The following is a 243,793-nucleotide window of genomic DNA, read 5'->3' as shown; positions in this document are numbered from 1 at the left end:
TAAGAATGCTTGATAAAAATTTTGTAGGTGTCTGTCTCTGTCTGAGGGATTGGAGCAAATGTGGTTGTATATTACGGCTTGGCTGTAGACAATGGAACATGTGATGTGTTCTGGATGGAAGCTGGAGGCATGTAGGTAAGTATAGCGGTCAGTAGGTGACACATGTCCTCATCAATTATTGGGAGTGGACCACCCTGACTGAAATGGCCTTGTCAACACTGGTTCTCCATTTGTAAGGTAACTCCCTTCTTTTCATGTGTCAGTATATTTATGCCTCTATCTGTAATTTTCACTCCATGCATCTGAAGAATTGGGGTTTTTTCCCCACGAAAGCTTATGCCCAAATAAATCTGTTAGTCTTTAAGTTGCCACCGGACTCCTCATTGTTTTTGTGGATACAGACTAACAGGCTACAGCTCTGATATGAGAAACATGTCTGCTACTGCTGTACCACTGAAATTCAGCCAATCCAATTTAAAAGAATTCATACTAAAGCCTAGCAGATTTTGTTAATTTTCTAGTAATAGGATGTTGGTTAAATATCTTATTTCTTTCCCTTACTGTCTCTTAAGTCTTTGTTTTACATAAGCCAACCAACCTTTAGTAATATCATCAAGTGATTTTCTCCACTGCAGAGAGACTAGACTTAAAGGGTTTGAAATTTCTGCTTGTAATAGAGATATGCAAGAAGTTTCATGTTTAGAGATTACTGTATCTAATGAGGATAAAATATGTACAGTCTAAAAAAGTAATTACTGGAATAAAAAGATTTATTCCAATGTTCATTATCATAAAAAGCATTCCAGGAGAACAATAAGCGGAGTACTTCAAGAGAAGCCAACTTCAAGGAATGAAGATACTTTAGTATAAAATTATGGCCAAAAATACTGTATTTTTAACCAGCAAGATCATTTGGGGGAAGTATTTATACAACATTAGTTTTTGTCAAAAACTAGTTCCCATCCCCAAACAACAGACAATACATGCATTTGAATGACATTTCAATAACAGCAAGTATGATTTTTTAAATACTGCAAGTTAAAAATGTATCTGACAAAGCCCCCTAAATATTCAGGTCAAATAAGGACTACCTCCAGGTTGGTATGTGAAGAATCCAGCAACAGCTTGTAGATTAGAGTATCCTTTGAAAAAAAAAATTCCTTACAATCAGATTTGTCTGGCTGATTTTATCTAATATTTTCCCCACCATCACGTTAATATTCAATTGAATAAACTTTTTTTAGAGATAAAGTTATGTGAGAGTTATAGTATTCCCTTTAACCAGCAAAGCAATGACTCAGTGGGATTTTACTTACACTTAAACTATATTTCTTTTTTGTTTGATGTAACTCAAAATCATATGCTTGAACAAATGCTGTGTGAAGAGTGAGGAGAAAACACATGCAGTTTTGGACATATGGTTTTGAGGACCTGGTAGGCAAGATCATTACTGAATTGACCATAGGACATGGATAAAGGACATAAATGATTAGTGCACACTAAACTGTAAAATGCATGGATTATGCCCAAAATGAGAATAGTATTTACAAAAAAAGCAGATGTCTAAATGTCCAAAATACAGCAGTTAACCTCATGCAATGAAGCCACTTTAATTTTCTAGTCGGATGGTGACAACATGATGAAATCCCAAAGACACATGTGGACTATATAGTTGGTCTTTAAACTAGAGGTAGGTCTTTGGAAGGCCATGTTAACATATTGTGCACACATCATTAGTTAAACAAATTAATGTAGTAGTTAGTATACAGTGTAACCCTTATATAGAGTTTCAAGAACAGCAGCACATATAATAAATTATTTGGGTACATTTTATTTTTTTCAAGTGGGTTAACATGTTTTTGTGTTTTCCTATTATTTCAATCTGTTGTGAGGAATGCAAAACAAGGGAAGGATCATGAGAGTGAGTAATTTGAAGGTCATTTGCATCTTACAACCAAAAGCAGGGAGTCTAACGGTATCTTAATATGCAGCCCTTTTTCCCCCCATTTAAAGTTTTTGCAAATCATGCAGTCAATTCTGACTGATATCCAGCATAAAAAGTCTCTTCTCAACTTTCAAACTTAAAAAAATTATGATTCACAATCATGTGGCAGTATGATTAAAAAATTACAGTTCATACACCTTGACAATCAACAGTATTAATTATAAAAAGTAAAACTGCCCTTATAGCTGTATTATCCTCTATCCCTCAGGATAGTGCCAGTTAATTTGTGAAAAAGGCAAGTTTAAGGTTTTTGTAAAATGCATATTACAGCTTTCTTGTGCTAGTGAACATCTAGTATACATAGGTTCCCAAGAGGTTTTCTTTCCCTCCTCCCCCATTTATGACGTTCAACAAAATCACATTGTTTTGGCAAAGTTGAAAGGGTTTTTGTTTTTTTGTTTTTTTTTTTGCCCTCAGCTTCATGTTAGAGGCACAAACTTCTGCTCTATAAGGCATAGTAGAAACCATCAATTGACAAAAAAAACCAAACCCAAAATCAGCAAAGGAATATATTGCAAGTGGGAACAGCTGTGTCATTTAAAAAGGAAAATATAATTTTGTAAACTGGCATACTGCAATGCTGTGATAGGCGATTCATGAAAAGCTTGCCTTGGCATTTTGAAGATTTTTTTTCCCTCCCCAGAACATGCTCAAATGATTTAAACATTTGCCACAGGTTCAACTTACCTAAAACATACCAGAAGTATCCCAGTGGCACACACTCTTGAAAAGTTTTGCAATCACAATATAATTACAAAGCATGAGTAATCTTTTGGTTTTTGTTTTTATATAAAACTTAAAACCAACTCTCCCCTCCCATTCCACCCCAAGCCCCTGCCAAAAAAAAAAAAATCCCATAAAACAAAAAAATTCCTTTAGGCTCCATTGGCCTCTATTTACCACAATTCCATTTATATCACCATATCTGGGATGATCAATCTATTCCCATCTTAAAAGAAGGGATATTATCATGTACCCCAGAGTCAAAAGTGGAAAATCAGGAGCAATTTTATAATGCCATATATAACAAGACTAACTGTTCTGATCGTCCATTTAGAACATCAGTGTCACTTTTTATCTTCTATATCTACCTGCTGTAGCTTTATTAAATAAAATAGCTTGACTCAATGGACGCTGATGACTTTTTTTTGTTTTGTTACATTTAAGGTTTTCATAACCTTTCAAACACTATTCCTTTGGACTTCTGTATTATATTCTGTCATATGGTATTTTTAGGAAAGTGGTGATGTATAACTGTTAGTACATTTGTACAACAGGCTACAATCGTTTCTAAATTCACTTTTCTAATCAAAGTCATCAGAGAGGTAAGACTAATCTGTTGTGCATTTTCCAAAAAAAATATATTAAAGAGCTCACATTCCAATCCTAGATCATATGGCAAAAGTTCTTCTAACAAAGCTGGTTTCTACATCTGTATAAAGCCCTGTCAAAAATCAAGCATTATTTTGAGAGTGAGTGACCTTTGAGTGTTGTTTTCAATTTACCTCTAATCAGGAATGTACAAATGATTTTATACAGCATGATGCTAGTACCGCTCTGTACTATAGTAAAGTATTTTGTTTTGTAAATAAAAAAAATCCCTAGTCAGAAAAAAACTGACAAAATTTACATTCTTCTCTCTTAAAAAAGTAAATAAAATAACATTATTTAAAATGTGAATTAGCTATAAGACATACAATACAATTACATAGATACATATCAATACAGCACATTCAATCTGCCAAAAAATTAATGATTACAAAGCCAATATGGATGCTGCCATCCATATATATGTGTGTGTGTGTGTGTGTGTGTGTGTGTGTACAATGATTATAGCATTCATAATTGCACTATACCTACAACCAGTTTTAAATTACATGGTGTCTCATGAGGGAGAAAAATTACAACTTCTGTTATTATTGTTGTTTTGCGTTGGAGGGGCGGGTTAAAGATGAACCACATCTCATTAGTATTTATTGTTAACTTTGGTACTCAACTAGTAAGCCATTCTTTTCCCCCCTCCCCTTTGCTGCTCTGTATGCAATTTCTACGTAAGTGCACTCTAGTGCTGCATGGTATTGCAGATAACCAGTCCAATTACATGTCAGACCTCTGAGTTCTCTGCAGCTTGCTAGTAGTCTTGTGACTTGTTAAAAAAAGTTTTTTCAACCCAACCTGCAGAAGAGAGCCTCATAAATGTGTGTGCTGTCTTTGTTGTGTAAAAAAATTGCACATTTGGAGTTCAAAAGTAAGATCTTTGCTGTTTCATTTACATTAATAAATCTTTCTATGGAACACTGAGAGAGGCTACTTTGTATTAAGCCTATTAGATATCTGTCAATCAATTAACAAGCAACTGTATCAAGACAGGGTCCTGAATATGATTACTCATCAGTAATTTCATGTTTCACAATTAAAGGTGCCTTGATATTTCTGCAGAAAATGTTCCCTGTACTCTCATACTATCTTTGACATAAGGACAGAGTAAAATTGTCTTTAAATTAGTGTAGACAATACGCATATGCATGATGCATCCAGCAGCATTTTCACTCATGCTGCTGTTTTTGGCATTGAAAATGGAACATTTTCTATAATAAAAAAAAAGGAACATATGAGCTAAAACTTTAATTCTTTATCATTTGGCAATTGTCTCAAATCAGGCCATTTCCCAATCAATCAATTTGGCATTTCAATTAATACCTTACGTTTCAAAGTTATTGGTTTTATAAAAAGCCACATTTGGCAACATGAATTTTTTTTATACAATAAAAATAATGTTTAAATTGTGGTCAAAAATATTTTAAAAGCGCTTACTAAAAAAAAAAAATCAAACCAAACCAAAAAATAAAACAAACAAAACCAACCTGAAAAAACACTGTTTCAGGCTGTAGCCGCTGGGGAAAATGTAGTGTCTATGGCATTTTTGTTTGGCATCTATGATTTGAAAGAAAGAAAGAAAGAAAGAAAGACACATGGCAGTTAAAAAGAAATTCTATCATATTCCATGTTACCACTTTGCCTTGGTCATTTCATTACTGTCTTCTATGCATCATTCTGATTTGCCACGTTATAGCTAAAGTTAAAATCCATTTTATTACAACTGCTGTTCTTGATCCCATTATCATAGCCCACAGAGTGAAGACAGTTTGCAAAATATCCATATCAAGAATTTTAAAATCACAGTATCAATACTTTTGATCTTTCAGAAAAAGTACATACTGTAAAATTAGAATGATTGATGGCTTAAATTATTATGATATTATTTTCCTGATCAGATCACTGTAGAGAAAACAGTTTACCAAGGAATGCAACTGGGAAAAAAGGCCATTTTATCTTTGAAAACAATAATAAAATATAGCCGAGGAAAGGGGATAGAGTGAGAAAGAAAGAATCAGGGAAAGGGGAAACCAGCTTGATTTTCCCTCAATAGCAAAAAAACCCCTATCCTTTGTGAGTGCATGACTGAGAATTTAAAACACATTGAGTCACAAGGTTTTGCCTAAAAAATGAGGAAACATGCTGTGAATGTATTTCAGCATCTTTTGTTTTTCCTCAATATAGTTTAAATAAAATCATAATATTTACTACAAACTCTGTGAACATTCACAGAGTCCAGGCCGGCAATAAATTAGTATTATGCAAGTCGTTTTCACAGATAATACAGTCCCTCTTGTATATCTTCAATTGCCCGAAGGGAATTTTGGGGGGCCTACTGGGCACAGTTAGACCAGGTTGTACTCCTTCAGGTTTAACTGTAGGATAGTGTCCTTGACAGCAGCAAAGACGAAGCGGATATTCTCTGTGTCTGTAGCGCATGTGAAGTGAGAGTAGATAATTTTGTCACTGTCTGGATTCAGGTCTACGAACATCTTCAAAATGAACTCTCGTGCCGCCTGTGCATCTCGCTGGGGTCCTGTTAGGTTGGAAAAGAAAGTTAGTTTTGCAAAAGCTAATCAAATGCATGAGCTTCTTCTTTGTCAGAGAGAATCCTACTATGTCTAGCAGTAGGTGGAAGAAAGTTGTAGTCTGTGATACCAGCGTAAGAGAAATAGGGAAAGATTATTTTATAAATCAACTCACACCATGCCCTTGCTCTTTTCTTCTCAATAGGACCTTTTAAAATAAAATTGAGGGAAATTTCAGAGATAAAATTATGCTCATGAGGGCATAAGCATTTTCCTGCCAATTATTCCACTTCCCCACCAAGATACCCTATTAAATGGGAGAATGAAATGGACAATCTGTAACCACAAAGGCTGAGCAAAACAAAAATCAATCCTTTTATAATTAATCTTTTAGTAATTTCAAAGGGTTAACCGGTATTTGGGGTATTGTAATTCAATGTTCATGTTTAAACAAAAAACTAATCTTGTACTGTAACGTTCACTACTTTTACAGCTATGTCTGAGGATTTTAATACGTAGTTTAAGTGAGTTACATTCTAAACTAAGATGACGCTGTCTCAGATAGAACTTCATTGATTTTAATGTTAGCTAATAATGAAATACAGTTGCTTTGTAATTGATGCACTTCTGTTACAAAGTTGTTGCATTACAAAAGTTAATGATCTAACTAATCAATTGCTATTTAAATTACACACAATACTTATTCCATTAAATCAGAATTAAGGCTGCAATTCTCAGAAGGGCATAGAGTCTAAGTAACCAGGCTGCACGTTCAGCTATATGCACATGAGGCAAATGGACCAAACACTCGCTCCCAACTTGGAGTAGCCAATGTGCGTCCATTGCACAGCCAGTACTTCAGGGAATCAGCAGGAGTAGTGACCACATGTTGCTTCTTTCCCAGACCAGCATTTGTGAGCATGCTCCAAAGTGTAGGGCCCCAGAGTGTCTCAAAAAAAAGGTCCCCAGATTTTTTTTTTACAATGGGCAAAGCAACATATTCTTCACTAAAATTTGTCTTTAGATATGGCGAACCATTTGGGCTGAAATTTTCCAGAAAAATTCAGCCTGGGGCAGACGCCTATCATGGAAAATTTCAACCCAAATAGTTAAAAGTTTGTCAAAGTTATAAACAACTAAAAACAGGATCTTATAACAGAAGTGTTGGGACATCTTAGTAAGTGGGGCAGACCTAGGCTTGAAAGAATACTAAAAATAATTACTCTTCAACAGTCAGCTTTCAAATAGATAGAGGATTATCAAACTAAAATTATGCTGAATTGTAAATAATAACTATGGTCTGATCCTTATCCTTGTTCTACGTGAGTGGACCCCTGCAACTACACAGAACAATTTGCAGGACCATGAGCTAGGTCTCTCAAATCATACACTAGTGTTTTCCTAATCTCAGTCTTGAAAATTAGAGATACTATCTTTTTGAAGCCTCATCCAATTTGTAGCCTAATCTGCTGTTCACATTCTGGTAGGGACAATGGAGCCTTTAGGTTAAGTATACAGCCCTTCAGTCCACTCACCAGATGAACCTGGGACTTTTCTTCCACTCCAAGCAAAGCCTCCACTCAGATACCTTAAATAACTTCACTTTCGCCTCAAGAAAATTCCAGAATGTACATCCTATGAATTTTCTTAGCAACTGGTATGTGACCTGCATAATGTTCTCTGGAACTGGCACATTAAACCTGATATTAGTAACATCAAATTAGAATGAAGGAAACTCCATTATAAAAATGGAGTATTGGAAAGGTGGGAGGAGTCAGACAGATCTCTTTGAAGCACTGAAAGGACTTATGACATGTTCCCTTCAGATATCCAGTTCTTTAAAAAAATGTTCTTTTGCACAGTAAAGCCAAGTTAAATGTAAATATGCAAAATTATGTATATATTTGGCAAAAAATTCATTGTGTTCAAAACCAGCAGCAAATTCCTAGAAACATTTTAATTCCATCTTAAATTCCTAGAAAAAAAGATCTGCTTTTAATTAGATCAGCAAGCACACAGTTATAGGCTAGGTTGAAATTAGGTCTACTGATAACATGAGACTATTTCCTCAAAAATCTAAGCATTCTGAAGACATAAAACCCTCATAAATCTAAAATCACAAAAGCAAATCTCAAATAATTTAGTATCACACAGATACTGTTGCACTCCCCACAAACAATGGAGGAATAGAGTAAAATCCTGGCCTCGGTGAAGTCAATGGCAAAATTCCTATTGATTTTAATGGGATCAGGATTTCACCCATAGATTTTATACATTATAGGGAAACCTTATTTAATATGATACATGGTTTGTGATTACTTCCAGCGAAGCTGGTGAAAATCTATCTGATGTTCCATCTGTTTTCCTATAGCCATTATAAAAAATGCGACAAGGCTGTGGACTATTTGAAATGATTAGAAGTTCTCGAAGTTGCTGTTTTCATTTGTATTTTTTCTTTTTCTCATGTTTTTAAATCTAGTACATTATAACCCCATCTTCCCAACCATCAGTTAAATCATCTGATGCCATAAGTACATATTCTATTAACTCTGCAAAAAACTTGATTATTATTGCATTACGAGCTTCTATGTACCATATAAACTAAATACATTTCTAAGCCATATGTACTGGAAAGATCTGTGTCTGTCTGCAATTTAGACAATGCTGTTTACCACATATCACCACTGTAGTGTAAATGCAATGAGTATCTCAACATCTGGAGCATGAATTCTGGTGTTGCAATATTACTTACCATCATACTCTGGGAAATAGTCAACTAGATGGGAGTACATAATTTTCTCCTCTAGAAGATCTTTTTTATTTAAGAACAGAATGACCGAAGAGTTCTGGAACCACGGATATGTGATAATTGTTCTAAACAGTGCTTTGCTTTCCTCCATTCGGTTCTGGAAGAAAATAAGAAAAAGAGAAAGGAAATGATGTGGTCACAAAATATATTAGCTGTGTTTATTTTGCAAACTGAACCATTCCATCATATGAGTTTACTGGTTGCTCCCTAGGGTTTTATAGCTTCAACTCACAATTTCTGTATAAACAGTTTGTTAAATCTGTAGGATGTTTCAGTTATGCAAGTTGAGGCTAATGTACAGTAAGTATGATTTTTTTTAAATGGACCATGAATGTTAAAGGTGTAATAGGAACTGACAAAGTCTGGCTATTTATGTGTACAGCTGTACACAAACCCACATTACTGGAAAGTGTGTGGAGAGAAAGCCAAATGTACAAAAACAAAGCCTAAGAGCTGAGTTAAGGAGAGAGCATTCTCCTTTGTTTTCAATTTCCTACTTTTTGTTGGTATAATGTTTCAACCTTAACTGCTTAACCACTACTGAAACATAATCTGGATTTCTATGATTGTTTTCATAGTCCTGAAATCTATAATTATGTCTGAAAGAACTTCTCTATATTGCAAAAGTTTATTGTGTTTTAATTCAATTGAGAAGAATTTTATCTGACAGATGCTGACTTTACTTAGTGGCAGTACAAACTGGGTTCAGCATTGTTTCAGCTAACTATGGTAAAACTCTTCTTCCTCCTCTCCTGTGAACAGTTCTATAGCATAACTCTTGTTGCCCATAGACTTGCACAGTAGTAGCAACAGCATGATGAAAGTGAAAGAGGATTGGTACAGTCTAGCTATTGCCTGCAGGGTTCTAAGAGCAGCAATGAAAAAATCAGGAGCCCTACTAATTTTACCACTGCTTGGCTATAAACCCCAGCATAGGCACTGAAGCCACATGTATGGACACAAAGATAATGCTTTATAGTTGGGTTTTATTTACTTGTGTGCTTTTGTAAATTTTACATTAAGTTCCTTGGAAGATTTTTGTTAAAAAAAAATAAATCAATACTGCAGAAATTGATAGGTTAGTCCTCCCATACCAGGGTAAATTTCCCATTGGTGAATAAACAACTGGAATTTTCAAAGCTCTGCAATAATTAATTAAATCTCATAACATATTTTTAAGACAGTAAATATGGGAAAACTAAAGCACAGAAGGTGGGATCCACACAGGTACTTAGATGCTTAAATCCCATTTTTAGGCACCATTATGTTCTACTAAACTCGCGCTTGGCCGCTCTCTAACCCTGTAGGCACCTAAACTCACTTAGCACCTATATTTTTGCAGTAAAAGCTCCCTAGGTGCCTATGTTCCTCCCTTTGGGCATGCACAATGCTGCCTCCCTCGAGGCACCTGGGCACCTATCTCCCACTTAAACCCCAGAGTGATCCACACACTTGGGGAAGATAGGTGTTCAGCTGCCCAAGTCACATGTGGGGCCTGAACTGGTAGGCATTATCAGAGGCTGCCTAACTCCACACAAAGCAGCTAGAGGGGTGCAGGAGGAGGTGGCCACTCCTATAACCTTTAGTTCACTGTGCAGGGCACTCAATTCCCATTGAATTCAGTGGAACCAGGATTTCACACAAAGTTCAAGTGACTCACTCAGGGTCACTATATCAAGACATTGGCATAGTTGGGCACAGAATCTAAATCATTAGATTGTCAAGTCTGTGCTTTAAACACTAGACTGTGCTTCTTCAACATTTTGCATAGACCAGAGGTTCTCAAACTGAGATCCATGGACCACCAGTGGTCCATGAGCAATGTTCCCTCTAATTTTTGACTGGCCGTGTGCACAAAAAATTTCTTCTGTGTAAATTTTTGAAGCAGAGTTCAAATTTGTGTGCCATGAGGCAAAAGCACCCAAGCGAGTAAAATGCTTATAAATTTAAAAAGTTTTAATTTGCAATTTGTGAAAATAATAGTTTTATACCATGTTATTTTACAAATGTCATTTTTAAATACTTAGAAAAAGGAAATTTAACCATTCTTCATGAAGCAGAAGTTAGTTTTAAGCATTATGCTTTATCATCTTTTTTTATAGACAATCACAAGCATATATCAAGCACATATTAATCATGATCATTATCAGTCCATAGGCTTCTGCCTGTTGGTTTCCATTTTCACTTTTCATTCTATACACATGCCTGAAAAGATATTGATAAATATATAATAAAGACAATTTAATGCGAATGCCATTATGTCAATTTATATGGATTTTCGGATAGAGACATCATAAGTAAAAAAAGAAAAACAAGAGTTTGTGTTTTAAATTTAAAATGTTCCTAAAAATATCAATAAATGATTATCAGCCAAGAATAATATATGTAATTATAAATGCATTTTAACTTCCTTATTGATCGAAATGTCAAAGACTGCTAAACTAACCTTACTGTTTTTCCCTGTGATCTTTTTCATTTGCCCATTCAATATAAACTCTGTCCAGATCTATCAGTCCTCCATCCAGCTAGTAACTCTTAATACACATCAGCATGTCCAAATGATCTACTTGTAAATGATTCTGTAGTTTGTTTTTTACAGTGTTCATTAAGCTAAAGCCATGCTCACAGCACTTGATGCTAGGAATGTTCCTCCAATATCCATCAACTTTGCAAGATCCTGAAACTGTTCTATCTGGTGAGAAAATGTCACCAAATCCGGGAAACTTAAAACCAATTGGCTTTTGATTCTTTTGGCCACTGCAAACTTGAAGTCATTGTACTGACTAACTATAACAATCTCTTCAGCAAGAAAGTCTTTGTATTTTGAACATAGGGATTTTACCTGATGAATTCCAAAATTGAAGTCACACTTAACTATTGCTGCACAATCAAAAGCAGACCACTCCTGGACTTCATCCTCTAGAAACCTGTCTGCCAAATGTGCACATAAGATGTTTATGAAAGTTATTATGGAACTGGTATCAGTTTAATTATTTTCTTGAGAGCTCATATCTAAGAGAACCTTAATTTTGTCACTCCATAAGACTGAATCTCCACAGTACTGTCTTCTTATCTTGTTCAGTTTACCTCGGGCAAGGTGAAATGCTTCAAGAGGTGTAAGGGCCTGTTTCTGTAGCAGCATGGATAGTAAAGCGAGCTCTGACAAAACATCATTCAAAACATCTAATGTTATTCGGTATTCCATGGTATTCAGCTTTTTGTGATAGTATTTAGAAACAAACAATATCACAACACAGTGTTACACAGACAAAACATGCCAGTTTGCAGTGGCAGATTAGCCACTGGGCCGATGAGGCCTGTACCCAGGAGCCGTGGCCAATTGGGGTGCTCCTGCATCCCAACCTGTTCTGCCCGCTCCATTGGTGCTCCTGCTGGGGAGTGAGTCAGGGTGCAGGGGTTGCCCTGCTCCACCTGCCCGGTGCTCCTGCTGGGGAGTGGGGGCTTCCCCTGCTCCTCAGCAGAAGTGCTGGGAGGGCAGAGTGGGGCAAGGCCTCGTGCCCTGACCCCACTTCCCAGAAGGAGCGCCGGGGGTGGGAGTGGGGACAGGGCAAGCCCCTGAGCCCCGATCCTATTTCCCCAGAAGGCGTGCCAGCGGGACTGCAGGCGGAAGGGTTGGAGAGGGGGGCCCCCATTTGCTCTGGCCCAGGGCCCCATAAAAACTTAATTTGCCTCTGCTAGATTGCATAATCTTCTGATTCTTGTTCCAAGAAAACTCCACAAATCTATGCCAGCAAAGATGGTTATTAGACAGTTAACATGTTTTAAATTTTCTTTTTCAAAAAGATGCTAAACAAGATGAAGTAGAAAAGGCACAAAGACTAAGTCAACATTCATACTTAAAATACATCTTTTTCCAAAATTCATCTAACTTATTAACTCTACGTATGCAAGTCTGCATTACTACAAATAGTGAATTTTCCTATAGGACACATACAATAAAGAAGCAACATCTCATTAATAAAAAGTATATACCATTCATTATAACATACAATTATAAATTCCTTGAGTGTGAAAGGTGCCATATATAGTCACATTCTTTGTTCTTATAGGCTTATCAGTTACTGAAAAATGTGCAGTTTTGTATTTTACAGTCACACACTATAAAGATATGAAATATTGATGCCATGCTTAGAACTCTGAGGGACACATTCTGTCTTCAATTACACCACTGGAGTCAATGAGCTTGCACAGGCGTAACTGAAGGGTAAATTTCACCCTAAGTTTGTAAAATGAGTTTTAGTTACTACATTGTAAAAAATTGCCTACAAAAAAATTCACTAATTTATCAGAAAAACAGTGAGATAGAAACAAGCAGATAATTCCATATACAAATAAAGAAGAAGAAAAAAAGAAAGATGATAGGTGTTTTAATTTACACCTGATTTTCCTGACTTACTGATGCATATCAGGAATAACGCCACTGAAATTAACTGAGTTACACTGGTATAAAAAGAAAAAGAGTACTTGTGGCACCTTAGAGACTAACAAATTTATCCAAGCATAAGCTTATCAGCTCAAATAAATTTGTTAGTCTCTAAGGTGCCACAAGTACTCCTTTTCTTTTTGCGAATACAGACTAACACGGCTGCTACTCTGACACTGGTATAAAAGAGGTGTGAGAGGAGATGTGTGTTTTTTGTTTTCTGGTATCTAGGACTTTTAAGAGAAATGGATGGTGATTTACCAAAAAAATCAAATATCATCAGTATTGGGCTTATATCCTGAATGTACCTAGTTAGAAGACAGCAGAATGCAAACTGACTGGCACTTGCATGGGCATAAGGCAGAGATCATCAATCAGGTCCTCACTCTGCCTGGTAGTGCTTAATTTGCTGAGTCCTGTTTCCCTTCTGAATATTTGGACAATGGAGAAAGACTTCCCTAGATTCAGTAGGGATGACTGAAGAGAGGGAGATCTCTTTGCTGAACAAAAAGCACTCTGATGACCTTTTGAAGTCACTTGCTATTGCCAGTGATGCACAGTCCACAAAGCCCTGGCCTGAGAGGGTTATTCAGAGAGTGCTCAACTAACTGCATGGGAAAATTCTAGAAAGCAAAGTTAGTAGCAATCACAACTAGCCCTGATTCATTCACTGCACAATAACTGTAAGATGCAGTAAAGAGCAACCATAGTTCCTATCCAGAATTTTTAATTATAATTATATATATATATATATATATATATATAAGCTAACATTGGACAGGCTAGCATGAGCACATCCTGTAGAACAGTTAGAAATAGAGAGAGAGTGTTTAAATTTCAGTATGCGGGTCACATTCACATGTGTCTCTATTTCACTGGATCTGGATGGTGCAGTTGACAGGTTTTCTCAGTGCTTTGAGCCTGGATGAAAACTAGCTAGCTGTTGCTCAGCTCAATTAAAACCAAGGCAATACTTATAGGTTAGAGGAAACCACTAAAGGAAATAGCAGAGGTAACATCTGCTCCTCATCTGATGGAATTTGTGCACATTTTGGTACTTCAAGTTTGCAATTTTGTGAGTTTTCACTGAATCCTAAGTTATTTCTGGAAGTCCCCACAGTAACAGTGAGTAAGACTGGCTTTTTTTTCTTCCCTATCTGCTCTTGGCAAAGTGGATATTCCATTTTCCTTTACATGTGATTTGTTTTATAGTTATAATTAGAGCCCTACCAAATTCACCATCCATTTTGATAAATTTCACGGTCAGAGGATTTAAAAAATTTGAAATTTCACAGATTCAGATATTTAAATCAGAAATTTCATGGTGTTATAACTGTGGGGGTCCCAACTCCAAAGGAGTTTGTGGGGAGGTCTGAAAGACTATTGTGGGAGTGGAGTATTGCCACCATTACTTCTGCACTGATGCTGGCCGCAGTACTGCCTTCGGAGCTGGGCAGCCATAGAGCAGCAGCTGCTGGCCAGGCACCCAGCTCTGAAGGTAGCACCACTGCCAGCAGCAGTGCACAAGTCAGGGTGGCAATATCATACCATGCCACTCTGACTTCTGCACTGCTACTGGAGGCGGTCCTGCCTTCAGAGCTGGGCTCTCAGCTAGTAGATGCGAAGCTTCCTGCAGCCAGGAGAGGTTCCTGGAGGTGGCTCTGACCTGGCCCCTGGAGCAGCCTGTCCTGGGGAAGAGGAAGTCACATCCCTCCCCTACCCAGCCAGGGCTAGCAGCTGGAGCCCTACGCATGGTAAGAGCCCCTGCCCGGGGCGCCTGCAGCCCTGCCCCATCCCGGCTCTGGGACCAGCACTCAGGGTTAAAGAAGCCGTGGGTTCGCTGTCTGTATGTGTCAAGGGGAGTTCGGAGGTGAATGGCGCCCCCACCAGCCATGGCTCCCTGAACTGTTGCCCACTTTGCCCACACATAAGGCCAGCCCTACCCCCCAGAAATTACAACCCCACCATACCATGCTACTGTAATTTTTGCCCTGCTGCTGGCAATGATGCTGCCTTCCGAGTTGGGTGCCGGCCCAGCAGCTGCTACTCTCCAGCCGTCCAGCTGAGGGCAATGCAGAAGTTTGGGTGGCAATATGCGACCCCCCTACAATAGCCAGATTCACGGGGAGACCAGATTTCATGGTTCATGATGAGTTTTTCAAGGCCATTTTCCATTGAATTTGGTGGGGCCCTAATTATAATAATCACTTCTAGACTGGACTATTGCAGTGACCTCTTCCGGGGATAAACCTCAAGTTCACTTGGAAACTTCAGATGATGATAAATGCAGCTGCCTGTTTGCTTACTAGTGCACACAGATGCCGGCTTTTTCCTTTGCCCAGGAGTGCTCAACCCCTACTCAGCCTCAGACCCCACTCCCACTCCACCCTCTCCCACAAGCCTGCACCCCCACTCTTGCTCTGCCCACACTCTATCCCTTCTCCCAAGGCCCCACCCTCGCCCTGCCTCTTCCTCCCCCCACTCCACCTCTTACTGTCCAGTTCCACCCCTCTCCTGAGCCTGCCCCATTCCTGCTCCTCCTCCATCCCTCCCAGTGCCTCCTGCACACTGCGGAACAGCTGATCGCAGTGGGTGGGAGGCACTGGTAGGGAGGAGGAGGAGCTGATTGGCAGGGCTGCCAATGGGCAGGAGGCACTGGGAGGGGTGGAGGAGAGGGGAAGCTGGCTGCCAGTGGATGCTAAGCACTTGATATTTTTTTCCCATGGTGCCCCAGCACTGGAGCACTCACAGAATCAGCGCCTATGGTAGTGCATCTCAAAGAGCATATTATATAAGTTACACTTGTTTTCAATTTGATCCTAGGTGAAATTCAAGGTCATGGTTTGGACTTAAGGAAGGTCTCAGAAACAGTTGCTCTCCATGGTTTCACCTAAAGAGTTGAGATCACCTGGGATGCTCAAGTTCAGGATGCTTCTAAAACAACTCACCCTTTGATCCAACAGAGTCTAAAGCTGTTGACTTTTAGGGCACACTGCGAAGTCTTTTTTCACATGACTTTTTTAAGGGGAGGGAGGAATGGGAGAATATGGGCTGAGTGGGAAAGATCTCAGGCCCCAATCCAGCAACTACCTAAGCATGTATTTGGCTTACCCATGGGTGTAATGTTAAGCATGCACCTATCTGGCTGCAAGGTCAAGTTGCAGGTGTGCTTGGGGGGTGGAAGAGTGTTAGTGTTTATAATGGGTTTACTAGTGATTATTGTATTATTTTATAAAATATCAATTATAAACACATCTAGAACACTGGATACATGTAGTTTTATTAATTGTAATAAATAAATGAATAATGAAAACCTACGATTGGGTAACCTATGCTCATCATCACAACCAACAGGCAAATACAATTTCAGATAATTTTTTCCACAGAGAGTTCTTCTAATACTGCTTGTACCCTAGTGTTCCTTTAAAAATAAACCTACTCTCTATTGTAAGAGCACAGATGGAAAACATTATTGCTCCATCCTGTAAACCTCATGTTAATTGCTGTATAATAATTTGTAACAAATAATTTGATTTTCAAACAAACACACAGAAAAGAAAAGGGGTGGGGGAACTACTCAAAGTATTACAGGAAACACTGACCATTTGTGACCATCATACATGTGGGAGTACTTTCTCTTTTTAATTAATTCATTTATTTGGTCATCTGTTAAGAATAAAGCTCTTTATTTGCCTTTGTATCCTGCACAGGATCACATAATTATGTGGCCTATCTGACATAAAAACTAAAATAATACAAAACACACTTTGTGCCAAGTTCCTATTTGGAGGTTAAAAATTAAAACAAAAATAAAAAAAGTTGACAAATTTGATAATGTGCGAGCTGTTTTCAGCAGGACTCTTATACTAAAAGACTATAGAAGTGAGGAGTTTTTGAACTCTGCTTGCACAATTAGCTCCAGATATGGCGACAATCTTCCCCTGAAAAGACTGCCAATTCATGATTTTAAGTATTACAGTCAAAGTTAAAAAGATGGGCTGGATTTTCACCAAACCAATCACACTTGTGCTGGCATTCCCCCCTCCAATCTTTCCTTCTGTTCCATGGCTGAAGATGGCTCTTCTCTGGCAGGAGTACATCTCTAGCTGTCCATCATGTATATCTTTGCAGGCCATTTTTGGACAGTGTAAGCAAAATGTGGCTACTTCCTGAGCATTGTCAACCACGCTCCTGAAACTTGGCCAACAGAGGCAGCGAGTGTAGCTGTGCCAAGGTTAGCCAGATCCAGAATGGACAATTTTGATTCCGCAAACCTTCCAGCCTCAGTTAACACTTGGAACAAAGGATTGTTTAAAATCAGATTTGGAATAACCTCTTGGCTATGGCCTAGCAACAGTAGGTTTAAATGTAACACATAATTTCTGCATATGCATGCATGTACAATATATATATATACTGTAAAACCATGAGACAGTGACTACTCAGGGGAGTAAGCACTACACCTAATAAGTGTTTGCAAGATCATTTTGTCTTCTTCATATGGGTACAATAGATTTTGCTTTCTTTGCTTTCTTCTTTTAATGCAACAAAGGTACCACAAGAGAACAAAGGTTTGGTTTTGAACACATCCCATACAAACAGTGGTTATTCCCCCAACCCCATTCTTCGTTTGCTCATTTAGAGCCAGAACCTCGTATGATGTAAATCAGCATACCTCTGCTGGAACTATGCCAATTTATACAGCTGAGGATCAGGTCCAACTTATGTGCTGTTATGGAAGCATAAAGTAAACAACAAATAGTGTATGAGTGTTTTTTAGAATACTTTCTCTCAGATTACATTCAAAGTAATGAGCATTGTGCCCAACTACCAACTTGCGTAATTATTAAAACTGTGCAAAACCTGCTGGTGTTTGGTGTGTGCTACTACTTGCAGCTTCTGTTTTGTAGGTCCTAGATTGATGATCCCAAGGAGCAAATCTGGTCACCTTTTCCATGGCTGCAGAAGGCCCCTTTGAACGAGAACCAGTGTGGTGCTGCTATTTGAGAGAGGAATCCCCAGTGCTTGCACCTCTTCCTGCACAGTGGTGTGTGGGGTGGAAGGCATGACATAAACATTGCTTGGCTACTGAGGGTGGGTTCTGGGGTCTAGTTTTGCCTGCAAATTAATGTCAATGTAAACCTAGTAAACACTGCCATGAAATCAGAGTGATTCACTATCCTGCTTCAATCCCTCATTTAGTTGTTTCACTATTGTAAGCCCTCAGTCTTCAAAAATCATGAATCAGACACACACACTCCTGAGATTTTTAAAAAACCTTGTGATTTTTAAGGCAAAGTAATACATTTGGGGTTGTTTTTATTTCTTGGTTTTGAGCCTTTAGGACTTCATGTTTTCAAAGCTTTTTTTCTACAAGTATGAGAGCTGGAAATGTTCTTGCTTTTTTAAATACGAGCTGAATGTCTTACATAATCCCATGATTCCATGAACTGACACTTTTGTGAGACTTGCCATCAAACCAGAAGAATCAGTAAAAATCGATGTTGTAAGAAATGGCCATGCTATTACCATTTCCTGCCTCTTCAAGCTTCTCAGTTCTCCCAGCTACCACGTGAATGCAGATGTTATTGACACAGTTATCAGTGGAACTGGAGGAGCATTTCCCAAATTCTTGGGCAAAGTTGCCCAAGTTACCAGATTGGGTGAGACACAGTTCACTCTTCTAAGGAGGCGTCTCATGAAAGACCTATTTATTTGCCCACACTGAAGGAACAGGCTAAACAGCACCTGTTCCTATTCCATCCCTCAAAATCAACCCCCAAAATGAGGAATCATACCAGTTGATTTTCCCAGAATACTATGGAGAGGATAATTTGCAGACCACCATCTGCCCTCAGAAGACACAGGTAACTGGAGGACTGTAAAAGAGAGGAAGGATCCGGAGACTGCCCAAACCCACTCCAAGGTTCACTTCAGTTTTCAAATTCAAAGGCAAGTTTCACATAGTTCTGGGGGTTTGATGCAAAAGTTTTTCACAGCCTTTGTAATAATCTGTATGCCTTGATTTTCCTTACAGTATCACCTAGAAATATTTGGCTGAATTAGCTGCTGGCCTAACGCCACTGAATTCTGACCCATTATTCTTCATTTCCTCTCCTCAAGTGTTATGTAGCGTTGGTATACATTAGTAAGTAGCTGCTGCATTTTATCCCTCAGTTAGTTGCATTTCACAGATGGGGAAAATTACTCCTTTAATTTGTAATGTACACTGGGATCCTTTAGAATAAAAGGCACAATGTAAGTATTTCGGCATCACTTATTACCGAGTTTTAATTGCATTGACATATTATGGAAGCATCATAAATTATGACCGTAAGGGTCAAGGAAACCCAAGATGTTAAGAGTCCTTTTGCTTGTTTTATAATAGCGTATAATACAAGTTTTGCTTGTTTTATAATAGCGTATAATACAAAGTTTCAATAATAAAATCCAGCTGAGAAAATTTGAGGAAGGGGGAGATAACCCACTGAATAAACCAACATTATAAAACTACTTAATTAATACTCACTTCTGTCTTTTACGCCTATTAACCACATTCGCAACTGGCAGAAGCAGGCTGTTGATTACTACACTCACAAGCCCATCACACCAAAGGCATGTTGTGGAATTGATATGCTGGGGCCAAAACAGAAAAGAGGAGACATTTTTCCTGTTTACTGTTTCCGAATTGTGGGGTGGGGGATGGGAACAGACAGGAAGCTCATTCCCCTGAAAACCTGTTTTTTTTTTTTTTTTTTAATAGAAGGCTTCTTGTAGAACAATTCTTGAAGCACCATCAGTGATGCTGGCCTAGCAGGTTTGTCTGCTAGTCAGTGGTCATTGTTTACTGAACTAGGGCGTAGAAATGTTAATTCCTCAGAATGAAAGGAAAAACATCCAGGGGATCCCATCTGGATCAGCTCTTTTTGAACCGATAGGTGGCAAAGGTACAATCATAACTAGAGAAAGACAGCAACAGTCATTAATGAAATTTGGCCTTGGGCATGTGACGGGAAGGTTATTTGGATGGGGAAAGGTTTCTCTAATACAACTTATTTTATTTTTATCATATAGCATAAATGGAAATTACTTTTGTTAGCCATATTAGTGTTGCGTATTGTCTGTATTTAATACTAATATTAACGAAACAAGAAAAAACTCTGTAAATTAAATCCAACTAGCCTTTTTCAATAACACATGAAGATATACTGGTAAATTCCAAGCCTTTATAAAGCCACACTATATATTTATATGGCATGGTTATAAAAAACAGACTTTTGGAAACTATCCTGATCCTTTTGAAAGCAAACAGCAATCTTGCTTGCTTGCCCAGAGCAGAGCTGATTTGGCAGACCTTTTCCTCTGATTCAGGAGAGTCAGAGCATTATCATGTATTCTCATTCACTGAGTAATAAAATCCCTTATAAGGCAACCCCTTGACTACTCTCTTCATAGGAATTGCTAATTAGTTACATGTTCTTGAGTTTATTTATTTAGAATACACTGTAATATGTATGGTCTGACTTTTTTGCATTTGTATTTAGTTAGCTGTTTTTCAGATATTTTACAATTTTCTTTGTTGGTTCTTATGTTGCTAATTCATTTTCTCAAAGTAACTGCAGTAATAAAATAATAATAAAATAAAAAATAAAATAAAATAATAATAATAATAATAATAATAATAATAATGATACAAATTTACAAAACCCAAACTTGTAAGTAGATGAGGTTCCCACCACCTCAGAAGAGAACGTCTGACACTCACTGTACATAGTTCATACTTTGGGCTTATCTAGTGCAAACCATAATAAAATCTGTGGCACAAAACCTGCAAACAGGCAACTATTAATAAACAAGAAAAAGGGTGGAAACCTACTTTTTCTCATTTCAGAACCCTTACTTTTGGCTGTGTGCTCCTTTCAGAATTGAGCTCAGCTTCAGAAGGCAAGTAAAAGTAAAGATGGCTGCTGTTGGTTCTGTGTGCTAGGGGAGGGACCATCAACAGTGCCCCTTCCTTGTCCTCATAAGAAAAGTACAGAGGACGGTGTTCCTTAATGCCCTTTTAAAACTCTCCATGGTTTACAAGAATCTTCAGAAGCCACCGTGGATAACCAGCAGCTGAAACCATCAATATCACACATCAGCAGTCTGTGGCTTCTATTAAAAATAAAAGACCTCAGATAAAACCGTTTAACTGCTATAATGTTTGCCAGAAGAGAGTAAGAAGTGAAAAGGGGAGCAGAGAGACCACTCAGAAATCATAGCATAAATTCCAACAGAAATGGAACTTTCCAGTAAAATGTTGCAATGCAAATTCTCAAGCATGATGTATATTATTAATGCTCTGTATTAATATGACTTTTTGTTAGTCTATCACTAAACAATTTAATATAATTACAATGAAAAACAAGAACTCTATGATTGATACAATAACTTCCTTCAGCTGCCACAAGTACTGGGGGAAGAGAAGAATCCACTTGATATCAGCAGTTACTCACACACAAAGAATTCTGATCTAACTTTAAGCACATGAGCATGTTAATGGCACTATTCCTCTCCTTAATGTTAGGCACATGCTTAAGTGCTCTGCTGAATTGGGATCTAAATCGCTCTGATAAACTGTCCTTTTCACAACAGAGGGAAAAAAATCTACAGCATGCATACTACTACCTCTGAGTGACCTCTCCCAATTTGTGGCCTGCATGGAGAAATGCCATACTGAGATTTACCCATTAAGAAAAAAGAAGTAAATATATTTTACATTTTTACTCTGAAGCCAGACCTTCTATTAATAATAATTATTCCCATCTCCCATGCTCCACAACCTTATACAGAGATTGGCTTCAGAATGATGATGACTTCTACTAATTAGCACATGGTAAAGGAACGGCTATTAAATGAGAACAGATACTGTATCAGGTGATAGATATACAGCACAAATGTGTTTGTACACTGCCTAGCAGAATGGGGCCAGGATCTGCGACTGGGGCCCCTAGGAGATATATTTACTGTATTTAAGGGGCTCTAACTGGGGATGTGGGCTCCGGGGTGGAGCCAGAAATAAAGGGTTCATGTTGTGGGAAGGAGCTCCGGGCTGGGGCAGGGGGTTGGGATGTGGGAGGGATTGAGGGCTCCGGACGGGGGTGCGGGCTCTGGAGTGGGGCTGGGGATGAGAGGTTTGGGGTGCAGGAAGAGGCTCTAAGATGGGGGTGGGGCAGAGCGGTTCAGGGGATGGGAGGGGCTCTCGGCTGGGGCAGGAGGTTGGAGTGTGGGCTCCATCTCAGGGTGTGAGCTCTTGGGTGGAGCTGGGGATGAAAGGTTCAGGGTGCGGGAGGGGGTTGCAAGTTGAGGAAGGGGTTGGGATGCAGAGGGTGAGGGCAGTGACCATGAGTTGGTTGAGTTCAGGATCCTGACGCAGGGAAGAAAGGTAAGCAGCAGGATACGGACCCTGGACTTCAGGAAAGCAGACTTTGACTCCCTCAGGGAACAGATGGCCAGGATCCCCTGGGGGACTAACATGAAAGGGAAGGGAGTCCAGGAGAGCTGGCTGTATTTCAAGGAATCCCTGTTGAGGTTACAGGGACAAACCATCCCGATGAGTCGAAAGAATAGTAAATATGGCAGGCGACCAGCTTGGCTTAATGGTGAAATCCTAGCGGATCTTAAACATAAAAAAGAAGCTTACAAGAAGTGGAAGGTTGGACATATGACCAGGGAAGAGTATAAAAATATTGCTCGGGCATGTAGGAAAGATATCAGGAGGGCCAAATCGCACCTGGAGCTGCAGCTAGCAAGAGATGTCAAGAGTAACAAGAAGGGTTTCTTCAGGTATGTTGGCAACAAGAAGAAAGCCAAGGAAAGTGTGGGCCCCTTACTGAATGAGGGAGGCAAGCTAGTGACAGAGGATGTGGAAAAAGCTAATGTACTCAATGCTTTTTTTGCCTCTGTTTTCACTAACAAGGTCAGCTCCCAGACTGCTGTGCTGGGCAACACAAAATGGGGAAGAGATGGCCAGCCCTCTGTAGAGATAGAGGTGGTTAGGGACTATTTAGAAAAGCTGGACGTGCACAAGTCCATGGGGCCGGACGAATTGCATCCGAGAGTGCTGAAGGAATTGGCGGCTGTGATTGCAGAGCCCTTGGCCATTATCTTTGAAAACTCGTGGCGAACGGGGGAAGTCCCGGATGACTGGAAAAAGGCTAATGTAGTGCCCATCTTTAAAAAAGGGAAGAAGGAGGATCCTGGGAACTACAGGCCGGTCAGCCTCACCTCAGTCCCTGGAAAAATCATGGAGCAGGTCCTCAAAGAATCAATCCTGAAGCACTTAGAGGAGAGGAAAGTGATCAGGAACAGTCAGCATGGATTCACCAAGGGAAGGTCATGCCTGACTAATCTAATCGCCTTTTATGATGAGATTACTGGTTCTGTGGATGAAGGGAAAGCAGTGGATGTATTGTTTCTTGACTTTAGCAAAGCTTTTGACACGGTCTCCCACAGCATTCTTGTCAGCAAGTTAAGGAAGTATGGGCTGGATGAATGCACTATAAGGTGGGTAGAAAGCTGGCTAGATTGTCGGGCTCAACGGGTAGTGATCAATGGCTCCATGTCTAGTTGGCAGCCGGTGTCAAGTGGAGTGCCCCAGGGGTCGGTCCTGGGGCCCGTTTTGTTCAATATCTTCATAAATGATCTGGAGGATGGTGTGGATTGCACTCTCAGCAAATTTGCGGATGATACTAAACTGGGAGGAGTGGTAGATACACTGGAGGGGAGGGATAGGATACAGAAGGACCTAGACAAATTGGAGGATTGGGCCAAAAGAAATCTAATGAGGTTCAATAAGGATAAGTGCAGGGTCCTGCACTTAGGATGGAAGAATCCAATGCACCGCTACAGACTAGGGACCGAATGGCTCGGCAGCAGTTCTGCGGAAAAGGACCTAGGGGTGACAGTGGATGAGAAGCTGGATATGAGTCAGCAGTGTGCCCTTGTTGCCAAGAAGGCCAATGGCATTTTGGGATGTATAAGTAGGGGCATAGCGAGCAGATCGAGGGACGTGATCGTTCCCCTCTATTCGACACTGGTGAGGCCTCATCTGGAGTACTGTGTCCAGTTTTGGGCCCCACACTACAGGAAGGATGTGGATAAATTGGAAAGAGTACAACGAAGGGCAACGAAAATGATTAGGGGTCTAGAGCACATGACTTATGAGGAGAGGCTGAGGGAGCTGGGATTGTTTAGTCTGCAGAAGAGAAGAATGAGGGGGGATTTGATAGCTGCTTTCAACTACCTGAAAGGGGGTTTCAAAGAGGATGGCTCTAGACTGTTCTCAATGGTAGCAGATGACAGAACGAGGAGTAATGGTCTCAAGTTGCAATGGGGGAGGTTTAGATTGGATATTAGGAAAAACTTTTTCACTAAGAGGGTGGTGAAACACTGGAATGCGTTACCTAGGGAGGTGGTAGAATCTCCTTCCTTAGAGGTTTTTAAGGTCAGGCTTGACAAAGCCCTGGCTGGGATGATTTAACTGGGACTTGGTCCTGCTTTGAGCAGGGGGTTGGACTAGATGACCTTCTGGGGTCCCTTCCAACCCTGATATTCTATGATTCTATGATTCCATCTGGGATGCGGGCCCTGGGGTGGGGGCGGGGATGAGTGGTTTGGGATGGAGGAGGGGGTTCCAGGCTGGGGGAGTGGGGTTGGGGTGCAGGCTTACCTTGGGCAGCTCCCAGTCAGCGGTGCAGAGGGCCTAAGGCAGGCTCCCTGCCTGTCTGGACTCCACGCTGCTCCCCAGAAGTGGGCAGCAGGTCTGGCTCCTAGGTGGGGATGGGGGTGGGCCAGGAGGCTCTGTGCACTGCTCTCACCCGCATGCACTAGCCGTGCAGCTCCCATTGGCCACAGTTCCCGGCCAATGGGAGTGAGGAGCTTGTGTTTGGGGCAAGAGCAGCGCACAGAGCCCCGTGGGCCCCCACCTAGGAGCCAGACCTGCTGCCTGCTTCTGGGGTGCAGCGCGGAGCCAGGACAGGTAGGGACTAGCCTGCCTTAGACCCACAGCACCACCAACCAGACTTTTAATGGCCCGGTCGGCGGTGTTGACCGAAGCCACAAGGGTCCCTTTCTGACTGGGTGTTCCAGTCGAAAACTGGACACCTGGGTCACCCTATTGTCAGGTTTCCAGTGAAGGGCCTTCAATTCTGAATATTTTGCTACTTCCCTGCCCATGCCCCTTCCAAGGCATTTATAAACCCATCTATTTATTTACACATTTCCCGTTGGAAGGGACTTTTATTGGTGATGGTGTAGTTTTATATTAATTGTCAGATCACTTAGAGATTTCTTAAGCAGTGAGTAATAAAAGCACTCTGGGTACTGATATGCAAATGGACAGACTTAGTATTCCACTTGTTTTCAGTAAAACCACAAACACGGAGCTTTTAACCTGGCTGAGGTTTCCACAGACCAGGTGTCGCACACTTTTTTTGCTGTTATTGAAGCAAATCAGCTTTCACAGAACAAAGATAAAACTGGTATTCCATTGGCTGCTATTACATATATCTACTAAAAACTTTCTCAAAAATTAATTACAAGAATATTTGTGAAGAAAAGGCCTATAACTTGCATCCTTAATTCAGTGTTCCGTTAGTATCTGCTGTTCATCTCCCTCTGCTTCATTAGCTCTGCTTTATGTAGGTGACAGAATATCAGATGCAGGGTTTATTTCAACTGCTTTCCTTGTTATTTATGTATTTCGAACTGGTATCTCCTTTGAAGGGACTGTCATTTTGAAAGAAATGGTAGAGTTTTGCATTTCCAAGTCAGAAGAGATAATTTTGAAAGTTTAAGAGTTTGACTGTAGAAAGTTTGTTGCAGCTGAACAAAAGATGCCAGAAGATATGGATTAGCGTGGCTGGCTGTCAATTAACAACATTCTGGACCATATGAAATGGTATTTTTTCTGAAATTGACCAACAATGTGGTTAAAATTGTCCAGTATAATCAAGAGATATATTCATGAAAACAAGCGAATAGAGCTAATAGAGTGGTCTTAACTGAACTAAAAACTTGATAAACTTTAGTCATTTCTTTTGGAGCGTGAACCATTCCCGATTTCTATTGATATATTAGGTATTGATAAATCCTGCCACAGGGTTGGTTGAAAACTATAAATTAATTGTGAAGAAAAATATTAAAAGATTTTTTTAAATTAAGCTCAACATTTTTCATGGATTTTTTTTCAGTGAAAGTTTCATTTTGTTTCAGTTTTTAATTTTCTAAAGGGAAGGGGTTGTGGGTTTTGTTTCACCCCTTTCGCTTTTTCCTCCCTCCCTCCTCTTTTCCACTGGAAAAGAGGGAAAGAAAGGAAAATTATTAAATTAATAATACTCCCCAAATGAAAAAAAAAATTAGAACTGAAAATAGTTTGAGAAAGATGAAACAAATGAAACTTTTATATAAAACAAGATGAAACAAATTTTTTAAGTTTTATTTCAATTTTTTTCAAGTTCCAAACAAATGAAATTTTCTCACTACTCATTTTAATTTGTCTGTAAAGGTTTTTTTTTCTTTTTCAAACCCAAACTTTGAGAAAAATTCTTGGACCAGCCCTAATTACCTAATAGTATTGATGAATAACTTTCAGACTATGGTGGTTCACAGAATGTCATTTGCTAACTTTATTTGCACTTTATGGTATTTGATTGGTCACATGTTACTTTCTCTTTCCTGACTGAAACTTTGTAAGAGAAATAGCCAGTGGTAAATGAAGAATGGTGAATTATTACTAGTGAAAAATGAATCCCAAATCACATACTTCTGGCATGAATGCATGATATTTTCACAACTACCACTGGTAGTCTGAATAATTGTGTGTAATGAATAGCATGAACTCAAGCACAGCAGTGAACTGAATCCAAACTATTTATTCATAAATAAGTTTAGAAACCTGCTATACAAGTATGCTCACTGTACATTTGGTATAAATGCATAATAGACCTTTTTGCTGTTTGGTTTAAGTATAAATCAGATACTGTATGAGAAACAAATATGTGTATGTGTGTGTGCACTCGCGCATAAGCATGTGTATATTTTGAGCCTAAATCTCCTTTACATCAGAGCCACTTTACACTGCTCGGACAGTGTGAAGGGGCTTTAAAGTAAGAGTAATTATATTTACTTCCACTTTAGGGCCCTCTTGCACTGCTAGAGCAGTGTAAAGTTGTTTTAAGTGTAAATGCAAATTATGCCAATAAAGTTCAGTTTATAACAGCAGGTTGCAAAAAGATCTGTAAAATATTTCAGATGCAGAAGCTTTAGGGATCACAGAAGGAACTCTGGAATTGTTTTTAGGAAAACTTATGTTATAAACTAGAATAAAATAAAATTCAAACCAGCTGTAGCTAGCATGTTGTGCCATACAATTCAAGCACATATCAATCACTTTGAATCTTTCCTAAACCAGCAATATTGAAATTTGCACTCATAGCCTCAAGATAAGTTTCCATCCAAACTGTCGCAAACACATTCTGAACTAAGCTTTAGCTCCTTAATTTCTTATATTAATAAACGGGATGAAAAAATACAGGAGGAAGATTAGGGAAGAAAAAGACTAGCTAAATCAGCTTTTAAATAGTTTCTCGGCTATTATAGAAGGGTTTCCTAGCTATGCTCCTGCTAAGCTGCGAGGCCGTGCAGCAGCCTATCAAGGGCCTCGCAGCCAATCAAGGGCTACACAGGTGCTCAGGACGAGGAGTGGCACCTCTCCCCCAGCCCCAGAGCTGCTGCAGCCAGGGAGAGGCGCCTCTCCTTCAGCCCTGGGCTGCTGTGGGGAAAGAGGGCTGGGGGGAGTCCTCTGTCTCCGCTGCAGCCCCAGGGCAGCCTGCACCCCAAGCCCCTCAGCACTGGCCCCACCCCAGAGCCCACACCCCCCCACACACCCAAACCCTCTGCCCCACTCCAGAGCCCACACCCTGAGCCGGAGCCCTCACGCACCTGCACCCCAACCCTCTGCCCCAGCCCTGAGCCCCCTCCCGCACCCTGAACTCCTCACCCCCAGCCCCCGCATCCCCAGTCTCAGCCTTCACCCTCTCCACACTCCAACCCACTTCCCCAGCCCTGAGCCCCCTTACGCACCCTGAACTCCTCATCCTCCAGCCCAAGCCCTCCTCCCCTGCACCCCAACCCTCTGCCTCATCCCTGAGCCCGTTCCCACACTCCGAACCCCTCGGCCCCACCCCCACCCCACATCACCTTCATATTGGTGCACATAACATTCATTCCACACATGCATGGGAAAAATTAGAGGGAAACATTGTTTCCTAGTGACTCATGTGTAGACATATGCACATGTATGGAAGCACATAAACATTAGCAGAGGTTTTTTCTTTGTTTCCCTCACTCTTCTCTTTACCAAATACACGTATCAATGTTTGCGCTGTACCATAGCATTCTTTTAATGTTGTCATTCGCTGTCACCTCATTTACCTTGAAACAGTATTAAATGATTCACCCAATTTGCAAACCTAATAATTGGCATTATGCACCAATACAAGGAGTGGATTGAACCAATATTTAGTCAGAAGTCAGCAGACCATGTATTCTAGGATAACATTATTATATTTCCTTATTAATCATCTGAGACACGTTTTTTGTACTTAATTCCTAAACACTGTGATTTAAGTAACAGAGCCTCTTTTTGTTATGTCATAAAATAGTTCCCTTAAATCAAATAAAAATGAGGCAACTTCACCTTGATTTTACCATTAGGTATCCCTTTTTTACTATATAGAAATGCTATGAACAAATTAGCTTGTTACACTGGGGAGGGAAGGGGAGAAAGGGAGAATAAGTAATTTTTTATATCTATAAACCCTAAATACACACACACACACACACACACACTTTTTGCCAAATCCAAACTTACAGTCTGAGTTAGCCTCAGCAATCCCCGTTTTACAGATTTATTTCTTCCATATATGTAAAAAGTCTATATTTTCAGTTTAAATGTGAAAAAGCCTAATTTCTCTTTCAGCATCGCAATAGAATTATATTTCTTTATAGTTGTCATGTCTTAGAAAAAATTATACATTACTTCTACAATTGCTGAAATAATAAATTATATTAATGGTGTCATTTTAATCCCCTAATTTTACACAAATAAGCATTATTTGGCAACAATGGGACAAATCCATGTGTATCTTACATGTCTGTGAAAGGGACAAAAAGCCGATTAAAAACTGAAGGAAGAAAACAGTGCTTATTTCCAATAGGAAAGACTTCATTTTTTAAATCAATATGATGAGCACAATATTTACATGTACCAATACAGAATTAGTAGTGGAATATGATTTATTTAACACTTACACTTCGTCTTTATGGTTGCCTAGAATGCCATCTAGTGGGCAAATAATAAGTTACACAGCAAACAAAATCAGCTATAGAAGTATCAAATACTTGTAAAAGTGGCAGAGTCCTGTGGCACCTTATAGACTAACAGACTTATTGGAACGACCCCCGAGCATACTCCAATACATCTGTTAGTCTATAAGGTGCCAGCGGACTCTTTGCCGCTTTTACAGATCCAGACTACCATGGCTACCCCTCTGATATCAAATACTTATTTTTCAACTGAAGTATTTTCAATTTAAATCGTTAATTTTAACAATTTTTGGAGGGTGACCAAGTTTTATAGAGAACCTGGATTGTGTGTGTGTTTGTGCTGGTAAATTGAGTCAGATCTCAAATGAACAGATGAGCAAATGAGCATTGATATTAGAAGAGCTTCCAGAGCAGAACTGTGGAGAAGGCAAAGCAGAGAGAACAAATACAATTAAGATGGAAAGGGACTATCCTGACCTTCTTTAGGTTAACTAACAGGAAAAAAAAAAAGCTTTACACAAATCTGTTAATGTGTCAGGTGTATCATGACATAGGTAAAGAAGAAACCAAGAAAACTGCCTGCTAACCTTACCCTACTTCAGGTCTTTAAGACAATTAAGTTACTTTGTACTATGGTGGTCTTGGGAGGGAACAAGGTTTTTAATGTTGGGCTGTTTACCTGGATTAAGAGGGTTTGGAAGAAGGACTGGACTTTTACTATGAAGAACGGTATTGTGGAGTGTCAGTGAGTTGTAGTGTTTTTAGCATGTTGAAGACACTCAGTTCTGTCACCATTTCATATGACATAGAGGATACTGTTGAGCCTCTTTTAGAGTGTTCAGAAGGATGGAAGGTCAACATTAATTCTGAGTGTCTTGCTTATCTTACTAGGAAACCCACCAATTACAAAAGAAGCTCCACTGAATGGCTACAGAAGACGTCTCATCTAGTGCTTCTTTGCTAGAAATACAAGTGGACTGTAATATGGGAAGTAAAATCAGGGAACAGGGGAGGGAGGGAACTGGGAACTAAGTATGGAGGCTCCCTAGAGCTCCCTTCCACTACAGTAACTCCTCACTTAATGTTGTAGTTATGTTCCTGAAAAATGCAACTTTAAGTGAAACTACCTTAAATGAATCCAATTTTCCCATAAGATTTAATGTAAATGGAGGGGATTAGGTTCTAAGGAAATTTTTTGGGTGCAGACAAAAGGCATTATATACTGTACAGTACTGTACTGTGGTTGGGAAGTGCCCCTGGCTTACCCCACACAGGCACAGCCCGCTGCAGACAAGGACGCTAGGAAGCTCCTTTGCAGCAGCAGTGGCAGCTTACCCGGAGAAGAACAGGTGCCGATTTTGCTGGGGGGGATGCTCCAGGCCCACTTCTTCCCACCCCCACTACCTCCTCTCCGGAGTACGCCGCATCTCTGCTCCTTCCCCGCCCCCAGAAAGTCCTAAGTGCCGCCAAACAACTGGCAGCGCTTAGGACTTTCTGGGAGGGAGGGAAAGGAGTGGAGACGTGGTGCTTCCTCGCTCCTGCCCCTCCCTCCCAGAAAGTCCTAAGCGCTGCCAAACAGCTGTTTGGTGGCAGGGAAGCGCCGTGTCTCCGCTCCTCCCCCTCCCTCCCAGCGCTTCGCGCTTAGGACTTTCTGGGAGGGAGGGGGAAGAGTGGAGATGCAGCATTCCCCGCTCCTCCCCCTCCCTCCCAGAAAGTCCTAAGCGCTGCCAAACAGCTGTTTGGTGGCAGGGAAGCGCCGTGTCTCCGCTCCTCCCCCTCCCTCCCAGCGCTTCACGCTTAGGACTTTCTGGGAGTGAGGGGGAAGAGTGGAGATGCAGCATTCCCCGCTCCTCCCCCTCCCTCCCAGAAAGTCCTAAGCGCTGCCAAACAGCTGTTTGGCGGCAGGGGAAGCACTGGGAGGGAGGGGGAGGAAGCAGAGAAGAGGAACTTGTGCAATGCTCCCGTGTAAAGTCGCTGCTCTTCCACAAAATCTTACATGCAGTGTACAGAGCACGCAGCCAAACGACATTATAAGGGAGCATTTCACAACTTTAATTGAGCATGTTCCCTAATGAAGCAGTGACGTAACTTTGAAACAACGTTACGTGGAAGGATGTTAAGTGAGGAGTTACTGTATTTCAAAATATTGAAACAATGCACAGCTCTTAAGATTTGTCCTCACTATGAAATATAAACACACACATGCATATATTTAACTAAGAAACAAAGTCAGAAGACAATACTGTTGTGACCGATGCTGTCATGAGTATTGTGATGAGCAGATCAAATCCAATAAGAGAATGCCTCAAGCACATACAGAGCTCAGGAAAGATCGCTTTATTCTCTTCACTTGTCTTAAATCTCGCTGCAGACCACCACTTCAAAGAGGAGCCAACGGGGGTGTGAAAATTTGCTCTGTTTAATTAAAAACTGTATTTTTAAATCAGATACAAAACAAAGTCAAATCTTCTCATGAATCTGAAATAGCTATAATTTAACTTGCAATATATTATAAAAGTAACCTGAAGCGGGGGGGAACCCACTCGGGCCCAGAGGGTTTAGAACAGCCCTGTGGGAGGGCTGTTGTAGAAGGAAGGCAGTGGGGCTGATTGGGGAAGCAGCCTCAGCTGGGGGCCACGCCCCAATCAGGGCGCAGTTGGCTCAAATAGGCTGTGAGCCAGAAGCCCAGGGAGGGAGGGGGGGGGGCCTGGTTGCAGGGATTTAATCAAGGACCTAGTTTGGAGCAGGGCTGGGGAAAGGCCAAGGGAGCCTGGGAGCTCCAGCCTAGGAAAGCCCCAGACTGAGGGCCTGGTAAGCTCTATTAGGTATCGGGGTTACAGGGGCAGTCACGGGTAGCAGAGGTAGCAGGTCCAAACCCAACCTTGCCTGTGATGAATGGCTCATACCGCAGTCTGCCCTAGGGAATAGGGGCTAGCTGGGGACTGGCAGGAGCCTACGACTGAGGTGAGGTAGGGGTAGTGGGTGGGGGGTTCCTCTGGGAGGGGGAGACCCAGAACTGAGGGGTAATGCCAGGGGGCAGCACCCAGCGAAAGGGGCACCGGGGTCCTCGGAGAGACATGGGAGCCAGCAGCAAGGTGAGACACTGGCCTGAAAAGTGCGCTCCGGTGGCTGGAATGCTAATTCCCTAAGATGACCAGCAGGAGGTGCTGCCAGTGAGTCTGCACCTGGTTACGTGTCTCTTCACCAGGTAAGAGGGGCTCAAATACAGTTGAAATTCATTAAACTTTAGTAGAAGGCTTCATAGTCTAAACAACTATCAAATCACATAACTACCAGAGCTGGTCAAAACACTTCTGTCAAAATGTTTCTTATATATCTATATAATAAATATGGCTCTCAAGTGATTAAAAAATGAATCATGATTAATTACTGTTTTAATTGCATGGTTAAACAATAATAGAATAACATTAATTTAAATATTTTTGGAGTTTTCTATAAGGTCAAATATAGGCTCTGGACTGGGGGGTTGGGGCTTCAGCCTGGCTCGGGGCTCCAGCTTCTCTCGGGGCATGTGGCTCCAGCCCTCCCGTTGCCTCCAGAGCTGCGGGCTTGGGTTTCAGCCCCCATGCCGCCAATAATGCCTTCCCTGCCCAGAGGTATGCAATTAACGTGTTTAAAAAATTAACATGTTTTCTTTTCAGTTAATCACAAGTGTTAACTGCAATTAATTGACAGCCCTAATAATAAAGTTTTTCAACTAAGTGAATTTTTGTTAACAAAACTTGAATTTTCATTGATAACCAAAGTTCTCAGTTTTTAACAAATATCTTTAATTTTTTTTTTCCAAAAATAACATTTGTCAGATTTTTTTTTTTCACAGGAAAAAATAAGATATTTTCTTGACCATCTCTAATAAGTACTACTGTGAAATGAACGTAGTAGTCTCTGAACTTCTTCCACAGGATAACTGTCTATATGCCAAAATTGCCACCAATAGTGGCATCAGTTGGAAATATTGTTGGAAGTCTCAGCAAAGGGGCCAGTGATCAATGGCTAAACTACCCTCCTCACTCCTTTACTGGAACAGCGTGAGGCTTCGACTCATGCTAACCTTGTTCTGTGGCTTTATTCTCAAGGGCTCTCACTCTAGCACGTTTCACAAGCATTTAACTCACAAAATGTTCGTATGTACAGAAATAGAAACAAATGTGTGTCTATTAAGATAGAGGAATATATCTATCTCTCTCTATATAGCACATGCTACTGGCACAAAAGATAAAATGATTTATGGGTATTTTGGGGGATACAGTGGCTTCCCAGCTGCTGTATGCTCTTCTTAGGTCAATCCTGTGAGCTGCTGAGCGCTGAAAGAAGCGTAGACAACCAAAAGACTAATGCAGATGCTTCTACAAACTTCAGAGAAAAGTGAAGCATGGTCAGCCATGAAGTAAATCTCCATGCCCACTCTGGAATTAGTAAAGGTGAGTATGGAGAAAGGGCTTGTGCTGGGGATTGAACATGGTATGGTCAAGTCTTGGTGATTAACAAGCACAATGCATTTGTGGGACCCATTTTCAGTATTCAAGATACCACTGCTCTTTACCAGAGATCCCAGAAGAAGTGAGGGCAGGAGAAAGTGAGAGCACAGATTGTCTGGGGGCCAACCACAGAGAGAAAATGCTTCTGACAGTTTTCTGTCTCTCTCTCAACCACTTGTGCAATGCTCTGGTTGTATTTTGGGATCAGTGCTCTTGCTAGCTAACAGCCTCTAGCACTTGCTCGTCTCGGTTTTCACTACTTTATTGGATTAGATTGCGAACAACAAATCACCATACTCTGGCACCCTACTGGTGGCTCAGCACCATTCTTTTTCAGGATTGTGCCCTGAATGAGGAACATGAAATTCTGGAAAAGAAGTGAAGACTGGATTGTGAGTGAGCCAGAGGATCCAGATAAATATAAATATTAGTGCTTCAGAGCATGGCATCTATAAAACACTAGAAGAATTTTGGACTCCAAAACCTTAAAGCGACCGAATGCCATATCAGGTTTTTGACCCACATCAAAATGATAATGTAACTATGATGATGTCATAATTTGTCACTAGTTAATACATCATAGCTTAACATCACATAACTATCATTATGTGAAAACATAATTAGGCAGGCCAAAAAAGAATTTGAAGAGCAACTAGCAAAAGATATAAAAACTAACAGCAATTTTTTTTTTTAAGTACATCAGAAGCAGGAAGCCTGCCACACAACCAGTGGGGCCACCGGACGCTCAAGGAACTAAAGTAGCACCCAAGAAAAACAAGGCCATTGTGGAGACGTTAACTGAATTCTATGCATCGGTCTTCACTTCAGAGGACATAAGGGAGATTCCCCGAGTCGGTCTTTTTAGGTGACAAATCTGAGGAACAATCCCAGACTGAGTGTCAATAGAGTAGGTTTTGGAACAAATAGATAAATTAAAAATAATAGGTCACCAGGACCAGATGGTATTCACCCAAGAGTTCTAAGGAACTCCAATATGAAATTGCAGAACTAGTAACTGTGCTATGTAACCTGTCACTTAAATCAGCCTCTGCACCAGATGAGCAACTGTGACAGATTTTTTTTAAAAAGGCTCCACAGGCAATTCTGGCAAGTACTGGGAGGTAACCCTAACTTCAGTACCACGAAGATTGGCTGAAAGAACAGAATTATCAGACACTTAGATGAACATATGTTGTGGGAAGAGTGAACACGGATTTTATAAAGGAAAGTCATGCCTCACCAATCTATTCAAAATTTTGGAGGGTGTCAACTAATTATGGACAAGGGTGATCCCGGGAATATAGTGTACTTGGACCTTCAGAAAGCCTTTGACAAGGTCATTCACCAAAAGATCTTAAGCAAAGTAAAGAGTCATGGGATAAGAGGGATGGATCAGTAACTGGTCAAAAGTTAGGAAACAAAGGGTAGGAATAAATGGAGTGGAGAGAAGTAAATAATATGGTCCCCCAAGGATCTCTGCTGGGACCAGTGCTGTTCAATGTATTCATAAATGATTTGGAAAAAGAGTAAAAAGGAAAGAGTGGCAACATTTTCAGATAATAAAAAGTACTCAGGATAGTTAAGTCCAAAACAGACTGCGAAGAGTTACAAAGGGATCTCAGACAACTGGGTGAGTGAGTAACAAAATGACACATGAAATGTAATGTTCATGGAGGATAGGTCCATCAATGGTTATTAGCCAAGATAGTCAGGAACGCAATCCCGTGCTCTGGGTGTCCCTAGACCTCTGACAGCCTGAAGCTGGGAATGGATGACAGGGGGTGGATCACTTGATCCATCAATTGTCCTGTTCTGTCCATTCCCTCTGAAGCATCTGGCACTAACTACTTTTAGAAGACATGATACTGGATTAGATGGACCATTGGTTTGACTCAGTATGGCCATTCTTATGTTCTTATCATCTAGACTATAACTGAAAAGAGCTCTACTATTGTAAAGATTTATTTCCTCTAGTTTCAAAATGCACACAAACTAAAAAAACTAACTTGGATTCTGGGCACATATATAATTATTAAAAATACATATTTGAAATCCAGATATATTAAGTAACCTATACAAGAAAAAGATCATCCACATTGTCCTTAAAAATGAAACTACAGGATAAGTTTCCCCACCAATTCCTCTCCCCATCTGCTCATGAAAAGCTGAATAAAACTGATGTTCCTACATTGTGCCCTTATTCAGTGTTTGTAGAACAATAAACTCTCAGAGAAAATACTTTTCCAAAGCTGCTCCTGCCCTCCAGAGCCTCAGTCAGTGGCACTGGCTGAAACTCAAGCAGAGAAGACTCAGCTGTAATCTTTTCAAGACCCTGACACAACGGAAGCAATTTTATCCTCAAAATATCAAGAAAATTCTTCACAGTGGGAAAAGCTGATTCAGTAGCTCAGTTGAGGTAATCACATTATCCAGGCTAACCCCCACCAAGAACAGTTCTGCCGTTCTTTGGGACTTCACAGATGCTCTGATGGAGGCAATTCCACATGGCTGCATAGCCACAGAAAATGATTTAAAAATTATGCTGTTAGATTCAGCATAAGACTTCTAACTATACTTCATTCACCTGTAACACAGTGATCTGTAAACTATGGTGACCTGTGAAAATGACAGAAGGGGAAATCCATGGAGGGATGCAGAGGAAAGTTAAGAGGTCAAAGTGAGAACCCAGTTAAAGTATCTTTATAACCAGCATTTTGCGTAAATGTAAGTGGGGCAATACAGCATTTTTCAAGGCCAGAGAAGAATTTGCTGTAGGCAAATTATGAGGGTCTGGATCAGAGTTTTAGATGTGTGGATACAGTGTAGAAAATAATGGCAAGATTTAGACACTGTCTGGATGCACAGGTCTAGAGTTTAAGTCAATCAAGTAATCAATTTTTCTGTGATTTAAAAACTCTCAAACCTAAAATCATTCCTGATTGCTTCATTTGCTATGTCACTTAAGGGCAGAACTGGAATCTAAACTTGAATCTGGGAGTTTATTATAAGCGAAAAAAGCAGGAGCTACTTTATAAATGCAAGTCAGTTGGCAGCTCTAAAGATGTAAAGAGAGGACAGGAATAATGAGATATTGGTCTCCTATTAGAAAGTATATTCAGCATATAAATATAATTTTTAAACACAGTTTTAGATACAGTGAAATGGAACAGTTTTGTTATTAAAGGTACATTATTAGCTTGGGCACACGGGATAGGGTTTGTTTAACAATAAGAATAGAGGGATACAGAACTTAATTTGAATAGAAACATTTTTATAAATTATATAAGCAATTCTTGAGATGAATTCTTAAAAATGCCCTCACTGTGTTGGAAAACCATATGAATTGGAACAGAAACTGACTAGTCTGGTTTGTTTCACTATTCATAATAAAAATAAATGCAAAAAAAAAAGTAAACATAATAAAAGATAAAAGCTTTTAAAAATTCTTTGTTTTAATTATATAAGTTATCTTTAATAACAAAAGCAAGGCCATATTAAATTTTAGCTTGACACTGTCTCTTTAGCAACAAAAAAGGGAACTCTGGATAGAGAAACATTTTTCCCCCCCAGGGTACATATAGACGTTTGTACACAGAGTTGAATTTCCACATTGCTCCATTTAGCATTAGTGAAATTCCTGACCTGCTTATCAGAAGCTGAGATGGCAAATAAGAACTGAATACCTACATTACAACAAGCAAAAGATTGGAAAAACTTAAGTGGTGTTTTCGCTAATCCTCAGTTACAAACATGCATTTAAAATTCACATCTAAGTGTGTGTTTATAAAGCAGATGAACTCTGACCATAATGAATTAAACATTTTTTTCCACTTATTTTGTGTAGTAGATGCTCAGATGAGGTCACTAGAATTATTTTCAAATGCTATCTTCTGTCATTATAGATATTGTTCTACCCAATTTCTCTGTAGCTTTTTCAGTCTATAATAATGGTATCAGCTTGGTAAATTCAATATCTGCTTTTGACATCTCAGCTAAGAGAATTTCATTCCATTTATCAAAACTCATGACCCCATTTATTTTCAGTGATATTATACCAAATTATTCTAGTTAGAATTAAGTGAGGTGTCCCAGAAGTATTAACCTATTTAGGGACATGGAAAGGATATTTGTTAACTATTAAAGCCCTCAGAAAATCAAACAGCAGTTAACTGAAACCATGCAACACTTACATTATCAATAATTAATATATTTAAATGTTTTGCTGCCTACAAACTCCATACATTAACACTGTTCACTACTTTGTGCATTCAGTCCTTCTCTTTATAAGATAGATAGGAACAATTATCCATCCTCATTCACTCCTGCATGCCCAAGTGTTTCTTGATTACAGACAATTACTAAAGTTAAATGTTAACATATTTCCTGAACCAAAGACATTATAAATTCCTACTCTATTTCCATATATTTGCTTTTGTGCAGTGTTTATTGCAGACCTATAATATGTTTAAGTTATATAATGGCAATATTTTACTTTTTAATGAATACCCATTTGCCAATTTATAGAGAGGAATCTGTTACTTTGTTTCACCTATTTCTTACATTGTGCAACATTATAATAAATATATTATGTACAATATATAATTTTACAATTTAAAAAGTGCCTGTCTAATGATAAACCTATATACATGCATTATACGTACATACACACAAATATACATGTTTGTATGTGATATAAAGGTTTTAATGTTATAAATTTGAAATGGCTGCTTTATTTGCAAATAACAAAGCCATGAGTTATGCCAATAAAAAAAAACTTTATACCTCAGAAATATATATTCTTTATGTGACACGTTGCAGGAAATCTATTTTGTAAATATTTTAAAGAGTTAAACATTTTATGGGGACTATTTTTCGTGTCCTTCCACCTGTATAGTCAGATGCCTTAATTAATAAAGAGTCGCATAGTATAGGGCTAAGAGGAGGCTATAAAAATAAAAATACATGAAAATATAGTCTCTCTCTATAAAATATCTTGTTATATAAAATATGATCTTTCAGGCTCTTTCAAGACTGTAAGTGATTGCCAGTTCTCATTGGGAATCTGGTAATTTCCCCTACCAAGTAGCATAAAACCTTATATTTCTAGCCCTACTGGGCTGTAAGATATCAAACCTTAAAGATCTGTAGGAATAAGTAAGTTGCAACTTGCCCAGGACTGAATCCAATCTATCCTGGGATCTGAGCAAGAATAATTTTTCCAGTAAAAATTCCAAAATTGAGAGAATAAAGAGAAAACATTTGTCTGGCAGGCCTTTTTGTTTTGTTTTTTAAACTGCAGCTGTTTGAAGCCACTCAGACTTGTGGAATGTTAGAAGAAGATCAGGGGAAAAATCGGTAGTGGGAGAGGGTAAGTAAAGTGGTCATATGTGTATGATAAATTACAGAATCATGTGATAAATTAATTTATCCCATAAATATCCACCTTCCAGCGTGTGTGTGTATATATTATATATACACATGAAAACACCACCCTCTTTATAGCACATAAAATTAATGGAATTTTATTTAATTTGTAATACTAATGCTGTGATTGGTATAGTATATCCTCTGGGTCAAATTTTGCCCTCATTCACACCAGTGAAACTGCAGATGTACTGAGCAGCAGAATTTGGAACTTTTAAATGTCTCCTTCCTTCCTCCTTTTTTTTTTTTCCTCTGGTATTTAAGAAAGCAATAGAAATTCAGTTCTGCTAAATGTTGCTAGATCTTATCCCATGTTTGAAAAGGAAAACAAGATATGCACAGTTTGCTCTTCTATATATTATGTATAATAGGATGCTTGACTGCACAAGCTGGATGCGATACATAACAGGGAGAGATGACAATAGGTCAGAGGTAAGTGAGGACTGCTAGTTGAGTCATAATTAAGGTGCAGTCTGGCATCTGTTAATACTTTTCTTTGGGTATAAAACATTCCTCATTAATAGGCTGCAATTTTATGAACCCTATCCAAAACAAAATAGCCTTACTGGCTTCCGTCACTTAAAGTACACCTACACTCCAATTAAAAACTCATGGCTGGCCAGTGCTAAGAGGCTGCTTAATTGCAATGTAGATATTTGGGCGTGGGCTGGAGCCGGGGTTCCAGAACCATGTGAAAGGGGCGGGTGCCAGAGTTCGGGCTGCAGCCTGATCCCAAATGTCTACACCACAGTTAAACGGCCCATTAGCCCAAGCCCCATGAGCCGAAGTCAGCTGGCATGGGCTAACCGTGAGTGTCTAATTGCAAGCTTCAAGTGTCAGTACTAGCTAAGGCTGTTCTAATTCCCTGCACAGCACTTTCCTTTCCAAAATGCCTCTGTGGCCCATGAGACTAAGTCCTGTTGTGATGAATGCAACTAAAAATTTACTCCAATTATAAGCTCGAATGTAAAAAGTATGTGCAAGTTCTTAAAATGTCTATAACTTTTTGCCTGCTTGGAAATTTGACCATGGAAAATAGGTCAAGTTGTTTTCAGTAATTAAATGTTATAAACAGGTGCAAGAAAACCAGACAGAGAAACTGGATTAGCCCAAATGAAAAAGCTAATATTATTCTGCTGATATTATTCAAAGACTGTGTTGAAATTATGCTTGTTAAAAAACAGAGGATATGGAACCAGAAGTTAAAGAAACAAAATTGGTATGTCAGATATTAGGCCTAACTGATGGACAAAATAATGAGGATGAACTATGATACTCAAGTTTCCCCTTTTTGGGTTTCTAAAAAACCTTTGGAAAAAAAAATGCACTGCTTGCCTGTTCCACCTTGCACCCCAGTTCAGCCTACTAGGGGTCAAGAACAACCTGGTAGACTTCTAAGCAGGAAGATGTTCAGCTCCCAATTCAGCTCATCTTGTCTCATCTCATCTTCCCTGATCCCAAAGTAGAAAGAGTAGACCAGACTCAATCATATAACATATTTTTTTCCCCCACTTGTGAGTCCTGAAAATCAACATATCATCATGACATGTAGTCCTCAGGGGATACCTAATTGCTGGCACTGCAAAGGAACATAAGATTCTGTTCTGTTCCCTTCCTTTTGTTCCCTCCCTCCCTCACTTCCTTCCTCCTACCCTCACTCTTATTCTCTCAGCTTCTCATCAAATCCTGAATCAACTTCACTGCATCAGCACAGCGAGACGAGAGGACCACAATCCTTTCCTGTCTAAGGAGAAAAGGCCCAACTAGATGATACCTCTGACTGGAATGTGAACCAGGGTCTAAGCAACTGGTGCTGTGGTCAGCCTGTCAGCCAAAGCATCCATTTGTGACTGACCAGCCATCCGTCTTCCAAAGACAACAGCAAAAGTTGTATTTTCTCCACCCTTTCTACCCACTCTCTCCTTCACCTTGTGACTGTTAGAAACAGGAGACAGGAATACCCTTTACACACAAGGACTGAAAGTAAAATTAACCCTTTCCTTTTTGATCAGAGAAAGATAGTTCTGAAAAGAAAACTGACATATTGCCTCCAAAAGAAGAGAAACTTTAAAGGTTTTGATTCGTTTGTTCTGCGTAATTTCTCAGTTTCAGTACAAATGCTTGTTTCAATTTCTTGTTTTTTCTTGTGTTTGATCATTGAACTTTAAAATGAATGTTCTGGGTGTTTGCCAAGAAATCAAGTATTCCAAGATCTATGTAGGAAAAAAACCCAGATCTCTTTATATCACTAGAATTATGTTGGACATTGAAAGAGTTTATAACAGATATATTAGCCCCAGGTTAAGTAGGTCCCTTTTCCTGGGTAAGGTAACAGGGAAGGTTCCAGAACAATCAGGAACTTTCTGGAAACAATTAAGAGAGACAGGCTGATTAGAACACCTGCAGCCAATCAAGAAGCTGCTAGAATCAATTAAGGCAGGCTAATCAGGGCACCTGGGTTTAAAAAGGAGCTCACTTCAGTTTGTGGCATGCATGCAAGGAGCTGGTAGCAAGAGAGGCGCAAGAAGCTGAGAGTGAGAAGTTGTACTACAGGAAGACTGAGAAGTACAAGCAATATCAGATGTTCAGAGGAAGGTCTTGTGGTGAGAATAAAGAAGGTGTTGGATGGAGGCCATGGGGAGGTAGCCCAGGGAGTTGTAGCTGTCACGCAGCTGTTACAGGAGCCAATATAGACAGCTGCAATCCACAGGGCCCTGGGCTAGAACCAGGAGTAGAGGGTGGGCCTGGGTTCCCTCTATCCCCCCAACTCCCTACTTGATACTGGAGGAGTTGAACTGGACTGTGGATTCCACCAGAGGGGAAAGTCTCTGGCCTGTTCCCCGATCCACTAGGTGGATCAGCAGAGACTGTGGGGATTGTTCTTCTTCCTTTTCCCCATGTTGGCCAGCGATGAGGCTAACTGAGTGAACGGAAGATTTGAGCCACGAAAGTGGCCAAACTGAGGGCTGCCGTGAACCTCTGAGATGAGCAAATCTGCCAATAAGCGCAGGACCCACCAAGGCAGAGGAGGAACTTTGTCACAACTACCTTAAACTCTTTTGACCCTTGTGATTAATTCAACAGCCCTGCACAGACTCTGCCCAACTCAGTCCCAGAGAAATGACACTAGGTAACACCGTAAACTAACTGTGTCCTCATCTGACAGCTAAACAATAAAACTGACAGATTTACATCGAAAATGTACATTATATCATGAACTGCACTGGAAAAAATACATAAGTATTAAAAGTCCTAAACCAGTTTCATAACGATACAGGGTTGGTATACTTAAATGTTGATACACTGAGTTATGTAACTCCTGTATACTGTTGTTCATACATGAAAAGATTATGGAAAGAAACTATGCATAACTGAGAAGCAAGCATTTCCTTCTTTGTAAAAGCACAAACAAAGTACAAAGTTTTCAGGAAATATCATTCAATGGATTAACTAGAGAAAAAAAAAGGCCATCTTACAAAAATCACACTAATCAGACCATGTAAACAGTGCAAAGTGGAGCAATAGAGAATTGGTAAAATGTTGGGTCAGATCTCTTAATTTGATTAAGAGGCAGAGAGACCAAAGGAGGATTATACTGTGATCCTAGGATCACATTAGAGATGTTCTGGTTAAGGCCTTTTGGACATTTGATTCCCCCTTTCTCTCAACATTTTTCCTTTTGGGTGAAATATGTCATGCCTGTTCTCAGCTCAAAGTGAGTTTATTTTTTGCTAGTGAGTGGAAAAAAACATTCAGTTGGTTATTGAGTTGTCCAAGCATGGGAGAAACAGGGTTCACATGTAAAAACAAAAGAAATCATTTTGTGCTTGAATAATTCACAAATAGCATTGTTTTAAAACTGAAACTTTACATGTATGTAGTCCTCAATAAGAAATACCTACATTGCTAATTTTTTTTTAAAGAAAACTTAATATGATTTAAAAGCATATTCTGTGCCTGCAAAATCCTTCACTGTCCCTTATCTATTAATCACTCAACAGTGCTGGTTTCCAGGTAGAAGCACACACATGCACCTATACATTTGAAGTAAACTCACATAGAAAAAAAACTGAGAAAATATAAAGAAAACACACAATTGACTGTAGACACACAAAGTAAAAATGTTAACTCCTTTGCTAATAAAATAAAGCCCAGTCAAATTTACGTTAATGCGTTGTTAAGTTTGAAAATTTAAATGCAAAAAAGACAGGATACACAGAAATTAAAAGAGTTTAATGCTGTTCTCTGGTGGAGTTTTTTTGTACTACACCAGGGAAAATGGCCCTCAAGCCAGCAATACTGGCTTTATGAGGATCACCATTGTGCAGGAAGATTCTCCAGTGGTTTAGAGCCAGCATGACCGTTTCTATGACAATCTTCTCCTGGCTACTGGTGTAAAGGACATGGCTGTGGATTGCTTAAGTCCCTGAAATCCCCAATGGCCCTCTTGGACTCCTGGCCCTCAACACAAGTTAGAGCAGCCCTGACGCTTCTCTAAAATACAATGGTAACTGGCCCAGCACAGACAACCCAGGATTGTGGGAATGCAAGGTGACTTAGAGCTCTTCCTTTGCAATGCATGCTTCTTATCCAAAGTCAAGGATCTGGGCTAAGTTTCCCCAGGACAATGTTAACTGGCCATATTATCATTATATTAAACAACCTTGGAAACAGCTTAAACAGCAATCCAAAATCCACCAATGCACAAGGTCATATTACTGAATTTCTTGACTTTTGTCAGTATAAATTTGCAAGCTTAATGATGAATTTGGGGCACTTCCATAAATTTGTTTTAATTAATATTTGTAGAAACATTTTGTCTGAGATAGATAACTGTCCTATGTATTTCCAAAGTGAAGTGTCCATCACCACAGTATCTTGGCATTAGAATTAAACATGGCAAAACTTCATATTGTAGGATACCACTATATACGGAAAACAGTCACACAGGTTCACACAGTGGAGAAGAAGCCATGCGTTGCTAATCACTCAACACAGATGACAAATTATCAGTGGCATCATCACTGGCCTGATTCCAGAAAAGCTCTTGAAAGACTATATAGCATTTTAGAAGAACAGTGGTTACACAGTCAAAGGTCTTCCCACATCCAAAATTACTCAAATTGCTTAAATGGAAGAGGAGGCTGCTTCCACAGGATAGCAGCTTGGCACAGTGTCTTGGCTGACCTGACAGCTAACAAGATAGACCTCAGAAAAATTCAAAAAGATTTGCTCTGATTTTCTAGAAATTTGTTAAATTCTTAGTCAATGGAAACCAAGATGTCGCTCTTCTTTGCCTTCCCTGCTCTCCTTCCCTCCCTTTCCATTCCTTTACTTTTTTGTTCTTTTTTTCTCTCCCCTTATTTTTGAGATGTGGGGGGGGCAAATCAATAACATATACATTAAAAACAACCCAAGGTTACTCTTAACATCTCAACAGTGTATTATTTAGATCTGTGCTAACACACCTGTCACAATCTCTAGTTTAAAATATACAGGATTTCCTTTGTTTAATGGCTTTGTGGCACACTTAAGTTACACAAATCTATTTTATCTTTTAACAGGTTTTATCTTTTAACAAATTCTTAATTCATGTCTTCTTAAAAACATAGAATCACAGAGATGTAGGGCTGAATGGGACTTTGAGAGGTCATCTAGTCAAGCCCCCTTCCCTGCACTTAGTTAGGACACAGTATATCTTGACCATCCCTGACTGGTGTTTGTCCAACTTGTTCTTAAAATCCAGGGGATGCTGTGAAGGCCAAAAGTATAACTGGGTTCAAAAAAGCATTAGATAAGTTCCTAGAGGATAGCTCCATCAATGGCTATTAGCCAAGATGGTCAGGGCTAAAACCCTATGCTCTGGGTGTCTCTAAGCCTCTGACTGCCAGATGCTGGAACTGGACCACAGGGAATGGATCACTAGATAACTCCCCTATTCTGTTCATTCCCTCTGAAGCATCTGACATTGGCCATTGTCAGAAGACAGGAAACTGGGCCAGGGGGACCACTGGTCTGACCCAGTATGGCCATTCTTATGTTATTATCTCCAGTGACAGAGATTCCACAACCTCCCTTGGGAGCGTATTCCAATATTTAACTATCCATATAGTTAGAACCTTTTCCCTGATATCTAACCTAAATCTCCCTTGCTGAAGATTAAGCATTAAGCTAATTACTTTTTGTCCGACCTTTGGTGGACATGGAGAACAACTGATTGCTGTCCTTTTTGTAACACTCCTTAACAAATCTGAAGACTGTTTATCAGGTCCCACCTGAGTCTTTTTTTCTAATGACCACATACCCAGTTTTTTCACCTTTCCTCATAGGTCAGGTTTTCTAAATCTTTTATCATGTTTGTTACTCTTCTCTGGACTCTCTCTACTTTGTCCACATATTTCTTAAAGCTTGGCACCCAAAACTCCAGCTGAGGGCTCACCAGTGCCCAGTGGAGTGGGACAATTACCTCCCAGGTCTTACATATGACACTCCTTCTTAATCCACGGCAGATTTATATTAGCCTTTTTCACAACTGCATCACATTGCTGGCTCACATTCCATTTGTGATCCACTATAAGCCCCACATCCTTTTCAGCAACATTGCTGACTAGCCAGTTATTCCCCATTATTTTTTGGCTTGGCTGTGTCCTGAACTTCTCCATGAGTGGGACAGAATCCATCCCAACAAGCCAGCCTGAGGATGAGGTAACTCCTGCATCTCCCATGCCACCCTCCTGGTGAAAATGGCTTTGTCATGCTCCTTCCTCAGCCCCACTGCCAACGGTCACCTGTGCACAGGGAACTTCACAGAACTGGGCTCAGCAGTAAGCAAAGAATGTGTGCCCATTGTGCTGGCTCTACCACTCAATCCTCCGTTCAAGATGTGTCTGGACATCTCTGCAGTGCAGAGGCATTGGCAGGACTATATTAAGAGGTCCTCATTGCAAAACATCTCCGTAGTCTTTACATTAAAATGAGGAACAAACATTATACACTTCTTAGTATTTTTGTATAATGTTAGGAGAGTGCCATGCGACAGGAAAGCTTATTGTCCCCACATCCACATTCAAGCAAACTACATTTTACTGATGTGAGATAAATATACTCTTCTCCTACACTCACCAAGACTGGAATGTTGGGGGAAGCTGGGGGTGGGGGTGAATGGAGCAGCACTTTGATATCTCACTAACATCTATCCATATAATAGTGTCAGCGTGGGTGAAAGTGCAGCTCACTGAAGGACAAAACTAAACTCACCCAAACTGGTGTTTAGTTCTAAGCCATACTGAATTAGTTGCAGATCTGCAAGAATACAGGCCGAAGGCTGTCAGAATACACATATATGCATAGAATACAGAAGTTGGACCCAGAAAGCCTGGTTTGAACTAAAGTTATGAAGATCAGATTTCAAAGTGAAAAACAAAAAGTTTCAGAAGTTTATTTTCATTGGTGTTAATGTGAATAGTAAATAATTTAGGTGGACAGAGGCAGACCAATCGTCAGGACACCTAGGAATTTTGCAACTTTTTACCTCCATAAAATGTTTTTAAAGAGAAACCTTGAAAAGTTAGAAGTTTTATAAATAAAGTATTATTACACAAAAATCAAGGCTTGAAATAAATTCAAGACTAGAAGTTATTATAACTGTGGGGATCAAGAGATGTTTTTGCTTATCGTGACTGGTCTCCAATCAGAATGAAAAAACATTTTCAGTTATATCACTCAGCTTTGCTGAAGTTGAAATCAAAGGTATTGTACTTAACAATAAGCCTTTGAGACATGAATGAAAATTGACAAGAAATATTTGAGACTGAAAAGTAAATATTCAATGTGGTACACATGTGCTGTCTGGCTAAAACCCTTCTGGTCTATGCTGAAAATTTACTGCTCAATGACAAGAACAGTATTTGCAAAAGCCAAACCTTCTTACAGCAACATACTGACATCAACAAACAAAGATTTTTTACTTCAAATCAAATGTTTGGCAAAACTGCTTCCCAAGAGCCTTTTGTTTCTTTTATGTACAATTAATTTCCATGACGTGGCAACATGAGTACAGACAATAGATGCACCCTCCTTGTCTGCTTCAAGTTTTCTAATGCCCACATTTCCTCCTGAATCTCCAGCAGCATTCCCCAGATAAGAATTTCCAAAGCAGAAATAGGTTAGTCTACACAAATTTCCCTATACTTAGTCCCTATAGGGAAGATTTAGGAGCTCAAGTCCCATTAATTGTTAATGGGAGTAGTGCTCCTAAATCATGTCAGCACTTCTGAAAATCCACCTCTCAGCTAAAACTCCACATTTTACAGATACTTTGGTGGGTTTCTCTCCTGGAATTGCCACCTCTAGGGAAAAAATTAGCAGTCAAGATAAATTTGTTTTTCTGAGATGTGGCTGGTGCCAGTACAGAATGGGTCTGCCTGGAAAAGGCAGGAGTGAAAGTAGCCAAAAAGGGATTAGGCAGAAGTGGAAGCAGACATGTGAGAAAGAAAAGAGGAGGTATGAGGATGCTTGGAAGGTGAATCAGACTATTCTCCTCTCAGCGTCTATCACATAAGGATTGCTTCTCCTCTCAGCTGACATGAATGGAGCACAACATTGTGGGGGTCTTCACAATTCCACTGCAGAAACTATCTCTCAGTCAGCTGGGGAAGTAATGACTGCTCTAACTGGGGAGGCATGCAGATTAAGAGAGCTGCTTGATCTAGCTCAGAGATGGGCAAACTACGGCCCATGGGACTGTCCTGGGAGGCTAGTCCCTGCCCCCCCCCCCCCCGCTGTTCCCCTCCCCGGCAGCCTCAGCTCACTGTGTCACCGGCGCAATGCTCTGGGTGGCGGGGCAGCGAGCTCCTGGAGCAGCGCAGCTGCAGAGCCCGACCTGATCCAGTGCTCTGTGCTGCGCATCGCGGCTGCCTGTCCTGGTGCAGTCGTGCCACCAGCGCTCCAGGCAGAGCAGTAAGGAGGCAGGGAGCGGGGTGGGGGGTTGGATAGAGGCAGGGGAATTTGGGGGTGGTGGTCAGGGAGCAGGAGTGTGGATAGGGGTCAGGGCAGTCAAAGGGCGGGAAACAAGGTGGTTGAATGGGGTAGGGGCACCGGGGGGCAGTCAGGAAGGAGAGGGGAGTTGGATGGGGTGACGGGAGGCAGTTAGGGGCAGGAGGTCAGGGGACAGAAAGCGGGGGTGGATGGGGCAGGGGTCCCCAGAGGGCCATCAGGAAACGGGGGGGGTTGGATGGGGCAGGAGTACTGGGGGGGCTGTCAGGGAGCGAGAAGCAGGGGAGGTCAGATAGGGGGTGGGGGCCAGGCCATGCCTGGCTGTTGGGGAGGCACCGCCTCCCCTAACCAGCCCTCCATACAATTTCAGAAACCCAATGCAGCCCTCAGGCCAAAAAGTTTGCCCACCCCTGATCTAGCTAATACAAGATCCATCAGGACAGGACATCTTTAGAGGATACTACTTCCTCCCAAAACCCCTCCAAGGAAGAATAGTGACCTAGATTTCCTAAACTCCTCTTTCTGGAAAAGGTACATTTTGATAGTCCTTTGGACATCTCAAGAATTCCACAGAACTTCATACCTAGTCAGAGGTTTAGGGCATGAGCTGAGGAAGGAGATCTCCACATAAGGCTTTGAGAGAAAATTAGGGTGAGAATAGCTAGAGAGAGATGCAGACTAAAGCAACAAGCCACCCCTATTCTATGGACTGAAGTGGTATCCATAACAAACTCTATCTTAGTTAATGCAGAGGATTATAGCGTAGTGAGTCAAAGGTAACCTTGACAGAAGGCTCTGTGGATTAGGCTGAAGGTTCCACAGGGGAAATGATGATTTAATTAGAGGCCTTGGGCATGAAATTGCCTTTTAAAACACAGGACAAAAGTTTCAAATTTAGATACCTAAAGTGAGGTACCTTCAGCTGGTGTAAATCAGCAGTGTGTCACTGAGGTCAATAGCGCTATGCTAATGTACACCTTCTGAGGCTCTGTACTCTAAATTCAAAATGGGAGTCCAGTTTGCTTGGAGACTACAGCAACCCAAAAAATGAAGGGAGTACATAGATTTCTGAAGCCTTTTCTCTGCCCACTGGAACAGGAAAGCGGTCTCTTTCTTGGTCTGTCCCTGGTACTACAGTGATGGTGTAATCCTGTCTGATGAGGATAGGATGCAGAGGAGAAATATTCAGGAACAACAGGTCTAGATAGAATGCCCTTGGTCCTCTGAACCTAAATTTTCATTCTCTATGGGAGTACTCCGCCTTGTGTACTTCCCCTGGGAGTACAACAACCTTGTGAATGAACTAGATCCCTCTTCAACTGAGGAAGACATCTAATTTTTCTGCAGTTATTCCTGGAAAGGAAGTCCTTTTCATGGAATACCAGCTTTAAGCTGGTTCTGCGTGTTAGTTTCCAGCTACGTAAGGTCAATCAGCATTTATTATCAGTTTGTGTTAAACAGCTTCAACTTTCCATTTGCATTTAAGGGAATAAACATATAGTGGTGAGGAACAAATCTCAAAAAGTTGGGAAATTCAGTTTGGACAGCCATTCAAAGTTTCAGATGTTTAATACGAAGAGTATTCTGGAAATCAGGTTGTATATCTGTCATAATTTGCTTTTCCCTATGTGATTTCCAGTGCTTTCTGGTTTCAACTGTGTCATGAAAATGCTTTGAGAATAGCTCCCTCTTGATACGTCAGTTTCTAGTCCAGGGGCGGGCACTTTTTGGCCTGAGGGCCACATCGGGTTTTGGAAATTGTATGGAGGGCCAGTTAGGGGAGGCTGTGCCAGGCTGTGCCCCAATCCCCTGTCCGCCCCTCCTTGCTTCTTGCCCCCTGATGGCCCCCCTCGGGACTCCTGCCCCATCCAAGCCCCCAGGACCCCTGCCCCATCTAACCCCCCATTCCCTGTCTCCTGACCGCCCCTGGAACCCCTGCCCCTGACTGCCTCCCACAGCCCCATTCAAACTCCCCCGTTCCCTGCCCTCTGGCTGCCCACCCCCATCCACACCCCCACTCCCTGACCAGCACCCCGAACTCCCCTGCCCTCTATCCAAACCCTCCCCCCCCGCTCCCTGCCCACTTACCGTGCAGCACAGAGCACCAGTGGCTGGCGGCACTACAGCCGCGCTGCCCAGAGCGTTGCACTGGTGTAGTGTAGTAAATTGCTCTCCGTAACTGCTACCACTAGTACATTCCTACCTGGGGCAGTTCAATACACTACACCGGCAGCATGGAGTGCTGAGGCTGCGGGGGAGGGGGAACAGCGGGGGAGGGGCTGGGGGCTAGCCTCCAGGGCCAGGAGCTCAGGGGCCGGGCAGGAGGATCCCGTGTGCTGGATGTGGCCCGCGGGCCATAGCTTGCCTACCTCTGTTCTAGCCCATGGCTGCAAGAGGACAATGCAGAGAAGAAATAGAAACCAAAAGATAAACAAACGTTTTCATAACTCAGAAACATTTTAGGCTTAGTTTGAGTAAAGGGCCAGGTTTTGGTTGACTCTTGTTTTATCTGAACCTGTTCAATATCTTTAGTTATCAGATCAAGCTGACATAAGGCAGGCCAAAATGAAAATGTGTCAACTCATTTTAAGATTTTTTTTCTTAGTAATTAACTGTGAATGCAATTTTATATATTACTGCATATAAACTAGATCAGAAATAGACTCTACATATGACCCTCACTACAATTAACATAACAGACTTTACATCCAGCCTCCCTCTACTGCCCAAACTAACTTCAGTCATGCTTTGTTCTCTGAAGACAAAGGCTTTCATGCATTATGAACTAGCCCTCACTGTGAAGGATGGTCCTTAGTTTAGAACCTAGGTACCATCATCCCACATTAAACCTGGTATTATCTGAATGTTAACACATTAAATTATTTCTATCACAAATGCAGGATCATGAAAGTGATGTTTTAAAAAAATGTCATTTATAATAAAGAGATTAACCCAACATATTTTGGGCTCAGAGCCCATATATGTAATAAGCACCATTTATGCCACATGTTAAGAGCTTATAATGGATTTGAGAAGTGTGTAGAGTGCTGTGTGTGTCCTCTGAAATGAGGTGATGATTACCTGTTCTGTTGATAGGTTTAAGCTTTCTGTTGTATTATTTTTATTGTGCCCTTAATTTTGGCTCTTTGTCCCACATTTGGGCTTTGGTGAAATGGTACAGCAGTCTAATTTAGAGCATTACACTGATAAAAAATAACTACTATAATGCACATTTTGTAAAATAAAATAACATACTGATGTGAAGTCCAGTTAAAGGAATACAAACTTTGATGATAAACAGAATGAAAAGATGCATCTCCTGTAGTACGTCAGTCTATTCCAGTCCTTCACTGATATGAACATTTTGTGAACATAAGAACGGACATACTGGGTCAGACCAAAGGTCCATCTAACCCAGTATCCTGTCTTCCAACAGTGGCCAATGCAAGGTGTTTCAGAGGGAATCAACAGAACAGGTAATCATCAAGTGATCCATCCCCTGTTGCCCATTCCAAGCTTCTGACAAACAGAGGCTAGGGACACCATCCTTGCCCATCCTGGCTAATAGCTATTGATGGACGTATCCTTCATGAACTTATCTAGTTCTTTTTTTGAACCCGGTTATAGTCTTGACCTTCACAACATCTTCTGGCAAAGAATTCTACAAGTTGATTGTGCGTTGTGTGAAGAAATACTTCCTTCCGTTTGTTTTAAACCTGCTGCCTATTAATTTCACATGATGACCCCTAGATCTTGTGTTATGAGAAGGAGTAAATAACATTTCCTTATTTACTTTCTCCACACCAGTCATGATTGTATAGATCTCTATCTTATCCCCCCATTGTTGTCTTTTTTCCAAGCTGAAAAGCCCGTCTTATTAATGTCTCCTCATATGGAAGCTGTTCCATACCCCTAATGATTTTTGTTGCCCTTTTCTGAACTTTTTCCAATTCCAATATATCTTTTTTGAGATTGGGCGACAACGCAGTATTCAATATGTGTGAATTAAATGTCTGAGTGCATACCAAAGCGATGCAATTGAAAGACCTCTGTTTTATTAGGGATGTACTTTTAGCTGGCTGATGTAACAGGAGCTTTTTCTAAAAAAACAAAAGGGCAAATCTACAAGCTCTTGCTCAACTCTTGAAACTGGACTTTATTAAGAACTAACACTGAAAAAGAGTCAAGTATAATCATAATGGGAGTCTGTGGGGATACCAGACTTATTTTGCTAAATCTATCATTTTCTGAAGTGATGTAACGTACATCTATGCAATTATGTAAATATTATGCTAATTCATTTAAAGTTACTAAATGAAAAAGACTGGCTAGGTCAGATTTGGCACACCCTATTAGGTTTTGAAGGGTTTTGAAACAGTTTCTGTTTTTTAAAAAAAGGAAATATTTCCAAATGTTAAATTATCTTATTACCCTGAAAAATTGTCACAAAGTTCAGCTAATATATGTGGTAACTGTTAAATTAACTATTGGCGTATTTTGACTGCTGATTCCATCCTTTATAATTAGGCTTGGAAGGATTTGATTTTTATGGGAAATGTTGGTAAACTTTGATTTCACCATAGAAACGCGAACCAACAAAAACATTTTTCTATTGATAATTGAAATTAACCGAAAGATAAAGAGAGAAAAATGCTGCTTAATTTAAGGATATTTAGTTTATATATTTTGTAGGGCTGGCAAGCGATTAAAAAAATTAATCATGATTAATCATGCTGTTAATAATAGAATATCATTCATTTAAAATATTTTTGGATTTTTTTTTACATTTTCAAATATATTTATTTCAATTACAACACAGAATACAAAGTGTACAGTGATCACTTCATATTTATTTTTGATTACAAGTTTTTGCACGGTAAAAAACCCAAAAGAAATAGTATTTTTCAATTCACCTAATATAAATACTGTTGTGAAATCTCTTTATCATGAAGGTTGAACTTACAAATGTAGAATTATGAAAAAAAACCAAACCAGCATTCAAAAATAAAACATTGTAAAATTTTAGAGCCTACAAGTCCTACTTCCTAATTTTAGAGCACTTAGTCCTACTTCTTTTTCAGCCAGTCGCTCAGACAAACACGTTTGTTTACATTTCCAAGAGATAATGCTGCCCGCTTCTTGTGTACAATGTCACCTGAAAGTGAGAACAGGTGTTCTCATGGCACTGTTGCAGCTGGCGTCGCAAGATATTTATGTGCCAGATGCGCTAAAGAGTCATATGTCCCTTGATGCTTCAACCACCATTCCAGAATATATGCGTCCATGCTGATGACAGGTTCTGCTCATCTTAACAATCTTAAGCAGAACGGACCAATGCATGTTATTTTCATTATCTGAGTCAGATGCCACCAAAGTTTTCTTTTTTGATGGTTCGGGTTCTGTAGTTTCCGCATCCAAGTGTTGCTCTTTTAAGACTTCTGAAAGCTCCATACCTCGTCCCTCTCAGATTTTGAAAAGCACTTCAGATTCTTAAATCTTGGGTCCAGTGCTGTAGCTATCTTTAGAAATATTACATTGGTACCTTCTTTGTGTTTTGTCAACTCTGCAGTGAAAGTGTTCTTAAAATGAACAACATGTGCTGGGTCATCATCCAAAACTGCTGTAACATGAAATATACGGCAGAATGCAGGTAAAACAGAGCAGGGGACATACACTTCTCCCCCAAGGAGTTCAGTCACAAATTTAATTAACGCATTATTTTTTTAACAATCGCCATCAGCATGGAAGAATGTCCTCTGGAATGGTGGACGAAGCATGAAGGGGCATATGAATGTTTAACATATCTGGCACGTAAATACCTTGCAATGCCAGCTACAAAAGTGCCATGCAAATGCCTGTTCTCACTTTCTGGTGACATTGTAAATAAGAAGAGGGCAGCATTATCTCCTGTAAATGTAAACAAACTTGTTTGTCATTGGCTGAACAAGAAGTAGGAGTGAGTGGACTTGTAGTCTCTAAAGTTTTACATTGTTTTGTTTTTGAGTGTAGTTATGTAACAAAAAAAAAATCTACATTTGTAATTTGCACTTTCACAGCAAAGAGATTGCACTACAATGCTTGTATGAGGTGAATTAAAAAATACTATTTCTTTTGTTTATCATTTTTACAGTGCAAATATTTGTAATAAAAAATATACACTTTGATTTCAATTACAACACAGAATACAATATACATGAATATATATATGAAAATGTAGAAAAACATCCAAAATACGTAATAAATTTCAATTTGATATTATATTGTTTAGCAGTATGACTAAAACTGCGATTAATTTTTTTAAATTGCGATTAATTTTTTTGAGTTAATAGCATGAGTTAAGTGCTATTAATCAACAGTCCTAATATTTTGACATGTGATGTTAAAAATTTGTGTTTTAATGGTTATAAAGTTTTAATTTTTTGAGTCTCAACATTTACTAGCATAAAATAATTTTCTCAGCCTCCCATAATTTCCTGCAACTCTGAAAATTAAAATAGATAATAATAGAACAAAGTGCTGAAAAATAAACATTGATATTATCTATCAAAAATAATAAAATTCGAATTCTGCCAACGCTATTTGTAATGCACCATTTTCTTCTTTTGCTATTTCTCAACAGCTGCAAGAGAAAATATAACCCAGTGTAAAGGCTCTGCTGAGAAATACTGAAATGAAGCTGTTAGCCTCTCCCAGTACTTTAGATCTGGATTTACAATTGCAAAAACAAATGCCATCATCAAGGCATCTCATTCTGCATTCCAGATAGTCTGAAATGTAAGATCCTTGTAACCACTCCGGCCTTACAGACCCTACCCGTAGGGCTCCATCGGAAACTCTACCTGCACAAATAACTGCCATAAATAATTTCTTTGTAATCAACTAGATTCTACTGCAGCAAAAAACTGCTTGGCTCCACAGATCATCCGTACAGGGGATCAGTTTGTATAACAGCATTTGAAGATCAGCCTTTTGATCTCTGCATTACTGTTGCTTTTGTAACCTGTAGTTGTAAGATACTGCTGGTAGCCACATGGAAAACATCTGGGACTGGACATACCAATCTGTTCATAGACCCTGACAGAACAGCTAGCTACTTTGAGATGAACTGGTAAGTACTAAGTATTATTTCTTTCGTTCTACTAATTTTCAGGCTCCCCTACATAATTCCCAAATACTCATGTGAAAAACACAGCTCTCCCTAGTTCACCAAACCATGAGCTCAGGTTTCAATCAATTCCAATGCTCAAGAGAGTGCTTTCAGTCAGTGCTTACCTCATTGTCCGACTCCACAAGTACTTGATCATATTCACTAAGGGCTACTAGAAACATGATAGATGTGACATTTTCAAAGCAATGTATCCATTTTCTTCTTTCTGATCGTTGGCCTCCTACATCCACCATTCTGCAAGGTTAACAAAATCCACATCAATTCCAGGGGGAAACAAAGCCTAATAAAAATCAATGTACATCCACTTACGGAGCATCAAATTCAGCAATTTAGGTAATGAACAATTTGGGTGGAAACCAAAATAAAAAAATCCCTTTTGTTAGCAGTCATTCCATTAATATTTAAAAATCAACAGTGTATGTGTTGTGGGGGAGGCAGGTTGCCATGTTTCCTTTATAAGCCTAACATGGCTTATAAATTTTAATAATTCTAAGCTTCATCCTCTCAAGTGCTCTGCATGCAGAAATCTCTTTGAAGTAATTCTGAGCAACACTCGGGGAGTGCTTGCAGGACTCAGCCTCATAGATTTAGCAGAAACAGGCATGCAGAACCTAGGGCAAAGCAGTTTGTAGCCAATGCTTGTAACTGAAATAGTTTCTGTATTTTTTCCATATAGTTACAAGATATATTTTGAGGAATTAGCAAATAATTTTCAAAAGATAACAAATAAATATATATTGGTCTAGTGATCTAGTGAGAAATAAATAAAATTAAACTGAAGTAAATTTAATCTTTTGGTTGGGATAGGTGATCATGTGACACATAAGTAAACTTAGAATCAACATAAAATTTGAAAAACCATGTTTTATTGAAAGTGCTTAAGATGCTTTGTGTATTTTTCAATTTCTGCCAAGAACAGAAGTTAGTCCTTCGTATGTGTTTGGATAGAGGTTCATCCATTCCTTTAGTATCAACTGCTTAAAAATGATAGTGTTACAGTTAAAAATAATTAGAAAAAAATTATACTACTCCTATTACACTTCAGTCACTTGAAGAATATGATGGAGTGAGCATATAACAGACTGAAATTTGGTATGATAGCATAAATGTCCTCTTTTTGCATTTTGAATTTGCAATTGTAACACCCCATTATTCTGTATTCATTTAAAAACTTTAGCACTTAGTGACACAGGTATGGAGGAGCAGTAGTGAAATGCATATAAGGTACTGAGTATTCCTACTGAAAAACAATGAACATGAGCTAAAAAAATTTGGGCACATAACATAAAATAAGCATTTTCAAGTTTAAGTTGATTCTCATCCTGAATTCAAAAAGAGCCTCAACTCAATCTCCCTTTTGCAGGCAGTTTTGCACCCACAATTAATTATCAGCCCAAAAGCTCTTACTTAGATTTTAATTTGCAGGTGCAATCAAGTATTTATATTTCTAAGTGACAGCATTTGCACTTGAAATTAACTGTGGGTAAAACTATTTGTAGAAGTAAAAGTAAGCTTTCAAATATGTGAACTATTCATTAAAAATCAAGCCTCTACGTTTAATCTTTGAGTTTCATCTAATAAATAGGAAAAGAAGATGCACAACTGACTTTGGTTTATATACGTTTATATACATATAATTTGTAACTAAACATTGCTATAAATATTTTTAAAAAAATCAATTTCAAATTATTCCACTATGACCATAAGAACTGAATTAAAACATACACAGGTTTATTTTCTCTCCCTCTCTTGATCTCTTTATTTATTCTATATAGTCAATTGGTAACAACTTGTGTACAATAACAAAGAAACAAAATGATCAAACAAATAACTAAAGCGCAGAATCAATTTATGTTTACATGCTTTTTTCTTTCCAGTATGTGACATTTTATATAACTAACATACAACAAAAAGAAATTTATTAAACGGTTTTTCTTGTTTTCTACCTGAAAATGACGCTTTGTAAGTCGAATGGATATTCAATGATCCCTGTTGTTGGGACTCGAACTCTAAGCACATCTTGTTGGGTGGGTAGATAGGCAGGTTCTGCTATACGGTCCAGGTCATTAAGATAGCTACAGACAGGGAGAAACAACAGGAACGCAAGACAGTGACACCATAATCCCACTGAGGGAAGGAGCAGGGCCAGGTGAGGAAGGGAAATGGGAGAGTGGGGTGGGAAAAAGTGGTGTAACAGAAATAGAGTATAGGTAAAAAAAAAAGGGGGGGGGGCGCGGGGGAAGAGAGGAGGGTGCAAGGAAGTTCACCATTCTTCCCACCTACAGAACCCTGTTCTTAAAGAAATGCCACAGACTGGATGTTGGCAAAGAAACCCTACCACAAGTGGCACCTTAGAGACTAACAAATTTATTTGAGCATAAGCTTTCGTGAACTACAGCTCACTTCATTGGATGCATTCTGTGGAAAAGTCAGTGAATGCATCCAATGAAGTGAGCTGTAGCTCACGAAAGCTTATGCTCAAATAAATTTGTTAGTCTCTAAGGTGCCACAAGTCCTCCTTTTCTTTTTGCGAATACAGAGTAATACGGCTGCTACTCTGAAACCTACCACAAGTGTCTCAGTATTATTATTTTCCTTTTCACCAGATTATGCTTGGCTTTCTGCTAAGGCAGCATTTCCGAAACTTGGGATGCCGCATGTTCAAGGAAAGCCCCGGTGGGCCGGGCCGGTTTGTTTACCTGCCATGTCTGTAAGTTCGGCCGATCGTGGTGCCTACTGGCCGTGGTTCGCCGCTCCAGGCCAATGGGGGCTGCGGGAAGCAGCATGGGCCGAGGGACGTGCTGGCCACCGATTCCCGCAGCCTCCATTGGCCTGGAGCAGTGAACCGCGGCCAGTGGGAGCCGCGATAGGCCGAACCTGTGGATGTGGCAGGTAAACAAGCTGGCCTGCCAGGGGCTTTCCCTGAACAAGCGGCATCCCACTTTTGGGAAACACTGTGCTAAGGAATTCCTGGATTCAACCCACATAAGTACTCAACACTTTTAAAAACAAGATAAAAAACATATCAGAGAGATAAAATGGTGTAATTCTATATACAAATGTAGATATTAATTACCTGATGTATAGAAAGAGGTGTTTAAACAGATTTGCATGTTTTTCTACTGTATCTGGGAGCACACACAAAGACAGGCACAACAGATAGCTAGATACACATACCCGAAAATCCTGAACTGCTCTAAAACAAAGGTGAATTGACTTAATGTACACCAATGCTTGGTTAGGAAACTTTCAGAAGACAAATGGATTCCCTAGGAAACATACAACTGGTCGGAGCCAGGACAAAAAGATGTACCCTCCAGCACAAAGAATTATTCATTGGTGCCAGTTGTGGGCAATTCACAGATTTTAAGGCCAGAAGAGCGGTGGATAAAAACCAATGATTTTTAAAAATAAATAAACATTGGATTTTTTTATTTAAATCTTTGAGGACAAAACCTATCTAAAGATAGTTTTAATTAAGATACGTTATAGCCCAAAGATATCTTATCATGGAATAGGGATTATAAATTCTAATTCTATCGTATGAGACAATATATTAATGTAATGTTTAAAAAAAGTTTTGTAAATGAGTTCCAATAGTTCATGGATTAGGGACCCAATGTTATGGGGTTCCACAGGCTTCTGTAGAGATTATTTAGGTTAATCTTTCCATCTACCCAATGGGACTCAGTGCTCAATCTAGAAGATACCATCACAGATGCTTAGTTTTGCTGTTCTCAAACTGTGGATTTGTGTCTCCAGAGGTAACGTGCTCGTTAACAGCAAAAATGTTTTAAATAAATAAATAATATAGAGAGATGAGAAATAACAGACCTCAACTCCATTGTCCCTCTGCAAATTTGTGTACACAGAGTCAATCCCGTACCTGTCTCTAAAAGTGAAAAGTTTTAAAAAGTTCAATGAATAGAAGATTGTTGGGGCGGAATAGATCTGGACAAGGAGAAGAAGTCTGGAGATAAATGTGAGAAGGGAGGGACAAGCCGTAAAAGAGACCCAGTTTGGGAATAAGAACCATTCAAGGAATATATGTTTGCTGAAGATGTTTTAAAGAAAGTCACACCAGTGAACTGATGGAAGTCACTTAAGCACTTGGACTCAGAGACTGTTGAAGTGATAATCTCAGTTTAAACAGCAGTAGCTTCTTCTGCTGGTGTAGAAAGAATATTTTCTTCCTTTGGACTAATTCATTCTAAATTGAGAAATTGTTTGGGACATGAAAAAGCAGGAAAGCTTGTTTTTCTTTTCCAGATTATGAACAAAGAGGAAAATGAAGGTGAAGATGACAGAGTTAGCTGAAGAAGCCAGTATTTTAAGTTTCTCATGTTGACCTGGCTGACAAAGTCAATTTCATTTTTGTTTTTAAAAAATATATATATTTCATTTAACTATTTTCGTTAAAACCAATTTTAACAAAAGCAAACCTGATTTTAAAAAACTTGAATGTTTAACTAAAATCAAAAATTCATATGCTTGATTTGTTAAAATATTATATGTTTGCTGAAGAAACATTATATGTTTGCTGTTGAAGAAAAAAATCCAGAATACTTAACATTGTTGTTTTAGTTAAATAAAACAATTTAAATGTCTGTCTGGGGATGTTCTCCTCCGAATACAGCATGGAAAGAAAATCCTCCAAATATTAATGATTAACCTGTTGAATTGGAAATAGTTCATCTCCCAAATGACATCATAAATATCTGCTTCAATTACTTTTGGTAAATGAAATAACCAACAATCATTTCTGATATAGCTGTAAAACTAATCTGAAAATTTTTCTAAATAATTCACTTTAAAAATGTATAGTGTGTATCTTCTAAAAATGAAACCTACATCTATCTCTGAGTTGTGAAGACTATGTATTAAGGTTATAACAACCAACAAGAATGCACTTTTATGTAGAAATCCATGATTAAATCAAATCTTTCTGACTAGTGATTTAAATAATGATTTAAATCAATTTGATTTAAATCAAATCCACGCTGGCCAGAAGAGACCATTATGATTAAGGCTGCGAGTCTGTCACGGAAATCATGGATTCCGTGACTTTCTGGGACCTCCATGACTTCTGCAGCAGCCAGTGCGACTGACCCCAGGGACGCCCTGAGCAGCTTTTGTAGCTCCCAAGCCAGCCGCACCTGCTGCTGCAGCTGGGGTAGTCTCGGGCCACTGCCTCCCCGCCCGCAGCAGCAGCAGCGTTCTCGGCCCCCTCCCCCGAGCACTAGCAGCGGTCCTGGGCTGTGCACTGCCATCCCCTGCCCCAGAGCACCTGTGGTGCCCCTGGCATCCCCACAGGAGCACCCAAGATTTAGTCAGGGGTATATAGTACAAGTCATGGACTGCCCATGACCTATCCATGACTTTTACTAAAAATATCCATGACTAAATCTTAGCCTTAATTATGATAATCTAGTGTGACTGTCCGCAGTATGTAGGCTGTAGAATTTCACCAAGAATTCCTGCATGAAGCCCATACCTTCTGGGTGAGCTAGAGCATATCTAAACTGAGCCTGCAGCACCTCCCAGTAGTTTGGCAAATAATCTGGTACCATAATAGGCTCCCTGTTGGTAAGGATTGCTCGTAATTGGCACATAAAACTCGCCTCTGCTGTGGTTTAAAGGGCACATATGGCCATAAAATAGAAATGAAATAAAAAAAAGCAGTATTGGTGCTGGTTTCATTAACTTGGAGGCATTGAATAGCTCTTGAGTAAGAGATGCACTTTCAAGCATAGGGCAATTCACCATTGTGGTATAGGCTCTTTGTGCTGTTTTGCTGGTGCAAGGAGGCTATAAACCAAGTGGATCTGACCACCCAGGAATGTGCCCAGTGTAGATGGCTAGGAGAATGGAGCATGGCTGGAATGTCCTTGTGCATGTGACTATTTATGGCTGCAAGAATGACCCCCTGGTCCACAGGCACCCAGGAATAAATTAAAGCAACCCGGAAGCTGCTCTGACCTATGCTGAGTCTATGACTGCATGGATTTTTCATCTCTTCTTTTTATACCCCATTATCTTTTAGGCATATCACTAAACACTGAAAATGCTGAATACATTTTCTCTAGGTGGTTACTTTTAAAGGTGCTTTTACCTTTTGAGACAAACCTAGTTAAGGAATAAAATAGAATAATTCTAGTTGCTTTGAATTAGGGCTGTCAATTAATCGCAGTTAACTCAAGCAATTAACTCAAAAAATTAATCGTGATTAATCACGGTTTTAATCGCACTGTTAAATAATGGAATATCAATTGAAATTTATTAAAATATTTTGGATGTTTTTCTCCATTTTCATATATATTGTATTCTGTGTTGTAACTGAAATCAAAGTGTATATTGTTTTTGATTACAAATATTTGCACTGTAAAAATGATAAACAAAAGAAATAGAATTTTTCAGTTCACCTCATACAAGTACTGTAGTGCAATCTTTTTGTCGTGAAAGTGCAATTTACAAATATAGATTTTTTCATTACATAACTGCACTCATAAACAATGTAAATCTTTAGAGCCTACAAGTCCACTCAGTCCTACTTCTTGTTCAGCCAATTGCTAAGACAAACAAGTTTGTTTACATTTACAGAAGATAATGCTGCCCTCTTCTTATTTACAATGTCACCAGAATGTGAGAACAGGCATTTGCATGGCTCTTTTGTAGCCAGCATTGCAAGATATTTACATGCTAGATTTACTAAATATTCATATGCCTCTTCATGCTTCAGCCACCAGTCCAGAGGACATGCTTCCATGCTGATGATTCTCATTAAAAAAATTAATGTGTTAATTAAATTTGTGACTGAACTCCTTGGGGGAGAATTGTATGTCCCCTGCTCTGTTTTTCCTGCATTCTGCCATCTATTTCATGTTATAGCAGTCTCGGATAATGACCCAGCACATGTTGTTCATTTTAAGAACCCTTTCACTGCAGATTTGACAAAACACAAAGAAGGTACTGTGACAAAGTTCCTCCTCCACCTTGGTGGGTCCTGCGCTTTTTGGCGGATTTGCTCACCTCAGAGGTTTGCGGCAGCTGTCAGTTTGGCTGCTTCTGCTAGAGGCTCAAACCGGACATTCTCTCAGCTAACCTCATCACTGGCCAGCATGGGGGAAACGGAGAACAATCCCCGCAGTCTCTGTGCCCCATCCAGTGGGTGAGGGATAGGCCAGATCCCTTTCCAAATTAATCCTTCCCTTCTGGTGTTTCTCACAGACCAGATCACCTTCTCCTGTGTCCGTCCAGGTGTTCCACCTGGAACACCGGGTTCCAGCCCAGGGCCCTGAGGACAGCAGCTGTCTACAATGTCCCCTGTATCAGCTGTGTGACGGCAACAATTCCTTGGGCTACTTCCCAAGGGCTCCTCCCAATACCTTCTTTATCCTAATGCAGGATCTTCCTCCTGAAGCCTGATCACGCTTGTACTCCTCAGTCCTCCAGCAGCATGCCTTCTCACTCCCTGCTCCTTGCACATCCCCCCACTAACTGATGGGAGGTCCTTTTTAAACCAGGTGTCCTGATTGGCCTGCCTGCCGTAATTGATTCTAGTAAGTTCTTAATTGGCTCCAGTTGTCTTAATTAGCTTGCCTGTCTTAATTGGTTCTAGCAGGTTCTTGATTGCTCTAGGGCAGCCCCTGCTCTGGTCACTCAAGGAACACAAAACTATTCATCCAGTGGCCAGTATATTTGCCTTCTACCAGACTCCTGTACCCCACTGGTCTGGGTCTGTCACAGTACCAATGTGAGATTTCTAAAAATAGCTACAGCACTCAACCCAAGATTTAAGAATCTGAAGTGCCTTCCAAAATCTGAGAGGGACGAGGTGTGGAGCATGCTTTCAGAAATCTTAAAAGAGCAACACTTCGATGCGGAAACTTCAGAACCCAAACCACCAAAAAGAAAATCATCCTTCTGTTGGTGGCATCTGACTCAGATAATGAAAACGAACATGTGTTGGTCCGCACTGCTTTGGACTGTTATTCTTATCCATCATCAGCATGGATGCATGTCCCCTGGAATGGTGGTTGAAGCATGAAGGGACATATTAATGTGGCCCGTAAATATCTTGAGATGCCGGCTGCAACAGTGCCATGCGAACGCGTGTTCTCACTTTCAGGTGACATTGTAAACAAGAAGCGGACAGCATTATCTTCTGCAAATGTAAATAAACTTGCTTGTCTGAGCAATTGGCTGAACAAGAAATAGAACTGAATGGACATGCAAGCTCTAAATTTTTACAATGATTTATTTTTGAATGCAGTTTTTTTAACATAATTCTAGATTTGTAAATTCAGCTTTCATGATAAAGAGATTGCACAACAGTACTTGTATTAGGTGAATTGAAAAATACTATTTTGTTTTTTTATAATGCAAATACTTGTAATAAAAATACATATAAGGTGAGCACTGTACACTTTGTATTTTGTGTTGTAACTGAAATCAATATATTTGAAAATGTAGAAAACACCGAAAAATATTTAAATAAATTGTATTCTATTACTATTTAACAGTGCAATTAATCACACGATAAATTTGATTAGTAGCGCAATTACTCGCGATTAATTTTTTAAATCACAATTAATTTTTGTAATTGCTTGACAGCTGTACTTTGAATCACTTATTAAAAAAATAATGTAAGTAAATGGTTATGAACAACGATGGAAAGAAAACACCTTTGCTTTAAAGTAGAACACAAGAATAAAAACATACAAGAATTAATCTATTAGGCCACAGAGGAAGCTAGAGCAATTATCAGATTGTCCTCTTTGTGGTTTTAGTCATAAGAGCTTAAACTGAAAATAAATTTGCAATCCAAAAAAACACTACAAATCCAGAAAGATATTTTGAACAGCGAATCTCAGACAGATTTAACATATAGCTCCAGAGCTATCCGGAAAACACTGAAAAAAATCACTAATTTCAGTTGAAAAGTCAAAGGATTTGATGAGAGTTGGATCAGGCCCTTGGGTTTTTATACTGAGAACAGTGTGAATAAACTGGAGCTTCTGAAATACCAATTTTTAAAAACAAACCAAAAACACCCCCAAGAAGCTTGAAACACTAAAAACCAACCAACAAACCAGCAGTCCAAAACACAAGTAGCTTTGGGTTTTTTGTTAGGCCTCAGGAAAGGAAATCTTCATTCATAGGACTGAATGAGCTGTAAATAGTCTACAAATAGAGCATTATGTCCACTACATTCCCAAATACAGCAGGAGCTCATGAGGAGGAGAAATTTTTGAAGAACCAACCTCTAAGTAGCATAATCAATTTGCTGTAGCCCACTTTAAAAAACCTCAGTTGTGGACTGCGACCGGCATAATGGGAGTTTAAAATAAGCTATGTAATAGTGTGCACCTGCATGGTTTTAAAGGGACAATGATTTAAAGGCACTTTGTTAGATGGTCCAGATCCTTGGCCCAGGAAAAGTCCCTTTTATCTCTCTGGAAACTATCCTAAAAGGGCAGTGGGGATTTTCGTTGTCATGTCTTCTAAGTGCTATGGTAATACAAACAAACAAATAAATAATAATAAATAATGGAAATTCCCTGGTTGGCATAAAGATTTTGAAGCAGTCATGTTGAAGGGGTCAGAGGAGGACTCCTGGACTCCAGGACACTGGACTCCATGTGGCTGGAGTATTAGACTGCAAGGGTACCACTGGTGGCAGAAGCTCTAATTGTGTCAGAACTGACAGATACTGACTTTTTGACTTGGAGGGTACCAGTGGAGATGATGTCACTGGTAGGGGGTCTGGTACCAGTAGAGCCCTGGGATTTAGAGTTGTGGCCCTCAGACTTAGGAAATACTAAATTCTTAGGAGTTGAATGAGCAGAGCTGTGCTGGATGTCTTTGAAGCAGACTTAGGAGGAGACCTGCTCTTAAGCATTCTCTGCCTCCCCAACGAGACCCTGATTGGGGAAGGAGGGGGCTGTGGGTATAGATTCCCCTGCAGCAGAGTTGGACTTCATGGTGGGAGGCATGATCCATGTCGATTCAGGCAGATGTACAGGGGGGATTCCTCGGTCTGGGTCAGACATGGCCTTCTCCCATGATGCGTTTTCTAAGCCAGAGTTCCTTTCTTCTTATGGGTAGGGTGAGGGAAAGAGTGGCAGATGTTACACCTAGCTGTGTCTCCCTCTGACAGTACAAACAGCACCAGTGGTGGTCGCTGACTGAGAAGGAGTGGGGGCAGATCACAGCTTTTGAAGCCCAGAGTTCTGGGCATAGTCCAATACCCATAATGGGGTACAGGGGAGGGGGAGTTTCCCAAAGCAGGGAGTCTAACTAGAAAAAAACTGCTAAAAGCTATAAAAACTAATAAACCTTTACTATCTATAGAGAACTATATACAAAAAGGCACTAAGACAATTTCTGTAATATTTTGCAGATTGAAGAAATTGAAGGAAAGCTCTGGACACTGGAGGTTCCAACCCAGACCAGGTGTTAAGAACTGGAGAGGCAGCTGGTCCAGTTCACCCTTTGTACCTTTGGTTGGAAAAATGAGGAAGGCAGGGACACATGCTTGGACCAACGGACACTGCTTTCAAGAATTCTCCAGTGCTGGGTATGTGGAGCACATGCACATACCCATAGTGGAATAAACACAGGGACCAGCATTCGAAGAAGAACAATATTTTTGTTTAATTTCTGCACTTGACCATACGTTGTGTGCAATCACTTTCACTCTTTTGTTAATGATCAGTTGCACTTCCTTTTTCATGCAATATTATGACAACATCGCTCTTCTGCATTACTTTGAGGAAACAACATCTTTCCCCAGATTTTGCAACAGGAGGTCTGCCTGCAGCAGTAAAACATAGAATTTCCTTCCTGTGCTGTTCTGTACAGTGAGTGTCATTTCCTTATTAAATCCTTCCTGAAGATCCACATCTTCTCCAATGCAGTGAACCAGCGGTTTTCAATCTTTTTGAGCGGAGACCTCCCCTCTGAATTACAATTTTTGGTTGTGCCCCCTCAACCCAGACAAAAATAGACATTATACTTGCTCCTTCCCCCCCCGTGGGTTTTCAGGGTGAGGGAAAACTCATGTGACAGTTTCTAGGGGGGGAGCCAGCACTGGGTGTGGAGGTTTCCAGGAGTGGAAATTGGTGTGGCTGCGGCAGATGTTGACACTGACCAACAGGCTGGATGGGTCACTGAGGTGAGTCGGGGGTGGAGGTGGTGCTCCCTCCCCAAGCCCTACCACACGGGGCTGGCCCAAGCCACCTGGTGTCGCCACTTAACCCCCCCGAACGTTCCTTCACACCCCCCTAGTGGGGCATGCCTCACAGTTTGAAAACCTCTGCAATAAACTAAGTCATCTACTTATTTTGTTTATTAATTAACTTTATTTAAAACACAGTACACAACCTTTGTTGAGTAGGCACATGGCATTATTGAAGTTGACATGGTCCTTTCTTCCCTACCTGTCCCTATTGTTTTGTTAACCCCTCTCTGCATCATGACTGAAATGTCTGTAAGCTCTTTGAGGAGGAATCATGTATTTTTATTTGTACTGGGAAGTGCTTAGAACACTACTGATTACACTATTCATTACAATAAATAATCATTATACAATTAATTAAAACGATAATGATATTGATATTGATAACAACAGTATAGTTTTATATTATTTAACATTACATAATGGACTCTCCCTTTCTTTTCTTATTCCCAAGACTTGTTTAAATTAAAAATGATGGTCTGGTTCTCTTAACTCAGAATGGTCTAGTACTTTGTCGTTGGACTAACTGAGTATTTTTAAATGTTGAGGGGGGCTGTGTAAGTGAAATGTGAGATTATAAAATTCACATAAAAAAAAGAGAAAATTGCACTATGTTAAAAAGTAAATCCCAACATGCACAGTTTTCAAATCTGACTGTTATTATAACTGTTGTAAACCTAGAGAACATTCCAAATTTATTTTATTTATAATCTTTTGATTTAGAATAACAAGAAACATCCATAACAGTACTGCCAATCTCAATCATTCGAAAATCACAAGACAGGCACCAAATAATCATGAGATTTTCTTTAAAATCATGACATTTGCAAAAAAACAACAACAACCCAACATTTCTGTTTTGTTTTTTCTATTTACTCTCTGCTTTTTGAACCTACAGGGTGTGCTTGAATCATATCTTTAAACTTTCCTCAATAGCTATGCAGGTTGTAAGCTTACTGTATTTTTTAAATGAAAGCTGAGATTTCTCATGTAGTCATCTGCCTCCAGGAGCTGGGACATTAAAAATACATGAAATAGCATGAGGCTCATAGTAAAATTTTAGGTTGGCAACGCTACATACACAAGCCAGGGGCACCATGATGATTACTTAAAATTACAAAACTAAATACAAATTTCAGTCATCTTCCCTCTTCTATCAAGCAACAATTCTTTAAATACAAATAGCCCTCTTCAATACATTAGCCAGTACTTCAGACACCCTAACTCTGCTCTGAGGCCGAGTAAAACAAATGGGCCACACTGAATGCTCTGAAAGTCAGCAAATCCAGGCTATTTTAGATAAGCGATTTCCAAGGTCCCAAATAGCATGAGAAAATTCAGTTCTTCATTCCTTTTCATTATTGAACTGGTCATTAAGGACCTGATTCTGCAAGGTACTTAAACACGTCTAATTTAATCTGAATGGGAATACTGATATGCTCAAATACCTTGCTGAATTAGGGCCTTAAACCCCAATCCAGCAGGAATTCAATGTAAAGCATACAAAAACCTGAGCAAGGTGCTGCACAATGAGGGCCTAAATGCTAGGAAAAGACGATTACTGTAAGCAAATTGTACATTCCTGGATACTTGTTTCACCTCTTGGCTCTGTGTGCTAAATTTTCAAAGAAGCCTCCTAGATGACATTGCAATATTTGCAAGGTCATCCAAAGGCATGCATGCACAAAACTCTAGACTGAGCTTCTGCAATGCAATTACCCGTTTTCTGTGCACTACAAACTGCTGCACGCACACATTTTGCGGGTGTGTTGTAGGAAGTTGTTTTCAAATACTTTCCCTTAAAAAAAAAATCTTGACAACAACTGTGCTTCTAAAATAGATATTTTCTTCATTTATTAATTTCTCAATTTACAACAGTAAAAATGACCTTTATATTTGGAATTTCCTGGCAACTGGCATTAGGCCCAGTGCAAAGCCAGAAAAACCACAGCTACCTCGGAGAAGTAGTATAGTGCACAGCTAGCAGAAGCAGCAACTCTGTACACAATTTAGGTCAAAACTACATGGCACTGGGAGTGTATCATTTACTGAGACTTGTTTTATTTGGATTAAATATATTATAGTTAAGGCCTCTCATCATATTGCACTTATTCAGCTAAGCATGTAACAAAACAGACAAAATGGCAAATTGCATACCGTTACTTTAAAATACGATCACATAGGTCTGAGTAAATTAATCTTACAGACCAAATTTAAAAAGTTGATTATAGCTGCAGTTTGTTTTATAGAAATGAATTTGAGTATTTGTTGAGGTAATTTTCAGTGGAGTTGCTACAGTGATAGGCACAAGGTGCATTAGCAAGGTATGTGTGTGTAACAAGCTCCTGGCAATACCTCTCTGCTGACATCAGGAAAAAACAGGTACAGTATCATAGCTTACTTGGGATCTGCACGCTGACAAGGAACATAAAGGCACCTGTTGTTTTCTGGTCAGTGTTAAAAAGGGGTGGCTTTTTAAAATAAAAGCAAGCATTTAAGTCCCAATCCTGAAAGGACTTATACTGAAAGACTACAGAGCCATAATGCTGTTAGTGATACCTTTGAAATACACAGGACTCCAAAAGTACTACTTGCCTAGTGTTACAACCTAAGTGGAAAGAGTGGAGTAATGCCAAGCTAACTATTTTAACATTCTTAACTTTGGAATAAAACCACAATGGTTCTGATGAGGGCTGCCAACCCTCCTGGTTTGGCTGGGACGTTCCTGTCATCGGGCTCTATCTCCTGGAGGCTACTGACACCAATTCAGAAGATTTTAGGCCATAAATGTCCAGCGGCACAAGACAGGCTCCCAACCTGCCCTTGCTCTGTGCCGCTCCCAGAAGCAGCTGGGTTGTCTGGCAGTGGCTCCTAGGAGGAGGCGCAGCCAGGCTCTCTATGTGCTGCCCCAACCCTGAGCACTGACTCCACAGCTCCCATTGGCTGGGAACAGGGAACTGCAGCCAATGGGAGCTCCGAGGGCAGTGCTTGCAGCAGGTGCAGAGCTGCCTGTGAACCTAGGAGCTGCAGCTGGATATGCGGCCGCTTCTGGGAGCAGCCTGAGGTAAGCGCTGTCTGTCTGGAGCCTGCAATCCAAACCCCTCCCGCACCCCAACCCCCTGCCCCAGCCCCCTCCCTCAATCAAACTCCCTCCCAGAGCCTGCACCCTGAACCCCCTGCCCCAGATCGGAACCCGCTCTCACACCCAAACTCCCTCCCAGAGTCTGCACCCCAAACCCCATCTCACAGCCCAACACCTTGCCCCAGGCTCAGCCCAGAGCCCCGCCCACACTCCAAACCCCTGGGCCCCACCCCCCAGCCCAGAGCCTGCACCCCAGTGAAACTGCAGTGAGGATGGGGGAGAGCGAGAGACGGAGGAAGGGGGGCTGGAGTGAGTGGGGGTGGGGCCTCAGAAAAGGGGTGGGGAAGGGGCATGGTCTTGGGGAAGGGGCGAGGCTCAGGCAAGGCAAAGGTGTTTGAGTTTGTGTGATTAGACAGTCGGCAACCCTAGTTCTGACCAACCTCTGTGTGCTGCTCTTCACGAAGGCAAGCACAATCTCTTTCATCTTGACCTTGTAACCAATAACTCATTCTGTCCTGATACATTTTCCCAAAGTTTAGTTACTCTCCAAGGCACCAGTCAGTGCCTGTTCTCAGCTAACAGTATCCAAGATTAATTTCTAATTGTGTTAACTAAAAAAGAGATTTTTTGACACAACAGAATTAGAGAGAAGAAATCATAAAAGAAAAGTAAAATAATACCCTTGCTTAAATAAATAGTATAGCAGGCTCCACTAAGCAGACCCCAAGAAAGCAACAGAATATTGAGATATTATATATAGCAACAGTTTCCAAATTGTGGTTGATCAACCAGTGGTGCATTCAGAGCACTTGCTAGCAGTCCTTGGGGAACTGGCCTGTCTTTCTCCTTGTTCCCGTGAAATATGGATACGTGGAGGAGGAGCCAGCCTAGCTGCATCTACTATTGACTGCTGCTGTGAAGGAAGAAATCAGGAAACAAGACCTATCCTCCGAGTTAGCAGTTTTTAATGAAACTGCAGTTGGTGGAAGACTGTTTACAACTGAAGGCTAACAGGGAACAAGACAGGTGGGCAACATGTCCAAGAGCAACAGAGAAAGGGGGTTACGTGACTTATTAAGTCTTTTCCAAAAAGCACAAACATCATAATTAAAAATGGCTAAAATGCAAACCAACTTTACTCCTATTACTTTACCATGTAAGCAAGTGCCACAAGAATGTGGTATAATCACAAATGTGAGGGAAAGGGACCTCAGGTGTTCATGACTGAGAGGGGAAGTGTCTATTAGTATGATATTTATTGTGTGTATTTGGATAGCACTCAGAAGCCAGGGTCCTATTGTGCAGTGCTCTATGAAGAAGTGGGCCACACAATGAACACATTTAAGAAACTTTGTCGTATGCAAAACCACGCATTTTTGGTCTCATACTTTGAGCTGCAAGCCTCACTCTGTCCACTCTAAGTCCAAGAAACATGTCATTTGTCCTTGCCAGCTAAAATTCCTTCTCATTTACATGCAATACTCTCTTTGTTGTCCCAAAGTCTATAATCTTCATAACCAAAGTTAAAAGCTATGTGCGTTAGGTCACCTTCTGAAAACAGGGCTGACCAAAACTAATTTTAGTCTAGTTTGGATGTCTCAAGTGTCTGGAATGATTTCAAGGGTAAGGATGTGAATCTGTCATGGAGGTCACGGAAGCCACGGATTCCGTGACTTTCAGTGACTTCTGCAGTGGCCAGCACCAGCAGTTTGAGTGTGTGAGAGGGGGCTCAGGGCTAGGGGAGGGGTTTGGTGGGGTACTTGCCTGAAGTGGAGGGGGGCGGTCTCCACGCTGTGCGCTACTGTCGCCGGCAGGACCTGCTCCTGTAGCTCCCATTGGCTGCGGTTCCTGGCCAATGGGAGCTGCGGAAGCTGGCACTTGTGGTAGGAGCTGTGGAGGAGCCTCTGCCCTGGCTCCTGTCTCCGCTGCCCAGGAGCTGCAGGGATGGGGAGCCAGGTAGGGAACCCTGCCAACCTTCCCTTCCCCAGCACCAGCAGGAGTCCCGGGCTGTGCACTGCAGCCTGCCCTCCTCTCCCCCAGCATCTGCACTGCCCCCTCCAGAGCAAACCCCCCTCGCCCAAATTTTAGTCACGGTAGGTATTTTTAGTAAAAGTCATGGGCAGGTCACAGGCCTGTGAATTTTTGTTTATGGCCCGTGACCTGTCCATGACTTTTACTAAAAATATCCATGACTAAAACCTAGCCTTAGTCATTGCTATTTAAAAAAATATATTTTCACATTTTTGGGATGGGCTGGGTTTTTTTTTTGTTTGTTTGTTTTTTTGCAAGTAATCAAACAGTCCAGTAGGATAAGAAAAAAATACTTCCACCTTCGCCAGGGAACAATTCTGCAAGTTGAGTTTCTATAATTTCAAACTAAAATTGGCATATAGATTTTGTAGAACTCTATGCCAAGAAAATGCACTAAGATCTGGGGGGGGGAGATAAGAAAAAAGAAAGAGCATTCTTAGAGCCATGACTTCTATTGAACTGCAACACTTCTTACTGTCTCCAAAGTGGTGGATGAGTCAGGGTGGATTTGATTTAAATCACTAGTCAGGAAGACTCTATTTAATCATAGTTTTCTACATAAAAGTGCATTCTTGTTGGTTGTTATAACCTTAATACCTAGTCTTCACAATTCAGAGATAGATGTAGGTTTCATTATTTGAAGGTAAAACACACTATACATTTTTAAACAGTGATTTATTCTGAAAACTTTTCAGATTAGTTTTACAGCTATATCAGAAAATGAATGATTGTTTGGTTATTTCATTTACAGAAGGTAATTGAAGCAGATATTTATGAAGTCATTGGGAGATGAACTATCTCCAATTCAACAGGTTAATCATTAATATTTGGAGGATTTTCTTGCCATGCTGAATTAGGAGGAGAACATCACCAGACAGACATTTAAATTGTTTTATTTAACTAAAACAAAAACGTTAAGTATTTAGGATTTTTTTCTTCAATGGCAAACATAACATTTTAACAAAACAAGTGTATGTCTCTCACTTCTCACATTTATCTCCAGACTTCTTCTTCTTGTCCAGATCTATTCCGTCCCCCCAACAATCTTCTATTCATTAAACTTTTGAAAACGTTTCACTTTTAGAGACAGGTACGGGATTGACTCTGTGTACACAAATTTGCAGAGGGACAATAGAATTGAGGTCTGTTATTTCTCACCTCTTTATATTATTTATTTATTTAAAACATTTTTGCTGTTAACGAGCACGTTACCTCTGGAGACACAAATCCACAGTTTGAGAACAGCAAAACTAAGCATCTGTGATGGTATCTTCTAGACTGAGCACTGAGTCCCATTGGGTAGATGGAAAGATTAACCTAAATAATCTCTACAGAAGCCTGTGGAACCCCATAATATTGGGTCCCTAATCCATGAACTATTGGAACTCATTTACAAAACTTTTCTTAAACATTATATTAATATATTGTCTCATACTATAGAATTAGAATTTATAATCCCTATTCCATGATAAGATATCTTTGGACTATAACGTATCTTAATTAAAACTATCTTTAAATAAGTTTTTCCTCAAAAAGCATTTTATCAAAAAAATCCTATTTAAATAAAAAAAAATTATCGATTTTTATCCACCCTGGGATGAGATAGCTGTGATGAATCCAGTTGGCAATAAGAGCCCAATAAGTGTTCCAAAGCACAGACCTGCAAGGCTAATGGAGCAAGAAGTACCTAGCTGAATTTCATTAGCATAATGATACGTCTTATGAACATGTGATAAATTCTTGAGGCAGGCTGCATTTGAAACTTGTTGCTGATGAGACAGAATTGTATACTACCACTTTCGGAGTAAATTATAAGTATGACTAGAACCACTGGAGGACAGTTCAAGACTAACCACCAAAATTAATCTCCAAAGCAACAAAACAAACCTGCTGAGATATCCACTGTCAGGAAAAGGGTCAATCTAAAGTTAGCAGGAATTTGTTCTTTTATGTCTGGCCAAGTCTCTGCCATGACTTGCTATGACGTAGTCAGGAAATTAGGTGACCTTTTTTGTCTAATGGAAAAGAGAAAGCTTGCCCAGGAGATGTCAGAATAACTATTCACCACATACTGTGTCACAGGTTAGGTTTACCAGCAACATTCTACATGTAAGCACGTTCATGTATGTCCAAAGGTAAAGCCAGGGGGCTGAATTTTTCCAAATACAATGGTTGGAGCTACACTGGAGTAGTAATAGTGGACATTTTCATCTTATTCCCAACCTAATGTTCTGTGGATGAAATGCAAATACAAATCTCCAAAAATTGCACCAGTTCACAGGCACAAATCTCCACATTAATTCCCAGAACAAAGTCTTCACAAATAATCTCTCTCATGCACACACAAGACACACTCTAAATAACAATAAAACCCTTTGTCTAACCAGAGATTCTGAATAAGGCTGCCTGAAAAATAGAGAGCAAACAATTTAATTGACCTCCCCATGCTCCTGTCTTTTGGGGATCTAGCTGCAATAGAGCTGAGACTGGAGCCACCCTAGTTTTGGGTTTGCAAAACCAAACTCTGGCGGATGAAACCAGCACTGTCCTGCAATCTATTGCAAAACAATAAGCAGTGATTTTTTATTGTTATTGTAATAATTTTTTATGCTAGTTGATGTATGATTTCAAGGAAAACTCTTTCTAAACAATTGTGAATGTATGTACATTTTACATGCCTTAAAGCATACACAAGCAAGTATTTCTTGGAGAAATGTCCCATTTTAAAAGCTGATGTAGTGGGATTTTTCTAACCTCTAGGATTGATGCCAACAAAACTGAGATAAGTATCCTCTGGGTAATGTCTCAGTAACGCTGTTTTATGTATGCAGTGAAGTAAATGGAATTGATTTTCAGTGTATTAAAACAAGCTGTGAACAAAGCTATAATGTAAACAAGTATTATCTGCATCATTACAGCTTTTATCAACTTGGAAAGGTTCATATTCCTGGGGCTTCATGCCATTATTGAAAAGTTAACAGGCAAGTTTGAGAAAGCTGTTAGGGTTTCCAGAATATATCTAACATAAATCTAAAAAGAATGCAATAAACCTCTTGGTTGTGTGTGTAGAGTGGAAGGTGAAGGAGGAGAACAAGGGTGTATTGTTTGTTTTAGTCCTATCCCATCCAAGCCCTGCCCAACTGCCTTTCTCAACTTGGACTTTTCTACAAGAGTACTTCCAGGCAACCAGCAACAAGTCTGAAAAAGCAAATAATCAGAACCAAAGAAGTTTCCACAAAATTTCAAAACTCTGTTATTTGGGATGGGAAATGAGGCTGAAAAATTAATCAGGTAGCAAAGTAAATTCAGAAGTATAAAGTACACACTGCATAATTATCGTTTTACTCCCTTCCCTTCAGAAGTTTTTGAATTTCTCTCTTAATGTTTTCTATAGCACCCTATTTTCTAAGTACATTCCAGTTTCCATGTTTCTTTAAACATTCTTTGTTTACATAAATAAGTTTATTACATGGAGAATCAGTTACAAGTATTATTATTAAAAGTAGGAGAGAGAGAGAGATCACATATATGTGTGTGTGTGTGTGTGTGTGTGTGTGTGTGTGTGTGTGTGTGTGTGTGTGAGAGAGAGAGAGAGAGAGAGAGAGCACGAGTGTGTGCAAGCTATTTTCCTCTGACTATCCTATCTCAATGGAAGGCTATAGACTGTGTGTTCCTTGGGGCAAGGGCCTGACATTTTTATTTGCCTGCAAAGCTATATGCATACCTATCTTGTTGAATAAATATTATATAAATAACAGCAGCATCTTCTCCAACACTGCAGCATGAGTAAATATCTAACAATTTGCTGGAACAAATGATTAAACAATCAATTTGTAAGCACCTGGAGGATAAAAGGGTAATAAGGAATGGCCAGCATGGATTTGTCAAGAGCAAATTATGCCAAACCAACCCAATTTCTTTCTATGACATGGTTACTGGCCTAGTGGACAGGGGGAAGCAATAGGCATGACATATCTTCCTTTTAGTAAGACTTTAGTCCCACATGACAGTCTCATAAGCAAATTAAGGAAATATCTAGATAAAATTAGTATAAAGTGGGTGCACAATTGGTTGAAAGACCATGTTCAAAGAGTAATTATCAATAGTTTGTTGTCAAACTGGGAAGGCATAACTGGTGGGGTCCTGCAGAGGTTAATATTGGGTCTGGTATTATTCAATATTTTAACTGAATAATGGAGTGGAGATTATAAAATCTGCAGAGGACACCAAGATGGGAAGGGTTGCAAGCACTTTGGCGCATAGGATTAGAATTCAAAATGACCGTGACAAATTGAAGAAACAGTCTGAAATCAACACAATGAAATTCAATAAAGACAAGTGCAAAGTACTTCACTTAGGAAGGAAAAATTCAAATGCACTAAGTGGGGATCTGGGGTTTACAGTGGATCATAAATTTAATGAGTCAACAATGTGATACAGTTGTGAAAAAGGCTAATATCACACTGGAGTGTATTTACAGGAGTGTTGTATCTAAGACACAGGAGATAACTGTCCCATGTTACTCAGCCCTAGTGAGACCTCAGCTGAAGTATTGTGTCCCATTCTGGGTGCCACACTTTAGGAATGATGTGGACAAAAGGGAGAGAGTCCAGAGGACAGCAACAACAATGATAAAAGGTTTAGAAAACCTGACCTATGAGGGAAGGTTAAAAAAACTGGGCATGTTTAGTCTTAAGAAAAGAAGACTGAGGGGGGACCTGATAACAGTCTTGAAATATGTTAAGGGCTGTTATAAAGAGGACAGTGATCAGTTTTTTTCCATGTCCACTGAAGGTAGGTGGGCTTAATCTGCAGCAAGGGAGATTTAGGTTAGATATTAGGAAAAACTTTCTCACCTTCACCACTATTGAAGAAGAGGGCCACTTTTTAATACTACCATATGAATAACAATTACTAAAACATTGTAGTTAAGAGGCTAACTTTAATTTTATTGAGAGACAAAGTAGGGTAATATCTCCTACTAGACCAACTTCTGTTGGTGAAAGAGCCAAGCGTTTGAGCTTACATAAAGCTTGTCTCTTTCACCAACAGAAGTTGGTCCAATAAAAGATATTACTTCACACATCTTGTCTCTCAGAATACAAATTGAAATTTCTCTTGAAAGGGAGACAGACATATTACTGTCTTAAGGTTAATTAATATATTATATCAAGTCATCTTAATGTTGTTAATTGGCTGCTGGAGTGTTTCTACAGGTTTAGAAGACTTCTTTTGGTGGCCTGAAGGGTAGGGTTCAGTCCTGGAGCCGCCATCAACATTGGCCTACCTCTGAATTCAATATGAGTGGGGCATTAATCCATGTAGCAGCCAGAAACCTGTGAGGTGGGAGGGACCAGAAAGAATTTTTCCTTTTAACAGACGGAAGAGTTGAAGGGGCTTCATATTTATCAGGTATCTGCTAACAGAAGCTACAAAAGGCGAAGCTGCTGAGCAGAATCCAGGACAAACTACCTACCCTGCCTTTTCCCCGTGGTCAGACTGAAAAGAAAAATATAGTGTTGTTATTCTACCTTTTTTTGGCTACAACCCAAACTCTGCCAACTTTGATGCCACCCATAGTAGACTGTGCATTTCTTTTTTTAGTTAAGCCCTGGAACAAGCTGCCTAGTGAGGCTGTAGAATCTCCATCAATGGAGGTTTTTAAGAACATGTTAGAGAAATATCTGTCAGGAATGGTCTAGTTCTGTGGCTCTCAAACATCTGTACAGGTGACCCCTTTCACATAGCAAGTCTCTGAGTGTGACACCCCTTATAAATTAAAAACACTTTTTTATTTATTTAACACCATTATAAATGCTGAAGGCAAAGCAGGGTTTAGGGTGAAGGTTGACAGCTTGCCATGTAATAACCTCGCGACCCCCTGAGGGGTCCTGATCCCGAGTTTGAGAACCCCTGGTCTAGTTATTATATAGTCCTGCCTTGAGTGCAGGGGACTGGACTACATGTCTATGATTCTATAATATTATTGTCACTCTCCTTTTCTGCACGTTTTGAGTGGCAGTAAAATAGTCAGCATGTTGATATTATATTGTTTTAATTAAGGTTAAGAGTCAACACTCCATGCAATGAAAAGGGGCAGTTCACACCTCTCAAAGCCACAGCGTTTCAGCCTGTCTGGAGACTCAGGAACACATTGCTGTACCAATTTACATCTGGCTTATATGCTGAATGATATCTTTGGAGCCTAAGGGGTTAGAGGTTTAATTTTTTTTAATTGAAATTTAGACACTGGAACACAAAATATAACAGAAAGAGTACTGACTTGCTGAACTGCTGCTAACAGGAACTATTTGACCCCAAATTCAATAGGTGTTTGGGAAGTGATATGTAGCTTCTCAAGCAGACAATTGTCCTTCATCTTAATTTTGTTCTCTGGCTATTGTGTTTCTGATCAACTTGCCAAATCTTGTGTGAGCTGTGAGTGTGCAGATGTTGAACAGGTGGCTGCGGATCAGAAGGCAAGTGAGAAGATGTGGGAAGTTGGACGGACAGAACATGATGGGATAAATTAGAAAAAAGAAATAGGATTTTGAAAGAGAACTTTTTTTGTGTTGTGAGAAGTGAGGGATGAGGAAGTATAGAGGAAGAGGTACAGAAGACAATATATGGTAAGAAAAGAAGGAGAAACATAAGGTAGTAGAAGGAATAGAGGGAAAAAATAAGAGTCTTACTGTAACACGGTGGCTTGTCCCTGGGCTAGAGAGCCTTGGACAAGCCAGCCCGGACTACAAGATAAATTTCACCTAGGATGAAGTGGGTAATCCAACATACACAGCAGCAGGAATCTGCCGGAGAAGGATGTGTGCAGGACCGGCTCTAGGCACCAGCAAAGCAAGCACGTCCAGGGACGGCATTCCGGCCACCCCCTTTTCTTTTTTGTTGCTTGGGCAGTTGTGCTCTCGGAGCTTGGGGCGCCAAAAAACCTAGAGCTGGCCCTGAATGTGCATGTGTGTGTGCACATGCCCTCGCACTTCAGAGAAGTACCTGAGACTGACAGAGGCAGGAGGCCTGGTATTAAGTTTAGGAAACTCAAGGAACAGAAAAATGTAGAGTTGGAATTGAGATAAAACTGTGTTTGTTTTGGACTTCTGAAGTTTTATGTTTGATGAGTTCTGTTGCCAGCCTGGAGAAGAAGAAATGAAAGGACTGTATACTGAGAATGCAGTTAGAATTTTTTGACTGTTTAAAAAGGGCCCTGCTAAGAGGGCAGCCACCGGGCTACACTGACACTAAAAACATCCCAGGAAAATATATATTATTGTCTGTTACAGGAAAATAAAGAGAGGAATAAGTGGAGAGAAGCAAGCAAGGGGATGAAGGTAGAATAAAAGCATGGGAGACATAGTAAGTTACATTTTGAAAAATATAGGAAATAAAATTGTGATTGTCAATATGTGGCAATCAAATCTAATACCACTGTTCTATTCCTGTAGGCTAGCATTTTCAAAGCAGTTTGAGAGAATTTGGTGCTCAACTCCTGTTGAAAGTCAATGAGAATTGGGCACTTAACTTTCTTTGGAAGTCCCAGCATTAAATTTCAGGAAGTTTTGTTCTGGATTCTTTGTCACACAGGTATCTTTCTCCCTGGCTAGTGACTCCCCAGGCTAATGGCAGCTGAATATATTTTTCAGTCCTAAATGACTACATTATAATTTTTCAAAAAGCAAAAGTTAGTTTGGTTTATAATATTTGGTTTTCTTGTCTCCATATTTTATTTTCAAATAGACTTATCAGATATATATGATGTGTATAAAAATATAGAGACTCATTTCTGACATTTGATTGCTTATTATTAAATTAAATGTTGTAATTAATCCATAATGTGGACTAGAAGCTTTTAATATTAAAAAATTGCACACTATAGTAAATAAAAATTACTCTTGTTATAAAATGGCAACATTTTGAGGTTAAAAAAAATTCGCTACTGTGAATGCAAATAACTATTTTTTATAGGGAAATGTACTAGAAATTTGCTATTGTGATTGTATAATAAACTCCATCACACTACTGTTTATATTACCCAAGGGAGCTATTATGGTGAGTGCTGTGAATGATTTCTTGGAACCATAAATGATCCTGCTAAATCTAAGCAGCTCAGTTGAATTCTGTCTGAGGTAGTATTGAACCACAAAGCATGATGAGATTCTCCAAACTCACTTCTCCCTTTCCATTTTTTTCATGCTACCATTAAAAAAACAACTTCAATTAAAAAAAACTGTATTAAAAGTTATGTATGGAGTTTGACTTATAGTCTCTTTGCTTTTGTGGTTCCAATTTAAAGACTGGGCTCTGCCCATTTCACCTTGCTGGTCTTCTCAGCACTGTAACAGCACAAAAAAGCAAACAATCAACCTAGCAAGTCCCTAAAATTTACTTTCCTCATACTTCAACTCTCAAGGATGTAACTAATATAAAATTTCCCTTACAATTTTGCTAGTTTAAAAAAATGTATGATTGTTCAGACTATTGGTAAATGAAACATAATACTATGCATTTTCGGGTAGGAGGGTTTCTTTGGGCCCTGTATGCCACTATCCACTACACAAGAGCAATACAAGCTCTCTACTGACTGAGGGAGAATTCCCCCCAGTCCAGGCACTGTGTAGGACAACAAGTCCCATTCTGGCAGGAGTGCTAAGGGTGGGAGGGGCATACCAGGAGTAGAAGGGGGTGATGTCATAGCGCAAACCACTACAGCTACTCTGGGTAGCTCCAAGTTGCAAAGATGCCTATAGGCAATCAAGGCAGGTTGCCGTAACTTAGAGTAGCTCCCCAAATGCTTACATTATATTAAGGAGGTACTATATTGTTGTCTTGAGACAGAGATACAGGTAGGTGCTGGACAGGTTTCCTCATGCTTCTATTGCAAATGAATCTCAATCAAGACCTTTTTTACACCTCCTATGGCCCAATACAACTCAAATTTAAATAAATGGGTCTTCCCATTGACTTCAGTGAGTGCTGAATTGTGCCCTTAGTTCCATTCTGGGCATCTCTTGAAGAGGAGCCTCCATTTATGCCAAACTGGTGGCTTTGCCATCTGAACAGAGAGAGGCTGGAATGAGATGATCCATTTCATTTGTCACTCTAATGGACAGGCTCAATCCAGAAAAAAACTGATACCATGTGGAGGCTATGTGATTTTTTGCAACAACTCAAATGATCAGAAAAATATGCTAATTAAAGTTACTTTTAATGAAATCACCAAGTAGTTGAGTCTTGGGCAAGAATTTCCTGTCTCACCAGAAGAGTTTTACCTCAGCTACCTCATTAGAATAACAGTACAGTCAGACTTCTTGGAGCTGGCCTGCAGACTGTCCTCAAACTCCAACTGTAAACCTCCACAGCAGTATTTTATGACACTTGTGACTAAAAAAATACAAGCAGAAAAGGATTCCAGGCCAAGGTTAACCAGATTAATACTTCGGTGTTGATTTATAACATCAAGAATTCAACTTGCAATACTTTTAGAGGCAGATTTAACTAAAGATTCTTTAAAGATTGCTTTCTCTTTTCCAGTTAACTGAACTGAAGTTTCTTATATTGTGCTAAGAGTGGCAAGTATTTTGCGCTCCCTTTTAAAATTGAATTTAGTTTTCAATTAAGAGCTGGCCTTCCTGATAGATATTTTGCTTTGGTTTCAGGTCCAGTTTGTTCTTCCTGCTGCTTCCAACAATTTTCATAAAAACATAAGTCACAGTTGCACAAACACAAGAACATTAACAAGCTATCAGGCATCTTTTAACAATCAGTTTCCCTTTCGTTAACATAAATATTATACAACCAAGTGCACTGACACCAAAAGAAGTATTACATCAGCTTAAGTTTGTCACTTCCCCATCATCAGAACTTCAAAACAACGCTCAGTTATATTGAAGAAAGCAATAAAAAAGCAGCGAAGACAGGAATCAAGTGAAGGGATGCTATTCTTATCAACTCTTAAGTTTCAACCACTGAATTTCAGAACTTCATCTCTACTTGAGTTACTTTCTGTACACACACCCATGTGTGCACATTTGGCCCAAAAGAGGTGTCCAAGGCTGTCCCTCTGCCCGGTCAGAGGCTGAGGGCTTGTCTTCATTACTGGAGTAAGTCAACCTAAGTTAAGTTACTCCAACTATGTGAATAATGTAGCTGGAGTCGACATAACTTAGGTCGACTTCCCCCAGTGTCTTCACTGTGCTGAGTCGATGGGAGATGCTCTCCGGTCAACTTCCCTTACTCTTCTCGGAGAGCTGGAGTACCAGGGTCGACTGGAGAGCGCTCTGCCGATTTAGCAGGTCTTCACTAGACCCGCTAGTTGATCCCTGCTGCATCGATTGCAGCAGCGTTGATCTCCCCATAGTAGAGACCAGCCCTTAGATATTCAAAGGATCCCAAGGGCATGAATACAATATATACAAACTAATCATTATAATGGTAAAAGATTTCTATTAACAACTCTTATTACAGCTTTTTATATTATAATGGATGCTTGTTTTGGGAAAACTACACTACAGCACTAGCAATAAATGAGATCCATCCCCTCTAACTTTACCTTTTGTAATTCAATGTACAAAGCATGTGCTGGTGTATATGTACATTGTATGTCCCTACACATGCTTATATTATTGGTACATGTAGACACAAACATTACAAGCTACTCTAAAACATAACCAGAATTTTATTTTAAATTAGAAAGTACACAAAAAATAAGAAATATCCAATTATCCATATCCATATCCATGTATACTTACTATTTAGTTGAGTCTGACAGCTGATACTCCCGCCGTCTGTCATAACACTCTTGGATCCCAGGGTCATTCCATAAACTCTTTATTGCATCTACGTAGGGATTCTCAAATGCTGATACCTTCTCTATATCAACTTCTCGAACTAACTGTGCATGGGCCTAATTCAAAACAAACAAAACAATAACTTTCACCCTATTTTCTGTATTTGCAGATACCTCATACACAGTGTACTTAAGCTGTAAAATTGACATTTACAAATTGGCTATTTCATTATTTTTCTCAGACTTATATGAGATTTGACAAATCCACTTTGTTTTGATATAAGAGATACTGGATATACTTCCTTGCTAGGTGAATACATATCTGAATACCTTGAGAAATACTAGATTAGAGGAAAAGCTGAGCTAGGAGCCACTGCAGTTGGGAGAAATGGTGTCATGTGGGGTGTGGAGGGATGCAGGAGAAAGCTGGAAGGGGTCCCAGGGAATGAGAAGGGAGAGAAGGTCTTCATCCACATAGAGATTTCTGTACATTTTATATGGATCAACATATCATTTAGTTTCATGCCGCTAGAGACAGGCAAAAAGACATCCTATTTTGACACATCTAGTAAGCAGCTGAACCCATGCTATCTGGAAAATGTGTACCAGGGATGGGCCCATGCCAGATCAAGTAATCCATATTCATATGAAGATGAGCATTTTATAAGTATCTGCATTCAAACAAATGAATTTGGTGGTTGGAGACAGTAAGAAATGTTGAACTGGTAACTCAGAGTAAATGGTGAATGAGTATAGATAACAGTGGTGTGTGAAGATGGAGAATGATGACTAAGGAAGCATCCACACTAGAAAAGAAAAGGTGGTTTTGATGTTAACATGTGATAAAATCCTAGTGTGGACAAGGCAGTTATTGTTTTAACAAAGGTTATCAGATCAATGCAAGCACTATTAAAGCTACATTGGTAACCTGTATTAAAATGGCAAGGAGTCCTGTGGCACCTTATAGACTAACAGACGTATTGGAGCATAAGCTTTCGTGGGTGAATACCCACTTCATCGGATGCACTGAATACTCACTTCGTCGGATGACATGCATCCGACGAAGTGGGTATTCACCCATGAAAGGCACCCAATAAGGTGCCACAGGACTCTTTGCTGCTTTTATAGATCCAGACTAACTACTCTTCTGATACTGTGTTAAAATGATAGTGTTTTGTCCACACTCGGATTTAACCACCTGTTAGTGAACATGTGATAAAAATCCAAACATCATTTTTCCTAATGAAAAAAAAAAAGGTTTTAAGGGGTTGTCCACACAATAACTGGAACTAAAAGAATCAAATCCATTGCAAGTTATTATTCCGTTGCAAGCTTCTGGGTGGGCGGACACTCTTACTGCAAAATAAGTGTGTCCTATTTCAATTATTTAAGCCAATAAACTGTTACCATTTGCACAATAAAATATATTTAGTAAGTCAAATTTTCAAAGTAAGTTCTATTTGCACTTTTATCTTACAGTTTTCCCAGGTGCAGTCTTGCTGTATATAAAACTAAGATTAAAAAAAAAATCAATAACCAGTTTACAAACTCAGTAGATTTAGACACTGAGGGAAAAAAGTACAGTTGCCTTTTACCGTTCAAAGAGATCCCCTAAAACGGGGACCGTGATTCTATAGCAAAACCTGGCTAAAACGAGTACTGAAAGAATAAGCACAAATTGGATGTCTAGAAATGCTCTCTAACTACAGGTCAAACAATATTATATTGCAAACTACGGAGATTCTTTAAAGCACCCCTTAAGATAGGGAGTTGCCTCCTGGAAGTGATCTTTAGAGCAGATGTCAATATTTTAAACGTGATTAAAACATGTTGGCAAGGAACTACAAGAAAAACCCAGCAGAATCATTTGTAAGTTCATAGATACTAAGGTCAGAAGGGACCATTCTGATCATCTAGTCCGACCTCCTGCACAACGCAGGCCACAGAATCTCACCCACCCACTCCTATGAAAAACTTCACCTATGTCTGAGCTATTGAAGTCCTCAAATCGTGGTTTAAAGGAGCAGAGAATCCTCCCTCAAGTGACCCGTGCCCCCATGCTACAGAGGAAGGTGAAAAACCTTCAGGGCCTCTTCCAATCTGCCCTGGAGGAAAATTCCTTCCCGACCCCAAATATGGTGATCAGCTAAACCCTGAGCATATGGGCAAGATTCACCAGCCAGATACTACAGAAAATTCTTTCCTGGGTAACTCAGATCCCATCCAACTAATATCCCATCTCAGGGGATTAGGCCTATTTACTCTGAATATTTAAAGATCAATTAATTACCAAAATCACATTATCCCATCATACCATCTCCTCCATAAACTTATCGAGTAGAATCTTAAAGCCAGATAGATCTTTTGCCCCCACTCCTTCCCTTGGAAGGCTATTCCAAAACTTCACTCCACCGATGGTTAGAAACCTTCGTCTAATTTCAAGTCTAAATTTCCTGGAGGCCAGTTTATACCCATTTGTTCTTGTGTCCACATTGGTGCTGAGCTTAAATAATTCCTCTCCCTCTCCTGTATTTATCCCTCTGATATATTTATAGAGAGCAATCATATCTCCCCTCAACCTTCTTTTAGTTAGGCTAAACAAGCCAAGCTCCTTAAGTCTCCTTTCATAAGACAAGTTTTCCATTCCTCGGATCATCCTAGTAGCCCTTCTCTGTACCTGCTCCAGTTTGAATTCATCCTTTTTAAACATGGGAGACTAGAACTGCACACATATTCCAGGTGAGGTCTCACCAGTGCCTTGTATAATGGTACTAAAACCTCCTTATCCCAACTGGAAATACCTCTCCTGATGCATCCCAAAACCGCATTAGCTTTTTTCACAGCCATATCACATTGGCGGCTCCTAGTCATCCTATGATCAACCAATACTCCAAGGTCCTTCTCCTCTTCTGTTCCCATGTCTAGTTTATATTCCAGGCATGGAAATGTGTCCCTGTCCCTTATTTAAATATTCCAGTTAGCTTATTGTGCTGTGACAGGATCAGTTCTATAGTTTTCTGAAATGTATCTCCTCTGTATCACACATATTTAACTTAGAATTCCTAGGAGAAAGGAAATAATGCTTACTTCATGCTTGACAACTATCTTCTATTCAAGCAGAAAACACAGACTCCGATTTCAGTTTGGAAAACCAATAAAATTATTAAAATATTTAATTTAATTTTAATAAAATATTTTAATTTTTAAAATTTCTTGTGTGTTCAAGTAAGGTCTAAAATGTGGATACCATGCAGCCAGCAAAAAATAAATACTGTCAGTTACACAGTATCCTGTGTACTAAGTTATTCTTAAAATAGGTATTTTACAGTCTGCTTTGATATCCATGAGGCTGAAGGAAGGAGAGAGAATATGTTATTCTAGAGTGAAAAGGCAACCATATGACTGAGAAGAAAATTCAAAACATCAAGAAAGAGAGATTATACCATTGTGTTTCAGCACATATTTAATACATTAAATATTCACTTATTCAGAGGAAAAATTTGCTTAATACAGAACAAGTTATTTCCACTTTTTTCAATTAACCATGTATGTTCTGAGGATACTACAGGATATAGATACCATGAAACTAATTATGGTGTTTGTCATTATATAGCAATAAAATTATGGCAAAACATACAATTTGTATATTATCAGGATCCATGAGCTGCAAGCTCCAAAGAGTGTTTTCTGGCATATTGTATCCATCTTTTCCCACAACAGGCATTTGTAACAAATTAAAGAAAGCTTTTAAATTCAGCCAATAAATAACAAGAGACAGCATTCTACTAAATATGTACCATAGCTCTTGTGAAACAGTACAGACACATTTCTAGGACAAATCCTTTATCCAGTCCCAACTGGGTATGAAGCATCAGCAAAGGTTGTCAGATGAGCTAGTCAGAAATAGCGCAACAGAATATATATAAAAAGGACCATCAATGTATCAGCCAATAATTGCACACTCTACCACCTGTATGTCTGGCAGCCACTGACAGTGAATACACTCTTACTAGCTATTGAAGTGGTGGTTCTGTCCCCAAAACCTTGGGACACCTACAGATTGTCTAGGTATGACTTTGCTAAGTAGTCCAAAATAACAATCTTGCAACAGAATTGTGCATTCCTTACACATCCAGAATTCCCACTGAAATCAAAAGGAGTTTTGGTGCCCAAAGAAATACAGAGTTGGGCACTGTGACAGGGCGCTGAGCAGGAACTGCTGAGCCAGCCCTCTGTCACTTCATGTCCAATTAAGGGAGGTGAATTGGAGCTGGTTAGACCACATGGCCCTAATTGGGAAAGCAGGGACAGCTGCTGCCTAATTAGTCTGGGGCTGTATAAAGGCCTCAGGAGAAGGCAGGGTGGAGGAGAGGGAAGCAGGAAGAAAGGGAAAGGCAGGGAGGTAGCGTGTCCCTTCCTGACAAAGTGCTACTTGTATGATAAAAAGTTGGTGGGAGCACAACCTGTGAATAAACTGCCCTGGTGGTTACTGAACCCAGGGTCTCCAAGTGACTTTATCAGCCCAGGAGCAGAAGCCAAGTGGGCCCTGCAACACCCTGTTACAGGCACCAAGATTCATCAGCAAAAGTTACTCAAAACCTTGTAATTTTGTATTGGGGTAGGAAGAGATTTGCAGGTTTTGTTCTTACCAAAAATGCTATTCAAGCCAAAACATCCTCTTAAAACATCAGAATCATTTCTTCTATTTAAAGGAAGGGAGATACTCTCTTGTTTCCTAGTTCTAAAAATCTCAGTTTCCTCTTTCTTTATCCTAAGCTGAATCATACAGTAGTAATGAGCTTCAGCTTTGAAGGATGCTGAGTTTTAGGAGAATACTGTTCTCCAAATACTGTCCTTAAGAATTAGCTAACATCTGAAAGACATTAATAGTGACATTTTGATGGTTCAGCCCACTGAATCGCATAGGGTTAGAATAATTTTATTTTATTTATTTGAAAGAGAAAAAAGGACAAGCGTCATAGTGACATGAAAGACAAACTGCAAGACTTCTTTTTATTTCTCAACAAACCCATATACAATACTGTTCTGTACAGTCAGTTCAACTGAAAGGATAAGTTATTAACTACACTGCTTTTAGATAGTTCCACTTAAGAGTTTTCAGCTGTCATTTTTAGTCAAACTAAAATATTAGGAAGCAATGTTTGCTGCTTTCCCCCACTCCCTCATGAAATGTATTTTGTTTACATTTTAGGATTATTAGAATGTAACTGTTTAGTTCTGCTGTAGTTGGGTCTGATTATGCAACTCCTATGTACACTGAATACTCCAAGTTCATAAGAGTAATCTCATTGATTTCATTAGTTGATTCATTTAAGTGCTACTTAGTGAGCTGCAAGGGTCTTTTCAACAAAAATCCTCCGCAGGATATTGAAATCCTATCTGCACTTATACCAATAATAGAATCACAGAAGTGTAGGACTGGAAGGGACCTCCATAGGTCATATTGTCCAGTCCCCAGTACTCAAGACAGGGCTAAGTAATAACTAGACTATTCCTGACAGGTGTTTGTCTAACCTGTTCTTAAAAACCTCCAATGATGGAGATGCAACAACATCCCTAGGCAATTAGTTCCAGGCTTAAATCCCCTGACAGGAAATTTTTCCTTATGCCCAATATAAACCTCCTTTGCTGTAATTTAAGCCCATTGCTTCTTGTCCTATCCTCAGAGGATAACAACAACAATTTTTCACCCTCTTGGTTGTAACACCTCTTATAAACTTGAAAACAGTTATCATGTCTCCCCTAAGTCTTCTCTTCTCCAGTCTAAACAAACCCAATTTTTTCAAAATTTTTCATAAGTCATGGTTTCTAGATTTTTAATAATTTTTTGTTGCTCTCCTCTGGACTTTCTCCAGGTTGTCCAGATCATTTTGAATTCTAATCCTATCTTCCAAAGCATTCGTAAACCCTCCCAGTTTGGTACTGTCTGCAAACTTTATAAGTGTATTCTCTATGCCATTATCTAAATCACTGATGAAGATATTGAACAGAACCAGACCCAGGACTGATCCCTGTGGGACCCCACTAAATATGCCCTTGACTGTGAACCACTGATGATTACTCTCAGGTAGCGGTTTTCCAGACAGTTATGCACCCACCTTATAGTAGCTCCATCTAGGCTATATTTCTAGGTTGTTTATGAGAAGGTCATGCTAGACAGTATCAAAAGTCTTACTCAAGTCAAGATATACCACATCTACCGCTTACTCCCCCATCTGCAAGGCTTGTTACTCTGTCAAAGACAGCTATTAGGTTGGCTTGACATGGTTTGTTCTTGACAAATCCATGTTGACTGTTACTTATCACCTTATCTTCTAGTGCTTGCAAACTGATTGCTTGATTATTTGCTCCATTATCTTTCCAGATACTGAAGTTAAATTGACTGTCTATAATTCCCCTGGTTGTCTTTATTCCCTTTGTATAGATTGGCACTATATTTGCCCTCTTCCAGTCCTCTGAATCTCCCCTATATTCAGTGAGTTTTTGAAGATAAATTTAACTTGTTCTTTCCCTATTTTAGCCACAGATCCTATCTCATTTTCACTGACGTTCATTGTGTTAGATGTCCAATTGCTACTAAACTCTTTCATGAAAACAAACAAAAAAGGTAACTTTGCCTCTGTTTATTAGACATTTAATAATCATATATGCTGGGACATTAGGAAAACAACAGAAGTGATAAGGACAATATTTATCAAAAAGCACAGTTAACCAAAGTTTTCCTTCTCTGCAACATGCTTGTTCATATTTAGTCATTGCAACTGAAGTACATGATACTTTCATGAATCACTGCATAATGATAAAAGGAATTGTTATGCTGAAAGATTAGAATAGCTGCCCTCTGGTGAGTTTTTATCCATTGACACTCAGATACAGGCCATATTTGCACTATAAAATTTTGCCAGAATATTTTTTTTGTTGTTGTTTCCACTATGTATAGGGAAACCAGACTTTGTGTACATTTTTTGTAAACAAATAAGATTACACCAAAGAAAACACCTGACACTCATTTTCAATTTCTCATCCAAACAGAAACAACTATACAAGGCCCTGAATATTTGGTCCATTGGACCAAAGGAACAACAGAGGGTATATTCAGTTTCTGAATTCTCTATTGTACTTGAGAAAAAAAACCCCACTTGTTTAATGAAATTAAGAGTAATGTATCTCAAAATGCTAAGAAGCAAATGCCTCTGCTGCACTATTCAAAAGGTATGGTACTAAGTTTTAATTGGCAATATCACCATTGAAATATAAAATGTATTCTCTCTTTAAAAGATGCTCAGAAATATTTACATTAAGAATAGTGCATAATTACTGCAAGGCAATTGCTATAGCTATTCATTAAAGGCTCAGAATCAGCAAAGCACTTAAGCAACATATTTATCTTTAAGCACATGCTTGTGCTTAGATTCTTTGATGAATAGGGATGGAGTTAAGTAAGTACTTAAAATGAAGTACCTCCTTAATTAATCTGCTGAATCAGGCCCAGTCCTGCTTTCACTGAAGGCACTGGAAGTTTTGCTGTTGACTTGAACAGGAGGCCTTAAACAAGAATTTCCATTTTAGTTTATAATATGTAGTGGTTTTGAACAACATTATTACATTAAGATTTATAGAGAAAAGAAATTCTTTACACTCTTTATTGAAATTGTTCCTGTAATACCTTTTTGTTTTATGTGAAAAACTGTTTGATCTAAATTGTGATATATACCAGTAAGTTGTACCAACCAGAAAACTCACTTAGGATTTGTAAGTTAAATTTCTTTTTCTAAACTGAACACTCTTTCTGAGTGTGAATTTTTCTCCTGGTTTTGCTTGGATGGACTCATGATGGTTTTTATTCTTCTGACATTCAGCTCTTGATTGCATTTGTTTCTTTTGAAAAGAAATCCCTCTTTGTCACTTAGATATCTATAGTTTTCATAAACCTTGGATATTTTTTCTGGTCCCAGTATTGTACTGTACACTTTACAGTATATTACAAATTTCTTTCTTTAATTCTTTTGCCAATTAGTCCTTTTTGTTGGCTTCTGATTTCTGGTTACAGAGATATCAGTGGGCCTGATTCTTCTCTCATTGAAATTAGAAGTAACCCCATTGAAGTCAAATGAATTGCAGTGACATACACTTGATGCAAAAAGGGAATCAAGCCATATATCTGTTCACATTGGTTCTAATTATTTGCTTTACCTCTCTTACATTGTTATAATGGCAAATCGGTAATGTTGCTTTTGGTACTATCACCTAAATTATTTACATGCAAAAGCTGAAGACCCAGCATTAATCACTGCAGTTTGTGTAGTATCAACTTTATGTAGACATTTAAAAATCCCCACTGTAGAAGACAAACCACTTATGCTAAGAGTGTTGATATAATGTGGAGAGAAAAATAAAAAGCCAGTGAAAGATGACAAGAAGCAGAAAAGGGATTAGGGAGACAAAGTCCATAAGATAGCTTGGAGCTACTTTTTTTCTTTAAAACATCCTTGAAAGACAATATGCATTAATTTCACTGACATGTACCTGCAATCATCACTTCAACTTTTATATGCGATTGTATCACAATAGTAGAGATACAGAAAAGACACTTGTAGCATACACTGTAATAGTTATATTATCAGCTCTATTAACAAAGCCCTTCTTAAAAATAAATCCCTTTCAGTTATGTAGCAAAGGAACACCATGACAAACCACTTGTTGGATCTCTGGCAGATTCCCCCTTAAGTGAACCCTACTGAACAAAGGAGTCCAAGTTGATGGGTGGGGGGGGAGATAGGGATGTTAAGGGTTCAGATTAGAATTAACATCTTGACAATCGCATTTTGCAATTATTTTGCCAATCTCTTCAAAGGCTCCCAGTTCCACCCTCCACACACATTATTGCAAAGGTGAACTTTGAACTGATTCTTCTGATATCATTCAGAGTTGAGCAGAGTAAAGAAATTATCCTCTTCTGTGAAGACTAGCTCATCCTTTGTGAATAAATATCAGAAATTTAATTTAGTCAGTAAAATTAAATATGAACACACACAAGTTACAGAAAGTAAAACTGCTCACATTCTCCTTCATGGAATGTTAGACATTTCCTACATGAAGTGGAATATATTGATTCCTTTGTTTATTTGGGGAGAAGGAGGCCAGCGGAAGATGCAAATATAACAATGCAATTTAGGTACTGTTTAAAAGTAAATAGCTCTAGGAATCCAAAGCTAACACACATAGTCTAGTACTACTACTGCCAATCACACTACAGGGCAACAAAGGGGTCTGATCGTTTAGTCACTTACTGTCCAACTTTCATATTTTCCATATACCAACTCCAGGTTGCCTGGCTATCTCTGTTAAGCTGTTGCCTAACAAATAAAAGCAATATAAATTTATCACCATGCACATTACAATTATTTTTGACAGAGTACTTGGTTTAATGCAAAAACCTGAATCATTATTTTTATACACGATTTATTTGCTAAAAAAATCCATCAAAAAACAACATGGAATTTGTGCACACAGTGAGCCATACATTTAATTTTTTTGGTTTCCATTATTTGAAAAATGACCAACAGCCTTCAAGCAACTTCTCCAAATATACACCTCTGGCAATCACATTGCACAAAAGAAGTCAGGCTGCCAAAACAAAATAAGAAATGGAACAAAGAAAGAGAGGATTGTATCTTTTCATAAATACTTTCCCAGGAGGACATGCAGGCTAAGGATGCTATATCTGCTTCCTCCCAAGTATAACAGAACATTTTTATGTTGAACAGGTGACCTCAGAAAGTCTGTCAAGATCTTTATTGTCTCCTCCTCTTATTCTGTTAGATTTTGGATGTTCACTCTGACATAACACATAATGGCTTTGGTTTCAGTCTGTCTGCAAAATAAAAATCTATCTGATATAGTGTACACTAGTCTATAAATATCTGATATTATATTACTGTAAAAGCATAGTATCTGATCTGCCTATTTCTCAAGCTGTAAGAATGTGGAAATGGCATATACTACACAGACAGATACACAATTATACACTTTATACATTATGTGTGAGCGCGCGCACACACACAAACGTGCTTGTTTGCTCTCTCTCTTTCTTTCACGGATTGCAAAAAACCAGCGGGTCTGAATCAGAGACAGGCCCAAAACAAAAATGTCAGATTAAGAAAATGTATCTCTGCTTATCTGAAAATTTTCTTTTTGGAGTATTGAGACTCACAAATCAATTACAGTGGGCACTTTGGTTTGTTTGACGCTTGGGAGCAGAACAGAACCGGTCAGTCACTGGCAGCTGGGATTGCCTTGCACCTTAAAGTTCCCTTGAGTTCCACAGACAGAATAATTCAATTCTACTTTCCTAAATTACTTATTTTATTAACTATATTTTCAGGAAAAGCACAACAATTTCTTCTCTTATATAATGTGGGAAATTCCCCCTAACAAAAACAAACACAAACCTTTGGATATCAATTTCCATTTCTATTCTGGATAATTTGGCGGGCCAGATCTGTGGAGCCAATTACTCATTTTCCACTTCCACTTAGGAGCTTCTCCTAAACTCATGAATGGGTGGATTTCTTCAAAAAAGTCTGATTCTCTGCACTCACTTCTTAAGTGTTGCTGAGGATACACAATGGGAACTTGACTTCTGCCAACAGGTGAGATGTGGAGATGAGAACAGGAAGTAGTGGATAGATACCACAGGAATCCCGGATCAGTGATGTGTATGAGATCGGCATTCCCAGTAGGCTCCTCTAAGATCTGGATTTTTGTTTCTGTGACAAATCCCTTAAAATTCTTCTAAGATGAAACGACGTACCTGATGATATTCATCTTCATCCCAGGCCTCTGACAGACTTCTCTGATACCATACATCTGTGTTTAGCAAGAAACCAAGATACTCCAGAGACTAACATTCTGTGGGTGCGTTTCAGTTTTTTCTCTGTACAGAGCTCTAATCAGAAAAATTGTCTGGGAAGAGATAATAGTGAATGTCTGTCTTCCTTAAAGTCAGTATTAACACTACTCTGGATCCTGGAGGAGACCCTGGGAGCATTTGTCAGATCAAATGGTAATAATTAAAGTTTGGAGGGAAAAAAAAGCTGCCATCCATATGCAATATGGAATTGTCCATGGGATAGTAAAATGGGATTGTGGAGATAAGCGTTCTTTAAGAACGTACCCAGATCTTTCAGACATAGCCCTGCTCTGTTTGTTCCTGATTTTCTGAAGCTAGAAATAGGATGTGTAATGATTTGCATTGCTTGATGGATGATTTCATTCATCACCTGACTTTTCTAGGTATTGCTTGAGATTGGGAATAGGATAAAGCAGTTACATATGGGAGTGGGAGCTGCTTTCCCTGGAGCTGGCTATTCCAGTCCTTCCTGGTTTTTTTTCTGTCAGGGAAGGAGGGCTGAGGTCATGCCTAGACTGGACTGTGAGGGAAACTGCACTCTGCCAATCGAGTCAGCTGAATTCCCCAATGATACACTTGGGAAGGGGGTAAAGCAGAAGACAGATCTTTTTCCTGTGGTTTCTGGCTTTTCTCAGCCTCTCTCACTCATTCCTTGAAGCCTGCAGGGACACCAGGCATTAGTGTACCACAACATTATAGAGACCTCATAATAGATAGCACTTACAGATGTAAAATAAAATAAATCAGATTGGACTATTGTAGTAATCCTTGAATTTAACTGGCTGCATCCAGTTACTGAGTTTTAAAATCACACAGTTAAATTTCACACTTAAGTACTGAGTTTGCCTATACTAGAAAAAAAATTCTTGCCTTTTGGGGGGCAAGCAGGAGGGAATGAATGGGATAAAACCTCAGCAATTTAAACCTTTCAGGAAATAAATCAGTGTCTTCTCTCCTGCCCTCTATTTATAAAATAGCGTTTGCCCATTACAGAACAGGCTTGTGGGCACAAGGAGATACAGTAGCCATCTTAACCTTGAATCAAAATTTTATAATCCTTTCTCTCTTGAAATGTCCTCCCTGTTTACAATTATATACCAGTATTTGTTGAAATAAGAAATATAATCTAAATTTTCTCTGTAAGAGAAAGGCCACAATAGGAAATGTCCAAGGGTCAATCTGCTGTTTTACTTTCTTGTATTCCCTAGTCTTTTTCCCAGAAGAAATTGCTTGGCTTTCAGACTGCCAGTTCAGACACCTATGCTACAACATACAATCTGACTTGCTGGACAAAGGTGATATGTTACCTTACAATTCTCTTTTTTAAAAGGTTTCTTATTTTTGATACTAAAATGTTCTCCTCAGTGGATAACAAGGACTTTAGGCTATTCTCTTTTAGTGAACTGTAGCTCATGAAAGTTTATGCTCAAATAAATTTGTTAGTCTCTAAGGTGCCACAAGTACTCCTTTTCTTTTTGCGAATACAGACGAACACGGCTGCTACTCTGAAACCCATTTTTAGGAGGTTAGATCTTTCACAGCATTATGGCTTTGGTTTCTACATGCTGCTACATGATCCTTTAAATATGTTTGGGGATAGGAAGGCAGAGCTGGTAGATGACTCCATTGTCCACACACCACCCAGAGGGGTGCAATTGCAAAGATCTGTCAGGCTTTCTTTAATTCTAACTGTAAAAATACTACACTTAATATCTGAACTAACCCTGTGGTATGTTACCTCTGCAGTGGGTTATAAATTAGACTCTTCATATCTCCTATTTGCAGTAAATGTAACATCAGAGCTGAAACTTTTACACATTGGACCTGAAATCGTGTAATTATTGAGTATTTTTCTGGCAGATGCTGTAAAAATCTCTCACCTATTCTGCAGTTGAGGTTCTCTGTGACAGAGGCTACTTTACATTCTGAGCAACGCTTGGAGAGGGCAGGGTTGGACAAATTAAACTCATGACTTTCAGATAGTCTCTTTATGGAACAGCCAAGGATTGCATCCTTTCCAGTTACATCACTGATTGACCTCCAGCTCATTATTTCTGTCTTGCTGGTAGCCTGGACATTCTGCTCTGCAATTACTCAAGACAATGCTTTTTTTTTTTTTTTTTTTTTAAATGTGTTGTTCCTCCTCCTCCCTTAACTCATTTACTTTTGCTAGGAACCAAAAAGACATTTATGAGAAATCCCATTCTAATTTTGTTGGACAGTTTCCTTAGGTCTTTTTATTTGATTACAGAATTCATTGCACAGTATTTATGTAATTTTAACAGAGTAGGTCTGATCTTGTACCACTGACAGGGCAGATTTTAGTCTGTCTCATAAAACTCACTTACAGTTTATTTTTTTTCCAAAATAAAAAACTGGTTTCAGGCAGCAAAAGTAAAAAGAGCACAGTTTTGGGATCAAGACTCCCTCTCTCTCTTTGTTTGGTGTGTGTGCGTGTGTGTGTGTAGGTAACTGGCTGGTGTCCGAGCACAGCACAATATCTTCATGACATTTTTTCATCAAACTGTTGTATTCTAATTCAGTGAGCTCACAGTGCCATGGGCCAACAAACCATTCAGTTAGGATCCAAGTCCCAAATCCCCATATTTCCCAAGCCCTTCCCTGTAAGGGTTTGGTTTTGGGGGGGTTTTTTGTGGGTGGAGGGGGGAAGGAAAAGAAATTCCATGATTTTTGGTTCAAATATTTCTAATTTAAACCAGTGGTGCCCAACCTTACTACACAGGAGGGTCACATGAACCTATGCACAATCTTGTACCAAACAGATTGTACATATTTTAATAAGATTTAAAGTCACCTGTATTGATTTATATTTTAAGTTCAGCTTGTTTTGTATGTATTTAGATAGAAACAACCTACATACAGTATTGTCTATTTACATACTTGTGTAAACTAAAATGATGTAAACAACACACTAATGAATCATGTTGAATCATATACTATGTTGAAGCAGGCCGCAGGCTTTATGAAATGCTCCAGTGGGCCATGTCTGGCCCCCATGGGTCATAGGTTGGGCATCCCTGATTTAAACAATTAGAATATACTAGAGAACGTAAAACTAACTTCCAGACTCCCCCTTTGCTGTCACTGGCAGTTAAACGTGTTCACTAGTAAGAAAATCTACAACCTCATAAAGCCCTCCCCAGCAAGTCTCAGATGAAGTCCAAGGAATACACTCTCTTTCACTCAATTTCAAAGATAACACAAATCTGCAGTGGCAGAAGCTGACACAGAAACATTTTGTTTTTAGATCAACTTAAATTTATATGGGCAGCTAAAATACAGGGAAAGGAGGAAATTGATCAATAATCATCAGTAGGGCTCTATGTCTGTCACAGAGGTTGCAGAAGTCATGGATTCTGTGACTTCTGCAGGCCAGCGTGGCTGACCCCAGGGCCGCCCAAGAAGCTAGCTCTGGGGCGGCCGTAGCAGCCACAGTCCACGGCCCCGGGCAGCGGTCCTAGTCTAGCTAGCTGGAGTAGCCGTGGTCCACTGGCCCCCGGCAGCTTGTGCCACTGTGCAGGTACTCTCCCTAGCAGCAACCCTCCCCAAAAGCTCCCCCAGCAGCGGGCCCCCCCAAGTTCTCCCCCAAGGTTTAATCTCAGGTATTTTTAGTATAAGTCATGGACAGGTCAAAGGCCATGAATTTTTGTTTATTGCCCACGACCTGTCCATGACTTTTACTAAAAATATGCATGACTACATCATAGCCTTAATAATCAAAGAGTATTGTGCAAGTATGAAAGAAAAGTGGGGCAACATAAACACACACCACATACATACACACTCAATCATGTGGTTATAAAACACACATGTATTGGGACTCTTTTAAAGAATCATTTTCAGTCCTGCTTTCTCTAACAGATATTCTTTTATAAGCATATACACATTTATGATAGTCAGACAGGCACAAGTATAGGCATATTCTTTTACTCAAGTTTGCTAAACAGTGGATACTTACAGGACAAAAATGAGAAATACAGGACAGGCCCTTTTGCACTGCTCCAACAATCCAAAAGGGCCATAAAGACAGCAGGTCACTCCAATGGAGTCCTCAGGTTATGTAAATAAAGCCAGTATGGAACCCTCCCCCTGAAGGCTTCTGAATCTGGTATGAAAATAGAGAAGAGGGTGAAGCCAGTAAGCTCTGGCTATATTCAGCTAGGATATCCTAAAACAGCCTCAAGACTGCTTTAAACTTCACCAGGGCTAGGCACGGGCATAGTTTTGGGAGAGGTGCTTCACCTCCGCAAATGGCAAGCCTTGGGAAAGCATGGAGTCCCCCTGACCCCGATCCAATTGACCTGACTGGAGCACCCCCCTCCCCTCCCGCCCCCAAATATAGAAGTCAAACTAAGCCTAAGGGGCTAGGGGCAGCATATAAGCAGCCCCACGGTAAGGGAGCCACACTTGATTCTCTTGTGTCCCCTAGCTACACACAGTGGATACTGGACATAATTGAGAAGCTAGATGATAGGGACGATACCTGTCCCCATAAAGAGTCAAGAGCAAACTGTAGTAGCAGTGGGCCAATATAATGGGATCAGGGTAAAAACTCTTCAAATACTTTATACTAAATCTTTGCACCCCTAGAGGGCAACTTGGGATAAAGGAAAGTACTAAGGATTGAAAAATGATCAGCAACTAAACAATGATCTTTCTGCAGTTGCGCAACAAGAAATTGGGCAAAATCTCTGCAGTTTTTAACTTCTCCAGTGCCCATGATATATGTACCTTAGAGACTAAGACCTTTGAGGCAGGGAGCATGTTTTAGTCTAGGCCTGTAAAGTACTGTGTAAACTTAGGTTATGTCTACACTACAGCTGGGATTGACACACTGAGATCGATCCACTGGCAGTCGATTTAGCGGATCTAGTGAAGACCCACCAAATCGACAACAGATCACTTTCCAGTCGACCCCTGTAGTCTACCCCCACCCCCATGAGAAGAGTAAGGTAAGTCGACGGGCGAGTTTATCCTGTCGACCCCCCACAGTGCAGACCCTGCAGTAACTTGACCTAAGGTACGTCAACTCCAGCTACGTTATTCACATAGCTAGAGTTGCATAGCGTAGGTCGACTTACCACAGTAGTGTAGACATAGCCTTAGAGCAATATAAATAACTATTAACAATAACTACTTTTCTGAGATGTTAATATTACTTATCCCTTCCACATAGTTGCATTTTACACATTTTTGTTGCATCTGAACAAATATACCCAAGTCTTCATTTGGCTGAGAGCTATTCAGTGAGAATATAATTAGCAACTATCTTCAACAAAAAGAATCCATTGCCTTAACAGCCTAAGTGTTAATACAATCACAGCATTAGAAAGGGTGATCTGTATGTATGTGCACATATACAGCTGGGCCCAAATTCTGTATGCCCATGCAAAACCTGGGTGGCTATTATCCTGCACCTGGGATTTCTGTAAGGGCCATCGCACACTCTTCCCAAAAAACATAGGTTCTGGCCAGTGGATCCAGGCAGTTCACAGACACGCTGGCAATTCCCAATTGCCACTGTTGCCTACACAGGAAATGCAATGCTTTTAGGGCACAGGCGGGCAAACTTTTTGGCCTGAGGGCCGCATCGGGTTTCTGAAATTGTATGGACAGCTGGTTAGGGGAGGCTGTGCCTCCGCAAACAGCCAGGCCCCTGCCCCCTAACTGACCCCCCGCCTCTCGCCCCCTGACAGTCCCTCCGAGACTCCTGCCCCTTCCAATCCCTCCTGTTCCCTGACGGCCCCCCAGGGACCCCTGCTCCATCCAACTCCCCTGCTCTCGGTCCCCTGACCGACCCCGGAACCCACCCTCACTGCCACCCGACACCCCATCCAAACCCTCCCCTCCTTCCTCACTGCCCCCCTGGGACCCCTGCCCCTTCCAATGACCCCTTCTCCCTGACTGCCCCCAGACTCCTTGCCCCTAACTGCCCCCCACCACCCTATTCAACCCCCCTTCTCCTTCCTGACTGCCCCCCCGGGACCTCTGCCCCCATTCAACCCCCGTTCCCTGCCCTCTGACTGCCCCGACGCCTATCCATGCCCCTGACCACCCCCCAACTCCCCTGCCCTCTATCCAACTCCCCTGTCCTGCTCCCTGCCCCCTTACTGCGCCGCCTGGAGCACTGGTGGCTGGCAGCGCAGCTGCACCATGACAAGCAGCCGCGCTGCGCTGTACAATACAGAGCACCAGGTCAGGCCGGGCTCTGCAACCCTGCCGCCCAGAGCATTGCGCTGTGTGGCTGCGGGGGAGGGGGACAGCAGGGGAGGGGCCGGGAGCTAGCCTCCTGGGCCAGGAGCTCAGGGGCCGGACAGGACAGTCCTGCAGGCCGAATGTGGCCCGCGGGCCATAGTTTGCCCACCTTCGTTTTAGTGTCTTCCATGCCTTAGACAAGGGGTTCTCAAACTGGGGGTTGGGACCCCTCAGGGGGTCACGAGGTTATTACTTGGGGGGGGGTCGTGAGCTGTCAGCCTCCACCCCAAACCCTGCTTTGCCTCCAGCATTTATAATGGTGTTAAATATAAAAAAAATGTGTTTTTAATTTATAGGAGGGTCGCATTCAGAGGCTTGCTATGTGAAAGGGGTCACCAGTACAAAAGTTTGAGAACCACTGCCTTAGACAGTGAAGTTAAGTGAAAATGTAAGCCAGGGTCAGGAAAAGAAATTGACAATCGATGAAGAAAATCATTAGGACATCAGTACACCACTTCCTCTTCTAAACTGTACGCAATTAATCTGATTCCTGCACCAGGCAGAATTTTATGTTTCATATCTTTCATAAACTGTGGCATGGTAGAGCCCAGACATGTTCTGTAGTATTTTTTTTTTCATTTGCCAGACACAGTAATCATTGTTTCACTTCTTCGTGGTTCTAAGTTATGCTTTGCTGCATTTCAAAGAAAGAAAGTGCCCTCTGCTGACTAAAGAGTGGCTATTGGAAGGGAAGAAGTTCAAAGTAAAATTTCTAGAAGTAAGTTTGAGGCTTGGGAGGGTCCTTTCAAAAAAATTAGATCCCAGTGGGAGTCTTGCTCTGCAAATACTGCATGAAATTTAAATTGTTGTGTTTGTGTCTTTCCCACTCAGAGAGACTGCATTTTCAAACCACTACATCATTCTGTGGAAAGGGGTGTCCGAAAATTAGCTACAACCTTAATCTGGGCATGTAAAGCTAGACTTTATCCTATCACTGAAACCTTCTCACCCGGTTATTCCTGGCATTGTCCAAAATCCTTGTTGTCTCAGCCTACGTCTACACTAGAGAATTGCCATGTCTGAAATAAGGGGTTATATTTAGCCCAGATGCAACTTTGTCCTGAGTGGAATCATACTAGGCATGAATTTGAATTTGGCCCAAGGTGTTAAATACAGCAGCCTGACCTTATTCCCTTCAGCCCAATGCTGGATACAGTTACGCTGCTGATAATGGGCTATTTTAAACTTTGTTGAAGGAGTTGAAAAGGAAGGAAGAATGCTACATTTGACACATGAGATCAAACTAACATGGCATCTTATACACTGTAACACAAGCTGTTTAATTGTTGATTACTTTCTCCTGGGCCAAATCACTGGAGCCAGTGGGAGGTTTGTTTAAGTAAAGACTGAAGAACGGCTGCTGAATTTTTCCCTTGGTGGCTGATGTAACTGCCAGTCTCATGAAACATGGAGCAAGCTTTCATTATCGGCTAGAAAAAATTTCCTAAGTGAGGATGGGGAAGAGAGTCCTGCATAAACAACAATTTGAAAACACTACTGTCTGTATAGCATGGTGTGTATAAAGCTGATTGTTACTCAAGGCTTAACCTAACAGAAACCACATTTCAAAGAGGAGAGAAAAACATTCATTCTATTTACTAATTTATTGGATATTTAAATGTGATGGTCTAATTAGGTTACATAATGTTGATTTAGGAAGGATTATCTATCTGCCAGAGTTTAAAAGGAGTTTCTTCTACAAGGTTTTAGTGAGGGGTGAGAGACATATTACTGAATGGTCTCCGTAAGTCCAGTGATCACAAAGTGGGGAAAATGTGTTTTTAAAAAATTAAAGAAAATTGTTTATATTGTGCTCCAGTCTTTAGTGGGTGTTACACCTAGGTGACTAAAAGCAGAAATGGGTTTTTGGGCCTTTAAATGAAATTAAACATTGAGGAGGCTTTCAGGTAAGGGAATAAGAGGAGTAGAAAATGAAAGGACAGTCGGATCACTGTCCTTCTGGGAAAACTCTGAATTCTCATTACCAGAAAAGCAAGGATTCTACACTGAATCACTTAATCCTCCTGAGCAATTATCCTAGAGGTTTGCTGGGTCATATGAGTAATCAGATTCTTACTGAAATTCCTAGGTGAAATTCAGCACTGATGTACATCCCCATAAAACCTCCTGAAGTCAATGGAGTCTGTTTTGGCAGAAGTCAATGCAGAATTTAGCTCATAAATACTTTTTTCCTCCAACACCTAGAGGTATTTCCCGATATATAAAGTATATAAAGTTACTTTTTTGCTGGGTGGGAAAGGAAGTTGTTTGTTTTTGTCTTTGCCAAACTCAAATAAATTAGCAATAGCTATCAAATTTGTTTATAAATACTGCTGGAGAGAGAAAACAATTAATAAAAATCCAACCATCTGAACTGGGATTATACTTTACAGTCTTAAATTCTAACCCTTGGAGAAAGGATGTACCACTTTTCTATTTTTCTCTTTAACCAAATTATTTAAAAAAATAAAGTCTTCACAATTCAAAAGGGAGGATCTTAACTGACAATATAATTTACCTGGAGGAGAAGGAAGAGGAAAGGATTATATTGAAAAAGGGTGGAAAGTACAGTGGACCTGACCCATTGCGCAATGAAGTCAATGTAAAGATTCCCATGGGAAACCACTAAACTTGTAATTTTTTATTTTGTTACCTATATATATATATATATATATATATATATATATATATATATATATATATATATATATATATATATATAAAAGGACTGCTCTAATATACATTGGCTGCCAACAACCCAAAGGGCAGTTCCACATCTGGGGATTGCTGGGGTGGACAGATATCTTGGCTACCCCTACTTTTCCTTGGCCATGCCCTCTGTGCTGGGCTGGGAGGGGATGACGTAAAAGCTGCTAGGAAGACTCTGTGGCATTTGAAGATTCCTCTACGCTGGGAAAGCTGTGAATGGGCTAGTTCAACAGGCTCTAAGTCTGCTTTGTGCAATGGAAGCAATGCAAAAGAGAAGGAATGTGGCCAAGGATATGGCTCAGATTGTTTAAACTAACTCCTACCGTTTGTGTGTTTTCTTTGAGGCACAGAGACTTTAAGAATTCTGGGAAAGAGTGGGTTAGTGAACGTTAAAAACTCTCAGAACAGTTTCTCAGCGTCTCAGAAGAGACACACTGAAAATGGTAAATATGCTCAAATACATCACAAAACCAGACCCTTTTCATGCTCAAGGTCACAGATTTAGGGCACATTTTTTCTATAGTTCAAAACATTTTCAAATCCTTCTTAGAGATATTACTAGTAGGAGTAAATTATTTAAAGCCTGGAAAAGGGAAGGCTGAAGATAGAGGATGAGGACAAAACTCAACCCCCTTGTTTATTTTTTTTTCCTTACACTTAGCTGAATTACCCACTATGACTTAATACTCCATGGTAGTACTTCAAAGCTATAATTAATATATATTGTTAAATCACAGGTTTAATTACCAGATATACCATAAGAGAGTAATGCTAATTGGATAGAGTTAATGATACACACTAATCCATTAACAGCTGAGTAGCATACAAAGGCATATTATAATAAGGAAGTATCAGAACTCCACAACCAAAATATGAGCAAATGTTATGTTAGACTTTAACATAAAGATGCTGAATGCCTCCTGTGAGGTACTGAATGCACACAACTCCCATTATTGTCCAGCTGGCAGGAGAATTTATTACCCATCATTATCATGGCAAATCCTAAAGGGACATTATCTCCTTGCAAATAAAGCGCCGCCCAAATTGATCTCTCCCAAGGTGCTTAAAGTGGTCTGGTAGTATATTCAGTTTCTGTCTATCCCTGGCAATCCTGTCACAACTCTGAAGTTTTTGGCACCCAAAAAAGTGCTGGTCATGTAGCAGCATTCCAGATGCACACAATTCGGAATTCATTGGTGTTCCATTCTTATAATGTGTTCAGACCAAGAAAGACACTGAAACTAAACCAGTGCTGATGGAAGTGGTTGCTGGGGTCAGCTTAGAATATTCTCATTTCTGATTTTGTCCTGCCACTTGATATGGAGCAGCTGACAGAGATGACAAGAATCAAAACCATCAATTCAGTGTTGTTCAGTCTTCCTCAGCGCCTATGTTTTACTTCCATACAACTCAGTTGATATAACCCCGGTTCTATAGATCTGCGGCTTCATAGCAGGCTTGATGTCATAATATCCTCACAGAGACTGCTGCTAAGCACACATCTTTTGAGCATCCTCCAGCACTGTCTATGACATTGCCCAAATATGTGACAGCTGCCACCTGCTCCATGTCTTGTCCAGTCATGTAATTTTGAGCTCGTTGTAATCTGGAGCTGGAGGCTGCTTGATGGTAATAGCTAGGGACTTAGTTTTATTCAGATTAATAAACAGATCAATGTGCACTGCTTTTTGCCTGGCCAGATCAGCTATCAGCTGCAGCAATTCACCAAGCACAGCCAACAAGAGTACAGCTTCAATGTATTTAGGATCTCAAAGCAGAAAGCACCAACAGCTGCCTCCTCAAACTTACTCATCAGTGCTGATGTTGAACAACAATGGTGAGAACACAGCCTTGCTGAACTTCCATGGAGATAGGAAACCATGCCATGGATCCGCACTGACTCAAACACAGTCGTCTGTTCTGTTGTGGACCTCTTCTATCAATGACATCGAGATGCCTCATCAGATCCCACAAACTTGCACAATGCACTGAATTAAAGTCTAAATGGAAGTCTACAGTGCTGTGCATGGCTTATTACATCCAGTCATCTTCTAAAAAAGCTGGCTCAAGGTAGAGAGCAGGTCAACAGTAGAATGACCAGGTCTAAGTATCCTGGCCTTTGCCATGAAGTGCATCAAGTCAAGACATTAACACAGTAGTGAAGACTTTCCCTGGGACGGACAACAGTGTAATACCTTCATAGTTACTACATTCAGTCTTATTGCCCTTTCTGAACAGAGGCAGAATAACCCCCTTCGTCCAGTCATCAGGGATGACATTAGTATGCCAGATGGTTTGGAAGAGCCTATGCCATCATGGTACAGCATCACTCTCATCTGTCTTCAGCTACTCAGGGATGATCTTACTGACCACCAGTGCCTTCCCAGACTTCATCTTATAGTTTTCCTCTTGGTTGAAGGAAAGTGGCTCTGACGGAACTTCCTGCCCCTCTTCAAATGGAAGGAATTTATTACCCAGAGTCCAGCTAATTGGAGAAGGCTCTGATGAAACAGTCAGATAGTTTAATTGCTCAGTGTCATTTTGATTATTTAGGTTCTTGTACATTTAGAATAGTATTTATAGTGCAAGTAAAAAGTTTATCAAATCATAACATGTTTGTATTTTGGCAAAATTGACCTAATTGCAAACTTCCAATATTGTAATTATTACCCTTAGTTTGTTAAAGTCATAAAGTAAAAAGATGTAAAATTGTGCTTAGAAGATTGAGAGCAATATTCCTTTTGAATCTTATTTTTAAAATGGAAACTCTTATTTAACAAATCAGAACCTAGCAAGAGATGAACTGGGATTCTCCATGGGACGGGGAAAATCAATCTTCCTCCCTTATGCCTTGAAGCTGCTACTACAGATTTGAGGTCCAGCCCCTGCTCCTCTCACCACTCTATACCAAAACTTCCCCTTCAACAACAGCACAAAGGTACCTTCACAGAGCTTGGCTCCATGGTGGGCAGAAGTACCGCTCCACCTTGAATGCTACTGAACTGCTCCAATACTGCTACATTTGGGGATTCTCACAGCTAGAGTGAAGGGGGAAGAATTTTCCCCTAAAAATGTAATTAAAATCTCTGTTTGGACTATCAATCATATTTAACTTTTACAAAGTGCAAGTCATGCCATAGTAAAACCAAACAAGGTAAAAAGAAAAATGTAATGTAATATTACTCCATGATAGAAGTTAAGATTAGAAAATCTTATGCTATTAGTAAATCACCCTCTTTTCAGTTTAAGATGCTGTGGCAGGGTGTACCTACTTCACACCAGCCCCGAGAGGGTTAATTCTGCTTTGCAGACTGAGGAAGCCCCGCCCCACCCGCCCCTCCGACCCTACTGGGCATGCTCAGCCTGGAGGCAGTATATAAAAGGTAGCAGCCCTGCTGGAGAGGAAGGATGCAGGCTGCGAGCCCTCTCCAGGGAGTTGCTAGAGGTCCTGACTGCAGGACTATGGCTCGCAGAGTTCCAGGCAGACTCCAGGCTGCCTGACAAGCCCCAAGAAGAGACCGTACTGGTGGGAGCCCTGCCATTTGAGGACTCCAAAGGAACCAGGGAGCTTCAACGAGGGGGAAAGGGTAAGAACAGCCCAGGGGACTTAAACTTTTTGTCGGTGAGCGAACTGGAGAAGCAGTCAGTGTGTTTTGGGAGGATCCCTCTGACTCAGTGGTGACCACCCCCTTCACCACCAGGGCCCTGGGCTGGGACTCCAAGGAGCAGGGCGGGCTGAGTCCCCTTAGTCTGGGTACCACACACCCCGAGTGGTGCCCCACTCCCCCAGCAGGCCATTGGGCCACGCTGCCCTGAGTGGAAGGGCCGTATGCTGACTCTGGCCATTGGGCCACGCTGCCCTGAGGGGAAGGGCTGCTTTATTGACTGTGGCCATTAGGCAAAACTACCATGACTATTGTAAAGGTCATCAGTATAAGAAATAACTGATTGTGGTACAGTCTTTTCCCTTCTTTTGGGCCACGTGTGACCCCACACCCTGTGGTGGGGTGTATCTATCCCGTGACAGATACAAAAAGCCAGTGTCTGCTCCCAAGAGTCAACACGTGGCCTAAATATGACAGGGAAAAAATGTATGAAAAGCAGAGCTCTTTGGACAAGACTCTGTCGCAGTATATTTCTGTGACCGCTGTTCTGCAGAAGTTGTCTGAGTCTGCCGAACTATGCAGCCACAGAAGCTACATACTGTTCTAAAGTAGGGTTGCCAACTTTCTAATCACACAAAACCAAACACCCCTGCCCTGCCCCTTCCCTGAGGCTCCACCCCCGCTTCCTCCATCACTCACTCAACCTCACTCACTTTCACCAAGCTGGGGCAGGGGGTTAGGATGCAGGAGGGGGTGAGGGCTCCAGCTGGGCCTCTGGGATAGGGCCAGGGATGAGGGGTTTGAGGTGCAGGAGGCGGCCAAGGCTGGGGAAGGAGGATGGGGTGCAGACTCCAGGAGAGAGTTAGAGTGCGGGAGGGGGTTCTGACCTGGGGCAGAGGATTGGGGTGTGGGAGGGGGTTCAGGGTGCAGACTTACCTGAGGCAGCTTCCAGAAGTGGCCAGCATGTCCTGCTGGCTCCTAGGTGGAGTCATCAGGGGGCTCTGTGCGCTGCCCACGGCCAATGGGAGCTGTGGAGTTGGTGCTTGGGATGGGGGCAGCATGCACAGCCCCTGTAGCCACCCCTGTGCCTAGGAGCCAGACATACTGGCCGCTTCCGGGAGCTGTGCAGAACCAGGGCAGGCAGGGAGCTTGCCTTAGCCCAGCTGTGCCCCCGAACCAGACTTTTAGCAACCTGGTATGCAGTGCTGACCAAAGCCGCAAACGTCCCTTTGCAACCAAGTGTTCCAGTCGAAAACCAGACCCCTGGCAACCCTGTTCTAAAGTCATAATTTCTCCTTGGGAGCAGGCACGTAATAATTCGTTCTAGTTGAAAACTGGACACCTGGCAACCCTATTCTAAAGTCATAATTTCTCCTTGGGAGCAGGCCATTATCAGACAAGCTTTCAACCTGGGTGATCCGTTTAGAACAGTTCCATTTTCAGGTTTTCTTAGCAAGGAAAAAAGTATTAGAAACTTATTTTTTTCTAGATTTTTGTGTCGTTAAAAGAAGCATGGGAAGGAAGGAAGGAAGGAGTACTCAGGATTTGTGGGTTTAGCAGATCTGCAAAGGCTGGCTCTGTCTCCACATAGGCCAACTGGCTGGCAATCAGGCTCATGGGAATGACAACGAGGGGGATACACTAGTGTAGCCATCTCTTTCAATTTCATCATGAGTCTCACAATATTCTTAAAACCCCGACTCCTAGAATCATGTGATTATGACAATCTTTCATTTAAAAATGTAAGCTTCTAGTCACCATAATTGTGGAGAAATGGTTGAAAATGTGACCCATAAAACCTTGAGCAGAAGGCAAATCAAAAGAACCCCAAATTTATTATTTTTTAAAATCTCATGATTTATAAGCCCATGTTAAGATTTTTGAATGCTTGGCAATACTGATACAGTGTCCACAGAGTGTTCCCAGGAACCTGACTGCCACCTGGTCAGAGTCTGAGACTCAGGAAAAATATCAACCAACCAGATAAGAATCTTTAGATCCATTCAACCCCTTCTCATCTCTTTGGTTGACAGTTTCAATGAAGCTGCCTTGTGTTCCGAGACTCGTGCTCCTTATACCAAAAGCCTAACAAATTGAGATTTAATCCCAACAGATTCCCTCCACCCTATAGAAGTAAAGATGCTTTTGGGAGAAAAGGGGTTTGCCTTTACACCCAAATAGCTGAGGAAATCTGGTCTTCTCTCTACTGCAGCCTAGGCTGGGATAACTCCTGTAGTCTGCAGGATGTCAGCAGAAAGGTAGAAGATTATGGGAGTCAGGACTGGGAACAGGAAGATGCAGAGTGTGATTCCCTTAATATGCCAGATAAACTCTGCAAGAGTCTTGCAAAGACCTGGGTGTTTTGTTTTCCTCCTCTTTTTTGGCACAATAGACCAGAGCCAAATAGGAAGTGCAGCCAGCCCATATACACAGTCATGAGCTGAGTAAGTAGCTCAGAAGGCCATGTTGCCTGGTTACAGACTTCATTTGTTGAAAAATGCCCTATGACCATTTTTGAAGTATACTGTAAAACCCAGAAGCCTTAATTAAAAATGAATCAACTTTCAGTAATATGAGTGCTGCTTTTCAATGTATTCTCCTGTTCCATGTCCCATGAAAAACGTGATGGCAACAAGGGAGGAAGAGATAGAAGAGGAAATAACTTCTTTAAAAATTACATCCAGAGGGTAGTGCTGTCTTCTGATTTAATAGAATGAGAAACTGCACTGAAAAAAGAAGGGTATGTAGTTTAAGTCTAAGAGAACCTGCTTTAAACTCTTTCAAGTTCCTAGAACATAATTTCAGTGGAATATTTAATCCAATGCTGATTTTCAGAGACTTGTTTTCCCCCCATTTATTCTCAGAGCCAGGATGGACAAGAGAAAATTTTGCATATTCATTCAAAACATCCATGAAATACAGTCCACTGATGTGATTAAATCTATCCAGGATGACAAAAAGATAATGTAATATCAGCTGTATAAATCTCTCTCTCTCTCTCTCTCTCTCTCTCTCTCTAAAGCTAAAGATGGACAAGTCTATCTTCAGTGTCTACAAGATGAAGAAAATTGAAAAATGTTCAAGTGCAAGTGATGTGCTCAGCAGCAATTTAGGTCACACCCTAGGGCAACTTAATGATGGATGACACTTGCAAGTTTTTCACTTTCTAGAAATGGCTCTGACCAGACTAATGCTGTTTTTCCCCTCTGAGATGATGATTAAATAAAGTTGTTAGAACAAGCAACTAGTGGAACAAGTACACCAGGGAAACCCAAATTACTCATCCAAGTGTCATAGTGGCAACTTGTCATGAACCTGGGGGACCACATGTAATTTGCATTAGAGAGCATATTATGGCTGCCCCTCATCAGTGTGGAAATAAGACCCAAAGAGAGACTAAAGGTGTCCCCTTTAATCAAGATGGAAGACTGCATGCTGGGACCTTCACCGTAGTCTTCACAAGCTATACTTCCTTTTTAAACATGAGCTGCTTTGCTGCACATTGATGGCTGCAGTAGACTTTGAGCTACATTGTAACCAACTCGAAGTATATTGTCTGAGTTAGGCTGACAAAGAAAAGTTACAGCTAAAGGTAACATAGCTGAGGACAAGGCAGTATGAAGAGGGGGAATGAATGGATGATAGGAAGGTTTCCTTCTACCTTTTTCCTTTTCTTTCCCTCTCGGTCATCTTTCTGCATATTTTTTTTCTTGAACTTCAGAAAATTAAATGCAGAAACCCTCATTTAAAAACAAACATAAGGTTACAAATCTGAACAGGAGTCAAAAAGGCAAATGTTACCATTCCCATATTATTAGCAACTCACTCTGCAAACTGTTTACAACTTTTCTTATTTAATTTACAACATCCACAAATGAGCTTGATGTTCTGAAGAAAATCCTGTACAAGACAGGTTGCCTTCCCAAAAGACATACAAAATAAAATTACTAGGGGGACTGTTAAGTGTACAAATAAATTTCCAGTAAGGGGATAGAGTTAGTTACTATGGGAACCTTAATGTTTCCTATTTCCTGAATTGTGTTTAAATAATAACCTTAATGTTGCATAATCCATGTGTCTTGCTTATAACTTTTAGGAAATGCTACTGTGGAATGGCTTCTGTAATCATGAGGGGACACCTAATAAATAGACCTGAATGCAAATACAATAATTCTCTTATTGTTCATGATAAAGTAGGATAGCATTTAGTGATTATACAACATGCAGTTGAATTGTAATTAATGTATGTAAAGCAGTGGTCTCCCACCCTTTTAAGCACAAGATCACTTTTTGAATTTAAGTGCAACTCAGGATCTACCTCAAAGAAAATGTAAAAACAACAGTAATCACACAAACCTGAACTCCCTTGCCCCACCCCCTTCCCTGAGGCCCCACCTCACTCACTCCATCACTTGCTCTCCCACACCCTCCCTCACTTTCACTGGGCTGGGGCAGGGGGTTGGGGTGCAGGAAGGGGTGCGGACTCTGGGCTGGGGGGTTCAGAGTGTGAAAGGGGCTCCTGGGGTGCAGGAGGGGGTTGGGATGCAGAGGGGATTCAGGGTCTGGGAGGGACTTTGGGTGCAGGGGGGCTCAGGGCTGGGACAGGGGGTTGGGGTGCAGGAGCAGTTCAGGCTGCGGGCTCTGGCCAGGCAGATCAGCGCACAGACAGTCCCTGCCTCCTGCCCCCAGGAGCTGCTGCTGGCATGCCGCCTACTTCTGAGAGTGGTACAAGGCCAGGGCAGGCAGGGAGCCTGCCTTAGCCTCGCTAGACTGTTAGCGGCCAGCTGCTAGAGGGTTGGCAACCTTAGATCACAATGGACTGGTCGATCATAGAGCCTCTGACATTCGATCTCAGTGACTGAGACTGAAATCAACTGTCACAGGCTCCACAGTTGATCGCCATCTACCGGTTGGTGATCACTGATGTAAAGTTTCAGAGTAGCAGCCGTGTTCATCTGTATTCGCAAAAAGAAAAGGAGTACTTGTGGCACCTTAGAGACTAACAAATTTATTAGAGCATAAGCTTTCGTGAGCTACAGCTCACTTCTGTAGCTCACGAAAGCTTATGCTCAAATAAATTAGTCTCTAAGGTGCCACAAGCACTCCTTTTCTTTTTACTGATGTAAAGGTTATGGTTTGTGCATTATCCATAATTATTGAGAGAGAATTTCATTAAGTAGTACAGAACAGATTGCTAAATATTACATTTATGCATAAAATATAAAAATACTTCAGCCACAAGCTAATGCTTTTCTCTCATCAGCATACAAGAAGATAAAAGATAGCACTTGTTTAACCTTAAGAATGTTAGCAGATTTAAAAAGAAAACAACCCTCCCACACAGTATTAAAAGAGATTGTATTTTATACTACTAATAAGATCAGTTTCAGAAAACTACTTACCTTTTTAAAATAATCTGTAGCTATCAAAACAACAGAGGCCCCAGAAGAAAAAGTTCTGATGGGCCCCCGGGGTCATTTTCAGAAACACTGCATTTACCCTGATATTAGAAGTGACTTTTGATGATGAACATCACAAAATCACCAGGTGCGTGGGTGTGTGTTTTGTTGTTGTTCTTGCATTGCCTACAGACAATGTACAGTTTTACATCAGCCAAGCTACTCCTATTGCTGAATCCGTATGGTAGACAATATGTAAATCTTTCTTTACGGTTAAATAGCCCTTTTCATCAAAGGAGCACAATGTACTTTTACAAACATTAAGACTCAATACTCATGTCAGGCAGTAAAGTATTATTATTCCAGTTGTACAGATGGGCACTTTGGCACAGAAAGATTAAATGATTTGCCTGAGGTCAGATAGAAATAGCAGCCAGGACTCCTGATTCCCATATTTGACTTTAAGACCACATTCACTTTCCCACACAACTTGATTTTTGAACAGTCTAACTCTCTACCCCACAGTAGCATTTCCTAACTTGTAAATGGATTCCTATAATCAATCAACTTGCTGCAAACATTTTGCCTTGACAAAGTCAGCTGGTAAGGATCCACAGTAACACAAACTGTAATGTCATAAGTCCACCTGTGCAAACCAAAACTAAAAGAGCAACAATAGTGCCCACAAAAGTATTGTCTGAGTTGATATTTCAAAAGAAACCTTACAAGCAACCATGACAAAATGAATATAACACTGAAGTTTACTAGGAGTTGTAAAATACGTTTGGTTGGGCTGCTCACACTCATAAGAAAGGCACTTATCGGTCAGCTATTTCAGTTAATAAGAATTTTGTTTATGACTTCAATGGGACCAGGACTGGGCCCAAAGTCATCATATGTGTTGAATTATTCACCTTCAGCTATCCATGACAAGGTCAATGGCATGCCTAGGAAAAGTGCAGCCAAAACAGTTAAGTAAAGTTTTAGGCTACTTGGAAGCTTATTATTAGTCTTTGAATGTGCGTGATTTTATTTCTCTCTCAGATAATCAGTCAAATCTGTAACAAATTCTCAAGCATAACCCCTCTAGAAAAGGTGCATGATTATTTTAATGAAGAATGTATTTTGGCCAGCACATTCTGCAGCATCTCAGCACAAGTTTTCTTGGCTTATTATTTTTCATAGAATCATAGGACTGGAAAAGACTGCGAGAGGTCATCTAGTCCAGTCCCCTGAACTCATGGCAGGGCTAAGTATTATCTAGACCATCCCTGACAGGTGTTTGTCCAACCTGCTCTTAAAAATCCCCAATAATGGAGATTCTAGAATCTCCCAGGCAATTTATTCCAGTGCTTAACCACCCTGACAGTTAAAATGTTTTTCCTAATGTCCAACCCACACCTCCCTTGCTGCAATTTAAGCCCGTTGCGTCTTGTCTTATCCTCATAGGTTACAAAGAACAATTCCTACCTCCTTGTAACAACCTTTTATGTACTTGAAAACTGTTATGTTCCCTCTCAGTCTTCTCTTTTCCATAGGTCACGTTTTCTAGAGCTTTAATCATTTTTATTGCTCTTCTCTGGACATTCTCCAATTTGTCACATCTTTCCTTAAATGTGGTGCCCAGAACTAGATACAATACTCCAGTTGAGGCCTAACCAGCCAGAGTAGAGCAGAATTACTTCTCGCGTCTTGCTTACAATAATCCTGCTAATACATCACAGAACGATGTTTGCTTTTTTTTTGCAACAGCGTTACACTGTTGACTCATATTTAGCTTGTGGTCCGCTATGACCCCCAGATCCCTTTCGTATGTGTACAACTGATTGTTCCTTACTAAATGGAGTACTTTGCATTTGTCCTTATTGAATTTCATGCTATTTACTTCAGACCATTTCTCCAGTTTGTCCAGATCATTTTGAATTTTAATCCTATCCTCCAAAGCATTTGTAAGTGTACTCTCTATGCCATTATCTAAATCAATGATGAAGATATTAAACAGAACCGGACCCAGAACTGATCACTGCAGGACCCCACTCTTACGCCCTTCCAACATGACTGTCAATCACAGATAACTACACTCTGGGAATGGTTTTCCAAACAGTTATGCACACACCTTATAGTAGCTCCATCTAGGTTGCATTTCCCTAGTTTGTTTATGAGAAGGTCATGCGAGACAGTATCAAAAGCTGTACTAAAGTCAAGTTTCAGAGTAGCAGCCGTGTTAGTCTGTATTCACAAAAAGAAAAGGAGTACTTGTGGCACCTTAGCGACGAACAAATTTGTTAGTCTCTAAGGTGCCACAAGTACTACTTTTCTTTTTACTAAAGTCAAGATACACCACGTCTACCACTTCCCCCGCCCCCACCTCCTCCACCAGGCTTGTTACCCCATCAAAGAAAGCTCTCAGGTTGGTTTGACATGATTTGTTCTTGACAAATCCATGCTGACTGTTACTTATCTTATTATCTTCTAGATGTTTCCAAATTGATTTAATTATTTGCTTCATTATCTTTCTGGGTACAGAAGTTAAGCCGACTGGTCTGTAATTCCCCGGGTTGTCCTTATTTCCCTTTTTGTAGATTGGCATAATATTTGTCCTTTTCCAGTCTTCTGGAATCTCTCCCATCTTCAATGACTTTTCAAAGATAATCGCTAATGGCTCAGATATCTCCTCAGTCAGCTCCTTAAGTATTCTAGGATGCATTTCATCACGCCCTGGGTGATTTGAAAATGTCTGATCCTACCTCATTTTTACAGGCATTCACTGTTGCCACCAACCTTCTTGGTGAAAACCGAAACAAAGAAGTCATTAAGCACCTCTGCCATTTCCACATTTTCTGTTGTTGTTTCCTGCCCCTCATTGAGTCCTTGGTCTTCCTCTTGCTTCTAATATATTTGTAGAATGTTTTCTTGTTACCCTTTATGTCTCTAGCTAGATTGATCTCGTTTTGTGCCTTGGCCTTTCTAATTTTGTCCTTACAGATTTAGGATGAAGATAAACAAACAACACGTAATTTGACCTAGTTTCCACTTTTTATAGGACTCACTTTGCCCAACTCTTCCTTCCTTTTCTCAGCACTATCAGTCCAGGTACAGAGGTAGAATGATAAGCCTCCTAAAAGGTTAGCAAATTGTAATAATAAAACCATACCAACCCCATTCATGGTTGCTTTTTCATCCGCTGATCTCCAAGCATTTGATAAAGGTGATTAAGCATTATCTCTATTTTACAGATGGAGAAACTGAGGCAATGCGACATAAAATGACTTGCCCAAGGCCACACAGCAAGCCCGTAGCAGAGTCAGTAAACAAAAGCCAGGGGTCAACTCTTTGCCCCATGGTAGTCAATGACAAAACTCGCATTGATTTCAGTGGAACCAGGATTTCATTCCAGGTCTCATGCTTCCTAGCCTTTTTGTTTGTTTGCTTATAAAGCCTTTATGTTCTAGAGACAAACAGGGAAACAACTGATACCTGGAAATTCTGTCATATGCAAGCATTCTGTTACTGTTATAGAAATGGAATTTTAACCAAGGTCTAGATACACACCAGCTAGTCACCAAGTGTTAGTCACCCTACAACTTACAAAGTGGCTTTCGCCCCATGTGTTCATATTAAATAATGTGCATTATTTCACAAATCTGAAATGTGCTGCTCATGTCTGTACAAGTTTGAAATTTTTCGTTTTCAAAAAATCACACATCAGGGAAATAACCTGCCCCAAGCAACATTTCCTTGAATGAAACACAGTGGCTGTTTTATTGACAATGCAGAGCACTTCAAAGTTAATACAGTAGCAGTGACTCTAAAAGCGAAGACATGACTTGAGAAAATTGTAATATGCAGTGTGAAAACGACAGAGAATTGACATAATCATGCAGAGGACCAAGCTTTAATACACAGGATAAGTGCCAGAAATAGTGTATTGTGCACCACTGTCTCATTAAATTTTAAACTTGAACATTTTCAAAATTCCAATAGAAAATGAAACACAAAACTTAATTAGAAAATAGCATTACATGTTCCTTCATACACCATTTCTTAAAATATTTATGAGCTACATCTTCCAGACCAGGAAGGGCCAAACAAATTGGTGTTCAGTTACAACCATGGTATGAGCCAGAAACTAAACACTGTTGTAGTCTATAGCCTAGAGGGGAAGAGAATTAAGAAAAATCTTTCGGTTTTTTCCTGAGTGGTAAAGTTTTCACTACAACCCTTTCTTTTCAAGTACTTTCCCCCAATGTTATGTGAAACTGCTGCAAGTAGAATCGATACCCCCAATCCCTAATTTCAAAAGACTCAATGCTTCTACACAGCAAAGTCATGCCTGTAGATCAAGATTAAAATTAATGATTGTGCATTCAGAGGAGCTCACACTGTAGCTGTCTATACCAGTGTTTCTCAACCAGGGATCTGGGGCCCCCTGGGGAGCCACAAGCAAGTTTCAGGGGGGGCCACCAAGCAGGGGCTGGAGCCCAGGGCAGAAAGCTGAAGCCCCACTGCATGGGGCTGAAATCACCAGGGCTGCAGCTGAAGCCTGAGCAATGTAGCTTCGTGGGGAACACCCTGTGGCATAGGGCCCCAGGCAACTGTCCTGCTGGCTACCCCCCAACGCCGGCCCTAGCTTTTATATACAGAAAACCAGTTCTTGTGGCACAGGTGGGCCATGGAGATTTTATAGCATGTTGAGGGAGGGGGGGAAGAGGGGTGGTTCAGAAAGAAAAAGGTTGAGAACCCTTGGTCCATACCATATTTAGCCTGGAGAGACATTTCTTAAAATATTATTCAGAATACAGGGCTGATAAAAACAAGAGCAGAGCATGAAAAAATATCCAAGGAAATGTATATAACTATATTAATGCAATGACAGGCTGCTGGAGCAAGACAGCTTTCTGCCTGCTGGAGCCAGACAGAAATCTTCTGAAGCATGCAAAGCTATGAGACAAGCAATCAAAAGTGAAAGCTTCCAGGAAAAAAAATTAACTCATTAGTGACTAAATCAGCACTGAATACCGGTAATGGTATGTTATTCATTAGTAAAAAGTTCCTGTTAAATGCTACATTATATTTTCTCCAAGGACAATCTCTTGTGACCATTTTGCCTTCTACTAGCTGTCACATTTCTCTCTCTTTTACAGTTCATATTAATCAGTCTAAAAGTCCCACTAACTACTACAGCAGTACTGAATTCTTAGCACTCTTCCCTTGCTATTTGTTCAAGTTCAGAGTTCAGTTCAAGAGACAAACATGTAAATCTTCATTTGCTTTCATGCTGGTAAACCGTTCCTTGTTCTTTTAATACAGCTTGTAAGTCAGCTAACTTTTATGGTCCTGGACACACAATTATCACCAAAAAGACTTATTTGGGAACAACCACCTTCTTCTCTGGGCATAAGAAACAAAACATTAAATTGAGCTCACATTTTGGCAGTGTGCGAGTTTTTACTTCTCACAGGAATTGCAGGATTCCAAAGCTGCATACATCTATTATGCAGTTCTGGGGTATGTGGAATAATTTCTCTCTAGTACATTATACAGTCTGATTTATATCAAATCAGCATGCCCTGATTCTCATGGGTGACTTTAATTTTCCTGATATCTGCTGGGAGAGCAATACAGCGGTGCATAGACAATCCAGGAAGTTTTTGGAAAGCGTAGGGGACAATTTCCTGGTGCAAGTGCTAGGGGAGCCAACTAGGGGGAGCGCTTTCCTTGACCTGCTGCTCACAAACCGGGTAGAATTAGTGGGGGAAGCAAAAGTGGATGGGAATCTGGGAGGCAGTGACCATGAGTTGGTTGAGTTCAGGATCCTGACGCAGGGAAGAAAGGTAAGCAGCAGGATACGGACCCTGGACTTCAGGAAAGCAGACTTTGACTCCCTCAGGGAACAGATGGCCAGGATCCCCTGGGGGACTAACATGAAAGGGAAGGTAGTCCAGGAGAGCTGGCTGTATTTCAAGGAATCCCTGTTGAGGTTACAGGGACAAACCATCCCGATGAGTCGAAAGAATAGTAAATATGGCAGGCGACCAGCTTGGCTTAATGGTGAAATCCTAGCGGATCTTAAACATAAAAAAGAAGCTTACAAGAAGTGGAAGCTTGGACATATGATCAGGGAAGAGTATAAAAATATTGCTTGGGCATGTAGGAAAGATATCAGGAGGGCCAAATCGCACCTGGAGCTGCAGCTAGCAAGAGATGTCAAGAGTAACAAGAAGGGTTTCTTCAGGTATGTTGGCAACAAGAAGAAAGCCAAGGAAAGTGTGGGCCCCTTACTGAATGAGGGAGGCAAGCTAGTGACAGAGGATGTGGAAAAAGCTAATGTACTCAATGCTTTTTTTGCCTCTGTTTTCACTAACAAGGTCAGCTCCCAGACTGCTGTGCTGGGCAACACAAAATGGGGAAGAGATGGCCAGCCCTCTGTAGAGATAGAGGTGGTTAGGGACTATTTAGAAAAGCTGGACGTGCACAAGTCCATGGGGCCGGACGAATTGCATCCGAGAGTGCTGAAGGAATTGGCGGCTGTGATTGCAGAGCCCTTGGCCATTATCTTTGAAAACTCGTGGCGAACGGGGGAAGTCCCGGATGACTGGAAAAAGGCTAATGTAGTGCCCATCTTTAAAAAAGGGAAGAAGGAGGATCCTGGGAACTACAGGCCGGTCAGCCTCACCTCAGTCCCTGGAAAAATCATGGAGCAGGTCCTCAAAGAATCAATCCTGAAGCACTTAGAGGAGAGGAAAGTGATCAGGAACAGTCAGCATGGATTCACCAAGGGAAGGTCATGCCTGACTAATCTAATCGCCTTTTATGATGAGATTACTGGTTCTGTGGATGAAGGGAAAGCAGTGGATGTATTGTTTCTTGACTTTAGCAAAGCTTTTGACACGGTCTCCCACAGCATTCTTGTCAGCAAGTTAAGGAAGTATGGGCTGGATGAATGCACTATAAGGTGGGTAGAAAGCTGGCTAGATTGTCGGGCTCAACGGGTAGTGATCAATGGCTCCATGTCTAGTTGGCAGCCGGTGTCAAGTGGAGTGCCCCAGGGGTCGGTCCTGGGGCCCGTTTTGTTCAATATCTTCATAAATGATCTGGAGGATGGTGTGGATTGCACTCTCAGCAAATTTGCGGATGATACTAAACTGGGAGGAGTGGTAGATACACTGGAGGGGAGGGATAGGATACAGAAGGACCTAGACAAATTGGAGGATTGGGCCAAAAGAAATCTAATGAGGTTCAATAAGGATAAATGCAGGGTCCTGCACTTAGGATGGAAGAATCCAATGCACCGCTACAGACTAGGGACCGAATGGCTCGGCAGCAGTTCTGCGGAAAAGGACCTAGGGGTGACAGTGGATGAGAAGCTGGATATGAGTCAGCAGTGTGCCCTTGTTGCCAAGAAGGCCAATGGCATTTTGGGTTGTATAAGTAGGGGCATAGCGAGCAGATCGAGGGACGTGATCGTTCCCCTCTATTCGACACTGGTGAGGCCTCATCTGGAGTACTGTGTCCAGTTTTGGGCCCCACACTACAGGAAGGATGTGGATAAATTGGAAAGAGTACAACGAAGGGCAACGAAAATGATTAGGGGTCTAGAGCACATGACTTATGAGGAGAGGCTGAGGGAGCTGGGATTGTTTAGTCTGCAGAAGAGAAGAATGAGGGGGGATTTGATAGCTGCTTTCAACTACCTGAAAGGGGGTTTCAAAGAGGATGGCTCTAGACTGTTCTCAATGGTAGCAGATGACAGAACGAGGAGTAATGGTCTCAAGTTGCAATGGGGGAGGTTTAGATTGGATATTAGGAAAAACTTTTTCACTAAGAGGGTGGTGAAACACTGGAATGCGTTACCTAGGGAGGTGGTAGAATCTCCTTCCTTAGAGGTTTTTAAGGTCAGGCTTGACAAAGCCCTAGCTGGGATGATTTAACTGGGACTTGGTCCTGCTTTGAGCAGGGGGTTGGACTAGATGACCTTCTGGGGTCCCTTCCAACCCTGATATTCTATGATTCTATGATTCTATATCTGGACTTCAGTAGTTGCTAGGATTTCTGCAATTATCCTTGGTGATTAATTTTTTACATGGAATTAGGTCATTGCTTATACAGAGTACTGTATGGTATATATTAATAGATGTTCTTCTGTCTCCTCTTGCTAAGAGTGTGAGCAATGTGATATAGAAATGCATCCATCACAATTTTATAGTCATTTATTTTTAAACAAACTAGGTGGCTCATATATTTTTAGTTTACTTTTAAAATCTGTCTAGAGTAGGGTATTCTATAGCACTTATGACTGTAGAATCTAAGTACTTTCAAGTTAAATTAGATCTGCATAGTGGACTTCAATAAGTCTCCGATTATCTCGATTCACTGGTTATAAGAAGTTCCGCTTGCAATATCCTATTTTCACCACCCCCCTTCCTTCCACCTCATCGTTCTGGTTATGAGGGAAAATCCTTATAAAAACCAATAGATCTTGCAACGTACCATAAAGATGATCAGATCGTGGATTAGGGTGAGCTTCTCTGGAAACTTGTTCCACACACAAATCCTAAAAACCAAGAATGCTTTCTCTCCTGTTCTCTCATGTTTTGTCCTGGGTTCTGTTTTGTCCCCAAGGAGCACAGCTATCTTGGTGGTTCAGGGACAGAGATGCATGTGCTAATAACGAAGCCAAGTTCTGACCTGTTGCTGTCTTTGAAAACCAGGACCAGTATCTTAAACTGGCAAAGGAAGTGGACTAAAGCACTCATATCTTGTGGTCTATTGTGTTGACAATTGCAGAAAGATCCAGTAGTATTACTGTGAAGACCTGATTTTGTCCATGTCATGCCGAGGAGCATTTTTCAAAGTGTGGGTCGCAGCATGTCAGTCACTGGGTCGCTCTGGTCAGCACTGCCGACCAGGATGTTAAAAGTCCCATCGGCGGTGCTGCCCAGCTAAGGCAGGCTGGTGCCTACCTGCTCCAGTACCACGCTGCACCCCGGAAAGAGCCAGCAGCGGATCTGGCTTGTAGGCAGGGGAGGCCACAGGGCTCCACACACTGCCCCCGCCCCGAGGACTGGCTCCGCACTCCCATTACCCGGGAACCGGACAGTGGGAGCTAGGGGTGCAGTGCCTGCTCTGCCTAGGAGCTGGACCTGCTGCTGGCTGCTTCAAGTGCAGCACAATCCATGGTGCCAATACGGATGGGAAGCCTCCCTGTGGACCCCGGCTGCACCGCTGACTGGGAGCCGTCAGAGGTAAGGCCGTGCCCCAACCCCACGCCCCAATCCCTTACCCCAGCTCTGAGCCCCCACAAACCCAGAACCCCTTCATACACCCCAAACCCCTCATCCCTGGCCCCACCCCAGAGCCTGCACCCCCAGCCCAGAGCCCTGACCCCTTCCCGCACACAACCCCCAGCCCTGAGCCCTCCCCAACCCAGAGCCCCCTCCTTCACCCCAAACCTCTCATCCCTGGTCCCAGCCCAGAGCCCTGACCCCCTCCTGCACCCCAACTCCCTGCCTCAGCCCTGAGCCACACCACAAACCCGGAGCCCCTCCTGCACCCCAATCCCCTCATCCCCAGCCCCATCCCAGAGCCTGCACACCCAGCCCAAAGACCTAACCCCTTCCTGCACCCCAACCCCGTGCCCCAGCCCAGAGCCCCCTCCCACACCCTGAACCCCTCATTTACAGCCCCACCCCACAGCCCTCACCCCAACCCTCTGGCCCAGCCGTGAGTCCCTCCCACACCCCAAACCCCTCATCCTGAGCTCCGTTGGGTCACGGGCATCAACAAATTTTCTTCAACTGGATCCCCAGGAAAAAAGTTTGAAAACCACTGATGTAGAGTTCCTCATTTAGACCTACCAGGGCTGGCTCTGTGCTATGAGGCATTCAGGATGTTAGCAGATGTCACATGTTACTAGAGCTTGGTAGTTACCACTTTTTCAATATTTTGCCCAGGAGTGGGAGGTTGAAGAAGCTTGAGGACTGAGTGGACTATTGCAGTTTTCAATGTGGCGGATATGTTTGCTTCTCTGAATGAGTGAATTGATGTGAAATACTATGAGTGAAAAGCAAAATTGTGTCATTTAGATTTATTATCCACTGGACTAAATGCAGCGCTGGGTTAGACTAGCCTCTGACAGCATAATCTGTGATGGAAGCCTCTGGCAGTCACAGTCTTGCCAGAGGAGACTTGCAACAGCACAAGGTGCCTCATCCTCTGTTTTGCTAAGAGGACTACAGAGAACCCATGCAGCCTGTAAAGTTACAATGATAACAAGAGAGAAGATGGGGCCAGGGTGGTTGAGGCCTTCTTTGATTCAACACCATAAACACAACAAGGTCCCAGAGCAAACTGCATTATCACGCCCCCTACCCAGCCAGTCAAAATACAGGAAGAAAAATTGAAATGTTAATGAGACTAACAAGTAAGAGAAACTTTTATGAACTATTAAAATGTCTTTTTCCTTTTGTTTCTAAGAAAAAAAATCTATACAACATGTTCAAATGGTGATAAAGTCATTTTTTCAGGTTTGTCTTAAATGAGGTACTTCAATCACGGATACACAGATTTAATGGAATAATAAGCACCTCACAATTTACACACACTGCTATCCCTTATGGTCTGAAAAAACACTATACTTTCATATGCCACAAAAAACACTCAACAGAAACAAGAAAAAAAAATTTAAAACCTTCTGAACCAAAACAAAAATTTTCAAAAATACAAAATTTCTATAATGTAGAAGTAATCTATAATGTAATATAATAATCTATAATGAGTGTATATAAGGCCAGATCCTCCGCTGGTATAAATCAGCATAGCTCCATTGAAATCAAAGCTGATTTATACCAGATGAGAAGCTGATCCATTATTGGGGTCTCTTTTTCAGAAAGTTCATAAATAGTAGATACACATGAAACTATCAGTTAAAGAACACATTATTGTATATCTAGTCTCTCTTCTGTGTGGTCTTTTGGTAACATTTAATGATGCTTGTATGGTTGGAAACATATGCCACTGAGGAGTGGCTTCTTCAACACAGTTAAAATACAGGTCTTGCACTTCATTAAGTTAATGGGTAAATCTGAAGTAAGCATTAAAGAATTTGAAAGTGAATATTTTAAACCATAGACAGCAGTTTAAATTATGTATAGGGGAGGGGATGCTAAAGTCCTGATCATCCTTCCAAAATAATTAAATCAAATCTACAGTATTTGAAAAGGCTACATGTAGAAATAGATTTTTTGCCTCGTTTTGATAGGACACCGAGAACAACAGACATTGAGAAGATAGCCTTGTTTACTAGCACACAGTAATATGTATGCATTTTTATAACATGATTCTAAAAGTACATTTTGTGCCACATGCAATGCAACATGCAGGCAAAGGAATATGTACAGGCAGAGTAAGCATTGAGAACTGTACTACTCACATAAAACTTCAAATAATTTTCGGTATCATTAACAGCTGGGTTCAAATTACAATAGTGAAGTGTTAATTGAACTATTTCTCTTCCTATGTGATTTATGTTGTTTCATTAAAGAACTAACGAGACACAACATGTATATGGATGTTTTATCCAAATTTGTTTTAATTTTTTTTTTTAAACAAACAAAGCCCTGCTATTCAAAGGTTAAAACCTACCAAAGCTGCAGATAATTTGGCAGGTTTAGTGGAAACAGAATCACCCAAAGTCACAATCACTATAACAATAATACATTACAACACTACCTAAGCAAAGCGTTTGGGGGAATTTGAACCATAGGGGCAAAGATATGAATGGGAAAGCCAACCAGTACATCAGGGATCAAAACTGTACTTTGATTAATCAGAATTTTCACATTGCTGAGGTTTCTTCACATGGGTTTAGTAAGCACACACATTTTTCACTGGGAAGCTACAGAAAATCATATTGGAAATAATGTCACTTTGGATTAAAAAGAAAACTACTAAACCTTTCTTTTTTGGGGGTAAGAAAGCACTTATCAGTTCATACTATCAGAAGCTTTGCATGCTATAGTCACACCATCTTTTGGAACCAAGTATTTGGATTTTCATATACGAAGAGCTGTTAAAATTAGCAAGATTATAATCAGGGCCAAGTGAAATGATTCTGATAATCCTCATAATTTGTAAAATTTGTGGCAGGTTCAGTTAAGACGACATCCTCCAATTCACACAGGAGGAGCTAAACTAGGCCTCTCTCCCTCTTTACAGCTTCCGCACAGAACTACATTCCTGAATGTGTCAGATGCTCCCATTAAACTCTCTTCTGGTTTCTGGCTTGGCTTTCCCATACAAGTGCTTATAATGATCTTTATAAGGTCCTTTACATTTTGGCATAATCTTATATGCAATGCAGCAGGATACTAGTCAAGCCCTGGACGTAGAGTTAATATAAATTTAAAGTGGAGGCACGAAGGGGCCAGCAGAGAGGCAGCTGGGCTCCAAGGCTAATACATATTTCAAAATAAGTGGACAACACATCTCGAAGAATCTCCACTTACAGTAAGTAATCTCCTCCTCTTCTTCAAGTGATGGTCCCTATATGGATTCCAGATGGGGGTGAGTAGTGGGCAGTGCTCAGTGTGGAGGCAGGTGTGTGGACTCGCATGAAGTCAGTCTGCAGGACGGCACGGCCAACAGCCACATCCATTGCTGCTGCCGGGGCGATGGCATAGTGAGTGGTAAAGGTGTGGACAGAGGTCCAAGTGGCAGTCTTACAAATGTCCTGCCAAGGTACGTCCACAAGGTAGGGCAATATGGTGGCCTGCATGGAGTCAGCTTGATTCCAGTGGGCAGAGGAATGTGAGAGAGAGTATAGCAGTCCACAGTGCAATGGAAGATCCATTTAGAGATGCATTGTAAGGAGAGAGCCTGGCCCCTGCACCGTTCCACAATGGTGACAACGAGCCTGGGTGAAGCACAGAAGGCATGGGTCCGTTGGAGATAAAAGGCTAGCACCAGGCAGACATCAGGTCCATCCAATGAGCCAGATGGATGTCGATGTGGAAATACGCATCTATTATATCGAGAGCCACGAACGAGGAGCCCTGGTGGTGGGACAGAATAATGAGGGGGAGCACGACGATTTGGAACAGGAATGAACTTGCTGAACAAGCAAAATGGGGTGGCAGCCACCCCCCATTTTTTGGAATAAGGAAATAACGGGAATAGAACCCTTGGCCCTGGTAACAGTGGGGAAGGTGCTTTATTCCAAAGGAGGGTATCCACTTCCTCTTGGAGGAGATTGTGATGGGAGGGATCTCCATGGGTAGGTGATAAGAAGGGATACAAGAGGAACTCTATTGAGTATCCCTGGTGAATGATGACCGGTGGTGATGCTGTCCCAACTGTTGGTGAACAGGGCAAGATGGCCCCCAAAGATGATATGGGGCATCATGGATGGGGTGGGAGGAGGTTCACAGGTCTCGATGAAAGAGTCAAAACAGCTGTTTGGAGCGAAGTTGCAAAACACTTGAGGGAGTGGAAGAGATAGTAGCAGGGTAATGGAGTTGTTAAGTGTGTGGATGTCAGCAAGACGGCTCCTGTGGTAATTTAAAATAGGGCTTCTAGGTAGCACGGGATGAAAGGACAACAGTGGCTGCCTGTGGATCAGGGCCAGGGTGTAGACTTCAGAGTGGTGTGGGAATCCTTGAGAGAGTGGAGGGCTTTTGATTGTCAAAAGGGAAGGTCCTCGAGAGTGGTCTGGACCTCTCTAGGAAATCTGGAGGACTGGAGCCAGAAGTCTTGGTGGAGAATGATGCCAGTCACTAGGTAGTGGGACGTGGTGTCAGTGGCCTCAACTATTGCCTGGAGGGTCACCTTGGTGACCAGTTTGCCCTCATCCAGCAGCCCCTGGAAATCCTGCTGTTTGTCTGCTGGGAGAAAGGTCTGAAACTACATGAGCTTTCAGTGAGTCAGGAAATCGCACTTTGCCAAGAGGGCCTGGTAATTGGCAATGCGAAACTAAAGTCCCATAGATGAACAAACCTTTCACCCTAAAATGTCCTGCTCTTTTGATGTCCTATCTGTGGGGGGATAGCCTTAAGGTGTTGTCGTCGAGCGCATTTGGTCATTGCATGTATTACAAGGGAGTTGAGGGGCGGGTGAGTAAACAGGAAGTCAATTCCTCAGAATGAGACAAAGTACCACCACTCAGTGCGCTTCAGAGTAGGGGCACAGGAGGCCAACATGTGCCAGACCGACTGTGCCAGTTGTAGGATGGCCTCATGGATAGAGAGGGCAGTCCGAGAGGGCCCTGGCAGTTGGAGAATATCCAGAAGCTGGTTTTGTGGGTCCTGAACTTTTTTCACTGTGAGGTCGAGAGCCTCTGCTACATGCTAAAGGTCCCAGTAGGGGTCACAGGGAAGCCAGTAGGGCCAAGCACAGGGGTCAGTGGGCCCTGGTAGGTAATGGAACCATGACTTGGCTGAAGAGTTATATGTGGGTGGATAGGGTGGGTGTTGCCCGGGATCTGAACTGTGAGAGCACACAAGTGAGAAGGAGAGCTCTGGCTTGGAAAACCAGTCAGACTCTGAGCAAAGGCGGAGCTGTTGGTGTGAGTGGTGCAGGGTGGAAGAGGAGTGCCACTCCAGGAGGAGTAAGAGAGGTCATCTGCTCGAGATGAAAGCAGTGAAGCCTCCAAGGGGCCAGAGCACAGCAGGGAACTGGCATATGGGAGCATCAGCCCTGCATTGGACATCAGTGGTACCAAGCAACCTGGCATGTGGGGAACTATACATGACAGTCCGGAAGGGTCCGACGGCATCAACAGTGCCAGCGGCAAAGATGGTGTTGGACCAGTAACCGTGTTGGTAGGAAATACCTGTGGCTTGTGGTGGTGTTTCGCCTTATGCTCCGTCTGGAGCTTCTTAGGAGCCAGAGCAGCTGGGTGGATGCATGATTTCTCACCAGACTTGGCCCCATCGAGAAGCCGCCCTTATGCCCATGCCCGTGCTTCTTGCCCTCACAGTGGATGCGGTGCTTGGGAGGAAGCTGGTGGGGTGGTGACAGGTGCTGCTCTGACAGATCCATTGGCCCCAGATCTGACTGCACACGTCACTGCATAGCTTCCTCCATCAGAAACTTGCAGAGCTGAAGTTCTCTAGCTTCCCGAGTCTGAGGCAGGACTGAGCAGCAGATGGAGCAGCGGGTGACAACATGAGCTTCACCAAGGCACTTGAGACAGTATTGGTGCTAGTTGCTAATCACAGGCTGATCACGGGCTTTGCTCTATTTCAATCCAAAGCTGGATCATTTCTGTCATCTGAGTCAGATGCCTACAACAGAAGGTTGATTTTCTTTTTTGGTGGTTCGGGTTCTGTAGTTTCCGCATCAGAGAGTGTTGCTCTTTTAAGACTTCTGACAGCATGTTCCACACCTCGTCTCCCTCAGATTTTGGAAGGAACTTAAGATTCTTCAACCTTGGGTCGAATGCTGTAGCTATCTTTAGAAATCTCACATTTGCGGTTTGTCAAATCTGCAGTGAAAGTGTTCTTAAATTGAACAACATGTGCTGGGTTGTCATCCCAGACTACCATAACATGAAATATCTGGCAGAATGCTGGTAAAACCACAGGGCAGGAGATATAAAATTCTCCCGCCAGGGAGTTCAGTCACAAATTTAATTAATGCATTATTTTTTAATGAGAGTCATCAGCATGGAAGCATGTCCTTTGGAATGATGGATGAAGCATGAAGGGGCATACGAATGTTTAGCATAACTGGCACATAAATTCCTTGCAATGCTGGGAATGGCTACAAAAGTGCCATGTGAATGCCTGTTCTCACTTTAAGGTGCATTGTAAATAAGAAGCAGGCAGCAGTATCTCCTGTAAATGTAAACAAATTTGTTGGTTTTAGCAATTGGCTGAACAAGAAGTAGGACTGAGTGGACTTGTACGCTCTAATGTTTTTACATTTTTTTGGTTTTTGTATGCAGTTATGTAACAAAATAAAAATCTACATTTGTAAGTTGCACTCTCACGATAAAGAGATTGCACTACAGTATTTGTAAGAGGTGAACTGAGAAATTCTATTTCTTTTCTTTTTTACAGTGCAAATATTTGTAATCAAAAGTAGTAATGTAAAGTGAACACTGTACTTTGTAGCACTGTACTGCACTGTACTGTGTTATAACTGAAATCAATACATTTGAAAATGTACAAAAACATCCAAAAATATTTATAATAAATTTCAATTGGTATTCTATTGTTTAACAGTGTGATTAAAACTGCGATTAATTGCGATTAAATTTTTTAATCAAGATAATTTGTTTTGAGTTAATTGCTTGAGTTAACTACAATTAATTGACAGCCCTAGTGTTTACCTCCATTTACATACAAGTTATAAACAGGGTCCTCAGAGAGGGGGAAGACAGGAGACAAGGAAAATGTGCATTTTAGCAGAGAGGTGAGAAGAAACAACATTCTTCCTCTTTCATCACCAGACAGCATGTTGTCTTCTATATTGTTTGAATGAACTTTAACTAGGGGTAACCCTCAAAGACATTTAAACATGGTCACTGAACTATAAATGTTACAGGCAAACACACTCCACATTATCTCTCCCCATCCATCTCTCTCATTTTCACCCAAGATGACAAAATAAACAGCCTTTGGACTTTGGGAACAGATCCTAGCCTGAGAGTTTAGTCAGCAACATTACTGGAAACGTGTGGTAAGAATTTTACCTTGAACCAACTCTAGCTTGTTAAGTTTAGTACTACAAAGCATTTTATCTTTATTTCTCTTGTAACCATTTTTGACTTTAATGCCTTATAATTGCAGTCACTTAAAACCTAACTCTCACCTAAAACCTAAATAAACTTGTTTTATTCTTTAATTAAAACAGTGTTGTGAACTGTGTGGGCAGCAAACTGTAATATATTGATCCCCTCAAAGTGGCAATGGACCTAATATTTTTGGGCTGGACAGTGCAGAACACACTTTTTGGGGGGGGGGGGACTGGGAATATGTTGGGGTCACCCAGCAAGTAACAAGCCTGCAGGAAGCCAGAGTGTGGCTGGTGTTTGCTGACAGGCTGCTGGGGTCAGAGTTGCTGGACCAGGGCTGTGTTTATACACAGGTGTAACCTGTGTGCTATTGTGAGGAGCCCAGATTGGGAGCTATAGCAGCAAAGCACTGTGAAGTACTCCAGGTTCATTGGTCTGGCTGGAACCCCAGAATGTCACAGGCTCCAATTCGGATTGGATGCTGCTGTAATACAAGTCATAATAACCTTCCTTCGGCAGACTCTGCTCTACAACCATTGCAGTTCCTCTTTCCTCCTCTGCCCCTTCACTGCAATACACTCTGGGGAGGGCTGTTTAAAAATGCTGTGGAACTGATGCCTAAACCTCAAAGCCCCCTCTGCTCAACAGACACAGTTTATCTGGCTCCACAGTATGCAGAAGCGGTCCCATCTCTATAGCTAAGCTAATTACAAGGAGAACCAAGGTTGGAATATCCCACCCTGCAGCCTCCACCTTGTATGCACTATAAATCTAAAACAAATAGCTACGTAACGTATGCATCCAGCATAATGTCTGGCCGCATTTGCTATTGTTATATACCAAATCAGAAATGTGCAAGTGCAAAGGATTGTGGGACTGGGGTTAAGGAAAGGTTGAGAAGCATTTATCTAGTCCATCTCCCTACATGTGCAGAATTGTTGCCTACACAGTGTGTCCCAACGGTTTGGGTAGAGTCGTTTAGAACTCGACAACTGATGGGGCTTCCTGTGAGATAGGATTCCACAATCTTCTAGATGAAAATCTAATCTAAAATCTCCTTGTACTCACAAAATCTTCATAGAGATTAAAAAAGCCATTATTATAATGCTGCACATCTGTTCTAAGCTCTCCAAAAGCAAAGTTCAATTTAAAGTGCAACTGTAAATGCACCATGGCATGAAGAAGAATCCATATATTTGGTACAATAGTATTTCAGATGCTTTTTAATATCACAATTAGGGAGGATTAGCAAGATCACCTTTGGATTCAGTACGATTATGCCCTGAATTCAGCAGACAGACAAACAGGCTCTAGAAGGAAATTTGCATTAGATAAATAAATTGTATTTATTCTCTCCGTAATACTTGTTTCTCAAGTAGGGCAGATTAATGATTTTATTCAATGCTTTAATGACATACAGTTTTAGCAGCCAGGGGTATAGAAGAACCACAAAATGGTATGACTGGGGTAAATCTCTTGTCCTTTCTTTCCACCAAAAATGTTACATTTGAAGCCTATTACCTACACACGACTATTAAGAATTCCAGAAACCAATTTTATCTTAAAACATAAGACTGCGGGCTCTCAATTAAAGGGAATTGTCAATGGAGGCTGGCTGCTTCTGAAAATCAGTACACAAACCTCACCTATTTCCCCTCTTCCCACACTAGGGGTTTGGAGAAGTGGGCTGCCAGGAGATTTTAGTAAATTTAAAATTAAATGTGTGCACTGTGGTTCACTGTTAGCTATGTTTTAAATTTAGCCCTAGCCTGCCTATGTTTATTCACATTTTGTAGCAAACTAGGGTCAAATTATCTTTGCTACTTGACAAGCTTCAGGAATGCTCCCTTCTTTGTGTACAAAGTAGCCATACCTTAGTACCTTTGTTGGTAATCTCAACACAATACCAAGAACTCAATGAGCATACACAATGAAGTGGGACAAGGCATGTGTAATGAGAGGTGGTAGCTAGGTCAACGGGAGGTTAGGTCTGCACCCTGGGTTAGGCTAGTTTAACTGCATTGCTGAGGGGTGTGGATTTTTCAGACCTCTGAGTGATGTAATTATACTGACCTAATTTCCTAGTGTAGAAAGGCGTAAGAGTCATCTCTTCTCAAAGGCCTTCTCCCAACAACTTGGTTTCAAATTGGCCTCAAGAATGTACTTCTACAGATAAACTAGGCAGGCTTGATCTATAGTTACAGCCATTGCATCATAGAGAAATTGACAGAACAGTTTTTGATCTTTTTTTGAGGGAATGGATGCTGTTATAGTTCAGTTTTTAAGCACATTTTATTCAGAATTTAAGCTTTAATTTAAATACCTTGCTTGTTTTCACTTTTTATGTTTGCAAAGATAACCAGTGTCTATAAAATGTAAGCTGAATCAGTACGGTCTTTCTGAATTCATAGCCAGAAAGCTCAACTGCCTGTGGCGGCTGTTCAGAGGTTTGTCAAGGAGTAGCAGAGAGAAATTTACAACTCTATAGTCTGTTTAATAGTGGCTGTTTAGAACCTCAGAAGCAGTAGTGAACCTGAAGAATCATGTGAATTTTATACTGCTGCCAGTGCTTGGGAAAGCAGCAGAGATAGATACTAGAGTTATTCAAGGAGAAGAAAAACCCAAAAATAAGAGGCTCTAAAAGAGAGTACAGAGGCCAGGAAAGTAGTGGAGACCAATTTTGCCCACTCTGGCAACCAGGGGAGGGATAGAGAATCAGAGATTCTCCCCCCTCTTGCAGCAACCAGGAGGAAGGTAGAGTACCTGAGTCCTCCCCCCTCACACACACTTCATTTACCCCCTTTGCAAAAACCAGGAGGCTTGAGATGGTAAAGGCAGCTCCTTTTCTCCAGCTACAGCAGGAGGGCTGGAACTTCACATTTATCAGTCACCTAACAATTAGAGGCTAATATAAAGTATAGATCCCTCAGATAGAATGCCAAAAAATTATAGGAGTAGAAATATAGTGGGTGATACTATGAGTGAATGAATAAATAAATAAATTCCAACCCCTCCCGCTTCCAGCAGCTGGGGCATCTGGAGAGCCAGGTTTCTCACATGGGTATCGCCCCAGGATCTTAGGGACATAGGAATTGTAGTCTTATTGTTATTTGTTTAAATTTATTTCCAGCTAATACATTTTACTACAGGTGTCTGGAAAACGTTTCAAGGCCTTATCAAGTGGATAGGCTCAAAAGAAAGCAGTAAGGACTGGAGTATGAAAGACTGAAGTGAAAGGCATGCTGTTGCTACCAACAACAACATATCATGACCAAATGACCAGAAAATGACTTTCCTTCCCACTTAATTCAATCACTGGTTATCTTAACTCATTTATTTTAAGCCTCAGAAACCAAATAATTTGCATTGAAAATAATAGTCTCCACCTGATTTACTGTGATCATTTTAAGGAGGTTTAATTCAATCATTGTCTACAGAAAGTTAGCTATTAGCTATTTAACTAATAAGGAATGCAAAAGCTGTGAATTAAATAGAAAAAAAAAAAGGCCAAGGAACTACAGAGTAGGTGGTACAAATAGGACTAGGAATTAGGTAGATAAAGTTAGATAGGTATTCCTAGTTTGATTGCCCAATGTCCATCTTCATTGTATCTACACTTCCAGTAGATGGCATGGATGTTACCCTCTCTTAGGATAGCCAACTTTCTAATGTCTGAAAACCGGACTCCCGCTACCCCACCTCTTCCCCCTCTAGGCCCTGCTCCATCTCTTCACCTGAAGCCTCGGCCACTCTCCCACCTCTTCCCCCCAAGACCCCATCACTGCTCTGCCTCTTTTCCCCAGGCACACCCCTGCTTTCCCCCATCACTCACTGTTCTCCCCCGCTCAACTCCAGCATGAGCAGCGCCAAGGGATTTGCAAATCCCAGATCCAACAGTCTACCTGGGAGTACAGGTCAGAAGAGTGCTGCCGCCACATGTGAGCAGCCAGACAGCCCCACTGGCGAGCCAGGATGCACTCCTCTTGCGTGGCAGCCTCCCGCCTCTCTGCACTGCCTGCTCAGCAGCCCTCTTCCCCGCCTGCTTGAGCCCTCTCCATCCCATAACTGCCTGAGCGTGTGGCCAGTGGAAGCGTCAGCTGATGGGGCAGCTCATGTTCCATGGCCACTGGGAGTCCCTTACCCTGCTCGCCATGGGCCCCTGCACTCTGTCCTCTTCCACATCCCTGCAAAAGGGGCTGCCCGAGCCAGTGCATACGTGCTGCCACTTCAGGGCTGGGCGACAAGCTGCCACTTCCGCCCTCCCCACCCAACTGCAGTAACTGGATTTTTAGTGTCCGGTCAGTACATCTGACTAGATACTGCTGGGTTCCCTTTTCAACCGGACTTTCAAATCGAAAACCAGACACCTGGCAACCCTACCCTCTAAACTCAGAAGAGCCAAGAATGACAGAGACAGACAGACACAACCAACTACATCCTGGCCAATATGCTCTTTGGCAGTACTTCACATCTGTGAGAAGGTGCAAGATTACTACCTCTGTAGACTTTTAAAAAAAGTTTCAGCAATTACTTCTTTGGAAGCAGGGCTAAAATTAATTAGTTCAATGTCTTCCTGATTTGAGGTCCTAATATTTTTCCTGCCAAGTAGTGCAGATCCAGCAGAGACAGAGACAGAGTGAGTAGAGGACGGTCCAAGCATATACACGATCTAGAGGAAAATACTATTAAATATATTGAGGCAAACAAAAGTAATATGATCATTCTGGTGTCTAAGACACTGCTAAGTGAATTTCAATTTATTTTCAATTTGTTTCCTATTGATTTTTTTCCTCTTCTCCACTTTGCTAAATGAGATGGCCAATAATGGATAAAAAAAAAAAAAATCTCACCTTTTGATGGCCCTGTCATCCAGTTCCAGCTTCTGACAGTCAGATGTTTAGAGACATCCTGTGCATGGGATTGCATCATGGCTAATATGAACTTCTCTAATTCTTTTTCAAAACCAGTTATACTTTTGGCCTACACAACATCCGATGGCAATGAATTCCACAGATTGACTGTGTGTTGTGTGAAGAAGTACTTCCTTATGTTTGTTTTAAACCTGCTGCCTATTAATTTCATTGGGGACCCCCTGGTTCTTGTATTATATTAAGGGGTGCATAACACTTCCTTATTCACTTTCTCCATAACATTCATGGCTGTATTTTATCATATCCCCCTCAGTCTTCTCTTCTATAATCTGAACTGTTCCAATCTTTTTAATTTCTCTTCAGATGGAAGCTATTCTATATCCTTAATCATTTTTGTTGCCCTTCTCTGTACCTTTTCTAGTTCTAACATATATCTTTTTTGAGATGGGGCAGTATTCAAGGTGTGGGTGTCCCACGGATTTATATAGTGGCATTAAATTTCCTTGTTATCTGTGCTCTCTATTCCTTTCTTAATGGTTCCTAAAATTCTGTTAGTTTTTTTGACTGCTGCTGCACATTAAGCAGATGTTTTCAGAGAACTATCCACAATGATGCCAAGATCTCTTTCTTGAGTGGTAACACCTAATTCAGAACCCATCATTTTGTATGTGTAATTGGAATTATTTTTTTTCCCAATGTGCATTACTTTACACTTAACATTGAACTTCATCTGCCATTTTGTTGCCCAGTCACCCAGTTTTGTGACATCTTGTTGCAACTCTTCACAGTCTGCTTTGGACTTAACTATCTTGAATAATTTAGTATAAGCTGCAAATTTTGCCATCTCACTGTGTACCCCCTTTTCCAGATAATTTATGAATATGCTAAACATCGGAGGTCCCTGTATAGATCCTTGGGGGGTCCCACTATTTATTTCTCTCCATTCTGAAAACTGACCATTTATTCTGATCCTTTGTGTTCTATCTTTTAACCAGTTACTGATCCATGAGAAGACCTTCCCTCTTATCCCATAACAGCTTACTTTGCTTAAGAGCTTTTGCAGTAGGATCTTGTCAAGGCTTTCTGAAAGTCCGAGCACACTATATCCACTGGGTTACCACTGGCCACATACTTGTTGACCCTCTCAAAGAATTCTATTAGAGTGGTGCGGTATGATTGTCCTTTACAAAAGACATTATGACTGACTCTTCCCCAACATACCATCTATGTGTCTGTGTTCTTTATTGCAGTTTCAACCAATCTGCCTAGTTCAACCAATCTGAAGTCAGGCTTACTAGCCTGTAACTGCCAGGATTACCTCTGGAGCTTTTTTAAAAAATTGGCCTTGCATTAGCAGCATTAGAACCGACCATGTTTCTGCCCTCACAAGCAATAGCAGAACACAAGTCTTGTCAATTATAATCACCTGCAAGATCACAGGAATTAAGCCATCAGGGAGAGCTGAAACCAATCCACAAATGCAATGTGTCCAGCATTCTCGGTTTGTTGTTGTATTACAATGCTGGGATTTTAGTACTGCTGGATACACATTTTGTAAGGTCGAGATTTGCCCCTCATGCCCAGAACAATTAGAAAGCCACTGCGATTTTTTTTTTAATTTAATTTTGGAGAGAGGGAATCAGTTTTGGTTCTGTCCTTTTAATTTTCCATATATTTTGAGCATAATTAGAGATCCTTCATTCATGCTGAATCATTATGCATGGCAGTAATCCTATATCAATGTGAGCATCAGCTCATCAGCATGAGTATGAGTTCAATCAGTGGGCCCATCATAAATTAAGGCTTAGTCACATATCTCCTTGGTGACACCCTGAAGTAATTATGGGCCAAGTCCAGCCCCAGGTCACTGGAACCAATGGAGTCACTCCCATTTCCACCAGGAATGAAAGGATTTTAGGATTCTTGAAACTATCTGCTCAGTCTAACTATCTGCTCAGTCTGTTGTTTTACAAAAAGAGGATTTTCACATAATGGGCTGTGTTTGGTCGTTAAGCTGTCACTGGAGTTATTAATGGACCTGCTGCCCGCATAATGAGGACAGCATACGGCCTAGCATTTTAAGAATAATTTCAGTTTCAGTTAAATTTTCATGGTGGCTGTTTTATTGAGGTGACAAGCATGAAAACTTCCATCACACGCTGCTAACCTGACATGCAAATTCAGGGGGGAAACAAAAAAACAAACAGTCTGTACTAGCACATGGGGTAATCATAAAATATATCCTAACTGATTCCTAAATTAGTGGTTTTCTCTGCAAGAAGAAGCTGACTGTGCTAGTTCTGCAGACCCCACCCTGTCAACACATCAAATTTGACTGACCTATGGACTGCAGATTACATTTGTATGAATATACTATCTGTATGCAAGTCACATGAATCAGCGACATATGCTGTACACATACAACACTAAAAGTGGTGGGGGCAGGGAACACAGTGGCCAACAGAGTCAGTCTTTTTCTGTCATGAGATGAGGTAAAAATGATTTAATGAAGGGGGAGGAGAGAGAGAGGAGGGGAACATCCTGAATAAATCAATGCACTCTGTCTTTCAAGCATAATCCTCTTGTGATTACTACCATTTTATTAAAGGAACTGTGAATCTAGGGAAAGGATTTTTAACTTCCCCCCCAACAGCTATGTTTGAGTTCTTTTCAGCCCACAAACACTATCTTTTTGTTTTCATATAATCCAAAGAGCTATTCTAGAAGATTTAAAGGCACTGTATTAAAAAGGGGGAGGGGCAGGATAGGAGAAGGAGTTAGAGAGAAAAACCATTAATATGTATTTGTTATAAAATAACTGCGCAGAAGTGCTGCAAGTTACAAATGACTCCTAATTATTGGAGAGCCTATCAAAGGATTCAGCTTTGCTAACCTTAAATAGAAAATTAGAGAAGATCTCCAACTAAAAATGGACTGAGCTGTTCAGTTGCACTCCTTTGTCAAAAGTAGTCTCAAGCATAAAAACACTGACATCAAAGGAATAACTGAACACTTTTCCTTGGGTTTTGAAACTGTCAGCATAATTTAGTACCCTATTTTAAAAAGCTTTCGAATACTGACAAACATTTTAGCAGAGAATGGAGATTTTCTTTTTAAATACTGAGAAGAGCAAGTGCCAGACAAGACAGCATTAATTTCACCATATGAAAGAAAGGTTACCGGAGCTCCTGTCTCTTGATTAAGCAGAGAGAAACTGGATTTGTTCAAGTCTGTAATTTTACTATTTGTTTTTTTATATACTGAATAGTGATACTAAGGTTGTTTTTTTTTAAAAAAGAAAAATGCATTATAAATTACAGTGTTTAGAAGCTGAAGTACAGCTAAATCACTGACAATTGATTTGTATGATATGGAGTTTTGCTTCCTAAAAATATTTTTCCACAAATTTAAAAAACAAGTTGTTTCTATATTTCACATATTATTTGACAATGTGTTGCTTTAAAAGACAGTGACTGGAGAAAAAGCATTAGGAACAGATAATGGTCTATTGGTGCAATGTCAATATTGAGCTGAATATTATGAGATTTCTTTAAAAGAGAGACATCCACCTTAGTCTTGTGGCCACATTCTGCTCTTGGATGAAAAGGAGATGCAAGATTCTATTGATCTGCATATATTTAAAGACAACATTTGATTCAAAAAATGAAAACAAATAAATCAGTTCTGATAAATACTGATGGTAGAATGACAGTTGCTTACTCTTAAAAGTAAGGACAAACTGTTTTCTGATTATCTCAGGGAAATAGCTTGTTTTGTGCCTCAGCCAGATACATTTTGATTAATCGGTAACATCTAAAAGCAAATGCGTATACTATACATTAAAAAACTGAAGGCAGAGGAGTCTGGTTTTGAGTGATGTTTTCTAGATTAAACTCTCCTGTAATGTGGGAGACATGAGACCAAATCCAGAGCGGTCCTCTGGGGGTCCTAAGCACTTACTGTGAGGTGGTGAGCACCCTCAATCCATTCAGGATCACTCTTAGGGACAAATTGCTTGGTTCAACCCAGCTACATTCAGGACAGACCTTAGGAGGGAAACAAAGTTGGAGGCATAACATCTTTTTACTCCCCTGACACTGGGAACTTCTGTAGGATGGTTTGGACACAGTATACATTTGAACAGTCTCAGGGCTGCTCTAGCTTACATCAGCTGGAAACGACCTTCTGGGTGCCACTCTGCCAGCCTAGGGTAGCCAGAACACCTCTGGCTTCTTCTCCGAGTACCTTCAGCATACTTCCTGCACTAGGATTAGGGGCAAGAGTGGTGATGCAGAGCCTGGAAGCATGTGATATACAACCAAGGATTCTGCAGCTGACTATTTAAGCCAGCTTCCATCTTTTTCTACAAGCAGAATAGTTCAAAGTATAGAGCAGGGCTGGAGATCTGGTCCTGAGCCTTTTACTTCTGCCATCAGACAGGGTTTCAAGACCATAATAGTACACTTAGCCTTGGGGAGCAGGGAATGAAAATACCTTGTGCTATTCCACAGTAACACCTCCATTCAGCTAAGATACATAAAGAAAGAATAACAGGCTGCAAATAAGGAGCCTTTCCATCTAGCTTTTAAGCAATGTAAAGATGCTTTCTTCCATGAACTAATAATATAAGGGTTTTACACTGACTTTGTTTGGTTTTCTTAATTAAAACAAAAAAAGTAAAAAAAGGGAATAACAAAACCTATCACATGTACAGAACTTAGTATTTTCAAAAATGCTTTCCAGACATTAACCAATTAATCCTCACAGCATTCCTATGGAGGTAGGAAATTTTCCCAACTTGCAGAGAGGCAAAGTGAAGTTAACAGGTCAAAAAGAAAAGGAGTACTTGTGGCACCTTAGAGACTAACAAATTTATTAGAGCATAAGCTTTCGTGAGCTACAGCTCACTTCATCGGATGCATTTGGTGGAAAAAACAGAGGAGAGATTTATATACACACACAGAGAACATGAAACAATGGGTTTATCATACACACTGTAAGGAGAGGTTTCAGAGTAGCAGCCGCGTTAGTCTGTATTCACAAAAAGAAAAGGAGTACTTTTCTAATGCATCTGATGAAGTGAGCTGTAGCTCACGAAAGCTTATGCTCTAATAAATTTGTTAGTCTCTAAGGTGCCACAAGTACTCCTTTTCTTTTTACTGTAAGGAGAGTGATCACTTAAGATAAGCCATCACCAGCAGCGGGGGGGGGAGGGGAGTGGGGAAGGAAAACCTTTCATGGTGACAAGCAAGGTAGGCTAATTCCAGCAGTTAACAAGAATATCAGAGGAACAGTGGGGGGTGGGGTGGGGGGGAGAAATACCATGGGGAAATAGTTTTACTTTGTGTAATGACTCATCCATTCCCAGTCTCTATTCAAGCCTAAATTAATTGTACCCAGTTTGCAAATTGGATTCTGGGTGGACTCCTCCCGAAGGTCGAAACAGCAGCCTGGATTTCTACATAGAGTGCTTCCGCCGACGTGCATGAGCTGAAATTGTGGAAAAGCAGCATCGCTTACCCCATAACCTCAGCCATGCAGAACACAGTGCCATCCACAGCCTCAGAAACAACTCTGATGTCATAATCAAAAAGGCTGACAAAAGAGGTGCTGTCGTCGTCATGAATAGGTCGGAGTATGAACAAGAGGCTACTAGGCAGCTCTCCAACACCACTTTCTACAAGCCATTACCCTCTGATCCCACTGAGAGTTACCAAAAGAAACTACAGCATTTGCTCAAGAAACACCCCTAGAACCCCGACCTGGGGTATTCTATCTGCTACCCAAGATCCATAAACCTGGAAATCCTGGATGCCCCATCATCTCAGGCATTGGCACCCTGACAGCAGGATTGTCTGGCTATGTAGACTCTCTCCTCAGGCCCTTCGTTACCAGCACTCCCAGCTATCTTTGAGACACCACTGACTTCCTGAGGAAACTACAGTCCATTGGTGATCTTCCTAAAAACACCATCCTAGCCACTATGGATGTAGAAGCCCTCTACACCAACATTCCACACAAAGATGGACTACAAGCCGTCAGGAACAGTATCCCCAATACTGTCACGGCTAACCTGGTGGCTGAACTTTGTGACTTTGTCCTCACCCATAACTATTTCACATTTGGTGACAATGTATACCTTCAAATCAGCGGCACTGCAATGGGTACCCGCATGGCCCCACAGTATGCCAACATTTTTATGGCTGACTTAGAACAACGCTTCCTCAGCTCTCGTCCCCTAATGCCCCTACTCTACTTGCGCTACATTGATGACATCTTCATCATCTGGACCCATGGAAAAGAAGCTCTTGAGGAATTCCACCATGATTTCAACAATTTCCATCCCACCATCAACCTCAGCCTGGACCAGTCCACACAAGAGATCCACTTCCTGGACACTACGGTGCTAATAAGCGATGGTCACATAAACACCACCCTATATCGGAAACCTACTGACCGCTATTCCTACCTACATGCCTCTAGCTTTCATCCAGATCATACCACACAATCCACTGTCTACAGCCAAGCGCTACGATATAACCGCATTTGCTCCAACCCCTCAGACAGAGACAAACAAAGACAAGATCTCTATCATGCATTCCTACAACTACAATACCCACCTGCTGAAGTGAAGAAACAGATTGACAGAGCCAGAAGAGTACCCAGAAGTCACCTACTACAGGACAGGCCCAACAAAGAAAATAACAGAACGCCACTAGCCATCACCTTCAGCCCCCAACTAAAACCTCTCCAACGCATCATCAAGGATCTACAACCTATCCTGAAAGACGACCCATCACTCTCACAGATCTTGGGAGACAGGCCAGTCCTTGCTTACAGACAGCCCCCTAATCTGAAGCAAATACTCACCAGCAACCACACACCACACAACAGAACCACTAACCCAGGAACCTATCCTTGCAACAAAGCCCGTTGCCAACTCTGTCCACATATCTATTCAGGAGATACCATCATAGGGCCTAATCACATCAGCCACACTATCAGAGGCTCGTTCACCTGCGCATCTACCAATGTGATATATGCCATCATGTGCCAGCAATGCCCCTCTGCCATGTACATTGGCCAAACTGGACAGTCTCTACGTAAAAGAATGAATGGACACAAATCAGACATCAATAATTATAACATTCAAAAACCAGTTGGAGAACACTTCAATCTCTCTGGTCACTCGATTACAGACCTGAGAGTGGCTATCCTTCAACAAAAAAGCTTCAAAACAGACTCCAACGAGAGACTGCTGAATTGGAATTAATTTGCAAACTGGATACAATTAACTTGGGCTTGAATAGAGACTGGGAATGGATGAGTCATTACACAAAGTAAAACTATTTCCCCATGGTATTTCTCCCCCCCACCCCACCCCCCACTGTTCCTCTGATATTCTTGTTAACTGCTGGAATTAGCCTACCTTGCTTGTCACCATGAAAGGTTTTCCTCCTTTCCCCCCCCCTGCTGCTGGTGATGGCTTATCTTAAGTGATCACTCTCTTACAGTGTGTATGATAAACCCATTGTTTCATGTTCTCTGTGTGTGTGTGTGTATATAAATCTCTCCTCTGTTTTTTCCACCAAATGCATCCGATGAAGTGAGCTGTAGCTCACGAAAGCTTATGCTCTAATAAATTTGTTAGTCTCTAAGGTGCCACAAGTACTCCTTTTCTTTTTGAGAATACAGACTAACACGGCTGCTACTCTGAAACTTAACAGGTCAAGGCTAACATGTGCAACTAAAGTTAGGCAACCAGGGGCCCAACTCTGTACCATTTCAGTGAATAGCAACATTGAGACATCCCAGCCAGAATTTTGAAATCACGAGTCAAAAAAATTAAAAGCCCTTTTAAAGGAGGTTTGAAACTGAAGCCTTCATCCAGAAACTGAGGCAGCCTTTAAGCAGGAAGCTGCATGTGAAAAGCTGGATTTCATCTATTGCAGGGGGTGTGCTGGAAAATGATTCAGAAGCAATAGGTAGTTTATATTAGAAATAGGAATTTATTAATACAGAAAGTGTAAAGCCTGAAGTTGCCTCTTTATAATGATTTTCTGTGTAAATTGTATGTATTTACTTTTCCTTGCATTTCATCCTTGATGCTGTGATTATTCTATTAAATAAATTTTGTTTCTATTTACCCCAAACAGGTCTCTGGTGTGCAAACTGTATGGAATGTGTCCCCCAAAAAGAACTGATAACTGGGGGGCAGATTTCATGCCTTTAGGAGTGACAAACCAGAGGGGAAAAGTCAGAGTGGCTGGTAGTTAAGAACTCGGGAAGGACGGCTCTGGGGAAATGCAGGAATGGAAGGGCTGCTGGTGTCGTTCTGTAAGGAGTAACTAGGCTGATGGAAGCCAAGGTGAGACCTTAATGCTTGTGGGCTAGCTACTGGTGTCAGGGCTCTAAGCCACAGCTGCCCAGTATTCATAGAATCATAGAAGATTAGGGTTGGAAGAGACCTCAGGAGGTCATTTAGTCCAACCCCTGCTCAAAGCAGGACCAACACCAACTAAATCATCCCAGCCAGGGCTTTGTCAAGCCACACTTTAAAAGCCTCTAAGGATGGAGATTCCACCACCTCCTTAGGTAACCCATTCCAGTGCTTCACCACCCTTCTAGTAAAATAGTGTTCCTAGTATCCAACCTAGATCTCCCCACTGCAACTTGAGACCACTGCTCCTTGTTCTGTCATCTGCCACCGAGAAAAGCCAAGCTCCATCCCCTTTGAAACCTCCCTTCAGGTAGTTGAAAGCAGCTATCAAATCCCCCCTCACTCTTCTCTTCTGCAGACTAAACAAGCCCAGTTCCCTCAGCCTCTCCTCATAAACCATGTTCCCCAGCCCCCGATCACTTTCATTGCCCTCTGCTGGTCTCTCTTCAATTTGTCCACATCCTTTCTGTAGTAGGGGCCCCAAAATTGGACACAATACTCCAGATGTGGCCTCACCAGTGCCGAATAGAGGGGAATAATCACTTCCCTCAATCTGCTGGCAATGCTCCTACTAATGCAACCCAATATGACGTTAGCCTTCTTGGCAACAAGGGCACACTGCCAACTCATATCCAGCTTCTCATCCATTGTAATCCCCAGGTCCTTTTTTGCAGAACTGCTGCTTAGCCAGTCAGTCCCCAGCCTGTAGCGGTGCATGGGATTCTTCCATTCCAAGTGAAGGACTCTGCACTTGTCCTTGCTGAACCTCATCAGATTTCTTTTGGCCCAATCCTCAAATTTGTCTAGGTCACTTTTGACCCTATCCCTACCCTCCAGAATATCTACCTCTCCCCCTAGCTTAGTGTCATCTGCAAACTTGCTGAGGGTGCAATCCATCCCATCGTCCAGATCATTAATAAAGATGTTGAACAAAACCGGCCCCAGGACCGACCCCTGGGGCACTCCGCTTGATACCGGCTGCCAACTAGACATCGAACCATTGATCACTACCTGTTGAGCACGACAATCTAGCCAGCTTTCTATCCACCTTTATAGTCCATTCATCCAATCCATACTTAAGCATAAGCATTAAGGCACCCAAAATTACAGGGCAGGTGGTGACAGGACCCTTGAGCTCTGGGTGATCCATGAAACATCACAATGTTGCAGGTGATTGGTCAAATACCTTCTAGTCTATAAAGTACTTATCAAATCGCGTTTCTGACAGCAAAACACTGTGTGGTAAAAATGTGCATAAAATATTTGTTCATCATCAGAAGACACTTGCAGCTTCTCTAAATGTAGCTAATCTCCATAAGTATTTCCTTTGTTCACTATTCTGTGTAATGTTACTGAAACTATTGGCTTCTAATTGTTAACCCCACATCATAGACCTGCAGTTCTGTTTCCTGGCTCGGCTCTACAGCTACTTGAATGCAATGTTTCTTATTTTTAATACATAAGGGCCCCATTCTCCTCTGCTTTGCTCCTTGTATAGTCAATGTCTGTGCGAAGTGGGAGTGAAATCAGAATGGCAGCATTTTACAATCACCCTGCCATCACTTTACACAGATATAAGTGACTACCCAAGATGCAAGTCACTGGAGAGTCAGACCCATGTGATCAGTTCCAAGTTATGTGCTGCTGGGCTCAACAAATATCCTGCTGCGATCCCCATCAGGCTTCAACAACTGCCACATATATGATAGGACTGTCAGCCTGCTTCTGACTGTTATTTCCTTCCAGTTCCAGGCAACCTTGTTTATTCAACCCATTATTCTTTCTAACAAAAGGCAGTTGCACCTGATCAATGATGCAGGATACCACAGGTGACAGATCAGAGACTGAATCCATCAAAAGGGATCCAATCACTAAGTCTAGAATGGCCTCTACTTTAAAAATCAAATAAAGATAGGGGAAAAAGCTTACTTGGCACCTTGAAAGAGAGCAATAATGATGTCATGTTCAAAGGATAATGATTTAATGAGCCCATCTAAACACTGGAGAAGCACTAATGAACAAATCTATCTTTTGAGATTAATCCTTACATTAGAAGTAGGTTCTCAACATTTCAGCCTATATGTCAATTGTCATGCTCCCTTTATTTGTCACACTCCGAACATTTGCTCCAAACCTTCCCCCCAAATATATTTCTTTAAATCTTGTCTCACTGAGACAGTTTCAGGAGAAGAATTTAATTTTAATTTCTTTCATGAAAGGAAAGCAGATCATAAAATCTAATTCCCATATACTTCAGTGCAACAGTACGGGACACAAAAATTATTCTAAAAATGTCTAAACTGCCACAATTTCATTCTATTTTATGTTATCAAGGCTTCTGAAGATGGTGTTCATTTCAGTACAGCCAGAAGTGTATAACATCTGTTTGGGATGCAACCACAAAAGGCTGCCTCCCCATAGTCTGTTTTACTGTATTAGATTACAGAAATTAGAAACAGAAACAGCCTACTAGATCACAGAAGTGCATCTTCCTGCAAATTCAGGATATAGCATTCTGATGTGGATTAGAGTGGAGACTCTTACTACATAACCCTGTTGCAGTTTTATTATTTGTCAGATGGGTAAAACACTACCCACATTGCTGAGTCACACAGTATCATCAAAGTGCAGTACACAGGAAGCTCTACAGGAAGACCACAAAAGATGAAGAGTGTCCAAAGAGGGACAAGCAGAAGGCTCCCAATAACATACCAGTCAGAATATACACACTGCTGGAATCAGAAAAGAAAAACTACACAGCAAGCTAGTTACTGCTTCAGTAGATGGTTATTTATCCTTTCTAAATTTGTATATTTAAATAGGGAGAGGAGGAAACAATTTTATTTATTAATTTTTGTAAGAGGGAGTTGCTGTTTAAAATATTTTGCAATGTCGTGTTTGACTGTATCCTGCTAAGTCAAGGGCAGACATGCAATGTCATAGTTTATCACACAACAGGACATGAGCTATGAATCTCTCATTAATTGCCGTACAGTCTATGCCTTTCCCACTTGTGTGCAGTCTTATTTATGTGTGTTTCCTTGCTAAAAGGAAAGGGATTATTTTTATGAGGCCTTTTAGAATGAATTGAATAAAAGGGCATGGGATTTTTTTGTTTTCTTATCTTTGTATTCTCGATTAGTGCCATTAGAATTAGTGACGGGTGAAGTTCAAAAAGCTCAGTGGCTTAGTTTGGATATGTGCACCTCCAAGTTCAGATTCTTCTCTGAACACTACAGGGATCCGTTAGCAAGCCGTACCCAATTAAGTGTCAGTACACACACTAAAAGAGAACCAACATGCTCTTACATTTCCTTACAGACCAATATGCTAGCATTCTTATCACCAGATGTGCTCCTTGTGAACCGCCTTTAGAGACTCCCTGATGCAATCTCTGCACACTCCATGTATTTCCCTGAGGACACCCCTTACATAATCCCATTGTAGTAAAAGACTCCCTGGCACCTCCTGTTCATTTATCCGTTCATTTATATATTTGTGTACATGCGCTCCCACCTGCATTCCTTAAACTCCTCCTCTGTGCACCTCCGCTGCACACCCTTGTAGAAATCTCCCATGCACTCCTTGGCTACCTTATAAGCACTACCCCATTAAGATTATGTTTCCCTTTTGTCATGCCCCATGAACTCAGTAAAGACCCCACAATGTGTTTTTCCACATATCCATGGAAAACTCTCTCCTTGACTGAATCTTTTAGTGACATCGCAATCCAATGTTTGTGACGTCTCAATTTATCACCATGGAATCAGCTGACTCCTCTATAAGGGAATCACACCACCATGATCTCTGAAAGCTGCTTACCAACCAAAAGAACTGGTTAAAAACAAAATCTCTCTTTTACAGTTTTTTAATTTTTCCATTCCAAAATGATTTTTGGTCATTACATTTTCATGACTTTTTTTTTTAAATTCTCTGTTATTTATGTATTTATTTGGCTACTGACTGGCATAGAAAAAATTATATCCAGAGGTTTTTGCACTCTCTTTTTTCTTTTGAAAGAATCTTTTCCTGTTGCTATCTGTAACTTTTCAAAGGTTGAGGCAGTTTGGTAAAGTTGCAGAGTGGCAAAAAGAAAAATGGGGGAGAAGGAAAAAACCACCACATTCCTCAAAACCCCATAAAATTCTGTAATTTACAATATGTAATTGCAAAACTCCCTAAGCTTTTTGCAAAAGTTTCCAGTTTTGAAAAAAGGCCTTTTTTGTTTACAAAGATTTGAATAAAACATTTTAACCAGCTCTACAAACTAAAAAGCTTCAGTTAAAAAAAACAAAACAAAAACAAAAACAAACCAAAACCCATCCACAGTGAAATCAGGAAACACACACAGAAAAATGACATAAAAGGTTTTAAAAAGAAAATCACTTGTCTGAATAGGACTGTGGTTTTGTTAGGTTAAAATTTTCACACACCCTTGTTTGTTTTGTGTTTTATTGCTGCATGTACCTTTAAGAAAGAAAGAAAGTTAGAAAGAAAGAAAGCTGGCTTTTCAGAAGGCTGACAAAGTGGATGCTTCTGGCCTCAGAAGTTAAAAGACAGATTAAAGCAGGATGCCTTCGTTTGGACACACAAATTTTTATCAAACAACATGGAATGATCCCATTACTACTGTAATGAGTGACAGTGAGGAAACTGCCAGGCCCTTTAACAGATATTTTTTTTTAGACCCTAGAAAGGTAGACTGACACTTATTTAACATGTAAGCTAAATTCAATGGTACTTCCATACTAATGTATACTTGTCAGAGCACTTCTTAAAATACCGGCACCAGCCCTGCTTCTGCACCATTATGAGTTGTTGATTCTGTCCGAGAGATTACTAAATGAACCCTGCCAGTGTAAAAGCTATTAAATGTCTATTTAGAATTCAGCAGACTTCTATTCAAATGATCCTTGAAGGAGCCTAGCATAATTGATGCTACCATATTTCTCCAACTGCAGGCACCTAGCTAAGTAGCACTAGCAGTGTATGATAAATCGAACCACTGGACCACCTCAAAATAGTGATATGTGAATAAACACATGTAAGATCAGCAAAAAAGAAAATCATATTTTATACTTTGCTCTGAACCTCTTCATGAGAGGAGCTGCCACTGTGACCTATTTTCCCCTCCTGCTTTACAAATGGTAGAGCTAGGAAACAAAAGTCTTCAGCTAGTGCAATGTCCTCCCAAGGTCAAGATGGCACCATCTCTCAGAGGAGCATGGTGAAATCATGCTTTTAAGAAAGGAATAAATCTAACAAAGAGAACAAAATATAAAAACCATTGGAGCCTATTCTGATCCCAAAGTGCATGCCTTATTTGCTTAAATACGGTGATGCACAAACATCAAAGCAGCCATAAAGCAATGTTGCTGGTACCTCATCCCAGTGTAGGGCAATCATCTAGTGGTGTACAGCTAGTTGCCATACCATATCACCTCCCAGTGTTGGCATATGGGCTGTGTTTGGAGGCGGGGGAGTGGGTGGAAGCAGATGTGGCCATGGCTTCCTTTTACTCCAGTGATCTACAGCTAATGTATTAGTCTCTTGGGACCACGGGAAGCCAACAGTCTACTTGCACTACTGCTGAGTGCCAAGTCAAGAACTCCTCAGCTACAGTTGAGAGTCTGGGACTCTATATTTATAATGCACACAAAGACACACTATATATAGTGCATGTTAGGGAGACACTAGTTAGAGCACTTACCACAGAAATTCAGCCTTTGTTCTGTATACAGAATATCATCCACAAATTTGAAACACTGATTATTTGGGCACAGAATGAATCTTCTTAAGAATTTGCAGATGAGGCCCCAGTCCTGCAAACACTTATGCACGTGCTTTACTTTTATGTAATCTGTTAATTACTTTATGAGGTTTATATAGCATAAAACAGTCTGCAAAAATTGTCTTATGGTCTCATATACTTCTCTGCCAGCAGCGTTATGCCTTAGTTATCCTTTGAGAAATCTCTCTCTTCCATAATCAACACACTGGGCTTTAATCTCCCATGCTTCTCATCTAAGTAGACATTTACACCTCTGCAAAGTGAACGCAGAGTGTAAAATGGATATAAAATGCTAATATCATGAGGTCCTAATCCTCAAACACACAAACTAGGCACATGGCTAGTGTAAAGTGTGAAGTTATTTATGAGTCTAGATGTTCACCAGCTTGGGATCCAATCTGGTAAAGTTATTCATGCTGAAAAGGGGTAATAACTATAGATCTTACTAATTATTTATTACTTATTAATCGTCATTAAGTGCACACCTATCATTCAGTACATTCCAGTGTGCATATTAAACACACACACAAAATTCAAACTAACTTGAGAAAGTAACTTCAGTAACTTTTTTTTAAAAAAATCTCAGTTGCTCAGGGTTAACCATTTTTCTCAACCAAAGTAGAGTTCTATAAGAGGAAGTTTTCTTCATCTCAGAGCCGTTACAACTTTTACCACATAGGAAGTGAATAAAGAAAGGGGCAAACAAAAACCTCCAAACAAATGCTGTACATTCCAGTAAATCTTATTTTAATTTATCAGTAGTCCTGTATGATAGTAGAAATAAAGTATTCTAATGTCTACCAAACTTGCACAATTGTTACATAGAACTGGATTCAATGTATCTGAAACCCTTTAGAAAGATCTAATTTCCAGAAAAACAAAATCAAGAAAATATTTATTTGTATCCAAAGTTATTTTCAAAATTAACTGCAGGACAATTAAGACTCAAACAGTGTTAATTAATAAAATAATAGAGTGGTATTATTGCTAATCAACGTGTCCATTTTGGAGCACACAAAGCAATACTTTTCAGAAAGCAATACTTCAGTATTAGATGTGAAGTACAATACCTCATTTCTCTGGGAAAAAACCCCAAGCCCACATTTCATACAGTAGATGGCCTGATTACCCTTCCCATTTTGTTCATCCCTCTATCAGATAGAGTGCCCGCATGAATGTGTGATTATGTGAGCAGACATATACAATGATTATTTAAACAGAATTATGTGCCACACACATTCGAATTTAGATTTAGACAAGAGCAGAGTTAGTTACTGAGGAAACTAAGGATTTTGGAATTATGTTTTCTCACAACGGGACCGATCATATGAAATGTACAGAGATCGCCAAGCAAGCAGCCACCAGCTCCAGCTTTCCACACTAGCAGATGAAATAAAATATGGCACAGGAAAGATAGAAAACAGACATCACTCTCCAGCTAGCTGTGTCCTTCTGTACATACTAATTTCCTCTTGCCTAAGTATAGTCCTTTATTTAAAAATTATAATATTTAAAGTGAACAATAGCATTTATTTAGCATTTTAAAATGCTAAATAAAAAAGGAAGAAGAAAACATTTTATTGCACAACAAAATGAGTTGCTAACATTCAGCATTTAGAATTATGACTAAGATTTCTTTCTGCAATACACTATATTATGGCTAGGGCCCTACCAAATTCACAGTCCATTTTGGTCAATTTCACAGTCATAGGATTTTAAAAATCATAAATGTAATGATTTCAGCTATTTAAATCTGAAATTTCATGGTGTTGTAATTATAGGGGCTCTGACCCAAGAAAAGGAGTTGTGAGGGGGTCGCATGGTTATTGTAGTGGGGGTTGCAGTACTGCTCCCCATACTTCTGCACTGTTGCTGGCGGCGGTGCTGCCTTCACACCTGGGCACCCGGCAAACAGCCGCCGCTCTCCGGGCGCCCAGCTCCGAAGGCAGCACTGAAGTAAGAGTGGCACTACCATGATGCCCCTAAAATAACCTTGTAACCTCCTGCAACTCTCTTTTGGGTCAGGACCCCCAATTTGAGAAATGTTAGTCTCCCACGTGAAATGAGTACAGTATAGGTAAAATCACACAAAAGACCAGATTTCACAGTCCATGATGTGTTTTTCATGGTTGTGAATTTGGTAGGGCCCTAATTATGGCATATGTATTTCATAATTAAGACCCTGATCCTATCAAGACTTATAAACAAGCTTAACTTTAAGCACAGAAGTAATTCTGTTACATGCTAAATGCTCAGCAAACACGTAATTCTTTGCAGAATTGGGGCTTAAAATGGTCGCTCTGTTTTAGTAGTTGGGATTTCACAAGGAAGGGGAAAATGTTTTTTTGTTTGCAAGTTAGTTTGTAATAAAACAAAATATTCTCCTGATGATCAACCTGGTGGCTGCTTACAATGTGCAAATTAGTGGTGTGTAAGCCAAGGTACTGTTAAAACACATACATTCATTATTCAACTTACGGAAGGTTTTCTTTAAACACCCCTTTTTATTAATTTTTAAACTGACAGAAAGAGAAACACAATGCAGTACGTAAAATGAGACTCAATCAGAAGTCTTGCAGCAAATTGTACTGACATTCATAGAGCATATAGGCAAAACCCCTTGTTTGTGTATGACATTAAAAATACACAATGTGCTTAGATGACTGTATATATTATGCAAAATCTGGCCAGAGCTTTGAGACTTGAGTAAGGTTGTCCCCCAAAAGGAGTAAAAAAGAAAGACAAAAAAATTTAGTGAGTACCACTGAGTTCAATGGGAGCTGTGGGTGCTCCATATCTCTGAAAAGCTGCCCATGTTTATTTAGTTGCCTTTATCATCATTATTAGTATTATGACAGAATCTACAACTCAGATAGGGACCCCACTATGCTAGACATGGTACAAATAAGACAGAGTGGGGGAAAAGGAAACATTATTGAAATTTTACAAATGGAGATGTGAGATAGAGTGAAACTAAGGCCCCGCTTAAGCAAAGCACTTAAGCACGTACTTGATCTTAAAAATAAGGCCCTGGATTCATTGTAAAGAAATAAAATTATCTTTTTTAAGCATGATTTAGGTAGAAGTGAGAGAGAGGGAAATGGTAAGGAGTGGATGAGGACCGTGGGAGAAAGAAGAATGGAAGAAAGAGAGAAGCTCTCCCTTTGAGACGAATGAAGCATAGGCAGAAGGGAAGCAATGTTAAAAGAGGAGAGTAGGAGTGCAGTGTGGGACAGTGAAATATGGCAGCAAATGGAGCATGGAAATGAAGGCAGATTCAGGTGTGGTTAGAACTAATTAATCAGTCAATGAGCCAGGGTAAAGCCAAGTGTTCACATTGTGAGGATGAGGTTTCTAATAACATCAGAATGCTGCTGTGGAGTGTGTCAGTCCTTAGAACTGCTCCCTATGCTGCTGCTGGAGAAGCAAGTGTTCTAGAGGGTTGTTGTTGGGTTTTTGAGGGGGGGGGATTCTTTTGTTGTTGTTGTTGTTGTTTGTTTTTGTTTTTATATAAAAAGACACCCTGAAGTTCCTCTCACTGCTAGCTCGCAAGCAGAAAGAGGGGTGAAGCAGTTACTGGGACCCCACAGCATTCATCTTACAGCACAGTATGATTCCTGCAAATCTATCGTGGGTACAGTCCATGTCCTTGTCTGCTCCCATGCTGTTAGGTGTAATGCTAATTTAAATCTTGTTACACAGGTTTTCATAGTGCCAGAAAATCTATTCCTTGCCAATAAATTGCATCCAGAGGTAACCAGAGTGTAGAACTACTTCATTATCTTTGTTTGCAAAACTTCTCTTTATTGGACAAATTTCTTCATTTTTGTGTGCCTTGAGGTGGATTTCTGAGACTACAAAGGAGTTATGCTGAATATTAACGAATGCTGACAGTATAAAGCCTTCTTTTCTATAACCTACTTTTAAGACCCTGTCTCAGTCCCTCACGTTTGAGACTTTGAAGAACATCATGCAGATGACACAGTTTGGGTCTCTTCATCCGCTTTGAGAGCAACTTTACAAGCTCGTTCCAGGTCAATAGGCTGGCTGTTTTTGAATATTTCATTTAAATATCACAGGAATCTCATTTTTCTAAAAGGTCAGTAGTCCCCCAGACTTTTCCCTGTCTAGAAGTCAATGAGCAATTTTATTGAACATACTGAAACTTTATTCTCCTTGAATGTCAGGTGAGCTGACTGAGCTAGGCCCTCCTTGTCATCAACAGTTTTTGTTTGAGGTGGTTGGGATTCAACAGTGTTCACCTGGATCTCCAAATCATTTACTTGAGAGGTGAGTTTATCTAATTTGGCATCCATAGCTACTACAGATCTTTTACAATTTTTATTAATTTGTTCCAAAAGATTGTGGCTAGAGTTGTCTGGCTCTGAAGCAGCAATTAGACAGCTGGATGCACAATAGATTGTGCGGTGCATGCTGCAGATTCAGACTGTGCAAATAGAATTTTGACATTAAAAAAGTTTGCCTCACCCATTTGATTTTTGATTTTGAAACATTCCTTTTATAACAGGGTAGTAAATATACAGATTGCCTTTTGTAATAGAGTCTCAGGCCATGACCTTGGATGAATGAATACAGAGATATTTGAAACCTACCGCAGAAGTTAGGAACAAGTACAAACTCCTTGCTCTGCTGGCAAGGCCTGATCTCAATTTTTGTCTTTTCAGCCTCTTTGAATCAACAATTTCTTGCCGGACACTTCATGATGACAATTTGGCAAGTTAGGTTCACATGGACTTGTTACCTGTGAATGAGATTCTGTGTACACAAGCCACCAATCCAGAACTAGTCTATTGCCTCTCTTGTGCCTGTCTGTTAGGGAGAAATAGCAAATTGTCTTTTGGGAACTGTAGTGACTTGAGCCTTTTGTTTAGTAAGCAAGTGCTTCCATAATGGTGGGAGAGAAAAATAAAAAAATCCATATTGATATGCTCATTCCCACCCCCTGTCCCTTTACCACTGGTTACATGTAGGAAATACACAACAGGATGGTGGGCTCAGGACTAGTGTCTCTGAAGCAATGGTTTCCAATCCACTACTAAGAACACAGACTCTGAGAAGAAGTTATATGTGAGAATAATGGCTAATAATGCTACGCTGGACTTTGTAGCTGACTGCACCATTGACAGGAGTCTAGACACACATGGCCAAATTTCTGAAAGACAGGCCTACATTCTGAATGTAAAAAATGAGAGTGAACTTGAATGTCTCTAGCTGCATATGCAATGATTACTGTTGTAGCTCACACTGTGGATTTTCAGGCACATGTTGCCAGTTAGATTCCTGATGAGCCATGTATGGATGCAAAACCTTATTTCTGTATGTAATCCTGGTAATTGCCTATGCATTTTTGCATATGAAATTTAGGCTTATCTTTAATTTATAAAATGAGCTTAATTGTACATGCATCTTGACTTGTTATAAAGTTTAAAAAACCTCCACAATGACTTCAACTTTTAGTTTCAATATATAAAGGAAAAACAATAAGCTTTCTCCAAAAACAAACTAAATGCCAACCCACAAATCACCACTCCCCATGTCATGCAATATCCTGAGTGAAGAAACAAGCCACACCCAATACCCTAAATCTCAAAAGAACTCAAATTCTGTCAGACTAGCAGGGGAAAAGAATTCTGGTGTCAAGGTCTTGCATGACAGAATCTCCTACCACAAGCTCTAAGATATTTCATTCTAGATACCTACCTTGAGGCTCTCAGCTGACTTCCACCACCATGGCAATGAGTCTTACAAACAGCCAAGATCAGAATCACCTTTGTTAATTGCACCAGTTAAGTCTATGCAGTCTATTAGGAAGTCTATGCAGTTCCTGAAGAAATTACCAGTTCCTGAAGAAATATGTATTTTGTGGCTAAACCTGCTTAATAGGTAGGCAGTCATGTTCTACATTAGCTGCCTCTTCTAAGTGGCCCACATAGAACATAGTACAGTTATCCAATCTAGAAGTCACAGAGGCCTAGATTATCAAAACGGTCCCAATTGGCTATTTAGGTGGACACTGAAGAGGTGGTAAGGGTGGTAAGCCAGCTTTTTTTCCCCACTGGCATCAATTGATATTGCAGGAGCAGTCAGGAGTCCAAAACATCCTCAGCTCTTAAGCCTCCTGAACAATGGATGGAGAAACCCTTGAGACAGAAAATACCCCTGCTATGCCCTCTAGATCCAACCCACAGTCTGTAGCATATAATGAACAAGGGCCATCTATTCTCATGTCTTTAAGAACAATCAGGGTTACTGTGAATTTGGAAGCTGTGCAGTTTTATTTCAAAACAGAAGGGGCAAAACAAGTGGTGAGCTAAAAATAGGCTGTTACTCAAACTTAAAGAAATTCTCTAGAGATAGGATTTCCTGATATGAGATTCAAGTTAATAGGAAGTGCCCTTCCTGTGTTTTTTAGGATGAAGGGTAATGAGTTTGTTTTCAGCAGACTTGAAGTGGAGTCTGATCTGAGTTCATTGTTTTCAAGTGACCTTTTCTACCAAATGTAAATTTGGTAGATCATGTCCCTCAATAGTTAGGCATGATTTTGAAACAACTGTAGTGTCACTTATATTTTTATATGAAAGGAGTCCTTAAGCAAATTTTGCACTGTCCCTATAAATTTAGGATCCAATCCATATATTCTTACTCTTGCTGGCTAGTGCCTTACTTCACACGTAGCCCCATCAAAGTCAATGGAACCATTTGTGTCGATTCCGGAAGAGTAAGGGTATCAGAATCTGGCTCTTAAAAGTACCTAGGATTTTACATAAGAGTAAGTACAATAATCATGAACACCACCCAGGCTCTGATGTGCCTTTCATTAAACTCACCTGAGATAACATATTCAGCCAACTAGAACTCATACAAGAAAACAACAACTAGTTTAGGTAGACAGTTTCCAAATTCTGATTAAAAATGGTTTGGTCTTATCTACACTAGCAAGACACAGCAGGCTCAATACCCCCTATAGCTGCAGTCGATGATATTTTGGATGCTGTATTTGCAGTTCACCTTTAATAATTAAACCTCATATATTTCAAACACAGTGGGTGTCCACCTTAACATCAGTTTATTAAATCCTGCTGTTTCTGGTTAATGGAGGGTTAGGTCTGTGGATTTCCTTGCTCTTTGACGTTTTGGGTATTTAAACAATAAATATGAAAGAAAAATAATATCTGAATGACTGGCAAGAGTTAATCTCACTTTTGTACAGCACGATTAAATAAACAGAGTAACTGACTTCACAAGAAGAAACATACACTTCAGAGAAAAAATAATTGAATCATTAGGACCATATTTAGCCACCAATGCAAGAAAGAAACTCTCACTGAAAGGTGAGAGAGTTTGATAACAAAACCCCTGGGAGATGATGGATATTACAAATAATCTCTTTGCTGTTCTTTGCTGTAGCAGCAAAACATTAAGGTTTTTGAACATTCCCAGCAGCTACAAAGAGATGCTATTAGATCAAATTCAGGAGTTTTTTTGTTTTGTTTTGTTTTTAAGAAAAAATTGCTCAAACCTGTATTTATGCCTCATTAAAATACTTTAAAAATCTATGCAAAGGTAAGCAAATATTATCTCCATTTTATTCTCCTTATTGGAAAACAAACCTCTTCTCTGCTTAAGAGACTTGCTCAATGTTAAATAGTGAGCCAGTAGCAAAACCAGGATTAGAATCCAGGAGGCAAATTCTCAAATACAGGTAACTTCCAGGGGAATCAGCAGGAGTTGCATTTGACCCCTAGCTTCTATGTTCCAGTCCTGTTCTCTAACCACATGTTCCGATGAATATTGGGAGTTTTACTGCCTTTCATTCACGTGTTTAAAAATTTTAAAATATCTTTTTCTTTTTAAAAATACATAAATAAATGGTCAGAAAGAACTTAGGTTTAGCTATATAAAACCTGACAAATGCTTACATAGATTTTCCCTTTTCATATAAAGCACAAATGTTGTGATTTCAGTGATGTCATCAGCCTCAATTTAATTTGTTTGCTTGTCAGTTTGTGTCAAGAAGCATGACTTAATAGCAATCACATATACATGCATTCACTCCCAATTTGATATTAGTTTGAGTTTCCAAAATATATAGCATTGAAACAACATTTTAAAGTAACATATGCAAACAAGTTTAGCTTGTATAACAATTTAGCTCTACTTATAGATGAAGCCCCATTTTATCAATATTTTAAATATTATGGAACAGATCTCCCGGTCTGGTTGAGCCATGCTCTGCATGGAACCAAGGGTGGGAGAATGGGAGAGAAGATGGTTCCAGGAATCTCAGGCCTGGTCTACGCTATGAGTTTATGTCGAATTTAAATGCAAATTAATCCTGCACCCGTCCACACAACGAAGCCATTTTTTCAACATAAAGGACTCTTAAAACTGATTTCTGTACTCCTCCCCAACGAGGGGATTAGCGCTGAAATCGACATCGCCGTTTCGAATTAGGGTTAGTGTGGATGCAATTCGAAGGTATTGGCCTCCGGTGGCCGATGAACGTGAGGAGAGATGGTGGCAGGAAGATTGGAGGAGGCATGAGAAAACGCTGGGGCTACTGAGGGATCAAACGGACATGCTCCAGCGTCTGGTGGAGGTTCATTAAAGGCACAAGGATCACAGACTGCTGCTGCAGCCCCTGCTTAACTGCCCTCTTTCCTCTCCAAGTTCCATAGCCTCCTCACCCAGATTCCCAAGAACGTGGCGGGGGGGGAGGCTCCGGGCACCCAACCACTCCACACAAGTGGACAGCCCAAGCAACAGAAGGCTGTCATTCAACAAGTTTTAAAGTGGCCTTTTCCTTCCCTCCTACCCTCCTCCCACACCCCACCCAGGCTACCTTGTGAGTTATCTCCCTATTTTTATAATCAATTAATAAGGAATACATGTTTTTTAAATGATAGTGACTTTATTTCCTTTGCAAGCAAGCTGTGATCGAAGGTGGGAGGCTTCCAGGGAATTAGAGTCAACCAAAGGGGTGGGTTTTCATCGAGGAGAAACAAAGAGAAGTGTCACACAGTACCCTGGCCAGTCATGAAACTGGCTTTCAAAGCTTCTCTGATGCACACCGCTTCCTGCTGTGCTCTTCTAACTGCCCTGGTGGCTGGCTGCATGTATTCAGGGCCAGGCGATTTGCATCATCCTCTCACTCTGCCATAAACGTCTCCCCCTTACTCTCACATAGATTATGGAGCACACAACAAGCAGCAATAACAACGGCAATATTGGTTTCGCTGAGGTCTGAGCGAATCAGTAAACTGCACCAGCGACCCTTTAAACGTCCAAATGCACACACTACCACCATTCTGCACTTGCTCAGCCTATAGTTGAACAGCTCCTGACTACTGTCCAGGGTGCCTCTGTATAGCTTCATGAGCCAGGGCATTAAGGGGTAGAGAGGGTCCCCAAGGACAACTATAGACATTTCAACATCCTCAACAGTTATTTTCTGGTCTGGAAAGTAAATCCCTTCCTGCAGCCGTTTAAACAAACCAGAGTTCCTGAAGACGTGAGCATCATGTACCTTTCCCAGCCATCCCATGTTGATGTTAGTGAAACGTCCCTTGTGATCCACCAGTGCTTGCAGCACCACTGAAAAGTACCCCTTGTGGTTTATGTACTGGCTGCCTTGGTGGTCCGGTCCCAAGATAGGGATATGCGTTCCATCTATAGCCCCACCACAGTTAGGAATCCCATTGCAGCAAAGCCATCTAGTATGACCTGCACATTTCCCAGAGTCACTACCTTTGATAGCAGCAGCTCAATGATTGCGTTGGCTACTTGCATCACAGCAACCCCCACAGTAGGTTTGCCCACTCCAAATTGATTACCAACTGACCAGTAGCTGTCTGGCGTTGCAAGCTTCCACAGGGCTATTGCCACTCGCTTGTGAACTGTGAGGGCTGCTCTCATCTTGGTATTCTTGCACTTCAGGGCAGGGGAAAGCAAGTCACAAAGTTCCATGAAAGTGCCCTGACACATGCGAAAGGTTCGGAGCCAGTGGGAATCATCCCAGACCTGCAACACTATGCGGTCCCACCACTCTGTGCTTGTTTCCTGGGCCCAGAATCGGCGTTCCAAGGCATGAGCCTGCCCCTTTAACAGCATGATCTCCAAATCGTGGGGGAATGCAGTTTTAGAGAAAAGTGTGTTCATGTCCTCATCACCATGCTGCCATTGCCTCCTCGCCTTCAGGTGCTGGTTCTGCATACACTGCACGATAATGCACGAGGTATTTACAATGGTCATAACTGCTGTGGTGAGCTGAACGGGCTCCATGCTTGCTGTGCTATGGCGTCTCCTCCTGCTCGTGCAATCCCGTGAAAAGGGCGCAAAACGATTGTTTGCCATTGCTCTGGCAGAGGGAGGGGCGACTGACAACATGGCTTACAGGGAATTAAAATCAACAAAGGGGGTGTCTTTTTGAGAAACAGAACGACCCCCTCAAGGCTAGAACTCAAAACTGGGTTTAGCAGGCCGTTGATTTCACGGAGGGAGGGAGGAGAAAATCAATACAAAACAAATCTGGTCTATTTCTTGTTTTGAGCCTCTTCATCTATCTTTATACATCTTGCTGACAGCAGACTGTGCAGTATGACCGCTAGCCATCGTCACATCCTGGGTGCTTGGCAGAAGACAGTGCAGTATGATTGCTGGCCATCGTCTTCTGCTGGCTGCAGATTAAAAGATAATGCACTGCCGGTAGGACTGAATCGCCATGAGATGAAACTTAAAAGGGAAATAACCTGGCTGAGTCACTCTCATGTTTGCCCAAGCGCCCCGACCTCATCGAGGTTGGTTAAAAGAGCAACCTGGACTACGTCGACAACGGCTACCGGTCATACTGCACTGTGTGCTGCCAAAAGGCAATAAACTGTTGCTGTGTAGCAATGCAGTACCGCATCTGCCAGTAACCAGGAGACATACGGTGACGGTTAGCTGAGCGGGCTCCATGCTTGCCGTGGTATGGTGTCTGCACAGCTAACTCAAGAAAAAAGGCGCAAAACGATTGTCTGCCCTTGCTTTCAAGGAGGGAGGGAGGGAAGGGGGGCCTGACGATATGTACCCAGAACCACCCGCGACAATGTTTTAGCCCCATTAGGCACTGGGATTTCTACCCAGAATTCAAATGGGAGGAGGAAACTGTAGGATAGCTACCCACAGTGCAATGCTCCAGAAGTCGACGGTTGCCTTGGTACTGTGGACACACTCCACCGATTACACGCACTTAGAGCATTTGTGTGGGGATACACACAATCAACTGTATAAAAACGCTTTCTACAAAACCGACTTCTATAAATTCAACCTAATTTCGTAGTGTAGACAAGGCCTCAGAGCATGACAATCAAACTCTACCCTGCTCCTGACAATGCCTCCAGTCAGCCCAAAAACACTCCCTATATCAGGTGACTCCCTAGATGTCTTGTTAAGGATAGCTCTCTGTCCTGTTTGTGCAGCCAGAGCAGTGCAAAGGGAAGAGCCAGGAGTCAGGATGTGGTCCTTTACATCAACCTTCCATACAATCTGATGTCTGCAAGATGTTTCATCTAAAGTTAAGTACATCATAACTTAAATGCCATGAAGCAACTGTATGAATTTTAAAGCCTTTTCATACATTCCCTAGTATATAAAAGTGGAAAGCATTCAGCTGCGTGTTTAAACAGAAATCTCACCTTATTGTGTTCATACTTGTATGGGATTTTGAGTGTATCCATAGCTCTGATCATAGCTTGCATTGCTGTAAATATATTCTGATACACAAGTTTTGTGAAACCCCTTTTGTCTTCATCAGAGTATCCTGATCCATGGATGATTCTCATCTGTTTGATGAATGTGCTTTTGCCACTTTCTCCCGTACCTGCAAGACATCCAATAAGGACACATCGTCAAACCAAAATATTCACAGAACACAAACATGAAATTGTTGCATGAATTAAGCAACTTATTCTGTACAGAGCTGAGCAACCTGTCAGCACTCAACTACTATAAATAACAATCACTCTTAATTACAGACAACACTAAAAAAGGCCAATATTATATCCAAACAGTGAAGGCATCCAGTCACAACTAAAGTAATGCTTAATTAATAAAAAGTTGCCTTTTTACGACCAAAATATGTAAGAGTATAATGTGAGAAGGATTCCAAATGTTACCAACTAAAACATGTATAAACCCAAACCTCTAGATCATCAACTGCTGGCCCTCTCTGTCAAGGTGGAATGAATAGAGTCATTAAGAAATTGGCTAAAACCAACCCAAATCAACAAGGCGTCCAGAGAGATGATGCTCCAATGACTCAGACTGACACTCTCAGTAGAAAGAAAAGGAGTACTTGTGGCACCTTAGAGACTAACAAATTTATTTGAGCATAAGCTCACTTCATCGGAGCTGTAGCTCACGAAAGCTTATGCTCAAATAAATTTGTTAGTCTCTAAGGTGCCACAAGTTCTCCTTTTCTTTTTGCGAATACAGACTAACACAGCTGCTACTCTGAAAACTCTCAGGAGAGAAGCTTATTAGAGACCCCAACTCGAGAACAAAGGACTAGAAAATATGAGATGAGGAATACATTGGCTCTGGAAGAAGCTTGAGAGCTCTCTCACCTGGGAACCCAACTAAGGAAGGAAGAAGTCAGAGAGAAAGAGAGAAGCAGAGAGCCTGGAAATGGAGTTCACTACAGCTTAGCTTGGTGGATTGCTCTGGGCTGACCAGAATGGACTGTCTTTAACCTTCATTTCTCTATGAAACCTAAGGCCTTTCAATGCTGTGTCCCAGTTGACTAATAAACCCTACCATTTGGAAAACTCTGGTTAAGTGTCACTGTAAATGCTTGGGGTGGTGCATTTACCTCAGAAAGTGTACCAGTCTCTAACTAGGAGAATATCTCAGTTGGCCTTGCTGAACAGCACTCTCAGAGTGCAGCAGGGGTGCTGAAGCCCAGAAATTCAGTTTCACAGAGGTGGTGAGGCCGCATGGCCTACACTGAAGGAAGAGTGAGTCCCCTTAGGGTCTGGCACATCAAAGGAGTTTCTCCAAGAGACTGTTCCAAAACTGGGGGTGTAGCACCAATCCTGTGGATCCATGACAAATCTACCAATGACCTTTTGAGCATGTATTTATAGTTGTTTATCATATGTAAACTGTACCGGAAGGACAGGGTGATTTGAAATGGAAAAGACTCAAGATATTACAGTGGGGAGCAGTATAGATGGATACCTTCTCCATAAAGAAAAAATAAATAAATCTGAAGACACATTAACAATTAGGGCTCTGCAAAACTTTAAATTTGATCCTAATTTGTTAACAAGCATTCATTCATTCACTTGAATTTATTTTGAATTTGTTCCATAAATGTTAGCCAGAGTTAGTGAGAAAAAAAAATTGTTTTAGCTGGATGTCCGAATAAATTTTGAGTACTGGTGTATTTCAATTTTGAGCTGTATTTGCTGGGAAAGGTCACATGGCATTTTTCTTTGTTTGTGATTGGCTGAGCACATCAGGAGGGTCAACAGAAGCTATTTTGTTTTCTCAGAAGGAGGGTCTGTATTTTAGAACAAACAAAAAATCAAAACATTTTATCCTCACCTTTAACTCTGGAAGATATGGCCCAGGCAAGCATGTTAATATTCTTATTATTCCAACAGTTAAAAGAGACAAATTGTTTTATTATTTACACTTATTAATGCAGAGGTGAATCCATAAAGCTTTCTATACAAGTGTGTTTTTAAAAGTGCACTGACTTTTCCATCGTGCTCATTACTGTGGTATCCAAGCACTTCACAAACATTAATTAAATTACTCTCACAACATTTCTCTGGGGAAGGGAAGTATAATTATCCCTATTTTACAGATGGGGAAACAGAGCCCAGGAGAAATTAAATGACTTCCCCAAGGTCATACAGGAAATCTCTTGCAGAACAGAGAATAGAATCTCATTAGTATTACTCATAAGGCCACAATTCCTTGCACTGAGAACAATAAAACTAATTCCCCATAAAATTCTTTCCCACTAAAATAGCAAATTTGACTTAATGGAATACTCTCTCTCCCTCCTTCCAGAGAGACACATGGAGTTATGGGTATCATACCACTAGGCACCTCCTCTTCCACATTGCTACTCTCATCTATTCTGCAGTCTTTCCCCCCCTTAACTTCATTACTGGTGTCCTCACTCATTCTCCTCTTTTATACATTTACTTTTATCTATTTCAATTTGTAATAATACATCAAAACATTCTTACTCAAGCACAATATTTTGAAAACAAAAAGTTTTACTAAGTGGCACAATGCCTAACTTTCCCCACATAAAAGAACCGTAAATCCTTTCAGAACCACCTCTGTGGGAATAGACAGGCCTTGCAGAGTATTAGAAAGGTCAGCAAACTCTTGGTATGTTGGACCAGTTAGGGGCAATGAGCTTCAGAGAACCCCCTCAGCCCTCTCTCATGACATTCAAAGATGGAAAGCCAGATTCTCTTGAACCCTAATCTTTTCATACATCAGAGCCTCAGATCCCATGGGAATTTGTTTTGACTGAACAACACTGTCCATTTCAATCTCATGGGATGGTTCAATTAAAAAAAATTTTTTTCACCCAATATACATTTGAAAGCAGCTTTAGAATATTTGCTTTTAAAGTGTGTTAGCTGTCTAACAAGAGTTAAATCTGGAGATGACAGTGCACATTGAGAAACTGCTCACAAAGAGATAGCAAGGAGAGGGGGGAAAAAAAAGACCATGAGGTTTATGAAGTGGATATATGCACAAACACACACATACACTGAAGTTTTCCATTACACAAATGTCTATATAAACATACGGGTGCAATTTTTGAACTTTTACTAGAAGGCTTACCATAGTCTACTGATTCCAGAGTAGGCAATAAACAAAACGTGTCCCACTGATAGGCCATATTTTATTCATACAGAATATGATAGATATAATTTAAATACTTTTAGGAGTGTAAATACATCCTTGATCCCCATTACCCTTCAATGCTAGGAGGCTACCTCACAGAGCACCCAAGTTCCTGCTGGACCAAGAAAATCAGAAAACTCAAATTCAGATCAGCCTACATGGTATAGCATGCACAGCTTACTGGATTCTGGGGTAAAATTTGAAACCAAGATTGGCCTTAACAATTATAGGAGCTTAAACTGCACTCTTATTTTTGGAGTTTTTGTTTTCAACTGTACAACTTTTATTAGTAGTTTTATATAATTTTTTTTCAAGTGATGGCAAGATTAGGTATTAGAGAAAAGAGAAAAATGGCAGCTGATTTTACTCACGAGTAGTCCCACTGAAGCCAATTGGACTACTAATGTGTTTAAACTTAAACACATGTGTAAATGTTTGAAGGATCAGAGCCCCAGTGACTCTCACAAAGTGGCTCACATGCTAGCGTGTTCTTTTTTCTGTTTCTGTATGTTATTGTGCATTTCTTTTGAAGTGGGAACAAAGTCTTTATAATTGCTAGAAATTATTTAACCCAACAACAAAAGCAGCTGTTCAAAAATTATTTAAAGCCATTTTTTAATTTACATTTTTATGTGGATATGGGGGGCGGGGGGAAATGTAACAAGAGACTTCCACCAGGTTTTGTCTGCAGCACTGAATGAAAGACAGCAAAACTATACACTGGAGGAATCTTTTAAGGACACAGATGGCTCTTATCTCCTGTTTATGTATGGGGGAATTACATGCACAAAAATTCCTTCTGCATTCACGGTAAGATTGACCACAAACAGGGTTAAAAAATTCAGGTAGATGTTTCCATGTAAAATATGTTTAGATCTCTTTTATATGGAAAAGAGTTTGGTTATAAGAGTTTGACTACACATTTTGGAGCCGTGACTGAATTTACTTTACACATGTGCAAAGCGTAGGGTTGCCAATTTTGGCTGGATGTATTCCTGGAGGTTTCCTCACATGACATAATCTTTAAATACAGATTAATCTTAAATTCCTGGAGACTCCAGGTCAATCCTGGAGGGTTGGCAATCCTAGTAAAGTACCACTGGAGGTAGACAGAATACGACATGTGCTGGATGGTGTACAAAATCATCCCATTCCTGATATTTGCCTTCATTATTAACCTTAAGCAACATAAGAAACCCCTCCTGCGCTTGCCTGTTTTTTCCTGTGGGTTTGCCTGTTCCTGGGGTTTCTCTCTCTACCTGCCCTCACTTTATTTTGAAGCAGTGGAAGGTTCACACCTTTCTTTTATTGCTGGATTGGAGATTACAGGAACTACCCGGTTCAGGTGCATCAGCAAAAATAGCTCTGCAGCTTTATGCAGGGTCCTAGAACTTGACTGTTCTCACAACCTTATACACTTAGGATGTTTTATAAATACAAACCAACAATAACAAGGTGAAATACACCTTTGATAGATCTTGATTGTAAATTCTTGGAGCTGGGAACCTGGCTCCAATTTTTTTCTCATATCTGTGTAAATCAGCTATAATTCTATTGAAGAAATTAGGCCAGTGTAAAATCAGATCACATGAAAAGATAATTGAGTCCACTGTCTTCTGTCTGTACAGCACCAAGTACACTAGTGGAGCATTATAAAAGACAAACAATAATCTAGTTTGCAAAGACACAAGCCTTTCTTATTAAGGCACCTGGTACATATGATCATTTTCTGAGGTAGAAAAATGAGGAAATACCTCTTTTTATTTGGCAGTTTTATGTAACTAGTGTTGTCCCGATTTTACACAAATATCTTTATGAAATGATACAATTAATTTTCCCTTGAATGGTTATTCTCATTCCTGAGGTCACCCTTCTTCCTTCTTGCCCCCATCATGCCCTGTGTTATGGGTACCAACTAACCATCCAACCTTCCAGAGAAAAGAAGATGAGATTTTCTTTGGAGGATTTCAGACTAACTCCTGAAGGACTGAAAGTGCTGCCTCTGCCACTTAAAATTTAGAGGAAAAAAGAGTTGGTTAATAAACACCCATTAGCAGACGTAATTCTACCCCAGACCTTCCAGACAAAAGACATATTGTCTTGATCAGTATGGACCAAACGTTCTATTTTTTTTTTTAAAAGAAAAGGAGTACTTGTGGCACCTTAGAGACTAAAATTTATTTGAGTATAAGCTTTCGTGAGCTACAGCTCACTTCATCGGATGCATTCCAATGAATCTTTTCTTTTTTGTGAATACAGACTAACACGGCTGCTACTCTGAAACCTGTTCTATTTTTTGTACCCCTTTTATTTTGGACTAGCTTAACATGAAATACCTTTACAATACTGAAACTAGACCGTCATGAGCACTCTGCACTATTAAATACTATGAGCAGCCACCTTATGTAGAAGGTGCAATGAAAATATTTAACTACACTAAGGAAGGTTTAATGCACAAGACCAAAGCTAAGAGCAAACCGAATGAACTAAAAGTATGCCGGGAAATCTCAAAACAAATATTTTACTTTCGATCAAAACTGTTTACTATGTTGTATGTAACTAACTCCTAGAAAGGGATTTATACAAAAAAAAGAATTAAGCCTCTCCTACCACCAGGAAGAAGAGTATGTCCATTGATAACACACACATGCTGTAATGCTTACCTATATTGCCAGTGACTTGGGAATCAAATATTGGTTGGAAATCAGTTTCCATCCCAATATAATAATCAGAGCTAGAGCTTTGCAGAGGGACTTTTGACATAACTATTTTTTGTAATGAACTAAACACACACTAACCTATATTTATTTATTTGTGTGGTCCTTCTATACTGGTTACTGTTACTTTAAAGAAAATAAGCTTTATACCTTAATAAATATGTTCTGTGTCTCAAAAATTAACTAGGGCAAGAATAACTGTACATGATGCCTGTCCCATCCCTTCCCTTTTCTTAATTGGGCTCCATGAAAACTTGAGATAAAAATGCTTTTTTCTGAATATTTTCTTTTTCAGGTTCATTTTTCAACAGCAGTTAAAAGAATTGACTTTAAAAAGAAAGAAAGAAAGAAAAAGAAAAGCATGGTACACAGTAATACAGGTCTCAAATGTTCTGCATTGAAAAAACAAATTACTAATGTACAAGTTTCCCTCCATCCACAACCTCAAAGAAAAAAAAGAAAAGGTAGTGATGTATGCAAACCTCATTTTTGACCCCTCAGCAGACACACACATTTCTACAGTAACGAAAAAAATTTCAATACAAAAATCAAAGTTAGGTGTGAAACAAACAAGTCAACCTATTCTCCATTAGGACCCCAATTCTGCATTATGATCTTCAGGAGTGGACCACTGCACCCGTTCACTATCAACTGTGGGCTAAGGCCTACATTTCCAATACCAACCAGAACTCTTCCCTTGGAAAAAATTAAGGATAGGTCAACAGGTTCAACCAAAATAAAAATCTTTACACTGATCTAGAATGATGGGCAATATTCAGTCCTAGACCAGGGATAAGTTTATAGTTCAACATCTTGTGACCCATTAGATCTAGAGAAGGGAGTTTTAATACTTTTGGAAATACTTTCCAAAGGGGAAACACATCACTTGGATGGGAGGTTATGAAATATTAGACCTGAAAATCACAGAATTATGACATATTGAAAAACTATTTTAGGTAATTGTTAAGAGGTTCTAATTATCTATTTTTTCTCTCTCTGAGCCCTGTACAGTGGATTCATGGTGATTAAGACACTTGGCTTTATAGGTGGGGAGAAATAAAATACCATACCAAAGTAATTTTTAAAAACACAACAAGGTTTCTAACAGCTTTTCAACAAAACGTGTAGCACACACAAAATACATGGTGGTGCAGTACAAATGTCTGCCTACGGCCAATGCTGCAAGGCACACACCTTTTCATTTAATCTATATTGCATGTTCATTAGGAGTTATTAGTTCTTATTTAACTATTCTGCTAGAAGCAAATGCACTGAGAAAACACTTGGATAAAATTTAACTAAATCTTTTAAAAAGAACAAAGCAATTGACACTTCTGATAAAGGTGGAGCTACCCTAAAAGAGAAATTGCCCTCCTTCAGATTGACTGTACAGTAACCTAAGCATAAAGACAGGCAGAAGAATACATACATTTGCAATATTATTATTTTGCTTGGTTTTGATTGGTGAAGCTTTTAGCTCTCATTTTTCTTTGTTGAGAGTTTGGATAGCAATGAAAACAATACAGATGGAAACAGATTATGTTCAGTTTGTTGACAACGCAATTTTCATTAGGTTAAACAGGACAGTATTTCAGGTGATATACAATTTCAAAATGAGGTTATGGAAGTTACAGTATATAGGTATTTAAATATGTAAGTACACAGAAGAGTCTAAGGCTTTTATAAGGAGTTTATACCTTGTCCAACTTTGTGGATCTATATGTGCACCATTCCCCAGAGAGGTCTTTAATTGGGTGATGCTGTGCTGGGGTTTCCTCTCATATCTAGTCATGATAATTATATAGCACATCGACCAATCTCAAAGTAGTTTTCAAAGGAGGATGGTTTTGTGACTAAGGCACTAGACTGGGACTCTCTTCTCAGCTCTGCCACAGACTTCCTGTGTGTCGTCTGGCAATGAATTTAATCCCTTTGTGCCTCAATGCCCCATCTGTAAAGTGGGATTCAAAGGAAGTAGGATCAGACACTATATGAATCTATCACAGATGCACAAAACTGGCCTTACTGGTAGTACTCCCTGCTCATGAGAAACATCTGGCTGCTTCCAATCCTCCTCTCTCATTTCCCAAATCAGTGGAGAGTGCCCTCAAGAAGAAATGCCCCACCTTGTTCCACAGAGCTGTCTTCTGGCTATTCAAGGAGCAGCTTTAATGCGCTTTGAAGAGAACAGAGTCTGTCAAGTCTTCCATGGCTGAAAGGGTGATGACTGCAATACAGACTGAGAGATGTCAGAGCGTGCATGTAAAAATGGAAATCCACAGGACTCTGCTGGGAATATTAAGGAGTTCCAAGAAAAGAGCCGAAATCACTAAATCTGTTACATAGGACACACATATACATTACTCAACTATGTGATTCCATGAAGATTATTATGAAACGAAAAGGCCCCTTTTGTACCACAGTGCAAAGGGATTTACACACTATTGCTATTAATAATTTCTTCTGGACTGCTATGATCAAGGAAAAAGAAACGTGGTGTCTTACATTGTTGATGACAAGAGACGCTCAGAAAGAGAAAGCTTCCAGTATGGCATTTTTTCTATTTGAGGTCAGATTCTTCTATAAAAGATCCTTGTTCATGAGAAAGAAAAAATGGATAAAATAAAGCTGATACAAACGTGTAGCCCTGTGGAGTTTGTTTGGATATTTCCAAAAAAACTAAAATCATTGGTAACAAAACCAGTGAACAGTTATTGTAACAAAACAAGAAAAATTGGAAACAGTGAATCACTAGGCTTAGCTAAACCAAGTTATATAATCAATTATAGCATTAATTCCAGGTGGGGTAAGGGGTTTAAATTTACTCTTATTATACCATTATCAAACCTAGATTTCTTATCCTTGGCCTTTTAACATAGATCCTCAGCATTATGGGAAGATTGGTACACTGACCAAAACTCAGACCCATTGTGCCTTCCCATAGTATCTCCTTATTCACTACAGAGCCAAGTTAAGAAATTTAACCTCGTCTTAGAAGCCTGATTTCCTATTTATCAATGTAATAAATAACAGTAAAAAATAATAATAGTATAGGGCTGGATTCTCAACTCAGCCAAGTTAACTTAGAGCAACTGGAGAATTCCCCGGTGTAGAAGGAAAGTTGGTGAGCCCAAAACCGGTGGTGTCTCCTGCACTGACTCTGCTGCCACGAATACTTGAGGCCAGACACAAGGAGAGGCAGGGTTGTGTCAAGGGAGGAGAAGAGGAGTGTGGAAGAGCAAAGCTGCCCTAGAGCAGATTCCACGCTAGCCATCCCCCTGCAGCTTTAATTTAACTAGGTCAAGCTCTCTGTCAGCCTTCCAGTGCCTAAAGTCTGTTCACATGCAGGACTCAGTTGGTACATGACCATACACGGTACCTGCACCTCTCTGAAGCTGTTGCTATCTTCTCCAGAATCTCAGCTTTCATTTTAAAACAGAGTATTGTCTCTCAAAAATGTGACCCAGGTGTCACCAATGCAGAGATAAGTCAGAAGAGAGCCTGGAACAATAGCTCTAAGAGGTGTGAACTGTCCCATTCATCTCAGTTGAGGCTTTAGTTCATATGTTCAATGACAGTAATTTAAACATCACATTGTTAACTATTTAATCCCTCATGTAAAAAAAGGAGGAAGAATCACAGATACCCACAATTTATGGTGAGAGACGTCTCCTTCTGGTGAATTTGTGACTTGTCCCCACCCTTTTGCGCCCTCCCCCAAATCAAGAAGGAGCCAAGCCTGTGGGCACATTCAAGTTCCATGGGGGAGCAGCCCTGTTCAAGAAGCCTAGCGGAGCTCAGAATTTCCCATGATCAGTTCTGCAAAAAAGGATCTTGGGATTACAGTGGACGAGAAGCTGGATATGAGTCAACAGTGTGCCCTTGTCACCAAGAAGGCTAATGGCCTATTAGAATGCATTAGTAGGAGCGTTGTCAGCAGATTGAGGGAAGTGATATTCCCCTCTATTCGGCACTGGTGAGGCCACATCTGGTGTGGTGTGTCCAGTTTTGGGGGCCCCACTACAGAAAGGATGTGGACAAATTGGAGAGAGTCCAGCAGAGGGCAACGAAAATGATTAGGGGGTTGAGGCACATGACTTACGAGGAGAGACTGTGGGAACTGGGGTTATTTAGTCTGCAGAAGAGAAGAGTGAGGGGGGAGTTGATAGCATCCTTCATCTACCTGAAGGGGGATTCCAAAGAAGACGGAGCTAGGCTGTTCTCAGTGGTGGCAGATGACAGAACAAGAAGCAATGGTCTCAAGTTGCAGTGGAGAGATCTAGGTTGGATATTAGGAAAAACTATTTCACTAGAAGGGTGGTGAAGCACACGAATGGGTTACCTAGGGAGGTGGTGGAATTTCCATCCTTAGAGGTTTTTAAGGCCCGGCTTGACAAAGCCCTAGGAGGAATGATTTAGTTGGGGGTGGTCCTGCTCTGAGCAGGGGGTTGGACTAGATGACCTCCTGAGGTCTCTTCCAACCCTAATCTTCTATGATTCTATTATCACATTGCGAACATCTGCCCATCTCCTGTGAGTGGCATCTTGTTTTGGTGCTTCCCATGTGTGGAACTGGGAGAGCGATACCACCTTCTTTCCCCCCAATCTGACCACGGCTTGCACTCAATGGAGAACACTCCCATGGTATTTTTTACTTAAATAGTTGACTTTTAGAATATAATTTTAAAAACTCACAGCGTTTCTAGAAACACACCAACCTATAATTGGAAAGAAATAGGACAAATGGGTATGAGGGGGGTGATACACAAAGTTGCAAAATGAGGAAGATAAATAGGGGACTGACTGAAGTCATTCAAAAAAAATAGTGCGTTTAAAAATAAAGGTTTAGGTGTTTTGAAAAGATGGAGCATGTTTCAGGAGGTGAGCAATCTTCCCAAAGGCCATTTCAGCAAAGTTATGTTTTCCTATCAGCTGAAGGCACAATGGGGGGGACCTTTCGAGACAACTCCAGCAGAGGGACTCTGGTGATCTACAGATCTCCTGATAAGCTTCCAGATATCCCAGCAGCTTCCTTCTGGAACTGAAAGCTATGATCAAATCTGCTATGTTAATACTTCTTAGCGACTTCAGTGCCTATGTGAATGACTTCACCAATCCTCTAGCCCAGAAACTCATCTCCACCATGGCAATTTTAGATACTGGTTTTACCAATTCAGCTGGTTACACAACGGATCCAGTATGCAGTGTTGGAATAGATTCAGGGGTCATAGCTACTGTGTCCTCATCACGGTTTGACAGCCACACCCTGTCCTGCTAGCAAACAAACACACATAAAGACTCAACCCTGAACTTTCATGAACCCAGAGGCTTTACTAATTCCTATAAAGGATATGCCATCCTCCCCTCACACTGTATGGTTTTTACAACTCATTTCTGCAATTTAGATGTCATGCTAGATGTTGGGCTCCTAGTGGATGCTCATGAAGAAGACTGTGACAAAGATTGGTTTCTTTCATCTATGCAAGGTTTTGAACTTTCCACTCAGAAGCAGGCCTCCCTCTTGTTAGATGTGCCTTCACTATTTCAGCTTCAAGATTACACTCACAAAATGCAATTTACACATGAGGCTATACCTCAAAACCATTCAGTAACTCAGTTTAGTGAAGAACGTGGCTGCTCACTTATTATGCAGTACTTCACATAGCAACAGAACTGTACTCACAGTGAGTAAAGTTAAGCATGTGCTTAAGTCTTTGCAGGATATGGGTCCATGTAGGTATATCTCACACCGGCTTACAATTGCAGAAGGGCAGGACACTGGCTTTTCCCTATTCATCCTGTTTTTGTACAAAACTAAGGCTCTGGGCAGGAAAACAGGTCCACAGATGTGCACTTTCCTCTGGCAACTCTTACTGAAAGCACAAGATTTTTGTGTGGCAATAATAGCCTACACAAATATCAAGCCCAGTTTGCTGCATTATTCCTGACTTACACTGGTGAAAATTTGCAAAAAGAAAAGGAGTACTTGTGTGCATTTCCACCAAATGCATCCGATGAAGTGAGCTGTAGCTCACGAAAGCTTATGCTCTAATAAATTTGTTAGTCTCTAAGGTGCCACAAGTACTGGTGAAAATGCAAAACTGGAATTATAAAGTGGTACTATGTTTGGACTGATAAGAAACCTAGGTAGGGAAAAACTAGATACATTATTCAGTTTTAACAGGTAGTAGATAGTGCAATTAAAAATGTCTTTATGATCAGCTCCCCCTTCTTCCCCTCTGGCAAACAGTTCTCAAACCCCACCTCCTGTGTATTAGCTAATGAAAACGTGGCTTTATCACTTGAAAAAGACTTGAGACTAGGAAGCCTGATTGTAAGAGGTTTACTTGTCCAATAGCTTCCCATTGCTGTACCTAAACATTGTTACTCATGGGGCAGTATACAGTAATTGAAATGAAAAGGTGGCATAAGCTCGTGTGCTCTGATTTAAACTTGTTTCTAACTGAAATAACAAGAAAACCATTTTTAAAAGTGAAATCATACTGAATGTTGTCCATTTCTCAGAGAACACCATAATTTTCCAAGCTAATCATATCAAAAATATCTTGGTTAATAGGTTAAACTATGCTCCACACTCTGGAGCATAGTTTCTTAAATTTTATCGTTTTTTTCAACAAAAATGTCATGATTTTATTGGGTGAGGCTTTATAATGATCTGAAATAGATAAGTGGAAAATGATTAAAAGGGGATTCTCAATGAGAAAAGACCACTTTAGGAATATATTATGGTATTACTCTAATTAAATGGTCAGTTACCATTCACAGAAGCTGATTATGAATCAAGAAACTGCAGCAGCTTGGTTTGGTGTGGAGCCAGTCATGAGAAGAAATACTCTATTCTCCTGAAGGTCGAAACAACAGATGGACTTCTACATAGAGTGTTTCCGCCGACATGCACGGGCTGAAATTATGGAAAAGCAGCATCACTTGCCCCATAATCTCAGCCGTGCAGAACACAATGCCATCCACAGCCTCAGAAACAACTCTGACATCATAATAAAAAAGGCTGACAAAGGAGGTGCTGTAGTCATCATGAATAGGTCGGAATATGAACGATAGGCTGCTAGGCAACTCTCTGACACCACATTCTACAGGCCATTACCCTCTGATCCCACTGAGGGTTACCAAAAGAAACTACATCATTTGCTCAAACAAACTCCCTGAAGAATCACAAGAACAAATCTACACAGACACACCTCTAGAACCCCGACCAGGGGTATGCTTTCTCCTAAACAAGATCCATAAACCTGGGATCCTGGACGCCCCATCATCTCAGGCATTGGCACCCTGACAGCACAATTGTCTGGCTATGTGGACTCTCTCAGGCCCTACGCTACCAGCACTCCCAGCTATCTTTGAGACACCACTGACTTCCTGAGGAAACTAAAATCCTTTGGTGATCTTCCAGAAAACACCATCCTAGCTCTATGGATGTAGAAGCCCTCTACACCAACATTCCACACAAAGATGGACTACAAGCTGTCAGGAACTGTATCCCCGATAATGTCACAGCAAACCTGGTGGCTGAACTTTGTGACTTTGTCCTCACCCACAACTATTTCAGATTTGGGGACAATTTATACCTTCAAGTCAGTGGGACTGCTACGGGTACCCACATGGTCCCACAGTATGCCAACATTTTTATGGCAAACTCAGAACAACACTTCCTCAGCTCTCGTCCCCTAGCGCCCCTACTCTACTTGCGCTACATTGATGACATCTTCATCATCTGGACCCATGGAAAAGAGGCCCTTGAGGAATTCCACCAGAATTTCAACAATTTCCACCCCACCATTAACCTCAGCTTGGACCAGTCCACACAAGAGATCCATTTCCTGAACACTACAGTACAAATAAGTGATGGTCATATAAACACCACCCTATACCGGAAACCTACTGACCACTATACTTACCTACATGCCTCCAGCTTTCATCCAGACCACATCGCAGAATCCATGTATCTTACAGCCAAGCTCTAAGATACAACCGCATTTTCTCCAATCCCTCAGACAGAGACAAACACCTACAGGATCTCTATCAAGCGTTCTTAAAACTACAATACCCACCTGGTGAAGTGAAGAAACAGACTAATAGGGCCAGAAGGGTACCCAGAAGTCACCTACTACAACACAGGCCCAACAAAGAAAGTAACAGAATGCCACCAGCCATCACCTACAGCCCCCAACTAAAACCTCTCCAGAGCACCAAGGATCTACAACCTATCCTGAAGGATGACCCATCACTCTCACTGACTTTGGGAGACAGGCCAGTCCTCGCTTACAGACAGCCCCCCAACCTGAAGCAAATACTCACCAGCAACTACACACCACACAACAAAAACACTAACCCAGGAACCAAATCCTGCAACAAACCCCCGTGCCAACTCTGTCTGCATATCTATTCAAAGGACACAATCATCTGACCTAACCACATCAGTCACACCATGAGAGGCACATTCACCTGCATATCTACCAATGTGATATATGCCATCATCATGTGCCAGTAATGCCCCTCTGCCATGTACATTGGCCAAACGGACAGTATGTATGCAAAAGAATAAATAGACACAAATCTGACATCAAGAATTATAACATTCAAAAATCAGTAGAACACTTCAATCTCCCTGGACATTCAACAACAGATTTAAAAGTGGCAATTCTTCAACAAAAAAACTTCAAAACGAGAAACTGCAGAACTGGAATTAATCTGTAAACTGGACACCATCAAATTAGACCTGAATAAAGACTGGGAGTGGATGAGTCACAATAAAAATGAATTTCCCCCTGCTGATACCTTCTTGTCAACTGTTTGAAATGGGCCACCTTGATTACATTGGCCTCATTAGCATTAAAAAAGTGATTTCCACTCCTTGTCAACTGTAGAGATTAGCCCACTTCCACCTTAATTGAATTGGCTCATTAGCACTGACCCCCCACTTCAAGGCAACTCCCATCTTTTCATATGCTGTGTATTTATACCTCCCTACTGTATTTTCCACTCCATGCATCTGATGAAGTGGGTTTAGCCCACAAAAGCTTACGCCCAGATAAATTTGTTAGTCTCTAAGGTGCTACAAGGACTCCTCAATGTTTTTGCTGATACAGAGTAACACGGCTACCACTCTGAAACCTCTATTCTGGAAGGGGAGGATGAGAAAGTGACTGAGCAGCTTCCAGTATCTCACATAGGCTGAATACAGCTTGAAAGTACTACACAAAATTTTCTACCTGCAAAGTTACTATAGATTGCAGAGTAGGCATCCAATAATCAGAAAAACACTGTTGTCGATTGTTGCCTAATTAATGCACAGAGAAGTGTGGAAACCCCAGAAAGTACAAAAGATATAGATTAACTTGTAGGAGGAAAGAGCTGTGAAAGCAATGGAAAAGTGTGACAAGATTAAATGAAAAATACTTGATTGCAATTTTAAGGTTGTTTTTAAGGATATCTTTAAGACAGAAGAACTCTTTTATAGCCTCTCAGGTGGTAAAAATCCAACTAGAGAGAAAAAGCAAACATATCCTTTCTTTTTTTCCTTTTTCCCAGGGGCAGAATATAAACTCTCTCTCTCTCTCTCTCTCACACACACACACACACACACACACACACCACTCCACCCCAGGATTGGGTTTCTAGAGAGCTAGTATGTTCAAAGTGCATTGTAGTAATTTATCAGATAATTCAGGAAGCTAAGCAGAAGAAAGATCACCACAAGATGTAGAAGGTGCAACTGGATGTCAAGAATACTTTTGGCATAATCAGTAATCATAGAATACCAGGGTTGGAAGGGACCTCCGGAGGTAATCTAGTCCAAACCCCTGCTCAAAGCAGGACCAATCCCCAATTTTTGCCCCAGATCCCTAAATGGCCCCCTCAAGGATTGAACTCACAACCTTGGGTTTAGCAGGCTAAGGCACAAACCACTGAGCCATCCTGTTTGATGCAATAAGTTTCTTCCACTTCTCAAACAGTATTATGAAAGGTCATATTTACAAAGTATATACACATGAAGAGATTCATGGTACCATTTTGTGCTATGATCAGGATTGTCAGAGGCTGGTATATGAACCCCGCCATTTTCATCTTGTCCATATAAATTTGAATATAAGAACTAAGGAATTAGATGGCTGAGATCTGCCTGGAGATAGGACTGAGTGTTCTCCCAGTGTATATCAGCACAAGTGGCCTGATAATGGTGCTCAAGCTAGAGTATATGCCACACATATATTTATATATTATAAAGAATAATTTGCACTTCTATAGTGTCTTCCATCTGAGATTATCGAAGTGCTTTACTAGCATTAATAAATTAATCCTCACAAGAACCAGATGAGTTCAGGAAGTCTTATTATCCCAACAATATAAATGAGGAAACCAGGACCACGTGTACACTGCAGGGACTATAGTGGCATAGTGGTGGCACCATAGCTATGCGGACATAACCCATAATGTAGACACAGCCTGTAGCAATGGAAGGGGTTTTTCCAATGCTGTAGGAACAGCACCTCCCCAAGTGATAGTACTATTCTTCCAACGACCTAGCTTCGTCACTCCTGGGGTTAGGTCAGCATAGCTATGGTGCTCTGGGGTGTGGATTTCTCATACTACTCAGCACCATACCTACATCAACCTAAATTTTAAGTATATTCGAGGCCTAGAACATAGAAAGATCAGGTGACTGGTCCAAGGTCAAACAGAAGCCTGTAGAATAGTCAGGAGCAGAACCCAAGTCTCCTGACTTCCAGTCTCATGCCAAAACTACATCTTTGTTTTTGTACATCTACTGAAAAAGTAGACTAGAGCACCTACAAAGTGAAGCTCTAAAGTTAAGACAGAGAAGTATATAACTGTTTGGATAGGAAAGGGATCTGAACTGTTACCTCTGGGACTTTAATGTGCCCAACACAGAAGCAGATGTTATCAAAAAAGCCTGGGAAGGGTGTGTACACTATGCAGTTGCCAGGCAAGGGGAAGGGGAGGTGTGTAAGCCAAGGCACAGGTGCCACATTATCCCTGATGGGATCCCTTTAAAGTAAATTCCCAAATACCCTTATTTAAAATACGTACTTTATTGCAATCCATGTCTTCAAATTCAACTTTCTGTGTTGGATTAGAAAGCATATCATTTCACTACGCATCAGAAGATTTTGTTTAGCTACTTTGTATTGTTTAATAATTTATAAACAAGTATCTAAGAAGACTATCAATAAATTATGAAAAATAGCAAAATACCACTTTCCATGAGAATGACTCATCTAAAAAAATACTCTGGCAAACATCCAAAGATTCCTTCCAAAAAAATAGCTCATAGGAGTCTATGAATACAGTTTAGAATGCAAAAAATTATAATGAAACAAGTGACTTGAAACCTCAAAGTCAGTTTTCTGTGAACTGTTTCCAGAATATAAGGTTGAATGATTTTGAAATGTTCATGTGAATAAACAAATGTATTCATCAGAAACAAAACAGAATAGGCAATTAAGTCACTGTATACTTTTCTTTGTAAAATCTGATTTACAAAAACCTTATTCATTACACATACTTATGAGTCAAATCTTACTGCACACTCTATTACATACATACACATGAACTCCTGAATATCAAAGCATATCAGCTGATTTTTCTCACTTTCTTAAAAAAAAAAAATCTCTAAATCGAGTTAGTTTATGAATGCTTTCTGAAGCAGAGTTAATCCTTTTACAGCAGTGCTTAATCTGGCTATGTTTGAGCAGATAATAAACTTTGCTTAGCTTTCTAGAGTAGCTACTAAATCCAGTGAAATAAAACTAATACACATCTTATTGAACCTGTGATACAATTAAGGTGCACAAAGTGACTGCTACAAGAATGCCTAAATTAGGACACTGACTGTTAAGGAAGAATGCATGATCCATTACTAGACTAAATGGGGTTGGGGGGGGGGAGAAAAGAGATCAGCTTTTTCTTTTCCCTCACCTTTAATTCTAAAAAGAAAGAGGGGAAAAAATGTTATTTTTATTCTGAAGCTATGAAGACAAGGACAATTTCCAGATCACTTCAAACTAATATCAAGTAATATTCACAAGTCCAGCTCTGTCCTTTTGTCATTAAGGCTTAAATTAAAGGCTAAACTCTAAAGCACATAACCACAGCTCAACACTGGCGAGGGATGCACTGTCCCATAAGAAACATCATATAGGCACAAGAGCTCCTGGAGCTCCCAGAGTGCAGCTGCCATAACATCAAGCTTCGTGGAACCGTTCCAAAAAGGGTGGGGAGGCATGCCCCACCCCCACTCAGCTTGCTTCTCTTACCTTCTTTTGCAGAAGCTAGTTCTGCTAGCTCTGGGGATTCCTGGAACTTCCTAGGTGCAATATGTTTGGCCCTTGGTTTCAGAGGGTATGAAAGGCCAGGGGATACTCCCAGGACATGGGTACAGAGAGTGAGAACATGCTGACCAACAATGTCATTCTCACAAAGCAGAGTGCTGCAACATTTGTTTCATCCTTGAGAATTGATTTTCTCAATGCTATTCAGAATTCTGTTGGCAGCAGCGAAGCTGTTGAGAATCATGCTTATTTCATTCTGGTGCTTCTTGGGAGAGCTATGAGCAACAGCAGAGGTAGGCACTGGAGTTAGTTACATGATATGTAAACCCAAAAAACTGAAGCTGGGGAAAAGGTAGATTAGCAAAGACCCCTTTTCCCTCGTCTCACAGCAGCCAGGAAGTTCTGGAGCAGGGGATAGGTTAGTGCAGATCCTTTCAGTGTTGTCTTCTTTCTCCCTGCAACACATACGCCTCCACCTTTTTTTTCTTCGGAATAGTAAATGTCTAGTAAATTTTTCATGCCCTGGTATTACTTATACAAATTATATACATTGAGATAATCCCTTATCTGCCTCACATACAGACTAAGTGCTAAATATTGTCTTTGAAAACTTGAATATAAACTTCTAACAACTTGCTTCCAATTGGATTTGTGCACACCCATCCAAAAGCAGAATATGGCTGTAAGACAGCAGACTCAGTTAAGTAAACTCACAGGCATAAATCTTTCACTCTTGTGATCCTTGCTCCCAGACGTGTTCAGTTATCACCATGGTGATGAGCATGATATAAAAACCTAGGCAGAGAGAGAGAGATTGATATCTCCTCCACCCAATCCTTTGTTTATTTTCCCTTGTTGTTTTTAAGGCTAATTGAAACTGTAATCTCCTTAGAGGAGAGATCTGTCATTTAAATTTGTCTACAAAGCACCATGTACATTTCTGGCAGTGTATTAATAGTAATTAATAATTATGTGATACACCACTGAAATTACAGAGAAACATGCTTGATTTGCTATTAACCGTTTCCGCAACTAACAAGAAAGACCCAGCTCCTTCTCCAGATAAAAAGGGAGGAGTGTTGAAACTCTTAATTTACTTGTATGAGCCACATCCTGCTCTTGATCTGCTCACATAATTATCCATGTTAGTGGGAGCTGCATATGTAGATCAGACAGCCCTATGGAATTTATTCTCCAGTCAGGTTCTCTAGACTCTATGCAAGTGAAACTGCCATTAACTTCAATCTGAGTTTTACCTGCTTAAAATACTGCAGGATCAGCCATGAATGTGCTTTTGAACTCTCATTAACTTTATTAACCCCTTAAAGTTGATGGGAGTTATGTAAATATGTGGAGGAGGAGAAGCAGGAAATAACTCCCACTATGAATGTAATTTCAGATCAGCGAAGCCAAATATGGCATTAAATATAGTCCTTGAGCTTTCTGTGTTTGACATATTGGTTTGAACCATTAAGGAATCCTAACCAGTGAAAGGGTTGCAGATAAAGTTAACGAATTAAACCAAACAAAATAAATTTACAAACAGGTTAATATGCAGTTTATTCATCTGAAAAGCAATTTAAAAAATGCAAGAAAAACTAAGTCATCATCAGATGACTGAGGTGGGAGGTGAATACAAGGTAATGTTATCTGTAAAATCTTCAAGCAGATTATATATTCTTCATATTATAAATACTACTTATTAATTTAAAAATTAGCATTTACATGTTTTAATAACTTGGTACTTCTTTATGTTTAACAGAAAGTTATAGAATGGAATGATGATTGAAGTTTATGTTTCAGAAGAATATGAGCGTTTCTAATGAGGAAGTTTATTGTTTAACATTCTTCTCTAATCTCTTTCATTTTCTGTTATTTAAGGGATTATGAACAGACAGGCAGAAGCATTCTATACTAGTCCTAGCTATTCTGACATACTCCATTTCAAATCACACTACAAATCACTATTATTTGGTCAATAAAATGCACAAAGCATAAAGCTTTATTATTTAAAATCTTAACATGTTTCCTGCATTTGTACAGTGAGGGAATAAAAAACCATTACTCCTTTACAAAGGAAAGTGGTCCAATATTGTTTGTCTTTAAGAAATTTATGAGGAAATCTCTAATGTCAAATATTATAGATGGGGATAACAACACTCCCTATTATGCAGGTTGCCTGACACTTTACATTATAATACCCTATTTTCAGTTGCTTATAATTTTGCCAGATTTTAACCATTCCGGCTAAATCTTCCATGCCAGGTGTCTGCCCAGGCTGATTATTTTATTTATTTATTTTGAAAATTTCAGCCAAAATGGTTCAGACATTTCTGAGAGTGATGTTAGAGAAAAATACACTGTTTTTCAATGTTAGAAAAATACTGGTGATCTTTTCTCTGGAAATCTCTAGTGCCCACATGCTTTGGAGCAGAGACCTGAAATTTGACACAGGGATGGCTTTTATATCCCCGAGTGTGCCTTTTGCTGTCCTCATGAAAATCGGCCTAAATTTGGCCAAGTTACAAGTCTTGGGGGGGGGATCACAATTTGCACGTTAAGGAGAGATTTGCTAGAGTTTAACTGCTAAAATCTCGCAAGGTTCCATCCCTACAGAGTTCCTAGTGCTGAAAACTATGCATGTCTCATCCCCACAGAGCTATGGAGCATGCTCTATCCCGGGGTGGGCAAACTTTTTGGCCCAAGGGCCACATCAGGGTTGGGAAACTGTATGGGGGGCCAGGTACGGAAGGCTTTGCCTCCCCAAACAGCCTGGCCCCGTCCCCCATCCGCTCCCTCCCACTTTCCACTCCCCGATTGCCCCCCTCAGAACACCCCAACCCATCCAACCCCCGTTGCCTGTCCCCTGACTGCCCCAATCCCTATCCACACCCCTGCCCTGACAGGCCCCTTGGGACCCCACCCCCATCCAACCCCCCATTCCCCACCCCCCGACCACCCCCCCCAACCTCCGCCCCATCCGACACCCCCCCCCGCTCTCTGTCCCGACTGTCCCAACCCCTATCCACATTCTCACCCCCTGACAGGCCCCCCGGAACTCCCACGCCAATCCAACCCCTCCCTCCCCCCCGTTCCACCCCTGTCCCCTGACTGTCTCTCAGGACCCCCTGCCCCTTATCCAATCCCACCTCCCTACCATGCTGCTCAGAGCAGCAGGACTGGCTTATTGGAAAGCCTGGGAGGTGGGTGGGTGCAAGCCGCGCTGCCCAGCAGGAGCAAGCCACGCTGCCTGGCAGCAGCGGCGGTCCAGAGAGCTGCCCGCGCAGCAGCGTGGCTATGGAGGAGAAGGGACATCAGGGGCAGGGCCGGGGGCTAGCCTCCCTGGCCGGGAGCTCAAAGGCCAGGCAGGATGGTCCCGTGGGCCAGATGCAGCCCATGGGCTGTAGTTTGCTCACCTCTGCTCTATCGCCTCAAGGCTCCCAGTGTTCACCAGAATGCACAAGAGCCATCCCCACAAAGCAAATGAGCATACTTAATCCAGTCCAGAGCTCTGGCGTTGCACAGGCACATTTAATGCTAGCATTTTCTAACTTCTGACCTTATGTAACTCTGTTCTTCTATCACTGTGGGCGTGTGCGTGTTCGTGTGCAATATAACAGCTTCAAGTTTTTTCTATTTTGCAAGGCCTTTCGCTGAATGAGATTTCAATCATCTGAAAAGAAGGGTCTGGATCGGTATAATTTTAAGTTTTATGGTGTCACCAAACATCAAATCATCATTTACAAAAACAAATCAAAGGGACATAAAGTCACAATAACCACACCCCTTATGGTTTATGTGTTGTGCTTTTATGAACTGAGTATATTGTAAACCACTGTAATTTAGATATACCAACTTTTAAAACCATAAGGTATTTAACTCAATTGATATTTTTAACAATGATACTTACTTGTGAAATATACTGCATTGGATATACATTTTCATACTTTATAAATGCTGATAACACTGGTACATTAGGTAACATTTTTGTTAGCAATATTCTAGTAACTGGAACTTGAAATTATTAAGGCCACACCTTCAACAGAAGATTTAGTTGTAATACTGTACTCTACATGTGTTGCACTTAAAAAGTCTACTTGAGGACACATACTAGTCTTATACCTCCCACTCCTACCAAGAGATTTTCATCCATGTATCGACAGTAGTATAGTATACAGCGCTTAGACATTGTTTCACCAACACTGCAAGCATTTTTCAAATTGGGACAGCATATTTATTTAAAATAAACATCAGAGACACAGATATATCAAGCAGCAACTTGGATGCTAATGAATGTCACTATACTTCATCTTAAGTAAAAGACAAAGTACTACATTAGTTCTGCCACTTTTGTGGATTTTTTCTTTGAAAATGGTTGGCCACTGTTCCCAGGAAAGATGTTCACCTTAATTCTATGCTTATCCTAGATATTCCAGCGAATTAGCAAAGGATTCCTTCTCCAGAAATTTACTTAAAATTTACAGAAACTGAACACATGCTTTGGTTTTAAATTTGGTTTTAAAAAGGACATCCATACATACTGAATGATGATGCCAACCCTCACACTTGTAAGTATCTTAGAATTATTCATGCAAAAGTAGAATTTAAAAAATCCTTCAACTTAGGCTCTAGCAGGTAAGACAAATTCAAATTCTGATCACTGATAATCTTCTAACAGACCCCGACATACCCACTCCTCTACCTAGTCATTTACGACGCTGTCCTGGACACTGGTGCAAAGTAGTAGAGGGGGCACACAAACAGTCCCGTTAATCAGTGGGGTTCCTGAGCATGGGTGTGTGTGGAGGTAGCAAATTCCACAGAGCTGCTATGGGCCACCCCTATAGATGTGAGTGGAATGGAGTAGAGCCAGGGCCGGCTCTAGGTTTTTTGCTGCCCCAAGCTCCGAGAGCGCAACTGCCCAAGCAAAAAAAAAAAAAAAAAAAAAAAAGATAGCTGGAATTGTGCCGCCCCGAGCATGTGCTTGCTTTGCTGATACCTACAGCTGGTCCTGAGTAGAGCCTTGAGTACAGCCCTTCTCCCCCCACCCCGTGTGCTGAGCAGTGTAGCTATGTCAACATGTTGGGAAATGTATGCTGTGACAGGGACAGATACAGATCCCTCGAAGATTACTTCCTCCCAGGGCACGTGATGACTCCGCAAGCCCCAGTTTCTCTCCCGGGCTGCTCCCGGGCAGTGCCTTACTTTGGACTAGATTACAAACTGACAAACTAGTCATTCCATAGCTATGCTGTAGTTACACAGCATGACTTTGTAGAACCAGAACTAGCAGATACATCATTTCTCATCACATCCGACCTTGCTTCTAACCCACTTAGAAAACTGGAACTACAACGAAGCCCCAGGCAAATCAGGAACAGAGAAGCATTCTGTTATAAAATGACATTTTTTGTTGTTGTTGGACAAATAATTTCAAATTGAAAAATTTCCAAACATTACAAGCCTTTGATATTATTAAGATAAGGAATTTATAGCCACTTCTTTTTGTCTAAACAAACACATGCAATTTAATTTTATTAACTCTGTCCTGGCTAGAAAAAAGTCATTCAGAAAAATGTCTAGCAGATGCCACAGTTCAGATCCTTACATTTTAGTTGCCCCCTTCTTCTGACTACTCACACACAAACTGTGCTGCAAGACCGTATCAACTTGCCTTCTGAGCCAACTGGTCCAATCTCAACAAGTTAATTTTTATTTAATTAAAAAGGCTTTTGCTAAACCTATCATCAACAGCGATTTTTTCCCATCACGAAAGCCTCCTCCACACACAGATTTTGTATCTATTTCATTATTTTTGTCTAGAGCTGTGATTTTTTTTTCAACTGAAATAGTTAAATTGGTACAACCTCCTCCTCTCCGGAATGTGGACACACATATGGGTTTAATACACACATACCTACCCACATGACTGGATACAAATAAATTCTGCTCCGCTTGTACTGCTCCTGCCCTCATGTGTGCTATCCACTTGGACATGTGAGCAGCTCTTGTTCTCTGAGCTCCTCTCTTCCCCTGGCATCCTTAAAAATAATTAGTCTGGGCTGTTTTCTCCTTATGATCCTATTAAAGGAGCAGCAGTACTTGAACTAATCTGCTTCCTCCTCCATCCCATCCAGAGACAACGTCCAGAAGCTCCCCGACTATTCAGCCAATAAACACGAGGTGAGTGGGCTTATCAAGTCTCAGTTAGAACAGAAGCACTTACATGACAAAATTATGAGTTACTTTATTCAAACCTCACAGACACAAAATAAGTGCACTGGCCTACTGTGCGTACATGGGTAAACTTCCATTGACTTCTGTGAAATTCTGCCTGAGTGCCTGTGTAATAACTGCAGGATTAGACTCCAAAAATAAAATGCTTTTTGCAGCCAATTACATATGATGATTTTCAATATAAGAATTCTTAAGTGCCATGTAAAGACATCAGTTTTAAACTATATTCTCACTGGTGTCGAGGGAGAATTCTGCTCCAGAATAATCAGTAACATGATATGGTCTTTAAAGCACAAATGAAATATAAATTCTCACATTTGATACTTTTTTCACATTCCACTCTCCTTCCTCCTATCACTGTGTTTTTTAAGGGCATCTTCTACATATTAGTGTTTCCTTCCTCAAGTAAACTGAACCAGCAGTCAAGTGATGCCAACAACATTTCTTGCCTAAACTCCTAAATTTGCCTGATCTTCAGGCTGCTCATTTCTCCTCCACTGAAGGATCTCTCTCTCTCTCATTTCTGTTAGGTTTCAGAGTAGCAGCCGTGTTAGTCTGTATTCGCAAAAAGAAAAGGAGTAAGGTGCCACAAGTACTCCTTTTCTCATTTCTGTGTGCTCCGATATCTCTCCTACCCAGCCTCAGGATGATTTGGCTTAACTTCATAACATTTGGGTTCACTATTAAAGGTGAATTATATCTAGGCTAGCTAGGAAAATCTCCCACAGACTAATTTTTCCTAAGCACTATGATAGACCTAAAAAAAAAATCACCCCCTTCATAAAAAAAACCAATAGGAAAGGAAACTTTAGCTGCACAAAGCTTCCTAGCCACAGTGGGAGTGACAAAGGAGGGATTTATGGGTACACCAAGGAGACAGAGGGTATGGTTTCCAATCACCAATCCTGAGAATTCATGGGGACCCCAGTACTGCGGTTTCACTGATTTTAAAGTATCTGATTCTGCAGAACTCAGAGGCCAGTTCCTCCATGGCCAACAGCCTCATGCAGGATGCTTGCTGCAATTGACTCCTTGGATACATGTAATCTGACTCTCCCTTAGGAAAAGAGATTGTACAAGGTGCAAATTTTCACTGGAAGTTAAGCAGCAATGACAAGCCACAGTGCTAGAGAAAAAAGGTGGGTGGTAATAAAAATAATTTATTTAATGGGACCAACATGGCTACAATAACACTGCAAACAACAATGCTGATAGGGCACAAGCTCAGATCTGGGGGTCGACTAACATAATATAACCCCCCATAATAAATTTATGCAACCCCAATCTCTTTGAACCAAGGGACTCCTGCAGGCTTGTGACAGTGTGAGACTCAGGTGGAGAAAGCTGAGAGTTACTCTGTTGTTTTTGCTTTCCTTAAAACAACACAGGGGCATAGGAGTTGAATTTCCAGTGGTCAACAGGGCCCTAAATTGGTAATGGTACTTACAGTTTTATCTCTCTCACACATATTTGGACACACAAGCAAATCCGTACCAGTTCCAAGGGCAACAGCATTATAAATCCGCCCACAGGGAAACACAGTTCCAGATATTGTGGCATATTTCCTGCAGCCTAAGGCAGATTGTCCTTAACCTGAGAATGCTTTTTTAACTGCCATTTCCCTTGAGAGTCACTAGCTGCTTGTTTTCCTATCCCCTTGGCTTTTTAAGCGGTGAAGTTTAACAGGCATTCAAGGCAATACATGAAGATGATTCCCGCTGACTAGCTCCACTGCAGAGAATGCAGCCCACCAACCTGCCTGATCCCACCAGCAAGGAGAGATATGGAGCAGGGCCAGCCAACTCGTCTTGGACTAGAGTCATCAAGAGACCAACTAAGTTCTTTCAGAAGATTCATGGGAGTCAGCCAGTATGCTATCTAATCTTCTTGAGGGTTTCTGCATCAGAGATGTGGGAGCACAACAGACACACTATGATACTCTTAGGAAAGAAAAAGCATAAGTTTAATTTTGGTCATGTGAACAACAAAACTAACATGACTGGTAATAAAAGTGCAAGGAGTTAATGAATTCACATTGAAATGAATTTATTTCTTGTATGTTTTATATATACTCATATGGTGTCAGATACTTTATATCCACAAATATATAACATGCACCCGGCTCGTTAAAAAAATTAGGTCAAGGGTAATGTTACTAGAGAACAAGTTTTTAATTAAAAGTTTATTATTAGATTGTCCAGAAAAAAGCCTCTGCTTTTTATTGAGAAAAAAATAGAATAAAAGAACTGAATTGCTGGGTTCTGAGAGGACACCTTTGCTAGCAATATGCACTGTATATCATTTCAGGCATTTTTATGCCATCTGTATGTTAACTGAGATACTATGAATTATTTCCTGAAGCTGTACTAATTTCTCATGAAAATAAAATAATAACAAATCAAGATACTTTAACCTCTCCATAGAAAAAAAGCATTTTGTGGGTCATTCTGAACACAGGACTAGTAGATATTAGTAACAAATAGATGTACTTCCTTGGCTGAAATGCCTTGCAACTTGCACACAACGTATTTTGTTGCATGTTTATTCATGAAACCATCCTATATTAAAGTAAGTCTGTACCAACATTTTACTGTTTTTCTTCTGAGATATTATTCGGCAGCACAGCATTGCCTCTCATTGTTATGCAGGCAGCATTCACCTATTTTACCCAATCAACCTTGCAAGTTCAAAGCCATTTCCATTCAGTTGACCTGCTTAGCTGAGGTATTCCAATGGCCAGGCTGAAAATGGTTTCTGGCTAAGTTTCCATTCAAATTACATTGATATTACTAGGACCCTAATATCCTCTTAAGATAGCTACTGTTTATCATTACAGTTACCTGGCAGCGTCTTACATCCCAGGCAATCTAGCTGTTTTCTTAGAGTACAAATGTATTTGGATCTGAATTTCTATTCTCATATGTATGGTAAAACTAATTACTCAAATGCTTTTTATTTTTCACATCTTTGCGTTATACATATATTGCAGCATCATAATAGCCAAAGGATGGATATAGGAATAAATATTCAAAAAATGATTTCCATTGGTATCCAGTAAAGATACTAGGTGTCATTATAACATTTCTCAAAAAGAATGTCAGTTGCAACAGAACAGAAATTATGGGTAGGAAATGTTACTCATCCACCTTTAAGTTTGTTCCAGGGCAGAGGGAAAATATACCCATATGCTGTGATCCTAAGGGTGAAATATTCATACATGACTAAATTAGAGTTGTTTCAGTTACAGTCAGTCAATCTCTCTCTTATTCACATAACATCAGCTTTAGTTAATCAAATTGTGCTGCTATGACATATGACTTTATTTTCACGCATTAAAAATAAAATCTAAAATGCCTATATTATGGTCAGTGCATAGTTCTGCTCTCACTTGAAATGATTTGCTGTTCAATGCCCACATGTTGTTCATCTGCCATTTGTAAACTGCTGCACTAGTGGCGTTAAATCGTGACCCAAATGAAGTCAATGACAAACCTCCCACTGACTTCAGTGGAACTAGGATTTCACCCTGGGGACAGTCACTTACCTACAATAAAAAGGGGACACAAATCCAAAACTCTAGGTGTCCTCAACTCAGGTTACAAAAATTGAATTAAAAAAATAGAAGCTTTCACCCCTCACAACCTACAGAACTGAAGCCAGTACAAAACACAGGCACACAATTTGTATTCTATTTAAAAAAAATACACACACCTGTGGTACTTCAGTGCAGATGATTAGCTAACAACCTTTCCTCCAACACCCCTCAAAGAAAAAAAGCACCGGTAAAGCACTGATTCCAGAGAAAAGATGAAAGGTTTACTGACATAATAGTTTATTTTTTTTTTCTTTTCAGAAGTACCTTTTACTTCCAGGAAATAAACATTTATTTGATATGTCACTCCTCTGGATAACATTCAAACATAAATGTGTCAACCCAAATTTCTACTTTACATTTTATACCTAATGAAATGCTTTTCATACAGATAATTTAAAATTAAAATTATTATTACATTATAACCTCCGTATAACAGAAAATAATACAGCACACACTCAATTCATAGATTCCAAGGCCAGAAGGGACCATTGTGATCATTCAGTCTGACCTCCTGTCTAACACAGGGCCATAGAACTTCCCCAAAATAATCCCTACATCTTATCTCTTAGAAAAACATCCAATAATGATTTACAGATTGCTAATAATGGAGAACCCACCACAACTCTTGGTGAATTGTTCCAAAGGTTAACTACCCTCACTGTTGAAAATATATGTTTTCTTTCTGGTCTGAATTTATCTAACTTCAACTTACAGCCATTGGCTCATGTTATACCCTTCTCTGACAGACTGAAGAGCCCATTATTAAATATTTGTTCCCCATGTAAGTCCTTATAGACCAGGGGTGGGCAAACTATGCCCGCAGGCCAGATCTGGCCCCTCAGGGCTTTGGATACAGCCCACGGGATTGCCCCCCGTGGTGCCACAGGCCCCGCGCCGCTCTCAGAAGCGGCCGGCACCACGTCTCTGGGGCCCTGGGGGGGGGGGGGTGGGGGGGCGGGCAGGCAGAGGGCTCCATGCATTGCCCTTGCCTTCAGGCACCGCCTCCCGCAGCTCCCATTGGCTGGGAACGGGGAACCGCAGTCAATGGGCACTTGGGGGGAGGTACCTGAAGGCGTGGCAAGGGCAGCGCACGGAGCCCTGTGGCCCCCCCCACCACCACACAGGGACGTGGTGCTAGCCACTTCCTGGAGTGGTGCGGCTCGGGGCCAGGGCAGGCATGCAAGGGAGCCTGCCCTGGCCCTGGTGCATGCCGCTGCCACCCTGGAGCTGCTTTAGGTAGGCAGCGCCGGGCCAGAGCCCGAACCCCTACTGCACCCCTGTCCCCCAACTCCCTTCCCTGAGCCCCCTGCCTGCACCTCACACTACTCCTGCACCCCAACTCCCTGCCCTGAGCCCCCTGTTGCACCCCACACCCCTCCTGCACCCCAACCCCCTGCCCTGCGCTCCCTCCCACAGTTCGCTCTCCTCCTGCACCCCTGCCCTGAGCCCCCTCCTGCACCCCAACCCCCTTCCCTGAGCCCCCTCATACACCCCACACCCCTCCTCTGCCCCAATCCCTTTCCCTAAGCCCATTCCTGCACACTGCACCCCCTCCCACACCCCTTACTCTCTCCCACACCCCAACCCCCTGCCCCAGCCCTGCATACAATTTCCCCACCCAGATGTGGCCCTTGGCCCAAAAAGTTTGCTCATCCCTGTTACAGATTGTGATCAAGACACCCTTAATCTTTTCCTTATAAACAGATTGACCTCCTTAAGTCTATCACTCTGAGGCATGTTTTCTAATCCTTTAATCATTCTTGTGGCTCTTCTCTGAACCATCTCCAATTTTTCTAACATTCTTCTTGAATTGTGGACACCACAGCTGGACACCGTATTCCAGCATTAGTTGCACCAGTGTCAAATACAGAGGTAAAATAATCTCTCTGCTCCTACTCAAGATTCCCCTAACATGCATTTTAGCCCTGGTCTACACTATGAGTTTAGGTTGAATTTAGCAGCATTAGATCGATTTAACCCTACACCCGTCCACACGATGAAGCCATTTTTGTTGACTTAAAGAGCTCTTAAAATTGATTTCTTTACTCCTCCCCGACGAGAGGATTAGTGCTGAAATCAACATCACCTGGTCGAATTTGGGGTAGTGTGGCCGTAATTCGATGGTATTGGCCTCTGGGAGCTATCCCAGAGTGCTCCATTGTGACCGTTCTGGACAGCACTTTCAACTCAGATGCACTGGCCAGGTACACAGGAAAAGCACCGGGAACTTTTGAATTTCATTTCCTATTTGGCCAGCGTGGTGACCTCATCAGCAGAGGTGACCACGCACTCCCAGAATCGCAAAAGAGCTCCAGCAAGGACCGAACAGAAGGTACAGGATCTGATCGCTGTATGGGGAGAAGAATCTGTGCTATAAGAACTCTGTTCCAAAAGACGAAATGCCAAAATATTTGAAAAAAATCTCCAAGGGCATGATGGACAAAGGCTATAACAGGGATTTTTGGGACAAGGAAGATGATGAGGAGGAGGAGAGCAGCACACAACAGGCAAGCGGAGAAACCATTCTCCCTGACAGCCAGGAACTATTTATCACCCTGGAGCCAATACCCTCCCAACCCTCGCTCCTGGACCATGAAGCCGGAGAAGGCACCTCTGGTGAGTGTACCTTTGTAAATATAATACATGGTTTAAAAGCAAGTGTGTTTAATGATTAAATTTGTCCTGAAGACTTGGGATGCATTTGCAGCCAGTACAGCTACTGGAAAAATCTATTAACATGTCTGGGGATGGAGCGGAAATCCTCCAGGGACATTATTAAGGGGACATTCAGAGGTGGCCGTTCCTGCTGGGCTGTTTGCCTGTGCCTGAAAAGAAATCATCCCCACTTTTAGCCACGCAGGCGGTGGGGGGGGCATTCATGGTGAGCTGTTCGCATTTGGCTGGCAGGGAACTTCCCTGATACTAGACACGTGGTGGGAGAAGGGGTAGGCGATCATCCCAGAGAATTTGGGAGGGGGTTAGTTGAGTTTGTGCTGCACGTTAACCGAAAACTGCAGCCCCTCCTTTTAAATGACCAACTCAACGGGTGCTTGATATGGGAAAGGAGGGTGCTGCTGTTTGAAACCATTCCCACATGTTATGAAGGTTGAAGAAGCTGAAACCCTTTGCCTTACCATGGCTGCCTGCAAGCCGAATTCTGTTGCCCAGTCCTGCGTGTGATCTCTCACACCAAACCGGCAGGCCCGCAATATAAGACGCAAAATGCGACCTTGTACCAAAAGCACATGTGCTATGTAATGTTAACAGCTTGGTTATCTGTGAAAGAGTCTACCCATTGTTCTCTAAAATGTATCTTTTTAAATACTGCTCTCCCTTTTTTTCCTCTCGCAGCTGCAAATGTTTCAACGCTCCCCCTATCATCTCCATCCCAGAGGCTAGCACAGATAAGAAGGTGAAAAAAAAAAGCGCTCGTGATGAAATGTTCTCTGAGCTCATGCAGTCTTCCTGCACTGAAAGAGCTCAGCAGAATGTTTTTGCCCCATCAGGCATTGGGAGTTTAACCCACACTACAAAATTAGGTCGATCTTATAGAAGTCTATTTTTAGAAATAGATTTTACATACTTGATTGTGTATGTCCACACTAAGCGCATTAAGTCGGCGGAGTGCATCCACAGTACTGTGGCTAGCACCTACTTTCAGAACATTGCACTGTGGGTAGCTATTCCATGGTTCCCGCAGTCTCCGCCACCCATTGGAATTCTGGGTTGAGCTCCCAACACCTGATGGGGCAAAAACATTGTCGCGAGTGGTTTTGGGTACATGTCATTGATCGCCCCTCCCTCCATGAAAGCAATGGCAGACAATCATTTCACGCCTTTTTTCCGTGTGGAAGCCGTTGTTGTCATCCACCGCTTCCACTGCAACTCTGCTCTGCTGCTCTTGTCTCAATAGCAAATTTCTCCATGTTGTCTGTCATGTGCTCCGGGTACTTGTGTTCTTTCTCAGGAAATGTGCACGGTGCTAACTGTTGTCCTCCACTGCTTCCGCTGCAACTCTGCTCTCCTGGAGACATGAATCCACCTTGCAGGTCCTCTCGTCATTCTGTTTAAATATCTATTCTTTTGGCATCTGTCATCATCCACTGCTTCCGCTGCAACTCTGCTTTCCTGCTCTCATGCAGACATACCACGGCAAGAATGGAGCCCGCTCAGCTCACCACTGCTGTTGTGAGCATTGCAAACACCTCGCACATTATCCTGCAGTATGTGCAGAACCTGCAAAAGCAGGTGAGGAGGCGACGACAGCACAATCACGATAGTGGACACAGACTTCTCTCAAAGTACAGGCCCTGGCAATTTGGACATCATGGTGGTAATGGGGCAGGTTCATGCCATGAAACGCTGATTCTGGGCCTGGGAAACAAGCACAGACTGGTGGTACCGCACAGTGTTGCGGGTCTGGGATGATTCCCAGTGGCTGCGAAACTTTCGCATGCGTAAGGGCACTTCCATGGAACTTTGTGACTTGCCTTCCCCGACCCTGAAGCGCAAGAATACCAAAGATGAGAGCAGCCCTCACAGTTCACAAGCAAGTAGCCCTATCTTGGGACCGGACCACCTTGGCAGCTAGTACATAAACCGCAGGGGGTACTTTTCAATGGTGCTGCAATGGTGGATCACAAGGGACGTTTCACCAACATCAGCGTGGGATGGCTGGGAAAGGTGCATGATGCTCACATCTTCAGGAACTCTGAACAGGTGCAGGAAGGAACTTACTTCCGAGACCAGAAAATTACTGTTGGGGATGTTGAAATGCCTATAGTTATCCTTGGGGTCTCAGTCTACCCCTTAATGCCATGGCTCATGAAGCCATACACAGGTACCCTGGACAGTAGCAAGGAACAGTTCAACTATAGGCTGAGCAAGTGCAGAATGGTGGTAGAACGTGCATTTGGACGTTTAAAAGCTCGCTGGCGCAGTTTACTGACTAGGTTAGACCTCAGCAAAACCAATATTCCCATTGTTATTGCTGCTTATTGTGTGCTCCACAATCTCTGTGAGAGTAAGGGGGAGATGTTTATGGCAGGGTGGGAGGTTGATGCAAATCACCTGGCAGCCAATCACGCGCAGCCAGACACCAGGGTGATTAGAAGAGCACAGCTTGGCGCACTGCGCATCAGAGAAGCTTTGAAAACCAGTTTCATGACTGGCCAGGCTACAGTATGACAGTTCTGTTTGTTTCTCCTTGATGAAAACCCGACCCCTTGGTTGACTCCACTTCCCTGTAAGCCAACTGACCTCCCCCCTTTGATCACTGCTTTCAGAGGCAATAAAGTCATTATTGTTTCAAAATCATGCATTCTTTATTAATTCATCACAAAAATAGGGGAAAAACTCACAAGGTAGCCGAGGAGCGGTGTGGGAGGAGGGAAGCACTGGGTGGGGTGATGGACAAGGGGAGGAGGGAAGGACAAGGCCAAACTACAGTTGAAAACTTATTGAATGCCAGCCTTCTGTTGCTTGGGCAATCCTCTGGTGTGGAGTGGCTGGGTGCCCGTAGCCTCCCTCCCCACCCCCCACGTTCTTAGGCATCTGGATGAGGAGGATATGGAACTTGGGGAGGAGGGCAGACAGTTATACAGGGGCTGCAGTGGCAGTCTGTGCTCCTGCTGCCTTTCCTGCAGCTCCACCAGACGCCTGAGCATGTCAGTTTGCTCCCCCATTAGACTCAGCATTTCAACCTGCCTCCTTTCATTGTGCTCCTCCCTCCTCTCATAACGTTCCTCCTTCCTCTCATCACATTCATTTAACGCTTTCCTGGTCTCTGCCATTGTTTGCCTCCACGCATTCTGCTGAGCTCTTTCAGTGCAGGAGAACTGCATGAACTCTGAGAACATTTCATCACGAGTGCGGTTTTTTTTGCCTTCTAATCTGCACTACCCTCTGGGATGGAGATGATAGGGGGAGCGTAAAAACATTTGCAGCTGCGGGAGGAAAAAAGGAATAGTAGTATTTAAAAAGATAAATTTTAGAGAACAAAGGGAAGACTATTTCACACTGAATCAAGCGATGCACATTACATAGCACATGTGCTTTCGGTACAAGGTCGCATTTTGCCTCTTATATTGAGGCCCTGCCGGTTTGGTGTGAGACATCACATACGCTCAGCTGGGCAACAGAATTCGGCTTGCAGGCAGCCATGGTAAGGCAAAGGGTTTCAGCTTCTTCAACCTTCATAACATGTGGGAATGGTTTCAAACAGCAGCGCCCTCCTTTCCCATACCAAACAAAGCCCGTTGAGTTGGCCATTTAAAAGGAGGGGCTGTGGTTTTAGGGTGAATGTGCAGCACAACCCAATTCCCCACCCCAATTCTCTGGAATGATCGCTTCATGCTCCCACCCCCACACTCACCCTCACAGCGTGGCTAGTATCAGGGAAGATCCCTGTCAGCCAAACACGAACAGCTCAGCATGAATGGGCCTTCCCCCACTGTGTGGCTAACAGCGGGGATGATTTCTTTTCAGCCAAAGGCAAACAGCCCAGCAGGAATGGGCACCTCTGAATATCTCCTTAAACAAATTTCCCGTACTTGAACCAAGTGACCATGAATGATATCACTCTCCTGAGGCTAACACAACGAGATAAAGAACAGATGTTGCTTGAATGCCACCAAAGCACGGGCCCATTTGCTGCAATGCTTTGTTCTGCAATGATTCCAGACTACTCACTACTGGCTTGGGGTGGTAAAACTGTCCTACCATGGAGGACAGAACAAGACTGACCTTCCCAGAAACCTTCTGCAAAGGCTTTTAGAGTACCTCTAGTAGAGCTTCATGGAGATGTCCCTGGAGGATTTCCACTCGACTCCCAGACACATTAACAGACTTTTCCAGTAGCTATACTGGCCGCGAATGCATCCCAAGTCTTCGGGGCAAATTAACCATTAAACACGCTTGCTTTTAAACCCTGTGTTATATTTACAAAGGTACACTCACCAGAGGTGCCTTCTCCGGCTTCATGGTCCGGGAGCCCGCCTTGGGAGGGTTGGGGTATTGGCTCCAGGATGATGAACACTTCCTGGTTTCCGGGGAGAAAAGATTCTCCGCTTCCCTGCTGTGCACTATCTTCAACCTCCTCCTCCTCACCTTCCTCATCCACAAAATCCTCATCCCTGTTGCATGAGACTCCCCCCTTGCAGGTGTCCACAGACAGTGATGAGGTAGTGATGGGGCGCTCCCTAGAATTGCATGCAGCTCATCATAGAAGCGGCATGTATGGGCGCTGACCCAAAGCGACCGCTTGCATCCTTTGTTTTTTGGTAGGCTTGCCTCAGCTCCTTATATTTCATGCGACACTGCTGTGTCCCCCTGTTGTAGCCTCTGTCCATCATGCCTTTGGAGATTTTGGCAAATATATTGGCATTTCATCTTTTGGAATGGAGTTCTGCCTGCACGGATTTGTCTCTCCATACAGCAATCAGATCCAGTACCTCCTGTTCGGTCCATGCTGGAGCTCTTTTGTGATTCTGGGACTGCATGGTCACCTGTGCTGATGAGCTTTGCATGGTCACCTCTGCTGATCAGCTCGCTATGCTGGCTAAACAGGAAATGAAATTCAAAAATTCCCATGGCTTTTTCTCTACTACCTAGCCAGTGCATTTGAGTTGAGAGTGCTGTTCAGAGCGGTCATAATGGAGCATTCTGGGATAGCTCCCAGAGGCCAATACTGTCATCTTGCATCCATGCTACCCCAAATTCGACCCAGCAAGATCCATTTTAACGCTATTCCCCTCATGGGGGAGGAGTACAGAAATCGATTTTAAGAGACCTTTAAGTCGAGAAAACAGGCTTGGTCGTGTGGACGGGTGCAGGGTTAAATCGACCTAACGCTGCTAAATTCGACCTAAACTCGTAGTGTAGACCAGGGCTAAGGATCACATTAGTGCTTTTGGCCACAGTGTTGCACTGGAAGCTCATGTTCAGCTGATTATCCACCATAACCGCAAAATGTTTTTCAGAATCACTGCTTCTCAGGATAGAGTCCCCTATCGTATAGTCCCAGTTGTATATACTTTGGTCCCAGTTGTATATACTTACATTTGGCCATAGTAGAATGAATATTGTCTGCTTGCACCCAGTTTACCTGATTGCTCTGAATTAGTCACCTATCCTCTTCACTAATTACCCCCCATTTTTGTGTCATCTCAGACTTTAAAGCCATCGTGATCATCTAGTTTCACCTCCTTCACATTGGAGGCCACAGAACCACATCTCCCACTCCTGTAACAGACCCCTAACCTCTGGTTGAGTTACTGAAGTCCTCAAATCATGATTTAAAGACTTCGCATTAGAGAAGCCACCATTTACTGTAGTTTAAATATGCAAGTGACCCATGACCCATGCTTCACAGAAAAGCAAAAAAATCCCAGGTTCTCTGTCAATCTGACCTGGGGGGGAATTCCTTCCCGAACCAAAATATGGCGATCAGTTGGACCTGAGCATTTGGGCAAGACCCATGAGCCACATACTTAAGAAAGAGTTCTCTGCAACAACTCAGAGCCCTCCCCATCTAGTGTTCCATCTCTGACCATTGTAGATATTAGCTAATAGCATTCACGGCTGGGCCATATGCAACTGTAGGCAAACTCACCGTATCATCTTCTCTTTAAACTTATCAAACTCAGTCTTGAAGCCAGTTCGTTTTTTTGCCCCCACTGCACCCTTTGGAAGGCTGTTCTAGGATTTCACTCCTGTGATGGTCAGAAACATTCGTTTAATTTCAAACATAAATTTATTGATGGCCACTTTATATCCGTTTGTTCTTGTGTCAACATTCGGTTAACTTAAATAACTCCTCTCTCTCCCTGGTATTTATCTTGTTGATGTATTTATAGAGAGCAATATCTCCCTTCAGCCTTAATTTGGTTTGGCTAAACAAGCCAAGCTCGGAGTCTCCACTTATAAGGTAGGTTTCCATTCCTCTGATCATCCTAGCAACCCTTCTCTGCATCTGTTTCAGTTTGAATTGAGGTTTTTCATAGGAGTGGTGGGTGACATTCTGTGGCCTGCGCTGTGCAGGAGGTCGGACTAGATGATCAGAGTGGTCCCTTCTGACCTTAGTATCTATGAATCTATGAATCTATGAATTCATCTTTCTTAAACATGGGAGACCAGAATTGCTCACGATATTCCAGAAGAAGTCTCACTCATGCTTTGTATAATAGTAATAACACTTCCCTATCTCCACTGGAAATACCTCTCTTGATGCACTGTAGGATGACATCAGCTTTGTTCAAGGCCGCATCACACTGGCAGCTAATAGTCATCCTGTGATCAACCAATACATCCAGGTCTTTCTCCTCCATTGTCACTTCCAACTGATAGTTCCCCAACTTATGGAAAAAATTCTTCCTGTTAGTCCCTAAATATATGACCTTGCACTTTGCACTATTAAATTTCATCCCATTTCTATTACTCCAGTTTTCAAGGTCCTCCAGATATTCCAGTACTCCTTCATATTAGCAATACCTCTCAACTGTTGTGTTATCCACAAATTTTATTAGCACACTCCTACTTTTTGTGCCAAGGTCATTAATGAAAATGTTAAATAAGATTGGTCCCAAGACCAGTCCCTGAGGAACTCCACTACTAACCTCTCTCTAGCCTGACAGTTCACCGTTCAGTATGACCCGCTGCAATCTCCCCTTCAACCAGTTTCTTATCCACCTTTCAATTCTCATATTAATCTCCATCTTCTCCAATTTCACTAATAATTTCCCGTGTGGAACTGTATCAAATGCCTTACTGAACTCCAGGTAGATTCGATCTACTGCATTTCCTTTCTCTAAAAAAAAAAAAAAAAAAAAAAAAAAAAAAATCAATTATCTTCTCAAAGAAAGAGATTTGGTTAGTTTGGCAAGATCTCCCATTTGTAAAACCATGTTGTATTTTACCCTAATTACCATCATGATATGACTACATCATCAGTTCTCTCCCTCAAATACAGAACAGAAATATTTATTGAACACCTCTACTCTCTCTGCATTACTACTGATAATACTACGATTTCTATCTAGTAATGGACTAATCACCACTGTTAGGATTATTTTTGTTCCTAATATATTTTAAACAATCCTTCTTATTGTTCTTCACTCTGTTGGACATAGATGTTGCCTTGTGTCCCTTTGCTTCCCTTATCACTTTTATACAGTTCCCGAACTTCTGATTTATGTTCATTACTATCAGCTTTCCCTTTCTTCCATTTTTTATGCTACCTTCACTTATCCAGAAAAGTCGTTTTTTAGTAACCAATATGGCTTTCTTCCTCAACTGTGGCTTTTTTGGGCATTTTGTCATTCTTAAATAATTCCCAATATCACTCACATTTTTCTGAGTGAGTTTGTCCTCCCACCTGATTTGGCTCATAATTGTTTTCAGCTTTATGAAACTGGCTTTTTTATATATTACTGGTTTGGTCTTTAGTCTATTTGCACATTATAAATGTGATCAAATAATGACCACTTGTACCTAAACTACATTAATTTTTCGTTCTGTTATTAGTTCCTCTTTATCTGTCAGTGTCTGTCTGTGTAATACAGAATTCCCCCATGATTGCCGAGATCAAAACCTAGAAGATTAACTGCTGAAGAGCAGATTTTGTTTTGTTTTAAAACTGGCCATGGATCTACTTTCCAGGCATGGGGAGAACAATGAAGTTTTGTATTGGTGGCCATTTTATTTGGCCTTTACTATAGTGTAGTCTGGTGGGTCTGTCCACCAGCCTGAGGGAAAAACAGTCAGCTATGCCCAACTTTAGCCTAATATGCAGGCTCTTTTATTCTTCTGCCACACAAACGCAAGATATATGGAAAACAAAAGTGATAGTCCTGACCTGGATTTATAATGCAGAGCCCTCCACCCCAAATAGGGAGGGCTAGAACCTTGACCTAAGTCTTGGGGGAGGGGGCACAGGGCAGCATTTTCCTGGACAGCAGGAGAAGGCTGCAACAGGGAAGGTAGGTCCTGTTGCAGCCTTCTGCTGCTGCCCAGGCAAATGTTTGTATCTCATGGCTTTCCTTCTCTTGTAGATCTGGATCATTACTTGTATCTTATAGCAGGGAATCAGAGTGAATCATTAGCTGCTGCTTAGCTGGATCAGCTGCTTCCCAACACCTGTCTGCTGGACTTCTCCTTGGGCTTATTATTCCCTGGCTCTGCAGGCCCTTATATGTTTTTTAATTTCTGTAAATCTGTCCAAATATCATGTGATGGAAATACAGTAACCAAAGAAAACAACTGATTTATAAAGTCATATCAGGCCTACAAATCCTAATCGTCTCCTTTTAGCGACTGTGAGTGCGCACACATGTTTGAGTATGTGAAGGAAACAGAGCTGGCTCTTTTTTTTAATGTTTCAAAGTTAAAAATTGACAAAAATTTGAAAAAAAAGTCACTTTTTTGTAAATTTTCTCTTTCTTTTTTCAAAAAAAATCTATAACTAGTTGGAAAATTTCAGAATTCTAATGATAAATGAGGGTGTGGGAATGGCAAAAATTTGCAAGGATTTTGTCTTCATTCTCAGACCAGTTCTAGAATGTAGGTAGAAGAAAATCACAATGATGTGATGATTGATTTAAAAAAAACAAAAAAACAAAAAAAAAACCCCAACCTTTCAGATGCATAAATCAACCATCACAACAATGCTAACAGGATAATGAAGGCCAATCAGTAATCAAAGTCAATTCTTCTCACCCTGAAAAAAGAAATATAATGACTGAAGGAATAGTACTACCCTTAAAGCTACTCTCTCTGCTTCTTTGAAGAACTTCTGCCTAGAAACTTCCCCAAATCCCTGTCTATACGGCTTTCCAATAGTTTTAAACAAACCACCCCCTCCACTGACTGACCACATTCTTCATATATCTTCTCTTCACATGGGTACTTATTCTGCATTTGGATCTGCATGGGTGGATCCTTGCACCATATGGAACTAGACTGAAGTAATGGAGTTCTGTGTAGAACATATGAATTCAACAGCAGGATCAAGGCTTTAGATTGAAATCTTCATAGTGCAAAGACATGGGCTGAGATTTTCAGAGCAACGGAGGGGACTTAACCACATACCTTCCATTCATTTTAAAAGAAGTAGGTTGTTAAGTCCCCTGCATAGCTTTAAAAAAAAATCACAACTCCTTTTTATTTTTTGTCTGTAGATCACCTTGCCTACTTAGGAAGTGAGGAAACAGATTGACAGAGCGAGACCGGTACCCAGAAGTCACCTACTACAGGACAGGCGCAACAAGGAAAATAACAGAACACCACTGGCCATCACTTACAGCCCCCAGCTAAAACCTCTCCAGCATATAATCAACAATCTATAGCCTATCCTGGAAAACGATCACTCACTCACTCACTCACACAGACCTTGGGAGATAGGCCAGTCCTCGCTTACAGACAGCCCCCAACCTGAAGCAAATACTCACCAGCAACTACACACCACACCACAGAAACACTAACCCAGGAACCAATCCCTGTAACAAACCTCGTTGTCTACTCTGTCCCCATATCTACTCTAGCGACACCATCAGAGGACCCAGCCATATCAGTCACACCATCAGGGACTCATTCACCTGCACATCTATTTTTATATATGCCATCATGTGCCAGCAATGCCCTTTCCATGAACACTGGCCAAATTGGACAGTCTCTACGTAAAAGAATAAATGGACACAAATCGGACATCAGGAACGGTAACATACAAAAGCCAGTAGGAGAACACTTCAATCTTCCTGGATATTCTATAACAGATTTAAAAGCAGCCATACTTGAACAAAAAAAAACTTCAGAAACAGACTTCAAAGAGAAACTGCAGAACTAAAATTCATTTGCAAATTTAACACCATTAATTTGGGCTTGAATGGGGACTGGGAGTGGCTGGCTCATTGCAAAAGCAACTTTGCCTCTCCTGAAATTGACACGTCCTCATCAATTATTGGGAGTGGACTACATCCACCCTGATCGAATTGGCCCTGTAAACACTGGTTCTCCACTTGTGAGGTAACGCCCTTCTCTTCATGTGTCAGTATATAATGCCTGCATCTGTAATTTTCACTCCATGCATCTGAAGAAGTGGGTTTTTACCCACAAAAGCTTATGCCCAAATAAATCCGTTAGTCTTTAAGGTGCCATCAGACTCCTTGTTGTTTTTGCCTATTTATAGTGCTCCAGAAATCAATCAGTAGTAAACAGGAGACAAGTTGCCTCCCACTGTTTTTGAGTGTAAAGCAGTCACTTGGTTGCCATTACAGTGGAGAGCAAGAAGGGCCGGAAGAAGCATTAGCATGTCATTCTGATATCGGCATTTATGGCAAACTCTGGCTAATACTCCTTAATGTTTTCTGTTACCAGAAAGAGGAGGAAGTTATGTGCTGATATTTCTGGACTCTCCTTTTCCTCTGGCTGATGGTCAGACTTTTGGAGCCTACTTATTGATCCTCCAGCTATTCTGACTGCATACACAAATGCAGCAGAAATGCCAGCTGCTCCAGTCTCATTCTGGCAAAGTTGTTGGTCAACCAGAAATTAACCAATGCCCTCTCCCAGACAAGTACGTGGGGACTGTTGAATCATGTATGGATAATGCATCTAACCAACTCCTCTCTCTCTGATGAGCTGCAGTCATGTCCCCAGATATGATTGTTACAGAGAGATTACAGCATATTTTACCTGTCTTAAAATAAGAAATAACAGGATTTTTTTTTAAAAAGTATGGTATGCTGTGCCCCTATATTTTTTGCTCAAAACATAGGGGCTGAGCCTATAATCTCTTACTCAGATGAACAGTCCTATAATAGAACACAGACGTAAGAGGCTCAGAACTGGGCCCTTATTTTGTAACTGTTTAGAATATTATCCAGTGACTCACAACAGATAGCCCAACAAGAACCAATGGCTGAACTATTCTCTCGGTCTCTCCTTGGAAAAGCATCACAGTAAAAAAATGCTTTTAAATCAGGATATTGGCTGTTTTGACACTCTGGTGTCAAATGCTCAATGGTGAGCTAACACTGCTCCCACTGAAGTCAAAATGAGTGTTACCATTTAGGCCAACACTGAGCACTGAAGAAAATCCTACCCCAAGAATAAAGTCTAAATTCAGATGATCAAATTTCCCTTCCCATCATTCTGACTGGCTTTCTGTATTGCATATTCTCATCTGTTTTTAAAGATCATAAATACATTTGCTTTTTAAGTTCATCCCATACTCGGACACTAACATTTTAAAATATTCTAATATGTGTGTTTGCACAGTGGGATTTTCAGAGACTTGAATTTGCTTCATATATCATGTAGTTTGACCTTAATCTGCCAAATTGCAGTACTTCATGCAGAATAATTCAGGAAGCCAAAAAATACTGTGAGAATTTTTTCTTCTATTTTAATTTAAAAAGTTATTTAAAAAAATCTCTTAAAAATAAGGTTTTAAGTGAGTGAAAAACTTTTTTTCTAATTTGGATATATAAAAATAAAACCTGAAAAGCTCATACTCAGCTCATACAAAGAATGTGGATTATCAGTGTGTGCAATTCACCTCTCAGATACTAGAAATGCAGTACCAAAACCATAAAGATGTAAAACTCTCTGTAGCTATGTAGCTATCTTCAAGTTATGCTCAATTCAGGCCAGATTCCATAAAAACTAGCTCTAGCTTCCATGTCAGGATGTGTGATTGTCCCACAATCAATTTTTATGGCTTTCTGTGGAATAGAAATTAGACAAAGTTTTCACTGAAACAGGCCTCAAGAAAAAAAAAGTCAGGATTATGAAATGGCTGGGAAATACAATAGGGAAAGTGATAGTTTTCTGCAGAGAATAAATCGCAAAATGCCCTTTATTACTACAGGTTTCAGAGTAGCAGCCGTGTTAGTCTGTATTCGCAAGAAAGAAAAGGAGTACTTGTGGCACCTTAGAGACTAACATATTATTTGAGCATAAGCTTTCGTGAGCTACAGCTTACTCTCTAAAGTGCCACAAGTACTCCTTTTCTTTATTACTACGAAGGGCTTCATTTTGCCATTCTTACTCTGCACGTAGTCCCCTTGATTTCAATGGCACTATTGCTTAGTAAGGTAAGTGCAAGTGGCAACAAGAGGGCCTAACTATCAAGGAAATTTTCTCAAATGTATATTTTACTAGTTTTAGAGGCACTCTCTAACAAATAAGGAATGAAGAGAATTGGACACTTTTGAAAGTTTTACCCTGTATGATTTAGAAGCTTAAGTCCCATTTTTAAAACGATTTAGGCACTTGAAAGTCAATTTGTGTATGTGTGTCCACGCAGAAGCCCATGTGTAGAATTCTAATGGGGGGGAGGGAGAAACAACAGGGACAGTCTTTTGTTCTGTGTTTATACAGCACAAAGGAGCCCTAGTCCATGATTGCAGGGCTCATAAGTGCTACCATAACACAAATAATAAAACAAAAACTAAATGGTGGAAAAATCTTGGATATTAAACATTTATAATTGGAATCATAATATATAGAAGATACACAATTAAATCTTTTAACCCTTAGTATTAAGATCACAAAACTTTAAAATGCAAATAATTTGAAATCTGCTTTCTAATAATCCAAAACTGTAATTTTCAACAGCTATCATATTTTTTACAGTACATTCTTCTACCCTTTTAACCTGACAGTTTAAAGTAAATGTAATGAATTATTAGAAAATAATGAAGGAATGCAACTCAGTAGCTACAAGCTTATTAATAATTTGTTCTAATATTTTCTCTTTTTTATTTGAGAAATAGAAAGAAATATATCTTCCAAAGAACTATCACGTGAGTAGGGAACGACATGTAGAGAGGCCTGATTCAGGTCCCTCTGAAATCAATATCAAAACTCCCATTTATTCAAATGGGAACAAGTCGAAGCCCAGGGTTATTGTGCTGCTTGCATGTGTTGTTGGTACATCATGTTACCTCTCAATTCTTCATCAGGTCTTTGAAAAGAATCACATGCTTCATTCTTACAGCCATCCTTCGTTTAAAAAAAGACGACAATTTGTTTTCTTTTAAAACAATCAGAAGAAGTAAAAATCACCAGAATACTGAAAGTAATTTCCTGCACCAAAATAAAAGCCTATTTATATTTAACTCATTCACCATTTTGTTAGGTTATTTTTTAATCTCATTTTTATACCAGATCTTCCTGAAATGTTTCGCAAAATTCTAAATGTAGGGATTTTTTAAAATGCATTTATGTTTTCTTATTTCAGTTCATAAAATGATAACTACCTGATTGTTTGTCACGTGGTGTTTTGACATAAGTGCATTTTCCTTGCATAAACCAATGATAATGTTTGTCTTTCTGAGCAAAAAAAAATATATATTTATTTGAATTATATCGCCCCACAGTGCCATTTGAATTTCTTTGCAACTCTGCCTAATGAAGTTTCCATTACTATACATTTTCTCGGTTTACAGATGAGTAGAATGTGCAATAACTGTCTTCAGTTGCATGTCATAGAAGCCACAGAAAGTGTAACAATAACCCTGGATAAAATAATTGTAGATGAAATGGCTTGTACTCCATTCTGGATTACAACTTACATTTAAGTACACATTTGTATCTAAGATAAATTCACTTTTGAGGTGAGGCTCTATAACTATTTGATGAACTTTGGCAGGTCTGGCAAGTTTTATAATACCTTGGCTCTTCAGTGTGAAGGACAATGCTTATATTGTTATAGCCCTCAATTTTACAGGCTGACACAGGGTTTTACATTTGCTCCCTTCCCTTCCATAGTTCTTTTCTGAATTAGGAAGAATGAAAGGCAGCCATGTTGCTTCTGTATTTCTTTACATATACCTTAGTCTTAAAGGGGTGCTATTCAGGATCTTTTCATAGGTTAAACACTGATGAAATACAAATCACCTCTGTCTGTCTCCTTGAAGAACTACTCAATTTATTCTTAAGGAAATACCAGTCATGCTTGATATAGCACTCTTCATCACAAAGCATTTTACAAACATACATTGGGGTCAATTCACCCATTGCTGAAAAGCATCTGCCTTTTGGGTGAAACACTGGAGATCGTTTAAAATATGCAGCGCTACTGATACTCTACTGAACAGGACACAACTATAACTATTATTCCCGGTGAAATTCTGTGCCACTGCACAGTGCAGAATTTAATGTTGTGCGTGCAGAATTTCCATTTTTCCCCCCACAGAAATGGGCTGCAGAAAATATTGGCCACAGAGCCCAGCTTGCAAATAGAAGACAAGGCCAGGGGGAGGGAATTGGAGGGTTCCCAGAAGTTGCAGTTCCCCACATGCTCTAAAGGAAGGAGGTGGTACACAGGAAACTTCATGCAAGCACAGGAAACTTCATGCAAGTCCGCAACCCAGCATCAGGCTGTTTCTCCCTTTGCATCCCTAGGCTCTAGGAGATCGGGTCTGTGAATGTCTGGGCTCCGGGGGAGCAGCTGGCCTCTGGGGGGAGTGAGTGTCTGGGCCAGGGGGCCCCCCAGCTGGCCTGTATGGGAAGAGAGGCATGGCAGGGCTCTAGGGAGAGGGGTGTGTAAGCATCTGGTCCCCTGGCTGGGCTCTGTGGGAGTGGGGGTGGGGGGGAAGAGAAGCAGGAACTGAGTTGTTGTAGGGGTTTCTTTAACTCTCTACTCCTGGGAGGAAATTGTGTGTGTCTGTATTGTTACAGACATACTAACTGACAGGTATTTTGAAATAAATAACCAAAATAATTTAAACTGGTGTGATTACAACTGAGAGACAAAAATGCGTATTCCCCATCCTCACCCCCCATGAGTGGTAGGGTATTTCCTTAAATTTGTACTGCTCCAGCAATCTGAACCCGTCCTAATCTCCTTCTGAGACCATCATGTCTTCTCTTTATAACCTTCTTTTTCTGTTTAGTTGATTACCTAAACCCTCTCTAAAACATTTTGAGAAACATATGAAAAAGAGCCTATAACCAAGTTATAATCACCTAACCCACTTTGGGCATGGATTAAATAATAATTCACAAAAAAAAGTAACAACAGTACATCACCTTGGTAGACTTAGAACTGCCATTTGGTAGATCTAGTTCAAACCTATCACTAAACACTCAACAGCTCATCATATGGCAATATGTATTGGCTAATCAACATTAATTCAAGGGTGACATGAATGGGTGCAGGAAGTTGTCTTTTGGCCTTGTTTGCTTCTTTCTGATACATAAATAAAGTCTGAAAGATTTGTTTGCATTTTTTCCTGCTTGACTTGTTAAACATATCAGGAACATCTACTTGTCTTTCCTGTTTTGTTGGTGGATCCCCTTGGAGGACTCAGGGCTGTGGACTGACAATCCTTGCAGCCATTAACTGAAAAGCAGGAAAATGTTGAAACTTGAACAAAAAAATGTTTCCTCCAACTGTTTATTCAGATCTTTGAATTACATAGGGGTTAACAAAAACAAATAAAAGTCAAAGAATTTTAAACTATCAAAATGAAAACTCTCAATCAGGTATCATAAACCTAATTGTTCTTCAGTTGTTTGCAGAATCTGCCAGAGAAAACAACGTGAAATAAATTAATTAATTAAAAAGAACACCTTCTTAATGCATCACAAAGAAGCAAAAACAGAACCAAAACAAAGCACAACCCCATTTACTTTTCCTCTCCTTTGCAGGTCACCATCAAGTTCCTCTGTCCCAAACAGTCATGGTTATGTGAGCAAGGTGCATAGAGATAAAGCAGTTATGGTTGTGCAAACAAAGATGTATTATTTTTGAGATTGGGAGAGACATAAAAGATGATCTATTACTTCTTTGAGAGAGAGAGAGGTTTTTTATTAAGGCAAAGTTACAATAAAATGATAACATACTACACTGCATTACTTCCTCAGGATCAGGTTAATAAAGAACCTGGCTAAAGATCTGGCTTGCTAGCTGGGGACCCCTTCTTCTCTGAATATGCTAAAAAAGGTGACCACATTTCTAAATACCTATCCTTTTTTTGGCACTTCTCTTATGTATGTAGTTGGTGTGAAAGCTTTTTCATTACAAGCACAGTTCACATCTTATTATACTACAATTCCACAAAAGGAGAAGTCAAATTTTTCCCAATAATGTATTTCGAATATCTTGGAAGTTTACAATAAGATCTTCCCCAACTCTAACCAACCTACGTAGAGTATAATCAGCAAGGTCTATTGGACAGAGAATGGGACAAGGAACCCAGAATCCTGAATTCTAATTCGGATTCTGCCACTAATTCTGCATGTGATCTTGGACAAACCACTTAGGGCTAAATTTTCATTTTGGATTCCCAAAATGAGAAAGTTAGTACTAGATTTTTGAGGTGCTAAGCACATGCAAGTCTACTGAAGTTCCATGAGAGATAAGTACTTCTGAAAGTGAGGACCTTGGTGTCAACCATTGGACATTCAAATATTGAGATACCCAAAAGTATACTCCACTTAGGAAAGGGATAGATAAGACAGAAAATATCATAATACCTCTATACGCCCACACCTTGAATACCGTGTGCAGGTCAAAAAAAGATATATTGGAATTAGAAAAAGTACAGAAAAGGGCAACAAAAATGATTTAGGGCTATGGAACAGCTTCCATATAAGGAGAGATTAAAAAGACTGGGACTGTTCATCTTGGAAAGGAGACGAGTGAGAGGGGATCTGATAGATAAATCTTGACTTTTTTTAGTCCTTCAAATAACACAAGAACTCGAGGTCACTGAATGTCATTAATAGACAGCAGGTTTAAAAACAAACAAAAAGGAAGTACTTCTTCACACAACGCACAGTCAACCTGTGGAACTCTTTGTCAGGGGATGCTGTGAAGGACAAAACTATAACAGCATTCAAAAAAGAACTAAGTTTATGGAGGATAAGTCCATCAATGGCTATTAGCCAGGATGGGCAGGATGCTCTGAATATCCCTAGCCTTTGTTTGCCAGAAGCTGGGAGTAGACTACAGGAGATGGATCACTTGATGATTACCTGTTCTGGTCATTGGCTCTGGGGCACCTGGCATTGGCCACTGTCAGAAGACAGGATACTGGTATAGGTAGACCACTGGTCTGACCCAGTATGGCCGGTCTTATGTTATATTCTTACTTTTTAAAATGTTGGCTTTCATCTCTCTGAATCCATTTCTCCATCTACAATTATTGGAATAATCATCATTACTTATGCATTTCAAGGAATGATGAAATGATTGATTAATTAATGGGTACAGAGCACTCTGAAGATGTAAAGTGCTATATATGTATTCCAATGTTATTACCTTCCAGAGAGTAAGTGGACCAAAAAAACAAGAATTAATTAAGAACCTCTTAGATTCTTCTGCTGTTAAACTTTGCTCGAGTTGTTGGCTGAAGTCAGATTTTAACATATTTCTTTCACAAAACAATAAAAATAATGACAAAGTGTTTCCTCTGATGGTTCCCGGCAGGCATTTGCTTTGAAAACTAAAATCTGGCTTCTTATATTGTAAGTCTGTCCTTTTGCAAGGCTTGAGAAATGTACTTGATACCTATCAGCCAGAAGAGAAAAAAACAGGTCACAATGAACTGATTCTACTCGGTTTGACTGATACCCATTAAGGTTCCCAGCAATGACTAACAAGTGTTTTATTTCATCTCTACTGTACTTCCCTTCCTTCCTCTGCTTTGTCTGCTTCTTGTTCTATCCTTGGAGGTTAAGGAGGACAATTTTTCACCTTCCTCCTTGCAACAACCTTTTATGTACTTGAAAACTGTTGTGTCCCCTCTCTGACTTCTCTTCTCCAGACTAAAAAAAACCCTCCCCCCCCCCCTTTCGATTCAATCTTTTCTCACAGGTCATGTTTTAATTATTTTTGTTGCTTTTCTCTGGACTTCCTTCAATTTGTCCACAGCGTTCCTGAAACGTGGTGTCCAGAATGGAAACAATACTCCAGTTGAGGCCTTATCAGCACGGAGTAAAGTGGAAGAATTACTTTTTGTGTCTTGCTTACAACAGTCCTGCTGATACATCTCAGAATGATGTTTGCTTTTTTTCCAACATCATTACACTGTTGACTCATATTTAGCTTGTGATCCACTATAACTCCAGATCTCTTTCTGCAGTACTCCTTCCTAGGCAGTCATTTCCCATTTTGTATGTGTGCAATTGACTGTTCCTTCCTAAGTGGAGTACTTTGCATTTGTCGTTATTGAATTTCATCCTATTTACTTTGGACCATTTCTCTAGTTTGTCCAGATCATTTTGAATTTTAATCCTATCCTGCAAAGCACTTGCACCCCCTCCCAGTTTGGATCGTCCACAAATTGTATAAGTGTGCTCTCTATGCCATTATCTAAATCACTGATGAAAATATTGAATAGAACTGGACGCACGACCAATCCCTGCAGGACCCCACTCAATATGCCCTTCCAGCTTGACCGTGAACCACTGATAACTACTGTCTGGGAATGGTTTTCCATACAGTTCTGCACCCACCTTATAGTAGCTCCATTTAGGTTGTATTTCCTACTTTGTTTATGAAACGGTCATGCGAGACAGTATCAAAAACCTTAGTAAAGTCAAGATATACCACATCTACCACTTCCCCCCCGCCACATCAACAAAGCTTGTTACCCTGTCAAAGAGAGTTAGTAGGTTGGTTTGACACAATTTGTTCTTGACAAATCCATGCTGACTGTTATTTATCACCTTAATATCTTCTAGGTGTTTACAAATTGATTGCATCATTATTTGCTTCATTATTGTTCCGGGTACTAAAGTTAAGCTGACTGGTCTGTAATTCCCCAGGTTGTCTTTATTCTCCTTTTTATAGATTGGCACTATATTTGCCCTCGTCCAGTCTTCTGGAATTTCTCCCATCTTATTTAGAAATATATTACAAAATATTAAAGTCCTTGAAAAATGAATGGATATTACTTTTAAAAATAAATTATTTCACATCTAATTATTAATGAAATTAGTTTGCCTGGTTCCTTACTGAATCAGGTTTGGTAGCCCAGCACTTGTTCACTGCAGACCCAGGTTTGTGGGCTCAGGTTTCTGGAGTATGTATCTTGGATGTGAGCCAGGAGATAAAGAAGCAGCAAGCGTACTATTGAAACAACTCAGCCATTAAAGCTGTGATGAGAAGACAGATTTCCTACCTGGTAACTAGGGTTCTGCAAGTTGCAACTAAAGCTTGTTAGTTATGTCAACTATGTTAAGTCAATTATGTTAGAGACTTTTGAGATGAAATCTTGGCACAATTAAAGTCAATGGGAATTTTGCCACTGACTTCATTGGGGGCCAGGATTTCATCCTGGGTATTTACAGAAACAATTCAAGCACCTGGAATGCTTATAAGAGACTTCAGGCCTGATTCTCCTCTCACACCACTGTAAACGAGAAGGATGGACTTACAACCTAACTGAAACGGTTTTGAACTGAGAGCTGGTGTTTACAGGAAGCACTGATATTGTAGTTTCATCAGGTAAGCTGGTCCTTTCAGCACAATTCCACAATGCTCTGAGTGAACAGGGAACAGCACTGGAGTCTTCAGTTTTGCAAGGTAAGTTCCTGCAAACTTTATTTTCTTTTCCCTATGACATTACTGCAGTGTAATTAATGTGCATTCTCTTCTGGACTCCTGGTTTCTTTCTTGTTCTGAGCTACTGCACCTTCTGCAATTTCATGCATCCAACTTTTGGCTTGTTAGACTTAAAAAATACTCTAGCTGCCAAAATTATTTATATACAATACTAGTGCCATATATCTTTTTGCTATTTTATATATGAAAACATACTAATTGAGTGGGATCTATTTATTGATACATACATATATTTTGCTATAGCAGCTCTCCAGTTGCAGAGTGAAACTCCTATATGTACACTTCTTTGAGGACCTTCTATACCCACAAATGTAAGACAGTACCAAGACATTTTGGGCCTCCCAAGGTATCCACAGAGGATGGAGGGAGATCTTTGTGTAGGCACAATGAACTATTTCAGGAGTAAACATCTCTGTAATCAGTCATTTAACCAAAAATTGAACCAGTTCAGCCTTTTCGTGAAATCCCTTAACTTAGACATCAACTTACTCATCTTGGACACTATCAACTGAGAAACAACCTCTAGAGTCTAGTTCAACATAATGCTAAACTAATGCTGATCAGCCAATGGTCTCTTTCCAATCTCATCCAGGTAGAATAAGCCACAAGACAATAAAGACAGCAGCAGCACCATCAACTCCTCCTTATCTGAGAGCAACATACCGCCTTCCAATGATCACAACCATCCTATTCAGAGGCAGCATGTCCCTCTTCCACACGGAAGTAGTGCTCAAGCATGAGGATATTTTGATCCAGGAAATCCACGGTTTAATGTAGATTTCTGCATGGGTCAAGAATGGAATCTGCCAGTGGAATTAAGGCAGTCACAGTTTACTAGGCAGATCACAGACAAGTCGCTAGCAATCTACATTAGACATACCCACCTCCTGATAAATTAAAATGGCTCAGACAGCATAAAGCAAATGAAACAAGATCCCCAGATCTGCCTGTGTCGTCATTTTGCCTGGGAAATGGTGGTATCTGTGGTCTACGATGCTACTACTTTAACAGAAAATCAACAGGAATGCAGCCTTAGCCATTTACAGCATTTTTACCAAAGTGTAACTCCATTGACTTTAATGGAGTTATGAATTACGGTGATGTATCTGAATGAACACACAATCAGGCCCATTATGTTTCTTGTTACAGAGATATTTTAGCTTAAGGCAAGAAGAAATACTCCTAGGTGACATCTATATAACAACATGTAACCAAACTGCAATGGTTATTTTCCAAGGGAAAAAAAATCTGCCTAGTCTGCTGATGGAAATAAGGAACAGGATAATTCTGAAAGGTCTACAGTGCTCTATTTGTATTACCAATTGTCAGAGAGATCTTCTATTTCTAAAATGCTTACAGGGATTTATCTTCATCTTTCCCCATTACTTGAGTGGAAATGGTAGGGGAAATAATCAAATATTTCCTGTCTTGCTTTGAAGTAGGTTACCTATGGACTTGATCTCTTCAATTTTACATACAAATCATGAAAGAGTGAGAGAGGTCCTGACCAACTTGGACTCTAGAAAGAGGATGTGCAGAAGGATTCATTTAATAAGGCAACTGAGGCAGAACAGAGATGGCGAGAAGGGAAAAATCTTTATTTAGCCATTGTAGCACTACCTACAACAATTTAAAAAAAAAATCCCTCTTTAGGCTGCCTCCTTGCATTTTCATCAGGGAAATATTTAAGGGTACTTCATCTTAGAATGAAGCGTGTAAAAAGCAAAAGGCAGGGTTCAAGGGGGGCACTAATAAGTTCACTATGCATGTGGGGGGATACAGATTACAAGCATTTAGGATTTTTTCTATCTTTCTTGGTCGGCCATTTTGAACTTTTTGACATAGTTTCTTCTGCAGGGGGAAAAAACCACTAAGACAAATCATCATAGCTTATGCAGTCCACTTACATTTGAAGCAGGCTAGAAAATGGAGACTGGAAAAGGCAGGGGAATGGTGGCTTGGCAGGAAAAGGTCTTTGTGCTGATGAGATAAGTTATGCTGAAGAGGGATAAACTCAACACCTAAATGGATTTTTTTCCCCACAGCTTCTCATGTATTGATTTTTACAGAGAAGAAAATAACATAGTACAGAGAGAAATGGATGATTCCACTAACATCCATTACTGGAAGCAGCCAAGGAGAGTCAAGAAAAATATTTATAGTCATCTAGTTTTTCAGCGTTAGCCTCCAGCAATGAAATGGAGGGCAGGGAAAACTACTGGAAATAATAGGAGAGATCTGAAAAGAGGAAAGGGAAGAAAAGAGCTAGCGGCATATGTCAAGCTACATAAACAGTTAATAACCATTGAGGAGGTGAGAGGCGCGGTGGGTATGGAGTTTTCATCTCTGGCAACATGGGTTCATATTTTTCATAGGACATAACTGAATGAGTATTTACGTTATACACAATGGATAGGCCCTGATCAATGCAATACTTTAATTCTGAAAAAGAGCATCTACACAGGCATTTAATGTGGTTTAACTAATCCACTCTGAAAGTTAATTCAGATTATATAAGCAAGCACTTATTTTCCCATATAAGCAAGCCCTCATTTTCCTCTTTATGGCCCTGATCCTGCCAACTGCTTCACACAGGCAGACCTAGCACTGCCAACTTTCTAACTGCACAAAACCAACACCCTTGCCCTGCCCCCTGCCCCACCCCTTCTCCGAGGCCCGGCCCCCACTCACTCCATCCTCCCTCCTTCTGACCCCTCCATCGTTCACTCTACCCCACCCTTACTCTCTTTCACTAAACTAGGGCAGCTGGTTGAGGTCCAGGAGAGGGTGAAGGCTCCGCCTGGGGGTGCGGGCTCTGGGGTGGGGTTGGATGAGGGGTTTGGGGTGCAGGAGGGGGCTCTGAGCTGGGGCCGAGGAGTTCAGACTGTGGGAGGGGGCATGGACTCTGGCTAGGGGTGTGGGCTCTGGGGTGCTGGAGGGGGCTCAGGGCTGAGGCAAGTGGTTGGGGTGTGGGAGGGGGTACGGCTCCACATGGACGATGCTTACCTCAGGTGGCTCCCGGAAATGGCTGGCATGTTTGGCTACTAGGTGGAGGGGGCAGGGGATTCTGTGTGATGCCTGCGGCCGCGGGCGCCACTCCGGTAGCTCCCATTTACCCTGAGGTTCTCGGCCAATAGGAACTGTGGAGCTGGCTGCTTCTGGACATGCTGGCCACTTCCAGGAGCCACGCAGAGCCACGGCAGGCAGGGAGCCTGCCTTAGCCCTGGTGTGTTGCCAAACAGCTTTTAGCAGCCCGGTCATGCAGGGTCCCTTTTCGACCAGATATTCTAGTCAAGAACTGGATGCCTAGAAATCCTAGGCCAACCCTGTGTGTGTACAGAATCCCATTGAAGACAATGGGCCTTCAGACAGGTGCATGAGGTTTAGAGTAGCTTGCAGGATAAGAGACAATGTTTGTACTTGTGCCAGGACAGAGAAATCATGAGAATATTTATAACTTATTTTGTTTAAAAATAAAAATAAATCTGCACCAAGTTCTTCCCCATCAGTACAAATTCCAGTGACTGCTCCAGCTGTGTTATCTGCACAAGGGCTTCCAGAGTTGCTAAGATCCTGCAGTCCAGCATCCCCTAGTATTTTTACCATAACATCAATTGGACCTGCTCTGACAGTGAAATTTTTACCCAAAAACCTATAGAAAACACCTATGTATCTACATATTAGGTTGGAATCTCTTCCATCTTTATTCTGGTGTATTGTGCCAGTGGCCTCAACTAAGACCAAATTGTCAATGTAAAACAAATATGACACAACAATATTCTAAGTAGTAGAGGGTTTCTGGGTGTCCAGCGGTGTATTATTCCAATGAGTAACACATTTACTCAACTATAGAAACAATTAAAATTTAAACCAAAAGCAATTGAAAAAGCATACAGCAACTCTGTAAGATCTTCTGTGCAGGGAATATGACTTTCTTATACATTTTGTAAAGCATCATATGCTTGCAATGCTATGTACGCAATTATTAAGAGAACAAAAGACCTCCTCGTTTAGACCCTGTTCGCTGCAGAGCCTATATAAATATATAAATAAAGAATGGACAGAACAACGTGGAGGATAAAAAACTATGTCTTCATTTTAAAATTCTGCACCTACTCTGTTATATGGTACATTGCATAGGCCAAAAGGCAATGTTTGCATACATACAGAAAATGTCAAAGGATTACCTGAAAACATTTTAAAGTGGATTTTTTAAATGAAACCTTTACTATAACAATATCCAAAAGAGAATCAAATTCACAGTGACACTAGTGTTTGGAGAAAGCCTCCACACTGAGGAAGATAGACATTTCTTAGGGCAAAACTACTCAAAGGTAAATCATTACCTGCCTTTCCGAGTACTATAGAGCTTGGCATTTATTGTTGGAAATGTAGCCAAATTAGGCTGTTGGCAAATTCAGAACACATTGTTTTCTGGTTTTGGTTCAAAGTAGAGCTGTCAAACGATTAAAAAAAAAAATCACAATTAATCGTGAGATTTTAAAAAATAGTCGCAATTAATTGCAGTTTTCATTCCACTGAATAATATTGTATTATTAAACAATAATAGAATACAAATTTACATTTATTATGAATATTTTGGATGGTTTTGTACATTTTCAAATACATTGATTTCAATTACAAGACGGAACACACGGTGTACAGTGCTTACTTTATATTATTTTTTATTTTGATTACAAATATTTGCACTGTATAAAAGATAAACAAAAGAAATAGTATTTTTCAGTTCATCTCATACAAGTACTGTAGTGTAATCTCTTTATTGTGAATGTGCAACTTACAATTGTATAATTATTATTTTATATAACTGCATTCAAAAAACAAAACAATGTAAAACTTTAGACCCTACAAGTCCACTCAGTCTTGCTTCTTGTACAGCCAATCGCTAAGACAAACAAGTTTGTTTACATTTACGGGAGATAATGCTGCCCACTTCTTATTCACAGTTCTGTCTCATAGATAGGAAGCAGGGGATGAATAAGATCAAGTAATCCCCTCCCCCCAAAAAAGAAGAAAGTAGGGGGAGAACCAAAAATTACTTCAGAGATTTAAAAAAAATGCTCCTAGCTAATATTATTTCTGAACTGGAATGGCAAAAAAATCAGGTTTAAACTGCTCACAAACCATCTGAAAAATCAGTTTTAACTAAGATATACCACGTGAAGTTGATCAGATTCACCAAATTACAAACTAACGAAGTATACACAATTGAGACTCAATAATTCTTCCTTGTTGACAAGTAAAAACCAATAACTTTCACAAACCACAGTGGCATTACAAACCCTACTTCTCAGCAAAGAATTAGCTGCACACCTTAGGGGAAGAAGAAAGGTAGGCAAATCTACCCTCAAGCTGTTTGCTCTTCATTCCTATGGAATGAACAGCTAAATCAGGTTAAGCAGCAGGCTAGGTAATTTGTATCTTTGTACAGACAAGAGTAAATGTTATTATGTCCTCCATACAAATATGATTTCAATTCTGGACTGCATAGCGAGCATGAGGAAAGAGAGCATAATTTTTCCCTCCTTGAGATTTTCTTCCTAATAGTAAAGAAGAAGTATGCTTTCAGTTACAATTTAAAAAGCAGAAAACAAAAACATTATCCCATCCACAATTCAGTAGCAGGGAAGAGGTTTAAATGTATTCTAACAAACTTTTTATAACCCAAAGTACTGATCAGTTTGGATTTTAAGGGCTCCCTAGGACCAGTTTCTCATTATGGAAAAAATATTGTGATCTTCACAAAAATGTAACATGAAAAAGACATGAGTGAAATTAATTAAAACATATTTTGCACAATTTCCAGTGCAACAAAGATGACAGTGCCCTACAATTTCTGGATCAAACAAACAAAAGTTCATTTTTAACAACATTTGATGACTCCATGGTCTGGCATTGGGATAAAGAAGATTCTTCTCTAAATCACTGACTCTAGCATAGTCCAGGACAATAGTAATCAAAAGTCATTCAGACAGCTGTTTGGTGGCCTACCTTAGGAGCTGGTGGCTCTCATTAGTTGACAGTGATCAGGCCCACACATTATAACTAGGGCTGTCGATTAACTGCAGTTAACTCACATGATTAACTTAAAAAAATGAACTGCAATTAAAAAAATTAATTGCAATTAATCTCAGTTTTAATCGTACTGTTAAACAATAGAATGCCAATTGAAATTTATTAACTATTTTGGATGTTTTTCTACATTTTCAAATATATTGAAAATTATAGATAATCAATTACAACACAGAATACAAAGTATACCGTGATCATAATTTTTTTATTACAAATATTTGCACTGTAAAAATGATAAAAGAAATAGTATCTTTCAGTTCACCTCATACAAGTACCACAATGCAATCTCTTTATCGTGAAAGTGCAACTTACAAATGTAGATTTTTTGTTACATAACTGCATTGAAAAACCGAACAATGTAAAACTTTAGAGCCTTTAAGTCCACTCAGTCCTACTTCCTGTGCAGCCAATCGCTAAGAGAAAAAAGTTTGTTTACATTTATGGGAAATAATGCTGACCGCTTCTTATTTACAATGTCACCTGAAAGTGAGAACAGACGTTCGCATGGCACTTTTGTAGCCGGCATTGCAAGGTACTTACATGCCATATATGCTAAACATTCGTATGCCTTCATGCTTTGGCCACCATTCCAGAGGACATGCTTCCATGCTAATGATGCTCATTAAAAAAAAGAAAGTGTTAATCAAACTTGTGCCTGAACTCCTTGGGGGAGAATTGCATGTCTCCTGTTCTGTGTTTTACCCACATTCGGCCATATATTTCATGTTATATCAGTCTTGGATGACGACCCAGCATGTTGTTCGTTTTAAGAACGCTTTCACTGCAGAACTGACAAAACGCAAAGAATGCACCAATGTGAGATTTCTAAAGATAGATACAGTACTCGACCCAACATTTAAGAATCAGAAGTGCCTTCCAAAATTTGAGAGGGACGAGTGTGGAGCATGCTTACAGAATTCCTAAAAGAGCAACACTACGACGCAGAAACTACAGAACCCAAACCACCAAAAAAGGAAAATCAACCTTCTGCTGGTGACATCTGACTCAGATAATGAAAACGAACATGTGTTGGTCTGCACTGCTTGGATCGTTATTGAGCAGAATCCATCATCAGCATTGACGCATATCCTCTGGAATGGGTTGAAGCAAGAAAGAACATAAATCGTTTGCACATCTTACACATAAATATCTTGCAACGTCAGCTACAACAATACCATGGGAATGCCTATTCTCGCTTTCAGGTGACACTGTAAACAAGAAGCGGGCAGCATTATCTCTTGCAAACGTAAACAAACTTGTTTCTCTTTGTGACTGGCTGAACAAGAAGTAGGACTGAGTAGACTTGTAGGCTCTAAAGTTTTACATTTTTTTATTTTTGAATGCAGTTATTTTTGTACATAACTCTGTATTTGTAAGTTCAACTTTCATGATAAAGAGATTGCTCTACAGTACTTGTATTAAGTGAACTGAAAAAATACTATTTCTTTTATTTTTACAGTGCAAATATTTATAATAAAAAATAAATATAAAGTAAGCACAGTATACTTTGTATTCTGTGTGGTAATTGAAATCAATATATTTGAAAATATGGAAAAATCCAAAATATTTATATAAATGGCATTCTATTATTAACAGCGCAATTAACGTGATTAATTTTTTTAATTGCTTGACACCCCTAATTACAACTACTACCCCAAAACTAGCACCCTCTTTTGGCAACACCAGCAGAAAGGGCAAGGATTAATTTGTCATGGAGACTGCCTTCTGCTAGGCAAAGATTAGAGTTAACATGTCAGTGTCCTGTCTACACACACACACACGACACTCCCAAAAAAACCAAAAAGGTGAAAGACTAAATATGACCAAGAGCAATACATCTTCAAAAGATTTTCACTACAAACCTAAGTATATGATTTCAGCCCACTTGCACTACAGTCCATTAAATATTTATTTGTAACAATCAAATTATGCAAGTACACTTTGTGGCATAAGATCCTGTTAAAGATACCTGGACTATTCCTTTATAAAAGTTTTCAGCATCCATTTGGACTACTAGATACATTGGTTTTCAGCTTTCACACTGGCAACAACATCAAACTAAATTATATTTATGGAGCAAAAGAGAGAAAGTGTCTCCCTTCGAGTAACATTGCATTTCTAGCTAATCTAGCTAGCTAGACAGAGACTTTCCATGCTGCTCCTGTTCCTCAATTTGCACTTTATATAGCACTAAGCCACTAAAGGCTGTACATTATTTAGAGACTGGTGTATGTCTCGGGCACCTTGTGAGGCATGAGAATGGTGGAAGAATGCTTCAGCAACCTGAGTTCACTAACACTCTGGAATAGCTAATTGCTGTTGGAGTAGGTCACATTAATTTGAATTGTAAACTTTTTTATTACTAAATAAAATGTCTGTATGCATGCAGCTTCTAGCTCATTTTCCAAAAGTTAGGGATACTTCATGGGATTACAAAACAGAAGTGCCATAATGTCATATGTGATGCCCTTTTGTTTGGTGATGAAATCTCAGCTATGTATCATTGGAAGTTGGTGCATGACTGTGACCTAACTAAAAAAGGACCATCCAACCAATCAGTGCCCAGAGCAATACTTGGATACCCATTCATTCACAGAATCTGTAACAGCACAGATCTGCACTGCAGCTGGCACACTAAAAGCCTTCTTTATCTTCTGCCTTTCCACTTTACCGATATTAATGATTAATTTTTTCAATAATTTCAGGATATTTTACTGGTTTAGTTAACATTCACATATATACAAACGTACATACATATGCTGTATATCTGATTGAGGGAGGCACCTCCCTTTATGAAAAGACTGAGATGAGGAATGGCTACCAAACACACACAAAAAAAACCCCTGAAATGGTAACGTGCAAGCTCAACTGCCTGATTCTTCCATGCAACCAGTCTTTTGCAAACGACAAATCTCTAGACAATTACCCCTCTAGTTCAGTCTCTCTGTAAAACATTACTTATTGTGGAAACTATCTGCATCTAGAACATTAAAGATTAATGTTGAATCTTTTAAGATTTAACTTGTCTTAACTATTCATGCTGTTCTTGAAATTTCCCCGTTAAGATTTATTTTCAGTTCTTTTATGATACTGTAGGTGTATTTGTTACTGAAACTAAATATTGAGTCCTGGGCCCTGATATATTAAAAGCTCACTTCTTTGTACTGTGCTTCTAGAGCATGGACACTTAGTGATCTGCATTGAGAATACTACATACATTCTTTCTCAGAATTCAGCAACTTATTTCCTAAATTCATGTCCTCACTTGGTCTGGATACTGTTTTCTTGCTGTTGGTCTTTGCCAGTCAGACTTTTTATAGACATTAGATCAGCAAATAAAAGGTGGATATTGAAAAACTTCCCATAACTTTATTAGTAACAGCTGTTCACACAAAATAGTGTTGAAGTGTGAGAATAGATCTTTTCTGAAAGTTATTCCGCTTAGCAGGGCAAGAAAAAATGCTCAGTCTTTATAGTATTCAGTTATTGTAACAGAGTTAATTACCACTAATCACACATTTACCTTATAATGCTATTTCACACTTTCCTGGGATTCATTTTGCCATGATCATCACTTTATTCCAAAAGCAATAATAGCTTTCCTCTGAAACCGTCACTGCCATCATCCACAAACAAAAATAATTTGAGGGAGCCTATGAGAGTGGGACCATTAGTTCTAAAAAAGGCAGCATTCCCAAATATCCTGCAGCAACAGGTTTCACAGAGCAGCCTTTCCTCCCCTCCCCCAGATACTAATTTAACATTGTTAATTGCAGTGTTGTTGTAGCTGTGTAGGCCACGGGATATCAGAGACAAGGTGGGAAGAGGTAATATCTTTTATTGGACTAACTTCTGTTGGTGAAAGAGGCAAGACCTCTCAGTCCTCATCCTCAAAGAAAATCTGCACACCTTCAAAAGACGAGCCTGGGAGTGTAAATTCATAACTTTGCTAGACACTAAAAATCATGAATTTGACAGAGACACTGGATTTAGGGCTTATTACAATGATCTGTAACCCACTAACTGCCCCCTTTTTTGCCCTATGACTACAGAGATGTTAACTGGCTACTTCACTTTGAATGGTGTCTTATAATGTGTGTTAATTACTTATGCTAAACAATCTGTTCCACCTTGTATTTAGCTGTGATGCTCAGAGTACCTTTCTCAGTCCAGAAGAAGAGCTCCGGATAAGAACAAAAGCCTGTCTCTCCCTCACCCACAGAAGTTGGTCCAATAAAAGATATTACCTCTCCTGCCTTGTCCCTCTGACATGGTTTATGTTCTTTAATGCAAGATGTGCATTTTGCGGTCCTTTGGCCTCTTGACATGTAAATAAAATTATGTCAGTGGGACTTACAAGTGCATTTCGGACATGAGTCAACTCCCATTGATTTGAATGGGAATTAGATCACTGTAACAGAAAAATTACGGATACTGCACAGTATCCTTGTAAACAAGAGCTTCCTTGACAGTCCATTAAAAAGTAATAATAAATTCATTTTAAAGTAACATCAGCAAAATTGTGCCTTTCTTCTTACCAGATATGACATATATTACGACATATATTCCTCAAAAGGAATAGTCATATTTATGCCCATCAATACAGCTCTGCATCCATAATAAAATACTAATACAAATAATTTTTCCAAAATAGGCACCGTCTACCAGTTCTACTTGTAAGACACAGCCTGATGAATATTAAAGTATTTTTCCTTTTAGTTGTAAACACATTTTGTAGTATCTGACTGAAAAAAATATGCAAATGTCCAGCAGGGATTTAAAGAGGCCATTAAATACAAAACCTAAATAACACTTCTGTCTAAAAATGTTTTACTTGTTACTTGTAACAAGTGACACCCAACACCAACAAAGAAACTAAACAAATATTTTTTCACAATTTGTTTGTTTGTTTGTTTTTCTGCATTTGACAGCCATGTGTGTAGAATCAATTTCACTATTTACCTGAATAATCAGTTTCTCCTGTTTATATGGATTTTCAGAAAGCAATAGGGATGAAAAAAATCATTAAAAATAAAACAGGACTGTAAAACCAGTCCCATTTGGCTGAGATCTCAGGAATAACTATAGTATTTGAAACTAATTTTAACTCATTTTTAAAACTTACTACTAACAATACTCCGCATTTACTGCATATGAGGCTTTTCATGTTGAACACATTTGAAAATCGTTACCTAGTAAATTATTAAGTAATTTAATACTATCGTCCCTACTTTTTAGTTAGGAAAACTGAGGAAAAGAAATGGATCAACTTAAAAAAAAAAAAACCTGTGGCACTGTATGCGCATGATTATAAGGATTACTCCAACCCCATGGTCAAATATAGGGAGTTTATTATAGAAATACAGACAAAGCAAACCTCCTCAAAATGAAGTTCAATGCCTTCTGCCAAATGCTGCTCTTTTGAAGATAACAGCTACTAAAGTTATAATCTATGTGATCTTTGATGATCACCAGAGCAGCTTAAATAATACTCTATAACAAGCTTTTTAGATCTATTTTTTTAAAAACAGAAGTCTTTAGATGGATCTGGCTGTGGGAGGAATTACTTACCTCTAGATTTCTGGTCACCCAGGACCAACGCTTTCTAATCTACACCAATGACACTCTCTCTCTCTCTCTATATATACACACACACACACACACACACACACACACACACACAATTTCTGTTTAAGAAACTCTTTCAGTTGTTTGCCTTATTCTGGCCAGCCAGTGAAACCTGAATTTGGGCACAATTTGTTTCTGAGCATCTTAGTCACTGAAATAAGCGTACTATGAAAAATAAACAATATGTGGCTGAAATGGCAAGATTTCAATAGCTAAGCCAATTTATGTATAAACCGGAAATTCAATTATATGAGTTTTCTCCCAAATCTCATATTTAACACTGTTCACATTCTAAAGTACCTATATCTCAGCAATATAACACACCGATGGCTATTTACTGCATCGTTTTGTACAAGGAACTGCAATACTGTCATGTTCTATTTCAATAAACCATGTGTAGCAGTTAAATTACATAAAAAATAAGTTTCAGAGTAGCAGTCGTGTTAGTCTGTATTCGCAAAAAGAAAAGGAGGACTTGTGGCACCTTAGAGACTAACAAATTTATTTGAGCATAAGCTTTTGTGAGCTACAGCTCACTTCATCAGAAAGTGAGCTGTAGCTCACCAAAGCTTATGCTCAAATAAATCTGTTAGTCTCTAAGGTGCCATAAAAAATAAGGGATCCAGATTGTATCTGTCAGAGATGATAGTGCTAACATACACCAGTGTAATCCACTTTTGGTTTAATGGACTCACCTCTCCTTAAACACTTTAGTGAAGGTCAAACATCTTCATTATCTGAAAGTCCTAGATTTTCCATTTGGATCTCTAATTTAACTGACTTATGTATCAAAATGCATGTTACCGGATAGATCTGCTACTGGATACTCATCTAAGGAGGTTCAAGAATGTTTTTCCAGTTAAGGTTGGCTGCAATTTATGCTCACTCAACTGGCTTAATTTCCACATGTTTCAGGTGATAGCATATGAAGAATGCAAGTGTTTTGCTAAAATCACCTATATTTTTGAAACCTCACTTCATTTTAGAGACCTGCTATCTCAAATGCAGAGAACATCTAAACCTGGAGAACCATGCTTTCAGGGTGACATAATACCAGCAGGTCTAAATTAAAGCAATGAGTCTCTCAAACATTTAATTTAGCCAACTATCAGAATTACAGAAGGGCTAAATTTTGTTCTCAGATATGCAAATAAGTTCCCATTGAAGAGAATGGTAGTTGTCTTTATGTATGTATAAGGATAGAATTTGGCCAATAATGGAGGCCTCTACTTCTTAGGCACACATCTGGCTACCACTCCCCAAAGAGAACTCCCACTTTTGACAATGAAGTGGTATGCAAAGAACCACCATAGCATATGGCACTTAATACTTACAAGATAACTATAAAATTATTTTATTGTTTAACAGTTTCCAATATATTGATATAAAACATAATTCCTTCTGCTCTGCCAATAATGAAAGTGTTTTTTACAGCCAAGAGCAAAGAATAGATGAATATTAACTTTAAATTCTGAAGAACAGTTATAGGGTTTTACAAAACGTTGAGCAGAAATCCAGAAAGAATTTGGAAAACACAACAGATTAAAACCAAATCATTAGAAAACTCAATATGATCCAAAATGTCCTAAACATTACAGCCAATTCGTATTATCGAGAGGACTGTTTTTTCCTTTTAATAATACATTTCAATACTCAGTTCTGAAAGCTGTTTCAAATTAAAATTATAAGAAATGCTTTACCTAATTTTAAAAACAGCTCAGAGAAGACTGATGTGCAATTTAGTGTCTGAAACTGACATTTTAATATTTAATCACTTTAAGCGTTTACTTTTAAAGTAAAGTAATCTTTTAAAAAATTAATCTTACCATGAATTGCAATACAAGTTTGCAAAACAAGCTACAACATTTGAAACTCATTAATCTAAAAGAAAATTAAATTCATAATCACCAGTATATATAATGTACAAAAAAGGCTATACACAATAAGGTGAATGTGATGCAGTAACTGTATACTACACAACTGGGAGGGAGAAATAGCTTCACATTGCAAAGAAACATTACAATCTCTACAAAGTATGGGGAAAAATGCTTCTCTTTCCAACCATGACCCAGAAAAATGCTTAATTTTCTCATGTTCTGTATTATACATATGAGTTTGTATATGCTTACAAAATTACATATACACAAGTAGAAGAAAAAAATAGATCCCACAACTGCTCTGTTTAATATATATTGTTTATAATAAAGTAACAAATAAAGTCAAAATAATGGGCTGTTCTGACAGTTTCTGGTGAGCACAATATCTATTTCAGAAATTCATACAATTTTATATTAAGAAATACTTATAGAAAAAGGCACTTTAGAAAATGTCATGCTAAGCCACTCAGGAGCATAAATACCATTTTCAAAAGGACCTAATCCACTTAGGCTCCTAATTCCCAGGGTACTTTTGGAAATGGGACCGAACACTAAGTAACTTAGGCACTAAAGGTGGGTCAAAGTAGCTTTTGACAATTCTACCCAAAGCCTACATAAAATAAAACGAAGCACTATTTTACATATCGGGGGGAATAGGACACAGTCAACTTGCAATTAATTAACAAAAATAGTTTATGTAATTTCAGATTTACTCCTTCTCTGAATCTCACCAGTTATGGCTTTATAATGACATTTCCTATTTTTTAAAATTTCTCTCTCTCTCCTTGCTATATGAAAGACCTACACAAACAACAGGGAAAACTGAGTGACTATACAGAAGAAGCAGTCGGAGTGACTAAATACAAACTGCTGTCAAATACACAAAGTAAGCCAACTGAAAAAATATTTCCCCCCTCAAATCTGTTTCAGTACAGTAATTTTAGATCTGGGTCCTGTAAGCAGATTTGTTCAGGTAGATCCCTGAACCTGCACTGAGCCCCAGTGACTTCAAGGGGAGTCTGCCTGCACAGAGCTCCTTGCAGGATCAGAAACTTAGGTGTTAATTGTGACACCAGTATATACACCATTAACTGTCACAAGCATGATTTTTAAGTTGATAATGTCCTTTAAATTAAATTCTGCTCTTTTAAAAGTGGTACAGTAAAAGCTTGTATACACTAGGAATTTCTGGAGTGGTGTCGTTACAGTGGTGCCTATGCCCGCTGTAGATGCATTATTTTGTATAAAGCAAGGATTGCATCAGGGCAACTTCTCTCAGTTTCAAGTAAACTACACCAGTGCAAGCTCACTTTACACTAATGCAACACATTAACACTGAAGGTTTGCACTGTTGTACCTACATAGAAAAACCCTGAGCTTTTTCAATAGTTCTGTAAATTAATAGCTCTCCCATCTATTCTCGCTGAAACCTTTCTCTTGGCTTAAGATAATGCCAAAATTAGGGCGCGAGACTGCCATGAGTTATACACATACAGTACTTAACTTTACAAGTGAATGGACCCCACTGAAATTAATGAGATTACTCATTCATTAAGTTAAGCATGTGCATAACTGACGACAGCACTGGGGCCTAACTCTTTGAAACTATACACATTCATAATTTAAATCCCCCCTATTCTGAGAGCACACAGTGATTTCCCCCCAATAAATTTCCTTCTTCCCTAAAATATTGAGCAAAATCCTGTAGCATTATTTAAAAAAACAAGCAAAATGCAGAAACAACATAGACTTGTACTACAAGTCGAATATGACAAAAAAAACTTATTGAATATGTTAAGTCAATTTCCACAAACTAAAGCAAATGCAAGCTATATACTTTATTTCACCTCTTTTCTGAATCCTAAAATAATCACAACCTGAAATTTAATCAATCAAAACTAGGCCAAAATCAAATAGGCAGAGCAATTTTTACTGTCAGTATTATTTCTCTCTATCCCCCCCTCTCCTGATCATTCCTCCACACCCATTATTCCAAGTATAGAAGAGAAAATACCTTAGTTAAGGAAAACTGCAAATTAATTTAAAAGATTATGTCTGAACATATTCTTTCCCATGTTTTACTTATTTTGATCCAGCTTTAACTCACTTAACAATTTACCCTGTATCAATAACAATCTTTCTATACAAAACAAGATAGCATATTTGCGCTAAACCAGACAGTACTCATCTTTTGCATGTGATTTATTCAGTTTTATAACTCCACATACACCAGGCTCTCATGCAGGCATTTTTTAGGCCCTGTTAGTCCAAAGCACAAACTATATCTACCACAGTAACTCTGCATTATATTACAATGAACTGGTCATGAGCTTTGTTATTATTATTTTTAATTCAAAAGACTTATTTTAGTATCAACAAAAAAATAGAGAAAATGTTGTTTTGTACACTAGCTATGATTATATGACAATAACTGTTGAGATTAAGGGGAAATGGTATTGTATACTGTAAATTTATTTCTTATCCAATGGGTGGATTCCAAAGATATTCAAGATGCTGTCATTCTCCAACATACTGTAGATTATTAGTCAGTTTCATGTCTTTGTGTGTTGTTGTTTATGAAATTAGCCTATAATCCGAGTGTAACCCTCCATCTCGGTTTACCTCATTAAATAAAAATCACACTAAAAGAAATAAAATCCGTCACCCAGCAACCTTTCGGAAGGCTCACAGAACAATGCAGACATTAAAGCCTGCCACCATCAATCTGCAAAGCAACTCCGCCTGTGAGTCGTTTCATTTAGCTGCTTCCTTGCAATTTCTCCCTTACACCCACCCCCAAATGTATTTGCCATTTATGTTCTCTTTTCATCTCTCTGTCACCCACCAAGCCCTATCCCCTCTCCATTTTTGGAAGGCCAGTGTCTCTTCCACATCAAATCACCTACAGGAACCAGAATCTTTGAAACCAGCTGCATATGCATTTGCAATACATGCCCACGGGTATATACCATGTAACATCGTGTATTACAGACATCTGGGCACACGCACAAAAGTATCTCAACCTCCACCACCACCATCATCCTGAGAATCCGAATAAACATAATCATGTAGATTGGAAGCCCCCGCGCAGCTAAGGCAAGGATACCAAGTGTAAATTGTGTCCTCCTCCCCTCCTTTCCCCTCCCCCGCACCCATGATCAGATTCCCTTTACTTTCATACTTATCAATGGATTGATACAATGTACACACCGTACCCACACACACACCCCCGAGGCATGTCTACTGCATAGGTGCCTACATGCATGGGCAAAGCTGCACCCCCACTGGCACCGTGCGTGTGGGAGCAGCGGCAGGGGCTGAGCAGCAGCCGGCCGGGCTGGGGTGCAGGCGGCGCCTGCCTGGACTTACCCAGCAGCAGCAGCTTGAGCTCCCGGCGGGCGTCCCGCTTGTCCCGGCGGAGCTGCCGCTCGATCTCATCGTTGATCCGCCTGGCTTCTTTGGCTTCCTCGCTCAGGCAGCACGCCATGATGGACTCCAGAGTCATTCTTCCTAACTGGTTCAGACACAACCCCCACCCCCGAAAACACACACACACACACCCCGCACCACGGAGCGAGGGAGGCACGCGCCCTCTGCCTGCGAGCCCCCACCCGGGGACAGCAGAGCCAACGCCGGGAGAGCTCTGGATGCTGCACCCAGGGAGGAAGAGAGGCAGAGAAAGGGACCCCAGCAGCAGCAGCAGCGGAACCCGCCCCGCCACCCTATCTCCTGCCTCTGACACTCGCTGCTTCCAACTCCTCCTCTTCTCTAAATCATGCACCAAACAACAGGGAAACATCTACCGGAGCAGCGGTGCCCAGCAGAGAGGAGCAGCCCAGCACCCCACTCTTTTCCTTTCCTGTCTCCTGCAGCTACAGTCCCCGAACGTCCCTTGTAAAGGACACCCGCTGAAATCCCCCCACCTCCTTCCAAAGCAGCCAGCCCCTATTGAAAGGCTAATCGCGACTAACCCCTCCCCCCCTCCACACACACATTTTCTTGTCTCTTCCCCCACTTGAAGATCATCAGATCCTCCAGGGGGTGGTTTTGCTTGTTGCCTCTTGGAAATCTCTGAGTTTGCTTTGCTTAAGGTCTTTCAAGTGGACTTGTCTTCCCGGCTTTCTTTGGGGTTGTGGGGGGGGGGAATCTATTTGCTTCTGTCTTGCAAAGCAGCTGTTCTTCTTGTCCCTGCCTTTCTCTTTCTGCCAGGAAGCGAGAGGGGGTAATACGAGAGAGGATGAGGGAAGCAAGAGCTGCGGTGCATGTACAATATGTAGCCAGCCAGCCTGACTGTTCAATGGCTCAGCTCCTGGGCGTGTAAGGCAGAAATATGGCGGACCTTCCTCCCTCCCTCTCTCTCTCTCTCTCCAACCCACGAGACAGAGGAAAATATACAGAAAGGAAAATCCCAGGGAAATAAACCTCCAAACCTACTGAACAGGCTTTTATACAAAGACGAACACCACCCTCCAATAGCAGTAATAGAGGGAGGAACAAGTCATTTTGCACACCTAATGGCCACAAGGAACTCTTTTTTATTTGTCCTATAGGGCAGGGCTGGGTTTTTTTTCTAACACAACATTTTTAGATTTGCTTTTGTTTCTTTGTCCTAGTCCATTTTATTATAACCCTCCATCCTATTGTAAGAAGAGGTGACTTTATAAATTGGGAAAGAGTGAAATTATAACAATTCCCAGGAGGGAAAAGGGAGGGGGAACCCTTCTCCCTTCAGACGGCAATGTAAATTTGGGGAATAAAAGTTTCCCAGGGTCTTCAAGGCATTCCTTGTAACTTTTCACTCTGTGGTGTCAGAGTTCCTATGGCGTGCAGAAGAAGAAAAAGGGGGGAGAAGGGAGAGATTTTAACAATGATTATACTAGTAAACGAAATGGGCAGTATCCCTCCCTTGCTTATAAGAACCTAATATTCTAAAATTTAAGTCGATGAATCTGTTTTACTTTTTATTTCTGTAATAGTAGCTTTGAGGGTATCCATTGTGATTTAGCTTGCCAAAACCCCAAGCCTCTGGTGTATGTGAATTACCAGACCTTAAGTCAGCACTCCAGAGCAACGGCACATTTTGGACTGATATATGATATGGGTCCTAGCTTTCATCAGTACTTGACGTTTTAGTTGCATTTTGTCCCATTCCTAGCCCCATTTTAAATGAGCCCTAAAAAAGAAGGTTGAAGTCTCTCCCAGGAAAGCAATGGAAGTCTATGAAGGTTGCTAGGCAGTAAGAGGGGCTTTTCTCTTATATCCTCTTTCCGCACACACACCCCCAACTTCATGTGCGGGATGCTCTTTCCTATAGTTTGGCCTTTATTTTGAAAATGCTGCTGTGGTCGCACCTGCAGCTGCTCATACATGATGACACACTATAAATTAAACAGTGCCCATCACAAGCTATGATACTGAAAATTAAAATGTAATGATCAAGACAATGACATTGTCTGATTTTGAATAAAATAATTCTCATTGTTTCACAATTTTAAAAATACATTAACTTGCTCAAATTTGTGCAGCAGGTTTTTTGATATACTGTATAAAAACAGTCACTACACCGCTGAAAATTTTTAAAGTATGTTTCTTTTTCCTTGTAAGCAAAATTAAAGATGTGCACATTTTTAGATTAAATTTTATAATCCTATTTTTAATAAAAGCACTATTATTTCAGTGAAAGCACTTTTTCATTACACTGAAATGGATTTAAAATTTAATAAAAATGCTTTAGGGGGCCCTGATTTATGTCTGTGTTGGCAATGAATTTAGCAAATAAAGATATATAATAAAGATATAAATAAAGATAAATAAAGATATAGTTAATAGACACTAACCAAGAAACAAGTGAACAATGACACAAGGTGGAATCCTCTTTGTTCTCACTGAACAACTTCTTTGTGGATCAGAACCTGTTCCCATGAGTGCATAGGAGACAAAAAGGTAGCAGAATGGGTGCACAGTGGCCAATTATAAGGAATATACTGGGGACATGCTGTGTGCTCACCACACTGCTTGCACAGGGTCCCACATGGTGCAAAGGGGTTTGCAGCAAGTCTGGGGGAAGGGTAGAGCATGGCAAGTAGATCTGCACCATCCCAGGTTAACTGATCAAAATCTCTCTGCATATTGGGAGCACAGCAGCCGCCCTCAAGGGCCTTGCATTGTAGTAATCTTCCTTCAGAAGAGGAAGCCTGACAGCTTTCTGCAGACTTTATCAGTCCCATATTATACATTCACTACAGGGGGTTGTAAGAGTCGCTCCAGGGCCTGAACACTATATACTAAAAGTTTGAAACTATCATTTAATTGTAGGCATGCTTGGGAACATATACTGCATTTAATCTGTGTGTGCCTTTTCCATGGACACTGATTTTTGTGCCCTCCAATATGCATCTTGGAAAAGACCACAGATTAAATAGAAAATTCTATGAGGTAGGAGTATCCTGCCTCTGCCAGTGATCAGTACCAGATACTTTAGAGGAAAGTATAAAAACTTCATAATGGGCAATTATGCAATAATATGCTTATAGGGTTTCTTTCTAACTCCAAGCAGAGTAGTGGTTGACTTTTGTCCTGAAACATGAGGCTTTATATCCCCTATCCTCCGTATATTTTTATCCTAGCAAGTATATATGTTAATGATGCAATTATTAACTACAAAGATATCTAATCCTGTTGTGAATCCCACCAAGCTCTTTGTCTCAGTATACAAGTTACATATACATGTTGCGTATAATGGTGATTCCTTTTACTGGCCTAAATTTTCAAAATGTCTAGGGATTTTAGATGTCTGACTAGAAGACACCTTAAGGAGGCCTGATTTTAAGGAAGTGCTGAAGAACACATCTTCTTTGAATATCAGATTCCTTTAAGGTGTCTCAAATTGACCTCCCAAATATTGAGGCACCCATATTAACTAGTCACTTTTGAAAATTTAGTGTCAGTTTTAAATTTGTTGCTTTTCACTTTCATTAACCATCTCTTTCTTGTGTTATAAGAGAGAAAGTAAATATGCATTCATGATAAACTTTCTCAGTATACTACTGATAATTTTGTATACCTCTATCATAGCACCTCTTACTCACTCTCTAAAATATGTAGTACCAGTCTTTAAAATCTCTTCTTGTACAGAAATCCTTCCATGCATCTAACCCTTAGTTGTCCTACTCTTTGCCTCTTCTGTTTGAAATACTTCTTTTTTGAGATGGTTTGACCAAATCTGAGCACACTATTCAAAGTGAAAGTATTCCAGCTGCATATATCATGTGATTACAGTAGTTTCAGCATTACTCAGTATCTCTTAAAACTATGTAACATCTTTGTAACTGATATTGTAATCCCGTGCAGTATTTGGGAACCATTTATTAAATTTATGAATGGTTAATGTATGATTGTGTTCCTCCATGGTGAAGATTACCACAGCTCCTACAAGAACTAAACACAGTGAGAGGTTGATTAAGGCGAGTCACTGAGACTAAGCAACTAGGGAAGTACTAACCCCTGCAGTGCTTTGCTTTTAGTGATTCAAACTGGGTTTTCTAACGCAGTGGTTTTCAAACTTTTTTTCCTGGTGACCCGGCTGAAGAAAATTGTTAATGTCCATGACCCACCGGAGCTGGGGATGAGGGGTTTGGGGCATGGGGGGGGGCTCACAGCTGGGGCAGATGGTTGAGGTATGGGGGTGAGGGATGTGGGGTGGGGCCAGGGATGAGAAGTTTGGGGAACAGGAGGGGGCTCTGGGTTTGAGCAGGGCTCAGGGCTGGGGCAGGAGATTGGGGCTCAGGGTTGGAGTGTGGGCTTATCTCCGGCGGCTCCTCATAAGCGGTGCAGCTGAGGTGCAGAGGCAGGCTTTCCACCTGTCCTGGCGCTGCAGACCGTGCTGCAGCCCGGAAGCGGCCAGCAGCTGATCCGGCTCCTAGGTGGAGGCACACAAGTGGCTCAGCAAGGCTCTTGCCCGCAGGCACAGCTTTCCCCCCCCCCACCCACTCACAGTCCAGAGCTGGTGCTCAGGGTGGGGGCAGTGCGCAGAGCCCTGCTGCTGGCTGCTTCCGGGGCACAGTGTGGTGTCAGAACAGGTAGGGACTAGCCTGCCTTACCTGGGCAGCACCGCCAATGGGACTTTTAACAGCTTTGTCGGTGGTGCTGACGAGAGCCGCCACGACCCAGTGCCCTACATTCCGTGACCCAGTAGTGGGTTGCGACCCGCAGTTTGAAAACCACTGTTCTAGAGACTAGGAGGCAAAGAAAGGATGAGCTTAAATTGACACCGGGCCTTCTTTCTGATCCAGCAAACAGACAGTACCTTCTGTCCAAGAGGGGCTCCAAAGTTGTGGAAGAGGCCTGCTAGGATCCCATAAGACTGATGGGTGACTCCAGTCCTCGTATGTTTAATATGTGTTCAAATCTGTTTATTGTTTTATCATGTTTTCTCTGTAATGCACTCACTCTAAGAATACATGTGCTTGATCAGAAGGAACTGTGTGGTAAGTTGTAACTGCTGCCAACACACTGTTCATAGTCTTCAGAGAAAGCAAAGCACAGGCACGGAGGGCTTTAGGCAGACTGGCTTTCTGGGGGTATCACACTGTAGGGCCGGGAGCTTAAAATCTTGGTCAGGAGAGAGAGAGGTGGGTCTCCACACAAGAGAAGTGACATCTGGGAGATGTCAATCTTAAATGGCTGCCCTCTCTGGATCACAGAATATGCATGACTCCAGTGACTATATAGAAACCAATTGGTCTCACCACTTAATCCTTACACAGCATTGTGAAACATCATACAACAACATCTTAGCCAGGGGGACGGTCATTCTAGTCAGCCATATTGTCAGAAGATTTTCCATAGTGACTTTCTTTCTGAATGTAGTTGAAGGCTTTAGTAAAATCTATAAAGTTCAAGACTAATCTTCTCTTTCTAAATCAATTGTCTCAGGTTAAAGATATGGTGTATACATAACTTTTTCAGCCTAACGCCTGCTTGCATAGTATGCAGTTTTTCCATCGATAACCAATTTGATTCTGTTCAACAGTATACTACAGAATGCTTTTCCAAATACTGAAAGTAGTGTTATTCCTCACCAGTTGTTGCACACCAGTTACTTTCCTTTCTTTGGTAATTTAAAGATCACACCTTACTTCCATTCCTCTGGGTAGAATTCTTTCTTCCAACTATATAACAGAGTTTATGTATTTCCATGCATATTCCCCCACTTTAAGCATTTCATCAGTGATCTTATCTTGACCAGGTGGTTTTTATGATACTACTGTGACACTGAAACCACGATTAAAATTGCTAACTTGAGTCAAGTCTCACTGATGCATCTTAAGTTTCTCTCACTTTGTCAACCTATTCTCTTGTCTCACACATCTTTACCTTTCTCTACATGCTCCCATTGCAGCATGCATTCTTCTTGTTTTACTTATGCTTGCCGCTCCCCCCCCCTCAGTCACTTTCCACGTGTGTGACTGTATCCACTCTTCACTCATTGATCCTTTTGGTCCAAGTAAAGTTGTGGTCGTTTCCCAGCAGATCTCTCTAAAGCAAGCCCTTTGTTCTTCCATATCATCATTACATTACCTGCTGCTCTTGGAATCCATTTGAGAACTGGATTTTGAAGTCCCTCCTGATTCCTGGGTCAGACAGTTTCTTCACAGCAAATACCATTTCCCCCTTTTCTATCAGAATAAAGCTAAAAAGACAAGATAGTGGGTTGCTTTCTACAAGAGCACTTGTAAGAGATTGTATATCTAGCAGTGATCTTCTCCACATCTGCTGATGGCAGCGTGATCCAATCGTTTCTCACTAATTCAGTTATTTCACTTCCATGTTAGTTGTGTTTCCTAACTGCTAAGGTCAAAAGGGAAAGAAAATCTGAAGAGGAGTATGTATCTGTAAGGGGTTCTTGTCTGCAAGCAGGTCTGTAAGAAATACTTATGTGTGCAGAGCTGGGTGAGGTGCCAGGGGAGCTTCCTACCCTCCTTTCTGCCTGCAGAGAGAGAGTCTGATCACAGGATGGAGAATTTGTATTAATGTAAAATTAATAGGGAGGGGACAGGGTTTTGTCCCTGGACAATTTTAAAACCCTGCTGCAGTTTTCTGCATTTAAGAGTGTATTTTCACATTTAGGAGTGTATGCAGAAACTGTATATACTAGTTATTGTCTCTCTCCTATAGGCAAGGAGGAATTGGCTGGAGGGCATCTATGTACCTCTTCTTCCCCTCTCTGACTGGAGGGAAGAGAGAGAAAGCAGAGACTTCTCCCCTTTTCTCTCTCCTGTAGGAGGGCAGATCTTCCTCAAGAGGAGAGGAGGCGGATATGAGACTCTTATATGGGACACTGCTTCATCCTTTATCAGGTGCAGCTGCTGTGCCACCTACTGGTGGGAAAGGATGGGAGCCCCAGAAACACTTCAGCCAAGCACAAGCTCCTTCTTTTGTTTCCACTTCATATTCCCTTACTTACTGAGTCTGGACTTCAGCCAGAAAGGAGAGAGAGAGAGAGAGAGAGAGAGAGAGAGGTGTATACTGTTCTTCTCCACACTCCTCCTTACTTTGGGTATGACTACATTGCATTAGAGTTGCCAGGTGTCCAGTTTTTAAACCAGAAAGTCCAGTAAAAAATGGGGCCTGGCAGTGTCCGGTCAGATGAACTGACCAGACACTAGAAGTCCAGTTACTGGCAGTGGCAGCCTCTCACCTGGTCCTGAAGTGGTGGCTCCCATAGCAGCAACCATGCACCAATTTGGGCAACCCCTTTAAGGAGCACGGCTGTGGGAGAGGACAGAGTGCAGGGGCCTATGGCGAGCAGGGTAAGGGGCCCCCAGTGGGCATGGAACGTTCCCTGGGAGGGAAGGAACGCGAGTTGCCCCACCAGCCAGCGCTTCCACTGGCCACACTCTCAGGTAGCTCTGGGGTGGGGAGGACTTGAGCGGGAGGGGAAGAGTGTAGAGGGAAGTGGGAGGCTGCCATGCAGGAAGGCCGCATCCTGGCTCACTAGTGCGGCTGCAGCGCTCTTCTCAACTACACTCCCAAGTGGCCTGCTGGAGCTGAGGTTTGCAAGTTCCTTGGGGCTGCTCACACTGGAGTTGAGGGGAGAAAGCTGTGAGTGACAGGGGGAGGGGGCAGAGGAGCGAGCAGGGGCTAGGGGGTCCAGTTTTCAGAAATTAGAAAGTTGGCAACCCAACACTGCATAGTAAATCTGGCTCAGACTCATGTTTAAGCCCAGTCCCCTACAATGTATTTATGGATGGGGGATGGGAGTGGGGCTCTGAGCCACTGGGATTCAGGTCCAAGACACATCATTTTGCAGCATGGATGCAGCTCAAGTCTGGGCCCCCAGACTCATGTGCAGAGATTGCACCAATGCTATCCCGCAATCCCCCCCCCCCCAGGCCTGTGATTCTCAGCCCTTCCTCCCCAAAGCTTCCCTCTCAATTCTCAGGAAGTGGAAGGAGTCCCACTTGGTTCAAATACAGTTCAAATGCAGCTGCTCAGCATTTAATTCTTCTTTTCCATGCTGATTACTCACCTGCAAAGTCATTTAACAGTCTTCAGTAGGAAGAAGCCTTATACCAAGCGCACTGCTAGCTAGTTAGATGAACACAGCCAAATGCTGGTAAATCTCTGGTGCAAGGTGTGCAAGACATTTCACTTCTCTATGAATTTCACTCCTGATCACAATCCAAACTCCAAACTGGTTTGAGGGAGGTTGGGGGGGGGAGAGACTGTGCTCAGTTCATGGATGCAAGGTGCTTTCAAAAAAGCTTTGCATAATCACAGGTTCAGAGTAGCAGCCGTGTTAGTCTGTATTCGCAAAAAGAAAAGGAGTACTTGTGGCACCTTAGAGACTAACAAATTTATTAGAGCGAAGTGAGCTGTAGCTCACGAAAGCTTATGCTCTAATAAATTTGTTAGTCTCTAAGGTGCCACAAGTACTCCTTTTCTTTTTTCAAAAAAGCTGTAATACATCTCAGCCTAAAGGAGGATCTTATGATTTTCCTCCCAGATTTTAACCCATTCCTGGATGATAATGCGTGTGTTCTTTTCAGAGAGGAGGAAATGCAGGAAGTCAGATTTTGAGGCTGGGCACACTTATTAGGTCTGTAGCTCACAAGCCTCCTTCATTCAGAGATCTGTTTGGCAGTCGCCAAACACTTAAAAGCCTCAATGGAGATGAGTGGATGGCCTCCAGGAGCTTGGAACAGATCATACTGCCAGTCAGGAAGCCCCATAAATATAATGTTTGCCAGTGGTTGCTCTTCCTGGACGGATCGTAAGCCCATACATCGTACAACACAACATGTAGCACCCACCACACATACAACCCCAGGGGAAAATGGTGAGGAGTTATAAATAATTTAAAATTAATTGTGTAAAATCATCTTACCATGATGTCTGCAGTCTTGCTGCTGAGTACTGCTCACAGGACTGTCTGAGCCAAGAAACTTGTATGCAAGAAAAAGAAGAAAAAAAACCAGTGATAAATAGCATCTTTTGATCTTAAGATTCCACAGCTCCCTTGTGTAGCAGATGCATTGTGTGTTTTCATTTGCCTTGCCAGGCACTTCCACCTCTTCAGGGCACATACAGGCTACCAGAACCTTGGTGTGCAAACTGTGATGTAGTGGGCAAGGAGGAAGTGAGTCCAATATGAATTAATAGGTGAGATCCAGCAGGTGGTCAACCAGCAGCTGAAATACCACAGAGAAATATGTAAGACATGTGGAAATAGGGGAAGGCTGGGCAGTGTAAAGAAATTGGCAGTGCAGTTTCTGGAGCAGGAATAAAGGTTGTGGAAGATGAGTGCAACAGAAAGAACTGTTTGAAAGGATGCTAGCACTTATGGCCCTAAGACTATAGGCTCCAGTTCCATTCCCCTGCCCCAAGTCCCCTCCGTGCTATCATGTCCTGCAGCCCATGCACTGTTTGGACAATACTGGGGTAAGAGTGGTCTGTGTCACATGGAATGACCAGTAGTTAGAATCATCAAATGTAGCCCCTGACAGTCCAGCAGTGGCCTGTGAGTGTGAAATGCACTAAAAAGGTCCAAGGAGAAGAGAAACAGCAAGCACTCAGAAGTAGTTACAGATATTGAGTGGCACTGAATAGAACAGAGATTGAGTGTTCTGCATTGTTGTGCATTACATTTCCTTACATGCACTATTCGCTGGGTTTTACGCTGTTTGTGTTTGTTGTGTTGTAAGTTTTGTTAGCAGCTGGTCTGCCTATCAGGTATTTAACATTGTGAGCTGCTATTACGTGATTGCTTACAAATAAAGCATTCCATACATACACAAGGTGTCATTATCATGGTTTATTACATTTACTTTGAGACATTCCATCACAGTAATCCATAAACTGTGCTTTTGAAGGTCATTACAAGTTTAACATCCATAAAAGCCCCATTACTTTCAAAACAATCACACAATTAAGTTGTGTGTTTTAGTACATGCTAGTTTTTATAATACATAAATTTCATACATACCATCTCCCTGAATCAAACTGTGATAAGGTACATGACTCAAGTATACAAAATGCATAAAACACATTAATAAAATCCACCTTCTGGATCTGGCCTACACCCAAAGGAGGACTGTTGCACAGTTACAATACTATTTCATTCCCCATTCATTCATATTACTGTTCATATACATAATTTCATTCCCCCTCACCCACTGGACCATGGAAACTTATTATGTTGGCACACAAAGCAGCCCTGATCTCTGTCGTGCATGTGGATCCTTCCCTAGTCATGATAGGCTGATACTCCCAGACAGAAAATGCACCTAACAGTGTCTTTAGTCCATTCCTGGCCAAATGGCACTCCTTTGTCCTCACTGACGTGCAGAAAACAATACACCACATTGATGACACTGGCTTCCAAATGATTCTGTAAACATCACCTCTGGGATGTCAAACTAGAAAACACACATTCCACCACCAGCCTAAAGTTACTCAGGATGTTGTTGAACCTTCTTTTGCCAGGTCCTCTGCCACTACCATTAAATGGATGCATAAGTTGGTTAAACAACCACAAATAGTTATGATTAATGGAATGTCTGATTAGAAGGAAGTCTTGTGTGGGGTTCCATGGGGATCTGTTTTTGGTCTGGGGTTGTTTATCAAAGACCTGGATGTAGTTAATAAAAATCATACTGATCAAATCTGTAGATGACACAAAGTGGGTGGTGGGGCACTTCAGAGGATAGAGCTAAAATTCAGAGGAATCTTGATAAATGTGAGAAATGGACTATAGACAACAGAATGAAATTCAGCAAAGACAAAGGGTAAGGGGCTACTATTAGGGAAGAAAAACCAAATGCACAAATATAGAATGGGGGATAACTGGCTTGGCAACAGGACTACTGAGAAGGATCTGGGAGTTCTGGTAGATCACAGCCTCAACATGAGTCAATAATGCAATGCTGTTGAAAAAACCATGCAAATGCAATTTTAGTTTGCATTAGCAGAGGTATAGCATGCAAGTCATAGGAGATGATAGTGCCACTTTAATTCGTGCTGGTTAGGCCTCAGCTGGAGTTCTGTGTCCAATGTTGGTCACCAATGCATAGAAAGAATGTGGAGAAACTTGAAAGGATCTAAAGGTGAGCAACAAAGATGATCAAAGGGATGGATGCAAGCCATATGAGCAAAGGCTGAAGGAACTGGGTATGTTTAGTTTGGAAAAGAGGAGATGAGGTAGGGGGAGGGGAACAACATGATAATGGTCTTCAAATACTTGAAAGGCTGCCATAAAATAGATGGAAAAAAGTTGTGCTCTTTCAGAGGGCAAAGGAAGAGGCAATGGGTTCAAACTATACCATAGCAGATTTAGATTAAATCTCAGGAAAAGCTTTTTAAATGTAAGACCAGGAGAACAATGGAACAGATTGTCTAGGGATGCCATGGAAGGTCCTTTGCTGGAGGTTTTTGAAAGGAGGCTGAATAGCCATCTGTCTTGGATGGTTTAGACACAACAAATCCTGCATCTTGGCAGGGCATTAAACTAGGTGACCCTTGTGGTCCCTTCTAAACCTATGACTCTGAAATCAGGGTAGGGTTTTAATAAAGGCCTGGCAAAAGGGGTGGTGACAGTGACTCCATTTATAACAGTAAAATTCAGTAACAATAATGTCCCAGCTTGGCCACGAAGGTAGAGTCCCAATCTTTGGAAAAAACCCTGGCAGGTTGCCAGTACATCCCATATCAGTGTACATGGACCAGCATCTGTGATCAACCAGGGCCTGCATGAGGAGAGCCTTAGGGACCAGCACATTAAGTGCTACATCACTTATCTGAGCAGTGCTACATGGAGCACACTACCAGGGACAGTTTCAGGACAAAGACTGACACCACAGGGTTGACAATTATGCACCTATTATTGTTTTTTAGCAGACACATAGGCCCATTACCAAGTGGGGCCCCCTGTCCTTTGCAAACAACTCATCTCAGCTTGACCAACTCACTACAAATACATTGCTTACAGGGTATTTGTCCATAAAAGGCAACAGGTAAGGTCTATATTGAAAGCTTGTAAGTTATCAAGGTTCATAATCATGGCATGGTATGTGTACAGGTAAGATTTAAGAAATGATCTAACTATATCAAAGTTTATGACCTTATGGAGTCACCAGGGAATGATACTACTTGGTGATGGCCCATTCATGCAGAAAGGAGTTGCCTCCCATCCCTGATCAGCTGATGAAGGTGATGCAAGACTTGGTTGTTTACCATTGCCCCATCACTGACCAGTCAATGGAAGATCACCAAAGAAACTGCCAACCATCAAAATTATGTGAAGGGGGAACAAACAAACAAACAAACAAACAAAAAACCACCATTATAAACAGACAGGGGATCAGCCGGTCCATGACAAACTGGTTTTTAGGGAGGCTGTGGAATTTCCAGCACTGGAGGTTTTTAAGAACAGGTTAGACAAACACCTGTCAGGAATGGTCTAGTTATTCTGTAGTCCTGCCTTGAGTGCAGGGGCCTGGACTAGATGACCTCTCAAGATCCCTTCCAGTCCTATGAGTCTATGATAAAGTGGGGAGAGACTCTGTATTCATTCACTGAGGAGTCATCTGAGCAAGAGTGTTTTTCATGAAAGATTGGATCCTGCTTCCTATGAAGCCAGCCAGCTCTGCAGCAGACTGAACTTAGGGGAAAACCTACTTTATTAGATAGTTACTTTTCCTATTAAGTGTAGCCCATAGTATGTGTTTTATTAGTGATGGAAACCAATGGTTACAAAACACTCTTGTTTCTAGTGGAATCTCCATTCTGTCAAATAAACCTTCTTTTGTTTCATTATAAGTGCTGTGTATTAATACAGCAGAAGTGACTTTAGGTAAAACTGGTATACTGGGGTTACACTGCTCCTTTGGAGGCAGAGGACCTGGGATTTTTGTCAGTAGTCAGTGTCAAGGGCTGGATATCACAGGAGAACACTTCAGAAGGATTTGGGTGCACCTCTTATTAACCTGCAAGGCAGAGATAAGGCTGGCATAGCCCAGAGGGGAGTGCTTGAGTGGCTGAATGGCTCTCTCACACCACCTGGCTAACACCCAGTTATCAGAAGCAGGACTCCCTCAGGGTGGAGGCAACGGGTAACAAGATGACTCACAGTCCTGGGTACCTTGATATCTATCACAACTGGTGATTAGTTGTTCTCCACCGTCCACGTTTACCAAGGGTAAAACAAGAGGTAATTGGCTTTGTTTGCAACAAGGGAGATTTAGGTTGGATAATAGAAAATGCTTTGTAACTATAAGGAGAGTTAAACACTGAAACTAGTTACCTTGGGAGTTTGTGGAGTTCCCATCCTTGAAATTTTTAAAAAATAGGTTAGACAAACACCTGTCCGGGATAGTCAAGACATCCCTAGTCCTGTCACAGGGTGTGGGGGGGGAGGGTGCCAGGACATGACTAGATGACACCTTGAAGTCCCTTCTAGCCCTTCATTTCTATGGTTCTGTTATGGATCCTTCTGTTTTGTCCGCTAAATGTTTGGTCCTCCAGCCCTTAACATAAATGCTTAGGCTATCTTTATCTGTTCTTCTGGTGTGACAGTGAGGGGAACTAGTGTTTGAATCACATCAGTTCTGGAATACAGATTCTAGATCATCCTTGTGTGTAATGGGAAGTTATTCTTCATAATTTCTTTCCGTTTCCTAAGAGTATTTCAACCAAGCCTATTCTTGTTTGTTATCCAATATATGGCACTATAAAAGTTAAGGATCACTATCTTACTGGCCAGAATTTTATAATGCAATAATTCAAAACCAAACTTGACACAATCAGATTCACATATCAAAGGTTAGGTTGTAAGATAATACAATGTAAGAAATTATTTCCTTAGAATAATTCTGCAAGGCTTTAAATAAACAAAACAATGAAATCAAAGTTCCATATCAGGATTGCTTTACTGTTGCTTACTTTGAGTATAAACATTAACATTTGTATTATTATGAGAGTAAGGAGTTTCAATTACAATCAAGGACCTATTGTGCTAGGTGCTGTACAAATACAGCACATAAAAATATAACATAACTATCAAGCATGAAAGAGGAAAATACCTATACAGCAGCACCAGAAATCATAATATACATATATAATTTGTATACTGTACTGCTTAAATCATTCAATAGCAAAGTAAAAAGTAATTTGATACTATAAATGCAGTGCCAGAAACATAACGTGCGGTACATGTACTGTACAATCTCAGGTATCATTCAGCACCACAAATTAGAGGTAACTAGCGGATTCTGACATTAGCAAAAGATACAAAGTAACAATGCAATCTGATACCAACTGTCTCACATTTATATGCTCACCGTGTAATCTTAAAAGGAAATCCTTTCCCCACAATTATGCAAGCAATAAAACAAAGAGCAAATAAATACATGCAGAAAATTCTGAGTAAGAACAAATTTGCATGTGAATCAAACTGCAAATTCACAGCTAAGAAAATATGCAGCTATATCCACAGGATTTCCATAATTGGTACAATATGTAAAACCTTAAGTCAATATGATACTTTTGCATTGAATCCCAATAGAAATTCAGTAAATGCTTTTAGTATAGTGACATGTTAGAATTGTTATGCCATGGGTCTATAGCTCAAAACACAAATTTTCTCCAAGTTGAAATGTGAAATCTGGATACCTGATCCTGTACTTTATACAAGTCTCATGGCTTAGTAATATATTTTGGAAAAATTCTATGCAAGGTACCAAACCCTGACTTCTATGAATCTTGGACTATAAAATACAAATACAAATATATATCTAGCATTCAAAGGGGAGGAGTGTGAGGGGGAAAAATTCTGGTCTGATTAATTTTTCTTTGTGGTCTTTTTAAAGTATTTATGGCTATTGTGTGAGTTAAGAAATGACAACTTAAAGCACATCAGAAGACTGACTCTGACCTCCATGATTTCAAGATAGGTATGGAGGAAGACCTTAAGAAGAAAAGCAATCACTGGCTTCCTCTTAATGGAAATATACCAATAACGGACATATGTATTCAAAATCTTCTAGGGAACACCTACAAAATAACTACGTTGTGACGGGGAAAAGACAATCTCCTTAAACAAAATCTTAACTAAGTATCTAAGCAAAAATCTGATTCTTACAAATCTATATAAAATACTTAGAGGAGAAAATGGAGTTAGAAGGCAGAACCAAATAATCAGGTTCTGGCTGGTACCCTTCAACATCCAGAGAAGAAAAATGATATGCACATTGGTTCTTGAAATTCTGGAATCAAAGTGAAATGTTTGCCAAATACAGGAAAAATTTCATCAAGAAATGTTATTTTTCAGCTTCTAATAAGCTCTTACTAACCATGAAGTAAAAGTATTTTTAAAGTAATTGGCAAAGTCCTATTTTTAATATACAGAATATACAGTACATGAGCATAAATACAGTTACAAAGTTTTTTTTAAAAAGCCACTGAAGGGGCAAGGACCATCTTTTGGTTTTGGGTTTGTACAATGTCCAGTACAGTGGGGTCCTGGTCTATGACTGGGGCTCCGAAGTGCTACAAGAAGGCAAACCACCATCAAATGCTTGTCATGTTTTTCTGCCATCAAGTGACATTGTAAAATGAGTAAAATCTTACTCACTTTTAATAATGAAACTCAATATCAGTATCACACAATTAAACAATTCCAGAAAAAGTTAGTGTAAAAATTTCTCATTTTGGAGAGGGGCACAGGGAGATAGACCTTAATGTTATACCGAAGGGGTGAAATACAACGTAACTATCAAGCATGAATGAGGAAAATACCTACACAGCAGCACCAGAAATCATAATATACATATATAATTTGTACTGTACATATATAATTTGCATACTGTAAACTAATCCTCCTTTGTAGATATTTGTATGGCTAATGTGATGTTAGAGAAACTCTTGTGTGCCCTGAGGAATGTGGTTCTCTGCTGCTATGACAGAAGTTTTGACCTGCATATGCCCAATAACAGAAACTCAATGTAAGTAGTATTTGTTTACACAAATATGCCCTATGATTTAAAAAAAAATCACAATACTTATGTGAATGTTTGCAGAAATACGGGTCAGCTGAAGCCTATTCAGCTAATGTGTTCTTTGGAGATTGATCACAAGGGGCATGCTAATGTTCCACCAATCATTAGTCTAAGATTTGTTTATATCCTTGGCTTGGCTTTCCCCATCACCTTTTAACTTAATAGCACAAGTGTGACAAAAATGCTACAGAATTTAACTTACAGAAGTTGGTAACGTTTTTTTAAAAATACAGACTTTGTTATCAAGTGGGAATTAAATGCCCAACTTCAGCAGCTAAAATGTGACTACAACTCTATCCTCCATTACAGAAAGTGGGGAAGCTACGTAAAAGCAAATATAAAGAAAATGTTGTCAATGATTTACTATTGGGTCCCTTGAGAGCCAGGTGAATTTTTACTAATCTTAATGAATTGCATTTAATGGAGAGCACATTATAAAGTTGTTGTGCCACAATTTACAAGGTGTGAGACATACTTTTCACTTCAGGGTTCATTAGCATGTGATACAGATGTTGGGAGGGAGTTGACTGCCTAGTGCTAATGATATTGTTCTGTGTGAAGATGTTGTGGATGGAAATCCTACGGATTAGGTTGAGCTATTCAGTTCAGTTCAGGGTAAGGATGTTGGGTGGCTGCATCACCGCTATAGAAGGCCTAGGATGGAACGGACTCAGATTCCGAACTTGGTTATCTATCGGTCTGGCAAACAGAAGATATTACATCAAT

The 243,793-nt window shown here is 40.7% G+C and overlaps 1 protein-coding gene and 1 long non-coding RNA gene across 2 annotated transcripts; one reads left to right on the top strand and one right to left on the bottom strand.

Annotated features, from left to right (window-relative positions):
* Positions 1-872: 872 nt before the first annotated feature.
* Positions 873-227,728, bottom strand: LOC119855696 (guanine nucleotide-binding protein G(q) subunit alpha). The gene is made up of 7 exons (XM_038402282.2): positions 226,884-227,728; positions 159,222-159,406; positions 82,729-82,883; positions 57,566-57,694; positions 55,724-55,853; positions 8,663-8,816; positions 873-5,918 (listed from the first exon to the last, which is right to left on the bottom strand). The coding sequence occupies exons 1-7, from the start codon at positions 227,311-227,313 to the stop codon at positions 5,728-5,730; spliced, it is 1,374 nt and encodes a 457-aa protein (XP_038258210.1). The 5' UTR covers positions 227,314-227,728; the 3' UTR covers positions 873-5,727.
* On the top strand, positions 106,033-155,765 carry LOC122460432. The gene is made up of 3 exons (XR_006281734.1): positions 106,033-106,271; positions 151,713-151,815; positions 152,211-155,765. It is a non-coding gene; the product is annotated as an uncharacterized LOC122460432 (long non-coding RNA).
* Positions 227,729-243,793: the final 16,065 nt, after the last annotated feature.

The sequence above is a fragment of the Dermochelys coriacea genome, chromosome 5 (assembly GCF_009764565.3).
Source record: "Dermochelys coriacea isolate rDerCor1 chromosome 5, rDerCor1.pri.v4, whole genome shotgun sequence".
In the NCBI taxonomy this organism is placed as follows: Eukaryota; Metazoa; Chordata; order Testudines; family Dermochelyidae; genus Dermochelys; species Dermochelys coriacea.
The sequence above is the reverse complement of the archived record's forward strand: the minus strand, read 5'-3'. Positions and strand labels throughout refer to the sequence as shown.

Coding starts and splice junctions, on each gene's coding strand:
- LOC119855696 (XM_038402282.2), bottom strand. CDS start 227,313: ATGTTTCCCTGTTGTTTGGTGCATGATTTAGAGAAGAGGAGGAGTTGG. Junction 57,695..82,728: donor CTGTCAGACTCAACTAAATA/GTAAGTATACAT, acceptor CCCTGTCTGTAG/CTATCTTAATGACCTGGACC. Junction 5,919..8,662: donor CTATTTCCCAGAGTATGATG/GTAAGTAATATT, acceptor CCAACCTAACAG/GACCCCAGCGAGATGCACAG.